We start from the raw sequence: 288358 nt of genomic DNA, 5'->3' as shown, positions 1-288358 counted from the left end.
ACCTCTCTGCTGCTAGAGCAAGATTATCAATAGGGGTGCTTTTAAAACACCCTTGCCAAGTGAGAGAGCCTCCAAATATGCTGGTTATCAGATTATATTTGTCTATTATATATTACTGTAGTTTCTATCAGTTGTTCACTTTCTGAAATACTCCTCATTTCATGCATAATTTGTCCTTGTGTTAGAAGGACATAAACAATCTGATACATGATCAGCCATGCAAGGGGCAGTAACATTTGTTTCCTTTTCAATAGCTAAGAATACAACATAAAAGCCCAATATCTGTTACTAATCTGGGCAGCTGTAGCAACCCTTCCAGTTTTCTCAGAGCTGGGGAGGAAATGTGATTTTAAATGGTAGCTATGATCCTGCAACCATGATCCTGCACACGTAGATTTCCATGTCTGTTCATCTCTCCCTCTAGGCGTTAGGATGGTGTCTGAGAATGTAGTTACTCATACAGAGAGACTCATACTCCAAAATTTTGCTCAAGGATAATTTTTGGTTCTGACAGTTTTTCTGGGTTTGCTGTGAATCACAGAAAAAAAATTACAACTTAGTGTTCAGAGGTCTGAAAAACGATGCTGATAGCAAGGTCTTCACTTTGCAAATTGTTTCGAGACTCAGCCAAGGTGTATGGAAAGAGCCAAAGTTTGTTTTCAAAATCTCACAGATTTTAAACAAATCTCATGATATTTAGGGGACTCTGGAGCTTCCTCATTTTTAAGCTCATTTGGTTGGCTGGGCTCCTCCAGTTTGTTTCTTCCTCCTAGCTTGGATTTTTTTCCCCTTCAATTTCTAATTGAAGTCATCCCACTCAAGCCTATGTTTTGCTCATTGTATAAGAAACTATAATGGAAAATCCATGCTTGCAAGTCATGATCTTATTTTTATTTTGGAGGCAGATACAGCAATGGCTCAGTATGGACACTATACATTTAGCAGTTAAGGAACAGCCATTATGGGAGACATATGCCTAGGAAACACAGGGTATGGTGAAATGTGTGGTTGGCTGTTAATGAGCTGGTTAAAAAGCTATTGACCTTGACATTTATATCCTGAGCTGAAGGCTGACAAACAAAGAATTATTTTCCATTGCAATCTGCTAGGAGTGCACAATTTAACTGGATGCATGTAATTCAATGTAGATTCATAGCAACATTTTCTTCCTTCTGAAAGTCCCCAGCCCACCTTCATCTGTGGGCTAAGTGTAGGTAACGTGATAGATTGTAAGGTCTCATTGCAAGCAGTCTTGTGTATCTTTGCAGCAATTTCCAAACAGGGATTTTGAACAGTCCTGCTGTGTGAAGGCCAATGGGTAGGCATCAGCTGCATCTACATCTATGTTGGTTAACATTGTGGACAGAGAGTCCAGCCATCTAGCGATGCCCCAGGCATTTCCCATTGCAACATTCACCAAACCACATACAATTTGAAATAGTCAGTAGATTCTGGTGCTACAAGTGCATAAACAGCCATATAGGGCAATCTTTTCTTCATAGTTAAGAGAATTAGGATATGTTTTTTATGTAGTTTAAAATAATCAACAACAAGGTACTACAAGCTCGTGGAACCAAACCACTGCTCATAAGTATGAGAATTTGCAGCCCAGTCTGGTATTGCAATGGAGACTCTCATCACTATCCATACACTGACTGACCATCCTGTTGAAGAGCTTCTGTTCCCCGTGAAAGCATCATTTTATGCAGAAGATCCCAGTAAATTAAATAGATTTTTTTTTTTGTTTATTTGCTTTCTGTTTAACAAGCAGTCTGTTCATGAATGTCTGGGCAACACATCCAGGTTGGCCAGACCCTCATTGTGCTTTCTAACTCTGGGTTCCCACTGTGTACAAAGGTTTACCAAAGAAACAGATACATTATATGTAAAGTGGTTCCTAAAGCCTATGAAGGATTTAATACTTTGTGTCTCAGTTACAATGGCCTCAAGTAATGCATATTATGTTATATATGTTTATTACACAGGCATCTTTCTCATTATCTTTTTATTGTGGATGTCATTAAATGCATTTGTGGGTTTTCTTTCTTACATTCGCATCACTGTACTAAGTGAAGTGCTATGAAATGAAAAGTTAAACAAGTTTACGCAGTCAGCAAGAATTCAGTTTTGCAAGACCTGCTAAAAGGTTTGGCTCCATGTTTCTAAAGCTCTGCAGATTACCTGCTTCTCATAAAGTCTTCCAGACAAGACTGCAAAGATCAAACAAGTTCCTAGATGAACTTTTTGTTCTGTCTGATCTCTCCCTCTTTCCTCTCCTCATTGAAGGACCCTGACTTCAATAAGCAAAAGAGCAGAGCCAGACAGTTTTCTGTCTGCCAGTACTTCAATTGCTTAGGCACTTTGCCTAAGTAAGTGGTTTATCCTCATGATAATGTATTTTCATGTAGAGACTTAAATGAGAGGGCTTGAGGAGCATGCTTACACATTGAATGCATGAGGGGCAAAGCCATCTTTCTCTGTGCAACAGAATACTCCTTGGTTATAGGGAGCCTGTATTAAAAACACATTAAAGAAGTAACTTCTGACTGGCTGGTGAACATTGGTGAAACTTTTTAAGGGATTCATTTGATTAATTTCTATTGGCAGACACATGAGAAAACAAAATTAATGATATTACTTTCAAACTTAGTTTCACAGACTTTACCCACTGTTGGTTATTTTAGAGATTCTCAAACCTAAATAAAATTAGTGTGTGAATTATGTCATGCTGTTAAAAACAGAGCATCTTTCCTTATTTTGAAAATGTTCCTAAGAACCTGCCATGCCTTAAGGATCTTTTACTGGGACTTAGGCTAACTTACAAGAATTTTACTATATGGAAAAGTTAAACCCAAACATCTACATGGGAGATGAAAGATAACTATGGATATCTATGTCAACCATGAAGGTTCTTAATTGTCAGCTATTTTATTAGCCATGCTAACCTCCTGCCACTTCAAATCCGAGATACTTGCTAGCTTAAATGTTTTCCTATTGCTTTTGTGATGGTGCTTAATGTGTGCAGCCACACCTGAAAACATGACTTTTTTTGAACAGAGTAAAATAGAGCATAGTGATTTCTGCCCTCTGAGAAACAGCACAGGAAAGAATTACATCCTTGTACTTCATTCACAGCCTCTTGATTTTGCTTTCTTGAGTTGCTTTTGACAATATGTTACCTTTCCAAATTGCATATAAAGCCAGAGGCACTGCTTCAGAAAGGACTGTCCATGCCTCACTTAAGTGACAGGTCCAGGTTAGGTATCTTTTTATACAAGTAACTCTTCAATGAAGTGTTAACTAGGCAGGCAGAGACATGCTTGACACTATGACTGGTCAGAAAGACTGGATGGAAATAGCACTCCTCTGAGATCTGAGGTCCTAAATATCTTCAAGTTTCTGTACTCTATCTGTCTGAAAGAGATGGAAATTGGAGAATTTCTAATAAAGTTAAATTAGAGCTGTCCAAACTTTCTCCCTGCATTTCTCTATCCACAGATTTCAAATTCTAGTTTGGCTGCAGATTATTGCTGTTATTTTTAAAACATTGTGAACAGCTAAAATCTTTCAAAACTGGCATGCAATCTGTTCACCAGTGGCTGATGTTCTATAGAGGGCCATGAGGAAAGGATACTGTTCTGATTTTTAAAAACTATTTTTTCCAATACATATTACTTGGTAAGACCTATTCCTACATATTGAAGGAACAAAAGTAGGACTCCCAGTCTGGGATGCCAGGCCTTTTAGACCTCTTCCCTCTGTGGGATTTCTAAGAAGCTCCTCGAAATAATTTATAAAGCTCTGTGAAACTGTTTTCTTTGCTGTCTATAGGTGGCAATACCATGCTGTTGACAGTGTTATCCCTAGCGATCAAGTCCTCAATACAAATAGTCTTGCAACTATCCAATTCAGTAGAATGGAAGTGAAATACAATATGTGACAGAGATCTTTTTGAATATTTGTTAAGTACTTGGCTCTTTTATTATGACCAAGGGCATATCCTTGGCTGCCCTTCTGTAATTCTGCACTACACAGCAGTAGTAATGCACAAACCTGTCCTACAAAAGTAGCTTGTGCAGTCACCTTTCCTGCTATTGGAGAGAAAGTATCACATATTTGTGGGGCCTTCCATTTCAGCTTTCAACACAAGGGTAATTTCTGGGGATATGGAGAGTAGCAAGTATGCACCAGACTTTTCTCTTGGCATGGATCTTTGAACCCACACTGCTGTGGCCACTGGACACTTGAGGGACTGAAGAGCATACAGCCATCTCAGGGACTTCCAAAGATTTTGGAGGGGAGCTTAGAAAAGTGTTCAAGTCAAACTTAATTACCTGGTCTCTGGATTTTGTTCTAACACACAGAACCTTTTTTTTCCCCAGAAACAGGCCACCATCGTTTCACATTTGTATTTTCAAATTTCCAAGTTTGACGCAACGTGGAGAGCAGCTTAAACAGAAAATGCAGCATCTCCCATTTTCTACAGCATTGTAACATGATATGGGATTACATACTACATACACTGCATACTGCCATTCTGTCCATACCAAAGGTTCTGACTATTCACTGAAATAGTGATATAGTACACTGTGCAGCCTACCACACTACAAGTGCTTAGATAAAAAGCTACATTAGGATAGGTAGACAGGCTTTTTAAGAGTATGTGTCTAACATCACACCGATGCGTTTGCACATTAGAATAAACTTCCTGTGGGTTTGTATGTCATCATGACCCTGATGTAGTCAGCTTTTTGTGCCTTATTTCTAGTGCTGTTAGGTTGCACAAATATTTCAGAGTCTGATTTACAGACGAATTACAGAAAAGATACCTGATGAGTGACCTCCACAACATATTGATAAAAGTTAATGCAGTGGGAATGACTATGGGTTAAGATTACCAATTACTCATCTTTTTCTAGCTTGTTGACCACAGCAGGCTAGACATTTTCTGGTGCCAGCCAAAATTACAAAATACCACGGTGGTTAAAGCCAAGCAGTCACAGGGGACTACCTGATGGGACTGATCTTGAAACATTGGCATGGTTTGGAGCGGTCACAGATTTATTTCTAATTTCCTCCCAGGCTAACATGGCACAATGTGAGTGTCCAAAGTGTACTTTCTGAAAATCTTTATTAGCAAATGTACCAATTTTTTGTAGTATTATGTTTCCTGTGTGCTCTCTAGAGAGTGTCCAATCTTAAAAGTGAAAATTACTTCCTTCACTTCAAAGATTTTGGAAGAACATTACATAACTGACCATCAAAAGAAGACTCTGTACTCTTGTTTTGAGAGAGCAGTGATAAATATTTCCATAGGAAACCTTTCCTCTATTTTAATTTGATGTCAATGTATTAGAAATGGTTTAGCTAATGTTTACCTCTCAAAGAGAATTATGCTGTTCCCTAGAATGCACGTGGATTTCTCCAGGATGTCATAGCATAGTTTTACGTAATAAGTGCATAATGCTGTGCATATAACTCCTTCAAGGCAAATATTTATTCTAACCCCTACTTAGTTTCTTACGGATTTTTTTTTTCCAGTCTGCAAGACTATATTGACTAACAAAAGATAAAGCATATTTTGGGAAACACTGTAATAAGTAACAAATGGAATCATTAGAAAGGCACAGCTCTAAAAGAGAAACCTATCTGAGAGTACCAAAATTTTGATTTTAAGTTCTTCATACCCCTCATGGACAGGGAGGATGTATCTCTAATGGCATTCCAGCACTGCTAAAAGTTTCTGTAATTCCAGTATGAATTCTTCATGTCATTCTGGACTGTGATATTGGGTCATCAGGTCTTTTTTTTCTGGGGAAGATAAGGAAAAAAACAAACCAAACAAAACACTCTGTATCCTCTTTCCTTAGGTGTTAACTGTTCTCTAAATATAACTCAGCTATCCATGGCCTCATGATGGTACCTCTTTTCTGAAGTATACTGAGTATTTCTTGGAAGTGCCAGATTCCCTAAATGAAAAGAACAAATCAAACCAGAAACCTGAGGTGGTTGCAATCAATCTGAAACAGAATGTAAACAAGATAGAGGAACGGAGAAATAACCTTAACCTGGGAAAAATGCTGGCAGTTCAACCTGTTTTTTTGACAAAACTCTTTCTTTCTCACAGAAGAAAAATGTAAGCAAGGAAATGAAATGTCCTGCTGTTTCCTCATCTCACTCTGAGCCTGCACCTTCCCTGGAGGACATTCACCAGAGACAGAGTTTGAAAGTGGATGTGGAGGAGATGCTCTGAAGGAGGAATTGGGGTTCCTGGTAAATATTAAGATGTCGCCCTGTTTACTGGCAGCCACAGCATGAGAGCAAGCTTGTTGAAAGGAGCCAATGAAACAAGTCTGTGCTGTGAATCTGTGTCTCTGAATGCAGCATCACTGACCCCCTTGTGACGGAAAATTGCTAAGACTATAATTTATATGTTCAGCCCTTACAAAGAATTGACAAAAAATGATGAGTGTAGCAGGAGCCTGCATCTGTGCAGTTACGCCAGCTGTGTGTGTTTATGCCATGCATTTATACATTAAAGTTCTCTCAAAAGGCATCAGTACAATGAAAGTCAAAATAATGAACTCAGATTCATCATCCTGACTGAATCAGAACAAGAATATGCAGTTGCTTCTATCCTCATCTTAAATGATATCTTTTGAGCTTAGACAACAACCTTTACAAGGCCAAAACTGCTACTTATGCCTTCATTGAACAAATGTACCTCAATAATGTCAGTATCAGTAGCAATGAAAAGAAAACTGCAGGAAATACAACTGAGAACCCCATCTAGGAAAGACGGCAGATCACTTCAGGCCCTGGAGTCATGAGAGTAGAATAAGATGGGAATCTGTTCCCCTTTTGCTGTCTCTATCTGCATTCAGAGTTGGTTTTCTGCCTGAGAAAACTAAGCATTCTGACTTGCAATGTCCCTGTACAATCCTGCAAGACCCAAGTTTGTAATACACTGAATACTACACTTGTTGCTAAGTCGGGTCAAAGTCTCAAGGCAGATCAGAGTTGTTGGTTTTTTTTCCCAGACAGCTGTTTTAAAATTATATTTACCAAGAGCAGATGCTGAACATTAACATTTGTGTGCAAGTTACAGAATAAGTAACCCTTCAAAATCTGTAGAAATTATGAATTTGTATTTTCACAGCCTTTATCTGAAAAAAAATTAAGTGCAGATATGCTACATCTAGTTTAACAAAACTTGTTTACTTCGAGAAGATGGATACAGAGAGGACTTGAGGCCATGATAAACTTATTGCAAATACTGAAAAGTCCAAGAGAACAGTCTCTAATTTTGATTTTTTAAAATCTTAGTGAATATTTTAAAAGGTCACAAATTATTTCTCCATTTCTTCTGTTTTTACATCCCAGACTTAGCAGAGTGCCATTCACATAAGCAAGCAATAAAATTTCTCTAGGATGAGTGCAACCTGTGTGCTAAGAGAGAGACAGCTGTTACCAGTGATTTCTCATCAGACTATTAAGTTTTATTGAGTGAGGTACCACAGAGGATTTGCCCTAGATGATGGATTTGCAGTTGATAACCACCATGCTGGAATAGAAAGCACGTCTGCAAACATGCAATGTGCAAGCAAACTGAGAGGCACTGCCACCAGCTGGAGGACTGGAGAAGAATAAAAAACAAACTGGGGACATTATTATTGAAAAAATAATTTCTGCAAAAAGAGAGGATGGGGTATAGAAGAACTCAAGGCAACTTCACAAATACCTGAGGGAGATGGAACAGCTAGATATTATTACAGAAATGGTACAGGAGTTCTGATGGATGTGAAGCCAAATGCAAGTCGGTAATGTGCTATTGTGAACAAGACAGACAACACAGGAAGTAGTTTTGGTAAACTTATGGTAAAACATGTATAATAATCCTTCCACTCCAAACAGCCTTAATTGGCGTACTGGATCTCATTTGCACATGGCACTTCCAGAAAGCTGTTGACTAATTAGAGTGAGATAAGAAGAGAATAATAAAAATATTGAGAGCTTTCAAAAAGATGTGATGAAAGAACTTGGAAGAAATTGAGATTTTTAGCTTCAAGTGAGATAGAGTGAATGCAGGGCCATGACAAGTCTTAAAAGATACTAACTAGTGCTGCAAACAAACGTAGATATTTTTTTTTTCTCTGTCTGAGGACAGTAATGTAGTGGAATCAACTGTTTGAAAAGATTGTGTTGTCTCTGTCCAGTGATGGTTTTTAAGAATAGAGCAGATGAACAACTCAGAAGAATGAGAATAAAGTGCTGATCCTGCTTTGGGTCAAGTGCATGGACAAGATGACCTCTTCAGCGTTTCCTCAAATCTATTTTCTGACATACATAGACAGTTTGGAGTGTGTAGTTATGATCTCATGGAAACGGAGAGGAGCTATGTGCTTATCTTGTCTGCAGTTAGAGTGGAGTGTACAGTGCTTTTGCATGCCTTTCATATCCCAATCTCTTTGTTTTGGTCATTTGAACTGTTGGGCAAGGAAAAATATATTTTTGTACCTTCATTAGAATTTGTCAAGTTGGAATAGAGGAAAATATACAGTGTAGGTTATAGGAAACTTTTCTATGAAAAAGAGGATGCTTCAAAGTAATCAGCATATACATTTGGGACATTTAACAGGAGTACTGATTACACTTCTGCTAAATGTTTTTAAAATTGCTAGACTGAAAATCATTGATCTTGAAAGGTTGGAGTGCATGATCTCTTAAGGTCCCTTGCCCTACCATTCTATAATTCTAAAAAATAAAGGACTAACAAATAAGAGGAAGAACTGTCTCCTCCTCATTGCACTGGGAACAGCTGTCTGGTGCTTAGTTGCTTGTTTGGGTTAAACCATGACAGAGAAATATCCTTAGTGAGACATTACAAACAGCATTGCCTTCATTTCTGTGAGAAGAGGTTTAGACAGTCTAGTCTATCGGGGACAACTACAAGCAAATCAATGGTGTTTATGACTTTTTGGCTTGCAAATAGAAGTATATCTCTCCATGTATCATCACAGTTTCCAAATGAAGGAAGTCTCGGGTCCATATCTATTATCTCGCTGTTGCTATTAATATTGTTCCTGCAAACACAGGGTTGGAAATGCTTATAATCATTTAGGATATTTATATGCTTTCAACAACACAAGTTGATTCGGTGTTCATTATGTTTCATCGCTCGTTGTTATTGTCAATAGTTTCTGAATCAATACTTCTACTGCTGGCAAAATTATATGCTTTGTGCTAGACTCACTGCACCAAAACCAGAAGGTTTCACTAAGGAGTCTCGGTGCTCCATTCATATAGATTTGTTTGCTGTCTGGCTCCCGTAGGCTTTGGTTAGGTCCTCATCCCACAGGAGATGCCCAAGCTGCATTCCAAATCACAGTAAGAAATCTCCCCTGTATAAGCAGAGAGGAGCTGTCAGCCTCCAAAGACTCTCCTGAACTATACAGCTCCTCAGGCTAAATGCAACTGCTCTCATGCAGATGTAAATCTCCATCATCTGAAACCGTTACCTCTTAGTAAATTTCATCCGGAAGTCCTGTGGACTCTAACCTCATTTGCCTCCTGCTTGATTTCCCATCTCCAGTTAAGCTTCCTCAGCAACTTCTACATGGATCTTTGTTTGCCTTTTTTCCAGAGTTTTTCTACTTTTCCTATGAGTCCACCAATCAAATTCAACAATGAGATTGGGACACTAGGGGCCATGCCGTGATAATTACGACAATCACAAAATGTAGGTCCAAAGTCCCTGGTAGATCTCAGCCCACAGCATGTTGCCCAAACCCCAAGCCAAGGGAAATGAACAATTGCTGAGACCTGTGCTTGTCTATCAGTGCTGTAAAGATATTCTTGAATCATAGGGTGAATGTCAAGACTACAAAGAGAGAGCATGATATTCAGAAAGCAGGTCATCAGCTTGTTCTCCATAGTGGTATGGAGCAGAACTCCCCTCCAAATCCATAGCAATTCTGCCTTTACTTACATGAGAAACTGACTATCCCCTGAACCAAGGACATTCCTAAAATATCTAGAGCTCTTGAAAAGATTCCTTTTTTCCAAAGTTCTTTTCATCAACCATCTCTCAGTTCCCTCTGGGGACATACTTTTCTTGTGTCTCTTTCACTATGGTCTATGTTTTAGAAGAGATTGTGTTTCCTGCGGGCCCTCGTGCCATCCATCCACCATAGCCTGTATACACAGGCAAGGTAATTGCTAACAGAAGGCCACATCTGCAATAGGCACTACATGCACCAAGGTGAGGCCTTGATTTCCATTCTCTTTCTTTATTGCCAGTGCACAGAAATTACTACTGCAATCCAAGGGTGCTCTTGGGACTGCTCTGGGCAGACTCCAACTGTCTTACCTCCCAAACACATTTCATTACTTAGCCTTGGAGCTGTTGTCTCCCAGCATTGATTTTTTTGTGTGTTCCAACTAAATGCAATTGCATAGAGTGAGCTTGTCCTTTCATTCCTATGTGTTCATATGTGTGCACAGAAGCAACAGGGAAAGACAGAATGGGAGAGAACAAGTGTGTCAGTAAACAAAATGCACGTGAAAATCCCTGCTGCAGCTTTCAGAAACCAAATATATGAATGAGGAAAAATGTTCAGTGCTTTGCCTTCCTTTGCAGATACACTAGAACTCAGATTTGTGTTCAGTTTGGTGCAGAGCTTCAGCCCAGCAGGAAGCAAGAGCAACAGTGGTACAGACAGGTAGCTATACTGCAAAAAGCTCAGAGACTCTGATTTTACTTTAGTTTTTTTCCACATCAGAAAATTACTATAGGCTAGATTTGGTCTTCTGGGTAGAAAATGCCAGAACACCAGCCAGAGGTCCTCATGTGATAACACACTGTACAGCACAGGTGTCTGCAGTCTGTCCTCAATTTTTAAACAAAGATGCAAGCAGCTGAAGTTTGATGTCATCTATTTCTGTGTGAAAAGAGAAAGGAAACTGTTTTGCGTTCAGTCTGTCAGCTCTCAAATGAAAGCAAAACAAAGGTTCTTACGGGACAAATGGCACCTTTACAGTCCATTCCACCTGAAGCAGTGGGGAAGCTCTCAGTAGTGGTCTTGGGGAAAGATTGGGTTACTCATGAACTTAGACTCTTTCACTTGCTCATCTGTTGAGCACTGGGCTGGAAGCAGCTGCACTAGAAAGGAGACCACTACAACCTCACATTTTGACATCTATACTCCATCCCATAAAAGCCTATTATTTAGGGTTTATGTGAGTGAAATTCATCCTGTGTGGAATGTTAGCAATACATTTCAGTGTAATTTTAGTTTTCATACCTGTATCCCAGTCACTCCAGTCTTCAAAAAGGGCAGGAAGGACAACCCAGGAAACCACAAGACGATCAGCCTCACCTCCATCCCTGGAAAGGTGAAGGAACAAGTCATCCTAAATGTTGTCACTAAACATATGAAGGAAAAGATGGTTATCAGGGGGAGTCAACATGGCTTCACCAAGGGGAAATCCTGTTTGATCAACCTAATAGCCTTCTATGAGTGCATAACCGGCTGGCTCAATGAGGGGAGAGCAGCAGATGTCATCTACCTTGACTTCAGCAAGGCTTTTGACACTGTCTCCCACAGCATCCTCATCAGAAAGCTCAGGCAGTGTGGCTGGGATGAGTGGACAGTGAGGTGGATCAAGAGCTGGCTGAATGACAGAGCCCAGAGGGTGGTGATCAATGGCACAGAATTGAGTTGGAGGCCTGTGGCCAGTGGAGTTCCACAGGGATGGGTTCTGAGACCAGACTTGGTCATCAACAACCTGGATGAGAGGACAGAGTGTACCCTCAGCAAGTTGGCTGATGACACCAAACTGGGAGGACTGGCTGATTCCCCAGAAGGCTGTGCTGCCATTCAGCAGGATCTCGACCAGCTTGAGAGTTGGGCAGAGAGGAACCTCATGAGGTTCAACAAGGACAAGTGCAGAGTCCTGCATCTGGGAAGGGACAACCTCATGTACCAGTACAGGCTGGGGGTGAAACTGCTGGAGAGCATCTCTGCAGAGAGACCTGGGAGTCCTGGTTGATAATAAACTACCCATGAGCCAGCAGTGTGCCCTCGTGGCCAAGAAGGCCAATGGCATCCTGGGATGCATCAAGAAGAATGTGGTCAGCAGGTTGAGGAAGGTTCTTCTCCCCCTCTACTCTGCCCTGGTGAGGCCTCATCTGGAGTACAGTGTCCAGTTCTGGGCTCCTCAACTCAAGAGGGACAGGGAAGTGCTGGAGAGAGTCCAGTGCAGTGCCACCAAGATGATGAGGGCACTGGAACGTCTTCCTTCCGAGAAAAGGCTGTGGGAACTGGGGCTGTTTAGAAAAGAGGAGATTGACGGGTGATCTTATTAACATTTATAAATATCTAAATGGTAGGTGTTAGGAGGTTGAGACATCCCTTTTTTCTGTTGTAGCTAGCAATAGGACAAGGGGTAATGGGATGAAGTTGGAACACAAAAAGTTCTACTTAAATATTTCACTGTGAGGATGATGGAGCCCTGGTACAGGCTACCCAAAGGGATTGTGGAGGCTCCTTCCTTAGAGACTTTTAAGACCTGCCTGGACATGTTCCTATGTGACCTGATCTAGGTGAACCTGCTTCAACAGGAGGTTTGGACTGGATGATCTCTAAAGGTCCCTTCCAACCCTACCATTCTATGATTCTATGATCCCAAACAATTTCAAAACAATCTTCATGTAAGGAGTACAAGCCATATGTGGATAATTGCAACACAAATTTCCTCTGATATGGATTTCCTTATTCTATATTAAAAAACAAAATTCTGCTCTAGGCTGATCTCTTTGAATCTGTCCTCTCCAACACCCCTACTCCAAAAGCACCAACATGACTGCTGGAACTGCTGTCCCCCAGGGAACAAGTTTTGCCCTCTTGATCATAGCTGACAGTTCCAAGGTCTGCTTGTAAGGCCACTGCTGGAGGAGTCAGCTGCAGTCAGGCATCCAAAAAGGTGCAGCTAGGTTGGCCACACAGGTTTCTTCATTCAGGATGACAATGTAGTTTCAGACGTGTACCAGTGACAGAGGTATTTACCGCCCCAAAAGCCTGAAGATAGGGAGTCCAAATTTTCACTCTCCTTTAAAATGTAGTTAACTAGTTCTTCAGTTATGCTATTGTGCATTCCCCTATTACTTCTAATCTCACAGTGGGCATTTTAAACAATCTTTTAAACTAATTAGTTACTTTATCCATATCCTAAGCTCACATGAGGATTATCAGTATCATGTGTCCTGTTCTTGCTAATGTCTCAGTCTATGCATCCTCCTGTAGTATCACAAGTCTTGCAAGGTAGTTAGTTGTTTGATGGATTGTGGACATCCTGTTTATTAGCCTGTTCTCAGTTAAATGCTCATGCTACTGTTTATCATGATTGGCCAGGTATAATAATTAAATTTCTATTTTTCAAGCTTTTGTAGCACTGCTTTAGTTTAGAGTTGCAATTAAATTTGTACAGCAATGGACAAGAGACAGAGAGAGACAGTGAGTGGTTTTCTCTGTAAATGATACTGTTGGTAGTTGGAAAGAGTAGAGATATGTGCTCCAACACTTTCTAAAGTGTTTAGTGCACAACATCTAAATTTAACATTGTCACACAGCTTACTAGAAAGTTTTGGGTTTTGATCCACAAAGCAAAATACCTTATATGTTTGAAAGTTCAATCACAATACCTCTGCTTTAACCACATTAAGATCCATATCATATAAAAAGAATGAGGAAAAGTTATTAGCTATGCAAGAATAACAGTAGTCTGTTTCTGAGCAATTTCGGATACTGTTTGTGAATTTTTAGGAAAGCCATGAGGACACAACATCAGCCTAAATGCTGAACTCTTTGTAACCTTTTCTGCCTCTTCAAAATTAAATAAAAATTAAACTATACAAATGAATCTCAGAAATCAGCAACATAAAATCTGATGCTTTTCACCTCTTGGACTGACTTCTCAGGTCCCCAGGCAGCATATAGTGTGTTCTGCCTGAATGTATGTGAGTGAGCAAATATTTTGGTTTTAAAATCTTTTTATTTTCAGAAACATGATTTGAAAAAAAAAAAAAAAATCCTGGTTCCCATAAATTGTCTTTGATGAGCTCTGTTGAGGAAGAAGACAATGCAAGCAGTCAAACCATGTCTTGTCTGCAAGCAGAAGTGATTACTCTTAAGCAAGGACATGATTGAGAGATCTCTCCAGTATGGATGATGCAATTATGTAAGTTTAATTTCACCCCACTTGGTTGTGTGAAGTCTTTAAGTGATAACTGTGTATGAGAGGTCCTCTCATTATATTCTGTACAGAGAATGGCATTTCTGACCGTAGAAGAATATTTGAGGATAAATCACTGCAAAAGATCCCATTACTCTTTGGAACAAGTGGCTGATAACTGTGCTCTAATGTCATCAATATAGATTTCCCACAGATACATTATCATCAAGGGAGCAATTTTGAGACTATTTTCCCAATCAAAAGGAAAATTTTAAATTGCAAAAATATTATAGCTCATTAAATAAGGATTTGAATGCCACTTTAACATAACCAAACTTTGTTCATTTGGAAGCCACAGTTATCACTTGGTGTGCAATCCTCTCAAAATGATAATAATATATGACAAGAATTAACAAAAAATGTTTTGAAAGCCCTTTATCAATGTCCTTTCTCTCTCAATCCTGCAAGTTAACCATTACAAGCACATGCTATGCTTATATATATGCAAATGAGGAAGGTACCAATAGATGGCACTTGGTAAAAGTTGGCATCATTTTTCGGTTGTGCAAGACCAGTGGATACAACAGCTGCGCACAGCTGGGTGTGGGTGTGCATGCCTGTGTGTCCCCACTTGTGCTTACTTTTGCATGAGTCCATTAAATCTGAACTAGAAGATGTCTGTCCAGTGCTATCAAATTGAGAAAGTGAATGAGATTGCACAGTTCTTACCCAAAACACAAAAATAGCATAAATTTAAACCATAAGACCTTTGCCACTAATAATATTGCTTTGCACAAATCTATGCCTTTTTATTCAGAGGACCAAAATCGTTTTTCAAAAGGAATAATTGGAGCCTGATATACATAGCTATGACATATCACAAAGCCTCAACAGAGTGCCTCAAGAACTTGCTGTATACATACAAAAAATTATACAGTCTTAATAATTGCCAGAAATGGCCTCCTTCACTTTGGAGTAGACCTCCATTTGCTGACAGAAAAGCTGAACATAAGCAAATTTTTTTCCTATCACAAATCTTAGAGATTTTCCCTTGGTTTAATTACCCACTATCCATGCAACAACTAGGTTTGACTATTGCTCCTATCTTGCTTTGTGTTCCAGTTTTTCTTCTCAGATTTTCAAGCCTTACTCTCTCCAGAGAGCATGGCTTGGGGAACACATTGCAGATGATGCTGTTATAATTCTGCAGAAAAATCCCAAAACCTTTAAATGGACATTACCTTACCAGACTGTCTCACACCTTATTAGGGCACCCTCTGTTCTGAGTGGAGACAGGAGAGAGTCACTGGTTGAAACTAGAAATATCAGTATCGCTCTTGTCTATGGTACACTGTAAGTAGAAGTTTATATTTATGGTTATCCAATATGTATTTATTCCACCTAAATATATTTATATGCAAAGTTTTTCTTTCTTCTCATCCAGTTGGATCAGTTCACTTTGTGAAAACTTAGTATTGCTTCCACTTTAGACCACTGGTAGTAAGAATTACTGGAATTGGGAGAACTACTTGGTTGTGATATCTGATAAATCAAGCAAGGAAGAAACAGAGACATTTTTTTCTGGATTATTAGAACAAGCTGCACATTCCATTTCATAGTTATTTTTAACTACAACCCTTTTCCCTTCATTTTGCTGCCTTCAGTTCTAGATCCTCCCTGTTGCACTTCTGGTAAACTGATGCCTGTGATCCTGCCATAGCTTCCATCCTATTGCATGCTTATCTTTCAGGAAGAGCAGATGTTTCTATATGTGCCCTATCTTTATCCTCTCATGCTTTTGCTTTTCAATCAGAAGATTGTATTTCCATTGCCCTCTGTGTCTAGAGAAAAAGATACATCACTAGAGAGTTTTTCTGTGCTGCTAATCAATGGCATTTGTAGGCACCCAGGCTGATCCCTTTCGTCCCTTGCTCTCATTGCTGCTATTACTAGATATTTTCCCTTAGCATTTATTATCACCTCTCTCCTCTTCTAATCTTCATTCCTCCCGTTTTTCCCTTTTAGCTTCTCAGTCTGATGAAACAAAAAGAACTTGTGAAGACACACACAAACTTTGTAGAGTGACATCATATCTCACTTAACTGTTTTCCCCCCACTTTTTTGGCACTACCTCCTACCAATATATACTGCTGCAGGAAAACTGTGCACAGGACCTTGAGGCTAAGCCACAGGTGCCATATGGGATTAAATCCTGCCTGATGTGCACACAAGCAGATCTGTAGCTGTGGGAAACATGGGAAGGCCTGTCACAGTTTTGTGGAGTGAATACAAGCACGGCTCCTTTGGGATGCATCTTCATTCAATATGTGACTCTGTACTCACTGAAATCAGTGTTTAGTGGTCCAGTGCTCCCTATATCCAAAATAGTTCCTTCTCCTTCATTGTCCTTCCCCAAACCATTCCTGGCACTGCTGTGCATTGATATCTTGTCAGCAGAAATCCAAAGATCAAAGCTCAGATCAAACACTTGCTTCCACATTCCAGCATTTCCCTTCTCCTTCAGCACAGGAGGGCTAAGCACTGAACTATCTTTTGATATAGACTGTCTCAATGACAACACATTTCCTCACCTATTAGTAGAGACAGTGTTGAGAGGCTCATTCATGGGAGTAGAGTTCGTAATAAATGTAAGTTCTGGAATGTTTGGGGCTTTTGTCTCTGGGATGTTTTGGGCCTTTGACTCAGCTACTTGAATTCAGTGACCAGCTGGCAGTGGTAAGGTGTACAGCACAAGATTGTATCTGCAGAGCAATGCAAAGGATGCAGAGGACTTGAAGTCCACACTACATACAGTCCAGGGGCTTTATTTCAACTGAGCCTGAATCTGAGGCAGTGGGCTGGACATTCATTAGTGGCTGAGACTCATCTCCCCGCACCATTTGCCCTGCCATGAGACTGCACATACCCCAGCTGACATATTGCGAAAATACAGACTCATTCAGCAACCTATAGCAGCCAAAGTTTCTTTTGGACTATGTAGCAGTTTGGGGTCTAAATACTCTTCCAGATCTATTCTTAGCTGATATTTCTCACTGCCATTATTTACTACAGAATCCTTTTGTTCTGATTTTTATTCCATAAAGCATTTCCAGATACAGCTGGCATCAGGAACACTGCAGAAAAAGAAACTCATATTGGAGATTTCTTTCATAAGTAGAACATAAGCCCAATATTATTCCTGCCTAGAATATTATGAACAGTTAGGCGTTTTATGAAATTTCCATAACATAACAGCTTAAACTGACTTCTACTCTTTGTGTTACAGTAGGGAATACACATAGACTGCAGGGCTGCATCTGGTATTCAACTACTGCACCCAACAGCCCCTCCCACAAAGGATATTGCAGAATTAGGCAGGGGTCAGAACAGGGCAGTGAAAATTATTAGGCATGTGAGAAAACTGTTTAGGGAGATAAAATTAAAAGACTGGGATTGTTTATTTGTAAAAAGTTGTGAATGGAGGAGAAATGATAAGAGCACAAAAAACAATGTTACAGTGAAAGCACAGCAGAAACCTCTATCCTTTCTGTTTCATAATGCGTGAAAAAGAAGAATTCAAAGAAATCAAAAGGTGACAAATTCAGACCTGATCAAAGGAAAGATTATCCCATAGGAAACACAATTAGACTGTGGAAGCCATTACTGCTGACTGCCCTGCTGGCCAAGAAGGTAGTTCAAAAGTTAGAGTTCAAAAAGAAAAGATAATGTGTTCTTTGTGTAATAAGCTCTATAATAGTAATGTAAAAGGGGGGGGAAAAGGTGTCAGAAAATCTGAAGCATTTCAGAGATGAAAACCACTCAGCAAGCAGGATGAGACATGGTATGTGTTCCTACTTGATTTTCAATTGGTTTTATTAACCTTTGTGAAAACACATGGATTGGCCTCTCTCATGATGCTTCTGTCTGTCATCACATTATGGAAAAAAAACACAGGGCACCTGACATTAACACCTTAGGCTGTGAACTTCAGTGCTAAGGAACCTGCAGTTACTTCCATCTTTGCCTGCTTAGCTGCAGTAAGATAACTTCCAGCACACAGAGGGCACCATCCTTAATTGTCTTGGCTCAGTTTACCACAACTCCAAGACAATACAAGGCAAAATGCTGTCATACTTAGCTGGTTGTCACCTCATGCATATTTCATAGTCACAGAAAAGATGAGATGCATTTGTGCATGCTGAGGGAGCTAGCTAAGTGATTGCTAAACCATTCTCCATCATCTTCAGCAAGTCGTGGAGAACAGGAGAGGTGACCGAGGACTGGAGGGAAGCAAATGTTGCACCAGTCTTCAGAAAGGGCAAGAAGGAGGAGCTGGGTAACTAGAGACTGGTCAGTCTCATCTCCATCCTTGGAAGAGTGATGTAATGACTTATCCTGGGTGCTGTCTCCAGGCATTTAAAGGACAAGAGGGTCATTTGGAGCAGTCAACATGGCTTTACCAAGGGGAAGTCATGTTTGAGCAACCTGACAGCCTTTTATGAAGATGTAACCAGGTGGATAGATAGTGGTAGTGCAGTGGATGTGGTTTATCTGGATTTCAGTAAAGCATTTGACATCATCTCCCATAGCATCCTTGCAGCAAAACTGAGCAAGTGTGGGCTGGATGATCAGGCAGTGAGATGGATTGTTAACTGGTTGAAGGGAAGAAGGCAGAGAGTTGTGATCAATGGGGCAGGGTCTAATTGGAGGTCTGTATGTAGTGGAGTCCCTCAGGGGTCGGTGCTGGGACTGATACTGTTCAATCTATTCATTAATGACCTTGATGAGAGAACAGAGGACACTGTCAGCAAGTTTGCTGATGATACTAAACCAGGGGGAGTGGCTGACACACCAGAAGGCTGTGCTGCCATCCAATGAGACCTGAACAGGCTGGAGGGTTGGGCAGGGAGAAATCTAATGAAATTCAACAAGGGCAAATGTAGAGTGCTGCATCTGGGAAAGAATAACTCCATGTACCAGTACAGGCTGGGAACAAACAGAGAGCAGTGTAGGGGAAAGGGACCTGGGGGTGCTGCTGGGCAGCAGGATGAGCATGAGCCAGCAATGTGCCCTCATGGCCAAGGTGGCCAATGGCATCCTGGTGTGTATTACAAGGGCTGTGGGCAGTAGGTTGAGAGAGGTTCTCCTCCCCCTCTACTCTGCCCTCGTGACACTGCATCTGGAATATTGTGTCCAGCTCTGGGCCCTTTAGTTCAAGAAGGACAGGGAGCTGCTGGAGAGAGTTCAGCACAGGAACACACAGATGATGAAGGAGGTGGAGCATCTCCCTTATGACGAAAGGCTGAGGGAGTTGGGGCTCTTTAGCTTGGAGGAGACTGAGGTGTGACCTCATTAATGTTTACAAATACATTAAGGGTGAGTGTCAGGAGGATGGAGCCAGGCTCTTCTTCATGTCCAGTGATAGGATAAGGGGCAATGGGTAGAAGCTGAAACATGAGAGGTTCCAAAGAGATGCAAGGAAGAATTTCTTCACTGTGAGGGTGATGGAGCAATGGAACAGGCTGCCCAGATGGATTGTGGAGTCTCTTGTGTGACCTACTTTAGGTGATCCTGCTCTGACAGGGGAGTTGGTCTAGATGATCTTTTGAGGTTGGCCCTATCCTTAAGATTCTATGATTCTGTGAAAAGGTCTTTGTCACTCTTCTTGCTGATAGGAGTTAGAGGAGAGACACATCTGGGTTTTACAGCTTGAGATATTTCAGTACCAGGATTCCTTGTAACAGCTACTCCACCATCATGTCTAATGGCCTTCCATACCCTGTGGACGTGCAACAGTGCTCACAAATGAGAAAAAAAAGTCTCCAAAACTTGTGAAGATAAAGGTTGCAGGGGGGTTGCACTAGATGATCTCTAAAGATCCCTTCCAACACCTTCCATTCTGTGATTCTATGATTCTATGATTATTTTGACATAGAACTTAAAAGATTTTGCTCAGTTCAGAATCTTGAAGGCAAGATGTTGTTGTTTAGCTGTCCTCATAGTTTTCTTTGCAGGCAGGAATTTGTTCCATTAACACCTTAATAAGATTTTTACTTAGTACTGTGCAATGCTGGTGCTCTTCCAGCTCTTCCATTGTTTCCCAGGTTATTTTCTTCACTCATTGCCTGATTTCTAGGCAGACAACCAAACTCAGGAGGAGATGTTTAAAAAGACAAACGTGTGTGTGAAAAAGGCATTTTGGATCTGGATTCAACGATGCTCTTGAAGGAATGCTTTAGGAGAAGATAGGGAGGTAAGTAATTACTTGCACCTGCCCAATGTACAGTGAAACGAGAATCAGACAAACCCTATCAGTTTTATTAATATTAGCCTGCCCATTGCCTGGTGACCACAGTGCATTTAAGTAGATGTCTGAGAACAGAGGAGTGAAATAATAAAGCAGTCCTTTGCTTCTTCCAGTATGGGTGAATGAAACAACTTGAGACAACCCAAGCTGCTTTAGGCTATGGAGTCTTTCTCTCAAACACTGTTGATGGATTATTAATTTTGTAAAAATACAGCAAAAGTCCTTAATGTGTTTTAGATCATTCTATATATTATATTTGTCTACATTCTATATATTATATTTGTCTACATTATATTTGTATTAATGCTTACTTCAGTAAGAGTAATCACTTCAAGAGTTCCTGGACTACTTAAAGTGTTTTCTAAACATGATTCTGGTTTTTTAACTCACTTCTCACTTTGGAACAGGTTTTGATGATTCTTAAGTATTTGGTTTATAGGTTTCATTAACGAAAAACTCCATGAAGTTATTATGGCTTTTATAGTAGAAATCAGCATGTATTTTAAAAATCATAATATGGACAGAATGAGCACTATTTGATTTAGGGTATTTAGAAATAGTTGTTTTCAACTCAGATTTTAAATGGAAATTTCTTTTTCATGCCACAAACAAAAACACTACTTTAATCTTTTTACTGACTCTGAATGAAAGACAAGTAGGCCGGAGAAAATTGGTTTCAATCAACTAAATGTTACAGTTGAAATAGTGTAATTTTCCAAATCAGCTTAAGGATCTTGGACTGAAATTTAGGAGCTGTTGAAGTATGGGATCAAATGAGGATGAGAATTAATGTGTTAGATAAATGTTAGACTCTGAGCGTCTCCTTAGTACAGAATCAAAACAGCACAGCATACCACAGCATAGTATAGCATAGCATAGCATAGCATAGCATAGCATAGAATAGAATAGAATAGAATAGAATAGAATAGAATAGAATAGAATAGAATATTTCATTTGGAAGAGACTTACAATGATCATCTAGTTCTACTCCCTGTGCACTTCAATATTGACCAAAGATGTAGCAAATTACTGGGAGCATTGTTCAAATGCCTCTTAAACACTGGAAGCTTGAGGCATCAACCACACATCTAGGAAGCCTCTTCCAGGGTTTGATTAGCCTCTAGGAAAAGAAATACTTCCTAATGCCCACTCTGAACCTCCTCTGGCACAGCTTTGAACCATTCCTATGCATAGTGTCACTTGATCCCAGGAAGAAGGACTCAATATCTCCCTTTCCACTTCCCCTCTTCAGGAAGCTGTAGAGCTCGATGAGGTTGGTCCTCAGCCTCCTTCTCTCTGAACCACACAAGCCCAGGGTCTTCAACCATTCGTCACAAGACATGCCTTATAGCCCCTCACCAGCTTTGTTGCCCTCCTCTGGATGAATTCAGAGACCTTCATAACCTTCTTAAATCATGAGGCCCAGAACTGCACACAGTACCTGATGTGAGGCCGCACTAACACTGAATACTGTGGGATAATCACCTCTGTCAGCCCTCTGGTTCTGCTGTGTTTGATGCACTCCAGGGTGTAGGTTGCTCTCCTGGTTGCCAGGGCACATTGCTGGATCACACTGACCCTGCTATACCCAGCACTCCCAAAGCCCTTTCTTCAGGGATGCTCTGCAGATATTGCTCTCTTAGTTTACATTTGTGCCCAGCATTACTTCACCCCAGGTGCAGAATCTGGTATTTGGAGATGTTAAATTTCATCTCATGAATCATTACTCAATGCTCCAATATATCTAGGTCCCTCAGCAAAAGGCAAGGTGTCTCTCAAGAGAGTCAACAGCACCTCGCAGTTTGGTGTTGTCAGCAAACCTGCCAAAGGTGCATTTAACTCCTCATTCAGATTGTTGTTAAATACATTGAGCAGAACTGGCCTAAGAATGACCCCTGAGGAAGGCCACTGGTGAGCAGTGACCAGTCAGATGTAGCTCCATTCACAATAATCTGTGGAGCCCTGATGCTCAGTCCTTTCTCCACCCAGTGCACTGTGAAGTCACTTGTCCCACGGCTGGACAACTTGTCGAGAAGGATGCCCTGAGGGATAGTAATCAAAAGCCTTACTAACATCTAAAAAAACCACATGCACCAACTTCCCTTCATCCACTGGGCAAGTGATCTTATTGTAGGAGCATATCAGATTAGTTAAACTGGGCTTTCCCTTTGTAAACCCATGTTGTCCGTGTCTGATGATTGCATTATTTCTTAAATAATCTTCTCCATAATTTTTCCATGAACTGAGGTTAGACTAATAGATAACAGTTCTTCTTTTTTTTTTTTTTTAAGTTTAAATAAGTGAGAAGACAATGTACTTATAGTCTGTCATTTATGACAAGCAGATATCACAGAGCGTTTCTAAGAGTGGCATTGACATGTTTTATTATCCATTAATGACAAGCTCTTCTAGAGGACTGGAGTCCTCATAAAAACCTAAATGATTGTTGCTTGTTTTAAATGAACAAGGAAAGGCTTCTGCATGCTTTGTGCTTGGTAATCTGCTCTACCATTGCACGTAAATGAAACCAAGCTCTGTCATGCTCATCCAACTTATTAATATTTGTCATAATTAATGAGTAGACTCATATATGGGGTTATTTTTTCCCCTGATTTGAAGAAAGTTGCATTTTCTTGGAATACTATAGCTCATATAAATGAAAACAACGATATTCTGTTCTTTAGAGCCAACATTTTGCCTATCATTTATTTATTGAAAGAAGAGAGGGAGAATTCCCATTCACAGCAGTTTTTCTCACGCTCAGCTCTTTCTAAAACAAAATCAAGCCATTGATGTCAAGCCACCTGGTAGTATTCTTTAAAGATATCTTCCTAGTATATTTACATACCCACCCAGAGAGATGGAATTCTTGGAACATTTTGTCAGTTCAATGGGAACTGGGAGGCTAAAGAATATAAAAGACAGAGTGTTCTTTCAGCCAAATTCTTCCTGTTTTGATAACAATATCCCTTATGAAAATAAAAGTTCTTCAGTTTCTGTTGATTCAGGGTCTTGGACTAGTTGCATAATTCAGACTCCAGTCTGAAAGAAAGATTTCCATCTGCACACATAGATAATGAAAATAAATGTGAAAAGGGTCTGATTCTTAAATATCATGTAAACATTTTGATAACTTTGGGAAAAGCTAGTCTTGAATTAAGTCAGGAAGTGACATGAAAACAGTTCAGACCTTGCTGTATGTCTCTGATTTATTTATGTGTGTTGCTGCCAAAGCTATTAAAACAATGTCAAGTATGTAAAGATAAGCTCTAATAAAATATCTCTGACAATGGAGTAGTGCCTAAACCAGTAAATTATCATTGTTAAGTACATGATGTGCTATACTGTACCACTAACAGCTGTTCTATGCCAGCTATGCAAAGAGATGCTATGGATTATCAATGAAATGTTTTCAAACACTCAATGGGACTTATTTGCCTCAGACTTGTAACAGTCAGACACTTCAAGAATAGCTAGATGTTTCCACCAAACCAGATGATTGCCTCCTAAGATTAGGTATAAGGGATGTGAATAAACTCTTGTTATGTGAAAATTTCACCTGGAAATGTAGCTTTTTCCTTACAGATGTGTCTCAGAACTTTAATTATGTATTTTTTTTATGTACCAAGCACTGGAGTTTTCTGAAGCAGCTGGATGCTTTTCCTTTTCTACTTTTCCCACCTGTGACGTATTGTTCCTGCTCAAATCCGTTCCCATCCCTACTTTGTCATCTGAAGGTGTCTGAGCTCTATCTGCTTCTGTGTCCCCAATCCAGCACTGCTTTATCACTGAAGGGATCCTGACCTCACTTCCTTCATGATTCACCTCACCCCCTGACTAAATAAGTGGAGACACCCACCTAGGAGGGAAGAATAATGCTGACACTTTTCAATACTGAAAATTTTGCACACATAACTATAAGCAGAATCAGTCTCCCTCCTGTGACAGTATTTATTTCCCACAGCTTTGCAAAGCTCTTGGCACAGCAAGCTCCCATCCTTCAGGACAGCTTTAATTACAAAGGGGGTGTGGGGGAAATTTCTTGTAAGAATTTAGAATTGGGTAAAATAGTCTATAATGAAAGATGAAAGCAAGCTGTACTATTCATGTCCAATTTTACTGCACTGTTTTTTTCTCCCCATATTCAATCTCCAGTGAAAACAGAAGTACTTTCTAGGCTGAAGAAGTCTTTGGTTTTGCCCTACACCTACTGGGCTCAGAGACCCACTGTACTTCATATAGAAGTAAGACCAGAGTTGGTAATAATGTGCATTCGAGGAAGCCATTGTAGTTCTTCTCTTAATTGCTTTGAAAGATAATTTGTCTATCTGACCTTGAAGCACCAGAGAGATTTGCAGAGTCTTGCACCTCAGGAGGAACAAGCCCATGTACCAGTACCAGTACAGGCTGATACCTGCTGGAGAGCAGCTCTGCAGAGAGATATGGGAGTCCTGGTCGATAACAAACTGAACCTGAGCCTGCAATATGCCCTCATGGCCAAGAAGGCCAATGACATTCAGGGGTACATCAAGAGAAGTGTGGCCAGCAGGTCAAGGTTGGTCTGCTCCCCCCTCTACTCTGCCCTGGTGAGGCCTCATCTGGAGTCCTGTGTCCAGTTTTGGGCTCCCCAGCTCAAGACGGACAAGGAACTACTGAATACAGTCCAGCACAGGGCCACCAAGATGATCAGGGGACTGGAACATCTTCCTTACGAGGAAAGGCTGTGGGAACTGGGGCTGTTTAGTCTAGAGAAGAGGACACTGAAGAGTGATCTCATTAATATTTACAAATATCTGAATGGTGGATGTCAGGAGTTTGGGGCATCACTTTTTTCTGTTGTATCCACTGACAGGAAAAGGGGTAATGGTATGAAGCTGGAACATAAAAAGTTCTATTTAAGCATAAGGAAAAACAATTTCACTGTGAGGATGAGGGAGCCCTGGCACAAGCTGCCCAGGGAGGGTGCAGATTCTCCTTCTCTGGAAGTTTTCGAAACCCGCGTGGACGTGTTCCTATGTGACCTGATCTAGGTGAACCTGCTTCTGCAGGGGGATTGGACTAGATAATTTCTAAAGGTCCCTTCCAATTCCTATCATTCTGTGATTCTATGATTCTGTGATTTTATTTGCTTCACATACAATTCCAGTATTTCTATTTCCTGCACACAATGTGGTTCAAGACCCAGTATAATTGTTCTTCCTCCTAGAAGATGATGTTATGCATAGGAGTAAGCAAATTAAATCCTTTGAACATATCCATGATAAACACTGCTGGAGTTTATAAGTGAAACAAGTAAGGGGAGGGTTAGCTTAGTCTCATTAAGGAAGTCACATCTGGAAAACCTCTCTTGGAATGAGCTGCAGTCTCTAAACATGAAAGCCCAAAGCAAAGAAGACTGAAAAAGCTTGAAAGATTCAGAAATTGAGCAGTAAAAATTGCCCAGTATCTGATATTCTAGCAAGTTTTTTTGGTATCTAATCCATAGAAGCGGGAAAGCTAAACCTAAATACAAATATTGCATCATAAGAGGCAAGAAAAAGGCATGTAACACTGAACAGCTATTCAGATCAACAACGTAAGTATGTTTTCCTCAGATGTGGCCAAATAGCAAAGCAGTGACCTTTGTTAATAAAAACCAAGCACTCTTTAAAACACGTTCTCTCTGCAAAGAATATAGATTCTCACAAGGGTGAATTTCCCAGAAATGACATACTTAGAATCACACAGTAAGTGGGCCTTTGAACAACATAGTATTAGTTTTTTAGTCTAAAACACATGTTCCAGATTTCTCTTGAAGGTATGCGATATGTCACACAATTTGTTTTTTCTAAAGTCCTTCATCTTATCAAACAGGAGACATTTTGCACTCCTATTGTCTTGTAATATGCTTGTGTATTTTGGTAAACAACATGTGAACTATAAGAACTTAGGCTTCAGAAACCTGCCTGTTTTAAATAAAGATCAAGGCAAGAACAGCCAGTGGATCTGAAGGTTTAATTTCACCCTAAATATAAAAGCTTCATTTGCTCTTTTTGTTTGTTTGTTTCACTGTAGCTCATTCACATATGATGCTACATAAAGTAGTCCAATCTATTGTGCCATAACACTAACAATAAACAGCAACTAAAAAGAAAAGGTTGGGTTTCTTTTTCCTTGTGGGAACAAAGGTGGTCAAGGAAGAAACAAGGATGAAAAATCGTGTCTGCAGACACTCCTGTTTTTTAGGTCAGATTTCCCAAAGGTCTTCCCAGCACTTTTAAAGGTCTCTTAATTGTTTCTAAGGAAAGGCATTGGATCACCTCAATGTAAAACAGTAAAATCAGGGATTTTATATAAACCTTCCTGCAGTTCCCTCCCCACACACACACACGCTTCTATGTAGCTGTCACAAAATCTATCCAAGTTTCCCTTCAGTATTTCCTTAAGGCAATGAAAATTTCCCCAACTGCGTACCTCTGTGATTGTCAAGTGACCAGCTAGCTACCGATTGCCTGTAGGTGTAATGTCATGCAAAAAACAGGTATTTTAAGGAAAAGAGGAATTTTCAGAAACAAAACATTTATCTCAGTTCTTGGTATCTGAATGCTTTTCAAGTATCATTGCTAGGTAAGTTTTGAAACAAAATGTTGTTGTAGAATTAAAAAAATGAAACATTTCACTTTGAAAAGGTCAAAACACATTGTTCCAGAAAAGATCTCTTTTCTTTCAGCTTGAGCTACTTGACAAACAAGACAAAAATTTAGGAATTATTTTGGACATTCCAAACCTTCTTTTTTTTGGCAGACCTAATTCCCACCTTAATATTTCATATAACCAGAGACTGCAGTATAAGCACGGTAACATTTGAATTTACACAGTGAGATTCTCTGAGTGCCCCTCAGATTTTGGGATCGACTTTTCTGATGCCTGCAGACATAGTTAAACTATCTTTTTTCTTTTTTTCCCCCCTCATTGGATGAATGAAAAATGTAAGGTAATGTAATTTGAATATCAATTATTATTGATATTAATAATCAGGCTGGAAATTGCTTCATGTCTTCAATGATTAGCTTAAATACCTATTGTCAGCACTGAGAGAGAACTTCCTTGTTATAGATAGACCTCAGTGAAAATTGCTGGAACTAAAAGTTCTCAGCCTAAATCTTTTGTTTTCCCTCACCTAGCACACTATTGTTTCTCTGAAGTGGACCAAGTCCCCCCACTAAGAATCCAAAACAGCCAATTCCCTGATGTTATCTCTGAATGCAGCTGACAGCTCCAGCACTGTTGTGGGCAGCAGGAACATTTCACACTTGTTCACAGCACTGGCAGTTTCCTCGGGATGCCTCCAGCAGCAGGAGGTAATCAGGTGCAATATAGAAGTTTCAGCCCAGATTCCACAAAATCCAAAGCATCTGCTTGAATCCTTCCAGGAGAAAACTCTAGTTTACCAGTAATTAACATTTTGGAAGCTGTAAGGAGGGCCCTGAGAGCATGTATTCTTAATGACTATTTCAATATTTAATTCACTAAAATTATCCATGAAATACTAAAGTTTTGCTGCTTCCAAGAATGAGTTCCTGTTAGTCGCATGTTTTAAGCCTGAAAAAGACTGGTGTTAAAATCTTGCCTTGTGTAACTCATGTATTTCTTTAGAAAATATTCGTCTTCTAAACTATTGGAGCTGAAGGGCTTTTATGTGTACTTGATTTTGTAGTTCATGAAGCCCAGTGAAACTGAGGGGTAGAGACATAAATCTAGGCAAATCTTTGGAGGATGAAGGTATGCAGAAATAAAACATGGTCCAGTAGCTCAGAACTTAACTCAGATTCAGAAAGACACAGTTTCAACTTTCTGCTCCTTTGTGGACTTTATCTTTACCAGAGATAAATTTTACAGCACAGGCTCTGACAGTTACTGTCCTGTGTTTTTTTTTCTGGTAGCTGTGTCTTTCAATGACATGACAGCAAGAATAGGTCCCAATTTAACAGGTTTTTTGAAGGTGGGTAAATATATTTTTTTTAAATGCTCCAACACAAAAATGTAGAGAAAATTGCACAGAAGCCTAAGATGGTTGACTATGCAGATCTGGTGGATTTGCTTGACTTTTACAACTGGCAATCCGCTTCAGCAGCTACACCTACTCATATGCCTTCTGCCAGTCTTGCAGATGTGGAAATCATTACGAACCCGCTGGACGATGCAGACAAATCCGAACAAGGATGATGCTTACAGTGACCCTTGCATATGTGCATTTCTCCTTTGTGTCACTAAGAACTATTTCTGAATGGTAAAAGACAAATACAAAATATGGCACTAATTTTAGATTTCATATTCCCTAATGCCACAGAAGCTATTAAAGCTATTTATTGGGAATTTTACTCTTGAATCAGTTTACAGGGTGTTTTGGGTTTGTTGGTTTTTTTGGGTTTTTTTTCTAATAACTGGGAAATACCTCCATGCCTTAGTTGTTGCTTATTCATATCTGACACAATTTAAGTGTAAATTTACAATCCATTTAATGAATAATATCAAATAGGAAATAAAAAACACACTCACTGATGTTATTTGAGATATATGTATTGCAGCCAGGAGGCACAGATTGCACTTGGTCTTCGCGCTTCACAGAGAGTGAAGAATCCTTCTACATCTTTGTCTTTTGGAATAGAAATTTTGACATCATCTTCTACTCATTATTTCTGATGTGAGAAAAGCTGTTATTTTCCATTCAGGACACAAAGAAAGCATTGATTTTTTGTTAGTGAAGCTGAGACTTTTGAAATTCATGCAAAGGGGACATAGTTTCAGAAAATATGTTATAGGTAATTCTCTGGAGAGAGCAGTGGCTTTTCTTCAAGTCTTTTTTGTGCAAACCATCAAAGAGATTTAATTACAACCATACAGTCAATGCAGTCATGTATGCATGTATAAGTTCACACTACACACAAACATACATGTTTGCATTGTTACCATCCTCAACAGCACTGTTAGAACATGTCTTGTTCAATGTGTCTGTGATTGCAGGCTTAAACTCTAACATGTGAGATTACAGGCCATTGCAATGATACTGGTTATCTTCTAAAGTGTGGTGGTGTGTTCCCTTCAAAATAATCAGGACTTTGACACATCTTTGTAGCAGCTGGATGAAATCACTGCAACTTGTTAGAACGCCAAAAGCAGTTACACACAGGTTTTCTCTGGAGGTGGTAGGTGTCTAGACTATAACTGGGGGTAGCAAAAAACTTTAACATCTGTAAAACTAGCTGATTTGTTTATAAGGAATGAGTTTTATGCTGGGTGGGCTAGCTGACCTGCTTCATCAGCTTGTTGCTTTTATTGTAGTGATATATCAGTATCTGCCATATCAAGGCCAATGTTCAGACAGAAGTTGCATCTTTGGTTAGAACAGAAATCAAAGAGGTCTGTCAACACTAGTCCACATAATTGTGAACAAGGCATTTTCCTATCACTCTCTGTACTTCCCCTTCCTCCTAGATCCTATTCTTGCCTATTTCTTTCTTTTTATGGTTGGGTTTTTTCCATTATGTGCACAGAACAATGGTAATTCTGTTACAGCCCTGGATACTCTATGTGTATCACATACTCAGTGAAGTAAAAGTGAAATGGTTTATAAGCATTTTACTGTTTCTTAAAATTAGGATGAATTTCCAGGCTTTAGGCACGTCTGTACCTTGAGACTGACCAAAAATAGTCACCCAGACTGTTCTTAATTATTGGTATTTTCTCTGATACTGGCACATCTTCTACCTCCTGTTACCACAAAACGTGTATATCCCTTTTTCCTTAGCTGCAGACTCTAGTCCATAAGCAAGGTGCTTTTCAAAGTTAGGATGGATCCCAGCGCAGCAAATGCAGTGAATCACTGGTCAGACTTTGAATATGAGTAGCCCCACTGAAATTAGTGGGACTAGTCACATAACACAGGTGGGCACATAAATTAGTGTAATGCCTTGGGCCGTTGTAGGCGCATTTAGTGTCAGACAGCTAAATACAGCTATGTACCACTCTAAGACAGTTCTGTGCTAATCAATTCTGAAATGTAGGCTTAATGTCAGGTCAGGAAAGCTGTCAGTTTCAGAAAAGCTCACTATTACTCACATCATTTTTTCTTTTTTTTTTGAGCTCCATTTAATAACTGTATTCCAGAAGAAAACAGATTTTTTTCCTACTTCAAAATTTTATATGTCTCTAATTCTAAAAATGCAGTTCACTGGAGCAGATAATATCAAGGATGAAAATAAGTTGAATTCTCTCTTTCCATTTTTGTCCATTTACTTAATACATCTCAGGTATCTGTGTGTAGTTGAAAGACACATTTTTGAAGACAAAATGCACTCCTTCCTGCAATTACATGGAGTGCTTTTTGACTAGAAGAAGTGTGGAGGAAGGTGTCTTGCCACAATGTCCTTGTTTTATTTAGCACCATTATTTACTGAGCACTCATTCATACTTTTAGAGAGGCAGTCTTCCTCCCATGCTTGTTGTACAACATTACTTTATTCCTTCAGTGATAGAGACAGACGCTAGATGGTTAGGCTTCTTGACCCTGTGATCAGCTGTGTAATGGCAAATATCAGGATATCCTTAGAACATTGACATTCACTGTTATATTCAACACATAATGTGGAGCCCATTTGTTTTCCTATAATGGGAGGTTTCTGGTAGAAAATTTTATATTAACTTTAAAAGAATCACATAATCACAAAATGGTTTGGGTTGTAAGGGAACATAAATATCATCTGGTTCCAGTTGCCCTCCGCCATGGACAGGGACACTGTCCACAAGACCATGTTGCCCCATCCAGCCTGTCCTTGAACACTGAGAGGGATGGGGCAGCCATTTCAAATTGCTAATCAGTGTGAAAAAAAAAAGGGGGGGGGTGGGGCGATAGGGAGAATGGATTTTCACTGGTTTAAGAATTGTCAGAAACTCTTTATATAGCTGTTCTGGTTAGTGGATCACATATGTGTGTCTATAAATACGTACATAAAATACACCATATGAAAGTATTCATATATATGTGTATTTACATACACATACATGTGTACATAGATTTATGTATATCTAAATAAAATAAATAATGAAAATGTCTACTGAGAGATCTTGGGTATCTACACACCCCAGCCCACTGCTTAGTTTCAAAGACAACTAGTAGACTTTTTGTCATAGTTTGACATGGAGACTTTTCTAGGGGGAATGCTGTGAGAAGTTTTCTGAAATTCTCCCCAGCTCTGAGCCAGACTCGCTTCTGGGGCTGAGCCAATTAGGTATCTCCACCATCACTTTTTAAGAAGAAGCTGGAAGAGGAGGCTGCTTCCTGTTTCTTCCTTCTTCTGTCCCTTCTTCTCTTCTGGCTGCTGGTGGTGCAAGGAGTGGGAAGAGAGAGAGAAACAACCATGCAGACTCCAAGGTCAGTGAGGGAAGAGAGGAGGAGGTGTGCTGGAGCAGAGACTCCCCTGCATCCTGCTGAGAGGACTGGTGAAGCAGGGTTTTGTTTGCACTTTGTTAAAGAACCCGTGCCAGCGACAGTGTGAGGGACTCCATATTCACAGAAGCTGTAGCTTTTGGGAGAAAATCACACTAGGGAAGTTCGTAAAGGACTGCATCCTGTGGGAAGGACCCTATATTGGAGCAGGGGAAGAATGCCAGGAGTCGTCTTCATCTGAGAAGAGAGAAGTAGCAGAGCCCATCTGTGAGAGACTGACCACATCCCCCATTCCCTACCCCCACAAGCCATTGATGGGGGAGGAGGTAGAGATATTGAGAGCAGTGAGCTGGGCCCAGGAAGAAAGAAGGGATGGAGGAGGGAGATCTTAAAGTGCTGGTTGTAATTTTCTCATCATCCTGCCCTGGTTTTGCTTTCTCTTCTATTTTTCTCCTTGTAGATAATAGAATAAACATTTTATACTTTCCTAAGTTGAGTAGTAGAGTCTGTTTTGCCTGGAACTGTAATTGTCAGTGAGTCTTCCCTGCCCTTGTGTCAATCCACAACATCCTTGATTATCTTTTTTCCTCTCATCTCATTGGGGCCTCCACCATCCTAATGAGGGTAGGGGGGAGTGGGAGGCACTGAGAGACTGTCATGGTCCTTCATTGCTGGCTAGGCAAAACCACAACACTTTCTATAGTTTCATCTAAGCTAGGATATTATAAATTTATATAAAAGATGGCAAGGTGCAATCTCCACACTAAAAGAGAAACACACCAAATTGGGCCTTAAAATGGGTCTGAGGGTGATTTCCTTCTCGCTCAATAAAATGAAGCTGTCTGAGTCACCAAGAGATGCCAGGTGCTCCAGGCTATCAAGAAGTGTCAATTAGATATAATTATCATGAGACAATCTCTCTCCAAAGGAGATTTTAGACTCAAAGACCCATGGAGCAAAGACAGTGGAAGAGAAACGGGAGGCTGTCTTGACCCTGTGGTTAATAACCCACATCTTTTGCTCGTTCACTAGCAAGAATAATGGCTTAGGAGAGCCTATCAATGAACATTTCACTTTCCAAAGGTGCCTGTCTCTCCCTGTTCACCTAAAGACAAAGTTTCTGGAACATACTCATATGCATATGTTAAGACAAAGTGCTCCTTGGGGCCCTGTAACTTTGGTATTGGACATACAGAAAAAGGTCATGAACCAGACAGAGACTCTGAATTAGCACAAGAACTAGATATGAAAGTGCCAACATTTCACTCACCAAAATGCTCTGGAAATGGCCCTTTCTTTGCCAGTAAGTTACAAAATTTGTCTCAGGTAAACAAATAGCATTAGAAAGCACTTTAAAAGGAAAAGTTATGTTGGATTTGTATGGAGTAGCTTTTTTGGTAGTAGGACGAGTGGCTGCAGTGTTAGTCCCTGTGAGAAACTGTTTCAAACTTGCCCTGACTATATGTAAGGCCTGTGAATCTAAAAACTTCTTTGGAGAGAGATTGTCTCATAGTAACTACATCCAGCTGACACTTAGTCCTGCACATCAGGAAGAAACAAACCCATGCACTAGTGCAGGCTGGGAATTGACCTGCTGGAGAGCAGCTCTGCAGAGAGAGATCTGAGAGTCCTGGTTGATAATAAACTAACCATGTGTCAGCAATGTGCCCTCTTAGCCAAGAAGGCCAATGGTATCCTACGATGCATCGAAGAAGAGTGTGGCCAGCAGGTCGAGGGAGGTTCTGCTCCTGCTCTACTGTGCCCTGGTGGGGCCTCATCTGGAGTCCTGTGTCCAGCTCGGGGACCCCCAGCTCAAGAGGGACAGAGAGTTCAGTGAAGGGCTATCAAGATGATCCAGGGACTGGAGTAGGTCCTGGGTCTGTTCAGCCTGGAGGGGGGATCTCATTTACATAAGTATTTAAAAGGTGTATGTCAAGAGGATGGGGTGACTCCTTTTTCTGTTGTCTCAAGTTACAGGACAAGAGGTAATGGACAAAAGGGGAAAACTGCAGCAGGAGGTGGAAGTGAAAGGATAAGGATGAGAGACAAATGATCATGCGGATGCAGACCCCAAAGTCAGTGAGAATGAGAAGAGGAGGTGTACTGGACCAGAATCCCTTCTGCATCCTGTGGTGAGATGGCAGTTGTCCTCTTGCAACTCATGGAGAGTAATGGCGGAGCTGAGATTTATCTGCAACCTGTGGAGGAGGTCACAGCAGAGTGGGTGGCTGTGCCTGGAGGGGCATGTGACTCTGCAGTGAAGTGGCGTTGGAGCAGAATGTTGTGATTGTTCTGCTGCTGTGGATGACATTCATGCTGGAGGAGTCTGTGAGGAGCTGCTGACTGTGGGAAGGACTCACACTGGAGAGGATCATTAAGGACTGCATCCCATGGGAGGGACCCCTCATTAGAGTAGAGGGAGTCTGTGAAGAGTCCTCTCACCCTGAGAAGGAAGGAGCACCAGAGGTCATCTATGATGAACTGACCACAACCCTCATTCCCTGTGCTGCTGTTCTGCTGAGGGGGGAGGAGGTAGAGATACCAGGAGCTGGTAGCTGAGCTCAAAGGGCTGGGGGAAAGTGGTCTTAAAGGCCTAGTTGTATTTTCTCATCATCCCACTCTGTTTCGTTTTCTGATTGTTTTGCTGTTGGTTGGTGGCATATTAAATTGATTTTCTCTCCTTCCTCAAGGTGAGCAGCACTGTCTGTTTTGCCCAGGACCATTATTGGTGAGTGAGCCTTGTGTCCATGGGTCCCTTGGCTATCTTTCCTCCTTTCCATCCCACCATGAGGCACGAGAAGAGAAGAGTGAGTGAGCAGCTACTGGTGCTTTGTTCCTGGCTGGACTTAAACCACAACGAAAGTATGTCCTACATCACATGAAATACAATCTTTATAACACAGAGATGTAAATATAGCAGTTATCTGGAACACTCTTTAAGATATAGTATTTTAGTGTTAATGTATCACTTCAAATATGTTTTGCAATCAGCAAACTATCAAATCGACACAACATATCTAATTTGTTAACAGCAGTAAGAATCAGTGCATGCAACAAATCTGAGTGATGAATGTATTCTGTTTGTTACTATTTCACAGAAAATGAAGAGTGCTTAGCAAGGAGTCTTTCAACAATTCACCAGGTGTCATATGCTAAAAGAGATGGCAGCAGGAGCAATGATTTACAACAAACTCTCCTAATCTGTCTTCTCTCTTAAAAGCCCTACATTTTGGAGGAAGGCCTGAATCTCGGCCTTTTAAGACATTTAGATACCTGAAGACCCATCTATGTGCCTAAGAATAGGGACTGAATGCCATCTGAGATGCCTGTGGAAATTGTGCCTGGCCTCCAATTCACACCCCAGAAGGAAGGGGATATACTATATCTTATGTACTGATATGCAGTGTTTGGAGTACAGGGGAGAGCTGGAGTCTGTTGTTCTCCCAAATGCAACAATATCCAAGTTCTTTATTTGGATTTTGCCCTACATGCATAGGCACCACTCCAGCTTATGACCCAAGTTATCATTAAGGTGACTGTTTGCTTTATTGCTGGTAATAGGGCCTAATTTCATAGAATTGCTTTTACATGTTGTAAGTGAGCAAAGTTGTAATTTCTTATTATTGCTCCATATATTATATAGATCAGAGGACTACCCTGTATCAAATCTTGCTTGAACTGCGGTATAATTTCTAGAAATTCATCTCAGCACTATCTTTAACTTATTAGCAATCAAAAATCTACTGCAGCCTTTCACAGATTGTTCTAATGATGTCAAGAGCATTCAGTGTTTTAATTTTCCTTTTCCCTTCTAACATTGGGTTGGCCAGTTCTAGCTTCCAGGAATCCAATTGACCAAACACATGAAAAGTACACTCATTGCATAAGCAGTTAGAGGTTTTATAGCATATCAATCCTTAAGCTGCTTTTCCAACCAGTAAATGGATGACGGTCCTCAAGCTATTGTGGCAAAGCAGGTTTCTCCTGATTTTGATCATACTATTAGCACATCTCTCATCCTTTCCTGAGCTGGACATAGTATTTCAGGAGTAACTTTACAGGAGTCAAACACAGAGGCTGAACCATTTGTCTGCTATCGCTGCGAAAATCTTTCCATATCCACAGTCTTCCCCTGATCTGTCCCCATCTGTACATATGAGTTGAGTTTTGGTTGTATGACTATGAATTTGTCTCTCTTGAAATGCATTTGTTTGGATGGACAAGTTTACCAAGTGACTCATAGAATCACAGAATGGTAGGGGTTGGAAGGGACTTTTAGAGATCATCTAGTCCAACTCCCCTGTAGAAGCAGGTTCATCTAGATCAGGTCGCATAGGAACATGTCCAGGCGGGTCTTGAAGACCTCCAAGGAAGGAGACTCCACAACCCCTCTGGGCAGCCTGTGCTACTGTTCCCTCACCCTCACAGTGAAATAGTTTTTTCTTATATTTAAGTGGAACTTTTTGTGTTCCAGCTTCATCCCATTACCCCTTGTCCTATTGCTGGCTACTTTAGAAAAAAGGGATGTCCCAACCTTATGACATCCACCCTTTGGATATTTATAAATGTTAATAAGATCTCCCCTCAATCTCCTCCTCTTCAGACAAAACAGCCCCAGTTCCTGCAGCCTTTCCTCATGTGAAAGATGTTCCATTCCCCTGATCATCTTGGTGGCCCCGCGCTGGACCTTCTTCACAACTTCCCTGTCCCTCTTGAGCTGAGGAGCCCAGAACTGGACACAGTACACAGTTCACAGTACAACCCTTTCAGTAAAGAAATTCCATCTCATATCCAGTCTGAACCTCTCCTGCAAGAGGCTGTTTCCTCTTGTTCTATTGCTCATTACTAAGAACAGGCCAAGCCCCACCTCACTACAGTTTCCTTTCAGGTAGTTGTAGAGAAGGATAGGGTCTCCCCTGAGCCGTCTTTTCTCCAGGCTAAACAGTCCCAGATCCCTCAGCCATTCTTCATATGAAATGTGCTCCAAATCTTTTCCTAGCTTGGTAGCCCACCTCTGGATCCTCTCCAGCACCTCCACGTCCTTCTTGTAGAAAGGAGCCCAAAACTGGAGACAGAATTCGAGATGTGGCCTCACCAAAGCCAAGTACAGGGAGTTGATTACCTCCCTACTCCTGCTGACAACACTGTTCCTGATACAGGCCAGGATGCCATTGGCCTTCTTGGCCACCTGGGCACACTGCTGGCTCATGTTCAGCCACTGTCAATCAACACTGCCGGGTCCCTCTCTGCCTGGCAGCTTTCCAGACACTCCTCCCCAAGCTTGTAGCACTGCTGGGAGTTGTTGTGGCCCAAGTGCAGGACCAGAAGTGGACACAGGACTGCAGATGAGGCCTCACCAGGGCAGAGCAGAGGGGGAGAAGAACCTCCTTTGACCTGCTGGCCATATTCTTCTTGATGCATCCCAGGCTGCCATTGGCCTTCTTGGCCACGAGGGCACATTGCTGGCTCATAGTTAGCTTATTATCAATAAGGACTCCCAGGTCTCTCTCTGCAGAGCTGCTCTCCAGCAGTTTAAAATCCAGCCTGTTGTGGTGTATGGGGTTGTTCCTTCCCAGATGCAGGACTCTGCACTTGTCCTTGTTGAACCTCATGAGGTTCTTCTCTGCCCAACTCTCAAGCTGGTCGAGATCCCGCTGAATGGCAGCACAGCCTCCTGGGGAATCAGCCAGTCCTCCCAGTTTGGTGTCATCAGCCAACTTGCTGAGGGTACACTCTGTCCCCTCATCCAGGTGGTTGATGAAGATGTTGAACAAGACTGGCCCCAGAATCGATCCCTGTGGAACTCCACTGGCCACAGGGCTCCAACTCGATTCTGTACCATTGATCAGCACTCTCTGGGCTCTGTCATTCAGGCAGCTCTTGATCCACCTCACTGTCCACTCATCCCAGCCACACTGCCTGAGCTTTCTGATAAGGATGCTGTGGGAGACAGTGTCAAAAGCCTTGCTGAAGTCAAGGTAGATGACATCTACTGCTCTCCCCTCATCTAGCCAGCCGGTTATGCACTCATAGAAGGCTATCAGGTTGGTCAAACAGGATTTCCCCTTGTTGAATCCATGTTGACTCCCCCTGATAACCATCTTATCCTTCATATATTCAGTGATAACATTCAGGATGAGTTGTTCCTTCGCCTTTCCAAGGATGGAGGTGAGGCTGACTGGCCTGTAGTTTCCTGGGTCATTCTTCTTGCCCTTTTTGAAGACTGGCATGACATTCGTCTTTCTCCAGTCCTCAGGCACCTGAGATCACTCCCTCTCTCAGTCATTTGCCTTCAACACTCTTTAGCTCTCACCAGTATTCATGTCACTTGCTGTCTCTCTTGGTAAAGATTTTCATTTTTCTTTAAGTCATTAATAAATAGTATAGCAGCTTTTAATCCACTTAATGTGGGCCATGTTGATTTTGTAATCTTCTAATTTCTGACTTAAAATGTCATGTGGTGTCATATCGAATGTTTTACAGAAGTCTAAATACATTACATTAACATTATTACCCTTAACAGTCGAATCTGTAACTCCAGCAAAAAAGATATCAAGCTAGCTTTACATGTATTGTTTTCAAATAAGCTTATGTTGATTGTACGGAAGGCCTCTACTCTGGGCACCCACCCCAGTGACTTCCACAAGTGAAAATAACGATGAATAATGGAATTGAATTTTTACTAGCATGTAAAAGGAAAACAGAAAAATATATTTTCTTCAGATGCTATTCCAATCGATGCCTGTACCTCTTTCCCACATTAGTTGCTCTATTGAATAAGGTTTTAAGAAGAATTTTTCTAAATGGACTACAGTTCAGCCTGCAGGGATTTGAGGATGTGGAAGAGATCTACTTGCTAGCATTTATATTAATAAATTAATGTACTTTCAGCATTAGACATGTTTTAAGAAGATATCAAATCTAGAATTTAATTTTTTCTTTTGTGCATAAAATAGATTGGATAGATTTTTTGACATCTAGATGAATTTGGAGGCTGATCTTTACACATTCACAAAGAAGGCAAGTGTGGCAGAGTAACTTTGTCCTATTGTAGGACTGCAGAACATTCTTAACACTAGAGACTATTTTCATAGCAACATGATGCATAGCCTACTACAGCCAGAGAACAATCAACTATTTATAATCAGAGGAAGTTAGGGATTTGTGTTTTCCATATTATCTTTCCTGGAGGAATCATATTAAGAACGTAACACTTACAAACATGGGCACAGTTAAGACATTCATCATCAATTGTGAATAGGATTAATTTTAATGATAATTCCACTTGCCAACACAGCGTTCTTAGATGTGAAAAAAAGCCATGGGATTAGGCCAAATATTGTCATGGTAACAGAAAGAAAGAGAAATCATTCTAAAAGGGTTTCCAATAAGCAAGAGCAGTTAGCATTCAGTAAGTAGCCTTCAATAGAAGTTGACATCTGTTATTCATTTGTTGTTTCTAGGTTTGAAGAAAAGCAGGATAATTGGAAATAGTACAGTGTTCTGGGAACATATTGAGTGAAAGGGCTCTTAGTGCTTTTTAAATATTTGTCTATCCTTAAAAACATCTAGCATGTACTTTCTTTGTCCATTTGTAAATTGGACAAGCTAGTTGGAAGGTTGTCTAGACTCAGGCTTAAGCAGTGGAAGATCAAAGCAAACTTCTTGCTTTTAATAAGAGAACCTACTATTTCAGTTGTGCAAGGAACACCTAATTTTTGAAACTGAGAAGAAGATGAGAGTTAATAAATTGTATAAAGTTATGTTGTTTCCTTATATTTGGGATAGACTAGGAGACAACCTTCACAAAATTATACCCCAGTACTAGTACTTTCCACTTCTTTTGATTGAGCACATTTCTGTGTCTTACACACAATGTAAGATGATCTTCATGACTCTGCTGATAAGAAAGAAGCAGATCAAAATCCAGTTGTGGAATCTGAAGGAATAAAAAAAAGCAAACTGAAAATCAGTCGTGATTTTAACACCAAGAGTGATTATCAGTGTAACAGTGTACCATTGCATTTTACCAAACATGGAATTTTTAAGATGCTTTTTGCAATGTTTCCAAGAGATTGGCCATGACTTGTTGAACATGCTATGCCCAACATTAGAAATCTTATTGGCTCACCGAGACTAGACAAAAGAAAACACACAAAAACCCCCTTTTGTCCTATGAATCCATGGGACATTGACACATCAACTTTCTAGGGAACTGGTTCATTTGAGGCACACACAGCTTTTGCAGTAGGAGCTTACAAGCTAGTTTACGGTAGGAGTGAAAGACAGACAAGCAGCAATTATTTTTCTTTATTTGTCCTGAATATTATTTTCCTATCCCTTGAAAACAATGAAGTAGAAAGAAAATAAGAAGAAAATAATACAAGCTTAAAGGTTATCTGGTGCTCCCTAAGTATGAGTCTGAAAGGATACTGCTGTACAAAAGATTTATTGAGATATTGTTAGAGAAATAAAGTTTAGCTAAATTTCATAAATTTCTGCCTATATTATAAGTATTTCAGAGTTTTCAAGGCAAGTGAAGCAATTAATGAGCACTTTGGTAATGGCTCTGTGTCATGGTTTGACATGACAGCCGTTTCTGGTAAGGGGAAAGGGGCTGTAAAGATGGCTCCTGTAAGAAGTTGTTTGCAACTCTCCCCAGCTCTGAGCCAGACTCTCTTCTGGGGCTGAGCCAATTAGACGCCTCTACCATCACTTTTTAAGAAGAAGCCATAAGAGAAGGGTACTTCTTGTTTTTCCCTTGTTCTGTCTCCTCTGGCTGGTGGCGATGCAAGGAGTGGGAAGAGAGAGAGAAACAACCATACAGACTCCAAGGTCAGTGAGGGAAGAGAGGAAGGAGGTGTGCTGGAGCAGAGACACCCCTGCATTCTACAGAGAGGCCTGATGAAGCAGTGATTTGTTTGCATTTCATTAAAGACCCAGCATCGGGGGCAGTGACTCACTTCACTAAAGACCCCGTGCCAGGGGCAGTGACTATGGCCAGAAGAGGCTGTGTCCCTTGTGAGGGACCCCATACTCACTGAAGCTGTAACTGTGGGGAAGAACCTATTCTAAGAATCTCATTAAAATTATAGCCAGAGGAGCCCCTGTCCCTTGGGATGGACCATGCAGAAGCTGGAACTGTGGGGAAGAATCCACACCAGAGATATTCACTAAGGACTGCATCCCGTGTGAGGGACCCTGTATTGGCAGAAGCTGCAGCTGCTGGGAACAACCCACACCAGAGAAGTTCGTTAAGGACTGTATCCCCGGGGAGGGATCCCATATTGGATCAGGGGAAGAATGCCAGGAGTCATACTTCTCTGAGAAGAGAGAAGCAGCAGAGCCCATCTGTGAGAGACTGACCACATCTCCCACTCTCTACCCCTCCGAGCTGTTGAAGGAGAAGGAGGTAGAGATGTCAGGAGCAGTGAGCTGGGCCCAGGAAGAAAGGAGGGATGGGGGAGGGAGATCTTAAAGTGCTGGTTGTAATTTTTTCATCATCCTACTCCCTTTTTGCTTTTATTCTGTTCTTTTTATTGTGGGTTGTAGAATAAACTTTCCTACTTTCCTTTCTGAGTACCAGAGTCTGTTTGGTCCAGAACCGTAATTGGCAGTGAGCCCTCCCTGCCCCTTTCTCAATCCATAACAACCTTGCTCATCTCTTTTCCTCCTATTTCTCTGAGGCCTTAGACATCCTAACGAGGGTTGGGGTGAATGGGGGCACCAAGCAAGAGACTGTCGTGGTGTTATATTGCTGTCTGGGCAAAACCATGACACTGTGCAATCTGGTATTTTAATAATTTGATGTTAAGGTTACCTTTCTAGTCCTCTGCATTAGATACACAAACACTAAAAAACCCACATGGACAGATTTAAAAGCTGTACCTAAGTGTTTGTGGAAGCACCTTGGCACCTAGTGGAGCTAACAGAAAGGCTTTTAGTACCCACTAGAATAGCTGATATTTTAACTACCTTGATGTTATGGACAAAAGTTTTATTTGTCAAGAATCTATGATCAATGGTGGCTAAATGAACTTTTGTTATTTTGATTTCTTTTTGCAGCTTACAAAGAATCATAAATTTACCTGGCAAAATGAAAATGTTCCTTGCTGTCTTACAAACTAGTGCCACTAAATTAGCTCTGAAGACAGGCAATAAAATGTGCCAATCAATGTATGCAACTACCTGACCAAGCATCTATTATTCATTCTTTTTCATGCTTTCTACACAGCATGCAGTGTGCTCAGAGGTCCAAGGTCAACAAATATTCCAATACAGAAAGCTTTTTTCATATGATGGAGTGAATGGATCTGTACAGAAGATATCAGACTGTTTGGATTTTTTTCTTTATTTGGCTGGCTTTGCTAATAAAATCCACAAATGGCTGTGATAGCCGATATGCCAGACATTGTGTGTCTGCAAAATAAGCCCAACAGCTCTCTGAAAGTACAAGTATGTGTATATACACATACACATACAGTTACATTCCAACACACCCCTCCAAAAGCCTCAAACAAAAAATTTAAATGTATAGTAGCTATATAAAGTAAGATTCAAGAATAGAAAAGTAGTAAAGTTCTGCTTCAATGTTTTAGGTATTTTTTCCATTGTGTGTTCAGATCAATGGGCTTCTGACTCAGTGCTGCAACACCTTCAGATCATCTCTGCAACATCCTGAAACATAACATTTCAGGCTCTGTTAAGGGTCAGAACAATGGATGTTACTTCACTTGTTCACAGTTTTACTAGACAGAAGGCAACAGCACATAAAACGCTAAAATCAAGAGCCAGCAAAAAGCCATAAACAAATACCTTTCAATTTATAAGATTAAACCAAACAACAACAACAAAACTCAAAAATCTCCCAAGAAAAACCCCATGCAGACCATTTCCAAAACTATTTGAAGTTAAAGATAACTGCAGCATGGCCCCGGTTTCACCTGCAACGTCACTCATACTCTTTCTCTCTCCAAACTGGCAAAAATACATCTATAAATTACTGTTAACACCAACTCTCCCAGCCTGCCTCATCCAGGCAACCTCTGAGGCAACACTAAGACAGCCAATAACTATAGATAATGTGCTAGATGCAATTTCCAATTTGAAAGCAGGCTGTTGGAGCACTTTTTCAAAAAGAGCCTGAGTTTCAAAGTTATTTCATTTCAGGCTGCACTCTGTATATGCAATTATATGCAGACGTTGCTTTACACATTTGTGATTTCAGTTGTACAATAGTGTATCCTGATATCTTCGATCTAGCCTCCAGCTGAACTGTGTGTGACAGGGATCACGTCTGTTGCATTCCTTTCCCCAAGAGCAGGTTTCCTACATATGTAACTTGTGCTGTCCCCAGATCTCCTCTGGCTAGGAGTGATGGAGAAACTCTGTGTAGCTCAGCCCAGGGTCACCATCCTTGCTAGCTGCAGAGGAGCCTGTCATGTTAACAGCTACATTTACTAGCATTTCAATAGCTATGAGATTCTAAATATTAGGTCAATTTGGGTACAATCATACTGATTTTGTGTGCATGAAAGCAAAAAGAAATAAGCCAAAAATTATTGATTGTGGGGGTCTTTGTTTATAGATGCATTTTGAAAATACAGCTCCTACTTATTCTTGTGGCTATTTGTCACAGCAGAGCCAGCCTTCATTTTCTTTTGCTTTTGCTTTCTGTAGATTTTATTTTGACTTTCTTTTTTTCCATCGGTTTAGGCCTTATTGCCTTTAGCTTTTGCCTGCATAGCAACTTCATACACTGAAAGACTGCCACCAAGCAGTAATCTGAGGGGCAAACCCTGAGGATTTCATTCTTACTGATTCACCCTTGTGGTTTTGCTGTCTCATGTTGATGTCAGGCTCCATGAGTCTAACCCACTCAGCTGAGATCAGGTAGGAACTGGTATGGATGGAGCAGCCTGCAAGTGGCCCAGGTTCCTCAGGGAACTTTTCCTCCATTGCACTGGCCCTCTCACAACTCCCACCAACCAGTCTTGGAGCAACAGCCTTGTTTCTGGAGGTCAAAAGAGGCATGGGGATGGCAGATGGACCTTTCAAGTACTCCTGCTTCAGCTCACATGGCTGCTGGTGCTGGGTTTGCTGGGGAAAGGGAGTATAGGGATTCAGAGAGAAGAAGCCATTGGTGTTGCAGGAGACCTTACTGCTGTGTTGAAGAAATTACCAACTTCAATACACAGCCAGGGGCAATCATCATATTCTACCAGCTGTAGAAATCACCTCTGATAGCTGAAGATTATATAATAGGGTTAGAAATGAAATAGGAAACAGATTTATTCTCACTGTCCATTACTGCAATTCAGTGCAATTTATTTAAGACCACTATCTCTCACTCTAAGGGAAAATGCAAACATTAATCTTCATAGACTGTATCTTGGATACTAGTGGTCTGGGTAATTAGTTTGTTACCCTCTGTGCAGTCTTTTCATGTTCGGCAAGACAGATAAGAGGATAATCAGCTGCAGTGGACATGTAGGTTTATGTATATATATATCACAATTTAAGTAAACAGGACATGGTTATTATCTCCAAACCAGTGACACCCTCAGTGTTATTTTGGAGACAGTTTTTATTTCTTTTGAACAGTATTTACTTCTCACATCTATAACCTCAATGGTTCTACAGAAACCTAATTTCTCTTACTTGGGTTGTCAAGAAATCTTTGTGGCAGGAGTAAGGAGTAAGGGCCACAGTCTGAGAGTTTGCCTTGGGTTTATGACAAATTTTGCTGTCCCTGTTAATCAGTGCACCCCCATCTTACCTGTCCCACACATCTCCCTTCTAGTGCACTTCAAGATGTAGCTACATCTCAACTATGGTGTATGTGTCCCATGTACCGTAAAGACCCAACTATTGCTTTATGAAGATATATGGAAAAGCTCATCCTACTTTACATGGAGCTGAAATAAACACCAATAGTGGGCGAACATTCAGAAACTGTGGGAGAGAAAAATCACCGACTTCTTATTTTTTCTTGATCCTATGAAAATATCCATCCACTTAAGTAATATTGTCAGAGAGTCAATCTGTCTGACCTGTCTCACTATCAAAGACAAACCTATGGGAAGAAAAGACATCCTGCAATGCATAGAAAGAAAAAAAAATCTCAGTTTTTACTAGTTCTGATGAAGCTAGACAAAGTCACCACTATTTTGAACTTGTTGGATTGTGAGAATTTGCCTCCTTTACGTTATTCACAATTCCTCATTGACTGGCTTAGGGCTTGGACTAGAAGTTGTTTTTTCTCTGCTGGAGAGGTTGTAATGGGAAGGAGAAATTAAGCCACCCAAGGACAGAGACTTTGCTCAGACAGAATGAAGGTGCCAATATCTTAATGATATTACATGTTAATTGCTGCTTTCCCAGGTAGCTCCCAAAAGATGATATGATGCTTCAACAACATCAGTGAATACTATTTAATATAAACCAAAGAGAAATATCAGGTGTAGGTCCTAGATAAGTGCACTGGTTAATGTTATTTTTGCTGAACAGGTCTCCATGTTCTTTTCAAAAAGAGCCAAACCCTGAAAAAAATATCCTTCCATGGTGAATTGCATATCAAAGACAAAAGCTAATTAATTTACCTCATATGCATCAGGAGCAGACGTCAACTGTCTAATCAAGACTGATCCAATCTTGTACACATCACTGAATCTTTCCGAATGTCTCTTACCCAAGCCTCGCCAGAATGATTCCTTGAGTTTCCCGGCAGCCCAACAGGCTATGGGCATTTGCAAGGTCAGTTCTTCCCTCCAGTTCGCATTTTGTTTTCTAACCTTAGGCCTGCTGGGCTGATGGAGTGGAACAAGGATCACAGCTTACTGCTTTTGGTTGAGCCCTGCAGCCATGATTTCATGCTGGGCTCTGACAGATAGACCACCTTTTAATGCCTCATTCTCCCTACTGACTGTCTCTGCACAGTTTGTGGTTTATTCTCTAAGTGTCTGTGAGAAGATTAAGTTTTATTGCTAATGGGCTCCTGATTGCAACCAAAGATCTGCAGGGGCTTGGGGCCAGGTTCTCTCATGCCCACTTGTACAATCTGGAGACTCTAGAGAGGGGTTAGGGGCATCTGGGGAGGCAGTCCCCTGCTCTGAGCATGCACAGGCACACACACACGTACACAAGTCACATCTGCTCCAGGTCCTTCTACCATCCTGTTTGTCTCCTTGCCTTTAACACGCTCCATCCCTGTACAAAGCCAGCCCTGATCACACCAATGGTGTCAGAGGAAGGCCTCCATGGGCAGCCACATCCCTAACAGTACAGTGTTAACTACTTCCAGTCATTATAAGGAGCATCTTTATGTGTACCCCTTATCCAAATATTTATAAAGGTCTGAACTTTGAGCAACCCTTTGTAAGTGTAAGTGAAACTGTCCTGTAGTCAATGATGGCCCTGAAGTTGCATAGATTAGAACTGCTGAAGAATCCCAGGAGACTCTGACAGCTGCAATAAGAAATGTGCAGCTTGGATCAATTTAAGATTGATCTCTGCCCTCTCTTAGTGTTTAAGTATAGTCAGGAAAAAGAACTCACACTCTGCTTTTAGAAGATAGAAGTGAAAATCTGCCCGGCCTGCCACTATTTTTCCCACCACAGAGCTACTACCCACAGAAAAGTAAGTCTGGGTCTGTTTCTTTGCCTCATATGCTATCCACTTGTCATGTGCAAACAAGATGAGGGAAATAACAGGAACCAGACCATAAAGCTGGTGCCTACCCACATTGACTATTGACTTTAATGGAGGGTCAGTGATTGATACCAACTGGAGATTTGGCCACTGGTATGCTTCATGTAGCATTACACAGATTAACTTTTGGATCAGCCAAAGTGACTTGTGAAGTCAGGTCTACTTTTTTGAGCCATGTTGGCTGAAGGAAAAGAAAATAAAGAAATTCTTCTTGAAGCACAAAAATGCTTTGTTTTGGGTTTGGACTTAAAAAGCATATGAACACACAGGGTCTGCATGCAGTGAGAATTTTCAGGCTTTGCACTTGTCTCTGATCCAAGTGCTGAATGTTGTTGAGACAGGACTTTGGGCCAGGTTTCCTGTGTCCAAGTGTACTATTTAATCTCTGGCTCAGCAGTGGGAGACCACCAGTGCTTTCTCCACACCACCTTTGTGAAGGTAATTACAGAAACATGGTGGGACAGCTACCATGATTGGAGCACAGCCATGACTGGCTATTTATTGTTTAGGAAAGGCAGGCCAATGAGGTGAGTAGGTGGAGTTGCTCTCTATGTGAGAAAGTAATTAGAGTGCACTGAGGTCTGCCTGGAGGGGATGAGGAGTGGATTGAGTGTTTATGGATGAGAATTAAGGGGCAGAGTATCTGATACTATTATGGCTACCTGATCAGGAAGAGAAAGTGGCTGAGGCCTTCTACAGACAGCTGAGAGCTGCCTCACAATCCGGGTACCAGGTCCTCATGGGGGACTTCAACCACCTTGATATGTGCTGGCAAAGCCACTCAGCCAAGCACAAACCATCCAGGAGGTTCCTACAGAATGCTGATGACAACTTTCTGTCACAAGTTTGTGTTGACAAAGAAGGTCTCGTTAGGGATGTGAAAGTTGGAGGCAACCTTGGCTGCAGGGACCGTGAGATGATGGAGTTCAAGATCCTGTGTGGGAGAAGCAGGACACCAAGCTGGGTTGTGACCCTGGACCTCAGGTGAGCGAACTTTAACCTTTTCAGAGATCTGCTTGGAAGAATCTCATGGAATAGGATTCTAGGTGGTAGGTAGTCAATCTTCAAGCACCACTTCCTCCAAACCCAAGATCCGTGTGTCTCCACAAGTAGAAAATCAGGAAAAGAATGCAAGAGGCCTATGTGGATAAAAAAAGACCTACTGTGACTACTCCAGGAGAAGAAAGAAATATATGTGAGGTGGAATATGGGCCTGGTTGCTTGGTAAGAGTATAGCAATGTTGTCAGTACATATAGGGATGAAATCAGGAAGACTAAAGGCCTTTTGGAGTTAAACTTGGCAAAGGAAGTAAAGGAAAACGAGAAGGGCCTTTTCAAATACATCAGTAACAAAGGGAAAATTAGGGACAATGTGAACTGACTGATGAACACAGAGGGTCAGAGGTTGCCCTGGTGGTGGATGGTGCAGAGAAAGCAGAGCTACTGAATGTCTTCTTTGCCTCATTCGTCACTGCCAAGACTGGTCCTCAGGAAGCCCAGTCCCTGGAGGATAGTGGAACAGTCTGGAGAATGGAAAACTTTCCCTTGGAAGATGAGGATGGAATTGGAGAACTGTTGGGCAAACTTAACACTCATAAATCTGTAGGATCTGATGGGATGCACCCACGAGTTCTGAGGGAGCTGGCTCATGTTATTACTAAGTGTTGTGGTTTAGGCCCATCAGGGAACAAAAGACCACTATTAGCCTCAAGTACCGAAGAGGCTGAGAATTGAAAAGGGCAGGGAGAGCTTAATTGCTGCTTAAGGTTCAGGACAAAACAGACCAGGCTACTCGGCTTGGGGAAGAAAAGAGAAAATAATTTAATGCAACATAACCCTAAAACCCAAAACATAACCAAAATAAAACAACACAGAGTAATACCACAATGGAGAGTCTGACCAGCCTTTTTAAGAACACCCTCTTGCCACACCTCCCCTCTTCCCGGGCTCAGAGCCCTGATCCGGGGGTTTGTACTTCCTCCACCTGGAACAGTTCAGGGGGGCAGGCAGTGGGGGTTTCAGTTAGTCTGTTCCCGATAGCTTCTGCCGTTTGTCCCTCCTCAGGACAGGTGGACTCCGCACCCATCGTCCCTGCAAGTCCATGGGGTAACTCACACACACGGCAGCCCTGCACAGGCTGCTCCGACACGCATTTATCCCAAAGGCTGCAGCTCCTCTCTGCCTCTCGTGTGGGGCTGCTCTGCGGCACACAGGCTCTCCAGCACGGCCTGGGCCATGGCCGTCTCCCCACACAGTCCCTCGCCCGTCCGGGCTCACTCACACGGAGCTGCTGGTAACTCTCAGTCCTGCCACAGATCTCCATAGGTTGCAGGGGCACAGCTGCATTCTCGCCACGGCTTGTAGTAGGGTCTCTGGTCTATTGCTTCTCCTTCCTTCCTCATTCTCTGGCTGAAGGGTCCACATGGTCGCCTCCATCTTGTATCACTCTTACACCTCCTGCCAGCACTTCAAATTCCCGTCTAACTAGTGATCGCAGAGGCTCCAGATTGGCCCAGGCGGGCCGGAGGTGGGTCTGAACCCAGGAGCCAAGGGAGAGTCCAAAAACTCTTTACCAGGTCTTCACTGCAACCCCCTCCCCCTGTTACTAAGCAAAAGCTGCTCCTTGCTAAACCAGAACACTAAGCCACTTCCCATCATTTTTGAACAATCATGGAGGACAGGTGAGGTGCCTGAGTACTGGAGCAAGGCCAATGTCACTCCAGTCTTCAAAAAGGGCAGGAAGGACAACCCAGGAAACTACAGGCTGGTCAGCCTTATGTCCATTCCTGGAAAGGGGATGGAACAACTCATCCTGAATGTTATCACTGAATATATGAAGGATAAGATGGTTATCAGGGGGAGTCAACATGGCTTCAACAAGGGGAAATCCTGTTTGACCAACCTGATATTCTTCTATGAGGGCATAACCGGCTGGCTAGATGAGGGGAGAGCAGTAGATGTCATCTACCTTGACTTCAGCAAATCTTTTGACACCTTCTCCCTTTATATCCTCACCAGAAAGCTCAGGCAGTGCAGCTTGGATGAATGGATGCCAAGGTGAATCAAGAACTCACTGAATGACAGAACCCAGAGGGTGGTGATCAATGGCACAGAATCTAGCTGGCCAGTGGAGTTCCACAGGGATGGGTTCTGGGGCCAATCTTGTTCAATATCTTCATCAACCACCTGGATGAGGGGACAGAGTGTACCCTCAGCAAGTTGGCTGATGACACCAAACTGGGAGGACTGGCTGATTCCCCAGGAGGCTGTGCTGCCATTCAACGGGATCTCGACCAGCTTAAGAGTTGGGCAGAGAGGAACCTCATGAGGTTCAACAAGGACAAGTGCAGAGTCCTGCATCTGGGAAGGAACAACTCCATGCACCAGTACAGGCTGGATTTTAAACTGCTGGAGAGCAGCTCTGCAGAGAGACGACCTGGGAGTCCTGATTGATAATAAGCTAACCATGAGCCAGCAATGTGCCCTCGTGGCCAAGAAGGCCAATGGCAGCCTGGGATGCATCAAGAAGAATATGGCCAGCAGGTCAAAGGAGGTTCTTCTCCCCCTCTGCTCTGCCCTGGTGAGACCTCATCTGCAGTCCTGTGTCCACTTCTGGTCTCCCTAGCTCAAGGAGGACAAGGAACTTCTGAAGAGAGTCCAGGTGTATGTCAAGAGGATTGGGCATCACTATTTTTGTAGTGTCCAGTGATATGACAAGGGATAATGGACAAAAGCTGGAACACTAAAAGTTCCGCTTAAACATAAGGAAAAACTACATTACTGTGAGAGTGAGGGAGCCCTGGCACAGGCTGCCCAGGGAGGGTGTGTAGTCTCCTTCTCTGGAGGTTTTCCAAACCTACCTGGACAAGTTTGACTTTATTAAGGTGTTTGACACTGTTTTCCACAGCATTCTCTTAGGGAAATTGGTTGGTTTTGGCTTGGATGGGCATACGCTTTCCTGAGTGAAAAACCGGTTAGATGGTCAGTTCCAACAAGCTGTGGTCAATGAAGTTAAATCCAGTTGGAGGCCAGTCACGGGTGGTGTCCTTTAGGGCTCAGTACTGGGACCACTCCTGTTTAACATCTTTATTAATGATCTGTAAGTTTGTAGGTGACACCAAGCTATGTGGAAGTGTCGATCTGCTTGAGCGTAAGGAAGCTTTACAGAGAGATCCAGATAGTCTGGACGGCTGGGCCAAGGAAAATGCCATGAATTTCAACAAGGCCAAGTGCCAGGTCCTGCACTTGGGCCACAACAACTCCCAGCAGTGCTACAAGCTTGGGGAGGAGTGTCTGGAAAGCTGCCAGGCAGAGAGGGACCCGGCAGTGTTGATTGACAGTGGCTGAACATGAGCCAGCAGTGTGCCCAGGTGGCCAAGAAGGCCAATGGCATCCTGGCCTGTATCAGGAACAGTGTTGTCAGCAGGAGTAGGGAGGTAATCAACTCCCTGTACTTGGCTTTGGTGAGGCCACATCTCGAATTCTGTCTCCAGTTTTGGGCTCCTTTCTACAAGAAGGACGTGGAGGTGCTGGAGAGGATCCAGAGGTGGGCTACCAAGCTAGGAAAAGATTTGGAGCACATTTCATATGAAGAATGGCTGAGGGATCTGGGACTGTTTAGCCTGGAGAAAAGACGGCTCAGGGGAGACCCTATCCTTCTCTACAACTACCTGAAAGGAAACTGTAGTGAGGTGGGGCTTGGCCTGTTCTTAGTAATGAGCAATAGAACAAGAGGAAACAGCCTCTTGCAGGAGAGGTTCAGACTGGATATGAGATGGAATTTCTTTACTGAAAGGGTTGTCAGCCATTGGAACAGGCTGCCCAGGGAGGTGGTGGAGTCAATGTCTCTGGAGGTGTTTAAGAGACAGTTGGATGTTGCACTTAGGGAAATAGTCTAGTGGTTGATAGGGCTGGGACAAAGGCTGAACTCAATAATCTTAAAGGTCTCTTCCAGCTGAAATGATTCTATGTTCCTGTGTGATCTGATCTAGGTAGACCTGCTTGAGCAGGGTGGTTGAAATGGATGAACTCTAGAGGTCTCTTCCAACCCCTACCATTCTGTGTTTCTGTGATTCTGAGTGGCAGCTGAAAACACAAGAGAAATGTCATTCTGTACTAGTTGACAGCACTTGTCTGCCTTTGCATGTTTGTATAAATTTTATAAATTGAAGAGAAGCAGCAGGATGATGTAGAGGATAATTAATTATTCAGGTAGCATTTCACTTATACAGGTACCTATAGGACGGAATAAGGAGGTTTAAGAACAGGCTATCAAGCAAGAGGCACAACGAGGGGCTGTGGGAAAGAGGGAGCAGGTCAGAGGGCAGCACTGCTGCCTTTCACACTGCTCTCTCACTCATCCTGTTACATCTCCATGGCAGGAAGTCAGACAGTGCAGGCCCTCAGGTGTACTGCCCAGATGTGGTTCCCAGCCACAGCATTTTTCTTAAGTTATTCACCAAATATATCTTTGTTACAGGTGAGGGGCAGAGGTTTCCTTCTTGTGCACATAAAGATTTTTTCAGCTTTTTTTTTGGATGACAAAAGCTTGAGAGACTAGCCTGCCTGCAACACATATGCATAACCCCGAGGTATTCGGAGTGATGATCATTGGTAGTAGGGTTTGAACCAAAGTATGTGAGTACATCCACTCAGTTGACAGTTCATGCATCAATCACCCTTAACTCCATGCCTTCATTTGGCATCATGAGTGTCTCTCGTAGTATGTCCTGGGAACACTATGTTGAGGAATGCATCCATCCATCACAGAGTAAAGCTGCTACTGTTGCTTTGCCAAGGCCTGGCACACTCGGGCAGAAAGCAGACCGCTCTTGTACCAACACACTCCATCCCAGGCATGTCAACTAGACAGAGTGCAGAAATGATATTTGAAGAAGTGAAAGAGTTCAAGAAATACTGCAAGGTCTGCTAGCTAAACACCAACGTTTATTACCAAGTATGGGAGTGCAACTTGTAACTAGCCCTAAGAGAGACTGAAGACTGCATGAACACTACAATTATTTGAGCATGTCTCAATTAATTTGTTGCTTTGCAGATTGAAGGCTAGTGAGTCTGCAACCTGGGAAAACATGTGAGACAGAGAGCAATCTCTCCAACACTCACATTAGAAAGCAAAGCAAAACCATGACCTCTGTGAAGTCAATGGGAGTTTTTTCCAACTCCAAGGAGGCCAGGATTTCACCCTGAGTTTTCTGTAATTAAGGCCAGATTGTCTCCTTGATTTATGAAGCACTGGATTTTTCCAGTTTCAGTGCACGTTGTCACGTTTTCCAAAAGTGCATTCAAAAGCTGAAGTACCCCTCTGTGAAACAAAGGGGGATACAGAAATGTGTTTAAATAATATAAGCTTTATAGCAATGGGACATGATGCTGACTGAGTCGAGTAATTCCACTTTGTGACTAATATAAATGCAAACCACAACATCTCTTGTTTTCACAGGAGAGTGCTGTAGTCTTAGAAAAGAAGGATCGTGGCATTGACCTTATGTTCAGGACGAATGAGCTGACCTGAACAAAAAATCCCACGGTGCTTATCTCCAATTAACTGCTTATTTACTATGTTTACCTTGCTAAATTTACTTGAGATATTAGCAGTTTTTAAGAGGACACATGTCAGTAACTTTTTGAAGTTCTACCGACTTCTGTGAGTCTATCAGAGTCTCCAGTTCAACAGTTTATTTTTTTTAAGATGTTACATTCTCGTTTCAATAAACAATTGTCTTTTTTTTTTCTTTGCATGTTTTCAGTTTTAACAGAAATAGCATGGAAAATGTTAGAATACCATGAAAATAGTAGGGAATACAGTGTGGAATAATGGAAATATCAAGGAATAGATGACAGACATGAAGGATTCAAAACTAAGAATGGTAACAATAAACAAGATCTTAAATTTGTGTTCTGTCTTATGCTTTGAGCTGCAAATGCTTGAGTTCACCAAGACCAAGCACACAAACAGGCTTTCAATCAGAATTACAAAATTACAGAGTTGGTTAAGATGGAAAAGACCTTCAAGATCATCAAGGCCAACGGTTAATGTAACACTACCACATCCACCACTAAACCATGTCCCTAAGTGCCACATCTACAGGTCTCTTAAATATCTCCAGGGTTGGTGACTCAACTGCTTCCCTAGACAGCCTGTTCCAATACTTGATAAGCCTTTTGGTGAAAAAAACCTTTCCTAGTGTCTAATCTAAACCTCCCCTTTCACAACTTGAGGCCATTTCCTCTTGTCCTGTCACTTGGGAGAACAGACTAACTCCCACCCATCCAGTGACAACCTCCTTTCAGGTACTAGGGACCTCAGAGTTAATTTGTGGTGCATTAGCAGTTTCATTCTTAAAGTCATCATCAGGTGGCAAGAGATTGAAAGATGCCATTTATGGGCGAGTTATATAGAGATTGATAGTTTGGTCACCATGGAAAGAAGTGATTAAAAAAAACCACATTAAAATCCATGCAGCAGGGCCCTAGGGCTGTTAAACAAAGTGTACGGTAAGAACTAGATTGTATGCTTAGTAGCAAAGAAGGCAGGCAGTCTTGAGAGTGTGTGGAAACATATCCTTGGGCTAAGTGGCCCTGAATGGGCATTAGGGGACTCAATGCAAAAAGCAATTCAACATGAGAAATTCCACTGATGTGATAACAAAGTTAATAAGAGCATTGAGTGTATGAACAAGGAAGAAGTGAATAGGAGAGGAGATTAAGGTAATTTTACCTCTCTGTACAGTACAAAGATGACTACTAGGAGAACCCTGCACACTGTAAAACGATGCTGAAGAAAACTGAAGAAACATGGAACTGATACTGGGGCTGAAACAAGTAGAGCATTTTCCAGACAGAAACATAATAAATTTGGCTTATCTTATCAGAAAACAACTGAAGCGAATAAACAAGAAATAATCTGATGATGGAAGGAAAACAGACAGTGCTCACAGAATCCTTAGTTTAGTTCAGAAAGGCACAACAAAGCATATGGAAAAAGATCTGATATCTTTAGATAAAAACTGAGGACACATATTTTCTTACTTGATCCAAGAAGGACTAGTTGTTAGGCACACTTCCAAAGGAAATGACGAGTATCCATCTCGCACTGTCCCAACTTTAGGTTTAGCTGCCTTACAGGAAAACCCATGTAAAGAAAACAAAGTTAATGAAGCACAATACAGCCATAACTAGATGAAATGTAATGGCCTGTGGTGTACAGAAGGTCAGATGGTCCCTTCTGGCCTTAAACTTTGTAAATCATTCCTCACAAGTTGCCCTAATGAGCTAGCTCCCTGTTTGGACTAGAGTTGACTGAGTTTCCCACTTCAGTTTCACTGCAATGCCAGCATCCAGGACAATTTCAGGGTCAGAAGTAGTGTAGGTGGCTGGAAGAGGTTCATACCTGGCGTCCCACACATGTCAAGAGCAGCATAATGTAGTGGTACATAGGTCATAGGGCTTGACTTTCAGGCTTTTTGTTTGTTCATGGAGCTGGTCTTTGAGATTTCAGTGACCTGGTTAGCTTTGCCACTAAAAATTGCATTTGTCAAAGGATCCTATTTTCCAGACTCATTGTTAGCAAAACCCATGAGCTGGTAACTGCATCTATGGGCAGTTGAACTTGAGTGGAGCTCCAGTTCCATGTTGAATAGGCACAAATTCCTGTTCAATTCCTATGGAACAATATCCTAGATATAGGTATGTTAGGTAGAAATATGCTCTGCATGAAGATTGTTCATCTCATATACAAAAAATCCTCAGGGTTCTCTTTATTAGGTAGCTACTTCTTGCCTCAGGGGTTTTGTACAATGAAGAATATGCTTTTCTTCTTCATCCTACCAGGCTCGCCCATATATTATCCTTTCTGTGTTGAGTTGATTGACTTGTTAAGAGATTCAGTTTCTGCAGGCATCACAACAAAGACAGACGTCCATCAAGTTTGTTAGAAATTAGCAATCTCCTTTCATTCAAATTTAATAATGAATGAAGTTTAACTTGCATTTGTGAAGGATGAAGCATTCTGATATGGCTTTGGGGTTACAAAAAAAACATACAACGATTTTGATACTGGAGCCGAAAGGACATCATCAGACAGGAAGAAAATTTTCTCCTTGGTAATATTTAAAGCACTTTCAAAAGCAAGTGCCTTGAACTTATGCTTTCCCAGCTCTTGAAGGGCACAGTAAATTCTCTAATGTATTGGAAATTATATCTAAATGTAATCATCAAAAGTACTAGTACAATTTATTTCCAGATGAGACCTTGAAATTCTGCCCTGTTGTTCAGACATCTTTGTTACACTTTAATCCTGTTAATTAATTATTTAACACAATTTTCCCTTCTTACTGTCAATGTGAGGTAGTAGGTGACTTAGTTACATTCAAAATCATAGTCGAATGCAGTTTGCTGGTGACAAAAGTCACTGCTTGCTTGTTGTATTTATATGTATACAAATACATACGTGCAAACATATTTGCTCATATAACATAGCAGATCAATTATATTTCACTTAAAACAAAATTGACTGTGTACTTTACCCTTCCCATGCCATTAAGTGAAATACGTGCTGAATGCGAGAAGAAGCAGAAAATTTTCAGTAGTAGTAACAGGTTTACATATATGTATGTGTGTGGTTTTCAGTGCTGGTATAAAATGAACTTTTTTTCTTAAAATTGTCAACATTTACTGCATTAAAAATGTAAAATATTGAAAGTAATAAAAAGTAAAATAATGCTTATTTTCTTTCAGAAAATGACTGGAAAAATATATAGTCCTATATTTATATGACATACCAGCATTTCAAAATATTAATATGTATAAAATATAGCTACAAACCCATCCTTAAATACCTTTTTTATTACTAATGTCTCATTTGATTTGGGGCTTGATTTCAGGCCAGTTAGTTAATTTCAAACACTCCTATGTTTGACTTCACTGGGCTTTGGACAAATTAACACACTTTAACACAAGAAAGAAAGGTTTTGGTCTGTAGCACACACTCTGCACCATACCAAAGTGAGTCAATAGACTTAAGTCTACTTTTATTCTGTTTTCTTCTCTCTAAAGTATGAAAGTATGTGTGAAGGAAAGCAATAGTCTGTTACTCGTCTCCAAGTTTTTGGGTCAGAGAAATGCACCACATTTCAGAAGCTGTGACTGATTGGAACTAATGTGCAAATTCTTTTGAAAATCATACTGCTGTCCTTGGATCAACATACATGGAATCTTGTTATTGAGCAGAAGTGGGTGAAATTAATTGGATTACTATTACTAGTCCTTCTTCTTTCAATCAATCTGAAACACTTGGGGAAAATTTAACCAAAGAAGAAACTTGTTTGCTTGTTTGATTCTGGAAAAAATGATACATCTCTGCAATAATTGTTCTTAGGCCATTTTAAGTGAATGCTACAAAAGCAACTGGAAATTCAACCTGGTCTGTTTTACAGATTTAATTAGTCTTTCAAATATTTTCATTGATTTTACTAATTTGCAAATATTGAGATAGAATTAATATATACTCAGAATAATTTTACTGGTTTTCTCAAATAGGTATTTTCCATTGGCAATGTTCCCTTCCCTCTGCCCTGTACAGAGACATCTCTGACTGACATAAAGCAGATGAACTCATCAGGCTGTTCCTACGTCTTTAGGAGCAAACACAAACAAAAGGCCAAAGCAGACAAAAAAAGAGATTTCGAACTGTCTTGAAACAAAACGAAGCTTGTGGCAAGAATTTATGTAATGTGTCTAGCGAAAACCTCTCAAGATTACCAATGAAACCTTGCTGTGTCTGCTATTCCATTGTTAACCTTTGTCTTTTTGGCGAGGTTTGTGGGTTTTTTTCTGATTTTGAGACTAAAGCATTGAGATTTTAATGAAGGCCACCGTCTTCTTGAAGATGATTTCACAGACTGCTATAGCCACAGTGTTAATTAGAGGAAGCTAACAGATAAAGATTAAAATACCATTACTGCTTTGGAAAATCCATTATTTTCTCAGTGTACCAAATGTTTCAGTAGGAAATCTTCACTCTCTGCTGTTAAAAATAATATTTTCTATGCAGTTTTCATTTCACTTTCTTCTACAGTGTTTCCAGTAACATTCTAAACTATTGTTTTTATGACAGATGAATGACATCTAAGGAAAAAATAGTTAGCCCTACAACACTTTAAATTGCTCTTATGCTTTTTCTTGTACTTTTCACTGCCCCTCTCCCCATTTGCTTGGGCAAAGCAGTGTTTGAAACCCTAGGCCACTTCTGGGCTGTGCAAAAGAAAAAATTGGCAGGAAAGATTGTAGACAGCCTTGTGATTACTTTCACAAAAGATGCAGTACAATTTGGGAGTCAATGTACTAACTGTTTCCAGATGTTTGCATTGTATTGCTTTCTAAAAACGAGTATGCAGCTGTGTATGATACCCCTGTTTCCCTGCTCCTACTGATGTCATTCTGTCTCTACAACAATCTGTCCTTATTTTCTGGTGGTAGTTAGGAGAAACAAATCAACATACACAGCAGAATGAATGATAGTATACAAAACACAGGAATAAAGATATGAGGGTTTAAAAGAACCAGCAGTTTAAACTAGTGTGTCAAATGTGAAGGTAATGGTGAGCTGTCCTACTCATAGCTTCAGACGTATGTCATCATTTTTCTGTTTTAGGTACTGTGGATACAAGTATATAGAAAAGCTATTAATTCTAGTTATTAAGTAATTTTGTCTAGCACCCTTGCCATCCAGTAAACAGGGCTATTACTCCATATGAATTACAAAAGAATTTGGATGTGCTTCATTTTGTCATGGCAGTGCAATCATCACACCGTACTGAAAAAGCATAGTGCCTGAACCGAAGTTTCTAGGGGTGGTCTCTGGAGATTATGGGCTGGTTACTTCCTAGTGATTCTTATAGTCAATACACCATCCTGCAGCTTTTCTGCGTGGAGCTCTCCTTTGGGAAGAGGAGTCAATACTGATGTGCTTGAGATGAATTAGACCTCAAGCTCAAGTGGGAATGAATTAGTTGTCTGCCACATATGATGCAACACATATAACATATACATAGTTCCTGGCATAAAGAAACACAATTAACTCTCTATTCAGAGTATTAACACTGTATTAACACTGGGCAGGTGCTAAACTGCAGCAACAGCAGATGGAAGTGAGAATGTGAGAACATTTCCACAGACACCAAGGTCAGTGGAGAAGGAGAGAAAAGGTAACCAGACTCTGGAACAGAGATTCTCCTGTGACCTGTGGTGAAGATCATGGTGAGGTGGGACCTGCCTCTGCAGTCCATAGAGGTCCACAGTGGAGCAGAGATACACTTGCAGCCCATGGAAGACTCCACACTGGAGCAGGTGAATGCCTGAAGGAAGTATCCTGACCCTGTGGGAAGCCCACATGGAAGCGAGTTCCTGTGAGGACCTGGGAGCCCATGGAGAGAGGATCCTACATCAGAGCAGATTTGCTTTCAGTATTTGTGATCCTGTGAGGGGCTCAGGCTGGAGCAGTTGGTACCTGGAGGACTGTTCTCCCAGTGGATGACGCATGTTGGGGCAGGGTGTGAGGAGCTGCCCCTGTGTGAGGCCCCGTGCTGGAGCAGTTTGTGAGGAACTGTATCCCCTCAGAAGGACCCGCTCTGGAGAGGTTCATGAGGGACTGTCTGCCTTGGGGAGGGACCCCACAAAGTAGCAGTAAGAACTGTGAGGAGACCTCCCCCTGAGAAGCAGCTGCTGCAAAGTCCATCTGTAATGAACTGGCTGCAGCTCCCAGCCCCCAGCCCCTGCACTGCTATATATATATATATATATATATATATATATAGCATACAATACATATATATTATATTATACCTCTTGTCCAGTTTAGGAGGGGGAGCGATAGAACAATTTGGTGGGCATCTGGCACTCAACCAGGGCTAAACTACCTCAGTCTTTTTAAGATGGCTTTACCTCATCTGCAGTCCTCCACATTTAAATGTTCTGATTCTTCTAAACCTTCACTCACTCTTACACATTCTTTTTTGTTTATTTACCTCCCCAACCTCAAAGCTCAACACAAGCAAATGGAGAAGCAAAAGGGCAGATGAGAAGACCACAAAAGCTTCAAGAACAAGCAATGTTATTACTCAGAGGTTTTTCTGAAGAGAAACAAACATTAGGCTACATGAATGTCAGACTGCATCTTCCTTAGAAAGAAGCTAGACGTTTTGCAGACAGAACTAGTGGGATTTGTGTCAATCCTTAAAATTATTTCTTTTAAATAGGTGACTTGAATGTGTTCTCTAGTGGCATAAGGCGCACTTGCCCTCACTTTCTTCTGCTATTTATTGATTACATTATCCCCAATAAGCAGTCTAGCATTAACTACAGACTAAAATCTTTCCTCTTTTATAAGTTGTGTTTATTTCTATCTGATGCACTGCAATAAACATCACTGCCACCACTGGAGAAGCTGTTCTCACTGCAAACCTCTGCTTGAAGCTCTTATCCAAAGAAATCACACCAGTGAAGTAGCTGTCATTTATTAGTCAGGTTTTTTTAACCTTTTATCTTTGTTTTTAAAAAAGAATTCTGACTATTATATTTACTCACTATGGTTTGTACTGCATTGCAGAAACATCCAGCCAAGAAACAGCAGCAGGTTTTGTGGGGTTTGGGTTTTTTTGGTTTTTTTTTTTTTTTTGGTTTTGCTGCTCTCTTTTCCTATTTCTCAAAATCATTAATTATTTAATAATTTGTGAGATAATTTTACTTTGGAATTAATGTCTTAAATGTTTCTTCCTATCCTAGACCTACCAGATTTCAGGAAAAGACAATGGGGTTTGGTTTGGGGATGAACATACAACGGTATAAAATATACATGAATAAACATGTAGAAATTTAAATGAAGTCTTAGTTTTAGTTAAAACGTCATAAGTGAAGATCATGCTGAGTTGTCCTGATAATTGCTTCAAAGGAGCATCACCTTTTTACATAATATGGAGACAAGTATTTACAAAGGCATATACAGTTTATTAGTAACCATCTCAACACACATAATTTACTGTTTTGAAAGCTTTGGGATGCAATCAGCTTGCTGTGTAAGAAGTCTAGGGTACCACTGTCAGCATCACCCGGAGCAGAGATCTCTTCCTCACTGCAGCCTGGAGGTTCAGAGGACTGCAGCCAAGAAGGACATGCATCTGAACAAAGATTGTAGAAGTTGCAGCTCTTTTTTCACATGACTTTTCAGAGGCAAACTAATGTCATTTCCACCTGAGGGCTTTAACCTGTCATTGGTACCACAAACAACTGGTTTAGACTTTTTTTAAAGTCACTTAGGGGATAAATGTTGATTGTTTGAGTAATCAGGGGGAAAATGACTAGCTGATAACTGAAAAATGTACAAGCATAAAGTTTTCTGTTCCATCACTTTGTTTCCTTTGTGCACAGTTGTTGGTAATTTTCATGTCGCTATGATCACTTTCACTACATATTCCAGTTACTTCTAAGCACCTTTCGGATGCAAAAAACAAACAGAAAACAGAAAAAAGTTACATAAAAATCATTAAAATATAAAGAATGCTAATGAGTCAGAGTAAGAAGTAAAAACATGGATTCCACTATAATAAGGCTTTGTATGAGGACATTTCATTTAAGATTGTATTTGCTTGAGTGTAGAGGCATTATTTTCTAATTATTCAATCTGCAGTTTCATTGTGATTCTCTTTGGTTTGTCACCAAAAATACAAATAAAAAGAAAAAAAAAACCTAATTCAATTTCAGAAACAATATTGTCAGATACCAAAAATGTTAAAGGGTATTATTAATATTGCAACCAATATTTCATAGTTCTTGTGAAACTCCTGTTGTTGGGCTTCCATGGCTGCTGTCATCCCAACCCCTTTTCTTGGAAATCATCAGGTGAGAGCTGTTGTACTCTGGAAGATCAAAGGTCTCCCCATCCCATGTTTGTGGCAGGTTCCTGGAGAAAGATACACCACCAGAATCTTTTCCCAGCCTCATGGGGGTTGCAAGTTGACTACTGTCAGATGCCCTGGTCATAGATAACATCTTGCTTCTTGAAGCTTTTTAGTAGATTTTGCTTCTGATGAACATGTGCAGCAGCCTTTATATCCACTTTCATTCCTGGTGCCATCAGGAAGCTTCGGTCATATTATGCAGTTAAACTGTAGATGTGGAGGTGTATCTTCTCTTATTGCCTCCCAAATATCCTTCTTTTTTTTTTTTTTATGTCTTTCAGGACGTGTATCTGAAAAAAAGTGTGAGTAATCATGCTGTACTCACCTTCACCATGCCACTTGGGATTTGACGGTTCTTTGCTGAAACCTCCTTATGTCTGAAGACCTAGGACTATCTTTAGAATGCTGCTGAGGTATTTAGCAGTATGATAACTGCTGTCCTAATGTAGATTTTCTTTGTGGCCCTTTTTTGAATTGCCTCCACTTCTACAGCGTAGTTTATGGTGCATGCAGCATTTAATAAGTAAAGACGCACTCAAGGACACAATGATATTTTCTGCTACTTCTCTATTTTATTCATGCTAGATCCTACATTCATTGGTGCTAGCATGGCTCATGAACTGACCAACACAATGGTCATTATCGCATGTTTAGAGAGAGATGTACTTTTATGTCCAGAATATTTCTCTCTGGCAGAAACCTTTTATCTATGAGGAGCTTGATGCAGGTACAGGGTGTATGAAAGCATTATACTCACAGCAGTCAGGTTAAGAGCCCTCTGAACTCAACAGAAAGATTTCCACTGACTTAGATGATCACTCTACCAAGCCTTAAGGCACTGTTGGACTATATGATCTCTAAAGGTCCCTTCCAACGCTACCATTCTATTATTCTATGATTCTACAGAACACCATCAAGTTGAAGGCAATATTGTCTTGACATTTAGATGTAATTTAACAGCATCATTGATATTTTTTACACGTATTATTATCTTCAAAATCCTTCTTATAATTATTTGGTTTTTTACTGAATATCATGACTATGCTGCATCAGTTAAAAAATTTAGCTACCAAACTCCAGTCTTAACTGCATTATTATAATAATGGGAGGAATAAGCACATGAGAAGACAATGTGGCAGATTGTGGTGGTTTAGCCCTGGCTGGGTGCCAGGTGCCCACCAAGTTGTTCCATCACTCCTACTCCTAAATTGGACAGGGGAACGAGAAATATAATGAGAGGTTTATGAGTCGGTGTAAGGACAGGGAGATCATTCAGCAATTAGTGTCACGGGCAAAACAGACTCAACTTGGAGAGAAGTGGTTTTATTTGTTAAATAACGATGAAAACAGGGAGATGCAAAATTAAAAAAAATCTTAAAACACTTCCCCCATTCCTCGCTCTTCCCAGGGCTCCCCTTCCCTCCACCCCAGTGGTGCAGGGGATGGGGGATGTGGGTTGTAGTCAGTTCATTACAGATGGACTTTGCTGCTGCTTCTTCTCAAGGGGAGGCTTCCTCACACTTCCCACTGCTACACTGTGAGGTCCTTCTCCACGGGAGACAGTCCATCACAAACATCTCCAGTGTGGATCCTTTCCATGGGGTACAGTTCCTCATAAACTGCTCCAGCATGGGCCCTCCCACAGGGGCAGCTCCTCACACCCTGCCCTAACATGAGTCACCCACAGGGAGAACAGTCCTTCAGGCACCAACTGCTCCAGCCTGACTCCCTCACAGGATCACAAGTCCTGACAGCAAACCTGCTCTGGCCTGGGCTCCTCTCCTCCCATGGACTTCCAGGTCCTGCCAGGAATTTGCTCCAATGTGGGCTTCTCATGAAGTCACAATCTTCTTCAGGAATCTACCTGCTCTGGAGTGGAGTCCTCCATGGGCTGCAAGTTTATCTCTGCTCCCCAGTGGCCTCCATGGACTGCAGGGGCACTGTTGCCTCTTCATGGTCCTCACCACAAGTCATAGGGGATTCTTTCTTCCAAGACCTAGGCAGCTCCTCCTCCTCCTTCTCCACTGACCTTGACGTATGTGGAGGTGATATTCTCACATTCTCACTCCCTGCTGCTGCTGCTGCAGTTTAGCACCTGCCCAACAACTTCTCCTTCTCAAATACATTAATCACAGAGGCACTACCTCCATCACTACTTGGCCAGGCCTTGATCAGCTACAAGTCCATCTTAGAATTGACTGATATTAGCCCTGTCACCTACAGGGAAAGCTTTTGTCAGCTCTTTGTTTAGAGAAGCCACCTCTGTAGCCCCTCATACTACCAAAACCTGGCCCAGGCAAAACCACTACACAGATGTCAATGATGATGCAAGAAGCAGAGATCCTTAAGGTACTAGCTCACAGACCTCGTTCAGTGGTACCTTATGTAACTAAATTGTAGTAATTGCAAACACAACAGAAATAATTGGGTTCAAAAGTAAAAAAGAATTTTCAAAAAGGAAAATTGCCCCACAGGATGACAAGTTTATACAGGTGTGTTAGCATCAATACAAGAGTTACTTAAATGAGGAATAAGGAAATGAACAGAACATTTGTTGAATGTTCTAGGCTCATACAACCAAACTATTCAGACTGGCAATGGGGTGCCTGAGCATAAATTCATCTCTTGTAGGTCTCACCCATTGCATCAAAGGAAGTTTTACCATATCTGTGGAAACAGGAAAAAGATTTTCCAATAGATATTTGTTACAAACAAATACACTGCTACAGTCAACTAAAGTGGCAAAATACTGAACCAGAAATACAGTTTCTCAAGAGTTCTAAAAGGGCAAAAGTCTTCTTTAAAAACTCAATAAATTTACAATTATAATGCTCAGCTTTTTTTCTAGTTACCTTTGCGTGCCTGCCATCTCAGAGAGAGGAATCCAGCTGAGCTCCCTCTGCCTGGCTTACAACTCTGTGTCCTGCACCAGCCCGCAGCAACCAGGAATATCAACCATGATCTCACAGAATCTTAAGGATTGGAATGGACCTCAAAAGACCATCTAGTCCAACCCCCCTGCCAGAGCAGGGCCACCTAGAGTAGGTCATACAGGAACTCATCCAGGTGGGTTTTGAATGTCCCCAGAGAAGGAGACTCAACAACCCATCTGGGCGGTTGTTCCAGTGCTCCGACACAGTGAAGAAATTCTTCCTTGTATTTCTTTGGAACCTCTTATGTTCCAGCTTGTACCCGTTGCCCCTTGTCATGTCATTGAACAGTAGAAACCTGCACTTCTCTCAGAGTGTGGGCCTGATCCTGCACTCATAATGGTCAGTGAGAGATAGATCAGCCTCTCCATGAAGAGCAACCTAGTTAGCAGCTCTAATCTAGCAACTGGAGCTCTATCTTTTTAATCAGTGATTCTGCTCTGTTCCTTCCCAAGAACAGAGCATTTCCAATTTGAAGAATTGTTGTCCCATAATTAAATGAAAAAGAGTAAGTTGCACAAATTACTACTCAGTAAATGCAGAATAATGCATTATAAGTAGTGCTTTATTGTATTTATTGTACAGATATTGATGTGTGTTGGATTTGTTCTATTTTAGAGGCACTGCCATGGTAACTTGTCTCTCTTGACAGAGGCTTTATGTCAGAGCAGGAGTAGAAGACGCAAAAACTGAAATTCAGGTAGCCAGTGAGATGAAGACTACCAGATTAACCTCATCAAAGCATCACTAGAAAACCAGCTGGTGCGTCCCTCTCACCAGGGATTTGGCGACTGTGATGCGAGGAGGGAGGCACGGCAGCAGCAGGCAGTGTTTTTTTAAGGTAAAACACAACAAAACTGTGCTACATTAGTTTCTGAGGTGCTGGCTGCCAACATAAATGTGTTCATTGGCGTGTTTGAAAGAGAAAATAACAGCATGGAAGGGCTACTTTGATCTGACAGCGTTATTCAGTGCCATCACTAATACAGCAAGTAACAGATAGACGGAAAGATAAATGCAATGCCAGGTGCATATTGTTGCCTCTCACTACAGCTGTTGTTCTCACTTTACCTCTAAGAGCTTTGCTACATTTCAGGATAGTGTTACAGACTGTCAGTTTTAGAGGATTTGGGGCTGACCCTGGCTTAATTTCTTAGTTTGGCATAAAGTTATCTAACTCTCTCCCCAGTTCTTTCTTACCACATTCCCTCTGCTGAGCATCCCAGGTTTTAACCCCTGAAAGGTGAAACAAAACTACGGTTTGATCCCTGGGCAGTGTCCCAGGAGATGTCCCTGTTGCTCGCTGCAGTCCACGTTCTCCACTGGTGTGAGTTTAGTTGGCCCCTGCCACCACCAGCTCTGCAGTTGTACACTGCTAATCACAGGGAGACTCAGGCTGGGCATGGTGGTGCCGTTGAATTGAAATCAAGAGTTTTCATGTCCATCAGTTGTATTTCTAGCTTGCTAAAAAAAAACCAAACATAAACTTTGTCCAAAAAGAGCTGTCAGCCAAGTTTGCTTCCTGTACCAACCATTCAAGCATGGAAAAGTCATCTCTCAGCCCTGCCCTGAGACATTCACAAGTAGGTGTTTAGCAGCAAATCTTGACTGAAAATATCCAGTAAGCAACATGTACAATGGTGCAATAGCATTTTGCACACCAGACATGACCAGTAATATCAATCTGATACTGCAAACTTCACTGATCCCTACCTGGTTGCCTAGCATGGGATACAGTGAGGTTATACAACATATGGCAAGCCAGAGGAGCACTTGAACAGCTTGTAGAGTGCAGAGCTCTTGCTGGAGTGATTAGTCTCCCACTGGTAAAAAACACTCCAGCAATGTTTACTGTCAATAGGTGGTGTTTTAACAAAGCAAGGTGCATATTTATTTAGTGCCCTCAGTGGCAGCGGAGGCACCATCTATAATCTCCATCTGCTTTCCCTCATCAAAGCCTCTTTAGATTCTGAGCTGTTAAAAATGACTGGTGCTAATGACCTTTGTCAATTTAATTCCTCAAATTGCAAAACAGCCCTCAAACTTAAGCAGAAAGAGATGACCCAAGTTTACAATGGATTGCTTGGAGAGACTTTCTTTCTTGCATAATGAGAGGAGGAGGAGGAACTGGAAGACAAACAGACTGTGCGAAAACCCCCATGCTTGGGGACCAGGGGTGAGAAGGGCGCAGGGAGTATGAAATCCATATGTTCATCTCATTTTATCTCCTAAAGATTTGCCATTCCTGACTCTGAGTTTTCTTGAAATGTTAATTATTGGAGCTGGGGATGTCAGCAGTGCTCTCAATAGACTAACTTTAGTGCTAACAAAAAAATTGCCCAATGAATAAAAAGCCAGTTATAGAAACAGCAATCATCTGCAGTATAAGCAAAATGTGCCAGTGGCTTGCCCTGAGGACTGCAGGACTGCCCCCCTGCCCACCCTGTGCAGTGCTGTGATGGCCACGTGCCTTTTTGCTGGCTTCCAAAACCACAGAATCATAGAATCATGGAATCACTACAGTTGGAGAATACCTTTAAGATCATTGAATCCAACCATTAACCTCACATTGCCAAGCCTGTCACTAAAGTAAACCATGTCCCTCAGCACCTCATCTATGCATCTTTTGAATATCTCCAGGGATGAGGACTCCACCACCTCCCTGGGCAGCTTATGCCAGTGCTTAACAACCCTCTCAGTAAAACCTCTTGCGACCTTGGCAAGAGTGGTGGGAAAATGTATGGCTGAGGAGAGTGCACCCAGAACTGGCAGCAGTGAGGCCCACAGGTGTAAACACTACTGCTGATATCCAGGGCATCACCTGGATGACACAAATGCCTGCAAGGTGATGTGACACAGCATGTGCCTCCAAAGACTGTTTAGTCTCTGGGACAAGGTATACCAGTTCTCTCTTTGTGAGTAGATTTAATCAATGTGGTAAAACCAGGACAGGTATTTTGGTGTTGCAATCTCAAGATCTTAAAGCTACCACTGAGTGATTTATCAGCTGCTATGACAGTGAGAAGCTAGACAGTATCACATGGAGAGAAGGTGAGGGACTGTGGCTAAAGAGTTGGTCTCTTTCTGGTGCAGGGCTAGGACCTAGACAGTTTTCTGCTACCAGACCCCTGGCTGAAGGCAAAGCAAGCAGCTGCACAAGGCACCCAAACAATGCTAAACCCAAGATACAGGGCCAAGCCCAGTCATCAGCTTTCTATCCAGCAAACAACACACAGGGCTGCCCAAATTGCAATTAGTGGCATCCCCCAGACATCAGGTCCTTCCAGAAAGGAGGATGTACTCCTGAGGAGATGCATCAGCCTGTGCCAAAACAGGCAGCTCTGCAGCTCTCGCAGCCATCCTACTTGCTGGCTGGGTGCTCTGATGCCATAGCAGCACGTGAAGATGGGATTGTGGGTAGCTGTGTGCAGGAGGTGTGTGACAAACAGGATGACAGGCAAATCCTTCCCAGTGGTTAACACATTTTCCCACTCACCTAAGACCAAGACCATTGCACACTCAAGTCCTTTACCTACCTCGATGAAAGTGTGTTCCCTCCTTCTTCTTTTCCATTGTCAGCTCTGGAAAACTCCAGTGGTCTAGTACTCCTTGGTAGATACCACAAGCCTCTTGGCACGCTTAGGAGCTGGAGACCGTAAGTTCATCTTCTCTTAGCTTTGCAGACCCAGCTGGCTCCCACTTAACATGTTTTTTCTTCTTCTGTTGCATGGATAATAAATACTGTTCCCCTACACTCACACATACTGAGAGCATCTGCTGTCTCTGCAGTATCAGGGCACAGAAATTAAAGGACACTTACAGGTGTGAAAACCCACTGGCAAGGAACTGTCTGCTTCAAGGGTGAATTGATCACCTCTGCCAAATTTGAAGGCTTTGCCCTGGTATTGTGCTCGGAATAAAAGTTTCAATTTAAATGTCACTCAGGATGAGGGCTGGTAGCACTGGCTAGAAGGGCATACAGAAAGGTACTCTAGAGAGGAGATATTTTTTCCCCTTTGATCAGCTATCACAAACCAGTTGTAAATTAGTTGCAGATTGTGAATTACAGGACCATAGAATTTAAGGGTTGGAAGGGACCTCGAGAGATCATCTAGTCCAACCCCCCTGCCAGAACAGGCAATGTACGGTTTCTAGCTGGGCTAGCTGGCAAACTAAAAGCAATTAGCCCTGGAGACAGCTCTGCTCATGCTGTGACACACAAGCCAAAATATCTTTTTTTAAAGTATTTAAATTAAATGTTTCAGGAAAAAAAAAAAAAAAAAGAAAGCAAAACTCAGGATGGCAGACCTAGATCTTCCATGAGACTAGCAGTCATTGTGTCAAAGAACTGATAGGCCTAGAAATATCTTCTGTACTGGAAGTGCTCAAAATACGTGTAAGTAATTTGTCAAGTGTCTGTTTTATTTGCCTTTAAGGTCAGACACTGAGACTGCAAAAGTACAAGTCTGATATTTACATCACATTTTAAACAAATGTTTGCTCACTTATTCTCTGATCTTTTCTCATATTGTTTAACACAGAACCCAGACAGAAAGAGCACACAAGCTCTCTTTTGAGCATCCTTATTAAACCCCAGCCCAGGATGATTTTTAGCTCAAATCGTGCTAATTTGTGACAGTAGATATGACTACCAGCTCAACAAAGTAAAGCACCTGTTTTTCCACACCTCTCTTGTTCTGCTTATGGTCTTTTTAATTAATATTCTTGATTGCATCACTGCTAAAAGTAGACACAAACCCTAAAATCTTTAACTCTCAAAAGGAAGGAGTTGGTGAAGCAACCCTGTGCGCACTGTGCAATTCAAACTGTCCTCAAGAAGTTGAAGCACTTGGCTTTTAGCACGCCAATATGTTTGCCAATTCTTCAGGTGAAGAATTAAATATTAATTAAATATTTTCCATTCTTGCATGAAGTCTTGCCTGTCAGAACCTACAGTTTGTGATAAATACTGATCATCTCCTTTGGCAAGCTAACTTGTGAGCTGGTTTAGTATAGTCTGCCTGACACCGTCCTAATGACATCCAAGGGGTTTTTTGTCCTTACTATGACCATCATTCTCCTTGGTGACAAACTTTATCACTGACTTAAAAATAAATTATAGCCATTGAAAAGAAAATATAGATATTGAAAAGTACTAATGGAAGTAATCCATAGGCAGTGTGAATCACTTTTAAAAATATAGTGATCAAGATGATTGATTTTCCAGTTACATCAAGCATTTAGCACTAAGACTTCTTCATCTGCTGCTCTACTTAGACACCCTCAAGTTTATGGGGTCAGATGAGATTCACCCAAGAGCACCAAGTAAGCTGGGGGACATAATCACCAGGCCACTCTCGCCAACCTATCAGCAGTCCTGGATAACTGGGGAGGTCCCGGTAGACTGTACCTTGGCAAATGTGACACCCATCCACAAGAAACATCAGAAAGAGGATCTTGAGAACTACAGCCCTGTCAGCCTGACCTCAGTGCCAGGATAGGTTATGGAGCAGATCATCCTGATCCATATCACCATGTGGCGTGTACATGACAACCAGATTAGTTACTAAATATATGAAGGATAAGATGGTTATCAGGGACAGTCAATGCAGATTCACCAAGAGGAAATCCTGTTTGACCAACCTGATAGCCTTCTACGAGGGCATAATCGTCTGGCTAGATGAGAGGAGAGCGGTGGATATCATCTACCTTGACTTCAGCAAGGCTTTTGACACTGTCTCCTATTACATTCTCATCAGAAAGCTCAGGCAGTGTGGCTTGGATGAGTGGACAGTGAGGTGGATCAAGAGCTGGCTGAATGACAGAGCCCAGAGGGTGGTGATCAATGACACAAAATCAAGTTGGAGCCCTGTGGCCAGTGAAGTTCCACATGGATGGGTTCTGGCGCCAGTCTTGTTCAACATCTTCATCAATGATCTGGATGAGGGGACAGTGTACCCTCAGCAAGTTGTCTGATGACACCAGACTGGGAGGACTGGCTGATTCCCCAGAAGGCTGTGCTGCCATTCAGTGGGATCTCGACTGGCTTGAGAGTTGGGCAGAGGAACCTCATGAGGTTCAACAAGGACAAATGCAGAGTCCTGACCCTGAGGAGGAACAGCCCCAAGCACCAGGACAGGCTGGGGACTGCCCTGCTGGAGAGCAGCTCTGCAGAGAAAGACTTGGGATTCCTGATTGATAATAAACTACCCATGAGCCAGTAATGTGCCCTCATGACCAAGAAGGTCAATGGCATCCTGGGATGCATCAAGAAGAGTGTGGGCAGCTGGTTGAGCGAGGTTCTTCTCCCCCTCTCCTCTGCCCTGGTGACGCCTCATTTGGAGTCCTGTGACCAGTTTTGGGCTCCTCAGCTCAAGAGGGACAGGGAACTTCTGAAGAGAGTCCAGCACAGGGCCACCAAGATGATCAGGGGACTGAGCATCTCTCCTATGAGGAAGGACTGCAGGAACTGGGGCTGTTTAGTCTACCAAAGAGGAGACTGAGGGGGGATCTCATTAATATTTTAAAATATCTAAATGATGGATGTCAGGAGGTTGGGACATCCCTTTTTTCTACTGTATCTAGTGACAGGAGAAGGGGTAATGGGATGAAACTAGAACATAAAAGTTCCACTTAAACATAAGGAAAAACTACATTGCTGTGAGGGTGAGGGAGCCTTGGCACAGGCTACCCGGGGAGGGTGTGTAGTATCCTTCTCTGGAGGTTTTCAAAATCCGCCTAGTTGTGTTCCTGTGTGACTTGATCTAGGTGGACTTGTTTTGGCAGAAGGATTGGACTAGGAGATCTCTAAATGTCCCTTCCAACCCCTACCATTCTATGCTTCTAAGAATTTGAATTTAACTAGATGACCATGCCCACTCAATACGGCTTTATGAAAGGCAGGTCTTGCTTGTCTAACTTGATCTCCTTCTGCCACAAGGTGACCTGCTTAGTGGATGAGGGAGACTGTGGATTTTGCCTACCTGTACTTTAGTAAAAGACTTTGACATTGTTTCCCACAGTATCCTCCTGGAGAAACTGTCTGCCCAGGGCTTGGATGGATCTACCCTGAGATGGGTCGAAAACTGTCTGGATGGCTGGGCCGAGAGATTTGTAGTGAGTGGATTCAAATCCAGTTGGTGGCAGGTCAACAGTGGTGTTCCCCAGGGCTCAGTGCTGGAGTCTGTTTAATATCTTTATCAATGACCTGGATGAAGGGATTAAGTGTACCCTCAGAGAGCTCAAAGATGATATGAAGCTGAATGTGACAAGACAAGAGGAAATAGCCTCAAGTTGCATCAGAGGAAATTAGGAAATTAGAATTTCTTCACTGAGAAGGTTGTTAAACACTGGCCCATGCTGCCCAGGGAGGTGGTGGAGTCCCCAGCCCTGGAGATATTTAAAAGACATGTAGATGAGGTGCTGAGGAACACAGTTTAGTAGTGGGCTTGGCAATATTAGGTCAGTGGTTAGACTCTTAGTGGATGCTCTTACAGATCTTTTAAAACCAAAACAATTCTACGATCATGAAATAAATTGTGAAAGTTTTTTGAGCCTTAGAAGGACTTGTGTTGCATATCACCTCCTCACCTGCTATGTATTTCATGAGTCTGTATGGATTTTACACAGAAGACAGGCACGGGATGACCCAGTGGGTCTTTGCCTTCGTGAGGTTGTGTAAAACTGTCTCTGAGCATCAAACAGGAGGATACTCAACTGACCATCCATCTCGCAGCAGGAAACAGTGACTTTAAACATGCTACCAATTCTGACATGCTTTGGAGCATCAGGAAGCTCCTCAGCCTCATGAAAGGGTCTCTGGTAAGCCCTTTGTGCAGCCTGAGAAGCTTTGCCTTAAAGTTGCCGTGAACACCAAGCAATAAAATTGGCACCCGACATTGCTTTTGAGCCTGTGCCCTGCAACACGGTGCATGCTGAGAGGTCACATGCACCCAGGTAGGAGAAACAGGACACAAAACTCTTCTCCCTCAATCAGAGATGAACAAGGGTATTGTTGCGTGAGCATTTCCTGTAGCCTAAGGGCCCATCTGGGAAGGCTGGGTTGAGCTGGGAAGAAGCAATGGAACGCTGTGGGCAGGTGGGAAGGCTGTTGGGGAGAAGCAGCACTGGCTGAAGTCTTTAGGGAGCTGCACTGCCCAGCAGAGGAGCAACACACCTGCCATGTTGCAATGCTGCAAAAATACAAAGTATACTGCTGAGGCTCCATGGGCCCTGCTGGCTCAGCTGTCCTCACATCTGATGCAGAGCTGCCATGAGGAATAGCAATGCCCAGTCCCTTCTGCTGCTGGCCTTAAAAAATCCCTGTGAATGATAGTGATGAGGATGGTGTGCTGGGTTGTCATGCTCATATTGCTGAGACTGCAGGGCAATGCTTACATAGGCTCAGTGCTACGAGTTTCTGCAGCTCTTGCTGCTGCCAAACAGAGTTCATTCCAACCAGCTGTCTGCAGAAAGGTGTTTCATTTTGGGATGGCAACACAACCCACAGAGTCTGGAAGGCATCCAGATTTTGCCATGAAAGGAAGAAAGATAGTTCTAAGCCACTGGATGAACTGCCAACAAATCTGTTTTAGTGTGGTTCAAGGATATATTCACAGTTCTGGACAAACTTTAGCCTGAGGCTACTTCTCAGTGGATAATTTTCCTTTGACCTTTTGAATGCTTATAGTCAGCTCATCTCAGCCATCTCAGACCAAGAGAGAGGTCTCTTGGCAGAGGGAAGTCAACACAGTCATAAAGTGGCTCTCATACTCTTTTACTCTAACCTTGTAGGGCTTGGTTTAGATCAATTGCTGAACCTTGCTTTGGATGCCTAAGCACTTTGTGTTCTGAATTTCAATTATGTTCCTCAAAGACTTGGATTTAATGCTACATTTGTTCATAACACATTCATTCTAGACTGACATGAGTTAAAAAGAACAAAGTACATTTTTAACGGGGCTATGGTTTGAGGGATAGTTTTAGTAAAAAGCCAGAAAATATCTGAAGGCCTGTTTCTGCTCGATGATAAATAGGTATTTCCTAAGCCAGCTCCCAAAATGAACAAGCATTCCAAAAGGATCTTCCTTTGGAAAACAAAGAACAAAAAAAGTCTGTCATCACATTCAGATCAGGTATTCCTTTGCCCTATTACTATGGGTGTCTTCTTCCATCAACTACAAGTTCAGTGGCTTGTTTTTAATTTAAGTTTGAGAGTGCAAGTATGTTATGTTTGTAAGCATACCAGACTTACTTAATTTCATTCTTTCCAAAAGAATGGAGGCAAACAAATGCATACATATGAAAGGAAACAGCACACAAGTCTTCATGAAATGTTTGGGTTTTTTAAAGTAATCATTTTGTCTTCCTTTTTTTTTGATGACATTGTTTATTGTAAGACATCATTTTTATTAAATACACTGTAATACAAGAGACTTTCCATGTCATGTTGAGAGAAGCTGGTCACATGATTCACAAACAAAACTTTTAACACTGATACCTAGGCATCACTTTGAAATCAGCCAAGATGCAATGAAAGTTTTAAAGCAATGACTTGTTATAACAAACTGCAAAACAAGAATCACTAAATATTTCCACGGAGACATCACATTAAAAAAAAAAAAAAAAAAGAAAAAAAAAGAGAAAAGAAAGGAATAAGGTAGCTCTACATACCAGGTCACAGTTCGGTGACAATATAGAGATTTATGTTTATATGTAGATATCTTTCTCTTTACCTTAAGTGGCAAAGTGAGCGATATCTAGAAATATATATATACATAAAGTATAGGTGGAGAGCAGGGCTGGGACAAATACTTCATAATTAATTGATTCTCTCTCTATTAGTGATTCAATTAAACATTAATGTTGAATTAAATTACTTGTATATAAAACATTCTTAGCTGCTTTTCTTTAAGTTGCAGAAAGATATATACAAGCTGCAAGATATAGGCCTCTAGATAGATTCTATTTGATATGTCTTTTCTCACATACTCCAATCAAACGGCCTCACTACTAGCAGCTTCTATTATCCTTCATGAAGTATTCAGTGTTTATAAAATACCAGTCAGTCATCACTCAGAACCTTCTACAAGCAAACAAAAACCCCCACAGACCTGGTCTAGAATGCATAGACGGAAAAATAACACACCCATCATTTCCCATTTCTTCTCCTGAGACGTATGTTTAAAAGATGGCAAAATAGTCACTTGGTTGCTATTGTGAAATTCACAGTGTTTTCCCTGCAACATGTAGACTCTTTTTTTTTTTTTCTTTTTTTTTGATTCACATTTGTGATGAATGTAGCACATCCCCCGTCCCACCCAAATAAAGGTGTTTTAACTAAGGCTCTAAAGGACCTCTTGATGCAAAGCAGCAGTGGTTCATCCCTGCCCTCACACCAAGAAAATACAACTTCCTGTGCTATTGAAACCGTCATCTTTGATTAGAAACCCCGACCTGTCCCTCAGCCCCTCCTCATTCCCCTCCCTCACATTTTATAGCAGTATTTGAAATTCAGTTACAGGCTGCAACAACCCAGATGCAGACTTGCTCTAACACATAAGCATTGTACCTTAGTCATCCAGTGACCTAATCATTTTATTGGATTACTGAATTTCTTTTAAAAGTGTTTTATGAAAGTTTACATCAACCACAACAAAAACAATTTCTTCAGAAAGGGGAGGGGTACAGAGAGAAAAAAAAAAGTGAAAAGGAGAAAGGAAAATAAGAAGGAAAAGAGAAAAGGAAAGAAAGAAAAGGAAAGAAAGAAAACAGTAAAGAAACAGCAAGAAAGGATGAGAGGGAAAGAAAAAGAGAAAAAATAAGCAATTCTTTATTAAACTGTAGAGAGTATATAGATATCTTGTTTTACAAATCAAAATGAATGAAGCCTTTCCAAAAAGGGCACGCTCCATCATGCATCACAGGCTGCTGTTGCTTTACAAGTATCTGTTCTCCACAGTCAGTTCTGAGTTGCGCAGATCTGTTCAGAGTGAAGGACAGAGCATGGTGAATGCTGCTATTATTACTGCTGAATTTTGGCGTTCTCATTGTCCTACAAGTCATGTTGCAGTCTGAATAGTCCACCTTGTTCTTGGAATTATTTTGTTACTGCAGACGAGTATAAAATGCTAACGGAGCTGCACTGTTATTCTAGGACAATAAAACAACAATAGCACAAACCCAGAAAGGACAGGAAAACAAACTCTGTATTCCGAGCTTGGAAGTTTGTTCAATTCATTGTGAGAAATCAGCAAGTGAGATGGGACTGGAAGAAATGTTTTTTATGCAATCATCTGGGGAAGAAAAGTGCTCCTTGCTGTTATCTCTGGCATCCTGGCACTGCCTCTGCTGCATACCAGTTAAAAAGTTGAATCTCACAAACATAGATAAAGAATATCAAAAGAAGGAAAAAAAAATTGTTTTGGTTACTCAGCAGACTTTACTTATTTATTAATAGCACTCTAATTCTCATTTGTAATAACGTAGGTGTATGTAAATTTATACATATACACACAGCCCATACATAATGTGCATGCATGTCTGCACATATATAAATAAGATACAACAGACATAGGCATACATGTATATGCTATGTGTGTGTATATATATATATGCCATATGCAAACACACATATATAATATATATTATATATATGATCAGTTCATAGCACGGTCCAGAAAGACTTTTTAAATGAGCCTGATTGTCATATTTACTCATTGTACATGATTTAGCCAACAGTGCAAGCAAGATGAAGATGCACATATACTCACCCCTTCACTGTGATTTGAACATATTTCTTCCTCTTCTCTACTCATTCTGCTACATTTATCCACCTTTCCATGAACAAATGCAAACTATGTATAGCTACAGTTTATAGCTTGTCTACTGTGATTATACGTTTTATGCACTACCAAGAACACTAACGATATAGGTCAAGGTTACCCATACTGGTGGCTCTGTAGAACATTTGGTCCTTTAGAAGTTTAACATACTGCTATGTTATTGCACAATGCATTTGTAACACTATTTATTCTCTGAAATGACTCTAATAGTCTCACTAGTAAATAAAAAAGAAGATGCCACTAAGTATGTTTTCAGGGTTTTGTGGTTGTTTTTGGTATACATTCTTTCAGTGCTTGCAAAATCCACTGTTTGCTTTCAGGCTGGAGCCTGCTTTCCCAGAGAAGCAGCATCTCAGATGCCTTTTTCCTCAGCTCATAAGAAACTAAAACAGAATTTCTACAGCAGGTAGAAACCTAGCACCCCTCTCCACCATACGCAGCCTCCTCCCACTGCACAGTAAGAGTGGACTCTGACACCTTTCTTTTTCACCACTGTTATTTTGAAAAGCAATTTCAAGTTCCTTTAAAATACAACATTCAGTTTCTCAAGAGAATGGGTTTCACTGAACACTCAGTCTTTCAGTGAGAACTTCCAAGAAAGACTAGATAAAATCTTAAGGCCCATTTTGTAGGAATCTTCTCCTGGCTTTTTCTCTGTTTCCAGTTCGGTAGTAGATAAGAAATAACATCTAGTTTATTAAAGAAATACTGAGTATGGCTTTATAGTTACACTGTGATGTTTATTTGCAATGCTGCCTTTTCAATGACATTGAGAAGTGTAAAACTTCATCAGTGTCCAGTGAACTGTTTTCTTTTGAAAATGTTCAGAATCTTTACGAGCTAGCTCTAAAAGCTTCCCAAGGAAAAACCTAAAGTGCCTCAATAAATAATATATGAGAGCAAATTATATATTAAATATGCTATGGGAACACTTACAAAAATAAAACAATTTATTAAATAAAATATCCCCAACACGAAGATGGACTATTTTGATCTGGCTCATATCAATAAGAAACAACAAAATGGAAAAACGGAAAGATCACTTTTTTGCAGTTACGCCCCCTCACAGAGGGAGGCAAAAGTCTTGAGACGTAGCTAAGGTAGGTTTTCATTTGTAAGAATCCATATTAAAAATAATCCTAACTCTAAATTTGAAATTGTCAACTTCCGGTTTGAAAAATAACAGGTATCCCCATGCAGCTGTCATCAACACAACGGCCATGCAAATGTGGTACACATACAATGCCAATCCAAACAAAAATAAACTATTTAAGAAAGAGTGCGTGTTGGTAATGACAGCACTAGTACCAACACAAACATGGTGCTCAGCTCAGGGTCTTTGCACTCTGAATAGCAAGCCATAACCTCAGAGTAATTTGTATTTTCTAGAGATCTTTATCCCCTGCCATGTCTCAAACATAACCAGTGATCTCCTTGCTTTAGATTATTCATGTTATATCAGCCTATTGTATCTGTAACATTGTAAAGGCATTTTAAAGTGGCTAACGTCCTCCATTAGCCTCCTTTTAATGAAATACAAGTTATACCATTATGAGTTCGCTATGCCTACTAGGGTGTACTACAAGATAGATGAGTGATAGTTTCTGCACAAAGGGCATTAATCGACAAAGCCCATGCACAGTTTTGCTTGCATGGTTTAAAAAAAAAATCAAACCAACAGAAAAAGAATTGAGGAAGGAAGGAATATGCTGCTGGACAAGCACAGTACAAGATATACCTGCCCTAGCATCTATAGCTTGTCCTATCTTATCAAAATCCTTAGTTTCAACACGTGATCCTGAAAGTAATACTGTACATTAATAAGCCTAGCTTCAGTCTTTATTAGAAAAGACTAGCTGGAGAACACTTTTATACCAGTGGCATGACAATATCCTATCAGAAGACAAAGTAAGGGCATGTGTTTAGCTTTATCATGTTATAATGTAATTTTGTGCAGTGCAGGCAGCATCTTTTTCCGTTTTCCTTGTGTTTGGCAATGAAAGGTGCTGGCAAAGCATCTCTTTGAACATCCATTTAGTCCTCAGAAAGGCTCTTCAGTAAAAGTGCTAAATCCCCTCTTGTCTTCCATCAAATCATTTCATTGTTTCTTTTTTTTTTTTGTGGGTTTGGCTGCCATCTGATCCCCTAGTTTCTCCAGATAGTGTATCACATAAGACTGTCTTCCTTCTATCTGGCTTTATCTCTGCAAGGAACATGCTTCTTGTAGAGAATACCAGTCTTCTTTTTCCACCCACATGCCAAAGCAAAAAAATTGAGGTGAATCCACAGAAACTCCCAGTAGCTCTACAGCAGAAATCACAAAGTTTGAGTCAAATATGTTTTTCCCTTTTTTTCATCCACATCAAAGGCATGAATACAACAAGGCATTGTTAGTTGTGATGGGCAAACTGAAGAGTCTGCTGATATAACAGATCAGGTTTTTAAGGCCTTTGTCTATGCAGAGTTACAATAATGCAGAAGCCAAATTGATTAGAAAGACAGGAGAGAAGAAAAAAAAATGACAGAAAGTGAAAGAAGAGAGTGAAAGAGAGAGAAAGGAGATATGTCTCCGTAATGTCTAAAAAGTCAATACTGTGTCTACAGATGGAGAAGTGCACATTGCTTGCCCTTTGAAATCTTCTCCGCAACTTTGTCATTAATACTGTCAAAGTTAAGAACACATTTTAATGGAGTTCAGTGGCAGTTGAACACATTCATTCCCACAGCCCAAAAGAAGAAACACTAGGAGACTTTAGCCTAAAATATCCAAGTAGACTGGAGATGCCTTGGTCAAGTTCTGGAGGAGGGAATGGATTTCTTTGATGTTGAGCCTCATGTGAGGCTCCCGCTGCCAACAGCCCAGCATCAAATCATACACTTCCTTGGGGCATGTGCGAGGTCGCTGCAGGACTCGGCCCTGAGTGATGCACTCAATCACCTGCGGGAAATCACAAGGAAAGGATCAGCATGGCTTTGCCAGATACGTGGGGGGCACTCATGGAAGGGAATGACAGCCAGGAAGTAATCCCGTACCTCTCCTCTCTACCTCACTTCATCTTGGAAGGAAGCTTGATTTTCACCCTGCCTACACAGAGTACTGGTGCCTCTACTACCCTCCCTCCCTCCCTCCTTACACTCAGGCTAATCTCTGGAAACAGGTTACTTGTGACTGCCTGGACATCAAGAGATGTCCATATTACTTCAGTCCATTCAAGAGTGTATTTGGGACAACCACTCTGCAACAATGACATGTATAACATAGAACTGAAATCACTGAGAGCCCATTCAGGAAATGGCTAAGCTCCTTTCATTCCCTCATGGTCTTTCTTGATACTTAGTGCAGATGCTTTCCTAAACAAAGTTGAATTCCAACTGGTAGAGCTCTGCTTGTAAAAACTGGGTAGAAAAGGGTGAAAAGGAAGAAATGCAACCACAAAGCTCATGACTGTACCATAAATACGTGATATCGGGGGTTTTGCCTTTACTAAATAAATCTGCCACTATCCCTTCTCTGGAGATACCATAGTTAACATGGCAACCTTCCCAAGGCACTTTGAGAATGGATTACACACACCTCATTGTTTGAGAGTTGATACCATGGCTGTTTGCCATAGGTAAAAATTTCCCATAATACAACTCCCAGACTCCAGACATCACTTTCTGTGGTGAACTTCCTATACATGATACTCTCTGGAGGCATCCAACGAATGGGCAGCATGGTGTGACCGCCAACCTGAGAAAAACAAATGAAAGAGTTAGAAGGAATTCCTTCAGACCCTCACAAGGAAGAACATCAAGATGTGAAATAAGGAAAATCCAGAGTTCCTCTTTTTTTTTTTTTTTTTCCCATCTGACACCATTCACTTTGATGCACTTTTACGAACTAGGGATTCATGGTCCAAACTCCTCTCCCCCCAATAGCAATCACTACTGTGATAGGTTTCTCTACAGAATCTCCAAAGGCATTGTTTCTTACTCACCTCATAGTTTCAAACTCATCTTTAACATTTACTTGGCATACTTAATCCAAGGAACAGGAGCTCCATAAAATTATTAATTTATTTAGCCTACCAACTCACTTTGAATTAGGCCAGTTTTGCTCTTTAAAGATTCTGTCAATTCAAAATGCCATTTCTCCTTGTGGGACTTTACATTTGTTGTTATAAATAATGCCCTCCTTGTTCTCATGTTGAAACAACAAATGGAAGAAAAACCCAACAGAAGTTCAGATGAGGTTCACACTATTTCTAAGACACACATAACATCCATTTCCAGCTGTGTGTCAGTACTTGAATGTCAGCACAGCTTACCAAAAAAACAGCTAGGGCTGTGAGAGCTCAATGCTGTGCCACACATCGCCACAAGTCAATGCTTGGTACTGACCCAAAAAAAACCCCAGAAAGTCATGACAGAACTTTCAGACTTCGTCTATTACTAGGCTTTTCTTCTCCTTTCCCTATATGAGATGTCAAGCAAGGAATGGAGGAGTAGTTTTTGCCAGGATGCTGAATGAAAATAGGACTCCTGACTACAGTTCCCGGCTACACTGCAAATTTGCTTCTGACTCAATGCAGGTTGCTGTGCATATATTGCAGAGTCATTGAAAAGCAGACCCTATTCCTGGGGCTTTCCACCTAACTTAAAACCAGACATATGTAGGAACACTCCATAGAGAATGTTTACACATTTTTAAGTGCTTTGCTCAATTTGGCCCACTCATCTCTGTATTACAGTTTATCCTTCTGACAGGCAGACTAGCTCTAAGGCCCTGCCCATTAGTGTTTTTAATCATCTTTGAATGAGAAGCCATTCAATGACATGGAGAGTTTGAACCAAACAGACAACCAAATAGCTCCAAAACACCACTTTTATGCCCATCACGAGAAGTACTTCATTAGAAAACCAACCATCTGCACCCAGAGAAAGGGCAAGTGTCATTAAAAAATAGTTAGTGATGAGAAGCTGTTGGTCTCATCAAATATTAAAATGGCTCTTAGATCTGCTCCTCACATAGCCTCTGGAACTGGTTTTTTTTCCAGCATTTTGTTTTTATCTGTTCCTTAAAAATTAATGAAAGCTATAAACAATAAAACACATCTCTGTTTTTTTCTTATTTGTCACATCTTACATCAAGAGATTTGGAAAAAGCAATTAAAACAAACTCACTTTCCAAATCTTCCTCTCTTATGGTTCCTTGCTACAGAATCACAGTGTATTTCTGATAGGATTCTCTACTGAGTTTCTAGTGTAATTCATTAAAATGAATGACACACCTCCAGAGTCCTGATGATAACAAACGATGGTCCTGTGACATACTGATCTGTAATACTGCAGACCTAGTTGTATTTCTTTGCAGTCATAGCAAGACTAACTCATCAGTATTGAGACCAAGAATTCAATTTACAGACAAGCACAAGCCATGGGGCTCTTTGGTATTCTTCCCTGATCATGTTGCTTGGAGCTGTGTCCATTTCTGCCCCTGATGGCAGAAGACTTCAGCAGGTAGAGTACTTGTCCAGGACTGAAAAGTACTGAGGTACCTCTATCTCTGTCTTTGCCAATATCAATCATTTCAGGCAAAGTTATTTCCAACGTCTCAGCATCTTTGTGAAGATAGACTGTATTTAATGCCTTGCAAAGTATCACTGAAAGTGTTTTATGGAGTGTTCTTCTTGCCAGATATCATTGCAATGAAGACAGAATATGTGTGCAACACTGAGCATCACCTGTGGCAGACTGAGCATCTATCTACCCATGGTCCAAAAATACCTTCTGTTCCAACTCAAGGTCTTAGGTGAGCTACATCAAAAGCACAGGTCAGGGCCTGGCCAAAGGCACTTCTAGTAAATGCACATCTCCTTCTCTATTAATGATCTAGTGGTTACTGAGTCAACAATCACTCAGCTCAGAAAAGCATTAAGCACTGTGAGAGGTACATGCTTAACATGAAGCACATGCTTCAGAGCTTTCTTGAACTGAAGCCTGGGACTTGACACCACTGTTTGCAAGATGCCTGAAACAAATTGCTAGTCAGCTGTGAGCTTCTTTTCATCTTTATTGGACTGTTGAGTTCAAGCACCCAGAGCTGTGCCATAGTAACAGTGCAGAGAGGTGGAGTGCCTTTCTGCTGCTGTTGCCAAATTCTCAGCAAGGTTAAGGGGCATTTTTCTAGAAGGACCAATGAAGGAAAATGTGACTCCACCGACCAAACTTTAAAAGTGCTGAGTAGTTCAAAGGGATGCCTACTGAAAATCTTTACTAAGAAACACAAGAAATACAGCTCTCAGATATCATCAATACTCTGCAGCATAAAGTCCCTTCTACGTATACTGTAATTGCAGTGCTGCTTCATATACACAATTTTTAAATGGTTGTGTGCTAAGCACACTACAACTGCAGGTAAATAACCCCTTTATATTCAGTGTAGCTAAGGTTATGATAGGCTTCAAAGCATTACAGTCTTATTTTAATACACAATCAGTTTAAAATCCATACTGTAGATGCAAAAATGGTGCAAACCTCATCATTTTATGGATAAAAATTAGGGTGTATTTTCTTGGTGCTTACTTGAAAACAGCTGCATTACAACGGTTCATTTTTATATAGAATTGCACTTCTAACAGATACTTTCTAAGACTTCAGTATTTGCTTCCAAATGTCACTTTATGAAAGCAGACACTTGCTAGCCCAGCTGTAACCTTGTATTACCTTCCCCAGTTACTTTTAGTAGCAATATTTCATCTACAATCTAAAACAGAAAGCCTGGGGAATTAGCTTCTGCAATGTGCAAACTATCCACAGGGAGGAGACTGCTATGTCAGAACAGTGAACCAGGATGTTCTGCAAAGAAGCACCCCCAAGGGGAAACTATCACACTGTTCCACCTATCAAATGCTGCACTTTCAACAATACAATGTCATTCCACTTGTCATGACTTTCAGCACTCATATTTTTAATTAATTAAGCACTTTGAAAGGTGCCAGAGAAGATGACCTTGAACATTGTTTTCATCTATTTGCAAATACAAGAATTGCTGTAGAAGCACCATGTCTTAGCCTTGAAACAGGACATCTGAACTCCAGAGTTTGCTAAAATTTGTTCATTTTCTGATGGCTTACATCCTGCTTTTTAGTATGAAATTCTGTGGAAGCTGATTTATTGCCCAGGGGTCTGCACACATCCATCCATCCATCCATCCAATGTATACCCAGCTCTCTTGCACATAAATATTACTGCTGCAGAGTAGAGCCCCCAGTTGAAGGCCATCAAGCTGAAGGCAGGCAATCACTGAAATTTCCCTACACTAACTAAACAAACATCTGTCAATACCCTGTCCTGGTTACTGTTTCAACTTCTACTGCCCAACTGCTAAGGGAACCCAAAGCCCTGTAGCTCAATGTTTGTGAGCAAATGGATAGGCTCTGTTCGAAAGAAGGAGCATGTGGAGCTTTGTGCTCCTGCAGGGAACAGGAGGCTGTGGGTGGAGCTGGAGGAAGACAGCCTGCAGAGATATGGAAGAAACAGGCTGTATATGTCTTGAGTAAAACTCAAGACACATGCTGGGAAAGTCACAAGAAATAATGTTGCTAAAATGACCACTCCATCATTTCATGCCAAGTTTATGTCTTAGTCCTACCACAAAGAGAGAAACTGACCACCGTCCACAGTCTTGCAATGTATGCTAGCTGCAAGCTGGTTTTACCACAGCAGCGCTGGGGGCTGTGATGTTGAGGGTATGAAAGAGGGCTTTGGGGCTCCAAAGCCATGCTGCAAAGTACTGCAGGGGCTAGCCAAAGGACAGGACAAGGACTAGCCACAATAGGGAGAAATCTCTTCTTCCGCTAAATGCCGATAGCCATATTTGGAGATGCTCCAGCGCTCCTGGAGAGCACGTCAAATCCAACCCCCAGCTTTTGCATGCATTGTATTACATAACCCTTTCCTCATTTTTGTTTTTTCAATTTCTGGCTCTAAGTAGTTGATTACTCTGAATTCATGCAGTAAAAAACACAGCAACCAATTGCACAGCCTTGGAAAAGAGACTTCCTCATTTACGTTCAGTGTTCTTGGGTTCCCACGATTCCCACTGAGTGACATTGCAGCAATGTGTCACAGTGCTTTGTATATTCTATAAATAATAGTGATGCTTTTTCTGCCAACAGGATAAAAGTAATCTTTTTACTTAGTGAGCCCAGTGAACCTGAATAACTAATCCATGGGTTTCAGCCCTGATCCTGCCCAGTGCCCTGTCTGGCTTGACTGCATCTTTTCAGAGCCCTACTGATCTCAGATCCTTTGCAATTCAGGGTAGTTGTCTTGAAAGCAGCAACACATTTCAGAATATACTCAAATTAACTATCATGTGGCAAGTATATACTCAGTCTCTTTAGCACAACTGGTCCTTAGTTTTGTCAAACTGGAACCAAGCTATACCTTTTGAGTAAGTTACCTCTCCTAAAAGAGTATCCCATAACTACAGTATTTCAGAGTAGTTGTAACTATTTGTGTTTTGGTCTTCTGACTTCATTCCCCATCTCAGGATGACATAACTGAAAATAAATGTCCTCTGCAAAATTTACCATATCTTATTCTTAAACCAAAAACTTCTCTCTTGGTGAACATCTGCTCTTTCTCTCTCACAAAATGCTCACAAATGTTTCTTGCAGAACAACAACAAAAAAGGTTAATAATTGGTATTTTAATTTCTTCCATGCTCTGGCCTTGCAGACTAAGTCAATGCCTCTTGCAGAAAAGCAGTACATTATTTTCAGTCATAAAAAGCCATACCACTCCAGCATACAAAGTTGCTGAATTATGAAATAACACAGATTATTAGCCAATAGATAAAGATGTGTCCTTTCATTTTCATTTCATTTTTTGTCTCTGCTCAAAAGGAGCTTAATTAATTCCACTAGTGGTCTTGTGAGAAAGCTGAAACAATGTCTAGAAGAACATTTATCACACTGTAAATTCTCTCTTCAGTTGTGCAACATCAGTATTTGTGTCAACTGTGTTACTGGAGATAAAACTCTTCTCATTAGTCTCTACAAAACCGTTGAGTGGTATGGACAAGACTAAGAAAGACCAAATACTCAAGAGTTTCAAGAACCGGAAGACAACAAATTCAATTTGTAAACGGCAAGGTTCATACCAAACAAAAAGAAGCTCCCTGTCACTTAACATGCAGTTGTTTGTGGAGCTCATTTCCACAAGATATTGCCAACTCCCGAGGCTTACCTGAGACAAAAAAGTAATGAAACACACTCATGGAGGATAAAATCCAACAAGGATTATCAAACACAAAGATACAATGTCTGGCCCAGAAAGTGCCTGAGCTGCAGAATGCTGGAGGCTAAGAGAGTACATGAGGGAAGCATTAATATGTGCTTAGCCTTTTTCCACACTATTCTGCAGGCATGAGTTACTCCCAGTGACAAGACCCTGGGCTACAGAGGCCTTTGGTGAAGCAATTCCTATGTTCCTGTGTGGATGCACCTCATGTTGCAACATGTGGTTCCTAATAAACTTTTCAGCAATGTTTATGGAAGGCTAGTAATGATTCTGTCAAATGGGTGGAATGAAGGACAGATACTGCATGGAATTAAAATGTGAATGACCCAATGTATCTTAAAATTTGGCATCTTCTGAAAGCCTTTACAAATGCTAAGTTGAAAGGGTATAGCGTATGCACTGTTGTGTTTTACATAACACAGTATCATACTGGTATACTGAATATATAGAGTAATTAAGAAACTGTAGTAGTTACTGCATTACAGAGCATTTACTTTTCCAAGAAAGGAAGATGAAGTGCTCTGGAGGTAAGATCAGATGACTGCTATGAAGAAGGTGACATGACTCACATCTTTGGTTAAAAAAAAGGTCTCCTATCAGATGAACAGAAGGAAGGTTAACTGAATAGGCACCTTGAGCACTGAAAAGTAACGGATTATAGCTTTTTGGTGTCCCAGGGTAAAGTGTGTATGAATGAAAAATTCTATTCCTTTAAAATATCTTTTATTTTACTTAAAACTTAGAAAAATCTATAGCATTAAACAATAAATGATCATCTAAGTGATATGGAGATATACTGTGATAAATTGAAAGGAAAGGCAACTTGAACACTGTATTTCAAATAATTCAATGAAAAACTAGATTAATTTCTGAAGATGGGAATTCAGGATCTTGGCAAAAAAGCAGGGAGACTACTATAAGGCAAAGAACACTTGGCACGCTGAACCAGATGGTCTCTCCTTTCTAAAACAACTTGTATTCTAATTTTTCATGTCAAGTTATGCCATAGCATACAGTTACTGATCACTCCAGTGGCATGACTTGCAACTCAAGATACTGAGCTCATGTGAAGTCCTGTGTTTGCTTTACAAGAAGTCATCACTATGTCACTTGTGCCATTGAATATTTTGACATCTGAGTGTATGCTGGTTGTACCAGTGGATGAAGAGAAGCACCAATACCAGCAGACAGGAGCTAGGACAACTCATGCTAAGATCCTCACAGGCTCTGAGATAATAATCTAGCCATTTTCTTAATGCATTATTAATGAACTACAGCTACTGTCTTTCTGATTTTCAAAGCAAATAGTTTACAAAATATCAAATTTCAGTCATCTTAATCCCAAGAACTCTGGGCTCCCAAGGCTAAGGAGGTTTTGAAAATAACCTTCAATATGCATTGGAAAGCTGGCCTTTACAAATCTGGACCATAGCTAAAATCCTAACTTCTGGTTGCTTTTTTTAAATAGGGGGTTTGAGGTGCAATATGATGAGATGCTAGCTCTACTGTACAAGTAGCTGTTACTCTGAAAGCCAAGTATCATACCACATAAGCAAGCTTGAGTTCACTAGGACACCTCTACTCCTGATGCCAAATCTGAAAGCTATTTCTCAAACATTACAGATCACAACATTTTTTCATATTTATTTTACTGAAACCTGCATTTTTTTCAAATTTACTGAAGTTTAAAACAGCATCTTTGTCTCTATTGGTCGTGTCAAATTACATAAAAGAAGAGAGGAGTTACAGAGCTTGCTTCGCTTTTCCCTTTAGAGTCACAAAAGTGTTTCTACAATGTACACTGCATGGAAGCACCACAATTTTTAATTTAAATGTCTCAGATCTTTAATTTTCTAAATGTCTCAGTTCTTTAATTTTCTTAGATAGCCTCTCCTCTTTTCCCTGGGTGGTTAATTTATCACATGGCTTACAGATACCAAGGTTAACGAACTGTCACACATACATAAGACAAGCAATTAAGCTGAGAAGGCAGAGCAAGGCTTCATGAATTCAAAGGAAGACCAATAATTATACTATTTCAGAGACTTAGCAATTGCAATTTTCTGTGAAGATTTATCTCTACTTCCTAAAGAGCAAGGAAAAAGTATGACCACAACCACAATCGTGATTTGTCTTCAGTGCTCACACTGGGAACGTCTACACTGATAGGCTCAACAGGGTACTCTATGAAGATCCACAGCCACATTGGCAAAGATTTGAGAAAGAATAAACTTGTCTTTGGACCACAATTTGTTTACATGAACTGGAAAACAAAAGAGAAAAGTTTCAGTAAAGTAGAACAGAAAAAAATCTCTGTTGTTTTCCTTCTGTGGTTAGTTTTTGTTTCCTCACTTGTACAACACCATTCAATGAGTTGAAACAGGCATTTGCTCTAAAATGAGGCATCCATCAAACAACACATGGTATGATGAAGGAAAAGATGGTTATGAAGAAAAAGATAGCTATCAAGGGGAGTCAACATCGATTCACCAAGGGGAAATCCAGCTTGACCAGCACGATAGCTTACTGAGTAGAGGAGAGCAGTGGATGTCATCTACTTTGACTTCAGCAAGGCTTTTGACACTGTCTCCTATTACATCCTCATCAGAAAGCTCAGGCAGTGCCACTTGGATGAATGGATGCCAAGGTGAATTGGGAACTGGCTGAATGACAGAGCCCAGAAGGTGGTGATCAATGGCACAGAGTTGAGTTGGAGGCCTGTGGCCAGTGGAGTTCCACAGGGATGGGTTCTAGGGCCAGTCTTGTTCAGTATCTTCCTCAATGACCTGGATGAGGGGACAGAGTGTACCCTCAGCAAGTTGGCTGATGACACCAAACTGGGAGGACTGGCTGATTCACAAGAAGGCTGTGCTGCCATTCAGCGGGTTCTCGACCAGCTTGAGAGTTGGGCAGAGAGGAACCTCATGAGGTTCAACAAGGATAAGTGCAGAGTCCTGCATTTGGGAAGGAACAACCCCAGGCACCAGTACAGGCTGAGGGTTGACCTGCTGGAGAGCAGCTCTGCAGAGAGTGACCTGGGAGTCCTGGTTGAAAATAAACTAACCATGAGCCAGCAACGTGCCCTCGTGGCCAAGAAGGCCAATGGCATCCTGGGATGCATCAAGAAGAGTGTGGCCAGCAGGTCAAGGGAGGTTCTTCTCCCTCTCTACTCTGCCCTAGTGAGGCCTTATCTGGAGTCCTGTGACTAGTTCTGGGCTCCCCTGCTCAAGAGGGACAGGGAACTTCTGGAGAAATCCCAGCGCAGGGCACCAAGATGATCAGGGGACTGGATCATCTTCCTTATGAGGAGAGGTTGCGGGAACTGGGGCTTTTAAGTCTGGAGAAGAGGAGACTGAGTGAGGATCTCATTAATATTTATAAGTATATAAATGTTGGATGTCAGGAGGTTGAGACATTCCCTTTTTCGATTGTATCTAGTGACGGGAGAAGGGGTAATGGGATGAAGCTGTGACAAAGAAAGTTCCATTTAAACATAAGCAAAAGCAGTTTTACTGTGAGGGTGAGGGAGCCCTGGCACAGGCTGCCCAGGGAGGGTGTGGAGTCTCCTTCTCTGGATGTCTTCAAGACCCACCTGGACGTTTTCCTGTGGTACCTGATCTAGGTGGACCTGCTTTAGCAGGGAAGTTGTACTAAGTGATTGTAGTGGGTCTGGGATGTTAGTGATTTTCCACAGCAGCTCCTGCAGTGCTGTGCTTACTGTTGATATCAATATTATGACTACTGCTCGCACAGCATGAGGGCTGTCCCTCCAGCATTCCTTCCCCTACCTTCACCAATAGCTGTGGTTGGGCATGATCTTGGGAGGGGCCATGGCCAGGACAGTTGACGCAGGCTGACCAAGAGATATTCCATACCATATAACATCAATTCAGCAATATAAACTAGTAAACTAGGGGAGAGGAGCAGGAAGAGGGGGACTAGACTAATTTTTGTCCTTCCAAAAGCAAACATTATGTGTACCAAAGTCCTGCTTCTAGGAAAGTGGCTGGACATCGCTGCTGATGCGAAGTAGAGAGTAACAGCTTATTTTGCTTTTGCTTCTCTTCTCACACATGTGGCTTTGCTTTCTGCTTATTAAAATGCTTTTACCTCAACTCACGTGACTCAGCTTATTTTCTCCCCTCCTTGGCTTGCTGAGGAGGGAGGTGGTAAGAGCAGCACGGTGGGCACCTGGCATCCGCTAGCCAGGGTTCAACCACCACAGTGATCTCTAAAGTTCCCTTCTAAACCCTACCATTCTGTGATTCTGTGACTCTGTGATTACCATTAAAAATACCAGTAACTGCTCTTATTAAAAGAAAAGAAAATCATCATTCCTGCGGAGCTTTTGAAATTCTAAATTGTTCTTATCAAATTCATATGTTGAATTATTCCTCTAGCCATGCTTAAAATATTGTTCTTGGACACAAGAGTGAAAGTATAGCCCAAGCAGTGATGAAATCATTTTATGGCTCTTGGCTGAATTTCTACACTGGTGTAAAGGGAGAATTTACACCAGCAGAGGGCTTGGAACCACAAATTTGGGATTTGGTTTTGTATTTGGTTTTGGGTTTTTTCTTCATTCTTTTCAGTTCCTGTCTCTACCCTCAGCACTATCATCTTCCATTTGGGAAACATTATACTGTATTGGGTATAGAGCAGCCCTTGAAATTCACATGATTACGTTTTTTTTTAAACCAACACTAAGCTGCAAATTCTGCCTGTGACGCTGAAGCATCTTTCTTTCTGCCTCTAAAATGAGGCCAGGTAATCTCCTCACATGCAAGTATTCACAAAAGGCATCAGTTTAATAAGAAATGCCCCATAAATTTTCTCTGAGTGGATCCATTCCCTGATGGCATGTCATCAGGGTGGAGGTTTGGCTTTCTGATGTGAAGCCTGTCAAACTTGCTCATTACTAGGCAATCCTGGGGAATAGAGGAAAATCACAGAGATCATCAAAACGATTTAGGACTCTGCATCAGCATTGCAGCATTTCAGGTGAGGGCCCTCTGAAGACTTAAGACATATGGATTTCCACACAACATGACAGATTTTACAAGACACTCTCATCCTTCACCAAATGCTAGGGGTGTGTGGACAAAGCAGAAGAGGTTGGTGGGAAAGAAATACACAACTACATCTACTCACCCTGCTTTTCCCTCACACATTTTTCAGTGCCCAGACGAGCTTTCTGGAATGTCATCTGACTCCTCCTAGGATGAAGCTACTCCTGTAATCATGCTGTAACCATGCAGCACTGAGGTGACTTCTCATGCAGAAGGATGGGAAACCCATTAAACATCAAGTCCTCTGCTTGCTGCACTACTGCAGTACTATAATTAATTCAGATTCAATGCATAAATGTCTTTTTAGTATCACTGCTCAAATAAAAGTAGAATCTGCAGTAAAAGAGAGATCAAAGGTCAGACAACCTGTTTGATTGGTTTTTTTTAAAAGTCTGCCATTTTACACCAAAGGACATCAATTAGGACAGTCATTTAATTTTTGAGATCTGTATCGTTAAACGTGGAGCTCTTCAGCATAAATCTTACATGCAGCATTCCCAGGCTCCAGAGATGCCTAGATTCAAGGAAGTTCTGGAGACCAAGAGGGAAATTAATGTCTCCTATTGCTAAGCCAGCATATTTGTTTGGTGTTTTCTCAGCTTGTCTACAGTCCCAATGTTCTGGTCAGTTCAGGAATACTTCAGGCTAGGACTCCCCAAAAAATCTCTGTGAAAATCTGTCATATTTAACCAAGTCATATTTAAACTCAGCTGGTGCTAGCTTTTTGACTTATGCTTGTATAATGCCTAGGTCAATGAATTCCTGATCTACATGAGGCTCATACATACTCTCACAGTACATGTCATCCATAGGGACACTTTTTCTAGCCATTTGTAAAAAATACAAATGAGCTCACCATGGTAGCAGCACTTTAACTTGCCTATATGACAGTGGATAACTATAGCCCTAATAACACTTGTGAGTCTTTGTACTTCAGAATATTTTTCATCCTGTTCAGATGAAAACTTTTGAAATATTGTTCCATAAAGCCTGCATTTCCTTTTAAATTCATGCTACTTTATAATACTCTTCGGACATGTTTAGGCTGTTTAACACAGAGTATTATCAAATGCACTCAACGATGTTCTTATTGAAATGTTATGTGCTTCAGGCCATAGTATATAGATTTCTTTGTTTTCTTGCCCGGCAAATATATTCTTTTTTCTGCATATTAGAAGGCTGTCACCTTCACCTAGCCATGAATCCTGGCCTCTGTGGTTATTTCCATTGAAAACAACCCAGGATCCTGTATCCATCAGGATACTTTAATTTTATGATTCACTGTGGCCTACATCAAATGGGTGGTTCTAGGTTTCCCATTAGCCTTGACCCTATACTTAGGCTGCAGCCTCATTTTATTTTCCTTTCCTCTCTGCCCGATAGGAGTTCCCCTTCAAGACACTTCAATCAGTGAGCTAGCTAAGACATTTTTGTTAACAAAAAGCAGATGCACCACTTAGTTTTCTCCTAAAGGTATCTTCCTCCTACTATAATGACTTTGAGTTTGGAAAACTACTGCATTGTGCAAGACTCATTCTGTATTAACGCTCCAGCCTTCTGAGACATTGAAAATTAGTGTTGTCGAAGTCTCATATTCATTTTGTTAGTTGTCTAATCACTGACTAGCTAATGTGAACACTGACATTTTAAATGAATGTCCTCCAAGTTGATGAATTGCATATTTAATTTGTTTTAATTTGCTTTTCAATGCTTTAGAATATTTTGTGCAGTATCCCTGTATAAGTGATTGGGTGCTTTGTTGTTTAGAACCATGAACTAAGCAGTGAAGGGACAGGATCACAAAGACTCCATCACAAAATGTATGCCACTTAATTTTGACACATTACTTACATCTAGTTACACAGGATAATACTTATAGCATCACAGCAAATGCACTGCAGTGCACATGATAAAGATGCTTTAGTCTTACTGAGATCTCACTGTTATGGACAGTATGACACCTTTGCTGGAAAGCAAGAGGTGGCTCCAGGTTTCCGTGAGAACTGTTGAGCTAGGAAAATAGTCAAGTGGGAGTTAGCCATTTGAAACCTCAATATAATGCCACATATACTTTCTTTGCCCATTCTGAAGAGGTAACGATGAGTGTTGTATGTGAGCCAATACAAGCCATGTTTCTACCAGACAGAAATTGTCTGACAATTCCTGAATTCAATCCCACTTCTTACTCTTTAAGGTCAGACAGCTTTCCAGTGTCCATATCTTTCTGTGACAGGCCTGACACAATAATGGCAGATGGAAGTTACTGTCTCCAAGACTGTCTTGGCTCTAGTGAAAGCAGGGAGAAATTTCACTGTTAAAGACACCTAACACTGGTTGCTCCTCTTGATGGGCACTTGCTCAAATAAAAGTCTCTTTATGCTCATAGGAGCACTTTTATGAAGATGCACCTGCTAAAAGAAACAACTCAACAGCCTGGCCCTGGGGAATGGGGAAAGGAATAAAGATGAGTACCTTCTCTCTCAAGAAGAGAAAAGAATGTGCAGATATGGGAGAAGCACAGAGGATGAACTCAGAGCCCGGAGGAAAGCAAAATGGTAGATCAGGGCATGCAGGAATGGATTACCAGTCAGCTTTCTATCTATTGCAAAGGGTTTCCTTTGAGTGGATACACAAGCAGTCATCAGTAAGCACTATGTCCTACATAACCCTCTTAACAGTCCCATTATGGATCCATTGAAGCCTGGACAAGATGGCTTCATGAATCTTTCAGCCCTAATCTTGTGCCTTTCTGTTATTTCAGTAAACACCTTGTAACATTGAAAGCCTCCTGCATAAGGTGACCTATGGTCAAAACATTGCCAAGTTATGAGAGGCCTCAAGCCTTTTATGCTTCAGCAAAAGAAATGCAATATTCGGAAGAACACTACTGAAAATAACACAATATTCAGAGTAAGAATAATAAACATCATTTCACCTCTCCAGCATGTAGGACACAAAATCTACTGTGTGTCTTCATTCACTTGTTCTCTGAGAGAGAAGGGTAGGGAATAAAAGTGAGTAAGGCAGAACTGGAACCTTCTCTAAGAAAAAACAGCGACAGCTTTCCACTGCCCTGCAGGACCCCCTGGGGCCCTGCTGGCAGGAGATGAGGCAAATCTTGGGGCATTTCACAGGTTGCCAGAAAGATCTGATGAAACTGGTGCCTTCTACCACCAGAAACAGAGCTCTCCCGTGAGTCAAGGGGCACAGCCTCTGGGCTCTCCCTACGTGAAACTCAAGCAGAGGTTTGTGGAAAGAACTACAGCACTCAAACTCATCCCAGACTTCTAGGGATCCTGGAATTATGCATCTGCATTCTGTCTTGCAGCAGAAGTACAGCTTTTGGTTATTTGCACCAGGAACTTCCTCTGCAATGTCTAACACCATGACAACTATCAAGTGGCTAGACTTGACCTTAAGTTTTTATCCAGTCATAACGATTGTACAATTTCATGAATCCTACATTGTTACTATGCAAATTGTTGTTCTCTTAGAAGCCTCAGCTGAGATGCACAACTGGCATGTTCAGCACCTGTAAATATCCTTACTATTTCTATCCGAGATTTACATTCTGCGATCATGTTTTAGCACTAGAGAGAGAATTAATCTTGGTGAGGTCATGGCAAGGCCATGTCATGCAAGTTACTCAGGATGCTCTCAGCTGGAGAGCAAGGGAAGAACTATGATACACTTTGTGCTGATTATTAGCAGTGGGATAGATACCAGTCTAATGATTTGCTAGATTTGCCAATGTATTCGCCAAAAATTCACTTCCAGAATAACTAATTTCAACACGATACAATAATGAGGAAATCTTATTGTTAATATTGCCAAGATTATTACTATTTAAAGACATTTAAATTTGCATATTTGATGTTACTGCTGTAAGATATTATTAGCTGTTAATTATGAGAGCAATATGTATTATGTACACAAAGAAAGAGAAAAATGCACTAACTTAAATGAAAGATAGAGCTGCATCTGTAAGCATGCTGGGATGCAGGTTCTAGAATTAAATTTTTTCCTACTGTTCTAAAGAAATGGATAATATTTTTATACTGTAAAATGGTATCCAGAAGCAGACTCTGTGGAACTGAGTCCTAGAACTTTTCATTCTGTACTGTCAATACTTTACTTCCTATAAAGGAAGAGATGGTTGTATTTAGTCTAAGGATTGACTAACAGAAGCAGCACAATAACTTTTGACTATCATGTTAATACATTGTGATTCAGAAGTATCAGAAGTGGCAGAGAGTGAGGATAGGATAAACAGGGTAAGACTCAATAAGGCATCAGCAAAGTTCACCTTTTACTTCTTCTGACCTGAGAACGTCTCCCCTTGAACTCTTCTTTCCCAAGAAATCCAAAGAGATTTATATGAACTTCTCGCTAGGCTACTTACAGTTGCCTTAGTAGCATATTCAATGCTATGCAATACTGCCAATCTCTATATTATTTCCATTATCACTTCCAGGAGGCTTTCCTGGAGGAATTCTTCCCCTGTAGAAAACTACTGCACATACAGCTCAAATACTCAAGATCTGCACTGAGGAAATGCATGTTTTACAGATTCACAGGAAAAAACTAACAAAGCGTCACAGAAGATCAATAAACCATATCTTAAAACAACTGGATCCTAAGTAAAGCACTAAAACATACTATAGGGAACAAACACATATTGGGAAGAGAATGGATTATTTTGTAGCGTGAACAAAAGCAAGCAACAATAAAATGATTAATTTATTAATAAGCAAATCTTTCTGAAAATTCTTTAGGCATATTCTTCCCGTGGAAAGTGAAATGACAGGAGAAATTGATCTGAAACAGCCCAGCCAATGTCCTATTAAGACATGTAGAATGCTTTCCTTTTACAGATTAAATATTTTAACATATCTATATCACAACAGATTTAATCCCTTTAACAATCTCCAACTGTCACATTGCATTGTTCACTCAGAAACACTGCAAAACATGTACAGCTCCTGCACAGCGGCATAAAACACATACAGCTCTGACTGAACTATGGTCAATGCTGGGCAAAACATCAAAACCATCTAACACCACAGACAAACATAAAAGTGAAAAAAACCAGACTAGGTCAAGAAACAAACAAACAAAAAGAACTGGATGCTCCACAGGAGGGGGCAGCACGTTGCTCAGAATCACAACTGGAATCTAGCAGAATGCTGTCATCTGTTCCCATGAAAATGTACCCTGGTCTCCAAGCTGCATTTTTTCTAACAGTCACATCCTGCCATGCGCTGCAAACTAAGTGCCAGCAGAAAAAAAAATTATCTTCATCTGAGTTAAGTTCCCCTTCTTCTCCCCTCTGTAGTTCTCCAACTGAATGTCACCAAATAGCTGCGTGGTTATCAAATGCATGGATTTCAATATGTGTAATTTTTGTCCCTGCTACCACTCAACAGTAAATTTGGGGCTTCCCTGTTTCTGGGGCATTTAGATTGCAGAGGTTTGAATGATGCCAGAGAGCTCATCCATAAGAGATCAGGCATGTCCTTGCTGCCCTTTGGCTCCTGCCTGCTGTAGCCAAATACCTGCACCTCCACCTTACCCTGGCTTGCCATGCAGCCCAGGCACCCCAATCACCAACTGCCTTTGTGAGCACTGACTGCCACAGCAGCCCTGGCCCTGCATACTAATTGGCACATTTAATGACTTTCTCTCACTCTCCCTCCCGTCTCTTCCTGAGCTGCCGTCTGGGAGCAGAGAAGCCTCGCTGCCATGGAAACCGAGACTCCAAACGCCCTGAACCTGCCATACCAGCCTTGGGAGAAGATTCTGGTGGTGAAGATCAAAGAGGGGATGCTTGAGGTGCTTGAGGTAAAGGTGGAGGAGTGGAAAAGGGTAATGCTGACTGTGGCAGGGGCAGATCCGGGCTGTTCTGCCAAGGCACTGAACAAGCTAAGAGTACACTGGTTGTAAGAAAGCAGACATTCAGCAGAAACAATGATTAACCCTCTATTACCTATGTTTTCTTTAAAGCATTTCAAATGCTTCTCAAACCCCTCTCTCCTGTCTACTTACAGTCTGGATCAAATACCCCTAACACATGCACAGGCCACGTCATCAAAGAGGTTTTGACAACCTCCAATACAACTGACACATCTGAAGGACTGTTTGTAGCCAGAAAGAGCGCTGATTACAGCAAGTGAAAGAGGGCCACAGCACAAGCTGGCAGAAGACAAACCCCTGCCTAGGCAATAGGGTTGTGATCCCGTGCCCAGCCTTTCAGTCCTCCCTCTCTTTCCCAGGCTAACCAGGGGACTACAGTCGCATGGAAAAGGAGTCTTTGTGGCTCTGTCTCTGTGTGTTAATGTCTTTTCTGGGTAGGCACCTAATTCAGCTCCAGCTCCGTGTTAAAAACATTCTGGACCCTGCTTCAGGCCATGTGGCAATGGGAACTGTGCTTTTGTCCTCAGTTCTGCCTCCTGAGGATTTCTGGGCATATAATAGAGGTTAGAGGAGTGTACAATTAAATCTGAGTTAGCACCCAAATTTCAGTCTTCAAAGAACACCGTCACTCACAACTAGCTTCCTTGTAAGCTTTTGGGCCAGCAACGGAGAAACTCCTTGGGTGTCCTTTTTTCCTAAGCAATGTTCCCCATGATATGATTTATTCATGCAGGGAGACCTCAGAAGGTCAATAAAACTGGCATGGTCCCAAAAACACATAACAAACAAACAAAACAAGGAAGAAAAAACCCCCACTGTTCTCTTAGTGGAACATTCAAAACATTTTAGACTGGGTCAGCACTTTTCTGAAGGCTAGATGTAGCTGATTATGTCCCAGGCAGACCCTCTCAGGCAAGGGATGTAACAAATGTTTCAACTCTCATTCTCTGCCCAAACCACTTGAACAACCAGCTTAATGCCGGGAATTTACATCCAAGATCCAAGTCAGAATGAGCTGTGCTGTGAAGCAGTGCAGGGTGTTGGAGCTGAAGTACCGAAAAGCCCCAACAAAAGCCCTGCTTGGTATTCCTATGAGGCAGGGGTTGATCTACCGCAGCGCAGGCTGGGGAACACAGCAAGGCAGGCCTTAGGAATGACAACTAAGGACAGCCCAACCTTCCCACAGGGATACTTCCTCTTTAGCCAAGATCTGCTAAAGGAGACCTCTGCTTGAGTATTTTTTAGGGACTTTATGTTGTCTTGCACCTGATCTTGCCAGTAAGGAGACAGAATTCCCACTGACTTGGAAGAGAACTGAAATTCATAGATTTCAATAGAGTACATTTGTCCTACATGAGTTCCTGCTACAGGACAAATTGATGCATAAAAGATGAAGAGTAGAAGAAGTGTTGACAACTAACTTCCTTAGAAAGAAGGACTTACCTGAGACAGAAAACTGTTTTACAGGGTTTGCAGCATATGTGTAAGCCTCCCCTTCCATGCAACTGAGAGTGATTTTTATTAAATGATATTTGAAACAGAAAATGTTAGAGGATCACAGGAACAGAAAAAGATTTGTTTCAAGCAAAGAAATTAGTTTCAGGCTGGTTTTCAAGTAGAGAAGTTGGTTGTTACTGTTACCAGGACCAAAGGACATTCATCTGAGTCTGAAGGTATGCAGGTGGGAAACTGCAAGTCTTCAAACAGCAACTATACCAGAGAGCTGATGCACGGATAAAAACAGGCTGTATCTTTTGAGCAAAGTGGGAAACAAAAGCTTCTGTGGAAAGGGATCTCACTCTTCCAGCCTAGTGGTGGCCCATAGGGGAGTAAGGGTAAATGTGAACAAAGGTGATCCAGCAGACAAAGTATATATGGATTCTTGAAACACCTTTTATAATGCTCTACATCAAAGTTTATTAAAAAAATAGATGTTGCAAGACATAGGGAAGGTCTCTTTTATGGACTGAAGGCAAGTTAAAGAACAAGAAGCAGTAAGCAGGACTTTAAGGTGACTTCTCAGGATAAAGAGGAGGCAGCGGTGGAGTCCTCAGACGTCAGTGTCAGGACCAGCTATATTTGACCGCTTCATTGACAGCCTGGAGAGCGGGCATTGTCAGTTAGTCTGACTGTGTGGGTGATATTGAATTCCTGGGAGAGGCACTTGTCGGAAGGACCTCACAAAACAGAGAGAACATGCAGCTAACTGCAGGCAAGATAAATAGGTGTAATAACCTAGTAACCTGTGTTTATGCCTGGTGCTGTCAGTTACAACTTGGGAAGAAGATTTTGGAGCCATCTCAGACACCAACAGCTCAGTGAGCAGCAGCTGCCAGAAAAACTGAAGACATTGAGCATCACCAGCATAGATGCTAACAAGACGGGACAGGGCATCATTCTGCCACTTTACACAGCCATGGCCCCCTACATGCCGTTAGTGCTGTGTGCAGTTCTGCTCTCCACAGCTAAAGGAGGGTGCAATGTTATTGAAGGGATACAGAAAAGGAGAATTAAAATGCTTAAACTGAGGCTTACAAAATTGTTGAAATGATGGATAAAGTGAGGTCAATCCACAACAACTGCAGAACTGTTGTTAGGAAAACCTGAAATACTGCAACAAGGACACTCAATAAAACTATAGGTGGTAAGTTCAGAACAGATAAAAGTATTTTTTTATATAATGAGTATTAAATTTCTGGAAATTGCTGCCAAATTTATGAAGGTGGACAGTATCAGTAGGTATATAAGCAAGGACTACACAAATTAATGGACAACATTCAGTTCCCACAGTAATGGGGGAACATCCCTCATGTAGATTATCAATTCTGGAACAGCATACAAAACTGCCCACCAAAAAAATGGCCAGAGATAGGGTTTACAAGCTTACAAGCATATATGACTTACATTTAAAACCAGGCTCAGACATTTCTTAAAAGACTAGAGAGTTTCATGCATATTGAGCTTGTTTGGGTTGGTCAGGACAGTCAAGACAGTATCTGCCTTGACAGAGTGCCCCATAGATCTACGTGTAATGCTGAAGATGGGCCCAGTCTGCACCTTGTTTTATTGTTTATTGTAACGTACTGTGTGCAGTTCACATCAAGAGGATGGGGTTAAACTTCCCATTTGGTAGGGAAATGAAAAATCTCTGTTGTTCATTGAATTAAAATGTAATGAAACGTGAGAAGACCTCTGGCACTTTATGAGAAGTCCTGGAGAACTGGGTTTATGAGCAGGTAAATATATTCATTGATAGGGGATAAAGGCAGAAGCAGTTGTGAATGTATTTCATTGGTGCAACGGATCATGTGTTTACATCTGTATAATTTCTGCATAAATATTTTTTTATCACATATATGTTATCCAATGGGTTTTATTTGTTCTAGTGTGAAAGCTGCCAGTGTCATTAGCAATCTAAATATATATTGTGGAAAATATTTGTATTTACAGGATCCAATAGTGTTTTTCCACAGAACCTCTGTTTAGTTCTGTTCATTTGCTAGACAGTTTGCAGCAAATGAAGGAGCTGTTAACTATTTCTTCTATATCTCATTACTCATTGTGTGGTCACCTGCCTAACTACTTCCACATCTAATTTTATGCAATACATAACAGTTCCCTGTCATGTGTGAGCAATGGGATTTGACCACGGAAGGTTCAAATTGCAGCACAGACACCTAATTCCTCAGCTACCAGACGAACTGTGCCGTCTCTGAACTGCTACCTAGAAGAAAGCAGAATGCATCAGCACTGGGATCGAGCATTGTCACAGTAGTTACAGCAAATCTCTTGCTTCTTTGCTGACTTCCAGAAGAACTTGTAAGATGCTCAGGAGGAGGATATGCTGGCTCGGTAGGAACACAATGGGAGAGCTGTGGCAGGAGGAAACCTTGCCCATGTTTCTCCAGTTACAGATATGGCAGCCAAGCCTTTCTCAGCAGTGTGCTGGAGTGGCATGGGCAGTCACGCAAGCATAATCTTAGGCAATGCAATGGAGAAGGCTATGAGGACCTTTCACGCTGGAAAACATTTAGTAGCCCATGTCCATGAAAACAACGATGTAAAGATTTGGATATATGTGCCCCCTGCCAGCATCAATTTTAGCTTTTACACATCAAAACATACTGAAACCAAATAAGCGTATTTGTTTCTTAATTTCAGGACCTTAGTCTGGCATATTTGAAACTGTAATGATCTGTTTTTTCTCTACAAAGTAGAAAGAAGTGTTGTGTTGAAGGGCTGGAAATTGCAAGTTGTGAGTTGAAAGCCAGAAGTATTCTGGAAGGATAAGTAAACTTTTTGGTTTGTTTATATTTCATGGGGGTGGGCGATCTGCTATTCAGAGGGTGGTAATCTTGAAATACCTGCCTGGTAATAACTATAATTTAACCTGCCTGTCTCTGGAAGTCTCCAGACTCCTTTTAAATTCTGAGTAGTTGCTCTGCAAAAGGCAGAAGATCATCCTATATAATTAAAATTACAGCTGCAAAGATTTACGCTGCAATTTATATGTGGAGCAAAAGCTCCACTGCCAACCAGGGACTTGTGTTTCCTGCTACACAAGGGTCCCAATGCTTGCAAGGAAGAGCAAAACCAGGATAATGCACTCAGATACCTGCTGGAAATCAAGCAACTTATCTTGATGTTATTCAACCTGGCTCCCAGCCTCATCAACAGAAGAAAGGATGAACTACTAAGTGAACTTTAAGGCAGTTTCCACTGGTCCTTTTCTAATGGAATAGTCTTTTTTTCTAGGTGTTGTAGGAAAAGATGGGACAAGACAAAAATAACATTCATCTTTTGAGAATAACAGGTATAGGTTTGCTTAATTACATCTTGTGGTATTATATCTGTAACAGCAAAATTACCTTTCCCCATTTCTACCATCTTCCACTCAGGAAGACTGTCATGTAAGTGTCTCATTTGTCATATCAGTGTTGGACTGCTGCTCCCTTCATAATCTCCAGCACTTGAACAGACTTCCAGAACTTGAAAGCTGGTGACAGTGGCTAAGGTTGTAATGGCTTCATGCTATTCATGGAAGAAACTAGGAGCAGGACATATAATGTACCACAATGAATGTGATAAATCTGCTTTATGTTAAAACTCCAGTAAGCACCTGGCATAACTCAGCATGAAAGCATCTATGCTCTTACCACTTTGCAAGTGAAGCTTTAGCTTTCTGACCTAAGGGCTAACTACCACCTCTCTGAATCAGCAAGGGTTGTAATAAAACTGATCACAAACAGAAGGCACTCACACTTTTTATATGGGCATAAGCTGAAAAGATAAATTCAAATTGTTACCATTCCTGAAAAAAATGAAAATGTGAAGAAAATAGAAGAAAGATACAGATGGAGCACAAGAACTATTTACATATTTCCATCCTTCAAAAACTTGTGCTGACTCATCTAATAACAAATGGAGAACTTTGAGAAACAAGGTCAAACCAATATTTGCTCTGCTTATGGCCAAAAAGGATCATCTGTAAAACTAGAACCCAACCTGCCTGAAATATGGAGGATTAAAGCCCAATTACACAGAATCAAAGTCAAGGGCGAGGAGACTCTATGCAGAGCTGAAGAACAGATTTTCTCAAAGCTGTGGAGAAGAAACAAAGTCAGGCTTATTTTCTGTTGTGTGTGTGGTTTTGCAAGCAGAAAGAGACGCTAAGAAGTTGCAGGTAAGAGCTGCAGAGCTACTGGCAAGTATTTTCATAAATAAGAAATACTTTATCTTTGAAACTTTTCCCTTGTCATTAAATATTAGACACTTTAAGCTGTATTTCACAAATGCCAGTAACTCTACTTTGAATATTCCATGAAAACTAAAGATGGGGTGAACTGATCCAGACAAATGAAATGTTTATGCTTCAAACTGTCATGCATGTTAACACTCTGCTGAACACAATACTTCTGGCACAATCAGTTGTTTTTGTTTTTTATGTGCTTCAAGGTACCAGCTAAGAATTGTGAGGGGTACATTGCATCCTCTGCTCTTCTTGTACCCTATCATATAGTTTGCTTACATCTCATAATTCCCTTCATAAATTGTACAGTATCACCCTAGAAATGAGATCGGTTTTTTCTCAGTTCACGGGCTGCCCAAGAACCTAATTTCTGTGATGTTTAGAAACCTTCTTCTAGTCTTTTGCCTGAATTCTTCCACAGCTAGCATGTGCTTATCTGTTCTTATGCAAACATTGTCCTTTAGTTTAAATAGTATTTTTCCTTCCCTGATGTTTATTTACTCCTCTGATACATTCATCTGGCACAGTTCTTTTAGACACTTCTTCAGCAAAGACTTTAGGAAGGAATACCTTGGAACTCTATTTCAATTTGGAGAAGTATTGCCCCAGCCAGGAAAAAAATTGCTTGACTTTCAGCTGGATTGTTTAATCAATACAGTTTGTTCAGTTGCAGCAGAAACACCTGTGCTAGTGCAGAAGAGGGTGACACAGGAATTAGCTGTTGAGACTAGCAGGAGAGCAAGTCCTTCTCTTTGGGCAGTTGGGTTGTCTTATGCTGCTTGAAGAGTTTGTTGAACTCTCTCTCGTGCCATAAAACAGACTACGTCCCATACTGTTCAAGGATCTTTTCTCTATGTCTGTTCCAGGTTTAGCCTTCATATCCTCAGTCCCATTAGTCACTTTGCCTATATCTTCATATTCATTATTGTCCTTTCAAGACCTGAAATTCAAAATTAATTCTGCTTCTAGGCCAATGCAACTCTTCTTCACACATCATCATGTCCATAGTGGCGACACGTACCTTCTCATTCTCTTTACATTTAAACAGGCAAGGGACCTTCTCTTGTTTATTTTCAAATTGCTTTGAAGTGAATCTCAAATTCTTTTTGGCACTTTTCACTGTACCTCTCTTTGTCCGTTACCCTTTCTCTCTTGTTTGTTTTTACTTACTCCCAGTGTCTTTTATGAGGTGAAATAACAGTTCTGCAATCTATTGCTCCTCATCTTCTTCTCAAATTTAGGGACACCACTGCAAACTACTTTCTTCACCTTTTATTAAAGAAAATTGACATTTCCACAATACTTAAGCTGATATTGAGAACTAGTTGCCTCCAGTTTTCAGAGCTGACCCTCTGAAACAGAGCAAAAGGACAGTAAGAAAAAAAGTAGTCCCAGAATTTTGAGGTCATAATTATTCCAAAACAAGGAATTCTGAGAATTCTAGGCACATTTTAAATCAGTCACTACCCCTGTGAGCTTTACTTACAGTAGGAAATTATTTAACTGCAGGTGCAGAGTAATTGCCTACTTTATGTAACCTGAAATCTAAACAGATTCAGATTTATTCCTTTTCTGCTTTATATTTTTTGCTGCCTGTTATTTGAAGAAACCTATTAAGATATTGTAAAACACTGCCAGATTAAAAGGAATAACTAGGAAAAAACCATTATTTACTTTGGTTTTCCTTCACTGTGCTAGTTAATATAATGCTGTTTTCCGTATCCCTAATGACATGACTCACCACATATAAACACAAGCTACCTTTAAGGAAGCTAGTTTGGACTTTCTGAGAAGCACAGAAGTGCGTCCCCAAAGAAGGAGTATTCACCCTGTTTCTCAATAGCTTTGCAGTCTGCATCAAGATTGTGTCACCATTTTACAGCTAGCAGTGCCTGCAGATAAGACATATCTTCAGTCTCATGTTGTAGAGTAGAGAATTATAAACCCCTCTGTGATACTTCTTTGTATTTCCTAGTATATTCCATTTTATCTCTGCTTAAAGCTGTATTTGAAGGGCTTCTTACTGCACCTAGTATGTCACAGCCTTTAGTTACCACCTTTTCTGTTTAGTGTTGTACTTTACTAACTAAAGCTGATCAGGATAGAAACCAAGAAGGTTAATATTGCATAATATGTAGGCATATACAAACTGGCTTAGCTCCAAACCCACCATTTAGTCCCTCTCCAAACATCATGGAAACATTTGTTGGCCAAAACTGTATGTTCTTCCAAGCATGACTGGTGTTTAAAAAAAAATCACAACTGTGTGTCTCTATGCAAACAGGTAGGAGTTGTGTAAGATGGATTTTCTGATCACTTGCAACAGAATTCCCCTCTGCAGAAAATGGCAACGTCGGGTCTGCACATCTTAAACAATATACAAGCTTTATTTTGTAGATTCAAGTGTTATCTATCAGCTTTCTGCTCAGGGGCACATTCCACTCCCTGTGTACTGGCATTGAGCTTTAAGGCGATTGTGCTTTTCCCCACACAAGCAGACAATATTATATTCTTTTCTCTGAAAAATGGCTGGTATGGCATGAGAGACCAGTCCTAGAATATGTGAGGATACTCAAGGAGCATGGAAAAGTCACACAGCTTTAAACTGCAAAATTCCCTTCTTCATTGGTGCTTCCAACAGAGAAGTCAAGACAAGACGTGCTGCCAAAATTATGACATGAAATATTCAGCTCTGTTTTGATCTCTCTTTTTTCTCTGTGTCTTGTTTTGCTAAAGATGATTTAAAACTCTGCTTGGTAGATCCAAAAAACAAACAGCTCATGTATGTGACAGGCTGCCAAGAATGCAAGACCCTGCCCTTTGCTTAGCTCACAAAGAAGAAAAATCTCCTACACGGATACTGCCAGCCAGCTATGCTGCACTAAATTTCACTGTCAGAAGATAACATTGGCAGCATAATCAGCTGCAAAAAGACTGCATGCAGAGCAGTAACTTGCAAAGAGCCCAGCTTATCAGTTAGCCTTTCAGAGTGACTTGGTGGTGACAGACATCTGGTAAATCAATCCAGAAAGAATCTATATTCTCCAGATAACATCACAGTTTTATTTTGTGGGATTGGGCTGAGGCAATATGAGGAAGGTAAATGACAAAAACATTAAGACAATGATTTGTAATCATCATGTCTGTCATTCATATTGTCTCTTTTTTTCCCTCTACTTTATACTGGCAATGAAACTACTGCAACAACTGCATTATCAAAGAGTATCTGGCAATATATTTAATGAATAGTTCTCTATTTTCATAAGTCTATCAACAAAAAAAAAGAAAATGAAAAAGAGAAAGAAAATTTCTTTCTTTGCCCTAATAAGATTTCTCCCTTTCTGTGAACACCATTAAATCCAAATTTTGCGCACACACACACACACACAAACACACACACACAGACATATTTCCACCACCTGTCCCGCCTTTGAATAGACTAAATGCTGTTACAGACAATCTTCTAAGGGAGATTCAGACTGCATCCCATTTTACATACTGTTTCTCCAAAAAAATCAACTTATATTTCCAGCAAAATGTTTGCTTCATGGTGTGGTATGCAAGGATTGGACCACAGGTTGATGAGATTTTTTTTTTTCACCCTTTAGATACAGCAGTGAACACAAAAGTGAAAACAGATGTCAAGCCACAATAAATTTGCACTTAATAAGGATAAAGGCAAAAATCCTGTCCCCAGTGATGTCAATGCTAGTTTGTTCATTGGTCTGGAAGCTAGACAAGTTTTAATTCTTTGAATACATATTACTGTCTTTTCATCTTCCATAAAAATTGTATAGGTTACAAAACTTCTTAAGTAATATTCATCTTCAATAGCAACATAAGAGTATTTCGTGCTTTAAGGTATCACAGTCTCAAAGCTTTTAATCTCTTTTATTTTCACCATGTACTCCTATATTACAAAGGCTCATTATTTTTTGTGGCTATAGATTTACAGTCTTTTACGCTATTATCAAAAGTCTTACACTATAACTCTTCCTTAAAGTCCTGGCTTCTAAGCATGTGATTTTGTGAGCAACTGAACTGACACTCATTTAAAAGTGTTCCCTTCCAGGACTCAGTTGTGGAAGAGTCTAAAGTTGAAGAAGAGTCTAAACATGGCTACATGGAACAACCAGATTGAAGTAGGGTTTGATGAGCTCCAATGATAGTCACCATCCCAGGTGACACCATCACCAATTACTTGAAAGTAGTTGGGCTTCTTTGTGCTCTGCAGTGCTCTTGCTGAAAGGACTTTTCCAAACTCACTTGTTATACTGAACAAAATTCTCACTTACACTCTCAAACATGCCAGTGCATACGCATTTCTTTCTGAGACAGTAATGACCTTTTGCTAGAATGGCTCTTTAGCCTCCGTATTATACACATCTTGCCCATTATATGTCTAAGTTCACAATTCTTATCCTTAGCAAGAGAACTCAGGAAGCAAAAGCCTTTACAGAATCTAGTATTTGTTTGCTGCTTTAAGAATTTAAGCTGTTCATCTGAGTTGATAGGAAGAGAACAGATTAAATAGGTTATTTTTTAAGAATTAGAGATAGCAATGTTGTAGAACTCCTGGTGTGAAAAAAAAATAGCAATACATGAATTTTCTGGAATGTTGCTGGAAATAGTTTGGTCTTATCTATATCAGCAAGCATATAGATTCTTGAAAATCCTTGCAGACCATTCATTAGTTGCCTCTCTTACCTGAGGCCTACCACATTACTGTTCTCCATGAGTCAACTCTGAATAAGGTGGTTTAGGCAAACTTCTCTGAAGTAAAATTAATCTGAGAAAGCATTTTGATTTCATATGTTTTGCTACCCATTTGGATCAGTTTCAAGCAATTTTTCAGGATTTCCTGGTCACATAATGTGTATGGGAATGTAGCTCTGAAAAGAAAACCAAACTCCATCAAGTCTCCCCTCATAATTGTCACAAAGGAAAAACATGACACAGCAAATTGAAAGCATGATTATTTCAGGTCAAATTAAAAGTTAAAATACAATTTTAAAGCTAAATACATTGATCAGCAAAGCAAAACAATGTAACTTCAGTAAAGTTATGCTTCCACAGACTTTAAAGTAAAGGACATCTATTCACTATGTTGAACTTCTGACCAACATAAATACCTGTTGGGGAATAACCTAAGAACAGATAAGGCAGCTTTTGTGTCTCAACAAAGAACAACACAAAATATACCACTAAATAAGGGAGAGTTTTGAAAATTCATTTGCATCACCTTTCAGGGTTTGTATCTCTATCTGCGCATTTCAACAGGTCTGACTGCTTCTCAACCGAAGATGTGAGACATTAGTATTGCCATAGCAAGCCCTGGATGACATGAAATGGAGAAGCAGGAACTGATTGTATATCAAAATTAATGTAGATCCTTCAAATTCTCAAGGGATGCACAGCAGATCTTCAAGGATATTGTTAAGGGACAAATAAATAGTCACTTCTGAAAGTACACTCAAGGGTATGATATCAACTATTAAGCTAGATATGGTTTTTTTAAAGCATTTCAGTGCAACAGAAAGAAAGAAGTTACTTCCTACTTGTGTAACTTTTCTTCTGCAGATTTGTTTACTCACCTGGTGGAGACAGAAGCATTTAAGTTACCACAGTCTTTTCTAGATTTTTTTTAATCTGTCCTTGATATCAGATGCATATTCCTTCACTCATCCTTAAGTCCTTAAATCAGGACTTCAGTTCTTCTGAAAGTTAGGCCACAGCTACCAGCCTGACAGCATTTTCAAAGTGTTTTGGCTCTGTTTTATTGAGAATTAGATTAATACAAAGCCAAGTTATGTCTGAAGCCTAATTATAAAGCTTCCGAGCCTGCAAGATGCAGAATCATCTCAGTTCTGGGGTCCTCACTGTTGGAAATCTTGGAGTCCTGTTCCTGACAACGTATCAAAACTTTCAGTACTGTTCACAATGCATGATACTGAAAAGTCTTCACAAAGGCATATGCACTACAACTAAGCATGTCCATGTTTCCTGTCGCTGATTCAAAGAGGTTCAGACAGACCAATGTCTTTGCTAATGACTTCCTTTCCCTATTGGAGTGGATATATGCAAGCTGCCTGTCTGGCCAGGTTCTCCCTCAGACCAGTTGAAGGTCCCAGAGAGCAGTGAAGATCTAAACTACCTGCAGTACCACGCTGCTTCCCTTGTTGGCCGTTTGCACTCACCATCAGTAACTCTTTCCTCTGCATACACCGACCTACAGGACCAGATTTACAGGTTCTGCTCTATTACAAGTTGATGCTGTCCTCTCATCCTCTCAATCCATTCCTTTACATAGTCTAATTGTCTAGTTCTTCCTTTCTGTGCTTCCTGAGTTCTGTGAGCCAAATGAGTGCTCATTGTGCTTTGGGCCGATGAAGGGGGGGTGCAGGGGGTGCAGGGGGAAATGCATATTTAGGAAAAGTGCCTAGCAACTGATTTCCTTATTGCAAGTAGACAGGCTATTTGCATAAGAAAACCTTCCAGCTGGAAGCCTGCAAAGACTCTGCTGGGAGCTGATTCTGTGATCAGCCCTCAAAGGAGAACTCCTGTTTAGTCCTGCTCCCTCTGGGTGGCCTTTCTCTGCTGTCCCCATCATCAATACAGGCAGTAGCACAGTCACACAAGGTGCACCAGTGCTCTGCAGCAGCCAGGAGCTGCCATTCCAGTTTCTGACTGTGCTCACAGTGCTCCCAGAAATCTTTCTCATTCTGTTCCCACATTATCTTTCCTCTCGCTGTGTGCATCACACATCAAAAAGTCAACAGCTTCAGTTGCTAACCTTTGGAGTTCTGTCATTTGCTTTGCAAATTTCTTGCCAAAAGTGACAATCTGCAGCACCACAGTGCAGTATCTGACTCCCCAGATATTTACAGATGGTTCCTCCTTGTAATTACTAAATGACATTAATGGTCTGTATAAAGACCTGGCCCAGGAAGAAAAACTACAGCAATCACTTCATCATTTCTTGTGCCATTCTATGCACATGTCTCAACAAAATTATGCCTGTCAACTTTTCGCTTTCTAAAGCCCCAGATAAAACATCAGCTGTATTAAAGTCAATGGAAAAAGCCTCCATCAATACTCCAGCTACCATCCAGCAAACTGTGAACAGGATCGGGGACATAGCCGTCTTAAGTGGCAAACATCTAAACGGTGGTGGTCAAATCATTTCAGCACCTGCAAAAACAGCTTTGTAAGGCTGTGCTGGTACTTAAGGAAATGAGCTCTTTTTGATCCGAGCACTGCAAAGCTCTCCACATGGCAGTTCATAAAGCTAATTCCAATGTGTGAATCATTGCTTTCCTGCAATTTATATCCATATGTGTGGTTATTTTTGAGAATGATTCAGTTTTGTATATATAATTTTTAAAGGACTTTTTAAGTTAATGAACATCTGTGCTAAGAGCCCCTCAACAGAAAAACTTGTGTCAGCCACAGGTGATGCTGGCTGTGTAAACTTCCTGCTATTCCATAGGCATGTATATGGATCCTAAGGCTCCTACCGACTGCATACAGCAAGAGTAATGCTGCTGAAAACCACACTGCTTAACTGCTTTAAAAATGGAGTGGGAAACCCAAAATTTCCACCAATTTGAAAACTGGTTTATAACCAAAATGGGATCAAACAGTAAATTCTCAAGGCTTTTAACAGAAGCAAATGGAGGGAATGCTTCAATTTGGAAATTTCCAAACACTTTGATTAAGTTTGTGATTGACACACATTCAGAGCTTTTATCTACAGTGCAGTTCGAAAGGATTTCTGCATTTCCTGGCATATGTTTCTAGATGCTGCTTCCTGGCTAAATTTATTTTCTCAAGATGAACCTATTTCTTGACATCCTGCATGAGAACCTCTCTAGTATAAATCTAAGTGGGAGTGGATTTACAAAAGAATAATTAGACTTCTAAATTCAATAGATAATCAAGTAACTGGTGACAGAAGCAAGGCCACTCAGCTCTATTTTCTTATTTAATCAGCTCCATTTTTTAACCTAGTCATTGTGTTTTTCTGTTTCTGTCCTCTCTACAGGCTTTGGTCTTACAGGTTGAAGGCAAATGTGCTCCACAAGCCATGGAGCTGTCCTCTCACTTGCACATTTAATGTGAGAGGGTGCTTATATACGGTAAATCAAACTATGTCACAATCTCTCAGTTAAAAATATAATTTTCTGTATTATCGTCTGGTCATTAACACTGCAAAACAGAGTTTAGTAAGAACTCACTGTTAAATGCAGCATACTAGTCATGCTGGACATCTGATGCTTCTTCTCCTAGTACTAACAAGGAAAAGTTTCTTGGACTCCGCTCTTGGGATTTTTGTCAGTGAAAACAGATGGAAACAGAACTATAAGTAAGACTAATGACCCTAGTGTGAAGATGATGAGAAAATTTTACTTGGGAAGTGACTACATCTGTAGCCATGATAAAAAAAGATGAAATCACAGAATGACAATGGAACTGCAGTTGCTTGAGACAAAGATGAATTTGGACTCTCTCTGTAGAACTGAGAAGGCTGGAAAAACGCAATTCCAGACAAAACATCTCGAGTCAGGAATGTGTAAGTAAGAGCTGGGCAAAGAACGTGCTTCCTACACACAAAAGAATATACTCTGGCATGGGCAAGTAGTGACACACATCAAGCCATGCTTCTCATCCTTTAGCATCAGGATAATGTCATGTCTTGGTGCATACAAGCTGACATTGTGGTGACCTTAGGAAGCTCCTAAAGCCCTCTAAAATTGTTAGGCCTAATTCTTCTTGCAATTATATTACTTTAAGTTCAGATTTCCTGCACTGACTTAAAGGCAGCTAGTATGATTTTACATCTCTCTAGCTGCCCCATTGTTTTCTCTATTGTTTCCAGTTGCGTGAAATCATCTGTGCACGTCCTCCAGGGCTGCTGGAACCCTCTGTCCTCCCCAGCACTGCACATGATGCAATGAGCCTCTGACGGAGGAGGAGAGCTGAGAAGTCCATGTAGGGAAGCAGATAATTTCCTTTTGAGCAAGGGATGCAAAAATAGCAGCTAATAAAAATCCTTCAAACTGTGCCTTCAAACTGTGACAATTCAATACACACACCTACGAGGATGCCTTGACAAGCTGCTTGACTTCTCAGTAACTCTTTTTTGTTTTCTTTAGTGCAACCTCCTCCAAACTCCCACACATAGGTATTCATCTCTGTAGTGACAGCTGAGACCTGCAGGTGTTTGCTGCTATTGCCCTTTCAGAACAGACAGACACTTGTTCCTCACTGTAAACATTTGTGTAGTGGTGCTTGCCTGGCTAGTTACATTCCAAATAATGATAAACTAGCCTTTTCTTTTTTTAGCCCCTTGCTGTCATGCATTAATTCTCTTAGCAAGTAGGCATTTGATACTGGAAATAGCTTAAGCAAGATCACTCTCTGGTGATTATTTTACTAGCACTATCTTTTAGCAAATGTTTCACACAGAGAATCACCAGAAAAGTATATTATGCAGTTGCCAGAAATACAGCACTCTTACAGTATTAGGCTCACAAACGAAGGAAGGACTGTGCCTAGCAGGCAAGGTGCTCTTTGCCATTTCACTGCTCTCGTACTAATGTTATTTCAGTGTCTTCAAACAGCTACTCTGGCTTTGCTAAGCAACAACAAAGATCAGAACCAGGACAGTTTGCTGAGGACTCTAATACTCCCAAGTGTCAAAACGGTTTCTCAAAAGGCCTTTTGACCTTTTTATGTAGAGAGAAGGACTGAAAACTGGGTATTTCTAAAACTGGCCTGGAACAACAAATTGTGTAATCCTTCAGTTTTTCTGGAAGTCTTCCTGGGAGTCTAAGAACCGTAATAACTTCTCATGTTTTAACTGAAAGTGCATGGGAACTTTATGTTTTAAAAAGACATCCTTTCCAAAAATACTCACTTAGCGTTAACATTAAATAAAAGGAATCAAGACACAAAACATTAAGAAACAAAGCCACAAAAATCTAGGAAACTTCCTTATAAATCTTTCTCACTCTATTTACTTCTTGGTACGATAATTCTGTTTCTTTAGTTCTTTACTCACCACCATGTTAGACAAGACCCGAATTTTAATTTTTTTTAAAAAAGCAGCTCCCAAAGTAGCTAAAAATAGAAGAGAGACAACAGTCTTTCTCAACTGCTGGAGGTACAAAATGTGCCTGTATGACCTGCAAAGTCATTCAGTGAGGGATTGAAACCAAAAACTTAAAAAAAGGGAGATGTTCTTCATTTGGAAAGAGTGGAAGATGAGACTGGCCCGGGGCACTGTTCAACAATACAGAGACTGCGTGCCAATGACACAGGCTATGTGGGTCTGGGATGTATCGTGCAGCACGTTTTCATTAGAGGCTGGGAAATACCTCTGATCCAAGAACAGGCGAAATCTTATTTGGAAAATACTGCTCACAGTCCTAGTGATATCTGCATCAGAAAGAGACACAGAAATTGCTATTTTACACAGTGAGAATCATGGGAGAGAGCTACTGTGAGGAGACGAAAAATGAAGACCCTTTTCTCCCAACTGTGTGCTTTTTTTCAACCCTTCAAAACAGTCTGGGAGCAGTACTTTTCTTAAACAGACTTGAGATACAAAGGCTAGAAAGGGAGGAGAATACTGTGAACAAGTAGGTCTACACTAGTCATGAATTAATTCAGGTTGCTGCTGAAAAAGAAAATTTGCACACACTTAAGACAGCAAGTGGTCGAGCAGCCTTTTGGGGAAAGCAAGATCACTTTGATGGAAGGGGCTGTGTGACTGGACAGAAATGATCCAGGAGTTAGAAATGCAGGTTTCAGTGACACAGACTGCTGCTGTCCAATTTTGTGGTGTACCGAAGGCATTTGAGAAGAAAACAGTCAACATTTTGTAGGCTGCCCCATATTAATTTATGTAGCTGAAGTCTTCAGTATTTGTGTTGGTCACCTTGCATTTTTGTTTTCCTTCTTGCTGTATAAACTGGCTTTGGGTCAGCGCAAATTTCCATCCTGCTCTGAGGCACTGAGAACAGGTGACAGGGCTAGATGTGTTCTGAGGGGCATCATCAAACCTGAGTGATGCCACAGGCATGTGCACTCATAGTGCTATACAGTTTGCCAGCTCAGAAGGTAATTCTCACTGAGACAGACTAATGTGGGTTGCTGTCACCTGCTGTTGTGTGCCGGGTGTGACTGACTTCCTAAGAACTCTCAGGAATTTTTGACAAACACGATTTATTTTTAGAGGCTTAGGGCACTATTGATCCCTTTGACATCTCCTCCTCTTTTTCTCTGGCAGACTGGGATTTTTATGGGGTTTGGTGCCTCACATAGAAGGCGATAAAGTGTTAATGAGTGTTGGGATTTTCCATGAGGCTTGAGGAGGTCTGTGTTTCTTGTAGCTCCTCCTCCCCTTAACCCCTTCTGCATGGCTTCCTGCAAGAGTGGAAAGCTTGGGCTTCGTCCAACACTATGTGCTGTGCTCTCTTTAAATAGCAAATCATGGTACAAAATATGCAGAACATTTTAAAGAGAAATCGTGTCTTTGGACTTCACACTGAGACACATCTTCTTGGGTTCTTCTGCCCCATCTGTGGCACACATGGAGGAAACTAGTTTGTGACTTATGAACCTTTCTGTGTCTATGGGGACGGCTGGGCCTAAAAGAAGATGGAAACCTCACTAATAGCCTCAGTCTTTCAAAAGGTCTTTGCACAGTTTGTACAAGTGGAGGAGAGGACTCCTTATTTTCTTTGCTGTTGCTTGCGCTGCTGCATAAAGGCAAGTAAGTTATACAATAGCTAAGTAGGGATTACACAACTGAACTCCATAGATCTAAATCAGAAACAGAGTCTCTATCCTGCACTGGACAAACATAAAAATGTGGAAGGGTGAAATTCTGGTCCTAATGAAGTTAATGGCATGGCTCTTGCTTACTCCAGTGAGATCACAGTTTCTTCCAAAATCTTGGCTCAAGTCTGTATTTGGCTGACCAGGCTGGATGTTTAAAACATATTCCTGTAAAGTTTTTCCAAGTACTGGGATAAGATGACCTTTTTTTTTTTTTTTTTGGTAAGCTTTTTGCTTATGATAAACACTGAAAAGTATTTTAAGATGAAGTACTGAGCAAGCACTTGCAAACCTGAACTGGAAGCCTAAAAAAGGCCTGATACACTATCTCATAGTGAAAGAACAAATATTAGCAAAGTAGTTGTTCCCATGCTTCAGTGTCAATACTTTAAGCCACTGAAAGCTGATGCTGAGTCATACTACTTGGGTATCAGAGGAAAAGATGGAAAACCCTGACCTGTGGAGGATGAGAGTCCAAGCAACAAAAAGCAGACAGCAACAAAACAAATAAAAGCCCCTTATGAACCTGAGACCTAAGCTCTGCAAGCAAACAACTTTGTGAAATGATCCACTGTACTACAAGGACTGCAGTGCAGTGGAGTGTCGCTAAGCTGTTTGGCACACAGACCAAACTAATTACTTGACAGTTGTTTTAGTTTGGCCTGGGGTGGACAGCAGTGCTGGGGAAGAAAAGCATTTTCTTCACATCTCTGGGCTCATCTGGTCTGACTATTGAAAACTATTGCTATTACACTGAACGCTAACATGTACACCATGGCTCCCTCCATTACAAGATTCCTGTCTGATGAAAAAGAAGGGGAAAAAAATGGAGGAGAAAAAGGAAAGCTTGTGCAATCAGGGCCCCACATCACATGTATTCCCAGTCCAAGGGCTATTTCTCTTCCTCTCTTCCCTGAAGTGTCTCTTAATGATGGAGCTGATTCAACAGCAGAATGTCATTAACAATCTAAAAGTGAACAATGACTGGCAATATTATCTCAGAAATAAGCTATAAATTATCATCTTGGGCAAACCTAACATCCTCACCAGGTGGTAGGATCCCAAAAAATGATTCCAATGTATTAATAAACAAATATCCTGAACTATTTCTTGCAGGGTTTTTTCAAGCTGTGTAAAGCCTTTCAACAAGCATCAGATAAAGCTGTAAAGCTTGGGAAAGAATTGCTTCTCTGTATGTAAGCCTAGGCAGTTAAAAAGAATTAGCCTGCTATAAACAAGTAGGCATGGTAGGTCAGTTAGTCCCATCCCAATGACATCACTGACAGTTTCACCATTCAGGCCTACCATGGATATAATTCTCCAGGCAACCTGGAAAGTCATCATAGCCTTCACTGTTTCATGACCAGCTTCTGACCAGCCCACATATGGTCTGAGCAGGGCAGGCTGTAACATCACAGGCTTAACTGTAACTTCCAGTTTTTATCACTGTGAAATATGATGGCACATCAGGCTCTGGCTCTGCCCCTCCTCTACACCAGCTAGAAGCCAACTGGAATGCGAGGAGCCAGATAAATGGACCTTGTTTTTCTCACTGTGTAGAACAGGCAACTACCCAACTTTAACTTTTGTAGCCATCTATCATAATGCAAGCTTACACCATCAAATTGGATGGAGCCATGCTACTTTACATCTTCATTCACCCCTGCTGACATTTGTCTACCTCCTTCTCCCTTTAGTCACATTCATATCTTTTACTAAAATCTGTTCCTTTGCTGCCTTACTTATTTCCTCTCTTATGCCCATGACTGCATTCTCTTCATGCTACTTCTTCTTTATTTGCCTTTGTTACACCTTGGGCCTACAGATTCTCCCTTGGCCTAAAGAAGAAGAGTAATTAAGAGGGAGAGAAGGAGCAAAGAAGAGAGTGATTCAGCATAAAAGGCAGTGAGAAATGCAGTGTTCCCCTTGAACAAGGTCCTTTGAGAGATACCCATGGTCTATCTGGATTACCCAGGTCACGGGTCTTGTTCTAAATTTGTGCTTCATTGGGGAGAAGCTTTGTTTGAGAATTCGTGCGTAAGACTCAAGGATTAAACCCAGAGGTGCAGCAGCAGGTAAGACAATGCCTGAGTCAGTACACTATCACATACCTGTGCCAGGCCTCAGTTGCTGCCAGGAACCCTGTATGATTATTTAGCTTTCATCACTTTTAGCAGGTAGTTTACCTGCAGCAGGGAGTTGCTATTTTTTCCAAATATAAGCAGAGCATTTACTGTTAAAAAATGCTGCCTCTCCCTGCCAAGGCCTTTGCAAACACTTGCTGTTAAGCATGAACATTCACTCTTAAGTGTAATGACGAATATGGTAAACATATCCAGCCACACTGAAGTACTGAGAAGCGATAGGCCTCCAGTCCCAAGTATGGCTCATACTTCAAATGCAAAATCAAGAAACTCTGACCTTTGGTGCCCACTGGTGCCCTCATAAACACATGCAGAGGCAATTATTACCATTCTGTATCCTTTTCCAAGAGATTGAAGTGCCAAATTTCCAAAACAAAAAAATATAAGAGGATCTGGGTCATATGTTTACTAAGTACTAGATTTGCCTTTTGAAAGAAAAGACCAAGAACAGAGTAGACTGTTACTTCTCATCTGTCAAGTGAAACAACATTCCAGAATAATTCCTGTTTGTAGCTTTCTCTGCCCTGTCCAGCCTCAGCCAGACACATAAACAACGTACTGATGCTCCCACAAGCTGACAGACTCCTTTATGGACACAGAAGACCAAGCTGGGTGGCTAAAGAAGAAATCTTCGTTTTATCTTTAAGGAACTCACTGGCAACAAGTCATATGAGAGGCAGATACAGAAAATGTGATTAAAGAAAATGAGTGGCTTATCTTAAAGTATGAAGTGTAGGGTTTATAAACTAACAGCTTGATCATGGATTGCCTTCCCCAAGCCACAAACACCTGATAGCTTCAGTTCCAACCATGAAACTACAAACATGGTAGCAAACAGCAAATGCCATCAACTGCATGACTTGTAACACAGTACAAAGACAACATCGACAACAGTAATTCATGGGCATAGCCCTGTTCGTCCTAGTGATCCTAGAAGCCCTTCGCAAACTTCAGGGATCATTTTATAACAATCAAGCTCAGGGAAAACAGTCTAGGCCAGGAATAACAAGCATTATGAACTACTCTTACCCACCACAAATCAACTCTTAATATATATACAGTAGGGCTAAAGATCTGGCTTAAGGCGGGAAAAGCTTCCTGTTGGTCTTTCAGGTGTGGAGCATGTAACAATTTCTCACCTAGCCTCTTCTGTGTAAAATAACTGGTCCAGGGTGGCCATCCAGTACTTAGACTTCCTGTAGGAAACTGAAACATTATGCAATACCTTGAAGTTTCAACTTCCTTTTGTTTCACTGATATATAAGGACATATTTTAATAACTTCAAGTGTTGGGCTAAATTTGATTGCCCACTGTTACTTTTTATCACTCTGTCTTATTCACTAAAGGCAGGCTTATAAACACTTTTCTGTGATTTATTATAACAACATAAAGCCAAGATATATAAACAATAGGGCATGCCAATCTTACTCTGATCAACTCTTCAAATTTCCCAAAACTTTTACACTCAAAACCAGGTTCTTATATGCCAGCTTCTGAATTACCTGACAGGCAGACGGTTGAGTGTAAAAGCAGAACAGCCACATGAATGTGAGTAGGTGACTCACTAAGACCTAGGTTATTGCCAATTACAGTAGTTCACTCACCCTATAGTAGTCAGTGCTGTACACATCTCGAGACATCCCAAAATCCCCGATCTTCACCAGTAGGTTCTCACCAACCAGACAATTCCGAGTAGCAAGATCTCGATGCACAAAGTGCTGTGATGCCAGGTAAACCATGCCAGCTGCAATCTGCTGGGCGATGTGAAGCATCTGGGATTGGGTCAAATCAGCAGGACGGTTGCCTTCTGCCATCAAGACTGCATCTGGTCCATGTGCCCTGCACCAAAATCCAAGATGATTAAGTGACTGTAAGCTGGAGAAATGAGAGGCATTAGAGAGCCTAAAACCACACAACTGACTCTCAAATACAATAACAAAAAGGGCTACAAATTAATTGATGAAACAGAGGGAAAATTTGTATCTTGTATCTTCCTTCAATTGTATGAGAGACAGGTAGTGTGAACAGCATTACACAACAGGTGATATATTATTCACAGAAATAAGGCACACATGTTCATAATTACATCCTTCTGTCTGATACCACAACTTTTCTCCTGTTCTGCCCCATCTTCCCCTGTTCCACCTCATATTCCCCTGTTCTACCTCACAATCATGTCAAGAGAAAGGCTGGCAAATGTAGCTGTTTGGTAACTGAGCAAAACCTTATCACTCTGTAACAGTGAAAGGCAAGGAAGTGGCATGCTTAGCATCACTTCAATGACTGGAGTTCCTTGATTTCGGGGTGGGGGGTGGGGTGGCGTGTGTGGGGGGAAGGGCCATCAACTCTTCCATCTTTTCTTAAAGAAGAAAGAGCTAACATCCTTCTGACATGTCACCTAAGAAACCAAGGCAGCAGTGTTAGAATCACACTTCTAGTTTCCTATCCAAATGCACAGCCAAAAACCATTTTTGCTAATTTCATCACCAAAGGTAAGTCCTGCCTGAGACAGGAATTCTTAACAATAGGAAGATGTCACAAAACACACACTGTTTGGAATAACTAAACAGCTTCAGACATATGAGCTACTGAGGAACTTGCAAGTCCCTAAGGTGTAATAATCAACCGATTAATGAGAAACTCATATAAACTCTAGCAGAAGCAGAGCCATTCTGCATTTGGAAAGCTCAGCAAAGGACCAGAACACAAGTGCTTTATCCATCTTTACCATGTTAGCTTTGGTATACATGTATAACATTCTAGTATCTTGAAGATACAGATACATACATTCCTACTCATGTTTTAACAGGAAGCTCTACTAGCTAATCTGTACCAAACAGGTGAGGTCATCTGGCAAGCTCTCCTCATTAGACACACCTTCTAATAGTCTGAATATATCTTTCCATGCATTCCTCTGTTTTCAGAAGCCTGTTTTATTCCATTCCTGCAGAATAGTCTTTCTAAGAGACCACCTCCCATCTTCCATTCTCTCTCTTTTTTTTTAAATATTCTAGAACCGATTTTTATTTTTTCTCAAAAGTCCTTCAGAGTTTCAGTTTCACCTTTCTAATCAATAGAAGTGAGGCTTTAATTTGTCCCTAGGGAGAAGGTGCAGGAGTTTGAAAAAGAGTTGCAAATTAATCCAAATAGATGAGATCAAACCTGACGTTATCTATTAGGAATATGACATTAAAATTACCCCAAGGGAAGAACTTCATGAGCTAAGTGACAGATGTGAGAAAGAAATGAAGCTTTCTGCCACAGGGTACATACAGGCAGATACTAAACTGGTCTGGGTTGTGAAGAAATAAACAGAAGGATGTGAAATCTCCAACCAAGGTTCCTAGGGAGATTCCTATTGAAGTCCTCCCTCTACTTTTTCATTGTGCGGACTTTTAAATGACTGCCCTCAGACACAAAGCTCCGAGCTGCTAAATTAGAGAACTCTTCATTTGCTAGCTTCCTTGGGGTCACTGTCTGTCTCTAATGAAATTTTTTATTATTCTTAACATTCCTTCCAACTTGCTTGTCCTCTTGGTGCTGCCTGTAAATGAGGTGGTCCTCAGAGTACTGCAACAGCCAGGAATGTTGGCAGAGATTTCTGTGGATCCACATGGCAGGCACGACTTTTAGGCTTTAGTCCTAGATCAGGAATAGTTTCTAGCTACGTGCAGAAGAGCAAGGCTCATTTTCGGTGAAATTTCGGGCTCATTTTTCACCGGCAGCCTTTGGTGGCGCTGCAGGGTAAAAAATAGAGTCTCTTACAGCCCACGTACAGCTAACCTCTGATCTGCAGTCCCAGCTGCAGCAAATGCGAGAGGAATGACAAATTGGAGCTCAGATTTAACAGCTTGTCCCAGCATAATCATTTTATGTTCTAAAGACAAGGGTTGACTAATAATTAAAAAACCAGAGCAGACCTCAAGTAGAAAATACACTGTCTGCTAAACTACCTTTCCATACAACAATCAGAGTTAATGAGGTAAGAAAAGACCAAACAAAAAGAATCAAACAATAAGTATTTCTTATGAAATATGAAATGATTTTGTATCAGCTGCTAATCTGGCCTCTTCTAATGGAAATTCAGCATTCTGGAAAAGTACAGGGATGGCATCCTAGGAAATTGCCGTTCCCCTCCTGATCTAGAGTGGAGTTCCAAGCAGGCAAATGTAAATCTCCTGAGATGGCTCAGACAATATACTTTAATCCTCTGTCAGAGAGACAATCAGCCTAGAGAAAGTAGTGTTTGCATCCCCAGTTCAAGCCCCTGTCTCCCTGCCAAACCTAGCAGGCCTGACAACAAGGGACGATACTAGTTGATGTCACTTGCATTTATGCTGTGGCTATTTGTTGAGCAGAGATCAGAAAGACAGCAAATTCATTTCACATAGACTATAAAAAATGCACAAGCAGCAACACAAGCAGTCACTATCCATTGCAGCCAGACAGAAAATTTGAAAACACTTAAAGGGACATTAGTTCTGACTGTTGTACAGCTTTGTTACCAATACCTTTCCAAAACAGTGGTACCTCTAGTCATCTTCATCAGGAGAGATCTCAGTACATTGAAGTACATTTGTGATATCCTTTGATGAAGATGACATAGAAGACCTTGAAAAAGAGTCTCTTATGTAAATGAGTTTTTTACAAAGAAGCAAAAGCTGTCTCTTAATTGCTTATTTTTATGTCAACGAGTGCAGGCTAGTGGAAATGGCACATACAGAAAGCTGCTGTTCATAACTTCCTCGTTCATGAGTTACCTATTACTGTGACCCTTAGGTATCATCTATTTATTTATGACTGCATTACTGTCAAATTTAAATTTCTGAGGCACACTCTTGAACAGATTTATTTCATAAAGCCCTAATCCAGACCCCAAGATGTGGCATTTTCCATTGCACTGAAGTTTCCATGGCTCATAGCTTTCTTGCTTCAGATTAATGGCAGTCTTTCCAAAACACTGAGAGGAGGGAAGAGAAAAGGGGTTAGATTTTGAAAGCTCTTAGACGCTTACAGACAGTGATAGGTGTTGAGTGGGATCTTCCCAAGTGCTACCAGAAAGCCTGCAAGAAAATGACTCCTACTGCAAGATTTATAACCAAACACTTCAGAATACACCAAAATGTATTGGAAACAATATTTCTTTGGTTTTCATTCCTTTGGTGCAAAAAGTGCATAAGGCTTGAGTTAATGGTTCTTCCAAGCAGGCAAAGAAACAATGAGCCCCACATCCCAGTAGAGAAGATGGGACTTGCACAGATTTGCAGTACCAGGTGTTAGCATTTTCCAGAGGTAGTACGTTAAGCACCAGTAATATCTACCTTGTCTACCTATTTCTGGCTCAGAAGCACAACATGTGTCATGGATTTACCTGAGGAATTTGTTAAGATCTCCATGCTTCATATACTCAAAGACCATGATGAGTGGATCACCCTCAACACAGACGCCATAGAACTTGACGATGTGCTCATGTTGCAGATTGGTCAGCAGCTCTGCCTCACGGTGGAAGTCTTTGCGAGCATTGTCGCTGGCATCCTTCAGTGTCTAGTGGAGAAAACAAAGACTTAATGAAGGGAATATGTTCACAGGAAGTAGTGAACACGTGGGGTGGCACTGTAAGGGTAAGACAAGGACACTCTACTGCATAAAGGATGAAGGAAGAATTTTCTTAATAACTGTTTTAGAAATGCAGATGTGAAGTTTAAGAGCAATCAAATAACAGCAGTACAATTTTCATTCTCCTGCCACATTCTCCTTCTCCACCCCAAACAACAATCCTTCTTGTAAGAGGATGCAGGAATACTCATGATCTTAATGTGTCCAGTGTTTTCCAAAAAAAAACAAGTCAACTGATCTTAGCCAAAAAATATACTAGTACACAACTGGTTCATATCCTTTCACATTTAACAAGCAAACTCTAGTATCTCTTTAACCTTTCTTGTAAGTTCTTTAAACTCTTGTTGCTGACTGGGAATGTACATGTATTCTTTATGTGTTACAATGGTGCTGTGGCTGATGTTGGCCCCTAAGGTGTGCTGTGCATTAGGTAGATTTGTACAAGTGTATGTCTATGGACTAGAACTTAATAACTTAAGACTTCATAGCCAGAAAGAACTTTGAAATTCAGTGTATTTACTCACATGCCTAAGATTAAGCATATATATAAGTTGAGGATCGGTCCTAAATTGACAGAGAGGAGGTAAATGAAGATCAGAATTGTGAGATGTCAATTTTTCTCACCCTCTTTTATTTGTACAGCTATAAACTCTTGCTTATTTTCATTTTGAAGGAGATATCTCAATACTGGATAAACGGGAGATTTAAATGTTGTATAATGAAATAATGCTAATTTTACTGTCACACATAGGCAGTTTCAGATCTCTTCTTAAGAGCTGCACTTCTGGAGCAAGGAAATACTTTCATGCATGAGCAAAAGCGAATTCTGACACCAATTAAATGAAGAATAATTATAATTGGGAATAAATCGCTACTAGGCTCTACCTTCAAAAGGTACAGTGATTGCACTATACTCTGTACCTCTGGATTTTAACTACATCTAGACTTAATACAAAAGAAGATGAGAGAAAAAAGTAGCGCAATCATTCTGCTGCAGTATAGTCAAGGTTTGTGTGAAGAAGGGATTAATGATCACTGTTGTAAAAAACACTTGCTTTATTTGTGAAACTGCAACCACAGGTCTTGAAAAATGAACAGCTACAATAATAAGGATCAGATGGGTGGTCAAGGACCAGGGCAAACTGGGTAGCCATCTACCAAGTTCAGGGGCTTTTCCATGTGGATTTCAGGCGCTATGTATCCTAGAGGCAATAGAAACTACTTATGCCACAGACGTTCATTCCCTGAGAGACCCATTTATGAAACTTCTGTGCCTTCAAGCCCAGAACCCTTCTTCCACAGGTTTCACCCATAACGATGCAACAAGGATACTGCGTCACTAAAACATCACATGTCATGACATATTAGTATTCACAGGTCTATGATCTAAGGTGGCTATCAAACAGGCTCCCCACTATGTTCCCCACACAATCCCATCTGAACCGAGTGAGGACTGATATTGAAACGTCTTCCAATGCTTTGTGACTCTGGGATGATGCTTTAATGAAATTCCTGGGAACAATTCTATTGTCACTTGAGTTTCCTCTGGTGGCTTTTTGTATAAAGCAACTGGGCTATAATTCTTCTCAACAACTGAATTAGAAAAACTATTCATATAATAAACATTTTTAAATAATAACAACCTGGAAAAAAAATTGACAGATGCATAGCCTGATACTTTTTCCAGCAGGCTCTTACCCTGGAAAGAGCTGACAGCTCTGCCCTGTAAGGATGGAACATCGTATACTTCAGAAGATGCTTTTTATCTCACAAAAACAGCAAAATTATCACATGACAGAGCAGTTGCCATGGCAATTACACATTTTCTGTCAAACAGCAAAATGCAGAAAGGTCTATAACCCAAGTAAAACTCAGGCAGGGTTTCTAGTAGGAAGGGGCAACTTGATTTTCTGTCACCCACCATTGCAACCCCCCTTTCATTACTTCAGGCAGCGCACAGAACAGAAACAGTGCATGGGAGATAGATGACAGGCAGACAAGGACAAGACTGGAAAGTGAAAAAATTCATACATACATACAATTTACATAGAAATTACATTGACTAAGACATTTAGCTTGTTTTCAGTACAAGAGAAAAAAAAAAAAGAAAATAAAATTGTAAGAGCATAAAGAAAGAAGACATATTCATAATTATTATCATTACTGACAAGTACACCAAAGCTCTGCATATAAAGCATTCCCATCTGCTGACAGGAGTTTGTCACCAGTAGGAACTGAGAAACAACCACATGTACTTTCCAACCACCCAGGCCAGCAGCAAAAAAGGAGGGACATGCTCCCATGGGCAACAGAGACCTCCTGTCTGTTACACGAGCTTCACATCGGCCAAACTCATCCTTCTAACAGCTGGACTGTCCCCCATGCTTATTCTCATTTACAGGTCCTTGTCCAGGTATTCACGTACCATCTGGTCTCTGCAGATCTGTGCTTTGTAGCAAATATTAACTGACAGTTCCTTAGTCCACCTCAGCACTGCATTTACAGTGCATTTACAAGTAGATCAGAGCAAGAGCAGGGGGATGTAGCTCACACCAACACCAGTATGACATGGTAAAGAAACACTCACAACATCTGTCCTGTATGTTGCTACTGCTCCCCATAACCATACAAGAGCTCAGTAGTGTGTTTTGACTGGGGTGGTTTTGACCTTTCTCTGAACTGAAGACACAGGAGTTGGTGAATCTGCCTCCAAGCCTCCCAAGGGAGCCAGAGGCAGCTGCTAACCTGTGCCCTGACAGTCATCCTCACGTCCAACTCCAGCCAGGTTCAACTAGTGCAAGGCTACGCCTGGGGATCCAACTATAAGGAGATAGTACTGATCCAGGCCTGAACAACCACTGTGACATGGCAAAGTGGCCCCCATGTAAACAGTAACTTTTCTTTCTTCTACCCTCTGTTCTCTTGAAGCACCTGCAGCCTGGGGAGAAGGCTAGCACAACCTGCCTGCAACCCATGGACAGTATTTCTCTCAGTGCTCCCTCCAAGAAGTCTCATGGTCAAAACATTTAAACAGATTGTCTTCTCCTTTGGGGTGCAAATGCTCAAGCACTTTGGGTTGTTTATGCTAAGCCTGATTTTCTATCTTCCCAGATTTTTCTAGGCCTCTTAGCTGCTAAACTTTGCTGCAGCAATATCTGCATTCCAGATACTCTCCATCTGAAAAGGAGAAGGATGTTGTTTATTCAGAGTGATGCTCAGGGCCAGCACAAACCACACAGCTTCCCAGTAACCAACAGGCCTCAGCAAAACAGTGGGGACCAGTAGCCATTCACATCCACCCTGCGCAGGTGAGGCCATGCCTGCCAAAATACCCTGGGCACCACCTTACCCCTCACCATGTACATACTCCTACTGTCCTCACCCAATCTCTTTCACAGAGACAGACATGTTGGAGTTTTACTCACATCGGTGAAGCTCCCTAAAGACCTCACCATGTGCTGGGAGGAGGTGCCCCTCCTCTGCTGGCACCAGATCTGCTCTTCTAAGACCAAAAAATATGAAAAATGACATGTTTTCACTGCCAAACCCTGTGCCCAGCACTGGGGTCCAGACACAGACTTCTGGCTAGATCTCTGAACATCAGTAAGGTCCCACCCCTTTGCCTCCACTGTGAATGGAGGATACCTGTGGTGTACCATGGTATCATGGTGAAACAAAGAAGCAACGGGCAATTAATTCCTCAGTTATATGGGGATCAATTCAATGGCACAGGTCACCAAAAAAATAACTCTTTGACAGCAGCCAGTCTCACCTTCAACAGCCAAAGTGAGAAACACAAAATGGGCATAAATTGTCCCTGAGAGTAATTCTTCCCACAGCTGCCTGCAAGGTCCTCGTCAAGGACATTAACAAAGAGTGGATTTGGTATATACATATATAAAAAAAAGTATGACAACTGGTACAGAAAACTGATAATTTTGTCATCTAAATCGATGGAGACATCTCTCCTTTTAAAGGCTGAATGCTCTTCTTTGTGAATTACACCGAGAAAGAGCAGCAGAGAATGAGTATGGTGCAGCATTTAACAGAAGTGCTAGGCTCCATTTGGTCAGGACTTTCAAAGGGAGCAAGTGAATGGAAAGACTTTTATTTTGCTATCAAGTAGTTCCCTGAAGTGATAGAGGAAAGGCAATTTCCACTCTAGCTTCACGAAAACACAATAGAAAATTCATTCAGATCTAGTTTTGTCATCTCATATCTCTTGCTTTCTCCTGTCTATGATATATCCTTTCAGGGCTTAATTTTTTTCTCACTAGTCAATGTGACTGAACATCTCTCAGGTATTAAAAAGCTTGTAACCTTGTCAAACACCCAAAACCTGCTATTTTTGATGGAGCAAGAAAGTACTCTGCAAGTCTACCTTCCTTTCATGTTCCCTCACTGCCAGATCCAAAGCTCTATTTCTTGTTTCCAAACTCCAAAAGATAACTACTCTATTTATTTTACTGTATGGGTTGATCCAAAATGTACACATGGTTGCCTAATTATGCCTGGTCAGGTGAAATTACTTTCTGATCCTTAAGCACAGCTCAGATCCTAACTATGTATTCCCTCTGCATTTAATAAGATACATCATATTCAGAACACCTCAGTCAGCTTTTGGCAGAACACTACAGATAGAGATAAAAGATTGTTGTCAGGGAGATTCTGCAAACTAATCTTCAAAGTGTAGTTTCACCAATATTGTTTTCTAGTGTACATCCATAGCCAAGGTCAACAACCAACCCCAACCTTTCCATTTTGGGGGATTAAAAGGCCTGATGAAGCAGGTTTGGTGTTCAAGCTCTGAGATCAAGCTGAAAATCTTTTTATTCCTTGGAAGGTTCCCAACATACCATGCAGTCTGTGCTCTTGCAAGAAAACCAAGCACAGCACTCTCCCATCCCCATTTTTTTTTTGGTCCCTCCCCCTACTCGCCAAAAACATGAGAACTATTTCATTATGGCTGTTTTCAGATAGTTTCCCCCTTCTCTGGACTGTATTTTAGGAGAGTTGACTGGAACTGTATGATTAAGAACCACTTCTCCAGGTCTGATATACCATGACTTCTGGATTTCTACACAGAAAGTGTTTAAAGGCACACGAGAATATTATACATGTCATATATTATAACATTCCTGGCAGCTATGTTAATGACAATTAACCTCAGATAACTTCAGTGGTTGACTAACAGTGTGGCACAATCCTGAAAAAGAAAGGCCTTCTATGACTAGTAGTTATAGATTACTTTTTTAGGCACATATGTATGTCACATGTATTTTTAGCTACCTAGACATTATTTTTCACTAATTATATTTTCCATAGATCATTTAAGATTTTGCCCTTATGTGACAGAGTCTGTTTCTCTCCTCCTTTTCATCATGAAATTCAGTTCTCATTTTTTAATCCACAGCAAGATCAAATATTGCATTATCTTAACATTCCATTAGCCCCATGAATCCTTCCATGTATATCAGGGCAGTTACACTGGGCTACACGACAGGAAAACATGATCATTTGCAAATAAAGTTACATTAGTTGCAATGAAGAATTAACAATGGAAATGTAGATTCTTTTACCTTCACTGCCACCAAGATCTTGTCCTGCTCGGGAGAGAGGTTATAGCACTCTGCCAGAAAGACTTTCCCAAAGGCTCCTTCTCCCAGTTCTCTTTTGAGAACGATATTGTGGCGCTTGATGTGCTGCACAACTGTGAAGAGAAAACAAAATGGCGATCAGAAGTGAGCTGCAAGGCCAGGATGGGATGGGGGGTCCATGGTCACAGCCACACGTAAACAGGTTGCCTGTAGAGTGGGGCACATGTCGTGGAAGGAATCAAAGTGATGTGTCATTCATTACTGATTTGTCCAAGAAGGCTAAGTTAATAGATTTATATTTGGAGAGTAGAATATTTGCTGGAGAAGAAGACGTGGAATTAAGAAATACTTGGGAAATGGCTGTTCATCATCACAGTAGGATGACTGCTACAAAGCATACACAACAGCCAGTGTAGTTTCTTTTAAAATGTTAAGACAAAAAAATCAGAAAACAAACTAAACCTTTCTCCCACCACTTCCATTTTTGTACCTTTAACAATAGTTGAACTCTCTTGTCCAAAGTCAGAGTTTTAAAGCTAACCTAATCCAAGAAAACAAAATGTGCCCCTTTCACTCTCTGGTTCTCCTACCACTTTTTCAACTGCTTTCCCTCTCTGTATTACACTGTAGTTACAGGAAGATGGAAATTTTGTTCTCACAAACATGATTTACAGTATTGCTCTGAAGTAAAAGAAATAAAAGATGGACAAAGGTTTTAGTCAGCATAGCAGATGGAGCCTTAGTTGAAATGCTGCCGAGAAACAATTGATTCACACATAGTCCTTGACCATTTTTGTTCAATTTATTTTATGCTCTCCTTTCAGCATGAGCTACCATTAAAATATTTAATATTTAAAAGACTGTACCAAATTTTGTAGGATACATTATCAATTTGCAATATTCAAGCTAAATAAAGCAGCTATAATGGCAGTTTAACTGGCCAGCTCAACAGGGTTGACAGCTTGTGCTCCTGAAATTGTACAAAACGATCCACATGTACTGATAAGTTTAACCTCAGTGCATTCAACTGCTTTTGCAAGCACTGAAATTTAACCCTGCCTGGACAAAGCCTATTTGCAACTTAAATCCTAAACACAATGAAGTAAATAGTAGTGTACAGGCATCAGGCTGGCTTCTGCAAAGGCATGAATCCCACCTTGGCTGCCTAACTGCAGGAAACAGGACACTGCCAAGAATTTAGGATATGTTCAGATGCAGACCAATCCCTGCCCCCATACTTGCAAACACACCTGTTCCAAACAGGGCAACAAACACAGAAACCACCTTGCCTCTGTTACTAAGAGATGGAAAATAGAGAGCTGCTGGTAATAGTGGTGGAAAGAAATGGCACAGCCAGTCGCCTTTGCTGTCACCAGCATTTGAAGAAAAAGTCCATGGCCTCCGAGAGAAAAATACATGCACCTCACACCCTGAGCCTATAGTAACATAACTAGTCTGAGTACACTGTATATAAACACACTTGGTATTTATGTGCGTGCATGTGAGGAGAGTCTGGTACTGGAGGGGCCTAGGAGAGTGAGAAACGTTCTCAGGCACCTCTGTCATGAGTCTGCCAGGGGGGCAGTGCACCTGACAAGCAGACCACCAGATCCAGCCGGCAGCTGCCAAGAGGCCCTGAACCAGCACACAAGCAGGCCTACCATGCCCTGGGAGCAGAGCGAGGAAAGACATCTTCTCCCCATGCCACATCAGACCTAGGCTTGCTCCTGTCACCACCCCTGGGGGCTGCAGGCAGGGTACTGCCCATTCTTCCTCTGAGGCTAGGTCTCTGCAGAAGCTACATGTCCAACTAAAAGCTGAGTATACCTGAAATGAGACTGCAGGGTACCAATTTTTTTTCACTCTTGTCAAACTCTAGCCTAGTATAAGATCTTTCAAGTTGGTGCATTTTTTTCAAGGAGATGCATTTATATGGGTATGCTTTGTATGTCCAGCTAGCTGAGCATTTCCCCTGCAGTCAGTAGGAATTCACTTCTTATTTTCATTTTCTCCTCAGCTCTGGCTTCTCAAGAAAAGTACAACATGCAGTCATCACACGACAGGCCTGAAACAAAACACATCCTTTCCCTGCAGACACAAGTTAACTGGCATCCTTCACCTCTGCTAATGCTGGTCACAAGGCAGGCGTGCAGAGAAGACTGCTGCCTGGCACATCTCCTGACTTGTGCTTTAAAACACACTTGCTAACTGCCCCTGTCTGCTTCTCTTTAGTAGAAAGAGAATTCTTCTCTTTCCCTCTGCTTGACCACATATCACCAGAAGGATGTCTCTCTTTTCTAGAGAGAGGAGTTCAGCTCCACATTACCAGTGTTACCATCTTGTAACATCTGCAATGCCCATGGGCCAGGAGTTGGACTGAGATACTACCCTACTGAGGTCTGCAGCAAAACTCAAGCACAGGCAGTTTTTCACTTGGTTCTCTCCACATTTGCCAAAGATGTGGTGATGAAAATGGCTAACTCTCTGAATTTTGTGTGAATTCAGCACACTCCCAGTGTTGGCACTAGCAGTGGGAAGTATTTTTGTAAAGTTCCTGGAGGACCTCACAATAGAGCAGAGATAAATAAAAACCATATAAAATACTACTCTGTAGTATACTTAAAGCTGCTGCTAAATGCTCTTATATAAACCAAGCATTTGAATAAACCACCTATCCTATACACCAATCTGTCAAAATCAAAACATGGCAGGCCACAGAAAAGATCTGTGCAGAATGTGTTTGCAACCTGTCATGCTTTAACCATCCCTGTTACCTTTCTTAGCTGTACCAAGTTACTAAACAAATAAAAAATGTCAGTAAATGTGACTAAATGGCCTAAGATTAAACATAAGAACAATGTAAGTAAATCATAAATGATGTGATGGAAATAGGAGCTAAGGAAAAAATCCATTCAGCACACTCAGGGCCCCAGTCATAATGACACCATTTTCAGTGGGAGGAGATTTCAGCAGTAGATAACACTGAAAAATTCAAGTCAGAATCTGCTTTCAGTTAATATCAGGATAAATCCTATTATCTCTGTTGAAGACCAGGAGATTATCCTTGATTTACATGGAAGAAACAAAGCAGAATTTGGCCAAAGAAGTGGCATAACTGAATTAACACAGGAGTGGTCTCATAACAGTTGTCTCGCAGGCAAAGGTACACAAGTACTCAAAAGCAGGCAATGCACTTGGCTCCTTTTGACTCCAAATAGTGATTGCCTTTGAGCTGCCACTTGCATATCATCCCTCGTTTAAAAGACCTTGTCTGATTACTGTAAAAAATATATTGCAGTCATTTAAAAGGTAAGTCAAGTTGAAAATATGATATGCGACCAAGCAAATTAAACAAAGGTAAATGTTGAAAAGAGGCTATCATGTCAAATGACAGCCACACAGCTGTGCCCACAGAAACAGGCGACTCCAACAGATGACTGCTGGAAATCAGGTGGAAACAGGGAGCACAACTGCAGAAAAGGGCTCTTTCCTGACCTCAAGGTCTCAGAGACATCCCACCAACAGAGTTGAACTTCTAGGTATTTCACTCATTAACAGCACGCTGCACTGGAAACGGCGTATCAAAGCCTTATCCTGCAAACACTTATCTGCAGGCATGGGATTGCACTTCCCAGGTAACCTACCTTTGAGGCAGAAGACAGAGGGTCACACCATGCCCTGGAGAGGATCTCAGCAAAACAGGCAACTCAGGAACACCTTACCACTTTAAATTCACTAAGTTGGACGTGACTGATTCCAGACATGGTCAGCAGGACACTCAGCAGTATAAACTACTAAAATCTTTCCACATGTAATTAAAAAATGAAATGCTGTGACAGTGAAAGCCTTTTCCCCTTGGTCACAAACAAAAAGGTCTGAAATTGATTGCACATGTGACCATTACACCACCTAAACTGACTTTCTACAGAGCACGAAGCATAGTATTGAGTTAAATGACTTGTCCTTGGCAAAAGGCTGTCTCCAGAAAGTGGCTATGCCAGTCTTGATTCCAAAGTCTGAACTAGTCACTTGCCCTAATATGTAATAATTTTCATTGCTAACAAAAATGCATGCCTTTTTTTCTCATCTATTAATTTTTAGCTTCTCTGGTTCGCATCTCCCACCCTTGGGTTTCAGGAGACTTTCTCTGGTAGTTTGAGCAGCCTTTTAACGTATGGTATTAAATACACATAATCTACGCTCTTCTTGCTCTTCTTGGTAAAGCAAAGTGATGAAAGGTCCTTCCAGGAAATCACTTCCTCCAGTTCACCAGTCATTTTCATGACTCTTCTCTGGAAAAAAAAATTCATCTGCCTTTTAAAATAAGTTGTTTCTGGTTGTTTTTACCAACAGGAAGCCACATTCTTTTATCACTCTCCACAAGGTTGAGATAAAAACACAAAATCAGCTCTTTATAGCTCTGCTTGTCCAGAGATCACACTAGTCCTTTTAAGGTTGGGTTTCCTAAGGAGCATTAAAATGATATAGTTGTGTGGTATGCATGAACATGTCTCATCTTGAACACCTCACTCAATTATGAAATCACAAATGCTGTAGGTTTCAGATGTGTTCTTGTACGCCTTATGAGAACAGCAGAGCAGAGGAGAGGCTGCAACACAGACTCACCGCTTGCTGGACAGTAAAAGCCACAGCAGACAGGCTCCATCACCACTGCTCCCTGAACTACCAACACTAGAAGACCCTCTTGTATTGCATGCCCACTTAAATAATTTGCTGAGTCTGCTTTCTAGAATACTATTTAAAATTTTGCTAGCGCTATACATGTGGAACAGTCCTGATGAAACTTGTGGTGCCAGTACTTTGAGTACGTGGATCTTCAAGATGCCAAGTAAGCAGGTAAGATAATATTATACACATATTTAGAATTGTGTAAAAAAAAAAGCAGATGGCTTGTGATATGAGGTACAGCAGGGAGACATTTTTCATGTTTCTTCATTTCTTCTACCATTTCTCTTGCCATGGTGAAGAATCAACCATTTCTGAGATCTTGCTAGAATATACAGGTGTAAATGATTGGCTTATTATTCAGATAGCATATCAAATTTATATAGCATTTGTCATTCACATAAAAGGAGGAGTGACATTTCAGAGAGATCCCATAGCAGCAGGATACAAAATCACTACAATCACCAGACAGCAAGTCTAGCCCAGTGGCCATGAGATTCTGCAGTAGCAGTATCTCTACAGTCTGCATGCTATTGCCAGAGTAGGTATTTTGGCACACTGATATATCTACTCTCTAACACAGCAATAAAAGGAAAAACCCACCACCTTTTTTTTTTTTTTTAAAGCTTTTAAACTGTCAGTGTTGCCTGGATGCAGAAATAGGCCAGCTCAGTTCTGAGAGTTTCTTTCTGATTATTTGATGCATTTACCCTGTATGACATTCATTACTTCCTATTACCTGTATATTTTCATGTAGTGTTACTGTCGTTTGATTTTACCATACAGCAGCAACAAATTTTCATGCAAGGCTGGTGCTTAGCTGCTATAGGCACAAACAAGCAGTGTGTTTTCATATATACAGTCTACAGCTGGGAATCAGATCACACCTCTCCTTCACAGAGAAGGAAAACAAGCCAACAGAAAGCCTGCTCCTCAGGTATTCTGCTCTAAATGAAAGATGCTGGTACAGGCTACAGAAAACCAAGTACAGAGGATTCATGGAGGAACTAGGTCAGAAAGGCACTTGAGCCTTGTCACATTACTTGTACAAGTATGGCTTCTGAATCACTTTGTATTTTGTTTTCTTTCCTTGAAAAAGAGCAGTTTAATTCAACAGTTGTAAAAATACCTGAGAGGCCATCAGTGATTTGCCATATTTTTCAAAGGCACCAGACCCCAAGTGGGCCTTGAGAAGACATAATGGCCAAGTTGAATAGGCAGTGGTCTTTCTGGAAGTACTGCTGACATTTATGAAAGGCAAACCTGTGAGTACTCACAGGATTGGTCTAATTATCAAGGACTTCCTATCTGCGACAAATCTGTGATTGCTGCAGCTTAACCTTTCAGTTGCTTCATTTACATCCTAAATTGTCACAGGATCTACACTTTAAACCCCAAAGTTTCCATTGTGTTGGCTGAGAATTAGGCTTCTCCTTGTGACACTGTGCTGCAGCTCCTAGGAGGGTGCTCAGTCCTCCTCAACTTGCCCGTAGAGCCAGCTGCACCACATCTCTTGCTCCATGTACTCATTTTTCTGTAGCTGGTGTAGCTCTTTGACATTAACTCAAGTGTGTGTTGTCTTTTAGAGCTAGTCTTTGATTTCTGGTGAGCTATTTTGTCTTACTCTTTTGTTACAGTAATTGGTTTGTTTTACTTGGCCATGGTCCTTCAGTTTGGCTACAGTTAGGCATATTGTCATACTTGATTAGATACTTATAATCAAATAAGAACTACTTAATAATAAATTATATTAACAATGCTATAATTGTTTTAAATGCATGAGCCTTATGAGCTAAATTCACCCTTCAGGAAAACAAGGATAATGAAGTGTCAGTTTTCCAAGGCAAGAATTTGCCTTTGCTTACAAAAACTATGGTAAGCACGGCCCTCAAGCCTTAGCAACCTGAAACTGTTCTTTATTTCAATTATAAATATACATTAAATACTATGTGATAAAACAATTGGGATACATCAGAACAACTGAAACCTAAATTTGGTGCTCTATGTTCAGAATAAATAGCAGATACATATTGCTCTGCATTTCTCTTTCTATGCTGCTTTTATCCTCCTAATGGCTTTTCAGCACAGGACAGTAAATTTGCTTTAAGCAGAAAACTGTGCTGGAATTGTGATCAAACACTGTCTTTGCAGATGTGCATACACTTAATTTGTAAATGCCAATCTTGATGCAAAACATTAATGATTGTAAAACTTAAAGGCTATTGTGTGTTAGCTGATGTACAAAACCTGTGCTAGCATTAACTTCTGTCTTCCACGTTTAACTAGAGAGAGTAACCTCAGGAACACCACCCTTCTCTCAGCTCAGACCAGGAAATCCTTTCCCTCAGCATGATACTGATCTTTAAGGATCCTCTGTGCTGAAGAAAGAGAAGCACTCAGCAAAGGATGGGGAAGTACCATGTAGCATATCTCATATAATACATGCTTGCAGGGGAGAAGGGCTAATAAACATACTGTCTTCAATGTATTAAGTCTTTTCTACCTCTGTTTTCAGAAACAGGCATAGTCTGAAAAGCATGCCAGGATGCCAATCTGAGAAGCATGACCTGAAAGAAACATCATACATTCAGAGACTGAGACATATTCAAGCTTGGCATAAGCGGGCATAAAGATGAAATTCAGAGGAGATTGCCCTATTTTTGATGTAGGTTTCTCTTCTTTGCTTTTTCTCTTCTCATTTTAAAAGGAAAAAAAATCATTTTGTACCTTGATAGAAGTGAGGACAGAAGGTTTTTACTGGAGGCCTTTGAAAAGCAGATATGAAAAATAAATCATGCTTTCAAGCCTGTGAAGGAATAATCATGTGCTTAGCTCAGAGTCCCAAATATCACTCTCTTATACAAAAGTGTATACTTAATCTTTAGCTTTTGCTGAACTATTTTACTAAAAGATGGCATAGCATCTTATTTGTTACATTAGATGGGTAGGTCTACCCCATTGCAGCTAAGTATGAATGGAAAGAAAAGGGAATAGAGAAAGCATCACAGAAGCATGACAGAACCCAGACATCACTTTTAAGCCTACTAGTTACCCTTTTTCTAATTACTTTTGTCCTGCTTCAGAACACTTTTTACAGTTCTGTCCTGCTGCAGCACACTGTGGAGCTTTCATGGAAGAAGGTTGAATCTTATGCAAGCCACTGTTTTGCTTTCTCTGGCCTCAAGGTAAACTCCTCCCTGGGAGGAAGGTTCAGTCTCTGACTGCTTCCTTACCTGCATACAGTTAGGGCTTTGCTGCTACACGGTTAATTGTTACAGTTTGGTGTGCAGCACCTTTCCTGGGTTTTGCCACAAGTTTAGGACTTTAAACACAGAGACAAGTTGCAGATTAGGGTATCTCCAAAGAGGACCCACAAAAGACATGTAATGACATCAGGCACTGCAAACAAAAGAAGAAACCTTCCTTGCCCTTCGATGAGATCCCGGTACTCTTTAGTGAGAAAATCACCAGGAAAGAGAAAAAAATCAAGTCTTGAGTCTTTCTATAAGGAACCTCAGTTTGCTCTTTGTTCTGTGGGGATGCAGAAGGGCTGAGCACTAACCTTATACTTCCCCAAAGCACCATGTGGCAGTAGAGATGCGCGAAACTATCATAAAAGGTGAAGAGACCTGGAGAAGAGGCTATTGCCTTTTACAGAGATGCTGTTCTTCAGCATTTCTGCATCCTTCCATGGTGAGGCACTTGCTGCTCTGCTTTTGTTTCACTGACAGGCTGGCACGCTGCTTTGCTAAGGCATGCCATCTACAGAGGCTTACATCCCCATAGGGTATTTCCCCCTTGGCCCCTGTCACAGCTTCAGAATCCCAGTGCTCATGGGTAACAAAAGCTGTTGTAACAGGCAGCATATGCATACAAGATACACTCAGAAAATTTATCTTAATTGCTGGGCTATGCCAGACACTTCTGCTGCAGCCACAAAGCAAACAAAAGATTATTACCACTGTACTAGCTTCAGAAAAATGTCCTACAAGTTCTCACTTATAGGTCATGCAAATGAAGTCACAAACAGTTTGCAAGACCAAACCTGCTGAGATGTTTTCAGGATCAGATCTTCAACAATTGCAAAGAAAAGATGAAATTTCTTTTGTCTCTCTGCACATGCACTGGAAAAGCTGCTTCTCTTGTTTCCACATGAACATAGCACATGCCTCACTTTTCAAACTTAAAAAGACCTTATTGTAGACTCTGCTGACCTGATTCTGCCGTCCTGCAACCACTGAAGCACTAAGGCCACAATGTGGATGTTTCTTGTATGACAACAACACAAATTACTCTGTGTGTAAAGGCCATGAGGTTCCTACTGCCTGGGTAACTTCCAATCATTCTCCTGGATCTGACAACCTCCTCAAATTCTAGGGAAGGATGCGAATAGGTCTGTGTTGTGCCCCTCGCATTAAGCGTTGCTCTTGGCACTCCCACTTAGAAATGCTCTGTAAATTACAGAAAACTGTAGCCCAGCAGGATTTGAGAACACTTCAAAGTCTTTTTTAATAGCAGTGGGATAGGTGCCTAGTCTGATTGTCCCAATAGAAAATCCAACCTGCCCCATGGATATGGTGAGAAAAGCAAAGCTGTGGCTTGACAATGGGAACAGCACACCTTTCTCAGATCATTTATCTCAAAAAAAACCCCCCATATGTTTTGTCTTCTCCATTCTTGGTTCTGCATGCTATTTTCATGTAACATGCAAACTAATGCATCTAGCTAACAGATCTAGCAGAGAATATGAGAAATCTCCTTCTACTCCCTTGAGCTCTGGACTGTGTTATCTACCAGCTGAAATTACGTTTCTCTATATTTCAGACCAATAGGGAGAAGTCCTCTTTCTTTGCTAAAACAAGTCTGGTGAGTGAACAAAAGTCTCAACTATGCACATCCCCTTGAGTAATGTCTACACAATGTACAGCCTGAGGCCACTTGCCCTTTAGTGGCCACACCATGCTCTGTACATCCCAGTGGCTGCAGACAAGCTAGCCACCAGTGGCTCAGTCAACATCTAGCCAATCTCTCCAGCCAGCAAATCAAATGGGGGTAGGCTTAAAGTAGAGCAAAGAGTACCTCAGCTCCACTACTGAAAACAAAACAGGTCTGTTTCTCAGCAAAGCTCCCTGCAGACATCTGTTTAAATGTCTTCGTAAATTTTCACTAACACATATAAATCCCCTCCCACATATCAGTAAAGCTTTATTTTAAAGAAAGAGAATGAATGCAGATACATTAATCAAAAGTTAACTGTATGATATGTCAGCAGCTAATGAAAAACAAAGACCTATACTCCTTTAGGATAACAACAACTTCCCACAGGGTCTGCTGTGACAATGAACTGTCAGAGCCCCAGTACCAACAGGGACAACACAACCAAGCAAACACTAAATGGGATCTTTTAAAGCTGTGGCCCATGATGAGGTTGAGGACAAATTCACTCTTTGCCAATATGCTTTCAGCACCTAAAAGCATCTTGGTTTTGAGTTGATAATTACAGTGTGCTGAGCCAAGCAGCTGTCACTAAGGAACACTGAGGAACAGGAGCTGCCCAAATGAAGCAAAATGTAGAGAGGTTTACTGCTGATTTATCACACAATAATGAACCCAGTTATAGCCTTTTGAAGCATGGAAGACAGAATGAGGGAGAAAAGAAAAAGGGGAAAGGGAGGAAGAAAGAGCTTTGAACATTTTGTTCCAGTCAGTTTCCAAGAAAGAGGAAAACACCAGGCGTGATTCAATCGAAGGATGCCCGCCCACAGCCTCGCTGTTGATGGAAGTCACCACTGGGCAGATACCCGAGACACATGTTTCCCAAAGCACACAGACCCAGACTTTGCAGAGATGAGAACTCTCACTGGTGGCAGCGCACACACATAGCAGGGTAAACATAAAGAAGAATGGCAGAAATGTCTGAATGAACTTTATTCAGGATCTGACAGATGATGTCAGTATAATGAACATGACCTAAAGAAGAGTGTTACACTCATAAGTAGACTGAGTTGGCAGCTCTGACCAATTAGTACCAGTTAATTTTATGGTGATAGCTAGTACATGCATATGATGTTCTGTAAAAGCTTAATAGATGTCACCATAAATCATAGTCACCTTTCTCCCCTGCGCTCTTTATATTTGGGAAGTACTTACAGTTGAATGTTCTGTAATACTTGTTGTAGACTGAAATGAATGCAAATGTATTTCTGTTAGTCTCTACAAGAAACCAAAAGTGCATGGACTAGTAAAGTTCCCCTCTCATCTAGCGCCTATATGACTGCTGCTCTTAAAAAACCAGAACTGTTATGTTCCAACTACTGTACACTATGATATTTACAGCAACTGTAGTCTACAGTAAGCAAAGATATGCAAAATGCATTTTTTTTTCTCCCCTTCCTTCTGAAGTTCAAGTACTCTCTCAGAGCAATAAATACCAGCTGCCTACATACTCATATACTTGGAAACTGTTTTGAGCAGCAGTAACCAACACAAACGGATGTTACTCTTGTTGAACTGTAATGGCAGAACACCTCATGTACCAAGTAAAGGGAACATTAAAAATTACCATCATTTTTATTGTTATCAATCTGAAACAGCTGGAGTTTTGCCTCAAGTTGCTGGGATTGGCACTTGCAGCTAAGGAAACGGGTGTTGTCTGTTGATACACATGCCATCTGCACTTGACTAAAACACTGAGGTACACAAAGCTTTATTTTTATCCCTACAGACAAGATGTCACCAGGGTACATTGACAGATCTCTTTATAAGCATTCTTGTTAAGTGCTGCCTTCAGCAAGGCCACCACCAGCACAACGGCAAGTAGCGACCTGCTCTTAGGAGGAACTGGGCCGAAGTCTCTTACAGAGATGGAAGGCTACTTTGCCTTTTAGTAGTTCAATATCCACAAAAGGGTCCTCAAGCAATTTCCAGGACATTGTTTATCTAGCTTGCCCCTCTGGTCATAATTTTAAGGAGAACAAGGGTCTGAAGCTAACATAATTATTTATAAACCAATTTCAAGACTTATTGGGTGGTTATCCCAATGTTTTCCCACATACAACTCTCAACTAACTTATAGTCTAGTCTGTTGCTTTCACCATTGTTTCTGTCACGTTTATGCTTCCCTTGTAACATTTTCTTTGATAGAAGAATGGTAATTCAACCACATGTTCCATGAATATAACAGGCTCTCACTGCAAAAATAGCCATTACTGATTTGCATTTTTCCTTACAGAGAAACTACAGAGAGGCAACATCGCTGGCTTCTGAAACCTAGACATACACACACACACAAAGACATGAAAAGGTATTTGTTATCAGTGCTTAGGCAAACAACTCTTAACAAGTCTTCTGCTGAGTAAATCTCTTTATCATTGTTTCCCCGCCCCCCAAGAAAATAAGGACAGAAATGCTTAGATAGCTGTTTCATAATAGTGGGGGTTTTTTTCTTTTTAAAAGAATTACTTTCTATTTAGACAGTGTCACAAAACTATGAAATGTAAGTTTTGTATTCATCAAAGTTCTTATTTGGTATATTTTGAAAAAAATGGCCCTAACTCCTCACTGCCATCACTTTCTCAATTTCAAAATCTCAAATGGCTGCAATGAACACTTTCTTTTATTTTTACAAATTCTGGCTTCCTTAAATTGTAAGTGCATTATAACAGAGTGAAAAAATAAAAGCACTGGAAAGAAAAAAAAGTAATTTACAAAAGAAGACTTTACTATACCACTGTTTTGCTCACATTGCCTTCGGTGTTATTGCATGCCATGAGATTAATCCTGCTCTCACTCAAAAAATATAAACTGGGAAACTCGGTGGAGTCCTTCTAGATTAACAGCCACAAAGAGTAGCGATTAAGAAACTCACAGAAACCCACAGCATCTCCTAGTTTAGAGGGAAAAAAAAAAGAACTTGTCATGCACAAAAGACAATGTGAGGTCTGCTGCTTAGGCTAAGTATCCTAATTCTTTACTTATTCCAGTCCACATGCTGTTAGTTTACAGTCTTCTAGCTACCATACTGCATAAAACTAAACAGGCCCTCAGGGATTAACACACCACAACCAGCACTTCGAAACTACTTGCTGTGGCTCCCTTTCCATACCTTCAGAAATATAAACAACTAAAGATTCCTGAACAGGACCTTCTGGAATAATTTTGCTCTGTGTTGTGCCAGGCAGGCATTAGAAATGCCAGTTGTGGAATCTGGGGAAAATGGTAAATTGCAAACTCAGAAGGACTATTCTAGATAACTATCCTAACAACGTAATTGTGAAAAATCTCTTCTCAGGACTGTTTTAAAAGGTACTTTTGCCCATAATTAACCAAGCTGAAAGCCAGCTACACCAGCTAGGAGCAAGAGGTTCAAGAACCTGCATTATCCCTTCTACTGCACAAAAAGTACTGTGCTTTCACATATGGACCTTGCTGAAAGCCCTAGATCAGGATATCTGTGATAACTCCTGCTCCAGCATAGCATTTTTAGTTCCAACTCAGCTCTGCAGGAGTCTGATACAACTTTCTCAAATCAGTGACATGCTTTTGACTGACATCAATGGGAACCTGAAACAACCAGTGTCACAAAAGAGAGGTACATCTTGTCTCAGAAGTCACTCTGAGATTGGACAGGATGTAGGTTTGAAGCAAAAGATTCTTCATACATAGCAAATGTGCAGTAATTACTGCAGTGAATTACTGCAGTGAATTACTGCAGTAATTCACATTTGCAGATAAATAGCAAAGGAGGATCATCCACACCATGGAGTTTATTGTCTCCAGTGAGAAACACAAGACTGAATTGCTGATGGGCTTGAAAAGAGACACAAAAAAGAGATTAAATATGGCAGGGTGCAGCATGAACTCTAAAGAAAAGAAAGAAAACAACCCACAAAACTAAACTTTTGTCAGTTCAAAAGAAAGGGAATCTCCAGACCTCAGCTGATTATTAGTGCTAAACCAATTTTCTCTTCGTTTCTCACTTAACCATTTTAGGTGCTACTAATTTAGACTTCTTCATCCAAACAGTCTGTTAGAGCTGCTCAGGAACAAACTAAACTTCTGCCCTGCAAAGACTTCCCTTAAATATTTCATACATTTTAATTCATGTGCTTCTCCTAGTACAGCAAGAATTTATCCATACCCAAATCAACATCACAGGCACTTGTTTTTGCACAGTGAATGTTTTTTTTCTCTTACACTAGACAGTCACATTTGGGGTATGCTTAGAAAAAAAAAGACAGAAACTTTTGCTAGCTTATTCATCACTACTTCTTAGTGACTCAATTTTATTTAGATGCCATATATTGCACAGCTGCCAGCCTGTTGGAAATATTTCTGCATCCCATTTGGTTAGTTATCCTACAATTTCAAAAGCTTGTGATCTCTTATGGAAGTTTGCAGATGTAGTCCCCTCACCCTCCCCAGCTATAGCATGACAATGCATGCCAGGGCACAAGGCTCTGGCACAGGTTTTGGAGTCAAACGTGGAAAGGTTACACAATTTTGCAGTAAATTCATTATGATCAAGCAGCATCAGTTAAAGCAAACACTCTCCTGGCCAAAGAAATAAGTGAGGAAAAGGAAAACAAAACAACCCAAGTCTTCACTTTTCTGATGTACTGTTACATCAAAGCACAGGTTGCAACAAGCTGAGAAAGTGTAATGTGCTTCAACGTCTTTTTCAGTTGCTATGGTACAGTTTCTTATGGAAAATTCCTTGTTCTGCATGATGTTTTTCCTGCCTCATTTGGGATGGCAGAACCGTTCCTCGTGTCAACTGAGAAACCGGGCTGTCAGTTTCCACCTATTGGTGAGAGAGAAACTCATCAGCAGCAGAACTCAATGGAAAATTCCTTGGGTAGAAGTTTCTGTGCTGGAGGCCAACATGACATTGTGGAGGAAGGATGGATGATTCAGGGGCCAATGGGCTCACACAGGAGATCTGGTTTCCATGTGAGAGTTGGCCACATATTTCCTGCATGAGCTAGGGCAAGGTATTTAAACCCTGAGATTCCCTGCTTGTGTAGGCATGCCAACACCACATCCTTCCCCCACTCTTCAGCCTGTGCGAAATGCCCCCAGTATGTAACCAGCCCACAGGCCAACCAACTAGCTCCAGGCTACCAGAGCAGGGCCACAGCCCAAAAGCTCTTCAGGCACATTATTTGCACCTGCAGAGTCCCGAAATGCCCTGCACAGTGAGGTCTTGTTGGGACCCTGGGGCTTTAAAGTAATGCAGGCAAATAATAATAAATAATTGTGTTGTTTTCTGCTTTTAAGGAAAAATATCAACACAGGCAAGGAAGGAAAACTCCAGCTTTACTGTACAGCCAAGCATAAAAAAACATTTGGCTTTTAGAGAAGATCTGGAATCTATTTTCTGCATAGATAACAAAAATCGTAGGAAGTATGGTATTAAAAGGAAATTATAGCATCACACTAGTGATATAAAGCAATCAGGGACAGGGCCTTTTCCCTAGGGGAATTTCTTTTATGGATCACTTGGAAGTAATCCGATTTTAATGTGACATTTTTCCTGCTGGAATGTTTTTCCTTCCAATAAAAAAATAATTTGATTCCACGACTTTTGACTCATGACAAAACCAAAGCATGGCTTAAAAGGAAAAAAAATGAGTTAATATTTTAATGCAGATGGATACCTGCCGTACTTCAGAATGCCAAAATTCCTGTGGGCTCCCTATGGTGACGAGAAGAGCTTTTGACCTCTCCGAGGAAATGGGTTTTGAAAATAATAAATGTGTAAGTGCTTGAAAAGAGACTCCTCGAGGAACATCTATCATGAGAATGAAGAGCATTCAAGATGTGACAATGGAATTGCACTCCATGGGACAAATACTCTGTTGGTGACAATATTTAAAGCTCCATTGACTTCAGTGGAGTTTCACCTTTTAATTCAAGACAGTTTGAACTTGTTGGATATCACTTGTGGTTCCATACAACCACGTTTTTCTTTTAGAGTCTCTCCCTTTCCCTGACAAGTTCAACAAGAAAATTAATCGAAATAGGCGTAGGAACAAAAGAAAATATGCCAAATCATAATCTAACTACAAGTAGGGCATTAAAAATTTGGATTCTTACAGCACTGATTTCAGCATAAAGTCAGATGAAGGACTTGACTGAAAAATGTTAATGATGTAAAATAAAGTTTCAAATATTAGCCAGCATTAAAATTATGATTTTCAGTTATATTTTGTGTTTCCAAAATGAAGAATCAAATTCAGCATTTTAAAGTGGGAAAAGCTTTCCCCCACCTCACAAAACACCAAAGCAAAAAAATTAAACTTACCCATAATTTTGAAAATTTGCCCAAATAATATTTTCCTTTTAAAATACAAAATTATATCGATTTTAATGAAGATACACATTTTTCTGTTTCAACATTTCAGTTTGAAACAAGACAAAATTGAATCAAATGACCTCTGTTTTAACTTATTTAACTCTGATTTTAAAGCAGAAAGCAGTTTTGAAATGCTGAAATCTCCCATGGGAGGAAAATTCTATTTTGAACAGCTTTACTTCTGTGCATTTAAAAGCTCAGCTATTACCTTGTAACTTTAGAGTGGGAGGAGTTGTACTGAAGATGGAATAATTCAGTATTATTCTGGTTGTACAACGTGCTATAAAGGCACTAGTACCTTCCTCTCTCACTTGGTATTATGGTGGAGGAATTAATCTTTCAAGGCTATCATCAGGCGAAGAATGGAATGTCAATCTCATGCAGAAGCCTATGCTGGATGCCTGCACATCAGCACATTGTTCCACTGATCATTTTTCTCATTCTTATACAGTAACTGACAAATCTGACTCCCAAGAAACTTATGCAGTAAAAGTTATGAGCAAGTGGAAAGGATGCAGAGAATGGAAGCTTGAACTCAGCTTTAAGCACAGCAAAATTGTAAGTAAGATATAATGAAGTTACAGAAGTTTGAACCAAACTCAAAGACTTGAACATAACTGACTTTTGACAAACTTTACATCTGATCTGAATGCTGTGAATTAGAAGTAATTGCTCAGGAAACCTCTCCCAGACTGAATAAAATGATAACTGTCAAAGAAGTATTCTGTAATTCAATTCCTATGCTACTGCAAATACTTGTTGATGTACAAAAGAGCAAAAGTTTTGCATATAGTAGTACTTTTGTGCTAAAATCCACCATTTGGATTATGATAGACCATCTTGTCTTCTGTAACCTTGGTGCTGTTACTATTCCTAATACAAAGAAAATTAGCAGAATGGCTCCTCTGCTTCTCAGTAACCAATGCAAATCACGGTATCTCTTAAATACCTAGTCCCCTTGATAATTACAGGAATGGCTGTTACATTTCCCTTATCCCAGCAGTCTAATAATCCTTCTCACATTTCCAGCAGCACAAGTAACAGCTGGTGTCTGGAGGTATGGGGCATGGATGGGTACAGAAATAAATGATGTCTCAGAAGAGCTTCTTCTTCTTTGGATGTCTTGTACTCTATTGATCTTTTCACACTCCTCAAAGATGTGAAATATTTTATAATTATAACCATAATGAAATTACATCAGGGATTCAATAGGACTTCCCTCCTGAGCATCTAGACAAGCAACAATCATCAGTATGAAAGTTATAAGCAAATGGTTAATGCTGGAGATACAAGGCCCTGCCATACCAACCTCCAGTTCCCTTTACTGAGGCTCCAGAGGAGCATGGATAAACTTCCCTTTCAACCTGACCCGGATATTCAATTAGTTGGCTGTCAGAATGCAATGAAGAAAAGAGGGAAAGCTCAATGGATACATCAGCCTGGTGAAAGGCAATTAAAATAACCCTTAATCAAACACTGCTGCTTTTAACAAGTCAGGTAATGTATCAAAAGCAAAGCCTACTTGCCCAAATCCTTTTGCACCCTGAATCTAAATTCTGAAGTCAGGGAGAGCAAAACACAGATAGTGACTGTAATTACTTGAACTTTGGAGCAGTATAGCTGCAAAATATTGGCTTAATTGGAGTAAATTACCAACAGGCCTAACCTTTCGTCTTTCTTATATTTTATTTCCTTTCCTCCCCCACCCTCCCTTTGACTTGTCTAAGGGAGTGAAATTTGTACACATCACTGTCTCACAGGGTGCCACTTGTTGCTGCAGTCCTCTCTGTTTATTGCTCAGATACATGCAAATTGTAGACTTCTGCATTTTCCCTGCAGTTTCCCTATTGTCTGAGCATGAGTTATCTGCTTCATCTTTGTGATGTTGGCTCAGTTTTGTCCTGTCTTCTGAGTTTTATTAATAATCGGGTCTCAGAGTTTAATAACTGTATCTCAAAGTTTATATTTATGATGCTGTATGTAGAACACTATCAGCATTAACAACATGCCTGCTGGCTTAAACAACCCCTAGAGACAAGAATATTCTCTCCATGTTTGCAATACAGGCGGTAATCCCTGTAGAAAGGCTACATGCATTCATATATACTGAATTCTGTCCATAAGGAGCAGCTGCCTGTTAAAGGTAACAATTTTTCTATTGTTCAGTGATCTTGCTATAAGAGAGTATCATATTAAGAGGCTGAGTATATTCACATACTCCATATTTTTTGCATTCATGGGTACAGTGCATCTTGTCTTTACACTATTTTTCCCTGATGCTTTGCTCCACTGCCTTTCACTGGGTTGAAGAAGAGGGAATAAGAAACCTTTGTCTCCAAAATCAAACCATTACCTTCTATGGATCATACTGAGTATTTGCAGCCCAAAAGTGCAATTTTATTTACAGCTTGGCACAAATTAAAATACATGCACCAAGAACCTCAATAATTCAAGTGCATCAGGACACAGAAATGCTTAGCTTGCACAATATTAAATGGCTCATTAGTTTACTTAAAATCAACAACCCAAAAACTAATTCCAGTCAGAGACATGAGGTTTGTTACAGACAAGGTTAGGTAAAGCTTTTTGCACCACAGAATCTGAAATATATACAAAAAAGAGCTCACTGATTTTGGCCTGAGTATGTTCAAACAGGCTTTGATTGATGGCCTTTGTAGCCTGATTACTCAAAGAGTTAACATGTCACACAAAACTCCAAGTCCAGCTCAGCTCTGGTATGGCTTCTCAGGATCTGCCAGCACTAAGCAGTGCAGGAAATGACAGGAAGCTTGCGACCATGGAGGGCTTCTACCCAAGTTTGTAAACTAGTATTTAATTTTCTTATTATAAAAAAGTGGAGATCTAGGAAATATCTAAACCCAGGACCGCTATCTTTCCTTAGACTACATTTCTATTTAAATAATTGCATCTCTTTCTTAAGAATGATAACTTGTTCATCAAGATATATTTCTGCAGCAGCTTAGTTCTTAACACTTCTCTGAATTTTTTTGTCTTTTTGTGGAGGGCACATAGAAAAATTCTCAGTAAGATGGAAGAAGTACAGAGGACTATTCTGACACAACTCTTCTGCAGTCTGCTGCCGTATTTCCTTATCTTAGAGCACAAGCTAGCCTCAGCCATTTGACTGTCTCTCAGCACAGTCTTTGGCTGCAGTCATGGAAGAATCAGTCTCAGAAAGACAGCTCTTGAGATGGTTTAGCTAAAGAATATTGTGGATTTTCATGTTTATGCTTGCATACAGCATGTCCATAGACAGTGGTCACAGGAAGCATAGCAAAGTGTTTCTTAAAGAGTTCTATGGACATTCGGATAGAACAACTGGTCTGATGAGACCAAGAACTCACTGTGGGTGGGCACAGCCTTTTATACAAGCTTAAAAGCAAATAACTGCATGCTTAGGCAGAGTCCATCCCAAGACTAGAACAAAAAGATTTCTCTATACACTTTCCATTGTTAAAAAAAAAAAAAAAAGCTTATGATGCTTTTCTGTAGAATACACAGAAAATATTCTACATATTTCTCTGTATTTATTCTGTCATGAAACACAAGCTGCAAAGTTGAGATGGCAAAGATGTCTTCCACATGAGCAATGAACACCTGTGTGCTTTGTTCTATCTTAAAACCATCCTGTCTTGCAGTCAAGAAAATTTACCAGCCCAAAACAAATCTCTTTCCAGTTGGTTTGATGTTGCCATTTACCACAGTCCTGTTTCAGATGTTGAGGCCAATCTCAAAACATATAGAGATAAACAAGCTGGAAAGACATTGATTAAAATAGGAAATCAATTCTGGATTGGGCCTCTTGAGCAAAGCTATCACTGCAAAGAAAAGTTGAAACTTCTCTTCTTCCTTATTTCTGAAGGACATACTTTATTTTGCACTGCATTTATTCTTCAGTGTTGGACAATTCCACAGTTCTTTAAAATGTTGCCATTAAAAGAGGCAAAAAAAATATAACCTTAAAGAGCAACACAATATTGTGATAAATGTGTGAAACTAATTTCAGTGACGAAATGTGCTACATCAGACTACATAATTCAAAATGTTTCAATGTCTCTGGAAATAGTTACATTCTAATAAAGTAAGAATTGTTGCAACCAACTGGACTCAGTCTAACTTTAAGAGAGATTCACTGTATCTGCAAAGAAAGCAAAAGGCTTGTGCCTTCCTTGCCAGAAGCAGATCACCTGATCTAGGTGAACCTGCTTCTGCAGGGGGGTTGGACTAGATGATCTCTAACGGTCCCTTCCAATCCCTACCATTCTGTGATTCTAAAAGCTAAGACAAAAAGGAAATACATTCTCCAAGGACTGTGTGAATTTGAGGCTTCAGTCTGTGCTCCTAAATCACATCTTCAGGATGAGGATTGCAATTTACTGTGAAACCACACTTCACTGAAAACATGCACCTGATGTGCTGTCTCAGGGTTAGGCACAAGACTGAAAAGATCCTTCCCAGAAGGTTGAGTTGAACACAGAGCTTTCTCGCTTCAAGTCTGGTGCCTGATGGGCTGGCTCCAAATCCCACCTCCCCAGTGGTGTACAAAGATTTGATGTGACCTGAAGTCAAAGGCAGTTTATACTTGTAGTCTGCCATAGGCTGCAGGAAATGAGGGATGGTGAACCTGCCTCTGCTTTTCCCATGCTGCAGAAGGGTAGACAGTGCCTTTTTCAGGCTCATTGTGAATGCAGTGGGGATTCAGAGCCCTTGGAGCAGTACCAAAAACTCACCTCAGTCATTACCTTGAGTGCAGGACACTAACACGCCTCTGATGATGCTAACAGTGCTTCATGTCTTTGCCTGCCATGACAGGTAAGTGTCAGCTCTCTGCTGCAATGGCTGGGCGTGACAGTGAGCCCTGAGCATCTGGCCTTTTAGCTGCTTCTGATACCTCATCTCTGCTTTCCTAGTCCTGAGGGTTTCAGTCACAGGAGGTTGTAAACATGTTACTGTTAATATCTGGGATACTGTTACGTACCATACATGGAATATCTGCTGCTGCATTATACAGGCTTAGGATTTTTAAAAGAATATAAATCTTTAACTATAAGCCAATCTCTACATATTTGAGGATTTGGAAGAAATATGCTTCTCAAGCCTTATTAGATACCTATTTCATGAAGGGTTTTTAATAGGTACAGTACCAGCCACTTTAGGTACCAGAAAAGTTATTACTGTGATCCACTGTACCGCTTGTCCATTCCTAAACTGAGTAGTATGTAAAATTAGGTGAGAATTTACCATCAACATAGACAGCAACAGCATTGCTGGACAATGTAACACAATCTGATTTCACTCTTGCCTCATGATACAAAATCTTTGGGTACTCATTGTACAGGACTGAAGCATCACAAGCACAGTCTTGGAAAAAGCAACCCTGCATACTTCCACTTCTAAATCAGAGGATGAACAATGAGCCCAAGAACTTTTGCCTTGCACTTTGCCACCCATGAAGGTGCTTTTCAAGCTTTCCCACACAGTGCTGGTCAATACAGTTCTGTCTAGAGGCAATCCCACTACTATTCCAGTCTTAACAGCCTCTTGAGTGGAGACAGTAAATACTGCAAAACAGTTGCTTTTCTTCTGATGAGAATCAAAACAGGGACAAGACAAATCATGTCCTCCTGCACAAGTGGTCAGAGCAAATCTGTCATGTATTTGCGAAAGGCTGAGACTGAGTTTCTCTTGTTTCTTTTCCATTTGTTCTGCCCTTTCTTTGTTCCTCTCTGCTTTCTGTGGGACACGTTCCTCTTGATGGGTATTGTTTTCAATTTCAAAAAAAAAAAAAAAGAGACCACATCCCTGAAAGAGAGTCTAAGAAACCAAATCTCAACAAAGCCTGAGCAACACTCAGAAATGAGAGGAGTTGTATGGGAATGGCTTCACTTCAGAAAGTTTCTAAATGAAACTGTAGCTCAAAGAAATATTCAAAATGGCAAAGTATTCATTTGGTCAAAGTTGTATTTTCCTCAAAATCATATAAACTGGAGATTGTTTGAAGTTAGATTTGGCTTCTCACTATCCAGTCTTGGGAATAATTAACCACATGATAGAGATAACCACCTCATTTTCCGTTCTTTCCTTACAGTGCTGTGGGAAACAAAACAAGCTGAGACAGGGAAGAGGGGAAGGCGGTGCTGCTGTGAAGACAGGTTTGCTACCTGTGCAACCTGATCTAGGTCAACTTCCTTTAGCAGAGGGGCTGGCCTAGATGATCTCCAGAGGTCCTTTCCTACTCCTACTATTCTGTGATTCTAACCCTCCAGTACAACTCAATGCCACTCAAGGGATCCTCTTGGAGAACGAAAGCCTGTTCCTGCATGCTATGACCTGTACAATTATTGACTTTCAACAGCTTCCAGCAACCAGTTTTCAAAGGCATTTAGGTAGCTAAAGTTGAAGCAATCATTTACTAGAATTGTCCAAAGCACTAAACTGAACAGTGATTTTTACTGAACAGACTTCACACTTCCAACCTGTTCAGGGCCTTTTACAAAACCAGTTAGTTGTTGATTTAGCATCTGAATGCCTTTGAGATGCTCCTTTCATGTGCCTAACTGACATCTGAGGATGGAATTTAGATTCCTCAAATGCAGAATTTAAAAAAAAAAAACAACCCCAGGAGAGATTATTAGTTATAAGAGATACAATTTATAGAAACAGGTGATAACTGGCATGCACACATCCCATACATTTTCTAAACGCACACAATGCTACCAAGAAGTATGTTTAAATGTTTGATTGCCCCCAAATGCTAACAGGCAAGTTACTAGCCTGAGGTACTGGATACCTTTTCATCAGCAGAACTTTAACAACTTCAGATCTCATTGCAGAGTCTTGACTTAGGTTATTTGACACTCTTTTGCCCTGCAGGGGTTTTGCACTTCAGTCACAGTGATTTCCCCACAATCTGCAAATAATAGTCTTCAATTATTATGGGTATTGATTGGTTAGAGATAAGAGACCTCATACCAAATCTGTATGCCTCATGACTTAATCCAGTTATTCGCCTTTGAAGATCGATAACCCACTTCCGTGGAATGTCCTGCACAACAACAGGCCAAGAAACTCACACCAACCCAGACAGCCTAGGAACTACTGAGCTCAAGGGCTGCTGGTCTCTCCTTACGACTCTTAGTCATAGGCCCACTAAGCAGAGATCCCTTTGGCATCCTTGACTGAGAGAGCAGTTGGTGCTGAGAGGTGCTCTCACTTCTGCCTAACAAACCAAAAGAAAATTAGCTTATAGGAAAGTGAGAAAGGGATATGCTTAAGCAGTTGGGAGTTTTATTTCTGTTAATTAATGATGGAAGTATGTTCCTGGAATTGTCTACCTGTGCAATCGTATTTTTTTAATGAGTTAGAAACGCTGAGCTCGGGTATTTTATTATATAGAGTATATATCTAAAATAAAATGGGTATATTAATCAAACACCTTCCAGTGAGAAAAAGGCAGCCTTATTATTTTCCCCCAGCTACTGTTATGGAAAATAAGAAGCCTGTTGAGAGGTTTAATTAACAAGTTAATACTGAAAAAAATGCTTTGAAGAATATTTCAGACTATTACCAACTGTGTTACTTTTAGCTCTGACAACACTTTAACACTTGTTAGGTTCCACTTTCTGCTGGCCTACCCTATGCCTGAGACAATGAGAAGCTCCTGGGCAAAATCCTGTCAAAACCAAACCAAAAGTCTACAAAGTTATTTGAAATACTTCCAATTCTCTTGTACTTTAATATTCAATAGACTTAAAATTTCTTATTTTATTCTTATTTATACTTAGCTGCTTCCCTGGCATCTGTATTTCTTATATACCCAAAATTCTCTCTAACACAAAGGAATTAATCCAGGGCCCAATATTGCTTCCTTGCTTAGGCTCATGATAAGGAGGTTTTCTCAATGTATTACCTTTTTTTCCCCATTCGGCTTAAACATAAGTACTATCCATTTAACCTCTGTCATTTTCCCATTGTGCTTTGACACATATATGCAAGTATCTGCCTATAAAATCAACATACATGGAACTTAGTATGCAGCACAAAGTCTGAAAGGCATAATTTAATCATTATGATACAAACAGTGCTATTTGTCATTTATGTATTACTGATTTAGCTACATATTTTGGTGCCAAAACAGTGTATGTATTTCTGATACAAATGTATTGTCAAATGACAAAATGAATGTAGAGATGCCACTAAAATTACACCTATTAAAACAGCACCATGTTGGGTTTTTGATCTTGACTAACAACCTAATTGCAGAGAATGCTTCTGCATGTATTTAATTTCAGTTCACCTTTCATGAACTGGAATTTGAACATTAACATCTTTTCATAGAATCACAGAATCTTAAGGGTTGGAAGGGAACTCCAAAGATCATCCAGTCCAACCCCCCTGCCAGAGAAGGACCACCTAGAGTAGGTCACACAGGAACTTGCTGCCCAGGGAGGCAGTGGAGTCACCGTCCTTTAAGGTGTTTAAGAGATAGTTGGATTTTGCACTTACAGAAATGGTCTAGTGGTTGATAGGACTAGGACTAAGAGTGGACCTGATGATCTCAGAGGTCTCTTCCAGCTGAAATGATTCTATGATTCCATTATTCTAACTAATCCAGGTGGGTTTTGAATGTTTCCAGAGAAGGTGGCTCCACAGCCCATCTGGGCAGCCCATTCCAGTGCTCTGTCATCCTCACAATGAAGAAGCTTTTCCTTATGTTTCTTTGGAACCTCGTGTATTCTAGCTTGTATCCATTGCCCCTTGTCCTATCTTCGGACATCACTGAGAAGAGCCTGGCTCCATCCTTCTGACACTCGTCCTCTACTTATTTGTAAACGTTAATGAGGTCACCCCTCAGTCTCCTCCAAGCTAAAGAGACCCAGCTCCCTCAGCCTTTCATCATAAGGGAGATGCTTCACTCCATCATCTGTGTGGCCCTGCACTGAACTCTCTCCCTGTCCTTCTTGAACTGAGGGGCCTAGAACTGGACACAATTTTCCAGATGTGGTCTCCTGAGGGCAGAATCTACTGCCCACAGCCCTTAAAATCCACTCCAGGATGCCATTGGTCTTCTTGGCCACAAGGGCACATTGCTCGCTCATTCTCATCCTGCTGCCCACCAGCACCCCCAGGTCCCTTTCCCCTACACTACTCTCTAAGAGTTCATTCCCCAACCTGTACTGTTACATGGGTTTATTCTGTCCCTGAGGCAAGACTCTACACTTGCCCTTGCTGAACTTCATTATATTTCTCCCTGCTCTTTTCCTTAAATTCTCTCCATATGAAGGTGACCGTTGGGCTTGACGCATTTAAGTGCTATTAAGTGATATTTTCCTGAGAGTGTGTATTTCGTGCTGTCTTGCTTGTACTCTGTTTGTGGCTGAAATGCATATTTTGGATCTTTGTTGCTCAGATCTCCTTATAACATCCACTGCTTATTCAGAAGTATGCTTCATATGCTGTATTTCCAGGTGATAAACCACTCATGCTATTCATAAATTAAAAATCAGAGCCCAAGCTGTTCTTCCTTGCAGTTGCATATCCAGCATTTGAACTCTCAGGACAAGTAGTTTACAGAATAATTCAGGTCACTGAACAACATTCTGTCTGATGAAATGCAACTATTTTTTGCAAAAAGTGTGATTTCTTGCCTTTTTTGTTAGATGTAAATGGACTTCATGGACAGATTAAGGCTGCAACACACGTAATTTCTGGGGGAAAAAAGTGATTTCATTGGTTCATCTTTATGCTAAATGTGAAAATATTCTTTTTGTTATAATTCTGAATTTTTATGAAGGTAGAAACTCAAGCTTTTCAAACTGAAGGCTACTGCCTTTAGGAGAATTTTTTCCATCTGGTTGGAAAACAAAAAAAAAAGCAGACCTTCTGAGTCTCAGAATGAGCAGTAGGCGTTAAAAATTATAGGTTTCTATTAATTTATCTATTACATTTTATTTGTTAAGCAAAGGAAATCTGCGACCACGTTATTGGGAAAAATATCTGAGACTCAATATGCTCTGGTCTGGGAAATAAATCTCTCATCCTGTTAACAAAAGTAAAAAACAGCTAATGAAATACAGCACTGATGCATATATCAGACATTCCTGACTTATAACTTGACAAATAATTGCACAGACAAATATTTTAAATGGTTACTGCAATCAAGGATTAAAAATTGCAATCAAACTGCGACAGTATTTGGTCAAGACGGTAAAATATATCTTCATATATCTTTGTTCAGCTAATATTTCTCTCACACTTTTCTAGTCAATAAAATATCTCCTGAGTAAAGTATGCAGTAGGATCAGGACAAGCAGTAAATATATGTATATCCACCCTTCTAAACAGAATCTCATCCACGTCTGGCTTTCAGCACCTAAAGCTTTTTTTTTTTTTCCAGCATCTGAAGATCCTGAAGTGAGTGCCCTGTTAAATGTCCCAGTCTCTGAATCCTGGCTACCAACGAATGTCAAGACCTGCAAGCTCATCTTGGACACTAAGCTTATTCCTTTCAGTCTGTATTTCACTAAGATTGAACAGTTTTGCACCTCTGCATTCTGGCTGTTGAGGTAACGGTGTCTTTTATAGGAAAATTAGCTGCTTATAAATTTTCAGCTTTGTGAACTTTTGGAGTTGATGGAAAAACCCCGAGCTTAGGGCTTAACTGGCTAAGAAACCACAACAGCATGCTTTCTTTTGTGGTCATTCAGATATAAAAAGCCTTTCAAAAGAGATGGAAATGCGAACAGAGTGTTCTCTTGGGAGATCCTTCTCTGTGCACAAGGACCGACTCAGCCTGCTGTTTACCCTGTAACATGTGTCAAAAATTACCCCTATTCCTCAAAATTGTAGGAAAGTGTAGGGTGACAGATACAATCTGGAACATGTCACAATTTATTACATGGCAAATAAAGTCAAATGGAGATTGTCTGCTACAAGCAGCCTGCTCATTGTTTACTGCCGTTTTCTACAGGTCACGGTGTGTACAGGATGAGCAGCACACAGATATGAACAACTCTTCTGCTCTGGGTCACAGGCCTGGCAGATTCCTGCTGTCTTGGTGAGATTTCCCTTTTCCCTATCGCCTTCATATCAGCAAACTCACATCCTTGCTCTGCAATGAGAACCCTGTGAAGAAACACATGCGCTGGGGCCAGTCCCTTCTGTTGTGCTCCTGGAGCAAGGATGCTTTAGAAACACAAACTAGATGACCACATCTCCTCTTTCTGTTGAAAGCACCCTGGAAATACAGACAACTGCTTTTTAAATATCAAACGGCCCATGCTAGTGATCCAAGGGTCAGGGAGAAGGTTGTTAGCCTATTCCAAAATAAAGAGAAACCAGTCTGCCTTGCAGAGTCTGAGTGGTCATAGCCATGGAAACAACTGGATATTGGACTACAAGTACACGTGCTACAATAATCCTTAAAATGTGAACAAAAATCCTTAAGCACAGATGGAAAGTTCACTGTTCAAAATGGGATAGAAGTGAGATGCTTTCAAAACTTCTGTCTTTAAAAGCACTGCACACACAATTAGCAATTTTACTGTAGAATTGGAGCTATAGACTGTAAATTCACTTTTTTGGATCAGCAAAAAAACCAATCAAAATTAATGTACAAAAATTATTTCTACTAATTTTTAACAGTTGTCAACTTTTCCCTAACAGAAGCCAACTGGAAGTACAATAATTATTATCTGAACCACATTGACACTACTATACTTGAAGGAGTGCAATCCCAAACTGCAGAGATACAGACAAAATATTATGAATATACCCAGATTTCCTATATGAACACCACAATCCACACCAAGTCACCTGAAATGCAATGGCTATATGTATGGCCAGCCACTGAAAACATCTTGCCACTAAACCACTCATGGAATAATCAACAAGCTTTCCTAGTACACTATTTTCCAACATTATTAGTAACTTCAGTGATGAAATCGAGTGAGTTGCTAGTATGGATTAGCTGGGAAGTGCAAACTGATATCAGTGCAGCTGCTAAGTGGCCTGAAACCTGGAGCTTTTAAAAGCTCTCCACTGAAAGTGCAAAGCTCCAGTCTTTCTTTCAGTTGTACCCAAATGACCATGGTGGGGCAGGAGTGAGGGTTCCTGGGGTGAGATTCAGAGATAATGTGATTCACAAAATCTCCAAAATACTTGCAAGCAGTTTCTTACCCAAGTTCTGCCCTGAGAGTCTCAACCTGGCCACTTACATTGACATTTCATGCACTCACTCTCCTCAGGTTTTGCTTTTCACATTACCATCAACACTCAGTGTTATTTACTGGCTGCATTTCCACCATTAACCATGGAAAAGTAACAGTAGTTGGCTAATATATTCCAAGTACTGGGCTGCAAGCTTAAGTGATAAATGAAGAAAGTTCATAGCTGTTCATGAGGAAAATGGCTTTGATTCTTCTGTCCTGTTTCTACGGGTCAGGTAGGCTTGGTAGACAACTTTAGCAACTACAATTTCTATGCAGATATGTAGAATGCGAATTTCATGGTATTCAAGAAAATATCATAGCTTAGGGGATGTGACAACTTAGGGGATGTCTATTAGTGAAGATAATAATCTAGAAATCGTATCTGCCCACAATACCCAGTTGCATCACCCAGTTGATTTCAGGGGACAAACATCATTGCAAGGTTTGTCATCCATGCAAGATTTCTGTACCTGCAGACGTTACTTCACTACAAAGTTATGGCCTCACTTTCAACGGCAATAAATGGACAATATTGGCAATTCCAAGGCAACAGCTTTTCAGGCTGATGCTAATAACAAATAAAAAACACCCTGGTTTATCATTACTTAAATGCTGAGACCTGGGAGTACTGGCTGATAATAAACTAAACATGAGCCAGCAATGTGCCCTTGTGGCCAAGAAGGCCAATGGCATCCTGGAATGCATCAAGAAGAATGTGGACAGCAGGGTGAGGGAGGTTCTGCTTCCCCTCTACTCTGCCCTGATGAGGCCTCATCTGGAGTCCTGTGTCCAGTTTTGCGATCCCCAGCTCAAGAGGGACAGTGAACTGCTGGAGAGAGTCCAGCACAGGGCCACCAAGATGATCAGGGGACTGGAGTACTCTTCTTATGAGGAAAGGCTGTGGGAACTGGGGCTGTTTAGTCTGGAAAGAGGAGACTGAAGGGGGAATCTCATTAATATTTACAAGTATATAAATGGTGGATGTCAGGAGGTTGCGACATCCCTTTTTTCTGTTGTATCTAGCAAGAGGACAAGGGGTAATGGGAAGAAGCTGGAACACAAAAAGTTCCATTTAAACATAAGAAAAAACTATTTTTTTTGTGAGAGTGAGAGAGCCCTGGCACAGGCTGCCTAGGGAGGATGTGGAGTCTCCTCCTCTGGAGGTCTTCAAGACCCACCTGGATGCATTGCCGTGTGACCTGATCTAGGAGGACCTGCTTTGGCAGAGGAGTTGGACTGGGTGATCTCTTAAAGTTCCCTTCCAACTCTTACCATTCTGTGATTCTATGAAATGCAAAGAGTGTTTCACCATGTCCAGGCTGCAGATGCTCAGACATCTGAAATCAGAGTTGTCACTGTTAGCCAAGTACTGCCAAAGAGGAAATACCTTTAGATTTCACACAAAAAGGAACCAAAAAGTCTGGTATATGTCTGAAACACGTCTATGCTCTAAAGATTGTAAAGTTTCCAGGTGGAAATATTCAAAATATTGAAGTGGCAGATGAACCCATGTGCCATCAACAACCAAGGGCATATGGCAGGGAAAGGAAAATGCAGGAGTACTGGCATAGGGTGTCAAGACAGGCAAGTGCTGAACAAGTATCAGCATGTTTTCTGGTGAGGAGAATGGATAGTTAAGATAATGCGCAGCTGGAGTAGGAAACACAAGCCAATCCCAGTTGGAAGGTGAAGAGTAATTTTCTACTGTTACATCAATTAGAGGTACAGATCACCATTTGTTCTGAAACCGGGGACAGAAATTCAGTCCTTCTGAGTGATGACTGGAACCCAACCGCTCAGGCTGATGGGTGTTTTCACTTCATCAGCTTGCTTTTCCCATCTTGAAAGTTGTCCCTAAAGAGGAGAAAAGTGCTATAACTCTTAGCCTGAGACTGACTCCTTAGAAACCATCACACCTTACGATTTATTCTGTACCCATTTACTGACACAGTGATGACCTTTCAAACTAAATTTATCACAATCCACTTTATAATTTTCTTCTGAACACAAACACTACTTTGCAATGGATCTTGATACACTATATTCACTATATTCTCAGGGGAATGGAACATCTTTCCTATGAGGAAAGGCTGTGGGAACTGGGGCTGTTTAGTCTGGAGAAGAGGAGATTGAGAGGAGATCTTATTAAAATTTATAAACATCAAAAGGGTGGGTGTCAGGAGGCTGGGACATCCCTTTTTTCTATAGTAGATAGCAACAGGACAAGGGGTAATGGGATGAAGCTGGAACAAAAGAGGTTCCACTTAAATGTAAGAAAAAACTATTTTACTGTGAGGGTGATGGAGCAGTGGCACAGGCTGCCCAGAGGGGTTGTGGAGTCTCCTTCCTTGGAGGTCTTCAAGACCCGCCTGGACATGTTCCTATGCGACCTGATCTAGGTGAACCTGCTTCTGCAGGGGGGTTGATGATCTCTAAAGGTCCCTTCCAACCCTACCACTCTATGATTCTATGATATTCAGAAATGTTTGTCTGTAGACATGTCAAAATATGTCTTAATTTGGTAACAAAAAAGAAACTCCACTCTCTACTTAGAGCAGACATATCCCTTCAGCTTCTTAGAGAACTGCAATACGATCTGCCTAGAGTTTCACCTAGCTCAAAGTCCCACCTCCTTCCACAGACCAATTTGTGCTAAACACATAAGGATTTTTCCAGCATGACTGTCAGCGATTGCTGTGTTTAACAGTAGTGGACAATGGAACTCAGACCAGATAGGAAATAAACATAAATGTTAATGATTTTGCCGGAGATGAGAAACCAGATGACATCTGGAGCTGGCATTATTGTAAACCGGAAAAAGATATGAGTGTCACTTAGCTTAGAGGTTTGTAAATACTAGGTAGACACATCATGCTGAAGCTGGCAAGTTAAGAAAGGATGAGTGTCACTCTGTGTGAGAGACACTAAAAGAGAGTGTATGTGAAATTATTTCCGTGAAAATCATTTTTGTCTGAGACAAGTTAAATTACGCTCTTTATTGGACAGATACTCAAAAGTTCTAGGAGAAATCTGCCTTGGTTTATACACTGCCATAGTTTACCTGACTCTCTTTGCTAAAGCAATAAGGACACAAAGACTGGTAGCACCGTGACAATGTGGCAGCATGCAGAGCATCTGCCCCACAAACATCCCTGGAGCACGATAGCAAAGTCTTGAGCCAGATCCTGCACGCATTTATGTACAAATTGAACTTCATGTACTGTGGTTAATTTCCCTGACACCGTGTGGGTTTCACTGCACCAAAAAACCACAAACACAGACTTGTGTATTTTTAGGATCGGGACCTACTTAGCACCAGTCAGCCATGATTTAATGCTTCTGTAATTAATGTGCAGCTTGCTAAATGTGACAGAATTCTGTGTTTTGGTGCAGTTTGGGTTTTTCCTCAGAAGCACATAAATGCTGAAAGTCAAATACTCCATAGTCACTGATGTTTATTTAAACAATGATAATGTTGTCTCATTCAGCTGGGAACGGAAGATACAGTAGCCTCATATTTAAAAGCATGGCCCTTTATATAACATTAGAGAGCTCTAGTGGGCATGTTGCCCATTTCTGATTCTCTAGTGGCTTCTATTCTCTACAGGAATTAATGTTCTAATCAGAATGCATCTGTATAACATTTTCCTTATGCTAGCCAAGTATCAGAAATTCAGTGATTACTTTACGCATCCCACTGCATATGCCATGCCAGATTATTCAAATATCCTCTCACAGAAGAGATAATGGGGCATTTCTAACCACAAAAAAGTGCAACAAAAAAAGCTATGGTTAAAGCAAACATCAGGGATGTGCAATAAAAATGCGGAGAAAGACCTTCTGTTGTGTTGCAGGAAGAGCTTTCTGTGGATTGTGCTTAGTGGAACAGCCTAGATGTGGATGAGATTATTATTATTCACAAGATACATTATGTAGTCCAGCACCAGTCTTTGCAACCTGACAAGTCATGCATACTCATATGCCTGCATAACCTTGTGCACTGGTCAGGAAAGATTCCTATTATGGCATTTAAGCTTCATAAAGTTGGAGGCAAAGGTTTCTGAAATTGGCAGAAAGCCTCTAAACTACAGTTTGTGCTTGAAAATTATTTCATTCAGAGCAGAATACAGATAAGATGTGTCACTTAGCTGCAAGTCCAGTGCTCACCAGCTATACTGGGAGTCTGTAGAGTAACTTCACAGAGAAACAGTTCAGACTTCCACTGACACTTCAGAAATTTATGTACATTCATAAATGATTAAAAAAATAAAGAAAAAGAAAAAAGAGGCAGGAACAATCTTCTTTGAAACACTTAAAAGACCTTAATGTATTGATGAAAAACAATAAGCACAGGAGTTACTATTAATCACAATGTCTTTTAGGTATTTTTTCAGTTATCTGCTGCAATGCTAATCACTGGTTCAAAAATCAGCATGTCACATGTCACAATTCTAATATTGTTATTATGTTTGAAGAGTAGCATCTGATGTTAGGGATACTCTTTTTTAACTGTTCATAATTAAGTATGTTTAACTCTTCATATTTTTTCACATTTCACCTGCTTCTAATTGAGCATGAAAGAATTTGTACGTAACATTTATTGTCTATCACGCAAACTTCTACTCTACTTTCAAATATTCAACATCTTTTCCAGCTGTGGAGATTGAATTATATAATGAAATTAAAGGAAATGAAGTTTTAACTCATTATTCCTGTAACCACAAATACCCAGATTCAAAGTTAGGTTATATTCATTGCCAATACCATCACTTTAAAAGCAGTACATAAGTAACAATACTGATTTCTACTTCTGATCCAGGATTTGTTTTCTCCCAAGAACATGTTCAGTTCACCGAACAGGCCAAAGACCACTGAAATCAATGGAAAGGCTACCAGCGACTTTGATGGAATACGGACTGGGCTTTGAGTGTAACACTGCTAATTTAATTGACTCGTCACAAGCGCTGAATTTCGTTTTGACAGACGTAAAGCAGTTCATCCCATGTACCTTTAACAGACTGCATATATTTTAGCCCCATCCTTACAATCTCAGGAATTTAGAGCTAGCTCTGTTAAGAAGCCCCAGCACTTGCGCGGGTAAAATGAATGATTAAAACACACACAGTTGTTTGTACTTACAGGTGTCCGACTTGAGCTGACTGTTGGTAATTCCAAAATACTGAGGATTTTCGATGACAGGAATCTTCGTCATCCCAATGATGACTGCGTCAGGACCTCCCTCAGAAGAAGATGGAGTGTTACTGCCATTTGAGATATGATGGAGAGGACTGGCTGAATCATCATCATTGCTGATAACTGAAGAAGGACCTAGAGTTAGAAACAAAGATTTTCCTGTAACTCAGCACATGGTTCTCTTCCCTTGGATGATTTCTTTTTTTTTTTTCTGCTCAGTTTGTCCTCCATCTCCATACCCTGCCTTACTGACCTTACCTCAGGAATCTTATGTCTGGAGATAAGAACAGGTGGAGAACAGTAGGATTTTTCCCATTAACGTCTGAAATGCAAAGCAAATTTTTGTACTGGTAGACCACTTAGACTAAACGCATCACAATATAATCTGTCACTGGAAAAGATCTCCAAATTTGTTGAAACACTTTTGTCATTCTCAGAAATATGCTTTGAAACACATGTATTAACTTTTTACCCTATGCTCTAATTGGACCACACAGCAATAATTCCCACAAATCCAGGGAATGCCAGTCCTCCCTTTGAGGTGGCATTATAACAAAACAAAAGACAAAGAGGAGATAGGCTCACCCATGTGTGGGAAGCTGGTAATTTCTGAAAGACAACACAGTTGAGAGCCAAAATCCAAAGGACCATTAGAACAATCACATAAGGTACAACACAGATGCCGAGAAGAGTAGTGGGAAAGACACATCCCACACCACTGCAAAATCTTGGGTCACTACAGAGGGGCTCATCCAGACCATAGGGACATCCCACTGGCTCTCCCATTCACACCTGAGTCTAGTCACCTTCCAGAAAGAGGCTTCATTTGATCAGTAATTCAGTGACAGTTTTTGTTTTGGTTTCACTCTGAGCTTTGTACTTTTAATGAAAGTGCCACAGAGATAAAACCTTCTAAATCTTGCTTGGCACAGTGTTCTACTTCAGTGAGTTGCAAGGGTCTAAGCTCTAATTCAGTGCAGCAACATTTGAATTCCTGCCATCTAACCATGCCGTTTGAGTTCCACGTTACATCTTCCAGTTTACGCTCCGTACTCAAAGAAAACCAGAACTGCCATTTAGCAGCAACATTTTCCTGTCCTCCCCACTGAAAAGCCAACAGAGATCATATACATCACACTTCATTCTCCATTCATCTTAACATCATGATGAATGGGTTTTGGAGTGGCTTTCACTTCTTCTAATAGTAACAAAAAAAAGATGCCAGAAACAGATGGAAAAATTTGCCATCTGTAAGTGCCTATCCTGGAAAAGCATCCTCAGACCTGCATTTAGCCCATGGGCAGTAGTGACATGGATGAATGTGACCCCAAAGAAGAGGAAAGGATAGTAGAAAGGACCTTGAGGATGATGAAAAGCTGCTTTTACTACACATTGCCAGTCACCCCATTGCAAAATGTCAGAGCTCTAGAATGAGTTTTGGGTTGGACAGAAGGAGCAGTGCAGAGGAAAGAGATAGCTGAGAAGTCTACCACGTAGGTGACATCTGTGTCTGCAGGAGAGACAGGACACAGACAGTGACAGAGAGAACGGGGACCAGCAGCAGGTTCTGTAAACACGTAACTGAGAGAAGATAGGCAGGATGGACCATAGCATAATTAAGGAACAAGATGAGAACTAGGACAGGCCCAAAAACAGCAGCCAAGAAAGGGTAGCTTTAAAGTAAAGAAATCTTTACTCTTTTGTTGCTCATTGTATTGTTAACAAAAAGAATTTATCACTACATGGCATGGCTCACAGGAATAAATAAACTTTGAATAATTTGGTATATGGCTATTCAGCCCTGCCTTTACAAACTCAAGTGAGACTTCCACTCCTGTCCTGCTTCCTTTTCTCTTCAGGTGGTTTAACGGTGCATAAGGGAAATTTTCTCATAGTTTGAAAAAGTATTTCCCCTCCATAGCCTGAAACATTAGAGGTAATTTTTCAAATACCTTGCACTTCACCGGAAAGCCACTTTTGACAAATGTAAGTGAAACCTCCAATTTATCAAGTGAAATACTAATACCAAGGCTGGTTTTGTCATTACTGGTCACCCGGATCCTCAAAAGACTGATTCTATTAGTAACATTGCCAGGATTAAGAGTTTTTGGTGAAGATTCCTCTAATGAAACACAGAGACTAAGAAACTGTGGTAAAGAATGCCTCAGATGGCACACAAAATACTTAAGTGAATTTACATTTTTCAGGTGCATGACAGTTGTGAGTAGTGACAGAGTGCAAACCGCATTCATTTTTTTCTAGACATCATCCTTACAGCTCTAAATTTTATGAATGTCAAGCTAATGGCTCCAGAAAGCAGGCTGACAAATACACACCTTCTTGCGAAAATAAAGTTCTCTTATATTAATATAGCTTTAGTATGATGGTCAAATCCCTTCCCTTAAAGCAAATGGGCAAATTCTCTTGGCTCTGTAACTTAACAGACTGATGTCTCTACGTTCTTTTTAGCCCTGTTGCACAGGGCTCCTTCTCTGCTGCACAGAAGGAAGCTCTTCTGTCATTATTTGCTTCCACCACACAGGTGAGGATGGCAAGGCAAAGTGACCATTACACGTTTCTAGACGTTAAAGTGGGACAATGAATAGAAACTCATTCTGTTCACCAAATCATTTCTGCACTACTCCAAGAACCAATTTTATACGGTGAACTATTTTTTCAATCAGGATACACTGCAAAGGGCTGCAGGTGAAAAGTAGAAAATAGTTCTGTAAATCTATTTACTCGATTAGGCTAATTGGTGAAAAGTAGTCTTCCATATGGTGTGAAGCTGGCTCCAAGTACATCCAGATCTCTGACGCAGCTGAGGAAAACCTGGAAAACTAGGGGATTTCTGAAGCAATTCCTGGCAGTATGAATCAGTTTAATTAAAATTAGACTCTTGGAACTTTGTGCTGTGTCATTTAATGATTCCTCTCACTTACTAGCAAGTAATCAGCTCCTGCAGTGGTCTTGGGAAGCAGTTGTTTGGGTTCCAAATTCCTATTTCCCCTGTACTACTTCTTTAATTAAGACAATGAAAATTCAACAGATGGAAATTTTTGTGTATCAGAGGCAGTTAAGTTCACATTCTTTCAAACTTCCCTTTTGTTGGGATGTTTTTGTCAATGTCAGCAAACTGGTACAAAAACAATTTCCACACTTGCTTATTTGTCAGACTACCCACTTACCTTGAAGCTACATTTAATTTTTTGAATGCACTAAGCTACTTCACAATTACAGGCCAGCATTACAGATACCTATGACTGATATTCTAGTAAGGCGAAACCATTTTCCAGGATACAAGATGAGGCCATCACCTATGATGACAAGAAACTAGAGCTGTCCTTTTCTGAATATGCACTGAGCTCAAATGGAAGGGTAATTTCTTAAAGCCTCATCAAAGTGTGGTTTCATCCAGATGAAATGAGGTCACTGAATTACTTGTCAAAGGCAGAATGAGTATGATAATTATCCTTAGTCACCTATTACTGACTCTGTTTTTTGTAAAATCTGCTGTTGGTTTCACACCTGAAACCCAAAAAATTTAGACAAAATATCATTGATGGGAGTGAAAATCATGGGTTGTCAATAGCCACTAGCTATTGTCAAAGTAAGTGACTCACAGTCAAGACGAGCTTTTAAGAAAAATCCAGAGGCCTTCTCCACCTTCAAACATGCTGTCCAATGTCTTCACTTGATTTCATGTTTAGACCATTTTTCTTATCTTAAGAACATTGAAACTGGAGCCAGATAAGAAATGGTAATCTGCCTTGGAGAAGAAACATGAAAGCTACACACTGCAGGGCTATATTTCTCCCCTCTCTGATGCTGAGATAAAAACCTATCTGTTCTGCATCATCCAAGAAAAATCCTTTCTGTGTACAAAAACCAGCATCTCTGAAAAAGTGTTGACATGCAAGAAAACCAAGTACATTTTAAACTGACAAACTATAATAAAAGCAAAATACCTCCCACATGTAGGTTGTGAATGACAGTTGGCACATGCTATGGGGACAGGCAGAAACAGCAAACGTCTCTTACTATACATTCCACAGAACATGGAGACAAACACTGTTGGGGAGGGTCACGGTTTACCTTCACTAGTACCAGCACTCTCTCCTGAAATATAACCCACTTTCATGCTTACTCATGAACAGTGCATCTCTCTGTATTGTCCTTGACATTGGTGTTCTTTAGATTTAGAAATAAAATTTCATAAAATTAACTGTTTTCAAAGTGTGCTGCTATTTTTGTCCAGGAGAAGGAGTTTCATGACTATAAAATATAGCCGTTCCTGCTGCTCCTACCTCCAGCAGAGTTAATGCAGTTTTAACATGCACACTGACAAGAATGATCTCCATTGCCATTTGTTGGGGTTATGTTTTGCTTTGCATTATTTCAGACTTCTGCTCACCCTTGTAGGTAGTTGGTTGTGGCAACATATCTGACTACCATCTGCCACTGGAATAATCCCCATGATCTTCATGTATACCAAAGTACAGAAAGAGTCCCAAAGTTAATAACGGCATGACTCAGCTAAGCAGGCTCAGGCAAAAAAAAAACCAGAAAAAAAACAAAAAGGGGAGGATCTCAAATGAACAATCAGGAAGAACATAAGGGTTTTGTTTGCAGTTGGCATGGCCTTGCAAGCTATGCATATACTGTGTATATACATATACTCAGATTTTAGTTTAGGCGGTCACAGATGGGCACTGTGTCCATCTACTTCTCCCTCCACCTACTGTGTCATAGATACAAGCAATCTCCTCTGCATGTTCACCCTCCAAGCTTTAACAAGACCTCTTGGAGGCTACCATATCCTGCATCCTCCTCACTTCTATGTGTCACATATCGCTCCAGTTATGCCTGAAGGCACTACTAATGGCCCAGACACACTGGGAAAAAACAGGAGTAATAAAAATAGATGACTTTAGCTTTGTGGTTGAAGTTGCGTAGTTACAAGGATGCATCTACTTAGTGAAGTGTTACAAGGCAGCTCAGGTAAAGAAGACTGTTTACAGAGATAATTGTGTGCTTTGATATCTTAATAACCATATTCCCTTCCATGAAAAATTATGTTGACTGCTAGGAAGACTTCTCAACTGACTTTGCACAAGGATTGGCTCTTAATTCTTCTGGGAACAGGGACTAGTCTGTGCTGGGTCATAGTAATAGCACACCAACAAGTCAAACACAGGACAGTGACTGCGTGTCACATCAGTCAGCATCACCTCTGTTGAATTTCAAGGCTGTACTGAATCTTCTCTCTTTTTGCTTTTGGGGGGGTTGTATTTTTTCAGTAACTAAATACCTTGTTCTGAAGAAGCAATTACGCAACATTTCTTTTCCTGTGAGACTTATATTTTAAGTTCTTCTTTTCTGTATGATTAAAAGGTAAGTTTTCTGCTTCAGCAAGAGCAAGTATTCAATTTTTCCTGTTACAAGCTAGGATCCAACTTCCTTACCAGAGCAGACATATTTTTAGCTGAACTCTTGAATTGCTGTCTTGTCTTCTGCTAGAAAAAAACTTATCAATCATGGCTTGGTACACTTTTTTTCTGACTAAGGTGCTATAAGCTTTACTTCGAATATTCTTTTGCATTCCTAAGTTCAGTGACTGTATGCAACTGTGATATCGAATCATGTTTATGTAATTCTATTAGACTGGATGAGAGAGTCCAGCATAATAGAAAGTAATACAATTATAGAAACATTACTTTGTATTATTGGTCTCTTAAAATGCTGCATGCTGAATACAGGGAATTGAATTAAAAGGCATAAATAGAACACAAGAAAAAAAAAATCAAAGCTGGTTGAAAAAGCTTCCCAAAGAGAAACCAGTTTAGTGTCACTTTGCTTGGTGGAGCTGTTTAAAGGCAAGTCAAATTCTTTTGCAAATCTAGAGTGTGCTTATTATAATGACGGTTTTTGCTTTGCAGTTCATGCTTTTAATGACAGAAAGCTAAGTTAAGATGCTCCTGTGCTTCCTCGGCAATTCAGTTGTATAGAGCAATAGCATTTCTTGCCTCTTCCCATCAAACAACCTACCTTTCTTGTCTCATATTCCCATCCCTGTCAGCTCCCCCAAAAACAGACATTAGTTTTACCCTCAGAGATCTCAATGTAATAGTCACTGCCACATTCAGTTGCAAAAGAAGTACTATGGGGTTAATCCTGCTTTGGGGTGGAGAAAACACAAGAGTAAGATCACTCCAAGCAACATTATACCCAAACCCATCCAGCTGAAACACACTGCTCTTCACAGCTCTAACAGTGCATGTTCTTCTATCCTGGTGCAGTACACTGAGCCAAAAAACACATTGTAGACATTAAGTCTATGACTCAGTAAACTGAGACTTGCCAGGCTTGGGTGTTTAGAAGATAAATAATTTCATATCTTCTGACAGGTATCATTAATCTGATTAAATGATTTGCACCCACCAGTGCTTGTTTAAGCTTGTATTCTGTTGCCTCTTGATATATAAGAAAAGCTTTCTGACACTGCCCAAGAAGTTCAGTTCCTATCCAAGAGTATGTTTCCAGAAGGCCGGGAAAGCAGAATGGAGAGCTGGAGAATCTCTCCACATCCAGTAGATAAATGCCTCTTCCCTACCTGCATTTCTAACAATCTCTGAATAAAAGAAGACAGGTAGCTCCTTGGAGGTCTCTTGCAGGAATAAGTGGCTGAAATTAAAGGTTCAAACTCAAGAAGTAACCCTTAGGAATCTGTTCACTTACAACCATTGTAAAACAAAGTGGAGATATTTGTTTGAAAATCTTGATGAACTGCTTTGACGTAATATTTCATGTGGGTGATCAAGAATCCAACTTGGTTTGCTTTTATTTTCATATGAAAAACCAACATCTTTCCTCATTTGTTGCAGCTTCACAACAAAACTAAATTGTGTTTTCATCGTTGTATCACTTTTGTACAGAGCAAATAAGTCACACTGCCAGATTACTTTCTTTCCTTCATGTAATAATTTAAGAAATGCATGCCTTTGAGTCTAATGAAATAACAGGTATATTATTCTGCTTAAGGGTACCAAATTTTCAGTGCTGCTAGGTGTCAGTAAGTCAGTCTCATCAACTTACATACCTTTCCCCTGAAACACATATTCCCCTTGCTGGAAAACTTATTTCAAACACCTGACTCCTAGAGAGCAACCAACACACAATCTGGGTAATTTCCACTGGAATGACTTAACACAGATTTTGGCCACTCAAGTATTTTATTTCATCAGGCCTTTTTGTTGTAGCTTTGAATCTAAGAGCCACAGCTGCCTATTTGTTTGCTTTGGATTTATTCAGGAGTGTGATTGTGAAAGAATCTCAGTTGGTTCCTCAGCTGCCTTTCTTCTCACAACCTCTTCTATAGACTGCTGTCTGCAGTCACTCGCTCCTTTTGCACACAAGCTGAAAACATTCCAGAGGTCATAGTTTCTGCAAAGGAAGTTTCCAAAAAGGGAGGACTCCCTAGGATAGCCTAGGGGATGCCTTCATAATGCAAGTCACTCCCTGAAAGCCACACAACTTACAGGATACAGATGTCTAGGTCTGGGACAGACTGGCCAGGCAGTTCACCCAAGGAACCTCCCTTGCAGCACTGAAAAACCTTGGGGGGAAAAGGCGAGGTCTCTACCACATACTGAATTTGCTAGCTCTAGCTTTGCATGGACAAAATGTGTGTGACCTTCTCTGCCCTGGCCTCACTCCAGGGCCAGCTCTGTCCAGGGATGCCATCAGCAAAGCCTCAGCCTGTGACACAAAAATTGCCGATTTCTTCCTCCTTCAGCCAGCATAGGAGCCATTCATATAACAGATCTCACAGCCACAATCTGGTACACACCTTCAAATTCTTAAGCAGCACAACCAATACATTCTCACAGTTCATCCTTGGTGAGGTTTGTGCTACTATTATTCCCAAGCTGGAGGCAACAGAAGGAGCTCTGCACAGCTTGCTGATTTGCCCAGTGCTGCAGGTGGGATCTTTGTCAAAGCCATGACCAGGACCCAGGAGGGACTGCCAGCCCTGGCTTTTGAACCACAGAGCCCTTCAGGACTCAGAGCAGGAGTCCCTGCCCTGTCTTTTTTTTTTTGCTCAGTGTACTGCACCAGGAGTCCCTCCAGGACTTCATCAGCAGGATAAACGGTAGCCATATAGCTGGCACTACTTCATAGACATGTTTCCAATATCTGCAGCTTAGCTGATGTGCCCTACCATAAAAAATGATGGATTTATGTTGGTAGTCAAATGAAACACAGACCTGAGACAAAAATGTTGCAGGGATGTAATGTAGCAATCAGTATGAGTATGAGAGCCAGAGAAGTAAGGATACAAAGTGGCAGAAAATGTGAAAGTGGTAGAGAAAAAAATGATTTCTCTCTTTTAATCTAGATCACCAAGACTATTCATTGTAACAACCAGCAGGTTTGGATATCTTGGAAACATGGATAATATTGCAATCCTTCAAAGATATCATAGTGAAAAATCACTGCAATCAGAAAAAAGATCAGCTGGAATACACTTGTTGGCATCAAGTAAAAAAAGAATAATTCACCCCAAATTAAATCCTTGTTGCCTATCATTTCATTTAAAAGCTAACTAATTAACAATGGCTTCCTTCCACACTTCTCATAAATAATCTGTCAGCATTCCCATTCCTAGATCTGGGAATGAGGTCCTCTGTTGTCTAGAAGATAAATACAATGTGTACAGAATGCTTTGGCAGTCAGTCTTTATCTGAGAGAACAGTAAAGCTTAGAATAGTCAACCAGGATAATTTTCCAAATTCAGTTTAGTTAGGCATAGTTAGATGAGATAGCAGACATGCTAGTTTGTGGAAAAATTCTCCCTGATATTAAAGTTGTAGTTGTTGCTTATATGTGTTTGGTTTGTATGGGTTTTTGTGTTTTGTTTTGTTTTTTTTTTTTTTAAAGCATTACTAATGGAAGTATTTCCCTTCTTTAACCTTCCCTGAATATTTCTTGGAAGTACAGAAATACTATCTACAGGCCTCTCCCATCAAAGCAAATCAGATGAAAATATGATATGGAAATATTTAGAAATACTCAAGAAATCTGAGGAAAAACTGAAGAATTGATATTTCTTTTATCTTAAACAGAGGTCTGAGGAAGTACACAAAGATAGCCTTCCAAAGGAAGGGAATTATATTTCATACCAATGTTGGTATGAGCAGGATGAACAATGAAAAGTTGCATGATAAAAATGCATCAAGAGTGAGGTAAAATGTTAGGAAAACAACTTCAAGCAATGGAATTGCTCATATAAGACTCAGAAGTCTCCACTTCTGGAGATTTTGAAGCTACATCAGGAAAGTATTTGTAGGAAAAGATGCAAGTATATTTGACAGAGGCTTAGGACAGGGAAGAAACTTCCAGGTCCCCTTTCAGCCATAATCTTCCATAATGGAAAAATGGTAGACCTTCAACGGTCTTACAAAAAACACACAGAGTTCTTCAAATGTTGATTTACGTCTATTCAGAACTGAATGAAGCCTGTAGCTCAACAAATACATCACATATAATAAAGTACATAGATTTCACTGTCTTAGTGGGTTACTCTTCCAGGCTGCAGTATCAAGACAAGACCCATCATGTGAGAAGCACACCAGGGATGTACAAATCCACAGCCTACAGTGGGTCATGGTACTGGAGCATACATTATTTTATGACATTCTTTATATACAATTTATTTCAATGGAGTTTCTCCCCCTGGTAATTGTTTTTGAATTGTTTTGATTAGCAGATTGTGTGAACTACATGACACTACAACATAAAATCTTGTATGATTTCTCACGTTTTGTTAGTGGAAGATTTTCACAGGCCTTCCAAACTGTACAAATTATGAAGTCAACACTGTCCTACCACTCTTACCACTCAATTTGTTCTCAACAAGCATTGCAGCATAATAGCTTCCAGTTCATTTTTCATTTACAACTGTACGATTTAACCTTAAATGTGACAAACTGCAAAGAAGCAAAATCGAATGATTACACACAATCAGCCTAAACATCAGGCTGAAATTGTAAACAACATCTGCAGAAATCTAGTTTTGCTGTTTACTCTGCCCTCATTGAGATGACTTTGCAGCTCAATTAAAGCTTTCTTGATCTTGTACTGACTTTGACTGTCCAAACATTCCCCATTCTTAAAAACAAGTTTGAAAAACAAAATTCAAAGGCCCATCTACACCTGAAGAGGAGGACATGGGTGTCATGGTTTAGTAAGAAGCCGCTTTTGCTTGGTAACAGGGGGAGAGAGTTGCAGTGAAGACCCAGTAAAGCCTTATTGGTCTCTCCCCTGGCTCTTCGGTTCAGACCCACTTCCGGCCCAGCTGGGCCAATCTGGCGCCTCTGCCATCACTATTTAAGGACAGGAATTTGAAGTGCTTGGGAGGAGGTGTAAGAGTGCTACAAGATGGAGGCGACCATGCGGATACACAGTCAGAGAAGGAGGAAGGAAGGAGGAGCACCAGACCAGAGACTCCTGTACAACCCATGGCATTAACACAGCTGTATCCCTGCAACCCATGGAGTGCAATGGCAGGATTGAGAGCCACCAGCAGCTCCGGGTGAGTGTGCCCAGACGGGCGAGAGACTATGTGAGGAGGCAGCCATGGCGCAGGCCATGCTGCAGAGCAGACCCACACAAGAGGCAGAGAGGAGCTGCAGCCCTTGGGATGAATGCACGTTGGAGCAGCCTGTGTAGGGCTGCCATGTGTGGAAGCACAGACAAAGGGCAGGAACCATCACAAATACACATTGAAACCCCCATTTCCTGCCCCCCTGAGCAGTGTGGGAGGAGATAAAGACACCAGGATCAGGGATCTGAGCTCTGGAAAAAGGGAGGGATGGGGAGAAGGTAGTCTTAAAGGACTAGTTGGACTCTTCATTGTTGTACCCTTCTGTGTTGTTTTATTTTTGTTTTATTTGGGGGGGTTATGTTTATGCTTTAGTTGGTCATGGATTAAATTATTTTCTCTTTTCTTCCAGAAGCCAAGTAGCCTGGTTTGTTTTGTCCGGGACCATAAGCAGCAATTAAGCCCTCCCTCCCCTTTGGCAATTCTCAAGTCTTCGGTACTTGAGTCTAATTGTTGTATTTTGTCCCCTAAGGGGCCTAAATCACAACAACGGGAAGATGGTAAACTAACATAGTCATTTATTTCTTGTCAGGTAGTTCACTCTGTCCTTGGGTGAACAGCCCTTGGGTTCTGATGTTTCAAATTTTGCATGTGTGGGAGGCAGTATCTGGCCTTTGGAAGAGGTCTGCTGGAAGGGCAGGAGACTTCAGTACAGAAGATGAGCTGTCAAAAAGGGGCCCTCTGTGAGCACGAAGCAAGAGAAAGCTTACTTTCCTTCCTGAGTGACAGTGCCTGACACTTTAGTCCAATTTATACTACTTAGCAACAATGAAACTTGCTCATTTTGTGTCTTTACCACCACAGCCATTTCCGTAGCTTTGTCTACAGCCCTGTCCCTAGAGCACTCAGGAACTATACAGATCCCTGGCCATCAAACAGAGGTTGCAGCCCCTGCTCAGACAACCTTGCTGACCAGGAAGAGACTCACCAGAATCTTCTTCTGGGAACATTTTTGGTGCTCAGCAATCACGCATCACTAGAAACTCTCAAGATATCATAGTGATGCATCTCCCTGTTCTCCAATGTGGAACAGCCTTAGCAACAGACTCATTTCAGCACCTGGTGGTTTTGTGCACCTCTAAGAAGTCACACAGCAAAGCAATCACCTTCCATTAATCACTTTATATTTCCATGGTCATAGATTTCTGGATTTGAATTAGATCAATTAGATCTTTTTGTACATTGTTTAAAAAAGAGTTCAGCTTTCAAGATGGAAGAGACCTGAACACACTGTTTGAAGCAATAACCTTGCCAATACAGATGTAGATCAAAGATGCCTCTGAACAACACCCACAGCACAATTCCTAGGGCAGTAAAGCCTTAAATGCTCAAAATCTTCTTCAAATGCAGATCTAAAAATTACTGCAGTGGAGTAAATTACACTCCTGGATAGAAAGGCAACATGTCAAATTTCAGTTCCAGCAGCATCACTCACAAGCTATAGGATTAGCTGCACAAATTGACTGACTTGTCTCTAGATGTTGATTCTCTCCTGACATTTACAGACACCGCCTCCTCCCTACCACATGATGCCTCATCTGCTGGAGATTCCTCCTGCCACCTCTCTCCTGCCAGCTTTCCTTGAAATTGTCTCCATGGCAAGCAGGAAAATACCCCATACTCAAAGCTATTTGCACTGGATCAGCTAGCTCAGCTATCCCAGAGATGGTCACACTACTAAAAAAGCTCTGGTAGTTTTTCTACAGCAGATTTGAAAGTGGATACATTAATTGTGAAACTGGTCACAAAACAGGTCATGAAACAACAGTGGAGTTTTGCAGAACTACTGGAAGCATCACTGTTTCTATTCCGCAGGACTCTAAATAAAGTGGTGTTTCTCTTTTTTTCAGGATGCTGCACTTCTGATTATTTTACCAAGTTGACAACTTGCCTAGCTGTTTTCTGATGCACTCCCTCTGCTTATTTACTTATTTCTTCCTTTATGAAGAGTTTTGTCTCTCCCTTTTTAAATGATTCTCTCTTGACCATCTAGCTCATCAGTCCCCTGATTTTTTTAACATCTTCCTGGATTTCTTAACTCTGCAGATTCCCATCACCTTGTGATATTCAGTTCCAAGTCACTCGTGTGGCCTCCTGTGACGCTGCAATTTATATGTTACCATTAAATAGAATTAGTACTTGTTAAGTGTGTTAGAGTAACACTCATTTATTCTCAGTGTAACTTCCTCTTTTAACAAAAATTCAGTCATGGCTGTTTCTTAGCAACAAATTTATCAGAACAGATTTGCATGGAAATCAAATACTCTCAAAAAGGCATTGCTAACAAAAGCTGATAACATTGCCTTATTCCTGATGACCATTAGAAGGAAAGACTACAAAGCAGAATAAGATGGTTTTGTAATTCTGTATGAATCTAATGAATACATGTAGAATATTAGCACCAACTGAAGACCATATAAACTTCCTTAATTCATGTATCTCTAGGTTGATCTGCAAAAAAAACCTTGCCTTCGGAGACTGTAAAACAAACCAAACCATGCACAGCGACAATCCTCTCACATTGGACTAGATGCAAAATTAGAATATGCAATGGTCATACAGGGACGGGTCTCAAAGGACCAGTCTGCACACTCTTAACTTAAGCAAACCAATACCACATAATCAAAACTCAGACTTCAGCACAGATACATTATCAGCATTTCATTTTCTGAAGCCCCCACATTTACGCTGTAATTTCAGTAAACTGGACATTTTTCCTTTCCACAGTCTTTAGAAAGAATTTCCCTTAAAGGATTTTCTACACCTTTTGCCAGGTGAGTTATTGGTGTTTTTTTTCTTTTTACCCAAAATAATATGCTAAACTCCAACCAGCTAGTTCATAAAAAATGTAGAGAAAAACGCATCAGTGGATAGGGTAAAAGAGTGAAATTGAACATGAAGCAGGAAATCCTATGAACAGAAAAAGTGAAATAGCAATACTGAGAGTCTAATCTCTTCATCTTAATATCAACTGAGAACAATTTATTAAATTGACAATGGGGCAAGATTCTTATAAATGCAAGCAAAATCACAACAGTTGTGTTTGCATTAAGAAAGATGACAATCATGTTGGTAAATGAAGTCTTGTGCTGACGTAGCACTTAGTTGTGTCACTGAAAGGCAGCATCTATAATACATGTCTGCACATGAATTACGTTAGGAATGAGTTAAAGCAATACATCTGCATTATTCCCAAGTGGCAATGCCCAAAAAGGTAATTGCCTGTATTTATACCACTACTTTACAGAGAATGCCAGTTTCACATCTTCCTAACGTTTAACTGGAAATCTATAAACTCCATTTCTCTTCCTTGCTGGTATATTAATATAGGATCAAAATCTGAAACTCCAACTCCAGTCATGCTCAGAAAAAATCCCCCACTGAAGTCAGTGGGAGTTTTGCCAGGAAGAGGATTAAAGATGGCACAATTCGCTGCATACTACCAGAAATTTAAAAGCTATGCAGACAGGTTTTCATTATGGTGCTATTGAGGTTATTAAAATAATCAAGATTTTTGACTTTCAGCTTTCAGTCATGCAGCCATATGGACTTGCAGAGGAGGGATGATGTGAGGCAGACAAGCCAGCTTGCTGGACGGCATTTAATGCTGGACTAGGAACCAGCAGAAATTAATTCCTCCTGCTGTATCTCCCATTTCTTCTCCCCTTTAAGGCATAACCAGAAGCAAGAAAGAGACAAGAAGCAAGCCTGGATCCTTCATAAACAGCATCAGTTTGAGTCAGTACAGCATGTTCATAATTAAAAAAACCTACTGAAGCCATCAACAGTATTTGTGCTGTTCCAGCACTGGGAGCATGCCTGGGCGCATGCCCCTTTGGCAGGCTTTAAGCTGGGCTCTGTGCCACAGAGATAAGACACCCCAGAAAAGAGGTGGCGGAAAGCAGCCAACATATAACAGTTCCATTGGGCTTCTGCTGAGGGCGGCTGAACTGCACTGGTAAGCAGAGGAGCCCATTACTTCCAGAGGAGTACATGGCTCTACAGGGAGGGGATGCCACACTGTCTCAGGGTCCTCAGGTTTTGCTGACTGTTCCCTCCCCTTGGTCATGTTACCTCAGATGGGTACAGAAACTCATTTAAAAAACATACACAGTTCATTGACTGAACATTGGGATGGTTTTAGTCTCCAGTACAGTTTTGAGAAGCATTAGAATTTGGTGTCTTAAGACAGTACCAACTTTTTTTATTTTACCAGCCAATTTCTCCATGTTTTCATGATGTGGTATCAAAACCCAAGGCAAAATGATATAACAACTAGAAATAGCTAAGTTATCTAACCAGCCTGCAAAATAAAGTAAAAATAAAGTAAAAGTCCTGAGCTACTAATTCTTTTAAATTTTCATGAGAATGCAAGAATAACATAGGATCTCACTGTAGATGTCATTTTTAAAATCAAACTTCATTTTCAAGAGCATCACTACAAGAGGTTTCTGACACATTGTATCACTAGCATTCCCATCTGGCATCAATTTCAGTTCAAATTGCCAAGAAATTATTGCTAACAGGATTAACTAATATTCACAACCTGGGCTATTTCTTACAATGTTTAATGAAAAAAATGTATGTTTAGGGACTATTATCACCTGCAAAATGAAGACTAACACATTACTAATGGTTCAAATAACAGCACAAAGACATTGTGGCTCTGAATGGAAAATAAGCTAGCCTTGTTGAATTAAACTCACTGATCCAGGCTCTAAAGCAAGTTAAAAAGTATGTATAATACATAAATTCATTCAATACTAGTAGTAAAGAATGAGATTATTTTATTCACTCTGTTAGTAACACATGACTAAAACTGTAATATATAGCACTATTTTACACCTACATAATCTCGTAAAAGACCATTTTGTGGAAAAAAAATGAAACTGTGGATAAATACCGACCTTACACAGAATCTGGCTATTATAGAATAAACACCATGAAAACCTTACAGTTTTGGAATTGAAACTGTGTTGCTTCATTTTGTTGGCATTTCCTTTTTATGTTAAATGTCTGGCAAAGCCCAAGATGTTTACTTCTACAAATGTTCAAACAGCAAACTTCACGCTTTCAAATTTACCATTCCCAAATAGTAGGAAGTAGTAGTACTTACAAGCGGCAAATACTTAAGTCAGTCCCTTAGCTGATGTGAATTGGTTAAAGGATCTGACTCATACCTTCATAGACTCTATTGACGTTGAGTTCCTATGGTTTTACATCCCATTTATATTCGCTGCTGGACAGATTGACATATTAGCATTTTACAGTCACACGGCATAAACATAAATGCAATGCAAGGAAAGCCATGGGAGAATCAGTTTGCAGAAGCTGTGCACTTGCAAGTGTCTTGTGTAGGTAGCAATGACAAAAAGTTTCAGAATGCTAAAGGAAAGCACTAACACATTACTCAGGGACAATTGAATATGGTACACTAACAGCCTTCCCTGGAATCCTGAAGCAGAAAAAAGTACTTGACTGAGAGAAGAATATGACTCCAGGGAGGACCATAAGCACATGCACAATTTCTCCTGTCTGCAACTGTAGTGATAACAAAAACCTCAGGTGAACAAACACCCCTGATTTATTTTATAGGGGAATACAGTGCTATGCTCTATCTGAGGTCAAAGCCAGGGCTCTGATGTAACCAAGCAAGCATCTGCACAGATACTTTGCATCCTGCAACATGCAGAGGGAATTCCTTATGAATGCAGCCAGTTAAAATTACATTTATACTCTGAATCAAACAAATAAATCTCACAGTAGCCTGACTTATGGCTCCCAAAGCAAAACTTGCATGTCACCAAATGGGGAAAAAAAAAAAAACAGAAGTTTTTGGAATTTCTACTCCACTTCTACAGATGATAAAACTCTCGGTAATTAGACTGATGACAGGATAACTCAGTTTTCTCTGCCATCAATCTTCAGAGTCTCTGCTTCATCTGCCAAAGGCTGCCCTTTCCTGGCACAAGTATCTATTCCCTGGCAATCAGTGATCAACAGTTATCATGTGAACCATGTACAAATCACTAGTGGTTACAGCCACTCTCACCATGAGCAAAGTTAAGACTAGAACCCAGGAGCAAAAACTGTTAGAGCCCACCAGTTTGGGACAATTGCCCCAAGAAAGGGCATAATCTCCATGGACAAGTAATAGCTTCACCTGGGTCTCAGGGCAGCCAACAGCGAGTTCAACAGAATTATACACACATTTGGATTCCAGCAGAGTATTAAGTAACAGCAGAGAAAGGAAACTTGGCATCCTCTTTAGAAAGGAAAAGCAGCTATGATAAATCTTCGCCTTCCCCTTGAAGAGGCACGTGGCTCTTCATGCTTTTTATAACACAATGATGAAGAGTGATAAAAGTGTGACTCTTCACCTGGAAAGAGATTATGCCAACTACTGAGGAAAAACTCATGCTGACACATAGGGAAAGGTAACTTGTTATACTACGCAGCAAGCAGAATGCTGGTCTCTGTGAATTCCACTTCAAAAACCGTGCCTCAAATGCCTGGTGGTTACTGGAGAAAGGAAATGGTCAGGTCAACTTACTAGATTTTGATTCATACTCTCATAAGCAAATAAATGTGGAGTTGATGACTTGGGTCATATTTTAAAAATATGTATTGAAATGTAAGAAAATTGAGTAATTATTAACATAGTTACTGTTTGTGGTAGAAATCTTCACAAGACCCATCAGGGATTGATATATCTATCACTGGGCTACTTGGCATCCAGAGACAGATCCCATCAAGACAGGCAGACACCTATATTACAACATGGAGACAGCACACTTTAGGCTGCCCAAAAATTACTTTCGGCTTATAAAAGATATAAATAACTAGAAACTAACCTTCTAGGTCTTTTGTCTGACGACCTGATATTAACAGGAAAATCAATAAGCAGGGCTTGCCATGAGGAAGCCAACACTGAGAATGAAAAAGGAAGTCTTACATAAGGATTTTCTTCTACAAAGCGAAGACTTAAGGAAATTTCATGTTTTGTTCTAATTTCAACAGTTAATCTGTACAGATGCATACAGCCCTTGGCTTTTTCCTAGAAGTCTTAAGACATTTAACAGAAGTGAAACAACTCCTTATGACTATGCATTTATTATGTACAAGTGCACCAGAAATCCCTGACATGGCTAGCTCTATTGACCTTCACTCTGGGACCATATGAGGCAGAAAGGTGTGAGCTAGCTTACAAACTCTGACCTCAGCAATACGCTAAGTCTCATGAGGAGGCATTAAGATTGGTTACATGGGGAATTCTGACTTAGGCAGCAAAGGCTATGGTGGGACATCTGCTGGAATTAAAAAAAATCAGCATGGGCTGACAGCAGATTTAAAAGAAATGTCACCCAGTCCTTGGACAAAGGTTTATATAAAACTGTTTTCTTGGATCATGCTCCCTGAGGCAAGTATGACACATTCATTCCTGAGGCATCACTGACTTCAATGCTGCAAACACTAAAACTGTGCTAAAATCCTTCAAGGTGAAAAACATGGTGACTTTCCAGTGAGATCATGCTAGTCATTAAGCAACTGTACAAACAAGTGCCCATCTGGCCAAAAAGACTTTCACTGCTTTCTCTTCTCTACTGTCTCATACCTAATGTTGGCTATTAAGAGTTATTGAGGAAATATGATCCGTGGTGTCAACTGATATGTGGCTCCCAGCACATACTTGTGTATTTTCTTTTTGTATATCTCTTGCAAATCTTTTGCATATCTCTTTCCTTTTGCAGCCCTCTTGGGTAGGTTCATGGCTAGGACAGCCAGTTGAATACTCCTGATTCTTTGGGATGTGTAAATAGCACAGCACTTCTACACGGCAAGAGTAAATGCAGGTATGAAAGACACTGCCACGTTCATATTCTAACCTATACCCAGACATTATTTGGGATATTATGGATTACAGTTGCAATGTATCAAGGAATTGTCCCTGAAGTTTGCTACTTCAGATGAAAATGAAAGTGAGGACACAATAATGGCATCATACGAATAGCATAATGAGAATAAACTATAAATTTGGAAACTGAGTACAAAAGCAAATTGCACAAATAAAACAAAGAAGTGGGTTTTAATTATGGTTTTTCAGCTACCAGAGCAAGCTATTCATTTTAAACACAGCATCAACTTGTGCATAAAACAAGAACCCTAATCCAAATTAATTTTCACCTTTCAAATGCACATTTTTCTTTAACCATTGTTGTCTTTTATCACATACTGTGAACTGCAGTTTTAGGTTTTGAGGGCATTACTTTACTTGAAACTCTGGTTATAGACATTAGTGACATCTGGCTCCTTTTACTTGCTCTGATGATGAAAGTCATAGAGCTCTGGACAGTAACTCAGAAGCCAAACAAAACATTATCATTTAAATCTAAAGTATCTGTCACTTTCAATAAACTACCTGGAGAACACTTAGTTTAGAAGTCTGCACACTATATTTGCTTTTTATAGGCAAAATACATTGACAAAATGGTCTTTCAAAAAAATTATCTAAATATCTGAAACCATTATTTCCTGACTTTTTTCACCCATTCTCATGAAACTGCAAAGTACAAATAACTGCTTATTATATGCTCTGTATTTTTGCCTTATCATAATACAGGAAGAAACATCAATTAGTTGAAAGGTAATCTTTAAATTCATTTTACTTTTAAAATAGTAACTGAAATATAAATTAACCTATGAAATTAACTTTTTATTCTTGCAGCATGTTAACGGAGAAATCAGAAAGAAATAACTTCACAAGATACAAATGCTGAATTTTGCTGTTTACGTTGTTTTCCTCATTTAAAAGAACAAACCCAAAGACTTCTATAAGAATACCTTTAAGCTACCATTCATGTTCATTAAAAAACGAGCCCTTGTTTGCATTTTTACACTAATCTGGACTATCAAGAACATTCAGACTTTAACTTGCTTCTTATCCTGTAGACTTCATAATTTCCTGAGCAGTGTAAATGACAAAGTATTTTTTTTATGATGTCATGCAATGTTATGGTAGAAGGCATTTTTGTGTTATCATTTAGAATATTAAATTTGCCTTTACTCAGCTTCATTTCCTGGTTGTTCTCCTTAGATAATAACTTCTTGCTCTGCTGAGGTTGAAAACTCTTTATTAGAGTATTTCAATGGCAAGCTTGCTAGCACTCAAAAAAATCCTCAAAACATCACAACTTCAATACTTTCTTCTACTTGGTAAAGCATTTTTTATGAATGTGATAGCTTATATTACTTGAAATCTTTCTTTAATATAATTTTGTCTGTCAGCTTAACCTGTATCACAATTTATCTATAATAGTAAGTCTTATTGAAAGCTTTTCTTAGAAAAAGAATGGACTTTTTCACTGAGCCTGATTCTTCTATATACTGAGAATGCATAAAACTAATTCCAAAAGTGCATGGATAATGATTAAAAAAAGCACGCATGTGAAATACACTACATGACATCACAATAGTATCAGTAAGTGAAAAACTCAAAATTCCCTGTAGGCATACTAAGCAGATTTGGGACAATGCTCAGAGATGTATTGAGCTGCCAGGAGACAAAAATGTGACCAAACATTTCAGAAAATAGATGAAAATATATTTGCATTGCAATATTCACATCTGCTATAGTCCAAATACAGTAATCATGTTCATGGGCAAATATGAAAAACCCTAGTAAAAAACAAAAACAATAAAAACTTGGGCATAAACTGTGATATAACAATTTCAACACTCTTGAATACTCCGCTTCATCCGGTCTGTCAAGAAATTCAGATGGTCAAGGCCAACAAACATAAGTCCCAAAGCAAAACGCGCCCTTCAAATCATAGCGTTGATATTTCCTCAAAACAGTGTGTAAAATCGACACAGCCTTCTTGAGTGTTTCAACCACGCAACTTTTTCTACTTTTAAGTTCTGAGTAGTTGAAGCATTGTCTGACATCTCAAACTTGTCATCTTATGGCCAAGAGATGAATATGTAGTCATTTGACCTGAGTACACACACATCTGACTGAATGCACATGTGAAACACCCATACATTCAAATGAAACTAAACAGAAATGAACTATGGTAAACAGGTTTTTTTTGAGAGGCAGAGTATTTTTAAAATAGGACAACTATTCAAGATGCTATAAAAATATAATTAAGGAGTTGAATCCTGATGTTTATCAGAAAACAAAAGCAACAATAGGCACATCTGTAACAACAGGTAACAGGTGATGAATTCCAAGATTCACATATTTTCCAATACACTGCACATTTACTACTGAAACACAAGATGTGATCCATTTACAAAGACTGAGAGACACAACAATAATAAATGATAGAACTTTATTGGTCTGTTAAAAGCTCGCTCATCAAGTACACTTTTTTGAAGTATAGATTGTCCAAAGTGTTATAGTAGTATTTGGGAATAAAAACAATTATTGTCTACTCTTTACAAGAAATATAAAACAGTTTCAATATGAAGAACCAGAAGTGAGAGAAAAAGGACTCCCAGCTTGCTGACGGATTACAGCAAACTGTTCTCTTTTGTGATGTGATGTGACAGTAGAACACATTTTTGTGCTATCATTTAGAATATTACTTTTTGCAACATGTGAAAATTTTATTTTAGTAAAGAATGCTTAACACTAACTCTCTTCCCGTTTTTAAACTGAACCCGACGTCTACAAAGGACCAAAGAACACAGGGCTGTGAATGGCAATGGAAGACATTTTAAATGTCTTTGCCAGAGACTTTGGTCTTGGTTTTGAGCATTGGTATGGCTGCCCATATCTGTTATCACACTAGTAAAGCCAGTAATACCAATGAAATAGATGTGTTTAAAAAAATTCCCAGGAAAAAATCAAGGTTTCTTTTTCTGTTTTGTGGACATGCCTGAGGAGTGAGTCCTACACTGCTTACATAAATGAAAAATCAAAGCCATCTCAAGAAAGTCATGAGTTCACTCTCTACTTGCTCAAACATCAGATAGGTCCCTGAAATCTTATATGGTTGCTCTTGTCATCCCAGCCAAGCAGCAAAGTTACAGTGAAAAGGTGTATGAGACGAGTGGAGTCTCCTCCTACATTAAGATATCATTTACTTAGTAACAATGCTGTGAGTTGCCACCTCTAAGTACTGTGCCTCCTCAAAACAAAACAGTTTGGCTCTATGCTGCCTGCAACTTTTCTCCAGACCAGGACACATGTACTTATCCACCGAACACCTTGCAGCTGCAAAAACATAGCTAATCATGGGGGATGCTATTACAAGTCAAAGGATATGGAATGTCTGTATGAAAAGAATACACTCTCTAATGGTGGACTCTTTCCTTCTATATTTTGATGAAAATAAGTCAATCACTTAAGCTTGACGTTTGATTAAAAGACAGTAACATCTCCTATGGTCTGCATGCTTGTGGAACTAACCAGTTATATTTATTTCCACTTAATGCATAATTTTCTATTTTCACAACAGATTTAATTTGTATGTACAAAAGGAAAACTAAACAAATGGAAGTCAGCTTCAAAAGTTTTGGGATATGCTTCCCCATGGTTGTATGACAATGAAACGGGCTGTGAAACATATGAAGTGCACAGCACCAATGTTCTCTGTGCTCTCTATAATGCTGTACTTACAGCATTCAGTACTTCCAGTCATCCACAAACTCTTGTTGCAGACATCAGATGACAAAATCTGACACATGGGCCTACATTATAATCTGGAATACTTTACACCATCACATAATTACGACAAAGGCCTTAAAAAATATATTCAAACACTCTGCACATTTGTACCCTATAGAGAAGGGAGCTCACCACAGCTCATGAAGGAAAATACTGAGGTCTCTCAAGAACAGAAGGAAAGACAGAACCACTGAAAACTGGAAGGAAGAGAAGAAGCCAAAGACAATGGCGAGGAAGAAGAAGAAAATACTAAAAACCTTTCGGTGAGCTTCTGGGGTTTTCTTTCGAAAATAATATGAACAAACTAGTTAGCTGCCTAATCCATTAAAACTTTAAAATTATTTAAAATGTTACATACGCTACTGGAAAAGGGGGGGTGAATTTTGAATTTTTTAGAAAGGACACTTTTTTTTTTTTATCTCTCTGATTATTGCCTCCATCTTTACAAACCATTTGCAAGTTTCTAAGTATTCAAACAGCTGCAAACAAAGTGCTGGTCTTCATACCTATGACTGACAACTTACAATGGATGGCTGGGTGAAAGGACTGAGAAACTGGACCTTTGTATGAATGCTGCTGCTTGAGGTGCTGGTCATTCCTACATGGCAAACTTCCATAAGCTTTTTAATCTTGGAAAAAATGTGCTTAAAGATTGACTGCGCTCTAGGAAGGAAATGGATTCCTAGGGCTTCTGTTGGGAGTCAAAAAAGAAAGAGCATTTCTGGCGAGAACTATCTGAAGTAGAATTGTTTCTAACTAGCTGTCCACAGGTTTTCTTGATAATGTTTGCTGCCCTCAAGGATCCTGCTCCCATTAAAAGGAATGATTTTCTTCACTGCTGTATGGGAGAGATCCAGCTGGTAGTGAGAGTCAGTAGGAAAGTTAGGGACTGCCTTACACAGGTCACAGTAGTCAAACACACACGTACTGCCAAGAGAACATGTCACAGCAGCCTCTGTCTGCCCTGGCAGTGAGCTCCCATGACTTTTATAAAAAAAAAAGACATGGTCTTCCAAATATGTTTCTGCAGGAACTGCCCCCACAAGAGTCCCAGCCTTACCTGGCATGGCAGGCAGGCTACAGCAAGTACAACACATACCCCAGGCCCTGTCTGGGAACAATGCGTTCATTTCAACATAGAACTGTCACTGATCAAACTTCCACCAACTTCAACACAAATTGGATGACATGGCTTGCCTCACATAAAAACACTCCCAAGCAGTGCTTCCTCTCCACTCTCCCAACTAATCTGCCCATCAAACTGCTTGACAGCTTATCTCAGTACTTCTCTGAGTATATTAAATGTCAATTTAAACTAAATTCTAGTATAAATAACCCCCTTCTAGCAGAACATTAGAAATATGCTTTTACTTTAGTTTCATGTCTGGTACAGTGAACTAAAAATTGGAACTCTGCCTTTAGCCATTTCATAGCCTTTTTTATTGCTCAGTGAAACAATATAAAAGCTTTTTAATGTCAAATCTTGAATGTTCAGCAACTTTTACCATGTTAATGGTACCTGCGCGATTCTTAGTTTGAGTCTTACTTTATTTTAAGGAGGTCGAGAATTTGTAATTAAGTGATGCCTTTGTAAACCAACACCATTTTGGCAGATCAGAATCTCTACAGTTACAAACAACATCTCTTACAATCAAGCTGAAAGACGAGCTAGTGAGTATTATATTTTCTATGTTAAAAGTTTATCTTCCTTAGGTTTAAGAGGCTCAATCTGCATAGTGGAAAGAAACCATTTTAGGAACATGTAGTCTTTTTCCCATCAAGTGTTAAATATTTGCTTTAAGACACTATTAGTAATAAATCATGTACTGTAATCCATACGGTTCTGTGGATATCTGCATCAAGTAATAGTGCTCTGAGTGGCTAATACAAAAGATATAGTACAAAATACGTAAGAAGGATATTCTACTATATATATAAATATATATACTTCATTGGTGCATAAATCAGTTGTGGTTTATTAGTTACCTCCATGATTACATCAATTCAAAAATACTGTGTCAGTAGATGCTGAAATATTTGAGGATCAAATCTATGCCTATATCATAAAGATGAACTGCAAAGTGCTACAAAATAAATAATAAAAAAGTAACATCCCCAATCAACAGCTGTGCACATTTATGCAATATAAATAGTGTGAATCGGAAAGAACTACCTTTTAAAATTAAATATTTCAAAAATCAACTGCCAAATTCCAGCTCTGCAAGTTTGCTTTTTCCCTGCCAAAAGAAAAAGATTCAGATTCTCACCTTATTTGTTTGGCAATAAATTGTGAATATAAAACCGAAATACATTGATTTTGTCCCAGCAAAACATAAAGACTGGACTCTGGACCATTGGGTCAATTTCTGTTCATGATCCAACTTACATTTGATGTAACTCTGCTGACTTTAGTTCAAATATTGCTGACCTAAATGATTCTCCATTGATTTAGAATCAGCTCAGTGGTATCAGCTATTATTTCAACAGGAGGAGAGTCATGGGTAAGCAAGAAGCCTTGGGAAGAAAATAATTAAAAGGAAGGTAAAAGATAATCAGTAAGCAGAAGAGAAAGTTAGTGTTCTCCAAAGTTAGACCATGTCCACACAGAATTAGGGAGGAAAAAGGGCAGACATTCCCAGTATTGTTTCTGAGGAACAGTGGAATGCTGCTTGATGTCTAACTTCAAACTGGAACTAAGATGGATATACCTAATTGCTGTCATCCGTCCCCAATTCACCTCAGTATGTGCACAGTAGCAAAGACACCATGATTCCTAAGTCATCAGTAGATTTCCAGTACTGTCCTCTTCTTTGAGACACATTTTGGAGAAGGAAAGTAAGCACTTTAGCAACTGCAACTCTCCTTCCCCAGTTAGTGGCAAGAGAAAGGAAGTATCTCACTACATAGAATGCAGTGAGATAAGAATGTAAATGTGGACGTATTTCTTGATTAATAAGGATGTTTCCAAAACTTGAGCACAGCAGGAATAAAGAACTTGGATGACAGAGACTGAAGAGAACATAGAAACAATAAAAGGTAAAAAGCAAGTAAGAGTCAAGATAGTTTTGTAAAGAATGGTGTATGCTGTAAAAGATTGCTGAAAAAGAACAGGCAATGGTGTTTCAATGGAAGAATGAAAATGGCTGAAATTAAAAAGTAAAAACAACAAAAAACAAGTACATGAGACAGAACAATGGTATCTTTTCTTTTTTACTAAATGTAATTGTAAGGAATTCCAATCAAACCATAGCTCAGAATTGTCATCCAAAAGCACAGAAATGTAATCCTCTTAACCTACTGCTGCTACCTCTCAGCTAAAAACCCCAGAAACTTCATTGTTCTTACAATAATTCCCTAAAATGAAAAAAAATTAAGTACAAACTCATGAAAATTAATGTCTAGCAGTATATCTAAATGCAGCCCCTACTTTTCCAAAATCCTTGTACCTTCGCTTAGCGTTACTTGTTACAGTAAACTCTTCTCAGAAGACAGTAGACTCTCCTCTGAAACAGACTGAAGTGTGCTCTGAAGTACACTTCATAAGTATGAGCAGTTAAATAAGCTTGTAAGCATACAATCTGAAGAACAACCATATAGCATTGTTATTCTTGCTCTTGGCTCAGAATCAGCATTCCAGCCTACTAAAGACTTGTACACTTACCCAAACTTATGGACTATATTGAATATACATGAACTAACTGAATGTGTAAGTGATGGCACTGGTTTAATACTCAAATGCACTAACAAATAGTATTAACACCTTTGCATACACAGCTCATACTCTCCATCTTCCTGGTAAAGTCAGTGGAATCACATACACAAACAAGATACGCAGGGCCAGCTCTGCAATTTACTGCTTTAAGATTTAAGGCCATTATCTTGAAAATATAGAAGAACTTAACCCTAAGGATGTGACAATTCCCACTGAAAACAAGGAGTTTACACACACACTCAGGCATTTGAAAAAATTTTGCAGAGCCACTAATGCATTAAAGCAACTTTGCAGTTCACCTTTGATAAATATTATTTATAAAAACAACATCTTTCCAGTTATGTTCAAACAGAAAAAAATATCAGACGAAACAATTTAATATAATTTCATTTCAATGCCATTTTGGAAGACATGGTGAGGACAAGGCAATAGGAAAGAAAGTGTGATAGCTTATTTCCGGGCTTTCTTTATAGCTGCCTCAGGACTGGGCTTCGCCCTGCTCTTGCAAAAACAGCTACTGATTTGAATGTACTTCTACAGTTCTCCAAACACAATCAGTGTCTAAAAGAGAAGTCCAAGGGAGGTGGCACTTCACTGGGTAAGAACACTGTCCACTCCCTAGTGTGCAGCATACAGCTTCCACAAGCTCAACAGCCCCTCTCTCATCTTTTCCTTATTTCATTTACCCATCCAGTGGGATCTTATGAAATAAAACAAAACCTAAAAGAAACAAAATAAAATGTGAGAAATTATGCTTTAAAATAAAAAGACAAAGAAAAATTAATCAAAAGTCCAAACACAAATGAATATTTGACAATCAAACACATAAACATAAAATGCATTAAAAGCATACAGAAATTGTTAAATAAAAAATGTATGTGATTTTATGAAAATTATAACATTAGCTCTGTATTGTGGCCAACAATTTAATTAACTAGAAATGCATAAAGTGAGTTCCTCATTTGCCTTTAACATATCAAAACACCCACATTGAGTTGTAATGCAATAAATCTGTAATTCTCTAATGAAGGCATGGGTAAGGAAAACCTCTGTCAGGTGCCCTGCCTTGTGCAAGGGCCTATAGTGAGCTGGACTGGGTACACAGTCTTTGGTCTCATCTGTCAACTAAGTGGAGCGAATCCTGCAATAAGTGCAACACCAGGTTGCTCAGTAACCTTTGTTTCATGCCTTAGCTCTGTGCACATAATCCTTTCTGCCTGTTCCAAACAGCTCCTGTCCCTAATATCATCAAATATTTTTGTAATGGCAGAAAAAAAAATGAAATGGAGCTGGGGGAAATATTGCTTAATTATCTCTAAAATTTATATCAACAAGGATTTAAAATCAACAACTAAATATGATGGCACATTGAAACACATGGAAACTCCCCCTCTTCATACTCTGTTTTGAGACTGAGAAATGTATTCCCCAAATGTTACCTAAGGCTAAGAATTTTAAAGAAAGTTATGTTTGTTCCTGTGTGAAATTCAGTTATCTAACCATAGGATAAATACCTCCTAGAACAGCATTGTCTTACCCAGTCTGTTGTTATCTGATGCAGATGAGTTATTATGTACATCACTGTTGACAGTCACCATTACTTGTTCTAATGATATTTGAAAAAAAACATGTGAGAGTTGTACTATTATCCTTCAGATGCAAACTTCATCAGTAGTTTTTCTTGGGTTTTATGTATTTTTAACCTTGCTTTAGCAAGTTCTTAATGTTTATAAAGAGTGAAAGTTTATCCATATTTCCCAGCACTTTAAGCAACAATTTAGAGACAACTCCTGATTTGCCTGAAATTAATGTGACTTACGCTATCAGTTTCAGAGAAGCTGAATTTGACTGTTACTAATTAATAATGACTAATTCATTTACATTGCATTTTCTTGTTTGTTCTAACCTTGAGGCACTCTTAGTGCTTCTATCCTGAAAGTAGGTAATGGCACATTCAGAAGTTGAACACCTTAGCTTTGAGCCACTGCACATTTCTAAAAGGGTGTGGCAAAATTCCTCTTCTCTGAAACAATTGACAAGGTTTAGTGTAAGGTGTTCCAGAAAAAAACCTAAAGGGATCTGTCTAATCCACAGACAAAATTACAGTACCAGTTGAAGTCAGTATCACTTCAGAATAGCTAGGCTTCCATACAGGGATGTTTACCTGGGCAGGACAGCTCTAGGCTAAACTGACATTAAGAAGATGAGTTTCTTATGGTCATATTCACATGAAGTGATGTTTCTTAAAAGCTTTTATGGAGCACTACATTATTGTTGGAATCTATACTCTTCCTGAAGCTTACATCACTCAGATCTTTTCTGCTTCTACTGACTCTTTAACATACATAAAATATCTTAACGTGAATCTCATATAGTTTTGCCATAACATGAAATTCGCAACAAGAGAATTCAAAACCAATACCATAACACCGAAAGTACATTTTGTAATGGAGTGTATTAACACTACAGCCCTAAAAATCTACCATAATGTCAACAAAAATGCACAGCTGTAAAGTGTATTGAACTTCATGACTATATATGCATGTTGTAAACTCCACGTAATAGAGTCTGAGGATCTCTTTTTGCACATGGTACAAAAGTGGAAGGCTTTTGCAGGCTTTCCCAGGCACTTCTGCAGTACTTTTACCAAACCACTGTAGTTAAGTATTATCTTCTAGGCAATTTTCAGAAGGATATTAGGAATTTACATGTTAGATTGAAAAACAAAAAAGGGATTTCTGTAGTGTAGAACTTAAGGTACTGCATGGTTGCTGTCTTCCCTTCAAATTTCCTAGGCCATTCAGACCTCTTCTGTTGAATTTTATTTTCTTAAATCTGTGAGAGTGTATACATTCCTGGAGACTTAAGTCAAAGGATAGATACAGTATTTACACAAAAACACACATCTATATCAAACTTTCATCATTAAAACAAATCATTGCAAGTCAAACCTGGAAATCACATTGCTGTTTAAAGTCACCTCTGAATTTACATATGAGAAATTGTTACTTGATTAACTGCTTTTTAGTGTACAGTACAACACAAAACACAGGTAGACAACAGATCTGCTTATATTCTTAGTTGTATCTGCATATATATTAATAATTCCAGTAGTCAACGGTGATGTCTAAAACTACCAGCATAGAAAACACTTAAGACCTATGACCTGACCAGTCTAGATGAGTCAAGAAGTCCACAAGTGAGTTACACAAATCTTACTGAAGGCACAAGGATTAATCACAATAAACACACTTTTAAAGAACAAAAGGTTAACAGTAGAGGGTAAAGAAAATTGGTTAAAAAATAGTCTTTTTACTTAATTCACTGAAACATGGAAAGGATCCAAGAAAAGTATGTAGAAGAAAAAAGGACATGGAAATACAGAATATTGGGGAGGGGCAAGATAAGAAGGCTCAGATGGGACACAGGTGAAATGGAGCAAGGCAAAAGGAGTGAAATATAAAGATGCAAAAACTGGAGTGCCTTTAAAGAAATGGTTCCTGGGAAAATAGAAAAAGCTGCAAACCAATTAAGCAGCAAGCAATCTGTACTTTTTTTTATACACTGGATCTCTGACTACTTGGAGTCATTGAGCTAATACAGGCAAAAAAATTATTATATGAAGTGGGTATTTAGAAAAAAATTTCTTACACCCAAACTGCCAATCTCTCATCTGGCTTCTCAGAATTCAAATGGAATCAGCTAGGGAGATTGACGTAAAGCCTGATTTTGGCTTGAGTCGCTGCTGGGGCACTGGATTCTGAGTCTAATACGAGTTTTTAAAAAACCACTGCTGTTACATAAGCTGCCACTCAGACTTGCAGAGGAATGTATACTAAAGAATAAAAATAAAAATCTCAAAATAAAAGTGGAAGAGAAGAAAAAAAGCTATCCATCTTCCCTGTACAAGGAATAATAGAATTTCATTCATCCTTTAAGGGAACATTATGTATCTGTCTCTCTCAGATGCAAATGTGTCCAAGACTATAATAGAGAAAATAATAAGTAGTTTAAAATGTAACCTGCTCATACTTTTTTTTACCAATATCAGCTCTTCATTCAGAGAGTTTTGAAGTGAACACTGTATTTGTTATTACTCTTAAAACAAACATTATATCACATTTAAGTCTAACTGCTCCCCCTTAAAGAGAATGTGCTATAGAAAGTGTATTTTGATGTATGTTATTAATACAGATCCAGCTGAGCCAACAGTGTAACTTCATCCCACAATTGGCTCTCTGGAAGTACAACAGATGACTTTCACGTTCTGCACCTCAGACATAGAATGATCCAAAGCTTCCTTGTAACCTGGTACTAACAGCCTCTAATATGCATCTTTCTCACTAATTATGCTCCCTTCAAGCCCTATCATTGATCCTGGTAACTACAGGCATGTCAGCCTGACCTTGGTGCTGGGGAAGGTTATGGAACAGCTGATCCTGTGTACCATTCCGAAGCACATACAGGATAACCAAGGGTTCAGGCCCAGCTAAAATGGCTTTATGAAGGACAGGTCCTGTTTAACCAATGTGATCTCTTTCTATGACAAGATGACCTGCTTAGTGGATGAGGGAAAGGCTGTGGATATGGTCTTCCTGGACTTTAGTAAGGCCTTTGACACAGTCGTCCCCAGCATCCTTCCGGAGAAACTGGTTGCCCATGGCTTGGATGGACCTGCTCTGAGATGGGTGAAAAGCTGGATGAATGGCCAGGCCCAGAGAGTCATAGGGAATGGAGCTAAATCCCGATGGTGGCCAGTCAACAGTCAATATGAAGAAAGCTCAAGATGCTGACTGGATGGGAAGAAAGAAAAGATGCAGTTCAATTATCTAGAAAGGTATTCCTATAAAATTTATAAGTTTCTGGTTTTAAGTATAAAATTAAATGAAACAACTCACTCCTAGTTTTATTTGCTTCTTGGACCTGAGCCACTGCTTCAAAAAGCAGTGCTAGTTAATGCTGTAGCAAAACGAGGACAAAATGTCACCTCATTTTTACTGGAAAGCAAGGAGAGGCTGGTTAGCTTTTTGGAGAACATTTACTTCACAAATGTCGTGATTTTGCGACGAGCCACTTTTGCTTCTTAACAGGTGGAATGGGCTACGCTTTTAAAGGTTCTTGGACTTTCCCCCGACTCTGGGTTTGGACACACTTCTATCCTGGTCAGGCTAATCTGGTGCCCCTGTGATCACTCTTTAAGAAGTAAAATGTGAAGGATGTAGGAGAAGGTAGAAGGGTAGGGTAACATGGTGGCAGCAGCTACATGGACTGTGCAGTCAGAAAAGGCGGCATTGGAGGAGCAAAGCTGGACCACAGACACTCTTGCAGCCCACGGCGACAGATAAGAAGCTGCATGACAGAGGAGATGAAAGTTGGAGATCCTGGGTCAGATTAGGAGAGCAGATTGGGCCCTGACCTGAAGGAGACGAGGTGGGGTTGCAGTACCTCATTGGAGCTGCCTGTGTAGGGCTGTGTGGGAGACCCTGAGCTGGAGCAAGGGAGGGCTGGTGAGAAGCACTTCTCCTCGGGAGGGGGATAAGCTGCAAGAGACATTGGGAAACAACTGACTACATCCCCCATTCCCCGCCCCTGGCACTGCTTATGTGGGGAGGAGGTAATGGCACTGAGCTCAGGGCTCTGAGCTCAGGGCTCTGAGCCCAGGAAGAGAGAAGGCGTGAGGCAAATGTAATCCTAAAGGGCCGATTGCAGTTCCATCACTCGCCCTACTCTGTTATTTTTCTATTGGATATTTCTGTTTGTTTTAGTTGGAGATGGATTAAATTAAGTTTCATTTTCTTCCCCAAACTGAGTAGTCTTGTGTGTTTTGTCCCAGACTGTAAGTGGCAATTAAGCCCTTGCTGTCCTTACAGAGCTCCAGGGTCTATGGTACTAAAGTCTGATAGTGGTCTTTTGTCCCTAGATGGGCCTAAACTCATTTAAACAAAAAGAATAAGATCTTGCTCCATTAAAGAAATATATACACAGCAATAGAAGACAAGTTCTCTGAGGAAATCCACACTTCCTCTTAGGATTTTGCATGCACTGGGCTCAATACTGCCTTGTATTTTGGAAGACAGTAACATGAACATTTATTACAACTTTGACTTTATTTCTAAACATTGCTTTTACCCCTTGACGTAATAAGACAATATTTTTCATTCATATAATTAAGAATTTCAATTACATACCTAAATATTACCTTTTTAAAACCAAAAGATAACAGTATGGATGAAAGACAAACAAATGAAAACCAAAGACCTAAATACACCTTGACTTCGATAGACTCTTAACTTATCGGATGTAAGGATTCCCAGAAACTCTGGATCTGAATTTCATATTAGTCTCTCTTTCCAGACCAGATTTTCCAACAACTGAATTTACTTAGTAACTGGGGAAACTGGGACCAGAAAAGACTAAATAGTGTATCCCTTGAAGGTGTACAAAAAGTCTTGACCTGCTTAGGCACTTCAGTTGCTTACAACAGGAAGGCAGTACTTAATACAATATCATATTCACCTCACTGTTATAAACTAAGTATTTATAGTTGAAGAGTTTTTGCTCCTCTTCACTATTCTTTAAAATAAGCGAAATATCTTAGAAATCTTTCTTTTCCGCTATCACTAGCTTCTCCTCTAATGTTTAAATTTATGCTCCACAGGTAAAGATACATGATTTGTCACTTCGTGGATTCAGCCACCTGTATGAGATTTCCCAATCGGCTTAACAAAATTGGAGCCATTAACATTAGTGTTGCAGGTAGCATTCAATCTATTTAATGGTTTGTTTCACTGATCTACAAGTTCATAAAATGAGAAAGTGGGTCAGATAGAATTATATGTACTTCAGTATGTAACCCTATAAAGCTGTTCTCAGTGTGAAATGAGTCAGAACCAAAAGACAGTAAAACTCAACCTGTCTACTCAGCATTTTCAAGGCCAAAAATATTCTGGGCTAACCATCTTCTACGTTGATAAGTATCATTTAGTATCTTAATCTGTTTTTCCGCAAAAAGTGTGCTTGTTTTCCAAGCAGCCAGCAGAAAATGAAGCATTTCTGCTGAGCACTCTTAAGAAGAAAATACTGTGTCCTTCTCAAGGAGGGTCATTACCCTCATGTCTTCCAGCACAATATCCAACAGACATCTTCTTTTATATTACTGCTGCTGATGCTGTAGTTGTTCTGCTTGCTATTGATTTGTGAGAGTCAAGGACATTAAAAGCTGAAGCTCAAACCACCAGTACTCAGAGCTAGTCAGTGCATGGTTTGTAATTCAGGGACAGGTTAAAGTGAAAAAGATAAAGTGTGAGTAAGCAACTGTTCAGACTCTGAAATAGAGCTCTGCATTAACAGCAGCTCCCCATAGAACCACCAAAAATACACAATAACAGCAACCTGTTCATACGAAGGGGCATGGCAATTACTACCTGCATGCACATTTCAAAGCATGGACCTCTGCAGGTTATTTTGCACTTCATTTGCATGGAACACTGTATGCCTGAGAGATCAATCAACAGATCAAGGAATGCTTTCTCAAAGCTTTCTGCAAGTACTTGAAAAGTCAAAGCTATTAAGAAAAAAGGCTCTTTACCTTATGACATTCCTAGAATTTGTGTTTAATACCCTCATTAGTATGCATGTAAAATACAGAAATGCTACTACACAGATACACTTTTGACAAGTGTCAGGTTACAGTCACAAGAAAGAAGATGAGAGCACGTGAAGGACACAGCATAATTATATCTTACCCCTTTGAAAAAAAGAATCACTGTCAACTTTGAAACCATTCTGGCTCTACCTGTACACTGAAACCAACTCAACCATCACATTAGCTTGCAAAATTCCAAGGATCAATAGATATTCTACATTTTCAATATATGGCACTTGACAAGGACTCGAAAGCCAGTTCTTATATATCAATTTGGGAAATAATGTTGCTTAGTCTGGTACAATAAGGTTATGGGACTAAATAGTATATATTCATTTACAATTAGATTATTTTGCTTACTGTTGCCTTATAACAATATTAACTCCCTTAATTATTACAAGCCCCATAGTTGTTACTGAGCAATTCTCTAGTTTCCTTTCTGTGGCATTGTACTTTGAGTCTATGAAGTCTTGAATACTTACAAGATGTACATCCTAATCACTAAGTGCTTCTATCAAAACTTTTTTTGGAGTGCCTCTATTAGAACATTAATCTCAACTGCCTTCCTTTACAGTCACTACTGTTCAATCACATCTATGTGGTAATGATCTTCCTTAAAAATGATTAGGATAATAGACTGAAAACAAGCAACTAAGAGTCAAATCCCAGATAATCTATAGTTTGCTCCATAAACACTACTACATGATTTCTGTGCTCTTTTTCTTCTTCTATCCTGTGCAGATTTTAAGGGCCAGAGATTACTGATAAATTTTGATACAAGCTTGCCTCAAGTATTTCACACAACAAATTCTCTCCTGATATAAAAATTAAAACACAGATCCCAAAATAAAATCATAGAATCAGAATGGTAGGGGTTAGAAGGGACCTTTAGAGATCATCTAGTCCAACCCCCTACTCAAGCAGGTCCACCTGTATTAGGCTGTACAGGAATGCATTCAGGTTTAAGTGGAACTTTCTGTGTTCCAGCTTTCGTCCATTACCCCTTGTCCTATCACTGGACACTACAGAAACAAGTGTTGCCCCATTCTCTTGTCATACACCTTTTTAAATACTTCTTAAGTATTAATGAGGTCCCCCCCTCAGTCTCCTCCAGACTGAACAGTCCCAGATCCTGCAGCCTTTCCTCATAAGAAAGATGCTCCAGTCCCCTGATTATTTTGGTGTCTCTGTCCTGGGCTCTCTCTGGAAGGTCTCTGTCCCTCTTGAGCTGGGGAGCCCAAAACTGGACAAAGGAGTCCAGATGAGGCCTCATCAGGGAAGAGGAGAGGAGAGGAGGAAAAGAACCTCCCTTGACCTGTTGGCCACACTCTTCTTGATGAATCTCAGATGCCTTTGGCATTCTTGTCCATGAGGGCACATTGCTGGCTCATGGTTAGTTTATTATCAACCAGGACTCCCAGGTCTCTCTCTGCAGAGCTGCTCTCCAGCAGGTCAATCCCCAGCCTCTACTGGTGCATGGAGTTGTTCCTCCTCAGATGCAGGACTCTGCACTTATCCTTGTTGAACCTCATGAGGTTCCTCTCTGCCCAACTCTCAAGCCGGTCAAGATCCCAGCCTTCTGGGGAATCAGACAGTCCTCCCAGTTTGGTGTCATCTGCCAACTTGCTGGTCTTTCATGAAGTTCCTGAACAAGACTGGTCCCACAACTGATCCCTGTGGAGCTCCACTGGCCACAGGCCTCCAACTCGATTCAGCGCCATTGATCACCACCCTCTGGGCTCTGTCATTCAGCCAGCTCTCGATCCACCTCACTGTCCACTCATCCAACCGAAAATACTTCAAAAGTCCTGTTGGTTCTCTCTTACCAAAAATCCAACATCACATCACAGGGGTGAAACAATCTTACAGTTGCCTTGTAGTGAACCTTATCTACATCAATACTCCTTCACAGCAATACATGGCTTTTGACAGAAAAGAATGAGGAGCATGAAGCTCGTGGTCTGGATTTACAGTCCTGAAAGCCATCTCAAAGCTTGGCACACATTTTGTAGGCAGCTTGAGGTCCTGCACCTCTTCCAAGGCTCCAGGGAGCCTTCTTTCTCCCCAGATACCCCATTAAGTTGGAATCACACCAAAGACACTGGCTGTGAACATCCCTCCCAAACACAGAAGACAGAATATTTTAATGAAAAATACTGCACAACACAGTACTACATAAAGTGGTTTTAGTCTTCTGAATCACAGCTGCTTGGAGACAAAGTGAAAACAACACTTTAGTCTAGCGTTGGTTTGCTTTGCACAGTTTTACATTGGCACAAAATGGATCTTTGTTCAAAGGTGCATTCTTCACAGGATACACGAAGGAATGGAGAAGGTAAAAAAAGAGTATTGAGAAAAAGAGAAGCTTTCACTCTCTGTATTTACAAATGCTACCTCTTACAGCACCTTTTTGACACAACAAATCACATACGTTACTTAAAAGGCTAATTGCACTTAAATTATAGACAAAAGCCCCATTTGAAAACTCAGTAACTTTAAAGGAGAAAGTAAACAATCTGACTAAATGATACCATGCAATTATAAACTTAATTAACATGAAATAAATTAGACATGAGCCTATAATGCATACCATGTCTAATTGCTTATTGCCATAATAAGGGGAGGTTATTAGCAAATATGTGAGTAAGACTATTCTCTTATTTGAAAACTGTGAGGGGTTTCTCATCCATATCTGGCACACAGTATGCTAGATATGCTATAAATTCTACTTGAATTCTATTTTTCAGCCACCAATGATGCACTACGAACAGAGCCTTCTAAGCTGTGTGAGAAACAGAAATATCCTTTTTCTTCTCTACGGATGTGGAACAAACTTGTGTCCTGTTACCTAAGTAAAGCAAATCACTCCCAAATATACGACTGTCATGTAATTTTGTTGGGACTGAAGCAGCAAAGGAATGGTGCTAGTCTCAGTTAGTTCTGTAGCATTACTGAGGTGTGTCTTCTGAATTTACCTCTTTCTACAGAAAGAATAGTCTTGTAGCTGTATTAAGGTTAACAAAATGCTTGAAGTGCATTTGAAATAATATTTTTTCTTCTGAAAGAAGTGAGATTGATGCTTTACTTGGAGACAATTCACCATAAAGGCACTGTTTAAGAAATCCAGAGTTCTCAGTCTTCATAGTCAAATCCCCTTGCCTTCTCAATCCAATATTAGCCAGATCAATACTCCTGGCTCTTCTTTGGTCAGGCAAACAGAATGATCACCTAAATTAGAGCTCCAAAAACCAAACAGGTCCCAGTCTGCAACAATCACAAGTCAGGAGGCCCTGAATCCTGGCAATGCTTTGGCCACAATGCTGCTCTCATTGGCAAAGATGCTGCTCTCCACTTGTGCTACTGCCATTGCAGAAAGACTCAGAAACAGGGCTTACACCTGCCTTCCCTTCATGAGATGAGGTTTCCACCTCTCCTCCATCTCCTCAGCTTCCTCCCAGAAAATAAATTCAGATTTCCTTGGAAGAAGCCTGATGTGAACTACAGCTTCAATGACATGACCCTACCGGAGGAATCCTGTGAATTCAGATGTGGAACAGACACACAAAAAGATAAGAAGCCAAAAACTCTGTAGTGTAAATGGGATGTGCAAGACTAGACGCTTCTAGGCTCACCAAAGATAAATACTTCAACACACATTTGTGTCAGGAACTAAAAAAAGGCCTGAGCCCATTCCTGAGCAAGACTGTATCTACATTAAATTAAGGTGCCATTTTGACCTAACATAAATAGCACTCTCCCAAAGTCCCAGTACAGTCCAAAGAAGAACACAAGTCGGGAATGATTGACAATACACATTATGTATGAGGTCACTTTATTTGATGGGTGAAGCAGAAGAGAGTTTTAAATCTATGGACATGTTCTATGCCGCTGTCTAGCAGTCTGAGTATACAACCTAATCCTGTCTGCTTTGATGGCATACTGTTAAGTCTCAAGCACTACTGTGCTCTTCCCAAGAACCAAATGACATTATATAGTACATGCAAACCACACAGTGTACCTACTCTCCAGAGAGACTACTTAAGAGGTAATACAGAATTATTTCTGATTACATAAAATACAGTGGAACAGATGAGTCAGTTATGTGAAATGCATGCAAGTATTACAACTGGTTAAATAATTTTTCAACTAATTGTACCAATTTTGTTAATGTAGGACACAAAAAAGCCTGCTATTTGGCCAGTTCTAATTATTTAGGCTTGATGCCATGAAACAATATTGATGGAATAGAAAACAATTTTTGACATTCTGTCTGAAAAATGTATTAACAGCTATGTGACAGCTCTTGTGATTTTGCTCTTGTCTGGATTGGAAAATGAGATGATGACTGAAAATATGTTAGCAAACTTAAAAAACAAAACTAAAAACTAAAACCCACTCATCTAAAGACACTACTCTAAACATTATATCTGTGACTTTTTCCTAGTAAGCTGAGCTTGCTTACACCAAATGGATTCTTACCAATAGCTTCCCACTGTTTTAGTAATGAGCAAAGTAAGACAGCAGGTTACATTCTCACACTACTTAGTTCATCCCAATTTATCACATATTTCAATAGAACTAAATCTCTTTCAAACTTTGTTCAAAGCCCTGACATTTACACAAGAAAAGAATTTCCCAGATTTTTCAGGGAATCTAACATGTATCATTAATTATTCACAATTTTGATAGCATATATATTCTTTTGACCACAAATGTATGTATATGTGTAGATATACATTATAGGACAGATACACCCCAGAAATATAATGGAAAAGAAATGTTCTATTTTATTATGACATCTGTTCTAAGAATAAATAATTCTGTAAATTCACCAAGTATATTTAAAAACAATACAATCCTTGCTTATTACAGGTTAGGAGTCTGAATAGGTTTATCATCTCACCTTCATTGTCGCAGTCTTGCAATGAAAGCCATATTTGATCTACCAGACCAACTCCTTTTACTTCACCATGAACTGGAATGGAATGCATTAGCATTAATGCAATTGTCAAGATTTTGGTTTGCAATTGCCAATTCTACTCTTTTTTAATATTTGTATTTCTTCATCAATTGTTTTATTTTCCATCCTACTCTGCAGGAGAGAAAGCATCCATTTTGATACTTCTAGACTGTTTCTAGTTCACATTTTCCACAGTTAACAATCTAGAACATGACGAGAGTTGTCTCCATGTTTCAGAGCTAGAGAAATATGCATGGCTTAAAAATATTTATGAAAAAAATGTAACAGAGTGCTTTCTGATAAGTAGTGAGGAAATATTCTTCAGTCACCATCCAAATTATTCTTCATTTATATCCTTGGCCTGCAAAGACATACCTAATGTGCAGACAGCCTTCACCAAAGTCAAGGTCATCCTACATGGGAGTAGTTTTTTGCTCAGGGTTTATGGGTTTTGTTTGGGGCTTTTGTTTTTGCATTTAACAACAAAGTCAGTAATCCCAAAAGACCTAACATCAAAATAGCTTGTTCTGCGCCTGGCCCTATTCCTTACTCCCAGTACTGAAATTAATCTCTAATCAACTCGCATTACCTAAAGTTTCTACAAGTTGATGTCTGTTGTGCCAGAGACCTCCTCACTGCTCCCTTACTGTTTTCTGTATGGCTGGATGTACCAACGTAGCAAACCCAAGAAGTTTCCAAGTCTTCTCCTGTTTTAGTCCAAAGTAGTTCAGTATGAGGTATCACAAGGAACATGAAATCTTTTGATTTGCAAATTCAAGTCTCTCTGTCCTGTGTTTTCAGATATCAGTGCTAAGTATTCTCTGCAACATGAAAAAATGAACTTGACATCCAAAAACAATATATCTGTGGCCAGTAGACCTGGACACACATTATTAATTCAATGTAGAGACAAACATGTAAAAATGAAAAACATACAAAAGCAAATCCCAGCCAAATTGAAATCACCCACTTACATTATATCACTTGAAAAATTTGTGTAGCCACACATTTATGTTCATAAGTATATACAAATTCCCTCCAATATATTTCACAGGAGTCACTGAACAGCTTTTTCCTTGGAAATTATATTAAGTTACTAGTCCCACACACATACAAACACAAAACCAACAGAAATAGATTTTCTATTACTAGTATTTTATGAATAGTATAAAATCAACAGAATACATACAAAGCTGGTTTCAGTGATATTTAATATGATGTCAGCAGAATGAGCAAAGTGAACTGTAGGCCTTTGATTAGTGATTACAGTCAACAGCAAATTTGGATCCTTTCTGTTCAACAAGCACGACTGACTGTGTTCATAATAATCTAGAACAAAGATGACCTCCTGGAGCTTGCTCATGAAATTATTATGGTAACTCTAAATTCTTTCACCTTTACCCTGTCCAGATATTCCCTACAGATCAGCAGACAGAAGAGACGATGCCTAAATTTTCAGAGTGTTCACCCAATAAAAATTTATACTGGATCAACTCTTTTTACCTCCTACAAATACAGCCAACCCATTCTACTCAAAATAACAGACCTTAAATATCACTTTTAATCTCTAGAATTTAAATTTCAAAAAGAGACCCTGTTCAGCAATCTGATGTCTATGTGAAAACTGAAGCATGTCAGTAAAGACAGGCAGTCTTGCATGCTTCTTTGACAAAGCATCAAACCTGTACTTTAGCAGCCTATTCAGAAAGAAAATGCTTGGCTGAGAGAATACTCCAACAGGAATTCAAACAAAAGATATTAAGATATTGTTCTGCATTTGTAAGTGACTGCTTATGACAGTTCTCAAAACAAGAAAGCTATTTTACAGGGACAAAAGCTTCCACTTCTATTAGAGTAACAGTGTTACCTTTCCTGCAATTAAAATACAGCATCTGCTACTCCCTTTAGGATTTACAATATAACTTCAAGAAGCGAAGTTAGCTATCAAGTGTATAACAAGTTTACTTAGTCTACACTGAACTGACTTCTAAATAAACAAAAAAAAATGTACCAAGAAAGTACATACACACACAGGAACATTATTTTTTAAATCGTACCTGGAAGACAAATTGCTGAAACACAGTAAGAAGTATCATCGCCCTTGCAGTGCAAACATCCCTTTTTTTACAAAGACAAAAAATTTTCTTAAACTCAATTCTGTTTTACAAAGCTTGTAAAATCAAATGTCTGAAATATGCTATACCACGCTTTCACAACTTTCCTGCCCATAATGCAACCACAGGATTACTGAGGATAGGAAGTGAGAGTAGAAGTCCCTTTTATAACTGACATGAAGCTGTTCAAGAGCATAATACCCCTGTCCTTGGATCAAAGCGCTCTCCTGTAATCATATGGCTTTCTGTCTGACAATGCTAAGGGTTATTGATCACAACTTCAATTAAACCGGTAATTAAATCCTCCAAAACACTCCTATGGTTGGGCAAGGGTTGTGAGAAGGACAGAGACCAAGCAGCAATTGTGACCTTGAAAGGAAAAAGGATTGAACACATTTTGCCTTGTGAAAGGAAGGAGGGGAAACTGAAACCTACCATCCTGAATCATTAATGAGCTACCACAGCACATTCCTAACTCTACTTTTCCACATATGCAAGTAGATTTTTTTTCAGACTTTCTCAAAAACAGCATATTTACAAATTATTAATTAGAAAAAATCTACCAATTCATTCAAGACAATCATGAAGCACCTCTAGACAACAACTCAAGTGTCACCTTCCATATACTTTAAACTACACAATGCATAACTATGTGTTACATACATAAATTTAAATATTTGTATGTGTGTGTTTATACATATTACATTTATTACTGTGAGCAACTAAACATTGCTGTTGTCTGCTTGTGCCGCTACCTAGGCTTTCATTAGCACCTACTGATGAAGAATTTGATTTTCCAGTTTCTAGATCTTTCCCAGGACTGAAAAGCCTTTGAGTATACATTCTATCAGGAATATCCATTTTTCCCCAAAAAGGCGGAAGGGCTTTGTTTTTGGGTTTTTTTGTTTTGTTTTTTTTTTTTTTAACATAGGAAAGAATGAAATAGAATTATGTGAAAAGTTGTCATTTGTATGGTAGGAAAAATTCAAAGAACTGCTTTTTTGCATTGAGTAGCACTAAATTGATGTAAAAGCATAAATGGGGAGCAGAAAGCCAACCATTAGATGAGACATAGCAAGATGTATGATAATTTTCTCCTACTTATCTTACATTTCACTACATTCTCTTTCTCAGTGATTTGCCTCCTCAATACATCCTTCAGATTTTCTTCTAAAGTCTCCTTTCCTGCAAATTGTCTTCAATAGCTTTTCTTTAGGTAGGTCCAGCTACTGTGCTGCTTACCATGAGACAAAGAAAGCCTCCTTCTTCTGTCTTGGCTCATCTAGCAGTCCTAACACACATAATTCTCTAACTACTAATGTATTTCTACAGAGAAGTCATAACTTAGGTTATAAAACTACTTTTCTGACTTCAAAATGACTTTACGAAACAAATCAATCATGGTAAAATAATGGAGGCTTATTAAGTTGAGATTTTTTTAAAAAATGTGATCAAAACAAGACAACGTAAAGAAACTCATCCAACATCCAAAGGAACATTGACTGTTGTCATCTCCTTTCAGAGAGATGCTACTCAGAAAAGAAAAGTATACCAACAAAGTGCAAATAGGAGAAGACTTTTCTGTTTACTGTTAGTGACAGGAAGGAATAAATGCAACAACTGCTGTCCCCACTGCCAAGCATCAGTGCTTCGACAGACGGCTATAGGCTACATTTGCACAAAAAAGTGCTCAGTGCTGTCGAAGACACTGAGTTCACACTTGTAGGAAGTTGAGTACTTTGAAAATATCCATGTGATTAGTTTTCCCTTTAATTACTAATACTTCCACTGTCCAAAGACTAGAAACCACCCTTAGAAATACCCTCTTTTTCAAGGACAGTATGGTAACATTCACAAAGGCAAGAATTACCACTCCTGCAATTAAATTCAGGTACCTTCTATAGTAATAGCATTAAAAAAGTCTACTGGAGTAACAGTGCTACTTCTATACTTAATGGTTACTAAATTAATACCATAAAAAAAGATCTTAACCATTGTCTTACACAAAATGTATAGCTGGTTAAAAATTCTATATTGCAAAAGCACAATCAAAATAGTATCTCCTTTGCCCTAAACTCTGAAATGTAACAGTTTTGTTTACCATGAAAATTTACATTTTTGTATGCTAGCAAAAAAAACCCAAACAAAAAAATCCAAAAATTAAAAGATCATAGGTAAGGAACAAGCAAACTAGGCAGTATAAAACAGAAAGATATGAGCTGTGGATTACAATGACAGACTACACATGGACCAAGTACAAACCTACACTATAACAACTACAAAACGATGCATCTTCAGTGTTAGTCCAAAATTGCAGTATGATTGCACAGTAAGTTTAGCAAAAATCTGGTGAGATATGACTTTACATCAGGAGTTACATAGTGCCACCCAGGAAAGGAAGAATTGTTCCTGTTATTGTTCCGTTTTTCACTCTATTGTCTCTTCCATAAAACACAAGTAATGAACAATAAGATGCTTGAGTGTCATGAACTGAACAATATCTACATGTCATACTCAAGGGTCTACAAGACCCATGAATTAATTATTTCTGATAAAAACAGAAAAGCAATTTGCAAATCAAAATATTATTATTGTATTGTACCTTTTGCATTTCAAAGGGTTACAAAACTTCCCACTTCTGGTTACATAGTTGTGTTCAGTCCCATAGGTCTTCCACAGACTTTATACAAAATCAAGGAGGAGCAAAATGCAGTGCAACACTGCTGTGAAAAAAAGTTTAAATTCTGTCTGTAACTAGCAGAGCCTCCTAACATCAGAGAGGATGTGTAATGAGCTTTTGAAAAATGAGCTGCATACAATTCTGTGCATAAGTCTGTAATTTACAGCCCAAGGGCAAAATTCTCCTCTTCCATGTACACTGCAAATGTATTATCTGTGGAGCCTACCACAGTGCTTATTCTATACTGACTGGTAGCTCCTGTTTCCATCAGTGATGTTTCCAGTGCTGAAAATGCAATAGGATGGAGCAGCCAGGCTAAGGCAGGGAATTTTGCTCTCACTGCTGACTGAACCCTGCAGCATGCAGCATCCATCATCATGACAAAAGCAGACATCCTTCTGATCTAACAGAGCTGATCTATGGTTTTAATCAGCTGCTTCAGTGTACAAAATTATTTGCACACGGTGGGTGGGAAAGGTCCCACTTTTTTGCCTTCATATTTGTACATATTGCACACACTGAAAATCACTATATTCCTTGAAATACCCGAGAAAGTCTGTCTGTTACTGTGTTCTTAGGTGTGCTCATATCCAGTCTTGAGACATGTGACCAGCACAGGTCTGATTAAGGAAACCTTTGACAACAGAGTTTGGGGCTAAGGGACAATCTGAGTGCCACTGTCCAGAGCTTTGCAAAATAAGTTTTCGCATCTTGCTCCCTTTTTGATTCCATAGTGGATGTGGTGTAAGAAGCATATTTCTTGTCCCTGATTGTCCCATTTTCAGTGTTGCTGGTCTGGCCTTTGTTAATCCCAAGATGAAATTTAAATGCTTGATTTTCTTTCTTTTTTCTTTTTTTTTTTTGGTTTTCCTAAAAGGATGTGCTGGAATTCAAGACTATGTCGATTCACTGGGGGACATAACAAAAGACAGGTGATTGCAGGACACTGTTATTAGCTAAGGAGCACAATATCTCTCACAACAGAAGCACAGATTTCTTCCCCGGTCTCATTTCATTATTCTGAAACATACAGACCTTCTGGTATCAAAGCCCACACTAACAAAATCAGCCTTAGAATCAAACAATTCCACTGACTGCAAGATTTCAAGTTGATAGCTCTTAGAGAGGAGACAAAAGCTGGCTTCCCAAGCTTTCACTGCTGTTACAGAGCTCAGAACTGTTCCTGGTCCCAGTTATGGTGACTGGACTAACTGTGGCAATCTTTGCAAGAAATCTCTAGAGGATACACTGCCAATACCTGCCTGGCCTAGAATAAACTCTTCCATTATTGCTCTGTGATCATCTGGCCTTTCTCACACTTCATCAGAGCTCAGAAGAGATGATACTCCCTGCAGCTCTCAATCCCTCCCATCATTGCCTCTTCTCTCGACTTCATCGGATAAGATTACCAATTCATACCCTTCTTTCCTCCTTGACTTTTCCACTGACTTTTTTGCTCCTCTCCATGAGAGCCAGGACCACCATTTCAAAGATGGATTGGAACCTCTCCCAGATGGACATGAAATCGCGCTACTGTTTCTGTCACCCTTCCAACTTCTAGAAGTTAGTCGCACCTTTCTCATCATAATTAACTATTGTATCTTCAATTCCAGCAACTATTCCACAATTTTGGGCTCCTATCTTAGCCCCTTCCTGCACTGCGCTTTCTACTGGAAATATAATCATGTTTTCCAGTACAAAACTGAAAAAGGGTGTGATTTTTGCCATCTTTGGCTTGCTTGCCATCCGTTATGATGTTTTTCTTTTTCCCACATTTTTTTCCTCTTTCCCCATCACAGTTTAAGAAATTCCCTACCTGCTCACCTCTTCTACTCATCTGGAGCTGGAGATCTCCCCTCCTAGTCTTCCTTACCTCTTTTTCCTATAGCCCACGACCCCTCACCCCCCCTGCACCAATAACTTCCCACTTAGCCCAGCTTCTCCCAGAATAAAAGCAGGCTTTGATCTTGCCTTTTTTAAAAACAAAAAATTGATCCTATTTGTCTCTCAAACTGCTACCTGTATACCTGTACTTCTCACTGAGCTCACTGAATGAATTGCAAGAGGTTGACCTGGTCTTATTCTTGGACTGTCTCCTCTTGTCTACAATCTCCATGGCCTCCAAGACCTTACTCAGTGTAGTCTTGACCCATAATTGTCTTTCCTATTATGCTTAAATAACACATCATTCACTTCCATGCTAAGAGTTTTGCATGACTTAAGATTCAGAGGTAGTTTTTCATTCCAAATTGCAACACATTACAGTTCTTCTCAAAATTATCCTTGAATGCCTTACAATCAGTTTCAGAAAAGAAGAAAAGAAAGCATAATTTTCTTCACAAAGAAGCAGTGAAGGTGATGCTAGTACAAGGAACCTCCAATCACCTGTACTACTGTTGAAGAGAGATGAAAACCTACACAAAGCATTACAAAACTTTATGTCACAGAAAAGGAAAATCTCCTCGGTCAGGTATGTGTTGCAGGAATTATGAAAAATCATACAAAATTAACTTTTCTTATTTTTCAGTCCTTAACATTTTAGATATATTTTGCATAATTAGCAATCCCTTTTAGTGAAATTAAACAACAGAAACGTGCCAGAGCTACAATCACATTTCAAAGGGTGAATCACAAGCAACAAAGCACTGAAGTATCTAGAAAATGGACATATTTGGTTTTTAAGTGACTAAACTCTGACTATACTGGACAAATAAAAATATTTGAACACCATACAGGTCTGTTAAACAAAGCAGAAAGCTATTTTGAGTTCCATTACAGAAGATATTTATCTGTCTATAGCTGACATGCTACACACCAAGCCAGGAATGTGTAAGCATACATGAACGCATACATGAATGTACCAGTCTCTGTAGAAAGGATTCATCAACTCAGATGTGACCTATGTTCACATCTACCACTAGACACAGGTAGTTTTCTTATTTGCATCAGTAAAATACTTTTGCTGTATCTTCTTTGCTTTCTACACACACTAGCCAATGCTGTCCAGTATATCTGAAGTGCAGCTACAGGTACCTTGTAGAGTTTTGCTCTTCCACAATATTTTTGTAGCTAAGACTCATCTAGGAGAACTGGTCTTGGTCCATATCCTGTCCACAGCAGGTTCATGAGAGACCTTATTAGCTACGGCTCTTTGCTGTTTCCTTTTTTTAAATCCTGCCATGTCGGTTGGAGGCAGTATTCCAGCAAAAACCTGATATTTCATCCCTTATTTAAGAAGCTATTTAAGAACCACTCAAAGGTGGCGCCCTCATCCACAGCTCAGTGTGTTACAGTGCCAAGGTTAATTGAGGAGCCAAAGGCCAAGATTAAGTTCCACCTATTCTCTGGGAGGATTTATTTTCTCATGTTACTGTAAAGATGCTCTCCTAGATGCACATGGAAGCTGACACAGCCAACCACAGGATCTCCGCCTGCTGCACTTCTCTTCCTAAAGAAATGCTAACCCCCATCAATCTATATGAGTCCGATTCTCATCTACACTCATTTACTGGCAGGGTAATATAAAGGTGCCATTGTGTAAAAAAGGAGTCAGGCTCATGGACTTTTTTTTTTTCTTTATGAAGAATGGCATAGCATACCAACATCTTTAGATATCAATGATCCATTCTACACAGCCCACTTTCTCCTCACCTTTCAAAAATCCCCCCATTTAGCAAGGACACTACTTCAGTTTTACACATTAAGACAGCTTTTTGACTAGTTAACATTAATAACCACTGAATTCTGAAGTCTCCACTGTAGCTGAGCTGCTGCTTCTTTTTCCTGTCACAATGAGGCAAGAGAAATTGGTGACTACAGTTGTTGAACTGAAAGAAAACATTTCAATTAAAGCATTTCCATCATAATGTTCACTGTCCTGAGTGCATTTTCAGAATTGTAACAGAGGAGAAAGGTTATAAGTAGTCAGCTGCAATGGAAAGAGCTGAAAAAAGAGTATCTAGCTAGCTAACTCTGAAGCATCTAATTAAAACTGAAATAAACTTGGGAGTTAGGACAGCTGGAGAAGGCATCAGGAAACTCTCAGAAACTCTATGCCTTGTACTTTAAAGTAATAAATTACAGGCATTCATTTTGTATGCACAAAGTATCGGAGCTGATGGCAAAGAGATAGATCACTGTTCCAAAGCCAGCTGGTGTACGCCACAGTGCAAACAAACATCCTTTTTGTACAGGTAATGGTCAGTAAGCACAGTGCTCAGCTTTATGCAGTCAAAGCACTTGTTTGTAGAAGCATAACTTGTACTTAACAAAATTTTTTTCATGGCTGCTGGGAGCAAGTCACAATTTGAAAAAGTTACCATCACTGCAGTAGGTGATGTCATTATGATTAATAGTGAACATCTATTGTGGCATGAACAGTTTTCAGTAGGTCACACTCAATTGCATAATGACTGCAAACACACATTAGGAATCTCTCTCACTTTGGCACCATGAGGGTACAATTGTCAGATTAGAGCTGCACAGGCAACACTGTGCTGGGCTGCTGCGCTAGAAAGAAGGTTCAGGAAAGCACAATAAGACAGTTTCATCCCTCTCCAACAAATATCAACTTCCTTACAATTCAAATTTGGCATATTTGGGTCTGAACCATGCAACTGCACAGATGCTTCTAGCCCCTGTGAGAACGCACAGACTCTGACCTGAGTTCAGGAACTGTCCAAACACATCAAAAGAAAAAGCAGGGGTTCAAACTATCCAAGTCTGCCTGTGCCCTCCAGACAGTATGATCCAACAACTTGCAATCATAAATGCTCCTCAGTTTCTCTGTTGGTTTGCTACCTTACTCCTCTAGTTTATGACACACAGCCTATAGCATATGCCATGTGCAAAACCCTTGCCTGATTTGCCAAGGAGCAAAAGGATGAATGTTTCTTCTGGTTCTTCTGCAATCATGCTAGATCATCTGGTGAATTGCACCCTAAATCAACTATAACAAATTCCAAACTATTACTTTGCTAACTAAAGTCACATCTACTTATTTTATACTCTTCTTTACCAAAGCAGAGAATGCTTAAAAGGCAGAGACAAGAAAACTTTCTCTCCTTTGCCAGCCTTCCTGGGTGCAGCAGGCACAGAACATTAGAACAGCCATATTGGTCCAACCAAATGAATATCTACTACCCTGCTTCTGACGGACCAAACGTATCTGCCCGAGGGATCACATAAGCACAGAGCAAGCACATTGTCACACTCATCCAGAATACCTTTGCAGTCCAAAGGTGCCAGAGGTGATGCCTTTGTGCTTAATAACTGTATAGCTCAAACTCAGTCTCACAGTGCAATTGACCTACCTCACAATCTGCATCCACACAGTACCTGGGATTTACTGTGCCACTGGTAGGTTACAAGACTTCTGATGGCAACAGAACAGTCTGCACTAATGTTTGCCTGGAGCATGAAGGGAATGGCCATTGCAAAAGCAGCTGCAATGTGTGCACCAGTTTCAGGCACTGTAAGAAGCAATTGCAACAGCTGTCTATCTGGCAAGTTGGCACCCAGAAGCACAGAAAAAAGAGAAATTTAGCAGAATAGGCTATCTGCTGCTCTCTAAAGTGACTGAGAGCTGTGAGAGCTCATGGGAAACTTCCAAGGGGATGGCAATGGGCAAAAATCTATCAATTTGGTCCTCAAGCAGCTACAGTTTGAGAAACATTCAACAAATGAGCAACTGTATCAGAGCCAGCAGAAGATCCAAAACATGGGCTGCTGTGCATATATCCCCACATGCCAAAGGCAAAGAACAGATAACAATACAGGTCTAGAGGTGGACAGAACACTGCAATAGCTCTCTCCAAAAAAAAAAAAAAACTATGTCAAGAAATTCTAGTTCAGACACTACTGTGGAAATAAGAGTATTTCTGAAAGGTAAAACTCTGCTGCTATCTATTCCTATGAATTACAGAAACGTATCTTTTTGAAAAGGCACAAACATAGAATGGGCCACAAATCTTTCTTTGAAGCCCTTCAGTAATAAAAGTTTTAGCTGTGGCCAAGAGCTCCTGTGCTTGAGTATTCCAAGGTGAAACAAAAGGTCACTGCTTTTTAAGGAGTGTTCCTCTCCAAGTTTGAATCACTCACATCTTCCAACCAAAATCAAAGTTAAAATTTCCCCTATTTTACAAGGCGTACATCTATTTGTGGGAGTGGCCCTGTCAAACAAGAAAGCAAATCCATGAATACAGGCAAATCCATGAATACTCCTCACAAGGGTTATGAAGGAATGCCTCCAGAATGGATGCTTCCATGTACTCTCTGCAGAGGAGTTGTGACAGTGCAGAGATTGTGTCTCGACCATAGGCTACCTCCTGTTACTCCATGAGGATGATGCATTTAAAATCCAAAATGGATCTTATGGAAAAGATCGGAGTTCATAGATGTGCCTTCTCTGTATCATCATACCATCGATGTCTGAAGTTTGCAAGATGGAAAAAAGCTCACAGAGGGAGAAGGATCCCAGGTCATACTGGCTGACCAGCTGCCAGGAACAGTGAAGCTTCACAACAAACACTTTACCATGTATCAGTGACACAAGAAAGATATTTTAGAGACATTTCTTGCATTACCACATTTGTGCTACAAGGCATTCAGTTACACCAGGCAATTGAAGAAACACTGGCATTAATCTTTAACACTAAGAACAAAAATGACCTAGAATAAATGATAGTTACTAAACAGTTCATCCATGTTACTTCATTATAAAGGACCTTGTTACCTTGCTTCCAACCCAGCTCTTAAAAGAAGTTACAAAAAAATCAAACAGAAAAAAATCAGAAATATTCTCAACTCCATCTTAATTTTTAAAAAAAGAATCTCAAAAAAGTATGACTGATATAATCTTTCAAGATCTGGTTTGTCATTTCAATATTGGAAGTGCTGTCAATTCTTCCTGGTTTTTCATATTGGCAAAATGAACAGCATGAAATGGAACAAAACAGGGCAGAGACAAATAAGAGAGAATGACAGACTCTTGTTTAAAAAGGCAATTTTGATATTTATGTAAGATACTGAACAGATGTGTTAGGAGAAAATAGGACTTGAGGGCAGCAGAAAAACCTACTTCAAAATAGAGAAGACTATTCCCACTTCACCTCATCACTCATTTATGGGGGAAAAAAGGGCATTATTTATAATATATTATTCTGATTGTTACACTGGATTATCATCTAGGATAAGGACTGACCATAGCCTTAATATTTTAAGTAAATAAATGTGAAAGACTAAAACGATGGTCACTGTGAGGGGGACTGGCACACTTGCATCACGTCAGTGGGAAGCACTGGGGAGGTATACTATCTCCAGGAAGAGAATAACTGAGAATGGCTATGAGTCATTTGGAAAAGGTGTGTTCAGCTACCCTTAAAGAAAATATCTTGGGGAATTCACAGGCTGGAGTGGTCAGGCTTTGTTAACAGCTAATATGCAAAGCTGGTCTCAGGTTATAGATATCCTGGGAGATGATAAACATGTATTGGGAGGTGTGTGTGAAACAGAGATATAAAAAGGACTTATTCATTCAAATAGAATGATCTATTTGAAGTTTTGCCCAGAACTGAAATAAAGCCTAAAGTGTTTATTTTACTAGATATGCAAGCAACTAGGCTACCTTTTGTCTTAGTTTTTCTTGATTCCTGTGAACTTTTATATTTCCTCATTTACTCCTAAGAAGCAATAGCACTTCCATAACAATAGCTTTACAGCACTTGTTCATTCTGAAATGCCATGAACCTGGCAAAAGAAAAATCTACATTCTTGATGCTTTCTCCACATATTCAGATCCAAAGAGCGTAATGCCATGACACTGTACAAACAAAACAAAGACATCTTTGCCTTAAAGGTGCATTAAAGGAAACCGTTGATAAAAGTCTACTCCTGTGTGCTTTTGCGAAATCAGGCAAGAAAGAACAAGCAGTTTGCTTGATTTGAAGAACGTTCAAATAAGCATCAGAAAACTTTAAAAATCATATTCAATCTCTGAGCAATTTTTGTTTGTCGTGCTTTTTTAGAAACAAACATTTGCCTGGAACATATTTAAATTAGTCTTCATTTTTTGTGATTCCATCTATGCTCCTTTAAAAGACATGGCTCTACTGCGAGAAGCAGAATGACAACAGCTGTGAGGAGAGCTACAGTACAGCGCTGTGTGCCAGCCAGGCTCTGAGCCCACAGTGAATCTTTCCCTGTTGTGCAAAATTCAATACTGAATGCTTTTACAGGAATAGAACAAAAAAAGGATACTCCAACTGTACTAAGATCTCAGCATCTGCTAACAGTAGCTAACAAGGCAAGGCATTTGAAAACAATTTTATAAAGCAGGGTGGCTGCATTATCTACTGTTCAGGACAAGCACAAGATTTGTCCCAAGCTCAGAAAAAAAAAGAAGAAGAAAAAAAAAAAAGGTTCCTTATCAGAAATCAATACAACTTCATCAGAGGAAGAATGCTACATGAGTCTTTGAAAGCTGAGGAATGCAAACAGAACGAAATTCACATAAAATCCAACAAATATTGTAAAAGGAGTGGAGCAAAGTCCCAAGCAATATATATTTGTAATCCCCAGCAGTGTTATTCAACTTAGAATCACATATCTGAGTCAAATAATTTCCTTGAAAAAGATGTCACTGTACAGTGAACAGCATGCAGTCCACTGTAACCTTTCAACACTTCCTTGTCTTCAAAATTAAGCTAGTTTTCAAAGGCAACACAGAACAATTCAGAAAATATCTTTGCCCACACACCCCTTTGCTGTCCCTCTGCAGCGTTACTGAACATGCCTAGCGTCAGCACAATCAGTAGTGGGCACAAACTGAAATAAAGGAAAATTTATATAAAGGTAAGGAAAAAATAAATGGTAGTGAAAAGATGATTGACCACTGGCATACATTGCCAGAGAGGTTGTGGAGTCTTCACCCTTGGAGATATTCAACCCTAGCTGGTCACAGCCCTGAGCAACCTGCAGTAGCTCACCCTGCTTTGAGCAGGGTGTTGGAGTAGACATTGAGTGGCTGCCAGCTTCAGCTCTTCTGTGGTGGGTCAGTACAAGCTGGACCAGACTCCAGAAGTAGCCTCTAACAGTGCCTCTGCTAGCATCTGCTTCCATATTGGCCCTTTTCCTAGCTGGAGATCATACAATGGGCGTAATCTCTACTAGGAATACCTTCTATTTATCTACTATTCATGTTCCCACCCACATTGTTTAAGAGCTGCTTGGGTTCTTGCATCATCTAGAGTCAAAATTTCCTCAAATGGTGATCACAACCAATTACGCATGTACTTTGTAGTATATGGTGTTTAAAGCACTGGAGAACTGGGGCCACTCAAAAATAAACCAATGTCATGGTTTAGCAAGGAGCAGCTTTTGCTCGGTAACAGGAGGAGCAAGTTGCAGTAAAGACCCAGTAAAAAGTTCTTGAACTCTCCCCCACCTCTTAGGTTCAGACCCACCTCCAGCCCAGCTAGGCCAATCTGGTGCCTCTGCCATTGCTATTTAAGGATGGGAATTTGAAGTGTTTAGGAGGTGTAAGAGTGGTACAAGATGGAGGTGGCCACGCGGACCCCACAGGAGGGAAGAAGGAGCACCAGATCAGAGACCCCTCTGCAACCCATGGTGAGAACGCAGCTGTACCCCTGCAACCTATGGCACTGGCAATGGCAGGTCAACGGCAGGACTGAGGGCCACCAGCAGCTCCATCTCAGTGCACCTGGACAGGCAGGAGACTGTGTGAGCATGCAGCTGTGGCACAGGCCACGCTGGAGAGCCTGCGGGCCACAGAACAGACCAACACGAGAGGCAGTGAGGAGCTGCAGCCTTTGGGATGAACCCACATGGGAGCAGCCCATGCAGGGCTGCTGAGCGTGAGGAACCCCGCAGAGGAGCAGGGAGAACCAGCTGCCCTGAGGAGATGCAAATGACAGAAACTATCAGAACAGACTGACTGCAACTCCCATTCCCATCCCTCCTGGGCCGTTCAGTGGAGGAGGAGATGAAGACACTGGGATCAGGGCTCTGAGCTCGGGAAAGAGGGGAGTGATTGTTTTGTGTTTGTTTTGTGTTTGTTTTCTGTGTTGTTTTGTGTTTGTTATGTTTTGGGGTTTTAAGGTTATGCTTTAGTTGGTGGTGGATTAAATTATGTTCTGTTTTCTTCCAGAAGCCAAGTAGCCTGGTCTGTTTTGCCTGGGACCATAAGCGGCAATTAAGCCCTCCCTGCCCTTTGGCAATTCTCAGGTCTTTGGTATTTGAGGCTAATAGTGGTCTTTTGTTCGCTGATGGGCCTAAACCACTACAATCAATACATAACATAGGGTGGCTTTGCTATTCTTTGCTCCTTTTCTTTCTTCCCATTCATTCCCCACACCCGAATACTTCTATTTTTGTGTCTAAACTCACTCTGATTATAGATAAACATTTAAGTATTGTGACCCCTCCTTCTCTCCCACCTCCCATTCCTCTAGTCCACATTACCTCCTCCTATGCCCAGTCTCACTTCTCTCTAAAATTCTCTGTGGGTGTCATGGTTTTGTATGGAGCTGTTTCTAGTAATGGGGAAGGGGCTGTAAAGATGGTTCCTGTGATAAGTTCCTCTAAATTCTCTCCACCTCTGAGTCAGACACACTCCTAGGGTTGAGCGGGGTTGAGCGAATTAGGCGTCTCCATGATTAGTTTTTAAGTGATCTTCACAAAAGACCCTGTGTCAGGGGCAGTGACTATGCCCAGAGGAGGCCATGTCCCATGGGTGGGACCCTGTACTTGCAAAAGCTGTAACTGATGGGAAGAACCCACAGAAAAGAAGTTCTTTAAGGGCTGTGTCCCCTGGGAGGAAACCGATATTGGAGGAGAACAAGAATGCAAGGAGTTGTCCTCCTTTGAGAAGAGAGAAGCAGCAGAGCCCACCTGTGACAGACCGACCACATGCCCTGTTCCCTGCCCCTCTGAGCCGTTTAGGGGGGAGGAGGAAGAGATATCAGGAGCTCTGAGCTGAGCCCAGGAAGAAAGGAGGGATGAGGGAGAGAGATCTTAAAGACATAGTTATATTTTTCTCATCATTCTGGTCTGCTTCTGCTTTTTGTTCTGTTCTGTTTCTTGTAGGTAGTAGAAAAAACTTTCCTTACTTTTCCTCTCTGAGTATTGGAGTCTGTTTTGCCCAGAGCTGTAATTGTCAGTGAGCCCTCCCTGCCCTTGTCTCAATCAACAACATCCTTGGTTATATTTTTTCCTCCCATCTCACTGAGGCCTCTGCCATCCTAATGAGGGTGGAGGTGGATGGGGGGGTAACAAGCAAGTGACTGTGGTGGTGCTTCATTGATGGCTGGGAAAAACCATGACAATAGGCTAAACCACAACTTGCCCTCACAAATTAATGCATTCCCGAAACAGCACGATCTACATATGGGCAAAAGTCCATGTAAAAAAAGGTAAGTGTAGGTAAGTAAGTGTAGGTATGAATGTTGTCATGAGGCATGACATTTCCAGAATCCAAAAGGATTTTAAAACCTTAGGGGAGTAGGTAAAATGTAGAGGGGCTCAGGTCATTTACTCCTCTATCCTGTTCACTAGACATAAAGGGGGAGTCTGCAATGGAAAAATCAGCCAAGTGAACTCCTGGCTGAGAGACTGGTGCCAGGGGGAAGGCTTTGGATTCTTTGACAATGGATCCTTCCTTGGGGACTACAGCTTGATAGGACTTGATGGGATTCATCTCAACCCTAAGGGCACTGGAATATTTGGGAGTAGCCTAGCAAACTTAAGAGGTCTTTAAACTGAGGGACTTGGGGGGTGAGAGGAGAAGCAAAATAGAACAAGCTGTCCCCTCTAGCTGGGAAACAGGGCAGGACAAGGAATGCAATGATTAATGTCCTTCATCTGCACACTAGGCTGAGATGTGGAAGGCTGACCACCCTGAGGAGGAGCCAAACCGGGGAGGAACCTCCTGCACCCGCCCAGAGGAACCTGCGTGTTTGAGTAAGCCCCTGCACTGCCTCTACACCAATGCACCCAGCCTGGGGAATAAGCAGGAGGAACTGGAGATGTGGGTGCGGATGCGGGGCTACAACCTCATTGCGGTCACAGAGACGTGGTGGGACAGCTGCCATGACTGGAGCACAGCCATGGAGGGTTATGTATTGTTCAGGAAAGATAGAGTGACAAGGCGTGGAGGTGGAGTTGCTCTCTATGTGAGAGAGCAATTAATGTGTACTGAACTCAGCCTGGATGGGGATGAGGAGAGAGTAGAGTGCTTATGGGTAAAAATTAATGGGCAGGGCAAGGCAGGTGATATTGTTGTAGGTGTTTGCTACAGGCCACCTGATCATCAGACGAGTACGTGGATGAGGCCTTCTAGGAAAAGCTGAGAGTTGCCTCATGATCACAGTCCCTGGTCCTCATGGGGGACTTCAACCACCCTAATATTTGCTGGGATAGCCACACAGCCAAGCACACGCAGTCCAGGAGGTTCCTATAGATTGCTAATGACAACTTCCTGTTGCAGGCGATTGAGGAACCAACGAGGAGGGGTGTGCTGCTGGGCCTGGTACTGACAAATAGAGAGAGCCTGGTTGGGGATGTGAAGGTTGGAGGCAACCTCGGCTGCAGTGACCATGAGATGGTAGAGTTCAAGATCCTGTGTGGAAGGGGCAGAACACAAAGCAGGATCATGACCCTGGATTTCAGGCGAGCTGACTTTGGCCTCTTGAGAGATCTACTTGGATGGATCTCATGGGATATGATTCTAGAAGACAGAAGTGCCAATGAGATCTGGTCAGTCTTCAAGCACTGCTTTGTCCAAGCCCAGGATCAGTGTGTCCCAATGTGCAAGAAAGGAGGAAAAGGAGGTAGGAGGCCTCCATGGATGAGCAAGGATCTGCTGGGACAACTCAGGCAGAAAGCAGCCACCTATGAGAGGTGGAAACAGGGGCTGGCTTCTTGGGAAGAGTATAGGAACATTGCCAGGGCATGCAGGGGTGCAACTAGGAATGCTACAGCCCTTCTAGAATTACATTTAGCCAGGGAAGTTAAAGACAGTAATAAGGCATTTTTCAAGTACATCAGCAGCAGAAGGATGGTGAGGGGTAATGTGGGCCTGCTGCTAAACACAGAAGGTGCCCTGGTGACCAGGGATGCAGAAAAGGCCGAAGTACTGAATGCCTTCTTTGCTTCAGTCTTTATGGCCAAGGTCATCTCTCAGGAAGCCCAGTGCAGCAAGGATAGTAGGACGGCCAGGACAGCAGAGGACTTGCCCTGGGTGGAAGACGAAGAGGTTAGAGACTTGTTGGCCAAGCTTAAGGCTCATAAGTCAATGGGGCCTGATGGGATGCATCCTAGACTGCTGAGGGAGAGCTGGCTGATGTGATTGCTAAGCCTCTCTCTATCATTTTTGAACGATCATGGAGGCCAGGTGAGGTGCCTGAGCACTAGAGAAAGGCCAATGTCACACCAGTCTTCAAAAAGGGCAGGAAGAATGACTCAGGAAACTACAGGCTGGTCAGCCTCACCTCCATCCCTGGAAAAGTGATGGAACAACTCATCCTGAATATTATCACTGAACATATGAAGGATAAGATGGTTATCAGGGGGAGTCAACATGGCTTCACCAAGGGGAAATGCTGTTTCACTAACCCGATAGCCTTCTACGAGTGCATAACTGGCTGGCTAGATGAGGAGAGAGCAGGGGATGTCATCTACCTTGACTTCAGCAAGGCTTTTGACACTGTCTCCCACAACATCCTCATCAGAAAGCTCAGGCAGTGTGGCTTGGATGAGTGGACAGTGAGATGGATCTGTCTGAATGACAGAGCCCAGAGAGTGGTTATCAATGGCGCAGAGTCCAGTTGGAGGCCTGTGGCCAGTGGAGTTCCATAGGGACCAATTCTGGGGCCAGTCTTGTTTAACATCTTCATCAGCGACCTGGATGAGGGGACAGAGTGTACCCTCAGCAAGTTGGCTGATGACACCAAACTGGGAGGACTGGCTGATTCCCCAGAAGGCTGTGCTGCCATTCAGTGGGATCTCAACCGGCTTGAAAGTTGGGCAGAGAAAAACCTCATGAGGTTCAACAAGGACAAGTGCAGAGTCCTGCATCTGGGAAGGAACAACCCCATGCAGCAGTACAGGCTGGGGGTCGAATTGCTGGAAAGCAGCTCTGCAGAGAGAGACCTGGGAGTCCTGATTGATAATAGGCTAAATATGAGCCAGCAATGTGCCCTTGTGGCCAAGAAGGTCAATGGCATCCTGAGAGTGTGGCCAGTAGGTCAACAGAAGTTCTTCTCCTCCTCCACTCTGCCCTGGTGAGGCTACATCTGGAGCCTTCTGTCCAGTTCTAGGCTCCTCAGCATAAGAGGGACAGAGAACTTCTGGAGAGAGTCCAGCACAGGGCCATCAAGATGATCATGGGAATGGAGCATCTTTCTTATGAGGAAAGGCTGCAGGAACTGGGGCTGTTTAGTCTAGAAAAGAGGAGACTGATCTTATTAACATTTACAAATATCTACATGGTGGGTGTCAGGAGGTTGCAGCATCACTTTTTTCTATAGTAGCTAGCAACAGAACAAGGGGTAATGGGATGAAGCTGGAACACAAAAAGTTCCATTTAAATATAAGAAAAAACTATTGTACTGTGAGGGTGACGGAGCAGTGGCACAGGCTGCCCAGAGGGGTTGTGGAGTCTCCTTCCTTGGAGGTCTTCCAGACCCGCCTGGATGTGTTCCTATGCAACTTGATCTAGGTGAACCTGCTTCTGCAGTAGGGTTGGACTAGATGATCTCTAAAGGTCCCTTCCAACTCCTGCCATTCTATTCTTCTCTGATTCTAAGTGTTCGCCGTTTACACATAAGAAAGTAAAAGACAAACTCTGGGCTCTGTAAAATATAGACTTGTGGAGCAAAGTCTTGTGAAGCAATTGTGGATGTAGACTGAACTCACGGTTGGGCTCTGCTGTTTATGCCTTTAAGACTGACTTTTTTCTTCTGCCACTACTTTGATCTATGAACTGTGCTACTCCTGTGAGCCTTGGCCCATATTAAGGTAAAGCCCTGACAGCTCTCCTCATTTACAGTGTATCCACTACCTTTAATTACCCATTATCCTCATTTCTCTTCAGTCTTTCCGTTTGATCTCCAAGCTGTCCTCTACTCAGCATCTCCCTAACTCTCCATCTCACTTGACACTCACCACACACATGCACTCCTTCCTTCCATTCTCTTGAGGGGAAGGGGGGTGAAATACAACAGGTACTTGTTTAATCTTGCTTTCCATGTATTTTTACTAGTAACAGACATGAGGTTTCAAATAATTTTCCTGTGTTAATAATATCTATCAATACAGCAGTCTGAATCACAAGAAGCTCTCAACAAATTGACAACTCCTTTTCTGCCTCAGTCATTACAACTGGAGTTTGGATTTTGCAACCAAAGCAGATCATGTTAAATTCCCCAGCTTCAGATTTGAGATTGCTCTCTAAATCCTCTGTTATCTATCAGATATGTCATCAACTGGCTTGTTCCTACTACAGAATCTGAGCTTCATTCCTGTCTTACATCTTACACTTTAGGATCAGACTCGGGAAAACTAGTAACAGATAGAACAAGAAAGATGAGATTGAGAGACTAAATTTTATGTAAATAATTAGAATGGAAAGCTAGAAATGTCTAACAGTATGTTTTGACTGGGTGCCATGGCCCAAAACAATGCTTTAAGAGACAGCTTTTTTTTATCAGAACATAAGAAAATGGTGGCTTAAATATTTTAAGATTTTTTTAAAATCCCTTATGCAAAATTACTTTAATGGATCAATTCATAAGAACTCCCATTCTTTGAAGTACATACAGCAATTTGTTTCTCCAGAATAAGGTATCTAGAAGCATTAACAACTGCATCTTCCAAATGCTCACGTGATAAATAAATACTACTGCCCCCATTATAAAAGTGATGTACCCGAGACCAACAATTTGTATGATTTGCCCATGACTGCAGGGACTGGAATGTCAATGTCAAACAATAAAAATAGCTTCTTGTGTGTAGCTCAGATGAGCAATATCATCATTGCCTTTACACGTCTTCTCACTAAAAATACTGCAGATTTGAGCACAATAGTTTTTTTCTATATCTTATCTTACAACACTGACTCACATGAATTAATCCCTTTTTTATACTCTGCTCATTGACTAAATAATGAAATATTCTGAAGACATTAAAGGATTGACACCCACAGAATCGGCATTTGGGTAGGTACAACACAGCACAAAATAAATTCTGCAGGTACAAGTGAAAACTCAAAAAGTTCAGGATTTCAGTGACTTGATGAAGGTCAAGCAGTAAGTGTGTTTCCAAGCTACAAACTCATCTTCTCAACCATGTGGCAAACAAGGCAAAATTGTCCAGGAAGTCCTCACTGCAAGCTTATTTCAGACCAATCATATTCGTCAAACTGCAGGTCTTGGCTGAAGATGCAAAGCTTTTATTTTGTACTTAGTTTAGAATTGAAAGGAGTAAAATCTCTTCTATTCTAGCTGCATTTTATTCTTCTCCTAGTCTATAGAAATCCCAATTGCTTCAGCAGACATGATTACACATGAGTTAACGATAAATAGAACAGCTCTCCCTTTTCCCCTAGCTCTCCCTTTTCCCCTATCAGTACATCAAATTACTTGCTTAAAGTCATCTAAAGTCTCCAAAATCTGAACCCATCAATCACCAATGTGAATGAAGAAGGGTTTGTTTTGAAGTGCCTTGCAACCACCCCCTCTCCCACAGTAATGTGGAGTCAACTAAAATGTATTAAATCAGCGAATACAATGACCATTTGTTATATGCTCAAAGACAAAATAGTAAACGACAGATTTTTCTTGATGGTCCTGAAGTTACACCCAAAAGAATATGCAAAAGCCTCAATAAATGGTAGTGCTCACCCAGAACACCAAAGCACTCTACTCTTACCTGGACAGTATTGTATTTAAAGTCATGTAAATATGACTTCTTGGGTAAATAAATGTTAAAGACTTTTAAGTCATCACAGATGCATTGTGTCAGAATGATACTGCTTTGTAAGGAGGCTTTTATCATGCGGCTGTACAATGCTTCTTACCCAAACTAAAATAAAGTACAGCAACTGAGAAATATGCTGCAACCAAAGATGAGTTTCAAGCTGCCCTCTCCTGTACTGTCTCTTGGACCAAAGATCAAAATGTAATAAGAGTTTACAAGCAATGGAGTGAATGATACATAGAGAAGAAAAAATATTTCTTAGCAATGTGCTCCTGTTGGGATAAACAAAGCATTTAACTAAAAAAAAAACCAACAAGGAAGTTCATGGCCCAGCACAAAAATTACAAAAGTCACTTGAGAGAAAAAGCTATCAAGAAGTAGGAGAAAATATCATTTTGACATTGGCAGGCAAAATCCATGGCCATGTTCTTAATTTTAAGTAAGATTGGTGAAATAGCACAGCATCCTGACTTACAGTCCAAATTTTAAAAATACACTCAAAAATTACAACAAGCATCTAGCAAGGGCTTGAAGGAAAAGTAGTATTTTGGAATGTTCATCCTAAAAAGAACAATGTTTTCCTTAAATTGACTCACACAATCTCATTACCTGATCAGAAAAAGACAAACTTCTATACTCTGAACTGCACACACTTGAGAGACCACAAAAGAGGCAAAGCATTGATTGTCAGCTTATGTTTAGATAAATGAGGTAGCTCAAAGAACACTTGAGTAAGGAGAAGCACTTTTTAAAGTGTGACACCCAAGCCAACAGGCTTGACAATATAGCTGGCACTAAGTACAATGGGAATTTCAAACTGTTTCCTTACCTTTGCACTACTGCACACAACTCAAGACACTGACAGAAATGTCATACAAACATTAAAATAAACCTCTCTCATCCCAAAGGGATTAGTACATGTGACCCTCTACTTCTGCCAGATTCTATTTGTTAACTTCTTAAAAGATGTAAGGAGCTGCTGTGGGGAGCAGTACGTTCTCCCTTTTGGTTTTAATGAAACCTAGAGAAAATGTTTCTGTCTACAGTAAAGCAGCTGTGATAATACTCTTGTCTGTAACCACTCACTTCCAGCTTTCCTAGAAAGTAAGGAGCACTATGGATATTGCCCTGTTGAAGGAACAGGGACACTCTGTGCTAAAATTTATTACCATTCAAATCAGCAAAAATATTTTCTTCTTTTTAACTGAATGATGCTATTTCCAACTTTATCCATCAATTTATCTTCCATCAACTTCCTCCATACTTCCCCTTTCACGCTTACAGGCATGCTGTTACATTAACATTTTAAAACTGTGTATTGAGTTGGTTACACTGCAACTAGTTGTTTATTTGCATTTATTTTTCAACATGAGATGTATAATAAAACAGGACTAGAATTACTTTTTTCAGAAATTCACTCAGAGTTCACAAACCCTCTCTACACCAGTTCCCTTCTTATTTTTCATAAGATAGATGGAGTCAGAAATACAAAATGATAAAAGCTGTCTTGGCAGCCTTCAATGAATTTCTACCATAAGCATTTTCACATCCTCTGGCAAGCAAGCAAGCAAGCAAAGGTTTTTCGTAAGAGCAACCCACAAATCTTAATGAACACATTTAACAAATTAACTTAAGCTTTCACCATTTATCCTGAAACATCTTGCAAGGGTCTAAAAAGCTGACCTCCAGATTCAAGTAACCAAAAGCAGTTTTTCACACAAAACCGTTACCAGCAAACTCTGTAAAAGAAGGTGTTTAAAATGTACACAAGCAGAGAAATAGAAATAATTATGACGGAATTTGCAGCGGAAGTTTGGAAGACCATCACAACATGAGATTTTATCCACAGAGTAGAAACAACAGTATTGTTTTTTTGTACTAACTCTAAATAAAGTCTCTCTAGCACAGATTACAGACTAGTTCTGTACTAATACTGTTCCTGAAGTTAACTATCAGAAACTGCTATTTTCCCTAGCTCTAAAAGATAACAATGAACAGAAACAAGGCAAGAATTGAAACAATTGCCTCATACAGTGCAACCTAACTTTAACCAGAATCCAGACCAGCACAAACAAAATGTTTTCATTTTGTTATTGGTGGTGAACTAGCACTTTATCTGTCCTCCTTACTGGCAAAAACACTCTATTAATACCATCTGGAAAATAACTGAATGAATTTAACATTTCCCAAGTTGTTTCTTAGATATGCAAAATTAAGAGAGGCTGAAAGACAGTGTAATTTATTTTTATACATCTCTTCAACAGACCTTGACAGATATTGATCAGTACTGCAAAATAACTGGAAGCTCCCAGAGGACTTGCTGTGCCCTGTCAAATAAAATGGACTCTCTTTTGCTCAGTTTGGTACTGGAAAAAAGACAACAGGGGCATCTGACCTGTTTCCTGCACTTCAGTTTATATAGTGCTTTCAGGTATGGGCAGCTCTGGTGCAGCACGGTTCAGACAGCCACCTACTTCATATCCCTTTCTTGGGGACGCTATCACTGTCAGTCCCACACTCCATTCTCTTCAAGTGCAGAAGGACTCAGCAAGGACACAGTCTAAGAACTGGGAAGATGATGGCCATGCAAAAGATGGGATAAACTGGCATTTAAAAATATGAGTCATAAAGCAACATCTTCAAGAAGCTGTAGATGCCTAGTGTGGACCCAAGTGGGGTGAACATTTCATCCCTTACACAAAGACATTTGTTATGGGACACGCAATGATGATCACCTATTTACATATTTCTTTTCCTGATTTTCAGTGGATCATTTTTTCCATGTACATAGTTACATGAAAAATACCACTGAGTGCCAGTTTGACTGCTGCACTGAGTGACTACTTTGTTTTTTTCAAAACTGCTTGCTGAAGAAGGGTGGGGAGACATTTAATGACAGGGTGTCTGAGGTGACCATGTTGTACTCTTGCAGGTAACAGAAAAGGAAGCACAGCCTTTTGTGCATTTCTGCCTAATGTAACTCAGGAATTTCCTTTTTATGAATGTAAAATACACATTAATTCCTGGGGAAGATTTGAAAATACTATTTTTTCACTTTGTTTTAGAAATATTTTCAATGGCAATCTGGATATTTTACTCCTTCCCACTTCCCTACAAAGACCATTGTTAAACCACCAACTATAACTTGATGTCTCTACACTAAGCTGGGACGAATTTTGCTGTGTCTGAATTCAATGGCAAACACCTCATGAAGTTTGCAGGTAGACAACTCAATCCCTTCATTTGGAATTTCTAAGATACACATTTTAAATGCATTGATCAATACTGACTGCAAAAACTGCTCCAAAAACTCTGCAGCTCTACCTTGCTGGCTACATGTTGCTATTGGGGATATTTCACAATGACTGTCCTTTTTTAATGCTCACTCAAAGAGTAGAGACTGTCATATAAGACGGCGGTGAGAGAAAAGGTTACCGTATCAGCAAGCTAATCTGTACTAACTGTGTATCTGCACTACTAAAGTCTTATCTGTTCCAGTAACAATCCTGTCAACAAAATACACGGCAGATACCTCTAAAAACTTGTCAAGAGCAAGCAAGGGTTACTAAAATATACATTCATTTGGTACTGTGTTGCTGTGTCATAAGCACAGCTGAGAGGAATGTGGTTAACAGGAGCCTATTGAAAGATAACTTAGCACTCTCTCCATAGAACCTCATTTTCTCATCTTAAATATATAATGCAAATTTTAAAAAACAAAATTTATGCTGAACAGTTGTTCCACTGCAGAAAGTTTTTTCTAGCCTTTTTTCTCATCTTAAGAACAAAAGCTCACCTCCTTTAGCACACCCCAAAGCACCTTGCAGTCCTCCCAACAAAACAGCAAGTGGTTGGTTGTTTTTTTTAATACAACTTCACCTGCATCACCACAGACTGATGGTATCAGTAAAATAATACAGTAGTGGAATTGTTGTAGGTACTTCTATATTGCACATATGTCCATCTGGGTGTAAAATAAATAAATGAATAAGTGGAAGAACTGAGATTTCCCCCTTCCACAGGGACAGGAGCACTTGCCACGCTCTCCAGTTGCTGCTCCCCAAGATACAAAGAGAAGCTCAAGAAAATGCATCTGTCAGAAAGCACTGGTATGACAGGAACCACTACAAATGCACCTTGCACTCCTGCCACTGTTTCCCCTTGAATATATCAATATAACATCATAGTGTGATCCAAGTAATACAGCATAGATTTTCATCAAATTGTTGCAATCAAACTCATATCAGAATAAATTTCAATTCCATCTACTTCCTACCTAGACTGACTCAAGCAATAATTTACACCAGGACCCATCACAGGGAGCTTTGCAGCAGAAGTGATAGAAGTGTGGTTTGTCATCACAAAAAAAAAAAAAAGGTTTGTTCTAAAATTCTACACTCTGTCCATATCTACCTCTTTCTTTACTGCATGACTAAATGGAAAGCTAAATGTGATGGCACTTTACTTTCACTGCTCTCAACGCAGAGGCTTATAGTATCAACTTGTACAAACCCACAACAATTCTGGAAGGTACAAAAACCAATTCTGCTTACCTTTCATCCCAAACTTTGAGTGTCTTCCAAACTTCAGAATAATGAGCATTATTACTAAGCCGGTGCACACCAGTGCTGCAATTCCCACCACAACATACACCTAAAAAAAGAGGATACAAACAGATCTGCTTGCTTTCTTCTCATGAATTACCTTCAAATACACTCAGCATACATCCAGATTAACCCAGATGAAAGCCACTTGTTGAGGTTTCTTCTATCCTGCAGAGGAGAGACACTTCTGAGAACAGCTTTTTCAACATCCTACATGTTCAAGGCAGGTGGGTGGGAGTGCACATCATCCTTTTCCTTTACAGCAGAGTGATATAAGAAAACATATAAGAAAATCATATAGGAATTTTTTTTTTTGCTATGAGGGTGGTTGAAGAATGGTACAGATTGCTTGGAGTGGCTGTGGAGTCTCCATTGCTGGAGATATCAAAGCCAGAGCAGACAAAACCCTAAGCAACAATGCTGGTCCCTTTGGCCTCATGCTGGCAGAGGGGATTGAATCAGAAGATATCAAGGCATCACACAAAACAAGGCTGCCTGGGATCCTCACAACGCACAGTCCACTCTCCAGTTCACAAATACACGTTGTTCACTGCCTGCTGCTTTACAGAGACACTGAGGCAGTGAGGCTGCACTATCAACCAGTCTCACCACCCTCTACTGTTTCAAACAACTCAATTCAGCACAGCAGGAGAGGTGAGGGAGCAAAGAAGGAGGCCTGTCAATTCAGTTACTTATCCTAGAATCTACTACAAAAAAACCTACATGAAATCTTGTTTTGAAAATTGATTACTCGAATTTGAAAGTTTATTGCAGCACATCCTCTCTGTAAGGAGGAGCTGACTCCAGGACTGGAATTCAGATGTCTTTATTTTGTAAATAAAGAACTTCCCTCCTTAGCTAAAATTAGAAGGAAAGTCTTAGGCTAAAAAAATAAAGTTGGCTGTTTGGAAAAGCATAAAACAAAAAACTCAGCCATTTTACTTGGACTGAAAAGTGATTCACTCTTTTAAAAAATGAGGGGAGGACAAAAGAGTGGGAAGCCTTGATTGTCTTTTTTTTCCCTTTTTTTCCAAGTTTTGATCACAACACAGTGACTGCTCCAATGTTCTGGTAGTTCAAGGTCATATTACAAACTCCACAGTTTTAAGAGCTATACAGCCAGAAAGTCTGCCAACAGAACAGGAAGCAATGTGTATACTTACAGTGATGCCATCTTCATTGTCTTTGTTAGAAACATCCGTAGAAGTGATTTGATTACTGTTATTGGTGATGTCTCCAAGATCATTGGGTGTGGTTTCATACTCTTAGGAAAGGAAAAAAAGGTTGCTTTTATAATTTTGTAACCATAAAGGGCAAAGAGATCTCTTCATTATTTCTGCTCTGTAAAATGGTAAGGCCACTAACAACTCTCAGAACTTCGAGCTCTTTGGAAACAACACATAATTGCTCAAGTAGTTGCAACATTTCAGGTGGGAGACCCTTGTGGCAGACAATCTAGCAAACGTATTGTGACTGACAAACTTCAAAAAGAAGCAATCTACACTATAACGTGTATACCTGCTGGAAAAACTAGAGTTAAATAAGAAATCCACCCATAAAGGTATTTTTATGCACTTCTGACTTCCCATTTTTAAAAAAAGACTGTCCTCCACACTAAACTTCCCCATCCTTATATTCAGCCAAATATAGGACAGTATTAGAAACTAGCTTGGAGATTTGTTTAGCTGAGAAGAACTTGGCAGATGGGTTTTTTAGCTAGTTTATTACCATCAAATGTGAAATAGCTGGCTGTGTTTTAAAATAATTTAAAAATACTGTTGTGTGCACAGAGGTTATAGCTTAGTATGATAAATTGTCATAGAGGTTAGCCTTTAAAAAATTAAGTGGTTGAGATGATAAAAAGAAATTTGATTTATCAAAATAATTCCACTGACAGGTCTGCAGGGGTGAATCCAGAAATTACATGGCTTAATTATTTATAATTATTTTTAAATGAAACAGATATTTACAGGCCATAATTTTAAAATTATTCAAATGAGATAAAAATAATTAATTAGTATACATATGAATTTAGAGAAATGTGCATTAAAATAAAATTTTATGCTACACACATTTTATGACTACATCTGGAAATAAACATAATGTTTCAATTTTATGACTGTAATATGTGCAGATGGAAGAAACAAACAAGGGCAGTAACAGCCATCTATTTACCAAATGCACCTCCAGCACTGTAATTTAAATTTGCAATTAACTGTGTATTTCTTTACATGTTTTGATTACAATCAGTGCCATAAGCCTATAGCTGACATTTAACTGTGAATCTGAAAATGCAGCAAGCAGGGGCACAGCTCTCAGTAACCACAGACACAGGAGCTCTTCCAATCACCAAGCTACTGCTCAAGGAGGGGCAGGAGGGGCTCGTGCCTCAGTAGAGTTTGTCTTCTTCAGCTCCAAAGCTCAGCTGGCAATGCTAGCAATAAGCTGCATTGGGCTTTTGATCTTCATGCATGCACAAACACATTTGCCTTCTGCAAAGCACTCAGCACACTGCAGATTTTTTGGTATATGAAGCTACAGATCTACCTCTGGCATCAATGCTACAGTCAGATTCTCTAACCAGGTCAGCTAGTGTATTTTGTCTCCACATCATGCATACTAAAGGAGAGGACTTTTTTCAAGCCAATATACATATTAAGTATACAGAGCTTTGATAAGAAACAATATTTAACTTCCTGATCTTTTACTATTTGAATTCTCCAGCTCACCACTGCATTTCTATGCTTACGAGCGTCCTGCACAGCAAGGTTAGAGGCAAGAGACAAATGAACAGCACTCTGTACTCCAGGCAGCACAAACCCTGCCCAGATGGCTCACCTGCACAAGAAGCCTGGGCTTTCAGGCAGGATGCTTGCAGACCATCACAACTACACACTTTGCCACAGCAACAGAGGAGATCCTTGCTCCACTCCTTTGCAGGTAGAGCCCACTTTATAACAAGTATTATTGCCTACAAGGTTGGAGTAGCTTTAGAATTAGCTGGGAATATCGTTCAAAGTTAAGTTTTGACCAACACTATATTTATCATAGCTTTCTAAGACTGACATACAAATCAAATATTCAAGAGCCTTCACTGCTCTGGTTCTATAATACAAATTTTCAGGAGGGAATTTGTTTGTTTTTAAATTTATTTGTAAACAGTGGTTGGCAAAAGCTTATTAGCAGGTCTGTGTATCCTCACATCTCTACTAAGCTACTGGAAATCACATCCTGAAGGACTAACGAGAACTATGCAGAGTGCTTCAGGTCTAGTCTGTGAATCCTCTGAATGCACTTTTATATTGAAATGGACAAGAGCTAAAGTAGGCCACCTGGTACACTGGTGTTGCATTGCCATTCCACGCTGTGTAACTGTGAAGCACTTGCATTTGAACTACTGCCAGATCTTCAAAGCCTTTTGAAATGGGTGAGCCAGGCAAGAAAAACACATGCAACAGCTACCCAGTTAAAACCAGGTGATTCCGAGTTAAACAAATTCCTGTTCATTTCACTATGAAATCCTGACACAGTCACCGAGCACTTTGATAAGAGACAGGGTCACGCCTCTTGACTCACACTGCGTGGGATTCGTATCACTTCAGGACCAGGCTCCCCGGTGCCATGTACCTCACGCAGCCACCTGTGACTACAGCAACTGTGGTGAATCACAACTGAGGATATGCAGTACTTTGCAGCCATTACACAAACAAGGTGCATGGCAACTGAGATACAGCCAAGAGCACTATCACACCAGCACTGGGCAAGGGTCACTCTGCATAGACCTCTGAGGAGCTGATACACGGCATGTTGTCTCTCTCATGTTCACAACCATGTCAGAAGAAGCAGCGTGACACAAAGATGTGAACTCAGAGCCAAAGGAATTGGATCTGCATTTGACTTCCTGCTCAGCCCCAGCTGAGTTGCTTCATTTCTCTTAGTTACTTCCCAGACAGGGCCAGGACGGCATTTCCTCTGCCTCTTCTGAGAGGTGCCACAGAGGTGAGCTGGAAGCACTAGTAACTGCTCCGTGCCTGCAGCAGGCAGTGCCTCAGGAAGCCGGGACTCACCCAGCAAACAGGATGTCACGCAGCTTGCTCCCACCTCATCAGTTCTTCTGCTTCCTGTTGTATGCTCAAAATGCTTAACGGCAAACGTTTGAAAAACACTTTACATGCTGCACAGGGCACAGAAGGTCAACTCACAAAGGACAGACCAAACTTGGCTACAAAGGGCTTTGCTCTCTGCCTTTTCAGATTGTGCAGAGAGGCACTTGAGGCTGGAGTCCCCTGCCCTCTGCCACCTCCATCTCCTCACAGCCTAGCCCCATGGGCCCTGCTGAGCCAGGCCCACCTGCAGACCCATGGCCCAGACTCAGCTGTGACTGCCCATGGTTTCTCCCCCAACCCTTGCTTATGCAACTCCTAGTTGGGATGCTGGGACGGGCCTGGCTGCCGTGCCCTGCCCTGATGAACTCTGACAGAGAACTCCGGGCCTGGCAGCACCTTGACACTTGGAGGGTAATACCTTGTAACTCCCATTAACTTTATGTGTAGTCAACAGTGACAGATGCACAGCTAGTCCCAGTGTTGAGCAGGACCAAATCCACTGCTGCTGCCTTTACACTAGGCACATTTGCAATACAATTAGCACAGAGCTGTGAAAAATACATTTTAAGAGTAAGAAGGTGGCAGGGGTTCTGGGATGTGGGTGCAGGGGTGATGCTTTAAATCTTCCTTCCAACATAATCTGTGGGTAAACAGATTATTAAAAAAAGCATAAAGCAGTAGGAAAAAGAATCAGGAAAACTACTGAGTCTCTGGGAGAAGCTCATCCCAGGGGTCCCACTATCAGGCCAGCAGTGGTTTTCTGAACAAGTGTAGCAGTCCATAGACTGCCTCATTTATTCACCTCACTAACTAGCCTTGTGAAATTGGAATAATTAGGGAAACAGTCTGGACTACAAAGTGTTTCTCAAAGCAAGCAGTGAGTCACTGAAACAAAGATCAAAGACAGCAGTTTCAAACAGCAGAAAGAAAACCCAGGAAGGCTGCTTTCATCTGGACTAGGTCTTGAAGGCTATGATCCACCAGTGGAACCTATCCAAGTGAATTGATCCATGACACTCACATGGTGCATGCCATACACAGGCATCATGACCTTGATAATCAGCTCATAATCAAAATATTAATGTATACAGCTTATATAACAAAACAAATATAAGAAATTGTACAAACTATCACCACCCCACCACCTCCCAAAAAAAACCTATTTGGAAAGAGAGGGAGGGGAAGCTATCCTTTAGTATTTCTAAGCACTTAAAGCCAAATTGATGCTTCAATTGCACATTCGCTGAAGTTTAATGAGATGGAATGGAATCAAAGCAATAACATTTAAATCTGCTTAAGGAAACTTGAGTCATGGGCCATTTCATCCAAATAAAAAGTACTCCAAACAGAATCCACCTGGATTCACGTTTAGCTGGAAGCTAAAGGGTGTTTAGGTGTGTTGGTTAGGATGGACTTTTATACTCACCATAGGTACACTAGAAGAATTATGTAAAGCTAGCCAGTTGTTTTCCATTCTGCAGCTTCTATTCCAGTGCTCACTGGCTTTTACTAGGTACAGACCAAAACATTTCGCCTAACTAAAGCACTAATGTCATCCAATCTTCTGGCACACACTCAGATATCACTGAGCTGATAGTCTGCTTATGCAAGAGAGATTAAGGGAAGGTACAAATAAGTGCAGAAAGCAAAATAAATTGCCTACAGGAAAACTTAGTTGTGCCAACCTCATTTTTAAGTGGGATTTAGGGGTACATTTTTGGAGGCAAACAAGTATGGAATCATCTTTGAAAAAATAAATTATGTTATATAAAGAGAAATCATAAACTGTCCTCCAAGAAATGCCTCCAAAAGGTTCACAAAATCTCATGCCTGTGAGCTACACCAGACTTCTGTCATCTCATAGTATCAACTGCAACCATTCATAGCAGTGGATTTATGCTTCTCCTCTTCTGCTTTTGATTCACACTAGAATGTAAAACGTTGTATTGCTCTATGTAACTTAGATAACGTAAGGAAGGAGAAAAATCAAAAATACTATGTAATTTTTAGAATTGTGTTATAGTATGTTTCATTTCAATTTAAACAAGCCTGAAATTCAACATTTTAATGGTTTCATTTCTATCATTAATAAAAAAAAAGGAGAAGGAAATCAAATATATACCATAAACGTCTGGATCCACAATTGGGCCACTACCTGTACATGGAGAAGAGGGAAAAAAAGAAAAAGCTTTGTAAATAGACTGCAAATGCTGGAAGAGAAAGAGTTTCTTCAGGAATTTTTAAGAGCTAACACATTACTTGCAACAGCAATGATCAGTACCTACATAAATGCAAACAACATCAATACATTGTAGTACCTTTTTTATCAGAGTACATTTAAAACCATTTGAGAGCTATCCCAAAGGTTAACATTTTGCTTCACGGGAAACAGCTAATGCATAGGGCACTAGCTCTGGCAAAGGCAGGTACATTTCCCAACTGGGTAAAGTTCTGCTTTCTGCTGTTAATGTATATCTGGAATAAGTGCAATGATAACTATTTCTGTTGAAAAATCAATATTAAAATTCTCCCTGACCTTAAGTGGAAACAGACTTCAGTAAGCATTAACGACAACTTACTTTTACCTGGTAAAAAAATCTGCTATTACATCACTGTGAGAGCAAACCGGTTTAGCTGCAAGCTGGCAAGTTAACAGCTAGAGGTAGCAATGAATTAAGCAGCAACATTTCGTTCGTTCTGTAAAAGGATGCTTCCAGCAAGGCAGCTGCACAGCTGGTACACAGACAGAGCACTTACCAAACAAGTCAGACGTCTCAGAAACCAACCTTTAAACAACCAAATGGATAGTCATCTAGTCTCCACCCTTCCAAATTTCACTAGTTCCAGTTTAGCTTTTTCTAATTACTGCACATATGTAAGGCCTAGCACATATGTGAATACAATGCACAGAACACCCACTGAAATTAGTGTACTATTAAGGCTATTCACACTTTGAAAGACACTTCTGTTGTGTTTCAACATACTTCATTCTGGTCTGTAATGTATTTATACCACAGCTTATGCAGTAGGCTCCTCATCACATCTTCCATATTTTTACTCTTTTTTTTTTGTTAGTTTGGAAATAAAATTAACAGATAGTTAAAATCTCTAAAGATGAATCAAACTTCAAAAAGCACAATTCTGTTTATAGTACTCCACAGTAAATACACAGCAGTGGTGCTACACTGGCATAAAGCCACTGCGGAGTACAACCAGAACACCATTGTTTCTGCTTATGGCAACAGCATGAGAATCTGTGCTGAAAATATTAAACAGAGTTGAAACCTATTTACAGAATGGCAGCAGATATTAGGTTTAATTAGGTTTATTTTTAAATGCATTTGAAAATATTCTAGTATTCAGAGATATAGGTTAATAGACCCCATGAGAATTGCCTTGTCAATCTCCAGAAATAAACAAGTAAAAAAAGATTGTACTATCTGTCCTCAAGCCACTTCTGACCAGGGTTTTCTGTCCATAAAAGTCCATGGATTCAGAGTTTTTTCATTATAAAGCATCCATCTGTTGAAAGATAGAATTTCTACTTTGCCTTCTGTAATCTGAAGGGGGCAAAAACCAAAGCAAAACAAAATTCCCAGGCCCTTATTCGGGAGACAATTGGCAACATTTTTGTTACAATCGACTGGAATTGGGATAAAGTATTTAGATTAGTCTAACTCCTAACTGGTGACAGGGATATAAGCAGGGAAGTCATCAACTCCATTCAAATACCTTTTCTATAACAAAATCAGAGACTCATAGAATGGTAGGGGTTGGAAGGGACCTTTAGAGATCATCTAGCACAATCCCCCTGCTAAAGCAGGTCCACATAGATCAGGTCACATAGGAACATGTCCAGGCAGGTTTTGAAGACCTCCAAAACAAGGAGACTCCACAAGCTCCTTGGGCAGCCTGTTCCACTGCTCCGTCACTCTCACAGTGAAATAGTTTTTTCTTATGTTTAAATGGAACTTTTTGTGTTCCAGCTTCATTGCATTATGCCATGTCCTGTCACCAGATACTGTAGAGAAAAGGTATGCTCCAGCTTCCTGATATCCACCTTTTAGATATTTGTAAATATTAATGAGATCCCCCCTCAGTCTCCTCTTCTCTAGACTAAACAGCCCCAGTTCCCACAGCCTTTCCTCAGAAGGAAGATGTTCCAGTCCCCTGATCATTTTGAGTGTCCCTGCACTAGACTCTCTCCAGCAACTCCCTGTTCCTCTTGAGCTGAGGAGCCCAGAACTGGACACAGGACTCCAGATGAGGCGTCACCAGGGCAGAGGAGAGGGGGAGCAGAACCTCCCTCGACCTGCTGGACACATTTCTCTTGATGCAACCCAGGATGCCACTGGCCTTCTTGGCCACAAGGACATATTGCTGGCTCATGTTCAGTTTATTATCAACCAGCACTCTCAGGTCTCTCTCTGCAGAGCTATTCTCCAGCACATCAATCCCCAGCCTGTCCTGGTGCATGGGGTTGTTCCTCACCAGATGCAGGACTCTACACTTGTCCTTGTGGAACCTCATGAGGTTCTTCTCTGCCCAAAATATTTTGCTTCAAATAACATTGCAAAAATCAAGATGCTGGATGAAACTCAAAATTCTACTTAATAATCCCTACAAAAAAACCCATATCTACACAATCATCAAAACATCAGTGGAAAATATTTTAACATTAAAATTCATCAATTTTGCACATTTACACACAATTAAGTCAAGCACAGAACAGCATTGTGGCTTTAGTCTTTGAGCACAGGTTGTTTTGTGAATGAATTATGAAGAAACTTACCCTATTCACTAATCTTTATACACTACATCAACTACACTTGGTTTGCTTGCTTTCTTCTTTGTAATGCTGGCATTGTCAAAATAAAGCAACAGCAAAAGACTCAATCCCAAAATACACTTCTGCAAAACAGCCTTACATTTTTATGCCACAAGCAGGATGCTACTTCTAGAGACTATTTAAGATATACTTTTATAGGATACTATGTGACTTGTATTCCTTCAAATGAATATTTAGTAGAGAGCTGACAGATTAATATGCTTTATTAAAAATAGTTACTATGGTTAAAAATCTTTCCCACATTCTTGATCTAGTCTAGATCAACTAGGAGAGCAATCTCCAGAAAAATCATGAACATTTCTTGCTTATTGTTTGCTGCAGTGTAGTCTAAAAATAATCAATTAAACCTCAGCAAGAACAGCTTCCCATGAATCCAAGAATTTCAGCAGATTAAAACTAGATGAAAATGTAACACATAGAATATTAAATTTATTATCCCAGGCTTCACATGTAAAACAAAATCTTAATTTACAACATTAAATGTGTTAGAATTAACTCAATCCAAAACCCACTGTGGTACATGTTTTCCTCTCCTTTAAACCGGTATCCTTAGACCAGTGAAAAATGTTCTACAAGTAGCATGCTGGAAGTTGACAGCATCTAAGCAGAAATCATATCTTCATTATGTTTGATGCAACTTTGAAAGTGCAGTATTATGCTATAATGATAGAATATACATCAGACCTAGTTGTATTTAATCTAGGTAAAGCATATGTCTTATAATTTTTTTCCATTTTCTTTTTTTACCTTCTGAGTATTTGCCTATAAGTGATGCAATAAGCAGAGAATCAGTTTAAAGCTCAGTGAATATACCACACCCCATGAAACATCAGGACTGGTATTTAATTCAGTCATGAAGGCATGGAAGTGAACATAATACCAAGGCGTGGGCCTTAATCTTTATGCTTCATTGCTCAATATGAGGGCCAAAAGAAGAAAACTACACAGTAACGACAGCACTGAAAAAGCCTTTTAAAGGTTTGAAAAAGCCTGGCAGTGCTTTAAATAGTAATAGTTTAAAACAAAAATCATAATAGAATGCGCAGCGGATTCTTGTTTTTTAACATTTGCTTTCATGCCAGCTTTAGTGGAAGAAACAACAATGTTGTGACATTTTCTAAAGCTCAATGCCTTGATTCTTACAGAGGAAAAATAAAAACAATATTGAGGAGGCTAAGTAGATATGCCATTTCCTCTGCTGTTACTTTTTAAGACTGTTTTGGTGCCATCCACTATGCATGAACTGATTCCTAATGCAATTATATCCTGTCTATACATAGCCCAGTTTCCTTTATACTTTCCTTTATACTTTTGTGAAGCTTAATCCATCACAGAGCTTGGGAAATGCTTAAAGAACGCATTACAGATTATCTTGGGAGACTTATATACCTTATGAGTATAATGAGGATGGAATTAATAAATAATGCCATCATTCTAATTTGGAGGGTACCTACAGTTCTGTTTAATGATTTAAAAAGCCCCAACTGGGAAATTTTCAGTGTACAAGGAGGAAGCCAAAAGAAAAAGCAGAGTAGTAAAAGGTATTTGGATCAAAGACAAAAAATTATAAATTCACCTAAATGTAACAGAGGAATTGTTACTTCCTAACAAAAATTAAGACAAGTTCATGTTAAATAAGCAGGGTATAAGACAATTTCCCATGTACACATCTATGAGGTGAAATGTTTTATAGTACTAGAGGATGTCAGTAGCTGAAATCATGACATGTTTTTGTTAAGCCTATTTAAGAAAGAACTTCAGAGAAAAAAGAAAAGAGGAGCACTAAGCACAGCAGCATTAAAGTCTGGTTGTACCAGCTCTTCACCTTCTCCTTCTAAAAGTGGGAAAGCAAAAGACCATCTCTCACCCTACAGCAGACTGAGCTGATAGGGGAAAAAAAATACACACCATATTTTTACTGTCTGTAGCCTGCAATGTAGGAGAGAGAATTTAAATATTCACTTTTTTCTTTTTCTCTTGCCAGATAACATTAGCACTGCGCACTGCTGTTTCAAAAAAGAAGCCAGCTATTTATATCCCATGGTGAAAAAGCTGAAGGTATACACATGCTCGTATTTTCAGATATGACTGTGCAATTACTTGCACAAAAAGATGCCTTTATTTCCCTTCCAGCTGGGCAAGATCTAATCAGAGTTTTTTTCCACATACAGGAATATGCTTATATGTATGCATTCTCACTCTTACAGTCACTCCACATATGATCTTGAAGATATAGGAAAAGATCAAACCATGGGCAATATCCCTGCTCACACAGCATTTAGGAAGGAGGGCTGAGAGCTCAGCAACTGAAGATATATCTATTTAACAGCAATCACCTTGAGCATGCATATTCCTAGGCATGTAGGTGCCTAAACTCAACCAAAACAAACAGGAATTGAACACTGATATGCCTATCAGGATCTAAGACCTCATCCATCCTGCCCCTGGGTTACCAGCTCTCTCTCCAGCTCCCTCTAATGTCTTACACAATATCCTATCATCAATTCACCAGAGTGCACTATTGATTTTGCAACAAGGGATTACATGCTACATAGGCATCCTCCATGTCCTTGGATATACTGCCTAGTTGAATTCATATACAACGCAGCAAAATTAAAGAGAATGGCTGAACTGGTACTTAGTGCTTTCCAGGATCAGAAATGAGGCCTGAGAAAATACTTCAGAAACAGTAACCTTTTACTAGCCTTACTTGGCACTGTGGGTGATGGCTCAAAGTGAAGATTTACACAGTACTAGCATGGCCTCCCTTAAGAAGCAATAAATAAGAAGAAAATGCTCAATAAAATCATTATTTTCCAACTAATCTTGACAAAAAGAGAGGAAAAATAACATATAAAAAGCATCCTTCAAAATTTAAGCTGGCCAGAAGCACATATGAATTTACAATTGCCAACACAACAAAAAGAAACCCAAAAAAATAAAAACAAAACCGAAAGTTATACTTACCATCTCCAGGAACCGACATGAAATGAGCATCAACCCGTTTTTCATCCTCTCCATACTCATTCTTTGCCAGTAAGGTATAAGCACCATTATTCAGGTGGGTAGGATTGTCCAGCTGAAGGCAGCCATGGTATTCACTTTGATTGATAACATGTATTTTAGTACAGATGTATTCAGACTCATTCAGTATCGCCCCTTCATAGAACCACTGCAAAGTGGGCTTAGGGTTCCCTTTCACAGTGAATGGAATACACCAGTGGTGGTCCGGGGTTGGAGATTCAATAAATGTGATATTTGGTGCAACTGCATTGGAAAGGAGAGGGAAAAACATCAGAATATTCTGAACATGTCTTTTCTTCCTTCCCTTCCTCTTCCTCCCTCACAGTTAATAGGGAAGTATTTTTCATTCATCACTACAAAAGTATTTTATTAGTAGAAATGACACCTATTTGGAGGATGCTTGCACAGGAACCCACTGGGTCTGCCTCAGGCACTATGCTCACAACTGAACTGAGCATTCTTTAGGAAGAAACAAACTAGTTTCAGGCAAATATTGAACATGTGTTTAATAACTTACAAGCCTGTAAAGTGTGGAACATCTAATTACCGGAACACTGAAAAGGGGGAAGGAGACATTTTAGCTTTACTCTGCTGAAAAAATGGTGCAGGAGTGCAAAAGGAACACAACAGTATTGAAAATATTTCAAAGTTGGCCAAAACCAAGCCATATTGGAAATACATTGAACAATGAATCCAAATTTTCAGATTATTTGCTTCATGGAAACAAAGTCAGAATTGATGACTTAATTCCCTGGATTATCCTGTGAGGGAAAGATGACTTTTGTACTATACATTTTCTCATTCTTTGTCCAAACCTGATAAATGCCTCAAGTTTACAGAATTGTTTCCCTCAGAAGATTACTCCAACACCTTGCCCATTATTTCATTATTGGGAAATTTTCATTTGTATTTACTCTTAATTGCACCTAAGTTTACCTAGTTATACAGTCTTCTACCACTTATAACAGTGCCAAGCTCAGAATCTCATTTACACTGTTTGAGCATTTCTAGTTTATGCCCCTTACCAAAGATATTACATATCGAATTTCAACCTACAAACCTAGATCTACAGTGATTTTCCTAGTTAACTCTGTCATGAGCACATGCTGAACAAAGTTTGCCATCTACAAAGCATTCTGTTCCCATCTTCAATCAAACAGAAGGTTGCAACTTGTGAAAACGTGCTGTCTAGTTCACATAAAATTAATTCAGGATGGAGTTTAGATCTAAGACGTCAGTGCCCCTACACTGTATATCCCCTCCCTCTTCCTTGGACCTAACAAATAAGTATATTATTAAAAGAAAACAAACAAACAAATTTACATCTGGGAGTATGAATGTTGCAAGTATGTTGTTCTTTTTTTCAACAAAGTAGTTGCTGCTCTAGATAATAAGAACTGAAACATTTGTAGTCTCTTGTAATTAACTTTACAAGCTTTTTGATGTGTTCACACATCTTAATTCCCTCAACAGTTGTGTACGTACACGCAGAGCATTAAAAACTTTCCCACACTGACAGTGTCATTCAGCATTTTAGGTTTCAGATCTTTCCATACAGATTGTTCTAAATGGAAGATAAAGCATTTCAAATCACATTTTTTGCAGAAAGTAGGGCTGAAAAATACCGCAACTGCTGGTTGGGCTACTCCCAGCATTAACTGCAGCAGATAGGTTCACATGCCTTAAGGGTTTTTGTTTCAACAACCTGTGTGCCCAAAAAACATTTATACTCAAAACAGTTACTGCCAATGCAGTTTGGCCTCCGGAGTTGTATGGAGGCCTGCGCACGTACAGAATACCGTGAGCTCGGCAGAGGCTTGGTCCTCTCCCACAATGTTCTCTGCTACACAGGAAATCCACAGTCCGCTGTCCATGGATGAAACATTCTTTATGGTTAGCGAGGCAGGGTTCTTACTTGTGTCACTCTACAAGTGATCAGAAAAACATGTATGTGTCAACCATAATGTACAGAACAAGGGAGATAGAGGGAATCATTGGCCACAGCTGAAAGGCATTTTTTATTTTGCCTTCCTTTCAGCTGTAGCAGCCCACAATTAATCACAGAAACACAGAATCACAGAATGGCAGGGATTGGAAGGGACCTCTAGAGATCATCCAGTCCAGCCTCCCTGCTAATAAGGCGGGTTCACCTTGATCAGGTCACAGATAAACATGTTCCAGTGGGTTTTGAAAACCTCCAGAGAAGGACACCCACCCTTTAGGTATTTATTAGCATTGATAAGGTTCCCTCTCAGTCTACTCTAACTCCAGGCTACACAGTCCCAGGTCTCACAGCCTTTCCTCGTACGAAACATATTCCAGTCCCCTGATCATCCTGTTAGTCTTCTGCTGCACTCTCTCTGGAAGTTCCCTGTGCCTCTTGAACTGGAGCCCTGAACTGGACACAGGACTCCAGATGAGGCCTCATCTACCTGGGCAGAGTAGTGAGGGAGGAAAATTTCCCTTGACCTGCTGGTCACACTCTTCTTAATACAACCCAGAATGACATTGGCCTTAATCCAAGCCTTACTTTAGTGTTTTATCCAAACACACACAAAACACTACAGAACCAGATATAATCATCAGTAACAGTAGATTCAAAGCTCTTAAAGTCCTGCTACAAACATTGCACTCAACTATTTCTGCCTTTTTTTTTAACATTTCCTCCCCTCTACGCAACAGTGCTTTTTTCTCTACCCCATACTCTTCCTCCTCCCTCTCTTCCACTTCGTAATTGATTTCTATGGTCTATCTCTGCTCCCCTTGAGCTTTTTATTTACTCCTGTATTCTGTTCCATCTTTACTCCCTCATTTGTCTCTTTCCTTTACACTTAAACTTGCCATCTCTTCCACTGCTGCCTTCTGAGCTTTACTGCAACATTGGAAACATTGTGTCACCTTTTTCCTCCCTACCCAAATTACTCTTGAAAGTCCCCTCGTCATGAAACCTTTCACAAGAAATTATGTACCTTCTACAACCTAAACTACTGCCCAAGTACTGTTTTATGTGTCTAAACACAGTCTAATTCAAGTAAGAATGATGATTCTTAGGAATCTCAAGTCTTATGATTCTTATGAGCTCAGTACCCATTTACAGCCTTAAATGCCATACAGAATATGCCGCTATGCAACACGGAATAAAGCAAATGAAAGAAAGTGGAATAAAAAAAAAAAAGGGCTCTAGCAAAACTACTTGTTACAGACTATGGTTTTCTTAAATCAAGCCCTTCATATGATCTCAAAGTGACTACCATTTCCATACTTGAATTTTTGCATAAAATATGAGACTATTTCTTGACTGGGAAAAGAACAAAAAAACACACTCAGAAAATAACAATTAGGATCATTTTTAAATACTATTTTTGAGGTACTTTTCTTAGTGTACACATACACTTCAGAGCTGTACAGAACACAAATACAAACATACTGCATGTGTAAAACCACAGTGACTTTCACTGTCAGTCAGTGGGGACATGTAGGAACACTCCTGCATACAGTCCTGTACGATCACAGTTTTGAACCTCAATGCCTTACCTCCCCTTAAATGACCCTCTGATTTTAGTGTGACACTAGGGCAAGTGAGTGGAAAAGGAAACACCCCATTACATATTTGTCATAGTGCAACTCTTAGAGGTCAGCAGTGCTGAAAGCAGAAGGGCTCAGGGATGAAATCGAGAGCAAGAAGAATCTAAGCAACATCAGATTACACATCTGATACATCTCGGTATAGAATCTGAGAGCATACAATTAGCTTTGCAAAACTAGAGTTTAGTTTTGACTTCTGTTAACATATCTCTTTGTAAAACAGGAGAGAGGAAACAAGCAAAAGCGGCATAGAAAGTGAAGAAAAGGGAGGGAGAAAAAGATACGAAAGTAAGAGAAAGGAAATCAAAAAACAACACTACCAGAAAAGGGAACGACAGTTATGTATGGCAAATGAGGTTTAAAAGCCACTTGTTCTTCTGGTACTGAAAAGACTACTGTGCTCCATAGCTGAGGTTGTAGTTAGGCTATATTACAAGCTCTTCTGAAATCTCAAGATGAAGTTATACCAGGACAGAATATTTCTGGAAAATTTGAAGCAAACTGACCATGGCATTTTAAAGATAAGAGAGTTAAAAAAATGAGGTGATCTCACTTTCTGAACAGCATCACACATTTGTTTTGGCCCAAAACTTCTTTTTTTTAAAAAAAAGAAAGAGCACAACTTGGCCCAAGTTCCCCAAATTGTTTTAATTTTTTGTTCTTGATGACGACTGATGCCTTCCAATAGTTCTACAGATTGGAGAAAATTTTAAAAATAACACTAGAACTCTGCAGAACTCTTACGTGGGACAGCTGAAAGACAGACTAGTCAAATTCCATACAAGCCTGATTTAATGACATCAAGGAAGAAACAATAAAGATTACAAGACCTCAGAGGTCCTATCTCTCCCCCACAACAGGAACAGTGTTGGAAGTACACATCTTGCACTTTGTACAGACCAGGAAGCTTTATGGGGTCTGCACCATCATGAATGTAGGAAAATCTAATGCCACAAACCTGTAAATAACAGAGGGTCTTGCCCGTCATGTAAATAATAGTAATTTAAGAGGTCAGCAGCTGCATGTTGAGTGTCTGCTTACCAACACTTAGAAAAGAAATAACTTAATTATTCTGTCTCTAGTGTGCACATAGTCTCAAGCAGGGACACAGAATACAAAGTTCTCAGAAACATCTCCCCCTGCCTAGATGATTATACTGAGGAAACATCTTCACACCTCATTTTTAAAAAAATGCCATTCTTTTTAGTAAAGCTTTCACTTCAATTTCCAAGGCTTCCTGTTGTTGCTTTGTTGAAGGAAAACTGAGCCAGAAAACACTTAAAACCAAATTCCAATACACCAAGCTTTTAGCATAAAAAACATAATCAAATTAGAGACGCAAAGCTTTTTTCATCATTACGGTAGATTAGATCTATTCTCTGTATGGAGGTATTAGTGATAATACGAAAGCCCTTGTATTTCAATGTCACTCCATGACTTCCAGAAATTTAGAGTACTTTCATTTGCAAGTGAATATCCAAAAAGCAGACTGCAAATCAGGATCTCGAGGAGCAAATGGCTGTTGTTCTCCAAAAGCACTGCAGCGGTCACCCCAGATTTAATGTAACTGGAATTCAAATGTAATACCAATATTAATTTTCTATTTCATCTTTTCAATAAAAAATTAACTCAAGCTGGACATTAACCTTCACTCCACCCTTCAGCAACAGCTCCTTTCTCCAAATTGTCACATATTTGACTATGAAACTTACCTCATGGTTTGAAATAAGATTAGTGAGCACCCAGGACACATTAGGAGGTGGTCCGCCAGTAGTATCACAATACAATGTGATGCTCTTTCCTTCCACCACGGTGATGTTGTAAGTGCTTAAGTTTGCTGATGGCAAGTCTACAATAGAAACAACAAAAAAAAACCCCACATGCATTTATATTTGACAGAAACAGACACCGCTCAATTCTAAGCAAGCTGTATAAATGCAAGCAAAAACACTGCTACATCAGATATTCACTGTGATCAGTTACTATTAAGTCAGGGAGTACAAACATCATCTTTAGAACCATATAAGTAAAATCTTTAAGCTGCTCTGTAACATTTTTCTGCACCTCTTCCACTTCATATCCTAAGAAAACATTGCTGCATGTGGAAATACATTGAGCTAATTATACAGAGAAATGTATAAACAGAAGTCATCCTAACATCAAAATATAAAAACCTCTACTTCCCTTACTCTTTAAAACATGAAATCTATTCTGTCTCTGTGTAACTGCTGCAAAGCAATGTCTATTTTCCACAAAATTGTGGTATTCTCACTGTTCCCCACAACACCAAGGAACATCCCATGAGCTCCCAGTATCGCACAAGAGACAGCAGCCCTCCTTCTCATACAGAGACACTGCTCAGAGCTGGCAAAACCTGCACCTTAAGAACAAATGAAGGGAAAAAGAGCACTGAAGAGATCCCACCAGGGGAGAAAAAAAGAATAGAAGAGAGGGCTAGCAACTGCTCAGAACTGCTATCCAAGGCAACTTAGCAGACTTCACTGTTCCCCTCAGAAGTGCAAAAATGCAGTGAGATGGCACCACTCACTAGCAAACAAGCCCAGATTTTGGGAATCTTGCTTGATTCTCCCTCCACCTCACAGAACTATAAATGCCTCTGTCTCTCATTCTTCAGCACCTAAAGCAATGGAAGGTTTCCAAAGAGTAAATATATGCTAAATGTTTACGAAAACACAAGGAATGAGAGACTGATTCTCGTAAAAAATAATGTTAACAATATCAATAGACTTCAGGCACAGAGGACATTTAAGATTTATTTTCATAGCAAATAATTACACAACATACTAGAAATATCATATCTTTCCTACAAGATGCTATGCCATCATTTGGAGCTGCTCCACTCTGTAAAAAGCCTTAGCCTCCTTTCTATGGCATTTCTCATCAGCTGTTCCAGGAAAGTTTCACTTGCAATTTATCATCTCAAATGATTAAGTTTATCTGCTGTGTTGGATATATATGGACGATCTTGCAATTACTTGTTTTTTCAGAACAAACTGTTCTCTTTTTTTTTCCTTTTTGTTTTTTAGTTAAGAGTATAGCAGTTTCGTCACGGACTTGCAGGTACAGAAGTTTATCAGAGACTTTTTTGCATATGTTAAAAGTCCCACACAAACAATTAACCATCAAATCAGTGTGGACACATTAATATGCTTGAACTTCAAGAGAAGCTATATATATCAGAAATCTCCCTGCAAGTTTAATCAGTTCAATAAAAATTAAATGAGTGGAAGTAATAGGAAAGAGAGGACAAATAATTTTACAGGCAATGTTTTCTTGTCTAATAAGATTTGAAGATCACCACAAGTATACAATAACTGCTTAGGCAATTCTCCCACTGCTTTAAGTAGTGCTGTAATATGATTCCCATCGTAGGCATCATGGATTTCTCCTATTATGTTCACTTCATAAATCATATGTTGAAGTTTACTGAGACAGAGCTGGACAGTTTGTATGCCTTGATGCAGTAATCTGTTAGCGAAGGTAGCCATCTGCTCTCGCCTGCTGCAAATTCAAATCTCAGCAGTGTCTGTCAACTAACTGAGCAGGAAATAAAACTAATCTTAGGGAACATTTGGATATTAATTATGCTGGTTAGGGAACAAGAAGAGATGTAATGAGATCATTTGCTTTATAAAGTTACAATTCCACATCACCTCTGAAAACCATTCCAACTACTCTTTCCAGATCTGAACATGCAAAGAGATTAAAGCTCTCTACCTCTTCCTGACCCTAGCATTTGGGACAAGGTCTACATTACAGCTCAGCATTTCACTTCCACAGTTCCTACTAACATGCCATTTCATATGAAACTTCTAATGTAAGCAAAAAGAAAAACTTTGGTTCCTTAGAGCCTTCCTTTAGTAACTGTTGAGACAACTTCTTCCTGCAGTGTGTTTATTTACAGGATGGGCAGCTGAAGTTTAATTCCTCTGGTACTGGTTCCCACACAGAATAAGATGTAGTTCTGTTTATTTGCAACACTCTGCATTTGTCATGCTCCCCTTACATCTCTGAGGGAAACAGCTACATAATGCTTGCATCCTGCCTGAAGATTATAAAATAACAGTGTTTACTATTCTAGAGATTACTAAAGTTACACTAAAAAGCAGTTGCAAGATCCATTAAAAAATACTGCAGAAAAAAATAAGCTAGACTAGACTAGACTAGAAATAGAATAGACTAGGAATAGAATAGAATAGAATAGAATAGAATAGAATAGAATAGAATAGAATAGAATAGAATAGAATAGAATAGAATAGAATAGAATAACCATGTTGTTTTGTGGGTTTTCTTTTCTTCCCTTTCCCAGTCATAACTGGTGAGTGGGAAATACATATAACAGTTGCCTTGAGATTCATTTTTTCTGGTTGGGTATCTTTAGTTAGTGAACTTTTAACTGCAAATCCATTTTGGCTTTTATTTCCAACGTCACTCCGACTGCCCCAGAGCAGGATACACATTAGTTGAGAAGCCAGATAGCAGTTCTGTTTGGAAAAAAAATCACAGCAGCATAATACCTTGTATCTAGAAAATGTGATACACTGGATTTACCAAGCAAGCAAGGAGACTAAGCAGAAAAACCTATACTGAAAAATAACTGTATTTAAAAAAAAACCAAACATGCACCCTAACAGATATATATGCTCAATGTAGTGTGAGAGCATTCATAAAACTCAGTAGCACTTTGACATCTACACAAAAATATCCAACCACGTTGCATTTACTCCTTACCTAATGTGGTTAAATACAGTGGTTTAGATGATTATCACTTCTGTTGATAAGGATGTACATTTTAAAGGACTTTGTATACAGTAATTAATACAACCAATCAAACCACAGTTTCAAATACTTTTGTATACTGCCAGCATAGTAAGTTCAGTCTGTAGTCTAACAGCCTATGCCAGGTAGACAATGACATCATCCTTCCACAAGTCTCATCTTGATATCCATCAGAAAGAGATTACCATGTGCCCCAAAGCTTGAAACACAGTATCTCTTTCAAACTTTGACAGCATTAATTACTATAATTCTGGATATCAGTTATAACTCTGCTAGTATCCCATTTCTTTCTTAAGTTTGCTACATTCTTGGCCTTAATGGCCTTCTGCAGTCTCAGGCATACTATACAGGCCATACAGAAGATACGTTATTCCCTTTTACCAATTCTGAAATTTGTCTGTGATGTACAAATTCACTGAGTGTTCTCCTGGTCTGACAGCACTGAGAAATGAGAGTTTCTGAATAATCTTCTTAAGACCACTCTGGTTTATTTCACTTTCTCAGGTCTCCTTTGTTCTCAACAAACTATCCAAAGCTCTTCAATCTCTACAAAAACAGGAGGATAGAAATGAGATTTTTAACCTGTAAAGAGTCACGTATTTCAATAGAGGAAAGCATACACTAAAATACATGTTTCATTATGTATGTGTGTATAACAGTTATCTTACCACATACAGAACATCTGTTCTCATATTCAAATTGATAACATGTTATTACCAGGAACAGGAAGCTCTAGATTAGAGTAGTCACTTCCCTCACCCAAGCACAACTGGACACAATAGAGAAAAGCAGGAGGAAGTCATTCAAGTCAGCTGAGTCTCTAAATATCATGCCATGCTTCAGAAGGTACAAACTCTCTTTTAAGCAGGGAGTTGATATTTGCCTTCTCAGACCATCATTACTGCAAACCAATGGCCTGAGGCCATCACACAGTGGAACTGTCAAGCATCACTAGGAAATGACTCATATCTTCACTGTGCACAGCTGGGACTTTACCAATCACAAAATCAAATACTTTGGATTAAATTTTCAAAGGTTACTACAGCAATTGGCTGTACAACTGTTAATGGAAATTAGTAAGAAGAATGTACCTAAATCCCTAGAGGGCTGTCAAAGTGTTCAGCCTGCTACTTACTACTTTCTACAGAAAATTTAACACTGGTCTGGGTAGAGAGAGACTATCACTATATGTCAAAGGAAGGATATGACCTAATTAGGAAATAACTGAGTATAAATAAAAACTAGTCTGTAACTCAAACCTCAGCACCAAACTAAAGCAACTTTCAGAAGAAGGTCCTAAGCAAGAAGAAAAGAATCCACCATTACGCCACCATTGTTTCACTCGTTAACTATCTTCACAGTCACAAAAATTTTTCTAAAATTATTCTCAGACTGACTTTTTCAGCTTCAGTTTTCATGTATACAGTTCTGGGATTTGTTCAGCTGCTCAAAAACCTCCAGCAAAAATTTCTCACAATATGGTCAATTAGCCTCACTAATATCTAAGAAATGACATAATGAAGAAACAAACACCTGAGAGAATGCCACAAATTCAATATTGCATTTGTTTATGCCATCCCATGCACAGTAAGCTTTTGACTTTCCTCAGCCTGTCGACAAACTCCCAGGAGTCTACACACAACACAATGTCACTAAATAGCCTTCAGTGTAGCCCAGGATATCTCTTTTTGCTTGGCATATTTTTGCATGTCAACCTGTTCTGTGATATGAACAAGTGGATACCAAGAAAAAAATTTACAACTTTTCTCAACACTAGCTAACTGCAGTTGAATTTTAATAAGGTAAATTTCAGCCTTACCTGCAATCCTTAATAATCTAGTTTTAATAAACACAATAGACCCAGAATAAGTAAATTAACACTGAGCCAGCAATCATCCATCAAACTGAACCATGAAAAGGCAGATCACCAGACCACTGAGTTATAAAATATCTCCTATAACTCATAAGATATAGGTGGCTCAAATCCAGTTTGCTTTCCTCACATAAGGTTTCAATACAGTTCAAGGTTCTTGGCTCCCCTGGATTTGGTTTTGGTTTTGCTTTCTAGGGAGAAAACACACAACTAATTACAGCACTACAGTACAACTTCGTAACACCCACTCCTTGTGCTGTCTGGAGACTGAAAACAGGATGGTTGACAATGAAATTTGTTAAGAACAGTGCACATGGGTCTGCAAATTTCAGAGGTCTTACTGGCTCTGAACAGGTTCTATCAATGTAAGAAATACAGAATTTTATATCATTCTATTAAAATCCTGCCTTGTTTGAAAATATAGATCTGCTAATAAATTCTAAAAGTTTCTTCCTATGGGTTTCTGTGGATTTAAAAAACAAAAACCTAGGAGCTGTTGGATATGTGATTCACCTCCTGCATTTCACTTAGCAACTGTCTGCAGCAAACAACCTCTAAGCCAGATTTCAGCCATGGGGTAAGTAGGCAGGTTTCCACTGAAGTCTGCAGAATGACAGGTCCAAAGATCAGCTCGGCTGCTTCTTTAGACCACTATAAACAGGACATCTCAAAAGTTTATATGCAAAACAGAAAACATGTTAAACAGAAGTCATTGTTTCCATTTCCTGTTGTATTACACTCATGGAATCAAAATGCTCAATATATGTAGACAGTTGCAGAAATCTCACAGAAGGTATTCCAAGATGACAACCACACTCTAATTCAATGAAAATTTTAAAATGTTCAGCAAATAAAGAATTAGTAGAAATTATGAACATTTTAAAAAATGATCATTTCTCCTGTATCTTTTATTTTTTTCTGAAGTCCAAAGATCAATTTCCTCTCTAGCTACAAGGGAGAGAAGCCTACAACTTCACATTTCGCTGCTCTATCCACAACAACACTATTCTCAATTTCTCTACTGTAACATTGTCATCATGCATAACAAAACCTGAAATTTCCCTTGCATTAAAATGAAAAGTAAAGGCACTAATCTGAAAGGTTTAAAAGAAAAAGAGGAAAGAGAATAATGGATTACGACTCTTTTCCCCAACATATTTCTGTACTCTGCTCACTGACTGTTAATGTAAATTAAACAAAATGTCTCAGATGAAATGCATTTCAGCTCCTTAAGAGAATATACAGCCACTATGTAAAGCACTGAATAGAGATATGCTCACCATGTAACTCAGCAAATCTTAATGGATGTTTTCCACGATGACCATGATATTTTGCACAGCTCTTCACAGAGTTAAGTTAGAATAGTCTCAAGCATTCTGCAGGTTCACGGTGAGGACATTATCCCCAAAGTTGCAAGTTAGATTCCTGAACTGAGCCTGAGTCCAGAGGAGGATGACAAAATCTCCTCCAGTAGACACAATTATTTCTTGAATCAAAAAATTTTTTAAAAAATCCCAACAACACAGAAAAAGCAGCTTTTGTTATGACCTTCTAAAAGTAAAATCACAAACTCCTGCTATTGGGAGAGACTGAGCCCAAACAGCTTCTTGCCAAAGCCCTGAGAAGAGTCATTCAGACCAGAATTTAGGACTTTCCCATGCCTTCATCATTTCCTAATGAGCACTTAGAAGGAATATGCATAATGAACAAGCCCATTTCAGACCTCTTCTTGCTAGATTTGCTGGCTTCTTCAGCATACCTTCTTAAAAGTCCAACTCTTATTTTCTTACTGTGCCAGATCTGATACAACACCCACCTCATTACTCTATGAGGAACATGTTTCAGTCTGATGTCACAGCTCACTGAGACACCCAAATATTTTAAAATACTAAAGGAAATCTGCCTCCAATCACGACATACCTGACTGTCACATTTAGCTGTGGACCTTTACAGAAAATACTTAAGTGCAGCCTCTACCAGAAGATCGTGAGTCTTTAAACTATACTTTCCCAGAGCTAATATACCCTTCCTTTGCCTTTAAACACTCCATCACTCCTTGCTTAACTGGAATTATCACTATAAGCACTATAACACTTCTATAAGTAGAGCCATCATGTGCCACAGCAAAGATGACAAAACTTGCTAACTCATCTTTTGATTACATCAACAAATGCAACCTCCACAGAACTGCCATCTTATCCGGGGCTTCAAATGCCATTACAAATGCCATGCAGGCAGAAACTATCAACAGCTGCATACCACAGAATAAATACATTTAGACAGCAAGCCGTCTTCTGCAGTCAACGTGTACAAAAGCTTTGAAGGTTGCTGCTGACATTTCAAACCAGATGAATGGCTTACATTTCCAAGGTTTACATCTCCTTAACTTCTGCCAAGGACCTTTCTCTTAAGGTGTCCAGGCCTGTCCTGGGTTCTAGAAGGGAGGTGAATAAGAAAGGATCTTGCAGCACCTGAATAATTTAATTAATTTTAATTCCCTAGTATTAAAATCAAGTTTGTCTGTAATAATTTTTGGGCTATATATTTCTTATCAATATTTCCATTGCTAGCAGTCTTCTGAAGGTACTCAGACATGTTTTATCTCTGAATGGCTAAACAAATTAAACTACATCTTAAGAAATTGTTCTCAACTGGTATTTAAGCTTTAGTTTATCTACAAAAACTTTCAGAAGAAAACCAAATATATTCAGTGCATCTGGGCTGAATACAGCAGCCACAAGCTTAACAGATGAACCAAGAGCTAAATAGCCATTTTAACGTAAGTTTATGAGTCCTAAACTAGCTTATGCACATGTCTAACAAATGGTTTCTTATTCACTAAGTGAATGTAATGTAGTTGCAATTCATGTATCTTTAGGGGGGGAATTTCTTGTGTGTCCAGAAATACTAAAAGTAATGACAATCTGTCAAATGTTGCAACATGATAAGCACGACCATGAAACGGGTGCATTTTCAGAGAACTACATAAACAAGTAAAAAGATGGATGTCACTCTTGATTCCAAGTACATCATATACCAAGTATATGGCTGAAGGGATGCTTTCACAAAATGTTTCCACTTCTAAACTGAAAAAAGTACTTTCTTTGGACTTCACAATAGAGTTATCTAGTTGCTCCATTAGGTTATTTTGCTCCCTTAGGTAGTGCTTACTTCTTTCTATTTCTAATCTGCTTTGTATTATAAACCTGTTTCATTCAAGTTAAAGCAGAAATTGAATCAGAATTATAAAATGAAATTCTGCTTCTCTTTTTTTTTTTAACACGAGACTTTCACATACATTATGTACATGCCATTATAGTTTTTCTCAAGCCCTGATTTATGTATCACATGTCTAGACAGCTGTATAAAGGTTCTGGTTGCTTCACGAACAGATAAAAGTGTGCATGCTCACAAGGAAGTTATGTACATATCTTTAAAAATGTGATTCCTGTTGCCTTTTCAAACATGCATAAATTATTCCCTATTTTCACTTAAAAGCTCAAAGAAAGAAAACTGTTTGAAGTTTAGAAAATTCTAATTCAACTTTGGAGCAACAGTGAAAACTCATTACTGCTAAAACTGCCATAAAAAAAACCCATTTTTTGTGCAGCCCATGTTCACATAAAAGAATTAAAACTCCTACAGAGTTTTAGTAAGAACTGATTACCATCATACATCATACATAACATCTAGGTCTTGAGCCAAAATAAACAACACAGGCTACAGGGAACATTAATGTTCTTAAAGGTAAAAATGGGGAATGTTTAAGGCTTTTTTTAAACTCCTTTCATTCTGCCTGTAATGCTCTCCTGATAGTCTTATCTGTGAAGTCTGGCTGATAATGGAAAAAAATGTCAACACCCACCGGATTATGCCTTTGCTTGTGGTTTTAGACTGCATTGTACTGCAATTGCCTAAGATCTAATGGTTATTTTATTGACTCTCTACTACTACAAATCCTTCCTGTAAATTCAAAGAAATAAACATTGTCAGTCCTTCAGTTTGCCTTTTTTACCCCTTTAGAATTTATAACCACCTGCCTCCAGTCTGATATAACCACTTACTTATTTACCTCTAGGACAAAAATCTATCACCATAAAGATGCTGAAATGAAGCCAAATTCACTCCAGTCCATTTGTAGTCATCTGAACAATTGCCTGTAAAAATTCAGGGCTTTCCCAACTGAGCAAGAAATGGGCAACTTGTCTTTTCAGATTGCAGTTCCACATCATAACAACTTCTGAAATTTTGTCAGTCATACACAACCAGCAGCACTAGGAGCAACACCACAGTATTCCATGTGAAAGGCAAGAGACAGATAAAAAATGAGCATTCATAAAATCCAATAATTCTCAGACTAGACAACATTTCCACTGGCTGGCTGCATATGTAAACAAACAGTCAGTCTGAACACCACAAGGAAAAAAGACTACTTTCAGTATCAGTGAGTTCAATGATATCACTTGAGTAACTGAATGCTGACCAGAGGGAGCAACCAGCACCTTATAAGAGTCTCACAGACATGGTCTTGTTTCCTTGGCATTCGGTGAGCTCCAGGTAATCTGCAGAATGATGGTCTCTTGAGTGATCTTACCCCACACATAGGACGTCCTTCTTCCAAGGCCTTAATATGCCAGCCACAATTATTGCTGGAGCTTAGAGAAGTAGTCATTTTTTATAAGTGTTTACTTATTTAATTAACTTTCTTCATTTCTTAATGCTGTTTATAAGGTGGAAAAAAGAAGATGATGGTCAGGGTGTAAAGTTGTCCATGTTGTACAGACAAACAGTAAATGGTTGTAAAAATGTCAAAACTAAACACCGTCATTTCTCTACACAGTACGCTTTACTAGTACTACTGGGATAGATGTTACTTAAACATCTTTGACATAATAATTAACTGTGAATTTAAAACTTACAAGAATCTGACAATTTTGACCATACATACATTGCAAATGTATCTGGAAAAATAATTCTGCAAACATCGTGACTATTGATTGCCAACTTTAATATTGCAGCTGGAAAGGATTTTCTAGATACAGAGTAAAATACCTGACTTCAAACCTCAAGAAAAGAAATCACAAAGTTGATGGCACCTAAACAGCAACCAGTCTTTAATCATCACATTAATGAACACTTCCACCATATAAATAATAAGTAAAGTAACACAGAACTTTGCTAATTTTCAGATCAATTATCTACAAAACCAAAGCCTTATTATGAAGAAACCACAGTGGCCTCTTCTAACTTCCCAGCAAGAGGTTTATTAACAGCACACAGTAGTGAGACATCCTATTACCAAGACATTTACCACATACTGTACAGGCCACTTACTGTAATATTATGAAGTAATTAATAACACCTGCATACAAAGAAGTGAGCATGTTTACTTAGTTTCTAACTAAAAAAAATTAACAAACCAGAAAGATAGAATGAAACCATTTCATTATCAGAGAAAATTAGAAAATGTTTTATTAACAAAATTCAAAGGCCTGCACACCCAAAAATTTCTCTTGACATTAAAGGGAGCTAAAAAGGTCATGTAGTTCACAGGGAGAAATAGGGCAAAAGCTAATTCTTCAATGTCAGTTTTGCCTATTACCATCTCAGAAAGTAATGGAAATGGAATAAACTGGATATTAGGAGAAACTTCACTGAAAGGGCTGTTAAACACAGGAACAGGCTGCCAAGTGAAGTAGTGAAGTCACCATCCCTTGGGGCATTTAAAAGATCTGTAGATGTTGTGCTTAGGAATATGGTTTAGTGGTGGGCTTGGCAGCATTAGGTTAGTGGTTGAACTTGATAATCTTAAAGGTCTTTTCCAACCTAAATGATTCCATGATTCTGAAGCAGCCTCATCAGTGTTTTTTTAAAAAAATTCTTATCCCTTTAAACACAGAAAAATATCTGCAAAGACATTGAGAGCAAAAGCCATGCATTGGATCTTTCAGATACAGAATCACAGAGTTATGGAATCATTTTGTTTAGAAAAGACCGTTAAAATCATGAAGTCAAACCACTAACCTAACACTGCCAAGCCTACCGCTAAACCTTGTCTCTCAGCACCTCATCTACATGTATTTTGAATACTTCCAGGGATGGTGACTTCACCACCTCTCTGGGCAGACTGTTCCTGGGTTTAACCACCCCCTCAGTGAAAAAGTTCTTCCTAATCTCCAATCTAAATCTCCAGTCCTGCAACTTGAGGCCATTTCCACTTGTCCTATCACTCATTACTTGGCAGAAGAGACCAACTCCTACTTTGCCACAACCTCCTTTCCAGTAGTTCTAAGCAATAAGGTCTCCCTTCAGCCTCCTCAGACTAAACAACCTCAGTTCCCTCAGTCTCCTCTTCTCCAGACTAAACATCTCTGGCTCCCTCAGCTTCTCCTCGTAAGACTTGTGCTCTAGACCCTTCACCAGCTTTGTTGCCCATCTCTGGACACACTCCAGGACCTCATATCTTCCAGAACACAGTCCATGCTCACCAAGGCAGTCATTCCTCTTCACCTGGGATTCTCTATTCTGTGCTTAAGAAAAGGATACATTGTCATCTTTACTAAAAACTTATGTCATGCATTGGTTCATTTTGAAAAAGGGGAAAGAAAAAAAGATTAAAAAAATAGGTAAAGTTTAGTGGTATTTGGACCCTGTAAACTAACAGAAATAATCTGTAGGCACGTACTGACATCCACACGGATCTTCAGCAAAATGCGCGTTTGCCATATGTAAATTCCACATACTGCAAATTCCAATCTGAATGTTGTATATATTTACCTTTCTCCTCCTCCTCTTCTTCCTCTAGTCAGAAGAACCACCTTCCCTTACTATGGCAAGTATTTTAGTCAAGATATGTCCGCAGGATGCATGTGTGTTTTATGCACACATGCATCTACACAGCATCAAAAGATCAGAGACAAGTCTGTTACAAAAGACTATGCTACAGCGCCTGGTTTGTACTAATGGATAGCTCACCAGGAGAGGATTGGTAGAAGAAGAAAAGGTATGGTTTTTGTATTCCCACTGCTATTCACATTCACTTGGAGCTTACACATTCGAAATCAGCTCTCCATAAGGATACCCTTGTTCCTCCCTTTCCTTCTTGCCTGCCTGCTATTGAGCACCCTAGCTTCCAGCTCTGCAAGGAAACCTCAGCCTTCATCAGGTCTTACATCATGTCAGAAACACACAGCTTCTGCCTCTTGTACATAGAGGAGAAGAAATCTCCTCAGGTAGTGGATGAAACTTTTCACCAGCTGTCCCTGGACCATATTCAGACAGCAAAGTTGTATACAAAAAGAGTAACTGTTATCATTTTTCCACTGTCTCCAAATCCATATAAGCTATCTGAAAACAAAGTCCCCAAATACTACAGACCTAAGCTTGTTACAGCTCTTTTGCCTAGCCTTTAAAAGTGAATTCAGTAGAGTTTTATCTGTGCAAAGAGAGCTATCACTAATTTGACTCCATTAGCAGGCAGTTCTTCCAAATACTCTTCCTGTGGTCCTAGCATAGAATTTGTATTTTAGAAGGAAAATAAAGACTTCAGTTATCATAAATACCTGGGAAAAAATCATGAAGGTAATATTTTGTGTCTATTGAACTTGGAAGCACTACTATTTCGGTTAACAAAGGTACATGCACTTTTATACAATTCTACTGTTCTATCTGTAATTGATGTTCTGTTTTCCTGCACTTGACCAACATTACATTCTTAAAGGATCAAGGAAAAAAACACAAAGCTTTACATGAAGTTCCCAGAATTATTCCATGTGGGGAGAAAGACAGAGTGGTTAATATGTCCACTGAAACCTTCTCTTTCATCAACGCTGTGGTCATCTTGATAGGTATCTTGTAAAAAATATGTTCGTTTTTCTTGTCTGACAATAATTTAGCAGTGATTTTGTATTAAAAGAGTATTACCGCAGTTCGGGACCTTCATATCCAGCAAGGCTGTCCTCTTGTTGTTGTCATCTATGCAGTATAAATCCTGAGTTTCTGTGTAAAACTTGGTCTCTTGAAATTTCTTGATCCACATAATTTCACAGGAACACTTGAATGGATTGTCCAACAATATCCTATAGCAAAAAAACCCGATTTATTTAGAATGCAGAATGTGTTATGTATACAGGAAACAATGAGGGGCAGGAAGAACTCCAAGCACACAGCTGGGTTAAAGTAGAAGTTGAACCCTTTAGTTAAGAAGCATAAGGAAGGCAACCTTAGCAACCTCAGTGCAATGCAAGCTGGTAAGTGGATAATGGTTTCCATGCAGAGAATAAAGGTCTCCTTGCATCAAGAACCCCAACCATCGTAAGTCAGACAGATCACACAGGGGGCTTGAATACTTATCTCCAATTCACCAGTGTAAATCAGGAGCACATGCAGAACTGGGCCCTCCATCAAGGTTTATTTTATTTCCTAAGACTCAAACAGAGATCAAAATTTCTCTGTTCCACACTTGACACTCTACTCAGCTGCCTCAGAAAGATTATGCCATGGTTTACTGCTGTGAGCTGCTAAATTCTTCACAGAGTCCAACAGTCATGGATTATAGGCATGCCCTAACAAACTCTAATCACAAAAAAGGACTTTACCTACCCTTCAAAATTCATCGGCTACAACATTCTAGAAAATCTCACATGAAGAAACCTCAATGGAAAAACAGCCCTGAAACAGATATGTATCACCTAGTGTCATGGTTTAGCAAGGAGCAGCTTTTGCTTGGTAACGGGGAGCAGGTTGCAGTGAAGACCCCAGTAAAAAGTTCTCGAACTCTCCTCCAGCTCCTGGATTCAGATCCACCTCCAGCCCGGCTGTGCCAATCTGGCACCTCTGCCATCATTATTTAGGGATGGGAATTTGAAGTGACCCCATAGTCAGAGGAGGAACGAAGAAGAAGCACAAGACCAGAGACCCCTCTGCAACCCACGGCGAGAACGCAGCTGTACTCCTGCAACCCATGGAGGGCAATGGCAGGATTGAGAGTCACCAGCAGCTCCAGGTGACTGCACCTGGACGGGCGAGAGACTGTGTGAGGAGACGGCCATGGCACAGGCCATGCTGGAGAGCCTGCGCGCTGCAGAGCAGCCCCACACAAGAGGCAGAGAGGAGCTGCAGCCTTTGGAATAAATGCACATCAGAGCAGCCCATGCAGGGTACCCTGTCTGTGTGAGGTACCCTGCAGAGGAGCAGGGAGGACTGGTGCAGAGCCCGCCTGCCCTGAGGAGACAAATGGCAGAAGCTATCTGGAATAGACTGGTTGAAACCCCCATTCCCTGCCCCCCTGAGCCGTTCAGGGTGGGAGGAGGTAAAGACACTGGGATCAGGACTCTGAGCCAGGCAAAAGGGGAGGGGTGGGGAGAAGATGGTCTTAAAAGGCTAGTTGTACTCTTCATCATTGTACTACTCTGTGTTGTTTTATGTTGGTTGTGGTTTGGGTTTTTATGGTTATGCTTTAGTTGGTCTTGCATTAAAATATGTTCTACTTTCTTCCCAAGTGGAGTAGCCTGGTCTGTTTTGTCCTGGACCATAAGCAGCAATTAAGCTCTCCCTGCCCTTTGGCAATTCTCAGGCCTTTGGTACTTAAGGCTAACCCTGGTCTTTTGTTCCCTGATGGGCCTAAACCATGACACCATGCTATAAAGCATTGCTGCATAGAATTTAAATCATAGGTTAGCAAACTTACCAAATTCTAGTTTTAAAATGTAATACAACTATGTAACAATGTAATGAAATAACATACAAGTAAAATATGAACAGAAACATTCCAACAACTATGCAATAAGTGCAATGCTGTTGTTTTTTCTCTTACAGGCATAGTTGAGAACCATGAACGTATGTGAAAGTGATCCTTTAAGCCATTTAATTACAGTGATAACAATTATTTTTAACAAAACTTAACAGATATCATCAATTTACAGAAACCAAACTCAGCTTGCTCACAGAATTTAGGCTCATAAATGACTCCTGAGGACATGAAGTGTGCAGATCACGAAAAACTCAGCTTATTAGAACTGCACCTTGTTCCCCCAAAAGCCATCTGCAGTTGAGGATTAACAGTTGCGGTAATGACTCTTGCAAGCCTCTGAAGGAATAACTTCTATTCACTGAAGTCATCTGCTGGACTTTAACACCATCATGGCATGGACAAGAATTTCTTGTGCAAGACAGAGCATGGACATTAGGGTCCCTTGGATGAAAATTTACAATATCTATTTTCAGAACAGCAAGATTTACTTCCCATTTTCTGTTTGATCGTGTAACATCCCGGCAAAAGAAAATTTCCCTTGACCAGTAGCTGAGCAGTCCTTTTCTTCCACTATTTTTATGGTGTTAAACTCATCAAGGGAGTTAGGCACATCATTTTCCACCTATGTATTAGCCAGCTACCAACAAAACTGTTCAACCAATACTAATTTTATTACTGTTTTTCCTCCTTTCAGGCTCTCCTTTTTTTACTCCACTTCCCTCACATCTGTTTATCTCACTTGATCATCATCTCTTGAGTAACTTTATTTCTTCTACTCCTGCACTCCAACTCTTTCTCAAGCTCACAACACTCTACATCAATTTTGTATGCTCTCTCAGCTACTTGCCATCACACATTGCCTCCATACCTCAAACACTCTCATTCTAACCTTTACATGATGCATTTTTTCCATGTCTGGCTCACTCCTTTTCCCTGCTTCTACTACCATGACACTGAATGGCCATTGTTTAACTCTGGTATTAATTCAACAAATATTTTCACTCCTAATTCACAGCATCCAGTTGTTTGGCTATAAGTGCTGTTTCCCTGGCTCATTAAACTTCATTTCCATAATTCCTATCACATATTTGTAACATTTGAATCTGTCACTCTCTGTCCCAAATCCTTTTTCAGTTGTTTTTTGCCCAGGAGGAAAACAATTTCTTCAGAAAGGTTGATGTTGTTCTCCTTCAAAATATTTGTAAGCATTCACTCCACCTACACCCTAAAAGAAGCTCTTCACCTGAGACGGATTGATTCAAGAGTGGCTTGATTTGTGCTTTGGAATAAACCTATTACTGGCTGCAGAAAAACTCCAATGAACTCAAAGCTGAGTATGCCTTCAAAATTGCAGTAATTTCCTTTTGTGTATGCTTCCTAAACTAGAACATACTCACTCTTACATTTCTGCAACCTAAGGAGAGAGGCAAAGATGACTCCACTTCTATACTAACTGCTCTGAAAACTTAGCAGCCTAAGCTTCACACTGTGCATTGGTCCGAGTCCTGTATCTATTTTTTTTTGATGTCATGACAACTACAAAACATAAACACAAAGCCAAGTATCACAGAATCACAGAATCACAAACTAACAACAGCTTTTTGTTCAGGGTCTAGACTTATGAAGAGACAAGGACTTTAGAACCCACAGACCTATGCAGCATAACAAACAATGGGAGTGCTCTGTGCCTAACTAGTCTCTCCATCAGAGTGCTCTGTGACCGCCAAGTTATGAAAGAAAATTCCAGTAAGCAATGTTCCCTGGGCTGTAAGGAAAGTGATTAAACCAACTTAATTATCAACAAACATACCTAAGGGGCATAACTACTTCTTGTGACACTGGGATTTGCTCATTTCGTTTCTCATATGCTGAAGTTCACCACAAGCGGTTGAGGGTTGCAAGGCTGATGTTTCAATACTTGGACTGGCATTTTGGACAACCGACTCTGGTGTGAGCTCCAAGGGAGCCATCTCTCTCTCCTCTGCAGTCCCAACCCTCTCCCTCTGTGGTTTCACGTATTAGCAAAGAATGCACAAGATAACCAAAATTTTGGAATATACACCAATACAGAAAGTGTGCTTGATGGAACTGAGGATAAAAATGTAACACTGAAACAACCAACAAATATATGTTTATTTTCACTAACTCAAATATTTAATACAAGCATCAGTAGTTTTGTGTGAAGTAATCTCACAATAAAATATTTTAAAGATGAAGGCCATTATGACCCTCATGTTGCTTTAAAAGATATGCTTGACCTTCTTGAAGGCCTCCAATGAAAATATCTCTGTATTTATGTGTCCAGCTTTGCTGCTTTCTTTGAATCAGAATTTTACTTCTAATCATTGATGGATCTCTCTCTACCTTCAACAGTGTGAGTGGCTGATTCACCAAACGGCTGTGCTGCCATTCAGTTGAATCTGCACAGGTTTGAGAGCTGGGCAAAGGAAAACCTTGAGGTTCAAAAAGACCAAGTGCAGAATGCTGTACCTGGGGAGGAACAACCCCAAGCACCAGGACAGGCTGAGGGTTGACCTGCTGGAGAGCAGCTCTGTGGAGACAGATTTGACTATTTGGTGGAGAGCAAACTAAACATGACCCAGCAATGTGCCCTCATGACCAAGAAGGCCAGAGGCATTCTGAGATGCATTAAGATAAATGTGGCCAGGAGGTTGAAGGACGTTCTGCTCTCCCTCTACTCTCAGCTGGTGAGGCCTCATCTGGAGTCCTGTGTCCAGTTCTGCGAGAAATGAACAAGCGACAGAGACAGGTAACTTCTGGAGAGAGTCCAGCACAGGGCCACCAAGATGATCAAGGGACTGGAGCATCTTCCTTATAAGAAAAGGCTGTGGGAACTGGGGCTGTTTAGCCTGGAGAAGACTGAGAGGGGATCTTATCAATGCTGACAAATATCTAGAGGGTGGGTGTCAAGAGGATGTGCTGAGTCTTTTTTTCAGTAGCACCCACTGACAGGACAAAGGGTAACGAGCACAAGCTGGAACACAGGATGTTCCACTTGAACAGGAGGAAAAACTTCTTTCCTGTGAGGGTGATGGAGCCCCGGCATAGGCTGCCCAGGGAGGTTGTGGAGTCTCCTCTGGAGGTTTTAAAACCTGCTTGGACATGTTCCTGTGCAAGCTGATCAAGGTGAACCTGCTTTAGTAGGGGGGTTGTACTAGATGATCTCTAGAGATCCCTTCCAACCCTACCACTCTGTGATTCTGTGATTCTGTGAACATAGCAAACTTCAAAGTCTTGTTCTTCCATTCCAGCAAAAAATAAACTTTATTTTAAGAAATGACAACTTACAGATCAGACAAACCCAGATGGCGAAAAGGCTTCTTGGACAAACTTGAGAGCTTGTTTCTGGACAAATTGCTATGGGAAAAGAGAAAGATTGCATTAATTAGAGTTGCTTCTTCTTACATTGAAAATATAGTTTGTGTCTCTTAAAAAAAATCATAGCTCAAACGATATCTAAAAAGTCCTTATTATTTCAATTGTAAAGAAATGGTGCTCATTCTCATTTTGTGGTTTGATAGGTCTCAAGGGTTTAATGTAGTCTACATCTAAAGCCAAATACATTCAAAATCAAACTCAGCAGTCATCAATATTTTCACTTTCACTACCCCTGTTCATTGCAGAAAAGCAGCAGATTTAATTGTGTTTCAGAAGTATTTTGTGAAGTCCAGGTGTTAATTACATGGTCGATTTATTCATAAGTGAAATGGGTGTATCCCCTTCTTTGATGCTGCACCAAACTCCATATTCACATAAGCCCTCCTCACATGCTAGCACACATCCACATCAGACCCTTCTAGTTATTCTTTTCCAATTGCATGTACAATATGCACCCACATGAAAGATCAAAAGGAAAACTGTAAAATGCCTATATTTGGGGGTTTTATGTCAATTAAGCATTTACGTTTTCCAGTAGTAATTAAGTGAAACGTCCTTTCCCATTATGCAGAGCAAAGAAATGTTCCTCTGAATCAGAAATACTCCTCCCCTCCTAGGCTTACCAAATTGCTTTCTCCACCCCAAAGCAAAATAATGCTGTTTTTCTACACTTTTATCAGTCCACCAATTAAACACAGTGAGAGCAGTAAACTCTGTAACTGCTGGCAGCACAGTGCAAATCAGTGTTATGAGCCAAAAAACCTTGAGTTTTATATGGTATTATAAAGGCGCCATAGGGGTTTCATAGCTAAAGTTGCACTGCATTTAAAACCAGGGATTAGACCTCTTTTTTTTGTTTTTTCCCCTGACTAAAGAACACAGTGTTTACTTTCCAAACTCTCAGTCCTTGACCTCTGAGTACAAGATAATTTTCAGAGGAACTACAAGTTGGATCTTCTACAAATGTTTAGAACAGAAACTTTAAGAGATTTTATTTACTGTGCTTCCTCATTGATTCCTTCTGGCAAACAACAGCCTGAAGCTTAAAAATTGAGCTATCCTAATGTGTGAGAACAACACAGATGAGCTACTATTTCATTAGTCAGGTAAACAGGACTGTCCTGTGGCAGACGCTGATGGAAATGTCTCATGGATCCTGATAGGATATATGAAAACTGAAGTGCAATCTGCATGTAGGACAAAAGTTGTGTTTAAGTAAAAAACTGTGACTATGATTTTTTTTTTCCCTAATATGTATAAGCCATATGTTGGGAAGTTGCAATAAAAGTTGAAATCGCATACAGACTTGGGATTTTGTCTCCAACAGTTAGGAAATGTGAAACGCATCAAACTTCATCCCTCCACAGACAACTCTTCACTCACCATGCAGGGGAATCCCCCGTCCCAGTTCTGACATTGCCAAGCAGCACGTGCAGATGCCCCCATGGTATTACCATGTGAGGCACACAGCTGCTTGTCTTACCTGTGTAGAAACTAAACACTATCTTTCCCAAAAGACAACCAGACATTCAGTGGGCTCTGCCTGCAGACAGGTGACCATGCCACTCACTACTCTAGTGGGAGGCAACATATTTAAAGTCATGCAAAAATGAGGTTTGAGTCCTGGTTTCCCACAGAAGAAGTCCTTGCTCTTCTGTATCAGGACTTCCTAACCATCAGGCAGATTCCACAGGGAAAACACATTCCAGATGAAGGCATTTCATTTTGTGTGATCCTCCCTGACACCCTAATGGGAGAGCCAGGCTCAAACTCTGATTCCAGATCAAGGCAAATAGAAGGGGATTTGAAACCCTCTATCACCAACACCTTCTAAGTACTCAAGTACTACAACACAAATATAAGAATGTACCATAACCATCTCTACATAAGAGCCCTAGCCATCTTCTCAAGATAGTGTTTCTGTCTTTTTTATTTAAGGAAACACCATCTTAAAAACAAAATTTTCAAGAATATCTTAAAACCATAAAGATTGACTCTGGGCAAGGGTTTGCTGTTAGTAACCCTGCATGGGCATAACAGTCCACCAACTTCACATGCAAGACTGAAATCCCATCCTTCCTAAAGATTTCCTCCCAGATGTTCACAGCTTTCCTTGCTCAACTCATTCAATGGTTACCTGACTCGTCCCATTTCTTCATGAGGTGCTGAGCTGCCTGTTTCAGAGCCATGAACTCTATGTGATAGCAGACTACGCTATCAGACTATGCAGTCATTGCTTCTGGAAGATTACTGCAAACTTTTAGGCAGAAGAAGAGTCCTTGATTAGATTCATAAGCCAGACTTACTGCCCAAATATCACCAGATATGTTACTTTCTGAACACCTTGTGCAGGTATCAATCAGGTGAGTCAATGGAAATAAAGTGAGATTGATAATTTAAGTAAAACTATCACAAGAATTAAGAGTCATTATTTTAACAGCTTCAGTTTTGAACAACCAAAACCACCTTGACAGCTTGTCTTTTCAGATTTTAACTAACTGTGTTTAATATGCACCAGGAAAGAGAAGTAAGAACGGTAAAAAAATATAATTAAAAATTTCTGTGCTTATATTCTTGATCATGGGTGAAACGTTTAGTGCTTCAAAGACTGTAACCTTTTCTCCCACATATTTTAGCAATTCAGGTTTTTTCAAATTGACAAGTAATTCAATAGAAATTTTTCGGACCACTGTTACAGATTTATCACCTTAAACAATACTTTGACAGTAAATTTTATGTTATATATATTTTTCATAAACTGAGCTCTCTATATTGATTATAGAGATGTCTGGTGTGGTCTCTAACGAATGGGAAGAGAATATAAATTGATTCCCAAATTCAACCATACAAAAAAAAATATCACGTTGAGCAGTGCAAAGATACATTTGGAGTTCTCAAGTGCTTTTTATCCTGAAAAAAGAGAGTCTCAAATACAGAGCCTGGCTCCAAAGGAGAGAACACAAACTCGGGCAAAAGCATCCCTGCACTTTACATACAAATATCAAGCTTACTTTAAATTTGGTAGCTGCAATTCAGATAACAAGCAAACCTGTGGCCACGTGAGGAGTGCAAGAGCAGCCTGAGAATCTGCACAAATATTCACACAGCTAGCAACATAGGCACCTTCTACAGTGCTCCTGGCAGGAGGTGGCAAGAAGAAAGAGAATGGAACAGATCTATAGAGAACTGAAGGGAAGAAATAAGGAAACGGTCATTTCGCTACACTCAGTCTCCCTCCACAGGCAACTGCCTGCTCTGCCTATGTCTGGAGCCAGTCCTGTGTGCAAGCAAAGAAAAATCTGCAGCAAGGTCTCAATCTTTTCCTTTGGCTGCCTTACCTAAACCTCAACAGTGCAGAGATACAAACACATCTGAATACCTAGAGCTCTATCTACAGTCACAAATCTATGATTCAGTAATACAATTATGCATAGCCTGGCACCTAACAATAGCTATTTTTAAAAATATTTCTGGAAATATGCACTTGTTGTGAAATGTAAGTTTAGAGGTACTGACAGGATATCATGCAGGTCCATTAAATTTACTGTTAGCAGACAATAAGCTCACAAATTACAACACTTCTAAACCAGGACTGCTTTAATAGCTTGTTAAATGCAACTGTTGACTAATTTGAATTTAAGGTCAATATGAACACCAGAATTGTATGAGCAAGGCTATTCATTCATTACACTGAAGTAGTATCTACTAGAGCATTTATTTTCCCATTGTTTCTGTTATTATGCAGATTTTCGCATCATACATAAGTCTAGAAAGATATTTGGGCTACAGAAGGTTGGTGTAAGGTAATGATAAAATTGAGATTAAAGAAACGTGTTACTAAATTCCTTATAATCTGACATTCTTAAAATGATTCATAAAATAAATGCTATGTTCATAAAACTCCTTCACTACATCAAAAGATTTTTCATAGAAGAAAACTGTAATAGTATCACCAGCAAAATTAAAGCTTGTACAGTTACATCAGTCTTCATAGAAGTGTTTGGAGATTTGTTTCCTTTATGGGATAGTAACAAAACTTGTTTCAAAACAAAATGCAAGACTTCTCAAAGAGCTGTACTCAGAGGTTACTCTTGCAGAGTGAAACTATTTCAGCTCTTAATATTTTTCACTGCTCTGATCACAACAGGGGTTGCACTTCATTCCCAGTGCAGTCAACAGGAGTTTTATTGCTGAGGACAATAACCAGTGATTCACTGGGGCTTTCAGAAACGTTTTAGTGTGCATCAAGACTTGCCAGACAAAACAAACAAATACATTATTTGCAGGGATAATAGATCAGCCTCAGCAAAATACATCTCCACACTTATTACTTTGTCATGTGCATACAGAGCAGGTGGTGCCACTTAATATTTTTCCATCTTATCTGTGCTTATCCTGTGTCTGATAATGTTACTAAATCCTCATCAAAAGAAAACATAGTATGAGGCTGGATTAGCTCCAGGACTCCATGTACATCAGCTGAACACATGTCAGTCAGTCTAATTTGTTTCTAGTAAGCAGCTTCATGAACTACAGATGTAGTAAGTCCTGCTTACCAACAGATATGTATTCCACATTTGACTGCATGCTCCAGCTGAAGCTCCTCCTGTGGCTGAAGTATTTTAAAGACTTCTTGTCCACAGGGATTCTGTAGCGTCTAGCAGGTCACATATGCATGGATGATGCTTCTCCCTAAAGTAGTAACTCTTATAGGGTCTCCTTGTTCTAGCCAATTGTCAGGAAATCTCTTTGAGAAAGTTTTGGTCAGAAGCAACCACTGTGGACAGAGATACTTTGTGACTTCCCTAAGGAAACGGGAAAAAACCCCTCAAGAGGATCCTATCAATTGTTTTGGTTACCTTTTGCACCATCTACTCACCCATACAGGTGGGAAAGTCTTCCAAATAGATATATTTATCTTGCTCCAAATTAAAGTCATGATTTCTTACTCTGTATTAATGCATATAAAGAGAACTGATCAGTCCTCATCATAATTGCTCTTCCTTTAAAGACAAGAAGATATATGTTCCTTCTAAGTCTTCTCTTTACTGGACTGAATACACTCAGCCTCTGAGTCTCCTCAAATTATCCATTTTACAAGCTCCTTATAGTACTGCTGCTGTTCTCTGTAATGTCTTTCAAATGGATAGACTCAGTGTCCTAATTTATGCACAGCACTTCAACAAATGCCTTCCAAGCAGCTGAGGTAACGGGGAAAAATCTAACACAAAATTCTTTTTGATTCCAGACTGATTTTGGTTTCTTCTGATGCATTACACTGAGATTCTGTCCTAGAACAGACACTAAATCTTTCTCTACAAATGTTCCACACTGTCAGTAAGTTCTCATCACACATTTCCACAGTCAGTGCCTATGCTATTTGGGTTTATGGAATTTCATCTTTTACCATTACAATTCGTTGAGCAATTGTTACACAAGCAAACACGCAAATTCACTCTAGAAGATGCTTCCCTTATATGGCCAAACAAGTATAGTAAAAGCTTCTGACTTTATATGAAGGATTATGCAAACTTTACAGGCTGACAAAATCTGGTTCACACTCCTCCAGTGACAGTTCCACATTAAGGACAGTAGTTACTGTTTAGGCAGACACGAACATTCATGTCCACTTCCCTTAATTAATTAATTGCCATTCTTTGGTAAACACAGGTGTAGTACGTGAATCCATTTCATTAGCAAAGCAATCAGCCCTATGTTTTGCTCAAAAGTTTTTCCTTATTAAAAAGGAATATCTTGTAAGCCTGAGGCTTGTCTTTATGTCTTCCCAATCTCACCAAGACTACAGCAAAAGCAAGGGGTTAAGTGCTAAACATATCTAGTGAAGATGGATGGACTAAAACACACACTACAATATTTGGCCGAAGCAGAGTACTTGTGAGGAATTGAGCTTGTCACAGGATTTCAGTGTTTGTAGGACTATATCCACAGTTTTCTTTGTAAGTATAGGAAAGCCAGCTACTTCATGTCTGTCCCATCAAAATACAATTATATTTCTTCAGGCACACGTACTTACACTAAAAAGAAACAAAGTCTTTCATTTTGGCTGATCATTTTGTTCTGTACTTCTCTAAAGGACTTATATCAGTTCAGCCTTTGCTAAATCTATGGTCTAAGTAGTCCATAAAAATGCAGCAAATACAGCCAAAAAGCTGCACAGGCACCAACTCTCCTTTGTCAAGTTCTTGAACCATAAATTGCATTTGGGTGTGAAAATAACCTCATTCCTATATTCTGTTCTGGGTGCATTAGTTCAGATCTTGAGGGAGGTTCCAAAGTGAATCTTCTGATTTATTCTGAGGACTTCAGTTCACAGTCATGCTTCAGTCTCTGGGTACAGCACACATACTGGTCAAATTTTACTAGATATGCTCCATGCATGCACCTACTACATTGAATTAGCCCACTGAATTAGTCTAGAGCTAGTCAAACGCACCACAGTGAATGTCATGCATAGTATGGACATCATATCCTCAACACTAACTCACTCAGCTGAGAGAGGCAGTCTGTGCTATACTACTTATCACGAAAGACTCAGACAGAGTCCACTGTTAGATATAGGATAATGAACTGGACTGTCTTTTTACCATTACGCACTATGTTCCTAAGAACCTTACCATATCCACCTTACTTGTGGTCAATTAATAACTGAAGATCATTATAAGCCTATCTTCTTAAAATATTTTTTATGAAGGAAATGGTAAAAGAGATAAATAAGTAACAATTATATAAATTAACATGAGTTGGGAACTTTGACTTAGAAGGCAGATGCTATTTTTACTCACATGTACTGCAGGTTAACATTTTTCACAAATGCCTGGCGGGACACAAATCTTAAGCCTGAATCCACCACAGTCCTGTGGAAATACATCAAATTGTTAGAATATGTCATTTAAAACATAATAGAAAAAACAAAGACAATAATGGCTGTGAAACTAATGTGTATGAAAACCCAACAAGACTGAATCATAAAATTTAGAATTGTCTTCTATAACAAAGCTAGGCCTACACTCTGATGAAGTATCCATATGTTTCTATAAAAGAAATACAGAAAAAAATATTTAAAAAATACTGATCCCCATATACTCACAGATTTTTAAGTCCCACATAAAATCCAACTTCATTGTCATTGATACTTTCCAATTTTCGCTGGTTTGCGATGTAACTGTTAAAAAAGCAAGACAGAAAAAAAATATGAAAATGCATCTTTCCATGGATTTGACCATTCAGAGATCAAGCACTGATGTCTGAAAGTCATCAGTGACTGCTAACCTATTGCAGTTAACATTAAGACCTAGTTAGAGTATCTGCAAAGGAAGAGTGCTCCTTAGAATCTTCCCCGTCATCTAAATTGTACTTTGTGGGACAGGGGTGGAGGAAAAACAGCTTAGTCTTACATAAGGCAATGAAGACACCAAGGAAACAAGTCACCCTGAAGGCACACTAAATAAAGCTGCATTAAAGCGTCACCATTTTCCAGGACACAAGGTATGGCAATAGGAAAACTGAGGAAAGGAAGGCTATACTTCATAATGTTACACGCACAAGCAGAAATTAAGAGAAACTATCATAGTAGACCAAAGCACTGAGACCACTCACATATTGTGAGTATCTCTCTGAACCTCAGAAGGAAGAAGGTATACAAGTCAGTCTATTGCATTAGAATCACGTAAGATCTATGAATGACCAGACACGTCCCACAGACTGGAAACTAGAACATTTTAAACCTAATTTTGTTTAAATGCAGGTGAAGCAATAAAATGTTACCTTTTCTGCAGTAAGAAAAAGTTCCACAGTGCAAATCATGCAGCATAGGAAGATTGCCTTGCTAAAAAGTCCATGTATCTCAAAAGATAACCTCAGTCTTGGAAAAAGTGAAACAGAGATTGACCTGTATTTTCCTGAGCATCCAAAACTAACCAAAACTGCAGGTTTACCTAAAAAGAAGTTTTTCCTTGTTAGAATTTTTATGTGTCTTTAAATTTTAAATGGCATTCTGGTGAATTGGAAAGAAGGTGAATTGCCTTCCCAAAGGCAACCTATCTACCTCAACTTCAGTGTTAGAAAAAATTCACTGTGTGCACACATCCCAAAAGAAGCTTGAGAATCCCAAAAGTTGGGTTGGGCTCCCTCCTGAAGGACGCTGACTTGGGCTACGTTCTTGCCAAGTACCAGGAAAAGCAAAAGGTTATCCCTAATGAGATTCATTGTCCATTGGGAAAAAAACCAAACAAAACAAAACAACAAAACAGCAGTAAAAAGACAATGCATGATGCTTGACAGAACATGATGCTACAGCATGAGATGAGAGTAATTGTTCTGCTGGACTCCTTTGCCTAAGATTAAGATAGCGTACCCATTAAAAGACAATAGAGTCCTTCACATTTCGTGTTTCCTTCCTTGCATTTTTTAACGCATCTGATCTACTATCTTGGAGTTTATTAATCTCTTTGCTTGTTTGTTGGTAAATTTATATATTTTGGCAAGTAAAAGCAATTAAGTAGTTTATCAAAGACTATCAATTCTTCCATCCCAGAGTTCTGCAAGTGAATGATGATACTTCCACTGAACTTGCCCTGAAGAAGAACTCCTGATTTAATTATCACTTTCTCTGTCACTTGGACCTCATCATGCCAAAATAACGTTAGGCAAGAGGTATCAAAGATATCTTCCTCATTCTGCCCTATCACTGAGAATCCTCTCAAGACCAAACAGAGACACGGAAACACAGAGCAGCAGGAACTGAGGAAAAAGGACAGAGAAACATGGAGGAAGAAGAGACTCAGAAGAGAAAAAGAAACCAGCAACCAGGTGTACTAACTGAAGATTAAGCCATCAAAAAAACCTTCTGACAAACACTGCCATACACAGATCCATCACTTAAATGCACTTATCATCCATTCAAATCTGACGTTGCAATTTTAGTCATAAAAACATTAACCAAAACCTCCCACTACAAGAAGTTCCAGAACATGACACAACTTACACTGTCAAACAGAAAAATATTAAGTGTATTAGATCTTGCATTAAGCCTCAGTCACTGTAAAACAATTTAGCTCTGCTGAAGTCAGTAAAGCTATCCCAATTTACATGAGAAAAACATTTGCATATGAGCACACAATCTATATAAAAAGATCAGTTTTGGTCCACAAACCAAAGGATACTTGGTATGAATAAACAGCATAAACTAATGGTATTTTCTTTCCTTTTCTAATTGCATCCCTTAAAAGAAAAAAGCAGGGAAGCATTCTTTAGGCTAGTACTAGTTTCTTTATGGTGAATGACTTACGATTCCAGTTTCTAAGCAAAAGGCATCACTGATTTTCGATAATCGTACTTCAAGTAGGGACCTGGAAGAAATTCTGGCTAAGTGTAACTAACTCAAAACAATAGCTGTTCTGCAATACATTTGTAAAAACACTCTCAGCAGTGAATCATAGAATCATAGAATGGTAGGGTTAGAAAGGACTTTTAGAGATCATCTAGTCCAACACCCCTGCTAAAGCAGGTCCACATAGATCAAGTCACACAGGAACATATCCAGGTAGATTTGAAGGCCTCCAGAGAAGGAGACTCCACACTGTCCCTGAGCAGCCTGTGCCAGGGCTCCCTCACACACACAGGAAAATAGATTTTTCTTATTTTTAAAAGGAACTTTCTGTGTTCCAGCTTCATCCAATTACCCCTTGTCCTGTTGCTAGATACAATAGAAAAATGGGATGCCCCAACCTCCTAACATCTACTATTTAGGTACTTATTAATGAGATCCCCCTGCAATCTTATCTTCTCTAGACTCAACAGTCCCATTCCTGCAGCCTTTGCTCAGAAGGAAAATGCTCCAGTCCCCTGATCATCTTGGTGGTCCTGCGCTGGACTCTCTCCAGATGCTCCCTGTCCCTCTTGAGCTGAGGAGCCCAGAACTGGACAGAGGAGTCCTCACCAGGACAGAGTAAAGGAGGAGGAAAACCTCCCTTGACATGTTGCCCACATGCTTCTTGATGCATCCCAGGATGCCATTGGCCTTCTTGGCCATGAGGGCACATTGCTGGCTCATATTTAGCTTATTATCAATCAGGACTCCCACGTCTCTCTGCAGAGCTGCTTTCCAGCAGGTCAACCCCAGCCTGTACTGGTGTGTGGGGTTGTTCCTTCCCAGATGCAGACTCTGCACTTGTCCTTGTTGAACCTTATGAGGTTCCTCCCTGCCCAACTCTCAAACCGGTCGAGATCCCACTGAATGGCAGCACAGCCTCTGGCGAATCAGCCAGTCCTCCCAGTTTGGTGTCATCAGCCAACTTGCTGAGGGTACACTCTGTCCCCCCATCCAGACCACTGAGGAAGGTGTTTAACACGACTGGCCCCAGAACCCATCCCTGTGGAACTCCACTGGCCACAGGCCTCCAACTTGATTCTGTGCCATTGATCACCACCCTCTGGGCTCTGTCATTCAGACAGCTCTCGATCCACCTCACCATCCCCTCATCCAAGCCACACTGCTTGAGCTTTCTCATGAGGATGTTATGGGAGACAGTGTAAAAGTCTTGCTGAAGTCCAGGTAGACGACATCCGCTGCTCTCCCCTCATCTAGCTAGCCGGTTATGCACTCAGAGAAGGCATCAGGTTAGTCAAACAGGATTTCCCCTTGCTGAAGCCATATTGACTCCCCCTGATAACCATCTTATCCTTCATATGTTCAGTGATAACATTCAGGATGGGTTGTTCCAACACTTTTCCAGGGATGGAGGTGAGGCTGACCAGCCTGTAGTTTCCTGGGTTGTTCTTCCTGCCCTTTTTGAAGACTGGAGTGACACTGGCCTTTCTCCAGTCCTCAGCTACTTCGTCTGTCCTCTATGATTGCTCGAAAATGATGGAGAGCAGCTTAGCAATCACATAAGCCAGCTCCCTCAGCACTCTTGGATGCATCCCATTAGGATCCATTGACTTATGAGTGTTAAGCTTGGCCAACAAGTCTTTAACTTCTTCCTCTTCCACCCAGGGCAAATCCTCTGTTATCCAGGCCATCCTGTTATCCTTGCTGTACTGGGACTCCCAAGGGCCAGCCTTGGCTGTAAAGACTGAAGCAAAGAAGGCATTCAGTACTTCGGCCTCCTCTGCATCCTCTGTCACCACGGCACCCTCTGTGTTTAGTAGTGGGCCCACATTCCCCCCGTCTTCCTTCTGCTGCTGACGTACCTGAAGAATACCTTCTTATTTTGCTTTACTTTCCTGGCTAAATTTAATTCTAGAAGGACTTTGGCCTTCCTGGTTGTGTCCCTGCATGTTCCTAAACTCTTCCCAAACATGAACATGACAGTAAAGCAAACTTCACACAGTCGGAAATCTTTGAAAAAAGCAGACGGTTGTAATTTACCATAAGCAGGTCACATCCTCTTACGCTTCCTTACTTGCTTAACAAGTCTGTTTTAAGTTAATCCTTTGCAGTTATTTCACAGTAGTGAGAGAGAAAGAAGTGTGGTGATGTAGCTGTACGCTGCACGGCAAAGTTGTTCTCAGGTTTGATTTAGAGGGAGGTTTAAAATAAAACCTCTCCCTAACTGAAGTCTATTTTTACCTTCTTCACGACTGCTCTACCTTGATGTTACTTATCATCAAACATTAATACTCTAAAAGCTCTGACTTGCAGTGGGCAACGGTGCAAAATGTAATTTGCCTGCAAGCCCTTAAGAATATCCACCGTACTCTTTTAACTGAGCTTTTTTATTGTAGCACAGACGAAAAACATCCTGACTCATGGCTGGCTGAAGTCACATGAGGAGCTTGGACACTTGTACTGCACACCACAGCAGAGTGCAGCACCGCCAAAACCTGGCTGGATAGCACCCAGATAGCACACATATCAGCTCACAAACACCTATTCCTGCCTCTAAACCAAGCCCTCAGCTGCCTACAATACTATTTGCTTGACTATAGCATTCTGCCTCTCCTTTGATGAGTCATCAGTAAACAATATTTGCTTTCAGACCTTTAATTTCATCTCCCTTTTGTAAACTACTGATTAATTCTAATAAAGACATTCAGAATCACACACCTACTGACTGCACATTGCAACCTACAATAACAAGATCATCTCAGCACACTTCAGCAACTATTGAATAATGCGACACACTCGTACTTCACCACTTCTGCAACATTCTGGAAACTATGTCTTAAAATCCTATTGTAAAAGAGTTAACTCATTCAAATAAGTTTTCTTTTACAGACTGTGTAACATCAGTGAAGCACACTCTGAACTGCAAGAGCATGAATAGAAAGTAGGTTCTGCTCCTTAAAGCAGCCTAGCTTATTATGTGGCTTAACAGCTCAAAAAAAATTTCACTAAAACTTCCAAATCTTTTCCTTAACCTGCAAAAAAAACCCCAAATTGGTCAGCAGAAGTATGAGTTCCTAACTTATTTGATTTACTATGTTTCCTCTGGATTAATGAATGTTAAGGTATACTACTCCATTCGGAGCTATAAGGAGATGCTGGAAAACCAGCATGCACTAGTCTTAACAACATAGATGCCTGCAAATAACACTGTAATTCAGCTCCAGAAGTATTTCTGTTGCCAGAAAAGTCTCTTTATGGAAAACATATTTTTGTAACACTCCTGAAAAATAAATCAATTATATACCTAGCTCTGATTCATACAGCTGTGAAAAAAGGTTTTTAAAATTAATAAACATTCACTGGTGAAATGTTTCTGAACTTTGGGAGAACTTTATACTCTGAGTTGTTTTTTCCCTAAATCTTTAGGGAAAAAGGCAGCACACTCCAGACACTGAACCGTCAGTAGATGAATTACCATTTAATGACAGGTCACATATGTCCCTAGTCTACACTACTGTGAGTGCTGTATGGTAACACTGACAATTAAACACTGCAAAGTTCCCTTGTGCTGTTATTTTCTTACAAGTTGAAATGTCAGATCAAGTTTGTCAAAAGGTATGCCAAAACTGAAGGACACTTTCAATGCACTTGGCCTGATTTACGGTTATGGATCAAAACCCTGCAAGATTTGTAAGCTTGACACAATACTTGATGAAACTTGGCAGATTCAAATGGATTTCATTTTCAGTCCCTCTGAAACCAAACTCAAAATAATGCTCAGGGGGTGTGAACTCACATAGTTTGAAAATGAAGCACAGAGCTACACAACGTTGTGTATCAGGAATGGCAGGTTTCAGACATATGTAGGGACCAAAGACATAACCTCTGCTCAACCAAGAGACCTTTTTATGTAGGACCAAGGAAGGAAAGTCTAACAGCAAGTAGTGAGTGTGATATAGACACCTACAAGTGACAAGTTCTCCACATATCTACAGGAGTACTCCAATAACTTTTTTTCTCTTTTGCTGTCTCCATCTGGTAGCATCAGTGCCAGATTTCATGGAGTCAGCCTCAAGAAACAGAACTTCTACTGCTAAAAGAGCATGCCGTAACTCAGGGAATGAGGCTGTGTGTCAAGTTAGTCCACTGTGGATTTACCTAGCATCCAGCAATTATATAAACAAGTGCTTGACTCCTAGGCTGTTTGGTATCTCCTGACAAATTCTGAGCAACTGGTGTGGTGGTATTTTTTTTTTAACTGTGAATCACTCGGTATTTCACAAGGAGTAAAAAACTGATTGCCATTATCACAGGCTCCTTAACTCATCCTTTAGGGTTTTTTTCCTTTGCATTTAGAGTATTTAACCATGAGTCACAGAACACTACAGGAGGTAGCTCTCCACATGCCAGTACAGCAGCTCTAGAGATGACATAATTAACTGTAGGATCTTTCTGTACAGCCACAGGCATGTCTATTTTTTGAGCAATCCTTCACTACACATATCCCATTTCAAGATAACATACTGTTAAGGGTGATCTGGACCTCAGCATCGCATGCCAAGGTCACAGATCACAGTTATCCTCAAGAATTCCCTGTTCTAGATGTGTGGCTGCGCAAACTGCCAGGAGACAGAGGAGCTCAGACATTCTGCTCCATGCCAATATACTATGGTTATCCAACTGGCAGTATCCAATTAGTAGTACAAAGCTGCCATAGGGAATCGCTTCTTCAAAGCCTCCATTCTGAACAATTAGTGCCAGCCTACAAACTTAAAGCAGGAAAAAGCAAGCATTCATCAGAGATCCCAACCTTGTTTTGTCACTGCAGCAGCAGATCAATACTCGTGCTTATGACTATGTTTGGTCTACAGAAGAGGTGACTGAGGAGGGAATCTTATTTTTACAAATATCTAAATGGTGCGTGTCAGGAGGTTGGGACATATCTTTTTTTGATGGTATCTGGCAACAGAACAAGGACTAATAGGATGAAGTTGGAACACAGAAAGTTCATTTAAACATTAAAAAAAACGGTTTTATTGTGAGGGTCATGGAGCACTGGAACAAGTTGCCCAGGGAGGTTGTAGAGTCTCCTTCCTTGGAGGTCTTCAAGACCTGCCTGGACACATTCCTATGCGACCTCATCTAGGTGGATCTGCTTCTGCAGGGATGTTGGACTAGATGATCTTTAAAGGTCCCTTCCAATCCCTACCGTTCTATGATTCTACGACTACAACTGAGAAATGGAAAGCCCATGGCTTGACAGTCAACTTGAGTTCCCTCTTTACAGTATGCAAACATGAAGGTAAAAGTAAAAATAAATTAATATGTCTGCAATGCAGAGTTTAAGGAAACAGTTACTGTATTTGGAGGCAGGGAAAAATGAAATGTAATGCACCCTTGGGCTTACTTAACATTTCTGGTTTGGCTTCAAGGTGTTTATTCTGTTACATTCAAACAGCAGACTACCAAATCATGCAAACTCCCACGACATTTCATGCAGCTTTCCAGATTTAAGATTCATGCCCTTGTTGAGCTCCACCTTCAGAATTACTTTCCCAAAACTCATGCAAAGATTATTTAGTTATTTTTCCCACTTGGAGACCTGTCCTCCCCCTTGAGCTCCATGAAGTTGATACATTTGATATTTCAGCAATACATCAACTTTAGACATTTCTCCAGGGGACAATTGACAGCTACAATCTGTTTTGAAAATGTTGATATTCTCTGATATAGTCAGAAAGAAGTATTGGCTGTCCAGATACTGATAATAATTTATTTATTTTAAAAGATATGTCTTAATCATTGACCTTAATACTTATCTACAAAACACATTTCATCCACTGTGCATGAAATGATCTCTGCAGACTGCTAGGAAATGGCTGAAACCCCTGTACAGTCCTTTTATAATATACACACTAAATACCACACTTAAATAACACGCTCAAGAAGAGTAGTGAAGGTGGCTTTTCATTAGTTCTCAACAGAAAGCTGGCACAAAACTAATATTTTTCATTATTTTTATTTGGCTTGCAAGGAAGAAAGAGCATCTCAAAGGAGTGAATAAATACAAACATATGTGATGTCTTTCTCCTACAAAACCACCTAATGTGGTAACTCTTCAAAGGCTAGTAACATAACCACTCTTTTTTAATACTTGTGTACATCACCTCTATAGCTGTCACTTGCCTTGATACAAATGAGAATGGTAAAATATCAGTTCCAAAGCAGCAGAGTAAGATTGCTCTTCACTATACTTTACATGCATTTTTTTAGGTCCCTTAGTGAATCAAAGCATTAAAGCATCTTGGTTGATGTTAAAACCCTTGAATTCTCTTCTTTCCCGGCACTCATGTTCCGACACTGACTTTGCGGAAGGAATCTCTTAAGTGTGTTGCACGTCCTTCTGAGTTAGATAAGCACTTGTTTACATAAATCAGTATGCTGCACAACATCTGAAGTTTTTTTTCTCTCTCCAGGTTTTGACATGTTTGGTATTCCTCAACTATTTGATTCAATGCAAGAAATTCCATCTGAAATTCCCTCTGGGGTCAGTCTTCCCCCCACATATATTACTTCTACTCTTTGACATTAATACCCATCTTTACTCAGTTTAAAATTATTAGGTCCTGGAATGTCAAATGCTCTGCTCAATCCCATCTGATAATCACTGGATCATCAAGACATATGTCCATACCTGCTACAGTGTTCACTGTCTCATTCACTGCCTGCAATACACCTCCTGCCAAATATGGATCAAAACGTAGTACTTCCAATGACAGAGTGAAACTGCTCAATCTGAAGCAATCTATCCAGAAAAATCCTTCTATATCCTGTTAATGGATTGAATTTGCTGAATACTTTGACTCCTGACATCTCATACAATATTCTACTTTCCATAAGCCAGCAAAAATTTTCCTTCTTCTGTTCTTATTTAAGTTATGAGACCCTACATATGGTCAGAATCTCTACCCTTTATCATAGAAAATCCAACTGGTAGATGTTTTTCCATTCTTCATGATACCGTCTGCTGCTATGGTTCACAATTTATCTCCTAGCCTCTTTTCCAAGACCTGTGAAACATCTTGTGTAGCCCTTACCAGCAATCTGTGTCTTCTCCAAGACATATCCTGTCTTATACTGGAAGGTATACATTAATACATTTTCATAGTGCACTACTAAAGTATTCCAAAAGGATTATGTGTTATCTTTTTCACTGTGATTCTGACTCTGTTGACATATACCTCACTCTTCTAGGCCCAGAAAGAGCTGCCATCTTCTGCATGTCAACTCCAATCTTATTATATCTATTTATCTAAAGCATTTTTCAGAGTATTTCAACAGCGTTAACATCTTTTTTTTTTCACTAAAGCCTTTCAGAGGCACTTTTTATTCTTCCACATTTATTTACTCTATATCATTCCCTATTCCACTTTCTGTTATCCCATTTATTCCTATTCTCTGTCCTGCATAGTCCATTTCTACTCATTTTAATTAGTCAATGTTTTTAATTTATAGCTTCTGCCATTAGCATTCCTAAAAAAAGCACTTTCTCTTCACTCCAGGAATCATGCTCTTCACTTAATGTAAGTAGTTTGTTACTTGCACTGCATATATTAGCATAACGATGTGTTTATTACGCTTTCTGCACACTTGTCAGTATCCAGAGTATTTCTAATAGTCATGCTGACTGACACATTGCTGACATTGTTTCCATAACTTTTCATGATCATGTACTTGGTCAGTTTGATTTTTTTGGGAAATTCTCTCTTGCAATGGTACATGCAGACAAATGTCCCGCGGTTGTCTTTCAGGTTTCTCCGTATTTGTTCTGCTCACTTGTTGCCTGACATATACATATTGCCTCTTTAAGAGTGAGATCAATTGTACTGAAAAACCCTCTCATGGAAGCCTTTATTGTTATACTTTAGGAAAATATGTACTTTGTAAATATTAATTTTCCATTTTTACGTAATTTCAAGTCTTTTTTTTTAGTCTTCTTTATCTTCTCTACTTCTTTGCCTTCAAATTAAACTCTCACCCTGCACATACCTCTCTCACAAGGTGACATCTGTTGCTACAGTAGTCTTCAAACTTCTTCACTCTTTCTGCAAAGCTGCCTTCTCTTTATCCATCACTACTTTCATTGCATTCTTCATTTATCTTTACAGCTTTTGTCCCTGTCACTACTTATTAGTAGAGTAATATTTTTCTCATCGACCAGTCTGTTTCTCATGACCACACCACACCGCTGCACATGATTTTCATCACTTTGCAGCATGCCTTCCACCCCAGGATGTGCCTGGCAAAGGTGAAGTGATCACCTGCAATTATACAACATTGAGCACAGATTTCAGCAACACCTTCAACTATTAAGACTCACACCTCCTAAGCCTTTCATTTCAGGTACCTACTTGTGAAGCACAGAACTGCTTAAACTGTTCACTAAACATCAAAAGAATATGCAGTAATGCTCTGCAGTACATGAAAATTATGCACACACTCAGACATGGAGCAACAGAAGTAAAAATCTGTACTGTCTCCATTCACACAGGAATGCCATGGAGGCTTGCAAGAAATATGCAGGACAGGGAAGATTAACAGAGTTGTTCTTCCACCCACACCCACCTCCAGGACAAGTGGTATCTATTACTGCAGCTGTGCCACCTAAGTCTATGTCCCCCATACCACATAGGCTCCAAGTGACAACACAGTTGCTGCACAGAAACATGGTCCAGGATCTGCAATGACATTTGCAATGTCTAGTGCAGAAGTAGCATCCTGCATTAATATTTTTCTATTTACGTGCCTTGACATCATGTGGATTTGTGCTTACTCAAAATATTCATAAATCTATTTTAATCCAACCCAAAAAGTTTAAATTTTGCATAAACCTCTAAATACGTGTACAATACACAGTCTTTAAAAGATATTTGTACTACCATCACACTAAACTAGGAAATACTTCAGCATATGCTTAAGTACGCTACATAGTCAATCCCATGAAGTCAACAGAACTCCTCTCAGCAGGAGAGTACTGTGTATGTGTTTATCAGGTGAGGATCACAGTATGCATAATGTGTTCCAAAACCTGTTTCTAAAATTTAGGAACAGGCAAGACTGCAAGGAGGAGTAGAAAATAAATATGAAACAGACTATTCACCAACCTGGTGGGAAGGGAGGAAAAGAAGAAAAAGAATTTCACCTTCCTGAACTAGATCCACATTCATCAAATAGATTCACCTGTTTAAAAAATTAACATAGTAAACCAAAGCAAAAAAAGGAAAAAAAAAAAAAAAGCATGTGTGTGTGAGGTAGAAGATCACAGATTTATAAGAAATGCTAGAAATAATGCTCCAGTTGCAGCTGGGAGTATCAAGTTCAATTCCTTCCTCTTCCTAAGGGCATGGGATCCCAGTCTCTCAGAATATACTATACTATAAAACAAACCAAAGGAAGCCAGTGTCAACCTCATCTGTTTATGCTGTTCTAATTTTTGCTGTAATTGAACACTCAGCAGAGGCAGGAGCAGGACTCATCTGTCTCACTATACAAATAAGCATCATAGTTGCATAGCTAAACAGATTGTCCTGCTCTCTGACCCCAAAGCACATTTACATACTCCATGCCAAGCAAGGCAGCTCAGACAGGAAGAACCAAGGCAAACCCACATCTGTACGCCACACAGGACAGTAGTCATGATGCTGACATGCAAGACCTTGGTTTAGACCCATGCTCTGCTTCAAGTTGAGCAGTTCCCTACATACACTACTAAAATGATTCATCTGGGACCTCAAAAACTTTACTTCAAATCTAACACCATGTCTTGCTCCATCCCGCTCACCAAAAGAAAAGTCTTGATTTTTCCACTCACCCCAGTGAACTAGGTCCCCAAGATTTTCTTATACCCTGTAGTGAAGACAAGGGAAAGCCTCCATCGAGTAACTTGCAGTAGGAACCTAATTCAGCCTCCTGAATCACTTCCTGGAAGAAGCGAACTCACCATTGCTGGCAGAGCAGCCAGCTGAGTTGAGTGCCTTCGCTACACAGTTCCTAAGGAGTTGCCAGATTTTAAATGCTGCATCCTGGGACTGTCCCAGGCATGATTAGCAATGTCCAGCACATGACAACCACAGCACATGCTGTGAAAAGTCTCTCAGCCTACGTCCAGTGAGTCTGACATGCCCAGTATGTGCACATGACTTATCCGCATGTGCTCGCTGTGCTGCCTGGCATTCAGAAAATCAGATAGTTGTTGTGAAAGAATGGGAAAAGTCACATCCTAGACACTCTTCATATGGAATACAGCATCTGATTGTGCAATGTGGCAAGCTTCCCAAGCTATCGGCTGAATACAGCCTTAATTATTTCTACATGTCTGGTTAGGAAATAAAAAAGGTAACAATAATTTCATTTAAACCTAAAGCTAGATTTCTTTTGGCTCAACTGCCAAAGCAAGTAGAAAAATAGGTAACTTGCACAGCCCCATCTACAGCTCTACTGACAGACTGTTCCATAAGGAGCTCAGAAGTGCTGCCATTTCACAGGTTTTCTGCTTCAGCAACGGTCTAACTTTGATTACTGTATTGCCATTCTTTTATCATCAGACAACTGCGTCAGTGAACCACATATCCTCCATGGATCCCACACAAGCTTGTGTTGTGATTGCAGCTTATATTGTTTTGTGTAGGATCTGCAGGTCCACTTCAATATAGAATTATCTAAAACTTTGTAACACACATCACACTAAAATACTCAGCCCCAGCTTCCTCCTGCCTCAACATATTCAGTCTCCACACAGTGGGAAACAGTTGAGATCCAAGAAAATCCGCAAGTCAAAAACATGTCAAATAACGGAGCAACAGGGCCCTCCTCTTCCAAACTTGAAATAGACAGGAAAGTGCTTGAATTAAATTTCTTTTCATCCTTTGCATATGTACTCTGAACTACTCTACCCTGATGAAATACTAATTCCATCCAGTTTTGTCACTGTCTTTATAAAGGTCAGAACCTCAGCCGCAGCTTCGCCCTGAAATAAAAGGCATTTAAGTACCTCGCTGGATCAGGACCAGCAGGCTACTGGTTCAAGTCACATCATTCAGAGATTACCATCTCTTAAAGTGCTTCTAAAATGCTTTGGGCTTTTGGCCTGCCTTGTTCCACTTTCTCTTACTTTAAAAAAAAAACCCTAATTTCTTCAGGCCTCATCTGTGGATCAAAGAACGTTGACCTGAAATCTGATCTTCAAGAATGTATCCTACTGACGACAACATAAGCTAGAAACAGGAATAACTGCATAGGTATTATTTTTACATTTCATCTGTAACTTCTGTCAGTGATCAACACTCAGTGTAGTCCTTTTCTTCCAGGAGGTGAAAAAAAAAAAGCATATTCTCAACAGAATTCCCATGTCATGGTCTATTTCCCATAGTCCATTATGACTGTGCAACATTTGGGTTAATACTAGCTATGTAAGAAACAGGCTCTCCATACAGGTATTTCAGGAGAGGGAGTAGTTTGGTTTGCTTTTTGCAGTTTCTAGAAATATAGGTTCACAACTGAAGAGTAATTAAGGTGCACCCCAATTATACTTTATTTTAATAGCCGCTATGTGCCTACATACATCTGGATGAAGAGATGTTAGCAAACACAAATAGCATCCAGTAACAGAGCATACTCAGACCCAGGCAAAACAGGCTTTCGAACCTCTATGAATTTATTTCTCCATTTGAAATGCATGTCAATTAATGAATTTATATAATTGGTGCTTCACTTTTTAAAGGCTTTTCAAAGAGAGGTTTTTCAAATGTAGCAAGCTAAATATACATTTAAGAGCAATAAAGAATTGAAATGGTTTGTTCGTTTTTCAGCTTTTATTAACCCCTACAGTTGTCCAGCTTGGGCAAGGATATTTGGATGGCCACCTTCACCGATGTACTGTTAAGACGTTCATGCAGTAGTGGATGACAAACACATGAATTCAAGGCAGAATTAACTTCAAGACAGAGAATCAGGATTAAAAAAAAAGAAATGGGGAGTGTCCCTCCTACTTCAAAATAAAATTCAAAATGGATAAAAAAGGCTCCTGTTTAGTTATGTAAAAGTTTCTGCTTCGCAGCAATTTGGGATCTAGAATCCTGCTAAGCTACTTTCTCCCTTACACTGTCAGCATAAAAATAAAAAAGAAAAAATAGAACCTGAGAAATCTGGAAAATGCCATCCTAAAGATATCACAGGCTGCACTCCCAGGCCCTCTGTTTTCTCTTTAGTATGGAAAGAAGTGGAAGTTTCTTGAAAACAACGTATTCAAGACCAAATCCTTGAATTCACACAAATAGCTTCCAGCTTGGTATAAAAATCCCAAACCTCTCTCAAATCTCCTAAGTGACCAAAGACATGGAGGGAGAGTCAGTTTCCTGTCAGCTCAATTCTGCCTGAGGCTGGGCACCTCCTGAAGGATGGTGCACTCTCCCAGCAAGACTTGCTTCATCTCAGCCAGATGGAGACAGTCCCAGCAGAGACCTTGAGGAGCCCCATCAGTCCTCATGAACCAGAAGGATGAGGGCTGAAACAGACTTTTTTACATTACATTAAATATATTTTTAAATACAGTATGTTTTAAAGGGTCGTTAGACATTGGCACAGGCTGCTTGAGGAGGTGATGGAGTCACCATCCCCAGAGATATTTAAGAGATGCATAAATGAGGTGCTGAGCAACATGGTTTAGTGGTGGACATGGCAGTGTTAGGTTAGTGGCTGGACTCCATGATCTTAAATGTCTTTTGCAACTGATTCTATGATTCTAAATCTACAGCAGCCTAGAAATATAAAATGAAGGAGACCCAAAATACCAAGAGCTCTAAGCTTCATATTAATTTAAACATGCCTATTTCTTTTAGCACAAGCTCACATGACTTGTTAAATAATTTACTCTATAAATTACTTACCCTATCTTATTTATTAACAATTCTAGAGTACTTTATGTAACTGCATTAGAAATTTATTTTGTGGTTTTGAAAAGTACGCAATACACAATCACCTCTAATAGGCAAGAGCTTAAAAGTCACCTACTACTCTGTTGGCGAGCAGTTCTTCCTGAAATACACCAATTAATTTGAAACCTCAGTTACGTTAACAATCCTAAGTCAACATATTAATGACTTGATACCAGAGCTGTGAAACTAGGCCAGGAATATACTTGCACTGCAAGGAGACACTTTGAAATCAACCTTTGAAGAGTCATATATACTGAGAGATAATAACACTGGAAAATATTAGAACCAATCCTTTTACAAGAAGTCCTGATCATTTTAAAAAGCTATTTATTTACTATTCTCTTAATATTTTTGCTTGAGTGATCTTGCCAAGGATTGCTTACTTGCTATTGTGCCTACAATGTATGGATTTAACAATACTTACATACCTGCTTTCCTGTCACCACTCTTGGTCCTTGGCTCTTAATGTGATCTTCAGTAACCAGTCTCGTGATTTTAATGCAGAGTTCTACTCTGAAGTCCAATTTCTCTCTAATATTATCAAAACTACCAAACAATTATTATGATTATGCTCTGCTATGATAAGCGCTTTCAGCACTGACACATGCTTTCAAGATAAAGACCAAGCCCACATCAGCACCACAGCCAGCTAGACAAATCTAAAATCTTATTAGAGACATAGGATTTTCAAAATTGTATCTTTCATTCAATTTAACAGAAACCTATGCAAAAACAACTACAAAGCAAAAGAGCAAGAAAAATTACTAAGAAACACACTAGGCGTAAATACTCTTATGCCCTCCCACACCAAGTTTTAGCATCTGGCCCTCTCAGGGCTGATGCAGAAGCTGTATGAGTGCCGTCGGTAGATTTGGATGGGTGATCCAATTCAGCTCTAAATCGCAGTTTACCTATCAAAACAGAGCTGAAGCACCTGGGTATCAAGTGGTGGAGGCTGCCTGCTGTATGGGACCGCAGCTCTGTCATTCCTACCAGCATCACCCCGGCGCTCTCTCCTACCTCTCAGAGCCAAGGGGAAACCCTCTCTGCCTGTTTATAGCCTGTCTGCTTGATGCCATCTACCTGGCCAGCTGCCAAGCCTCTGCACCACTATGGACTTCTATATGGCCACCCTAACTGTGCAATTATTCCAATGCTCACAGTGCACATGGCTTAGGTGAGGATCTTGACTCAGTCCACCTGCCCTGGGGTGCCTGCAGATGTTTTGCCTTGGACCGCAAGATTTGCTTCTGTCAAGAGCAGGACATAAGAAACAAATGAAGGATTGGTTTCAACAAGACATTCAGGAAACACATGGGAATAAATTTCTAGAAATGGTTTGTCTTACACTCTTCTCACTCTTATTTACACAATGAGTAATTACATCAGAGACCAATGGAATTGTGCTTCTGTATCTGCAGAGCACATAAAAGAAAAACCAAGCCTGAAGCTTCCCAAGTAAAATGCAGTGCCCCAGACTCTAAACCCATTTCTCAGCTAGAATAAAGGAAGATGTGTGGTGTTAAAAAATGCTTGAACGATCTGTACCTACCATACCAAAACCACTTCCCTACATATTTACTGTTTATTGAGGTACCTCAATGAAATAATGTGGCAGCTACTGCAGTCTGATTTTTAATTTATGCTTATAAACTAATTAAAAGGTCTCTGTGTTTTATGTTAAAAGTATGCACGAAAAGACCATCTTAAATACATGCAACAGCATCTCCTGAGAAATCCATGACTAAAATTATTTTTAGATCACCAAACACAACAACATGCAATGTCACAGAATGATACAGTAAAAACGAAAATGGATTGTGAAGATGGTGATGCTGAAAAAGCCAAGAAAAACGAAGACCAAGAGCATCAATGCAAAATGACTAGACATGTTTTAACCTGATCGTGCTTGGAATACGTATTTCCGTATATATTTTCTCCTCTGGTCTTTTAAACGGAGTTTAAACTCTACAGGGAAACTGCTCTCATATCCGAATTGAAAGCACAAGACAATAAGGTTAGCAATGCCTATGAGAATGAGCAGAGATGCACACAGCTCAAAGTAATTTTTTTTTTCCCTGTGTGAAGCAATCCAGAGATTATTTAACAAGCATCTGAAATAACAACTGCTGTAACAACACCAAAAAGACTGTTTCTTTACAGTAGGTCCCAAAAATCTACCAAAAGTAGGTCGCATATGAGTAGTAGAAATGGATGTCTTCCCAAAAGCACACGGGGAAATGCAGCAAACTGACTTCAGCAAACTGCAAAAAGGTGGCCCGAAAGCTAGAATTTAATCTGAAATCACACAGTGACTTCACAGAATTTTTTATACAGATTCTATAAGAAACTGAAATAGAGAAAAAAAGATAAAGAATGCCAGTAGTGAGAAATTTGTACAGATTTTGGGGAAAATATTCTAGTGCCTTTGACATTAAATGCCATGGAAATCAATCCAATGCCACACAATCAGTCCAATATGAGGAATCTGGAAATACGGAGATAGACAGAACAGCTCAAGAAGCTTTTTATTCCCCAGATCCAAGTCAAATGCCCAATTTTTTTTCCTGGGGAAAAACCTCTTCAGCTTTTCTCTGGAAATGTATAAGGACGTCACAGAGCTGTGAAACGACACTGGATTGAACATGAAAAGCTACACAACATTGTAATATCATCTTTGCAATGCAAAATGCAGGCAAATAAGGACAAAAGCAACATACAGGTAAGAGAGAAAAAAAACCCAACCAACTTTTTGCACCTTATTCACTACTAAAACAGTTTCCTAATCCTCTAGCACTTGCTGAGAGGCAGCACAATGCTCATTCCTCTGCAGGCTCAGTATTTTCTCCTTCTAGACATCTCACTGAGAAGGGCAAAGCAGGCTCGCATGCCTTTGGTCTGGAGCGGGAAGATAGTTTGCTGTCCCTTCCATCAGAATCTGCCGCATTCCCTCCTTTTCTCCTCCCTTCTTTTTTGTTGGGTAGCTTGGGACTTTTTTTAAGAAAAAACGAGGAGATATGGGGGGGGGGGGGAGGTGAAGCCACCCACCAAAACTCTGTTGGCAGGAATAAACTACGGGAGCTAAAGTTCAAAAATAAACAGAATAACTGCCTCCGTGCCCCCCGGACCTGCTGCGGTCAGGAGCCGGGGATCGGAGCCGAGGCTGGGACTCCGGGGCGCCGCTCCACTCCGCGGCCGTCCCGCTGCGGCCGGCGGCGACTCCCGCGCTCCCTCCTGTCGCGCCGCCCGCCCCGCTCCCCGGGAACCGCATCGTGGGCAATTAAAATTCATCACCTAAGCGGGGTCGCAGCGGTGTGCCTGAGAAGTGGTGTTGAAATTAAATAACCCCGGGCTTTTAGGCTTCCAGCCACCGCATCCGCCCGCGGAGCAAGTGCCTTTCGGCGCCGTTAAGTTCCCCCGCCGCCCCCCTCCCGCAGCCTCGTCCGCCTGCTCCGTCCCGCTGCGCCCGCGCTCGGGCCGGGGCCGGGCCAAGCCCAGACCGTACTTACATCTCAGTGACATTGTCTCCCTCGGCGCTCCGCTGCGGCACAGGGAAGGAGGCGATGCCCGGTGCCGGCTCCGCGCACCAGATCCGCCAGGAGCTGCAGCGGCAGGACGCGGGGCAGCTCAGCGCGCCCCGCCAGCAGCCCAGCACCAGGCAGCACAAGCCCCAGAGCCGCGCCAGGCCGGGCCCCGGCCTCCGCCGCCAGGACACCATGCCGCCCCCACTCACTCCAGCGCTGCCCCGACGGTCTCCTCCTGCTCCCGCCGCCGCTGTCGGAGCGCACGCCCAGAGAGTGCTCAGCCTCTCCGTGCTGCGGGCGGGGACCCCGCGGCTGGGGCTCACATGGGTGCGCCGCAGCCGCTCCGCCACGCCGCACTGCCCGCCCGGAGCCAGGGGAGGTGGAGAGCTCCGCTGGGCGGCGGGATCCGGGGCCAGGCGCTGCGGCGGGACGGGGGCAGAGAGGGGCGAGCGGGGCCGCCGGCGCGGCACCTGACCCCGGCCCCGCGGACGGACGGACACCGGCGCCGCCTGCCCCCGCGGCGGCTCCCGATGATGCTGCAAAACGTGTGGGGCGGCGGGGGCAGGTGGCGGAGGCTGCGCTCCTACCTGCGGGGGCTCGGGCGGCCGCTGCCCACCGGAGGGAGGGCAGGCGGGGAGGGAGGGAGGCGCAGCCCGCGGCAGAGGCGGCGGGGCTCGGGGCGCCGTGCTCGGCGCTTTACGCACCGTCTCCTCCTCTCTCCAGCTGATAATAAAGCAGCCCCGGCTCCTGCTCCAGCCCAAGACGGGGAGCTGCCGGCAAAGTGACGTGGGGCTGACGCAGAGAGGGGCAGAAACTCCACAAAATGAGCCTGAAACAAAAAAAAAAAAACCCACCACCACCAAAAAAAAAAAAAAAAAAAAAAAGACAAAAGCAGCAGCAAGGGAGGGAGGCGGGGGCAGAAGGGAGGGTGCCGAAGAGGAGATACCAATAGGCA

General features: G+C 40.3%; 1 protein-coding gene across 1 annotated transcript; it reads right to left on the bottom strand.

The window, feature by feature from the left end:
• Window positions 1–77417: 77417 nt before the first annotated feature.
• Window positions 77418–287804, bottom strand: NTRK2 (neurotrophic receptor tyrosine kinase 2). The gene is made up of 17 exons (XM_062017810.1): window positions 287389–287804; window positions 268647–268721; window positions 268342–268413; window positions 261449–261517; window positions 256312–256466; window positions 243428–243564; window positions 239923–240055; window positions 238074–238373; window positions 232380–232412; window positions 227315–227415; window positions 226101–226200; window positions 161054–161242; window positions 127625–127755; window positions 121801–121973; window positions 118034–118268; window positions 79993–80151; window positions 77418–79356 (listed from the first exon to the last, which is right to left on the bottom strand). Exons 1-17 carry the CDS (start codon window positions 287595–287597, stop codon window positions 79171–79173), a joined length of 2457 nt encoding a protein of 818 aa, XP_061873794.1. The 5' UTR covers window positions 287598–287804; the 3' UTR covers window positions 77418–79170.
• Between the last annotated feature and the right edge of the window lie 554 nt (window positions 287805–288358).

This window comes from Colius striatus, chromosome Z (assembly GCF_028858725.1).
Source record: "Colius striatus isolate bColStr4 chromosome Z, bColStr4.1.hap1, whole genome shotgun sequence".
NCBI lineage: Eukaryota > Metazoa > Chordata > Aves > Coliiformes > Coliidae > Colius > Colius striatus.
The sequence above is the reverse complement of the archived record's forward strand: the minus strand, read 5'-3'. Positions and strand labels throughout refer to the sequence as shown.

What these genes read in the sequence shown, in the direction of transcription:
- NTRK2 (XM_062017810.1), bottom strand. Translation starts at nt 287,597, where the DNA reads ATGGTGTCCTGGCGGCGGAGGCCGGGGCCCGGCCTGGCGCGGCTCTGG. An exon ending in TATGTGGGACTTAAAAATCT is followed by an intron (nt 268,414 to 268,646) that starts GTGAGTATATGG and finishes GTATTTCCACAG; the next exon opens with GACTGTGGTGGATTCAGGCT. An exon ending in TGTGGATCCAGACGTTTATG is followed by an intron (nt 227,416 to 232,379) that starts GTATATATTTGA and finishes TCCTTTCCTAAG; the next exon opens with AGTATGAAACCACACCCAAT.